Consider the following 253,677-nt stretch of genomic DNA (forward strand, 5'->3'; position numbering starts at 1 on the left):
TCTGTGCCCCAAAGTTAGTCAGTGCCGTGGCAGCTGGGAGGCCTCCTGTGAGGAGTGGGCCCAGGGCTGAGCCTTCAGGGAACAGCAAAGACTCTTGGAGAGGTTGAGCATGGGTGACCTGTCCCTGTGTGTCACCGTCCCTCATGGAAGGAGGGAGAAGGGGTGGCTCTGAGCTTGAGGGCTCAGACCCACTCTGGCAAGCCGATCCACAGTTGGGGACAAAAGGCCTGTCTCCCGGTGGGGTCTGTGCAGTCTCAGGATGCACAGGGTTGTGGTGGGGGTTGGGAATAGCCTGGCTCCTCTTGCGGACACCACAGCCTGTCGGACAGGGTCTGATACACTGTCGCCTCTGCCACCTGCTGTCTGCAACACCCTGGCCTCTGCACGCTGGCTCCCTGTGACTCGGTAACTCATTCTGGGCGCCCCTGCCAGCCACACCCACGTTTTGGCCCTGGCTCCCTGCTCTCCCCAGCTGTGTTTGGGCTGGACCTAGGGTGTCCTCCTGCCCCTCGCTGGGGCGACATCTGAGCCTACCCGGCCTGGCGCCAGGGCCCCCAGTCACTGACGGGTGGAGAAGCCGTGGGGGCCAGGCGGGGGGCTGCACCGGCTGTCAGCACCCATGATGGATGAGGGGCCGGGCAGGGAGGGCCAGGGAAGGGCTAGACTGCCAGTGGGCGCTGGGGGCCACCCCCCTCCCCAGGTCTGTAGGCAGAGCCTCTGCCACTCACAACCGGGGGGCCAGGGAGACGGCCCCACCCAGCAGGGTGTTTAAAGGCCCAAAGAGCTTCGGCCTTCCTACTCCGCCTGGCACCATGGGCACCTGGGCCTTCCCCGCAGCCCTGTTCTTCCTGTGCTGGACTCCGGAGAGCCTGCAAGGCGGTGAGGGGCTGGGGACCCGGGTGGGGCGCTGGCCAGATACTGGGGTTGTGGACCAGGGCGGCCAGGTATGGGAAGCCTGAGCTGGGCTGAGAATTCAGACCGGGAGGGTTTTGGGGGCTGGGAGATAGATGCCTGGGGCCCGCCCCACTTGGCCTCCATGGCCCCCAGCCCCAAGTCAGTGACCCCTGCTCCCCCAGGCCTGCCCCTGCCTCCTGGGCTGGGGAAGGTAAGTGCTCCCTCTGGCCATGGGGCAGGGAAGGGACGGGTCTCTCCCATCCCAGGGGTCTGGGAGACCTCTGAGGGACAGCCTGGGTGTCCCCAGCTCTGGGACTCCAGTGTGGGGCCCAGGGGAGCAGCAGGTGCTGTCCTCCCAGAAGGGAGTCTTATAGGTGGCAGGGAGCACAGACACCCACGGCCTTGGTGGTGCAAGGACATGAGGACATCTGCCCTGATGAGGGGCCTGGAGCTGGGTCCTAAAGGGTGGGCAGGTGTGACAGGAGGGAGGACACTGCTGGCAGCCAGAAGAGACGGGCCCAGTAGGGGACAGGGTGGAGGAGACAAGGTGACCTAAGGGGGCCAGGGACCTGTGGGCCCTAGGGGTGGCAGGAGTGGCTCCCTGCCGAGACCTGATGCATCTGAGCTGCGGAGAGACGGTGGGAGGAGATTTCCAGGAAGGGGTGCGTGGGCTCTGCCGCCACCAGCGTGGGTGCGGCCCGGACACCTTCCTCCAGGCCCAGGGACTCTGCAGCCTCAGCTGCTCCTGGCATCACACTGCTCGCCTGTGACCAGTGGGGAACAGGCCCGGGGAAGGAGGGGTGAGCCCTCTTTGCCCCTCCTGAGTCCCCCACTTCTCCCCACCCCGCAGGCTTGGGGAGCCCCGATGGCTACCGATCAGGTAGAGCTGGCTGAGGGGAGGGCAGGGTGGGGTGCCTCAACTCCTGGCCTTCCTGCCCCCCAGCCTCAACCTCTCACTTCCCCACAGGCTATGGCCCCCCCAGTGGCCTGGGAGCCGGTAAGGGCTGGCACGAAGGAGGGAGGGCACCGGGGGCAGGCGCGGAGTCCCCACGGGCCGCTGCGGAAAATTACTGTGGGCCAGGAGGGGCTCTGGGGAGAGCCTGAGGGAGGGGCTCCTGGGTGCCCCACCTACTCCTGTCTCTCCCCCAGGCTTTGGAGGAGACGCGAAACCACAAAAGCCAGGTAAGCCCTGCTGCGGCCCCTGCTGCCTCTGTCTCCCCGCCTTTCGCTCACACCCCCACCTGGATCTGTCCCCCCAGGACTCGAGAACAGGAACGGCCCAGGAGCCCAGCCAGGTGAGGGTGGGGGGTCTGGGGGTGTCCTCTCCTTCCTCCCTTCCAGGCCTCGGAGGGAAGGGGCAAGATTGGTGAATGATTGGGGGGGTGTTGGGAGCCTTTCAGGGTTGCTGGTGTCCCCCACCTCAGGTGGGATCCCAAACCCACCCAGCCCATCCCTCCCTCCCCCGCAGGCCCCTCAGCTCAGAGTGGCTACCCAGCAGGTAGGCGTGGGTGGGCAGGGAGGCAGGAGCTGGGAGCCAGGACTCTAGGGGCATCCTAGGGACAGGGACTGCCAAGGCCCTCATCTGACCCATCTCCTTCTCAGACATGGGAGGGGTGTGAGCCCAGAGTCAGACGAGAGCTGGCTCTGGCCTGTCCCTGGCTCCCATTGGAGCCTGGGTCCCCTCACTGCCCCCTCTGCCTCTGTCTCCCCAGGATATGGAGCCAGGGCAGCTGTGGCCTTCCCAGGGGTGGGAGCTCGGCCAGGTGAGGACACCTGGGGCAGGACCCTGGACTCAGGGAGGGACGGAGGGGCATAGAACGGTAGTGAGGGAACAGTGAGGGGTAGTGGGCTCCAGAGGTGGGGCTCAGCCTGTCTGTCTCTCCCCAGGCCTGGGCACCGGCCTGAAACCGTGGAAACTGGGTGAGTGGAGGCCCCGCCCGCCCCATCTAGGTTCTCAGCCTGGCCCACCCCCGGCTTACTTACGGCCCTCGCCTGCCTCCCCAGGATTAGGAAGCAGAAATGGCTTGGGCATTGGAGCCCTTCCAGGAGCAGGAACCCTGCCAGGTGAGGGGGGCTGGGGCAGGCGAGGAGGGCTGGGGTCCCAATACTCATTTGTAGGGGAGGGGCTGGTTGGGGCCAATGTCATCCTCATTCTCTCTCCCCAGACCTGGGAGGGAGCATGAAACCTCAGATGCCAAGGGAGGAGGGACCCTGCCCCTTTCCCTGCCCCGCCGCCAAGCTATGTCTGCCTCTCTGCCCTGTTCCTGTCACCTCCTGGGTCAGGTCCCTCCATTGGCCTGCTGGTGGCAGTCCTAGGACTTCAGATGTGTTGTCAGGACTGGGGGAATCTTCCAGACTGCAGAGGCAGAGGTCCTGCGGTGGGGACACCATGGGAGGCGTTTACACTCTCAGCCTGGACCCCAGGCAGGGGTAGCTCCAGCCTCTGCCTCCCTGTGGCCCGGGGCCAGGCTGGGGACGCTGGGTGGTAGCTGGGGCTCCGGGCTCCCTTACTTGGTCTCTGTCTCTTCCTCAGGCTTGGGAGGGTCTGTGACACTCCAAAAGCCAGGTGAGCCCTACTCTGTCCCTCTGTCCCTGTCACCCCCATACCCCTGGCCTGGCCTGCCCTTACTCCTTCCTGCTCTGCCTCCCAGGATTTGGCAACGGGCACAGCCTGACAGCCTGGGCCTTCCCGGCAGTCGGAGTGCAGCCAGGTGAGGGGACCTGGGCCAAGCCGGGTTCTAGGAATGGGGCGTGGGGAGCTAGAGGGTCAGGGATCCTGGAGGCAGAAAACTGATTGGTGGGGGCACAACGAGGGAGTTGCACATGGCTCAGCCTCTCTGGCTGTCCCCCAGGCATGGGAGGGGGCGACAAGCCTCTGAAGCCAGGTGAGACTGAGACCCCGTCCCCCTCCCCACACTCCTCCTCACGCTGCTCTTCCTCCCCAGGATATGGCAATGGCAATGGCCTAGGGACACAGCCAGGTGAGGGCGGCAGGGCCTGGGGTTGCTGGGAGGGAGAGGTTAGGGTCACCAGTCACAGGCTTGGTCCCAGCAGGTGGCTCTTGGGGGTCCATTCATTCAACACTCTCCCCTGAGCACCTGCCCTGAGGACCCCAGGCTGGTCAGGGCTGGCTATGCCCAGACTCACAAGCCACGAACCCAACGTGCAGTCGCCCACCGTGGTCAGGCCCGGCCGGGCTGTGGGCAGGGGAGGGGCTGGCCGGCCAGCCCCAGCTCATCTCCACTTTGGTGCCACTCAGACCCCTCAGCAGGTCTCGCAGCACAAAACGGCTTCGGACCAGGTAAAGAGGGGGTAGGGACAGAGCGGAGAGCCTGGGCCTATGTTTCTGGCCCAGAGATGAAGGCCCTCACCCGCTCATCTCTCCCCCAGGCTTTGGAGGGGGCGGAAAACCCCAGAAGCCAGGTGAGCCCCGCCTGTCCCTGTACCTGTCTGTCCGCTGCCTCTTTATTTGCCTTTGGGCCCCCAAATCCCCGGTCTCTGTTCCTCCCTGTGTTCTGTCTCCCAGGATTTGGGAACAGGCTGGGAGCTGGGGCCCAGCCAGGCAAGGCCCTGGAGTTGTGGGAGTGGGGGGTCACCGATGTGGGGGCCTGGCCTGGTTCTGAGGGCAGAGGAGGGGCTCGGGCACTCACAGGTAGTCTCTCCCCTGTCCCCCAGGCCTCGGAGGAGGACTAAAACCCCAGAAGCCAGGTGAGAACCACCGTCTTGCCCCCCAACATGGGCTCATATGACAAACACTCATTGCACATAGCAGTCCATGGGCTGCCCCCGAGCTGGGGAGGGCGGGAAGCGGCAGGGAGCACAGCCACGGGCACTGAGGCCAGGGGGGAAACTCATGGGGGCTGGAGCTGGGGCACCGAGAAGGAACAAAGAGGCCCTAGCTCTAGAAATACCTGCTCATGAGCCCAGGGTGGCAGGAGCTAGCGCCTGCAGGCTCTGGCTGCCGGGGAAAGCACCTTTCCCAGCTGGTTGACCCAGGTGGTGGCAGCAGCAGCCAAGGACCCAGGCAGCTGGACGTGCTGTCCAAGGCTCTGGGGCTGGACCCGAGAGGGGTGGAGGCTCACCACCAAAGGCTGGGGACAGCTACCTGCCAGGGGTGAGCAGAAGGAAGGAACCCGAGAGGAGCCTGAGGAGCCACAGAGAGGAGGCGTGGGGAGCGCAGGTCACCGGCGTGGGGGGCAGAGGCGCAGAGAGCAGAGTGGCCTGCATGTCAAAGGCACACCACGGACCAAATAGCCCCTCAGAGGCCAGCAGGACAGGGTGGGAAGGAGACTGTGGGACCAGTTCCTTCAGGGCAGTGCCACAGAAGTGAGGATGAGGATGGTGTGAGGCCGGGGTGGCCCAAGCCCTGTCTGCACGATGTCCCCTCCCTCACTGCTGGGACCACAGCTGGAGGTGGAGCTACAGGGCCCAGGCTGGTGGTCTCCTCAGGCCCCTTTCTCTCCTTTCACAGGCCCCACAGCTCAAAACGGCTATGGACCAGGTAGGGGCGGCCGGGTTCTAGGGAGGCCAGAGGTGGGCCCCGGGCCCCTCACCCGCTCCTGTCTGTCCAGCAGGCTGTGGAGGGGGCGCTCAGCCTGACTCTCTCTGCCTCCCCCGTCCCTGAGCTCCCTTCTCCTCTCACCCCCACCTCGATCTGTCCCCCAGGATTCGGCAATGGGAACGGGCTAGGAGCCCAGCCAGGTGAGAGGGTGGGGTCTGTGGGAGGTACATCTGTGGTCCCCTCCCTGCCTCCCTCCCAGGCCTCGGAGGGACAGAGTTGGCTGAGGGGCACTGGGAGGAAGCCTCCAGGACTCTGGGTTTCTGGCTCTGTCCACGAGGGGGGCCTTCACCTTCACCCCGGCTTGACGGAAATCCCCCTACCCCCCCATTCCTCTCCCAACAGTCTTGGCAGCTCTGAACGGATTTGTTGCTGGTAGGGCTGAGAGGGGCTCCGGGGACCTTGGGACAGGGCCCTGGAGTGGCTCACTGCTCCCCACATCTCCCCCTCCCTCTGCCCTTTCTCTGGGACATGGGAAGGGGCTGGGCCCAGCCTGCTGAGGCCACCTGGGGCGAGGTGGAGGGCTGGGGGGTAGGGGGGACTGGGAGGGCAGAATGTGGTCAGAGTTGTAGGGAGAAGGGTGGGACTGGGTATAGCCTCTGAAGCCAGGCGGGGAGAGCGCCCAGCACTCCTGCCCCGTCTCTAAGGCTGTCCCTGTCTGTGAAGCCTCCTCCTAAAGCCCCCAGATACCACCCCTCACGCCCACCCCTCCCCCCCAGGATACGGCACTGGAAACGGGCTGGGAGCCGGGCCAGGTGACAGCAGCTGGGCGGGGTCCTGAGGTGTTGGGAGGTGGGGGTTGGCGGAGGGGAGCTGAGGGGACAGGGACCAGGAGGACAGAGGGCTGGGGGCTGGGGTCGGGGCAGGGCTGGCTGGAGTCAATGTCAGCCTCTCTGTCTCTCCCCAGGCCTAGGAGTGGGCCCAAAGCCCCAGAGGCCAGGTGAGCCGCCCACCCTCCCCCAGCCCCTGAGCCCCCCTGCCTTCATTCGTACCCACCTGGACCTGCCCTCGATTTGGAACCCGAACAGGCTGGGGCCCAGCCAGCTGAGGGGTCTCGCCCACCTCCGCCCAGGCTCCAGAATGGGCCAGATGAAGTGGGGGCACCTCCAGGATCCGTGGTTTCTGACTTGGCCCTGAATGGGGGACCATGGGCCCTCCACCCCTACCTCAGCCAGGGTCCCCAAGCCTCTGCTCACCCCTCCCTCCCCACAGGCTCCCCACTCAGAATGGCCACGACCTACCCCTGTGTACTAAGTTGGGGGGCAGGGAAGCCGGAGAGTGGGGAGGGAGGAGAGAGGCAGGTCCCCCAGACCCTGCTCCTGCAGCCTGGGAGAGGGTGGAGTTGGCCACTGAATGGAGGTGGCTGGAGGCAAAGGGGGGTGCCAAGAGTTCAGGTCCTCAGCTGGGAGGGCAGGGGACCAGCCCTAGCCCCCTTCTGTTCCTCGGCTCCCCCCACCGGCCAGGGACCAGGTAGGGGAGCCTGGGTTGGGCACAGAGGCAGATGCCAGGGGTCTGGAGCAGAGACCCTGTGGGGGGAGCAGGATGGGCACCACACCCACCCCTGTCCCTCCAGGCATTGGAGAGGGCATGAAGTGGCAGAGGCCAGGTAAGCCCTGAAACTGCCCACTCCCACCCCGCCCTGTCTCCCCCTGTCTCCCAGGTTACAGGAACGGGCTGAGAGCTGGAGCCTTCCTGGGCTCTGGAGCCCAGCCAGGTGAGGGAGTCGGGGTAGGACCTGAGGGCTGGGCCGGGTGGGGGGGACAGTGCTGGGTCCTGGGGAAGAGGCAGTGGGTCTGCCTGTCAGTCATTCTCTGGGAGGGGCCGAAACCTCCAAACCTGGTCAAGTCCCCCCAGGTCTCCCCACCTCAAACCCGACCCTGCTCTCCCTGCAGTGTCTGTGCCAGGCCACCGGCTGGGGCTCCCTGCAGGTGAGTGTGGAGGGCCAGTGGGGGGGGGAGGGGAGGGTTCACTCCCTGGGAGGGGCCGGCCAGCTGGGGTCTGAACTGGCTTGTCTGTCCCTCCCCAGGCCTGGGAGCGGCTGTGAAGCCTCAGAAGCCAGGCAAGTGAGAGAGCCCCCCTCTCTGTCCCTCACCTCCTCTGGCTTTTCCTTCTAGAACAATCCCCCCCAGACTGCCCCCCACATTTCTGCTTTCCTCTCCAGGATACGGCAATGGAAATGGGCTGGGGGCCCAGCCAGGTGAGGCCACAGGGAGCAGGAGTGGGGGCCCAGGAGGGGGTGGGAGGGAGGTTGCTGGAAGGTGGAGGGGCTGGGTGGACAAAGAGCTGGAACCCTGTCACCTGCCTGGGTCATCTTGTCCTGCAGTAGCCCATGGCCTGCAGGACCTGGGGTCTTTCCAGTCTGACAAATGTCCCTCCTGGATGCTGGGTCACCCCATAAGCCATCACAGGCTGGTGGCTTGGCTAGGCCAGGCCCCCTGGGTGGCAGGGGGTGAGACTGGCCTGGAGCTCACACTCCACTCCCTTCCCTTCCTCCCCGGCTTAGGTCCCTGCAATGGGGGGCTCACTCCACTGCTCCTTCCCAGGCCTCCCCCTCCAGGGGTCCCTTCGGATAAAGGGGGCAGCTGGGGCCTGAAGTCCCAGCCCCCGCCCCCAGTGCAGAATGACAAGTTCCCAGGTGAGTGTGGCATGGGGGTGGGGGGTGGGGCACCAGGAAGCACCTGGGCCTAGGAGGGGCTGGGCCTCGCCCCATGCGCCACTCTGTCATGTCCTCTGACACTGAGGCCTAGAGAGGGCAGTGACACTGAGTCAGCTGAGGGAAAGCCTGAACCCTGGCCCTGAGACTCCAGGTGACCTCAATCGGGCGGCTCCCTCCACCCCCTGCCCTGGCAGGCTGCACGGGCCCCTGTGCTGGGCTCACCCCTGCCCCCTGACTTTCTTCCTAGCACCCACTCCAGCTGTCCAGTGGGGAGCGAAACCTCAGAAAACAGGTGTGAGTCTGTCTGCTCCCAGACCCCACGTCCCAGAAGGCCAAACCCGCAACTAGGTCTATCCACTGTCCCCATACCAGATCAGGGTCAGGCCATCACCCTTGTTTCTCAGACTGCCTCAACTGTTCAAGCACCCCAAGGCCAGGAAGTCCTTCCCTGAGTCTACCCCCAGTCTCTCTTGCTGCCTTCTAAGCTTTCTTCTGGTTCTGTTTCCTGTGGATAGGGAGAGTCCCTTCTTCCCTCTCAGAGTCCTTAAGGTCCATACTTGGCCTCCAAAGAGTCAGGGAAAGTCTGGGCCCTTCCCACTGACCTCCACACTCCTCACAGGGTACCAGCCTCCAAATGGCTATGGACCAGGAGCAGAACTGGGTGAGGAGGGTCTTCCCTGGAGTTTCTTCCCCCTCCTCCCCTCTTCTCCTCTCCTTCCTCCTCCCCTCTCTCCCCTCCTCTTCCCTCTGCCAGCCCAGGAAGAGGGGAGGCAAAGGCTGTGGCTATCTCTGACCCCCGATCTCTGACTCACAGTTTCCTCTCTCTCAGGCTTTGGCGGTGGCCTCAAGCCACAGAAAGTTGGTGAGTCCTCCTGGGCCCTCACCTCGGGCGTGCGCTGGCATCTCCTTCCTGGCGAGCCCCTCTCTGCTCCTGTCTCTGTGTCTGTCTCTTTCCCGACTTGCCTAGCGCATGCTTGCTATGCACTGGCAGCCGGAAGCAGGTGTGATCTGGCTCAGGTGAGGGTAGAGCCATAGATAGACGGGAGGCAGGTGGAAAGGGAAGAGCAAGTGAGGACATTGCCCAGAGGGAGTCCGAGAAGGCTTCCTGGAGGCGGGGATAGGAAGGTTGCGCAGGGTTGGTTGGTCTGTTGGGGGGATGCTCCAGACGGGCGGAGCAGCCGGAGTGAGGCCTCTCTAGGCCACCTCCCAGGCAATCTGTCCGCCTGCGTTTCCCTGTCTCTCCATGGGCTGGTCACCTGCCTCCGCAGGGCTGCCAACCTCACTCCTGCAGGTTCTGGTTACGGGAATGGGCTTCTGGGAGTGAGGTCTTCCCAGAGGCCCACCCGCAGCCAGGTGCCCGGGGTGCCGGGCTGGAGCAGGTGCTAGGCTGGGGGCGCTGCCCTGCCTCTGACTTCCTCTTTCCTCCTCCAGGCTTCCCTGGGGCCCTCGACTTTAGGAATGGTGAGTCAGACTCAGTCAGACTCAGGGGACAAAGTGCACTGAGTGAGGGGAAGGGACGTCCCCAGGGGCTTGGCAGGAATACCTGGAATCTTTTGCAGGGTATGGGGAGGAAGCTCTTGTGTACCCCAAAGCAGCAGCTCCAGCCCCTGAAGGAAACGGTAAGAAAGGAGTGTTCAGGGACCAGGTGGAGCAGGTGGGCTTGGGACCCGGGGGGAAAAGTGCCCACGCCAGCTCTCCTCCCACAGGCCAGGCCGGCGCGCTGCAGGGCTCTCCCTGGCCTGTTCTCCAGGCCTGGGGGGCTGGCTTGAAGCTTGGGTACGGGGCCAGAGGAGGATCCCCAGAGGTCGGGAGCCAGCTGGGTAATGCAGTGTGCGGATGAGAGGGGGCGGTGATCGGTGATGGGGGCTTGAGGGAGCCCCAGGCCCAGGCCAGGCCCAGCCCCACCCCACAGCCCTGCAGAGGGCAGGGGGGGCCAGAGGGAATCTGCAGGAAAGGATGGGGCTAGAAAAGAGGCCCGTGGAGCCGGGGACCCTGAGTGCCAGCTGGACCAAGATTGGGAGGTGATGGAGCCAGGGACAATGGCCATCGAGGGCCATCCCCCACCTTCTTTCCCTCCCCAGGGCCCTATGGACAGCTAAGGTCAGAACTCAGCCCTGGGCCCTTCGGTGAGTGGGGGTCTCCCAGAGCTTCGGGCGAAGCTGGGGTGGACAGGAGAATTCCTCTGGTGACCTGGGTGCCCCTGGGTTTTCTGTCTGTGCCATAGGCGGCCCTGAGCAGAAGAGAGGCAGCAATGGCCGGCTGAGAAATGGTTACGGAGGTGAGAGGGAGCCACAGAGGCCCACACGCCCCATGCCCAAAGGGCCACCATTGTTACCCTCCGGCTGCACTGGGGGATGCCCGCAGCCCTTGGGAGGGATAGCAGGCTCTCAGCCACCTGTAGGTGACTGCTGAGTGGCTGACCTCAGAGGCCAGAGGAGGGGGAGGGCTCACGCCCCGGGAGGTGAGGAGGACAAGACCTCCCCAGGGACCTGCCCTCCCTAGTGCCCGCTCTGCCTCTTCCCAGGCCGCTGCCCCCCTGGGAAATGCTGAGCACTGGGCCGGTGTGTCCTGAGGGTCTCTGCATGGGAGCCTGGCCTGCAGCCGGAAAGCCACACCCTCGGGCTCAGCCCCTCTTGCTGCCTGGCCTGGGGTTCCCTCCAGGCTAGAAGTATTAATAAAGGCCATATGCTTCCCCTGCTTGCCTCCTTGTGCCATCCAGGAGGGTTGCAGACTGGGGTGGAGGCATGGGCCTGCAGCCACCACCCAGCACCTCCTTCATTCATTCCCCAAACATCACTGTTGCTATGTGCCAGGGACCACATTCCAAATGGGAGAGACCACGAGAACAAAACAGACTCAGTGCCTGCCCTCAGGGAGGGGACATCACTTGGTCACTGCCCAGAGGGGGGAGCACATCCAAGTTAGGGGACTTCTGCATGGAAAAGAACAGTTCATTATTTGTGCTTTAATTTGTAATCAGTTTATTCAACTTATTAAAGAAAAATCTCATTTTCTTTAACCCTTTTCAGTTGTGTTCCAGACAGATGTCCTTGTATTGACTAATATTTTGGATGTAAAACTTACTTTCATTCCTTGATTAATGAGTTCAGTTAGGTTATAAATTTCACAGCTCAACTTCTCCCTAAATATTTAGCACACCTCAAAACTCTGGTGAACTAAATTCCCTTAGACATCTCAGACAACTACAAACGTAATCTTGATTCTTTTGATTCTGTTAATGGAGCAGGGGCACGAGTCCAACAACCAACATCTTCCTAAGCACTTAAGGGGCTCTTGGAAATGAATAAATCAGACATTTAATATATCAGATTACTGAAGTCTTTCAAACATCCTAAAAAGCCAGTGACTGATCCTGTATCAGTGTCAGTGCTACCAGACGGCTTCATTTCTTCATCTCATGATTACAAACTTACTCATGCAGTCAATGCGGAAGCAAACCTCCCAGGTGGGTCCAGAACAGAGGTTGTGCAACTGGGAATTGCCCTGCAATTCTGAACTTAGACTCAGAGCCTAGCCAGCCCCAGGACCAGCCTGAATTTCTACCTTCTGAGAAAACCCTTCTAAAACAACACCTGTTTTTGCAATCGGGTGAATTTTTAACTGGAGAAGCTCCAGGTGAATAGAGTTGACGAGATCTGACACTCCTATGAGACACTCGTCTTTTTATAGCTTGATTTATGGCCCAAACCGTGCCACAGTATGCCCAAGGTTTCAGGTTGATCAGTGTTTAGGAGATCTCGTAAATTTGCTCTATGTGAGAATCATAGACTTTTGCTATTTTAGAGAATTATTGATTCTTTAAAAATATTCACATGGAGTGGATTAATAAAATGTGCTATATGTATGCTATGGAGTTCTACTCAGCCACAAAAAACAATGGTGATATAGCCCCTCTTGTATTACCCTGGATAGAGCTGGAGCCCATTCTACTACGTGAACTATCACAAGAATGGAAAAACAAGCACCACATGTACTCGCCATCAAATTGGTATTAACTGATCAACACTTAAGTGCGCATATAGTAATAACATTCATTGGGTGTCAGGCAGATGGAGGGGGAAGGAGGGGTTGGGTATATTCACACCTAATGGGTGGTGCACACCATCTGGGGGATGAACACTTGAAACTCTGACTTGGGTGGTGCAAAGGCAATATATATAACTTAAACATTTGTACCCTTGTAATATGCTGAAATAAAAAAATATTTTTTTTTTGTTTTTTTTTGTTTTTTTTTTTTTTTTTGAGACAGAGTCTCACTTTGTTGCCCAGGCTAGAGTGAGTGCCATGGCGTCAGCCTAGCTCACAGCAACCTCAAACTCCTGGGCTCAAGTGATCCTTCTGCCTCAGCCTCCCAGGTAGCTGGGACTACAGGCATGCGCCACCATGCCCGGCTAATTTTTTATATATATATCAGTTGGCCAATTAATTTCTTTCTATTTATAGTAGAGACGGGGTCTCGCTCTTGCTCAGGCTGGTTTTGAACTCCTGACCTTGAGCAATCCGCCCGCCTCGGCCTCCCAAGAGCTAGGATTACAGGCGTGAGCCACAGCGCCCGGCCAAAAAAAATATTTTTTAAAAAATACAGAATGGAAACATAACTTGAATCAAGCTACCAATTAAAAACAAAAATATTGGCCAGGCGAGGTGGCTCATGCCTGTAGTCCTAGCACTCCGGGAGGCCGAGGCAGGTGGATCGCTAAAGGTCAGGAGTTCGAAACCAACCTGAGTAAGAGCGAGACCCCGTCTCTACTAAAAATAGAAATTAATTGGCCAACTAAACACACACACACACACACACATACATATATATATAAATTAGCTGGGCATGGTGGCGCATGCCTGTAGTCCCAGCTACTAGGGAGGCAGAGGCAGGAGGATTGCTTGAGCCCAGGAGTTTGAGGTTGCTGTGAGCTAAGCTGATGCCACCACACTCTAGCCCAGGCAATAAAAGTGAGACTATGTCTCAAAAAATATATATATATATATATTTTCAAATGGTCTTGTCTTTCTCTCTTTACTGGAGAATAGGAATAATGCTCACAATGGCCACAGACCACGGGGGACAGTGGGTGAAATTCCTTAACATCTAGAAATACTGTTCTAATATTTTTCTATTAATAATTGTTCTTGTAAAAGTTTCTATATTCCAATTTTTTTTCTTTTTTTGAGACAGTCTCGCTTTGTTGCCCAGGCTAGAGTGAGTGCCATGGGGTCAGCCTCGCTCACAGCAACCTCAAACTCCTGGGCTCAAGCAATCCTGCTGCCTCAGCCTCCCGAGTAGCTGGAACTACAGGCATGCGCCACCATGCCCAGCTAATTTTTTCTATATGTATTAGTTGGCCAATTAATTTCTTTCTATTTATAGTAGAGACGGGGTCTTGCTCTTGCTCAGGCTGGTTGCGAACTCCTGGCCTTGAGCAATCCGCCCGCCTCGGACTCCTAGAGTGCTAGGATTACAGGTGTGAGCCACCGTGCCCGGCCCCTATATTCCAATTTTTAATAGATTGATCATTTTCTCCTTTTTTCTGAGCTACCAGATTCTCATATGTCACTGACAATCCTTAGGAACTTTAACAAAAATGGCACATACACTGCCACCAAACTTTGCTGTTGAACTGTGATATCGTTTTATCTTTCCTGTGAGATAACTGAATGGAAATCTGTGCACACCTCGAGTCGTGCCCCCAGGGTCAGCATTCCTGAGCCACTTCGGGTAAACAACAGCAAGAGGCCAGCCTCTCTCCAGGGTGGTGGGGCGGGGCGGGGCGAGGGGGCCTTGAGGGTTGCAACGACTCAATGGACCTTCAGGCCAGGTGGGGGCGCCCGCTGCGCGTGTGCGGCGCCTGGGATCAGGATGGGGCGGGCAGTACCGCGGGACACAGTGATTGGCTGGAGCGGGGGGAGGGCGGGAAGAAGACCCTGGCGGGAGCGCTGACGTCTCTGACTGGCAGCCAGGGGTAGCTCGTGTCAGGGGGCGGGAGAGACGAGCAGGCAGCAGGCGCACTGGCCCCTGATTGGCCGCAGCGCGTCAGCGGACGGCTGCGATTGGCTGGGCCGGCCGGAGCGCCGCGCGTGGCCACCGCTGGAGCTAGTAGGCCGCGACGGGCGGCGCGCGCGGGGCTCTGGGGTGGCGGCTGCGGCCAAGCTGGCGGCGCTGCTGCCCCGCTCCCGGTCGCACCCGCGGCTCGCCCGCGCCCGCGCCCACTCGCGGCTGGGCCGGGCCCGCCCATCGCTGCCGCTGACCCCGCCGCCCGCGCCGCCCCTGCCGCACCCGCCGCTGCCCGGCCTGCCGCCCGGCCTGAGCCCCCCGCCGCCGCCGCCCTCCGCGCTCGCCCTGGCCGAGCTGCCGCCGCTGCCTGCGCTCCCGCTGCGGCCGGAGCCGCTGGCGCCCTGGGGCCCCGGCGCCCACCTGGCGCTGCCCGAGCTGCCGCCCGACACCTACGCGCCCGCTCTGCCCGCCGCCGCGCTCGCCCTGCAGGACCTGCCGCGCCTGCCCGCGCCCGCGCCGCCGCCCGCGCACCTGCCGCTGCCGCCGCTGCCTGAGGCCGCCGTCGCCGCCACCCCCGGGCCCGTGGGCGCGCGCGGCCGCCCGCCCCTGATCGCGGAGCCGCCCCCGCAGCCGCTGCCGCCGCTGCCCGCGCGGCCCTCATCCGCCAACCTCCTGGTGCCGCCCGCGGCCCGCGACCCCTGGCCGCTGCCCGCCTTCCCGCCACCCGCGCCCCGCGAACCCTGGCCGCTGCCCGCCTTCCCGCCACCCGCGCCCCGCGAACCCTGGCCGCTGCCCGCCTTCCCGCCACCCCCAACGCCCCCGCACTTGTTCCTGTCGCCGCCCTGCTGACCGCCCGCCCACCTGGTGGGTGATCTGGCACCCCTGCCCTGCCCGGACACAGGGCCTGTGCCCCTCGCCACCCTCCCCGGGAGCAGGTTCGGAAGGCGTGGGTGAGAGCCTGGGCTGGGCGAGGGAGAAGAGGTGTCAGAGGGGAGCAGCCCAGATTTGAGGAGAAAGGAGGGAGTCTGAAAATAAACGCATTTTAAGATTAGTGTCTCTCTTTCCTTTTCCCCTGCCGCCCTATAGCAAGCTTCCTGCCAGGTTATTTGAGAACCTAACGCATCTTCTGCGCTGATAAACTGCTTGGAGAGCAGGGCCTGGGCGGGGCCACGGCACATGCGCAAGGAAATGGGACTGAGGGGATGAAGTCAGAAGTTTAAAATGTTTTAACTAGAGTATCCAAAATGTCTCATTTTCCCTTATAAATTAAAGGCTCTGGATGCCACTGCTAAGACCCTTCTTAGTTTATGCTCGTACGGCCCTTGGAAACTCTGATCCTGCCTCCCAGATCTTTAGTCAACCCTTAAACCTAAATAGATTCAGGGGTCCGGCTGCCAGGCCGCACCAGGAAGGCAGGTGTGGATGATCAGCCGATCCGGCCCTGGGTTGCGTGCAAGGGCCTGAAGTCATCCCCAGGGACAGGAGATCTCCCACCCTGCGGCCCGAGAGGAAACTCCTCTTCTCGGCTTTGCCTGCCTCTCAGCCCTACCTGCCAGTTTCTGCACAGCCCGTGCAACTCAAAGTTCTCTTTGTTCCTCAGGTTCCTGCGCTCAGGTAACCAGGCAGACGTCCTATCTCAATGGGCTCTTCTACAGCAGCTCAGAAGTGGTATTGGGAAGCCAGCCTTGACCCTGGGGGACTCTGAGAACCTGGGACTCACCGGCTAGAAGGGCCTGTATTCGTTTCCTGTGGCTGCAGTAACAATTGCCACTGACTGAGCAGCTTAACACTGACGTTTATTCTCCACAGTCCTGGAGCCCAGAGGTCCGAAATCAAGGTGTGGGCAGGGGCGTGATCCCTCTGTAGGCTCCAGGGCAGAGCCTCTCCCAGCTTCTGGTGGCTTGAGGCCTCCTCTGCTTTCGGCCACATCCCTCCAGTCCCTGCCTCCCCCTTCACGTGGCTTTTTCTCCTCTCAAATCTCCCTCTGTTTTTGTCTTACAAGAGATTGCACTGTCACTAGAACCTTGATAAAGCTCTTACAGGGCTGAAAGAAACTAGCCACCATCTTTCCCCTTCTCTGGACTGTGGCTGAGCTCTCCTGCCCCTCCTCCATGCTGCGTAGCTCTTCCCTCTCCGCGGGGACAGAACCGAGGTAAACTGAGGGACAGGAATGCCTGCGCTCGCTGGGACAGCTGGGCAGATAACTAACTGCTGCGGGTTGAAGGCTGATGAGTCTGACTGATAATAAAGTTAATTGTTACCCTGTCACCGGAGTCTGCCCAGGTTTACACGGGAAACCGCATTTATGCTCTTGACAAAATACTCTTGTCCCAAGTCAGTACCTACAGCGATCCTCAAGGTGTGTGGGACACGCCTGGGGAATGCCTGCTGCCTGCGGCAAGCCGGGAGGTGGCACCGAGGGTTAGGCAGTGGGACTTGCCCTGAAGTGGGGCTCACCAGACCTGACGGGGCTCAGCTTGCTGCCTAGTGCAAGTACCGAGTGAAGGGCACTTTCTGCTCCTGGGAGCCAGGCAGCGAGGGGACCAGAGGGTGGAGGCTGGCCTGGGCAGGGAGGCTCCCGGAGCTCACTCCAGGGAGAGGGAATGGGGGGCCCCAGGAGAACAGGGGCGCGGCTGGGGTGGGGCAAGGGAGGCCCTGCTTCACCCACCCAAGGAGCCGGCCTTGAACTCGGTGTCTGGGTTCATGTCAGGCTTGGCTATTTCCCGCTCGTGCCCTTGGCCCCACTCACTCCCTTAGCTCTCTGAGCTGGCTTCCTGGTCTGTCAAATGGGGGCGACTAAACTGGGGAGAATTATCACAGGGTCTGCAAGGGTCATCTGCATCCTTAAGTTCCGGAGCCAGGGGACCGGCTTCTCCACCTGTAAAATGAGGGTCTCCGGCTCCCGGGAGCCGTGGGTGATGCTGCCCCATGAGCTTCTTACTGTGCAGAGTCCCACCAGCCCAGCGCAGGTCCTGGCACGGAGGTGGCTCTTGGTAACTTAGTTCCCTTCTTTCCCCTTGGGCCACACTTTCCCCCTCTTCTACCCTATCCCGGCTGAGCTCCCATTTCTTCTGCCCACCTGAACCTCCCTGCTCCTCCGTTCTCTGAGAGGGAACAACGACGAGGTCCAATTTCATCATCCCGTGAAGGGGCTGGTGGAGAGCTAGCCTCAGCTCCTCCCTGGGTAGCACAGTTGGGAATGTTCCCCTCCTCCACGCCTTCCCCCAACTGAGGCAATGGGGGAGGGGATTCCTGTGGACTTGTTAAAGTGCCATTGAGATGGTAACCACCACGCCCAAGGGGGCCCCTTCCCTCCCATATCAATGGCATTCCAGCCCCCCTGCAGTCCCCTTTAGGCCCCAACTTTAACCCTTTAGTTCCCAAGGTCCAACTGAATGCATGTGGACCTGCGGACCTAGGAGAGGGCCTGGGATCACCCAGCCTAGGCCTAAGGAGGGCTGGGGCTGGCAGGCATGCCCCTGCCAATGTGTCCTGGAAACTGCCCCAGGCCTCCCTCTCCAATCCCCCCTCCACAGCTACCAGACCACCGCCCTCTCCTAGCGCTCCGAGATATTTTCCCACTTTTACTCCCCTGCTAGGCCTTGGGGAGAAGAGTGGGAGATTTAGGGTGAGAGGAAGCTGAGGCTGTCATGAAGGCAAGTTCCGTGGGGACCGATCCTGGGCTGGGGATGCCTACGTCCTCTGGGTGGCATGAGCTTTCCCTCTTTGCCTGAGTGTACATATGTTAACCAAAGAGGAATTGGGGTCTAAAAAAGTGTGGTCCTCTTAGTGCCATCTCCAGGCATGACACTTACTAGGTTGTGCAGCCCCCTGGGTTCCAGCGTCGGGGTTAGAGCTGCCCGTGGAGCTGCTGGGCCACTGAGGGAGGCCCCACCACAGACTGACCACAGAACAAGGGACTCAGTATTCAAGCTGGGATGTCCTGGGTAAAGGGGGGCAAGTTGGTCACCTCAGACCCAAGGTGCGAGGAGGACTCGTCCTGGGCCTGGGGAAGAGCAAAGCCCCTGGTCAGGGCTATTGAAGGTTGGGGGTGGGGCAGTGTGCCCTTGCAGAGACACCTGCCCAAACCTGTGTGGCTGGATTCCTGGCAGCCCCTGGAAGGCAGCAGATGGAGCCCACAGAAAGGGCCCTTCTGCTCAGCCGCCCCCCCCCCCCCTGAAATCCAAGCCCCAGGGGCTGGGTGAGCTGGACAAACCGCCCCCAGATTCCTGAGCCCATCACAGTGGCCATTCTCCAGCCTGCTGTCCTCACGCCCACCCTCCAGCCTCAGTGGGGCCACCGGCTTGACCCTTCAGCGTGGAGCAGCCCTGCCCTGTGGGGAGGCCTGGGGCCATGCGGAGGGCGCCCGGCGGCTCCTACCTTCCGACCAGCAGGTTGGCGCTGGCCTCAGTCTCTCTATTTGGAAGGGGAAGGCATCCTGTTTTTTTGGGTTACAGACCCCTGTGCAAATCTGATGAAAGTATAAACCTCTCTTGCAAAAAATTGCTAAAACCCATTCCCAGAAGCAATGCTCCCACCCCTGGGTTCGGAACCCTGAGCCATCCTTGAGGTTAGAACCCTTTACAGATAAAGGCCCAGTGGTAGGCAAGGCCGCACTGAGCACGGGGGAGTGATGGCCCCAGCCCTCCTGGCACGGGGACCAGCCTCCCTGGGGGAGTGCGGAAGGCAGAGGTTCTCCCAGGTGAGGGCCCTCTAATCCGGAAAGCGGCCCTCCCCTTCTCAGACAACGATAACCCAGTTCCTGCTACCCAGGGAAGGGCTTGAGGAAGTTCTTGAACCCCCTAAAATGAGGGGCACATGTTTGTGGGAGTATATTAAATGAGTCTCTGACCCAAAGAGGTTAAGAAGCTTGCCGTCCCCTGACCTGTCCCAGTAGGGGTCAGCATTTGAGCTTCAGTCAGTGTGGCTCCCAGGCTGCCCCCCTGGGAGGCAGGGCTCAGGCACACGGGCCTCGCCCCCTGTCCACCTTGTGGTGTCCTGGCCTGGGAGGCCTGAATGGCCACTCACCCAGGGAAGAGAACCAGGTCCTGGGCTGCACTCCCACCCTGAGTTCCCGCCCTCCCCCGCCTGCACAACGGGCCCTTTCTCCCCTGGCCTCTGGAGACCTGGGCAGCTCAGCTCGGCCCCCCAGTTTCAGCAGCGGGGGCGGGGAGAGCACACCTGAGCCGAGACAGAAGTGGGGGGGTAGTTTTCTAGGCCGTTGCCAGGGCGATGTCACCTGAGCTGGGCGCCAGGCACCTGTTGCCCAGGGAACAGTGCGGGCGGGGCCCCTCCCCCGGGAGCCACCAGGGCCACTGGGCTGAGACTGGGGACAGATCGGATTCCAGAAAGTCCCGGGTGGTGGGGGACAGGTGAGGGGGTGTGCGATACTGGGGGAGCTGGGGCGCCTTTGCATCCCGAAACTGGGCAGAGAGAGGACAAAGATGGTAGGGGACAGGGTGGCAGAGGGAGGCTCAGGAAGGCAGGCTGAAGTCCCCTGCACCACCGCCGCCACTCTCTGTCCTCAGCCAGTTACGTTTTTGCTGTCCCTACCCTCATTCCTTACCCCTGAGCTTGTCTCAGTCTTCCCATTCCTTCCTCCCAGGGTTCCCACAAGCAGGGACACTCTTCCTCCCTGAGCCCTCCAGGTCACAGCATTACCCCCTCGGCCCCCATCCCACCTCCTGCCCACGCACCCACCCCCACCGCCTGGTCTTCCCGTCACTCGGGTTTCCCCAATCGCCCGTCCCTGCACTTCCCTCTGCTCCTCCCCTGCTGGCGCATAAAACCCCGCCTGCAGGCAGCGGAACAGCAGAGTCCCCAGGTGGCACCCGCAGAGGGTGCTCTGCTGAGTGTGCCTGCGCCACCCGCCACCCGGGAAGGGACGTGGCTGTCCTCAGCCTGACGGCAGGTCTCTGGAGGACCCATGCGAGCGAGCTTGGCCCGACGTGATTGCAGGGCATCTGACCGGCGTCAGCCCTTAGAGGGGACACAAGCCACTCGGCTGAGCAGGACCCGAGTCTGCTTTGTGTGCGGTAAGGATCAGAGACGGGCCTGTGAGAGGCACGGAGAGGAGACGCCTTTCAAGAGACCCACAGATGTGAGGACTGCCCTGGCCTGAGGACCCCAACAAACCTTCCCCCTCCTGCCAGGCACCGAGACCCCCGCTCAACACCTCCGACACTCCGAGTCACCAAGGCTGCTTGGGCCTGAGAAGACCCGACCCAGGGGGCAGATGGCTTCCACCGGCCTGGAACTCCTGGGCATGACCCTGGCCGTGCTGGGCTGGTTGGGGACCCTGGTGTCCTGCGCCCTGCCTCTGTGGAAGGTGACCGCCTTCATCGGCAACAGCATCGTGGTGGCCCAGGTGGTGTGGGAGGGGCTGTGGATGTCCTGCGTGGTGCAGAGCACCGGCCAGATGCAGTGCAAGGTGTACGACTCGCTGCTGGCGCTGCCCCAGGACCTGCAGGCCGCCCGTGCCCTCTGCGTCGTCGCCCTCCTGCTGGCCCTGCTCGGCCTGCTGGTGGCCATCACGGGCGCCCAGTGCACCACATGCGTGGAGGACGAAGGCGCCAAGGCCCGCATTGTGCTCACCGCGGGGGTCATCCTCCTCCTGGCGGGCATCCTGGTGCTCATCCCTGTGTGCTGGACGGCCCACGCCATCATCCAGGACTTCTACAACCCCCTGGTGGCCGAGGCCCTGAAGCGGGAGCTGGGGGCCTCCCTCTACCTGGGCTGGGCGGCGGCTGCGCTGCTCATGCTAGGCGGGGGGCTGCTCTGCTGCACGTGCCCCCCGCCCCAGGCCGAGCGGCCCCGTGGGCCCAGGCTGGGCTACTCCATCCCCTCTCGCTCTGGGGCATCTGGACTGGACAAGAGGGACTACGTGTGAGGCACAGGCATTGGCCCTGGCCCGGAGCCAGCCTGGCAATTGATGCCTCCCCAACCCCTGGTCTTCTACCAATATCGACCCCCTTCCCCACAGGGAAATCCGTTTTCCAAAACCTCAAGCCAGACCTGGCTTCAGGGCCCAGTCAGGTGTCCCCAGCTCTGGTTCTTCCCCCACTCAGACAGGGCCAGAGCTGTTGGGCACCCTGGCCAGCCCTGCCTCCCCCATACCTACTTCCTCTGCTGTCTAGGACACAGGCTGGCCCTCCCTTGCCCCAGGAACCTGGGCTTCACTCACAGGGCAGTAGCTAGTTGGCTCCATAACAAGGAGCAGGTCACTCACGCCCCCTCAGTGGGTCCACTCCACACGGAGGCCCTGCCCCCACCCCCACCCAGGAGCTGGGAATAAAAGAGCGTTTGGAACTGGACTTCCTCTGATTTGTGCGCCGGTGCTGGGCAGGGACAGCCAGATGGCCTGCTGAGGTGGCTGTCAGGCCAAGGCCTTCTCCAGGTGCTGCCTGGTGGGTACCTCACTCAGGCCATGGGGTCTGAGCCAGGGAAGGCATGGAGACAAAGGATGGTGAATGACTTTTGCTCACCCGCCCTCTATCCAGGCTGGGCACTCAGTAGCCCCCCAGCAACACCAAAGGCACATAACGAGACATGTTTTATTTAGTAAAGACTTGTGAGTGTGGTGCGCAGGGCAGAAGTGTTGGGGGAAGGGGGACGTCTACAGCCTAGCTGGGACCTGACCCAGGGAGAGGGGTGGTAACAGGAAGGAGGAGCCAGAGGTCAGAAGATCTGAAGGTGGGTCGTTCTTTGGTTCTTATCACCTGCTCTTCCAGGGCTGAGAAGAAGGGCTCAAGGGCCCCTGGGGTTTCCAGAGGCCTGACCAGGAAGGGCATGGCTGTCCCTTTAAGTCTAGGGAAGCCCAGCCCCCAGCAGCAGCAGGAACTCTTAGGGACAGTCCCTTTTGTCACAAAGGCCAGCACAGCAAGCAGCCTTTATACTGGTTCTACAGCTCCAGGTTGGCTTCCAAGATAGGTATGTCCATGGTGGAGAAAGATCCAGAAACTCAAAGCATCACCTTTTTGGCTCCATCATCCAAAAGTGAGAAATGCCAAAAGCAGAGCCCAGGTGGCCATGTGAGTCTGAGTCATCTTGATTCAGTTACCAAATGGATTTTAAAAATACCCCCCAAAAATAAAAACAGCAAAAAACAGAAACAAAAGATAAGAACCTACCCCAAAGCTGTTGGGCATCGCCATCCTTTGATGGTCCCAGCTCAGGGGCGAAGGCTCCAGTGGAGCCCTCATTCTCCTACCCACATCAGACATAATTCTTGGTGGGGTACTCGGAGGGCCCCCGAGAGGTGGCAGGGGCAGATGCCGAGTAGCGAGCCATGTATTGGCTGGGGCCCCGGGACCCCCCTGAGGGGCAAGTGCAGCACAGCAGCCCCCCACCCAGGAACAAGAGGCCCGAGGCTGCCCAGCCCAGGTAGAGGGAGGCACCCAGCTCCCGTTTTTGGGCATCAGCCACCAGGGGATTGTAGAAGTTTTGGATGATGGCGTTGGCTGTCCAGCAGATGGGGACCAGGATCAGGACCCCTGAGATGACAAAGATGATCCCAGAGGTGAGCACCAGGCGGGCCTTGGAATCCTTGTCCTCCACACAGGTGGTACACTTGGCCCCAGCAAGGTAGACCAGCAGGCCAAGCAGGGCCACAAGGAGGGCGATGACGCAGAGGGCACGGGCGGCCTGCAGGTCCTGGGGCAGCGCCAGCATCGAGTCGTACACCTTGCACTGCATCTGGCCGGTGCTCTGCACCACGCAGGACATCCACAGCCCCTCCCACACCACCTGGGCAACCACGATGCTGTTGCCGATGAAGGCGGTCACCTTCCACATGGGCAGGGCGCAGGACACCAGGGCATTCACCCAGCCCAGCAGAGTCAGGACAACTCCCAGGATCTGCAGCCCAGCAGAGGCCATGACGAAGGTGACGGGGCTGCACTGCACTGGGGGACGGAAGCAAAGCAACATTTAGCCTGGCAGGCCCAGGTCCCACGCCACAGCCACCACACAGGACACCAGGAGCACACGCCCCGGGAGGTGGTCACCGCATCCTGCGATGTGAGCAGGAGGTGCCCCCAGAGCCTCACTTCCCACGGCACACGGGGCACTTCATGCCTCAGCCTCTCTTTTTCTCCCTGGTATTCCCGCCCCGGCAGTTTTGAGTGTGAACAAAAGACGGTGGTATAAAGCCCGCTCAAATGCCAGTCCATGGCCTCAGCCACTTCTGAGTACATGCTATCGAGCAGCAAAGTGGCCAAAAGGGGGACGAGAAGAGTGCAATTTCCAGGAAGTGCTGGGGGGCACACAGATGGTGGTTTGGCCCTAGCCCTGGGTCTCAAGCTCAAAACTTGTCAGTTTCAATACTAAGATTGGAGACTCCAAGCTTCCTGCCACCACCACCCAGTGTCCAAACCCCTCACCCCAACTTGGTTCCCTGCCCTAGGCTGATGGATATCAGCCTGATCTTGAGATCTTGTGTCTGGAGCCTGGCCCACCCCCACCAACCATAAGCCACCTCCTTCCTGAGCCTGGAGGTCACCTAGGCTCCTAAGGCAGCGGCCAGGCCCAGCCCAGGCCCAGCCTATCCCTGGAGGGGCAGGAGAGGTGGAAAAACGTCATCAATCCTCCTGCCACTAATCCCACCCACCGGAAAGCAGTTTCTTCTCTTAGGCCAACAGGTGACTCCCTGTGTCCCACCCTTCCAACCTCCCCTAGGGGCCAGATGGCATACTCTCAAGGCTGGGGGCATTTTCGTGTGTGTACTACACCAAAACGCCTCACTAGGGTGTCCTCTCAAACTTCCCAAAAGGAACTAAAACCCTTGGGTTCTGTGCAGTGAACCAGTTCCTCCACCGCCACCCTGGCCTGCACCTGTCCCCTCACGTCCCATTTCGTGGGAGGTTGCCCCAGGAATCAGCTCTGCTCGGGGTCCTGCTGTGGCTCCCCACTGCCCAGAGTTCTTCCAGCGCACGGCTTAGACCTAACCCGAGCGCGGCCCAAGCGAAGGCCCTGAGCCGCTTCTCTTAGGTGCCAGTCCAGCCTGGGCCGAGCTCATGGCGGGGCGGGCCAGTCCGCGCTAACCCCGGCCTCCAGGCCCGCCCGCCAGGCCTCCGGCCGAGCCAGGACCGGGCCAGTCCAGGCGGCCCTGCCCTCGCCCCCTTCCTTTTCTACACACCGCAGGCTCCACTTTGGAGGGCGCCCCCAGCTGCTCGGCCACCCCAGCCCGGGAGCCCCGCGTCCAGGAGGGGTTTCGTGGCGGCGCGGGCCGCAGGGTCCGCTCCCGCAGGTGAGGGGGAGGGGATGCCCGCCCCGAGAGGCAAGGCAGGTGGGGGAGGGGCGCCCCGGGTTTCGGTGCCTTTGTCCCCTGGGAGAGGGGAGGGGCGTTTAACCCTTCCAGAGCCGACGCTGGTTTCGGCGCAGCCCCGGGCTCAGGGACGCGCTGACTCGCGTGGCCGCCGCCGCCAGGCGCGCAGCCCGGTTTTCTACTCGCACCCGGTCCGCGCCGCCACGCCCCGCGCCCGGCTCCGCGGAGCGCCTCTCCCCAGCACGCACGCTGCCGCCAAGCTCACCTGCCGAGGACGGTAGGGAAATTCCTAGGACGAATGTGGGCATGGGGCGGAAGCGGGGGTCTTAAAGAGGCGGTGACGTCACTGGACCGCCGCCCCTGGGGAGGGGCAGAGACCCCGTCCCGACGGCAGCGGGCGTGCGGATCCCGGCCTAGTCAGAGGGGGCGCTCCAGGCTAGGGCCGGCGCGCCCGCATCCTGCTGGGGTGCGGGGACCCGGGCTGGCCCGACCCACTGTCCCGACCCACTGAGGGTGAGCGTGGGGGGCGTGGAGCCGAACCGAGCTCGAGCCCCGGCTCCATCTACCTGCGGTGGGACACTGGGAATTCACCTAACCTTCCCGAGCCTCAGTTTCCTACTCTGCGAAGTGGAGACGACAAGCTTATAACTAGGTCCTGGGGCATAAATTAAGGGCTCGTTATTTTGTGTTGTTATACCCGCGGGCTATAGCAAAGCTCAGCAAAGCTGCGGCTGTCGCTGCAAGGACTGTCCGTGTCCGATTCGCCCTGCCCCACGGCCCCGGGCTTGAGCACCGAGAAGACAAGGCCGGTGCTGCGGGCCCTGGTGGCTCCAGCGACAGGGCCCGGTTTGTTGAACGAAGAACTGAACGTAGCGGGCCGGGCGGGGCGGGGCGTCCTGGAGCGGCTCGCTGGGCGGGCGGAGCCGCGAGCTCCACCCCGGAAGGCGGGGGCGGCGGGGGCGCTGCTTTGGGTCCCCGCCGGCCGGCGGCGGGCGCAGACGGCGGCGACCGCGGACGCGCACCATGGCTGGGGGCTCGCTGCTGCTGCGGCTCCTCGTGCTGGGGCTCGGGCTGGCGCTGCTGCGCGCCGCGGCCGGGGAGCAGGCGCCAGGTACGCGGGGCGCGGCAAGGCCGGCGGGGCTTCGGGAAGCCGGGATTAGGTGCCTGGAGGACAGGGCGGAACTGGGGGCACCAGGCGGGCGTAGGGACCTGGGATGAAGCGGTCTCAAACACCGCGCTCCGGGTTGGGGAAGGCCCCATCCCGCTTTAAGCTTCATCCACAGTTCGGGCCTCAGTTTCCCTGACTGTCCACTTGGGGTGGGTGTGGGGCTGTCTTCGACTCTGAAAGTCCGAACTTGAAGTGGAGAGAGAAAGTAAGTTTGAGGGCGGGATGTTTAGTTTGGTAAGGGGGCACGCCCCCAGCCTGGTCAATACGGGGTCTATCCGGCCTCAGTGGCGGAAGAGTTGCGGGGGGGGGGTGTCGAGAGGCGCTAGGGTCTGTGCCTTCTATACCATGTGGGGTGCCCCCTTCCATCCGGTGACTTCAGTGCCCAGCTATGCGGGGGGAGGGACCGGGGTCGGGCCTAGTGCCCAGCAGTGAGTCACCCGCCGGGAGCAGGGGGGTTGTGGAGACCTGACCCCCCCTACCGTCCCGCAGTACGCCCCCCCTCCAGCGCTGCCGTGTCCCGGTCGGGCCGTGCGGTCACCTGGGAGGAATGCGGGGGGAGGGCGCCGGTGACTCACGTTATTCGAGCTCGCGGACCCTGACCTCAGACCCCAGAATAGCACGGCCCGCCCCCAGCCACTGACCGGCGGCCCCCTCCCCAGGCACCGCCCCCTGTTCTCGCGGCAGCTCCTGGAGCGCGGACCTCGACAAGTGCATGGACTGCGGGTCGTGCCCCGCGCGACCACACAGCGATTTCTGCCTGGGCTGTGAGTGGGGGGCAGGGCCGGTGGCATGGACCTCAGCCCGGGGTTGCTGGTGCGGAGGGGAGGGGGCGCAGGGCTTCGGATCTGGGAAAGTAATGCGGAGGGAAGCGGGAGTGGGGTAGGGGCTCTGATCAGGGTGGGGGCCATCGCGGAGGGAAGGCTTGAAGCACAGTTCTAGGGGGCAGGGCTGGTCCGCAGAGGGGCCAGGTGTGACTTAGGGTCCCACTCCCAGGCGCTGCTGGACCTCCTGCCCACTTCCAGCTGCTTTGGCCCATCCTGGGGGGCGCCCTGAGCTTGGCCCTTGTGCTGGGGCTGCTTTCTGGCTTCCTGGTCTGGAGACGGTGCCGCAGGAGAGAGAAGTTTACCAGTAAGTGCGCCCCGGCCCGCCTGCCCCCATCACTCCTCCACATTCACATTTCCCCGGCTCATGAACGACCCCACCTCTTATCTTGCAGCCCCCATAGAGGAGACCGGCGGAGAGGGCTGTCCCGCCGTGGCGCTGATCCAGTGACAGTGAGCGCCCCCTGCCAGCCGGGGCGTCGCCCGTTCGTTCATTCATTCATTCATTCTAGAGCCAGCCCAAGCCTCCCAGACGAAGCTGGAGCCAAGTTCCTCCAACCACAAGGGGGGGTTGGGGGGATGGGTGAATCACCTCCGAGGCCTGGGCCCAGGGTTCAGGGGAGCCTTCCAAGGTGTCTGATTGCCCTGTCTCTGGCTCCAGGACAGAAAAGGAGCCTCACGCTGGCTCACACAAAACGGCTGACACAGATTAAGGAACTGCAGCATTTGCACAAGGGGGTGTTCCCCCTTCCCTGACGGCCTGGGGGCCAGGCTGACTTGAAGGGCAGACACCACACTAAGCCCCACTCACTCAGATGTACTGAAATTCCACCACTGGGTTCTCAGCCTGGGAGGGTTAGGGACCTGTTCTTAACACTAGGGGGCTGGCCCTCTAGGAGGGCTGGCCCTAAAATACAGAGCCCCCAGCCCCAAAGTGGGAAAGAGATATTTATTTGGGGGAGAAATTTTGGAGGGGAGGGAGATTTTATTAATAAAGAAATCTTTAACTTTAAATGGTTTGGAGAGTGGCATGATCCCAGCTTGACTCCCCAAAGCTGGAGGGAGGGAGTGAGTCAGTCAGCCGCGGGGGCGGGGGCGGGGCTGTGACTCACACATTCTCAATGCCTGGAGCCCAGCCTGCCAGGACCTGGCTGGCCTTAACCGTTTTCCAGGGAAGATCTTGAGGAGAAACTCTGCCCTCCCCAAAGTCCCCAGGTTCCAGACTGAGGCTGCCTTTTGCTTATCAATCTTTATTCAATTCTACTAGGGGAGGACTGGGGGGAGGGTTGGCTCCCTTCCGGTGCTCCTGCCCCTCCCATCGCAGGGCTCCACTGGGCTCAGTGTCCTGTGTTGGGGGAAAGTCCTGGTACCCAGATGCCTGGTCTAGAGGAGAACAAGCAAGCACCTTGTCCCTTCTTGGGGATCACTGGTCTCTTCTCTTGTGGGGAAGAAGATGGAAGGTGGGAGGGGCACTGCCCACCAGCATTCAGAGCTCCATTGTATCCCCAGCTTGGGCTGCAGGGTAGTGGGGCACGGGGGTGTCCCCCAGCCTCAGCAGCCGAAGAGCCTCTGGGATGAGGCTCCCAGGGTAGCGCCAGAGAAGCAGCTCAGAGCAAGAACTCCTAGAAGAAGATATGACAGTCAGGGCATGGGGCTGAGGCTGGCCTGGCTGAGCCACCTCCCAAAAAGTCCAGGTTCTCAGAGGCTACTGGCTTCCCAGCACTTTCCAAGGAGCCAAGAAGGGAAAAAACACAGAGGTCAGCTAGAAGCTAAAAATAGCAAGATGAGGCATAGCCTGGAAGTTGGCTCTGAGAACTGGGTGTGATCCTCTAGAAGGCCCAGCCACGGGGGTTGCCTACCTGAGTGGGGGCAGGGCTGGGGGGAAGGCCAAGTGGGGGGTGCAGTAGGGGTGGTCATTGTGCAGGCTCAGTCGGGAGAAGTGGGTGGCCATGTTCTCCTCAGACAGGAACTGCTTGCGCAGGGGCTCCCTGGGGAGAAAGAGGGAAAAAGACAGGCTGGGATATTGAGAGGGGAGGCAGCCTGAGGAGGACCAGAGGTGACGGAGTTGGGAGTCCCTCCCTGCCCCCAAACTCACTGCTCCTCCTCCAGGCGCCGCTTGGTGCTCATGGGCACAGCTCCTCGGAGAGGGGAGCTGGGAAAAAAAGAGAGCCAGGTGCACCCCACCCTCTTGGCCCCTTCCTGAGGATCTGCCCGCCTGAGCCTGCAGCCTTAGCCTGGAGTCGCTACCCTATCTCTCTCTCAGATGACGCCTAAGTCACCAGCCTCTCCCAGGCCATCCAGCAGCCTACAACGAAAGTCTGGACCATGAGCCCCTGCTCCAACCCCATCTCAGCTCATGCCTAAGCCCTGCCGATTCGCCTCACCCCGTGTCATCCTGCAGACCAGCTTGAGTCCCCAGCCCAAGCTCCTGCGTCCCATGGTCAGGCTGGTCAGGCCCACCGAGGTCCCCCGCACGCACCTGGCGTCCAGGCCCCGGGTCGCCCCCAAAGCGGCCCGCGAGTGGCGCTGGGCCCGGCCCTGGGGTCCTCGCTCCGAGGGCTGCTGTAAGATCATTGAGGTTCAGGGTCCTGCGGGTGGGATCCAGGCAACAGGGGCGGAGTCTCCGAGGGCGTGGTCCAACGCGAGGGGGCGTGGCTTTAGGCGCTCGCAGCGCCGAGGTTCCGCGCAGGCGCGGGAGACGGGCGGCACGCGGCTGGAAGGCGGGTCTGTTCGGCGGGGTGGGGGAGGGGATCCGGCTTAGCGGGGCTGCGGTGGGCGCCACTTCTTAGTGTCAGGGGGCTTTGCGGCGCTCACCTCGGCTCCTGGGGCTCGGGGTGGTACGTGGCGGCCGTCTTCGCACCGGGCCGGCCGGCAGTTCAGAGGCGGTGGGGCGCCGCGGAGGGGAAACGTTCGCGGGCACGTCGGAACCCGTGAGGCCGCGTCGCGCGGAGCACACTGGGACTTGTAGTTCTCGGGATGGAGCGAGCGGTGCCTCTCGCCGTGCCGCTGGGCCAGGTGAGCCGGCTGTGGTGCGCGGTGCCTTCTGGAGTTTGTAGTCCGTGCCCGGCTCGTGCCCGGCACGCTGCTTTGCGTGGGCTGTTAGTGGGACTCGGTCTTGACCCGGGGGCAGTAGAGTAACCCAGAAGTGCCTCAGGAGCCTAACATCAAAGTCAGAGGGTAGGGATTAGACATCAGTGCGTTTTTCTGTGTTGGGGTAATAGAGCCACTTTTAACATACTTTCTCAGCGGCAGCCCTACGCAAAAGCAAAGCTCTTTATATACATTAGCACATCTAATCGTGACAGAATCTCCTGTGAGCTCCACTTGACAGTGAGAGGCTGGGTGCTTGCTTAGAGGTCACCATGTGTCACACCTCCACTCTTTCCTCCTCACCCTCTTCTTGGAGCCACTCATGGAACTGCATGGGCAGGTGCCGGCTTGGTGGGTCGCCTCGAAAGATGGATAAGACGTCTGGGCAGTGGGAGGCCAGGCTGGCAGCAGGACAAGCAGGGAGCAGAGGTTTCAAATGTCCCAGGCAGGCCTTACCCAGTCTCCCCCTGCAGGCAGAGGTGTTTCAGGCCCTGCAGCGGCTGCACATGACCATCTTCTCCCAGAGCGTCTCACCCTGTGGGAAGTTCCTGGCGGCTGGCAACAATTATGGACAGATCGCCATCTTCAGGTAACCTCAGCCCCTTAGCCCCTTCCCACCACCTGTTAGCCTTGGCACTTGGCCCTCCTGGGACTGATGCCCCCTGCTACTGACTCTTGCCTGCCCACCTCCAGCTTGTCTGCTGCTTTGAGCTCAGAAGCCAAAGAGGAAAGTAAGAAGCCCGTGGTGACCTTCCAAGGTGGGTATAACCGTTGAGTCTGGCTTAGGGGATTTGGGGGCAGAGGAGGGGGCAGGATAAGCTCACTCAAGTTCTGCATTTCCCTTTTCCCTTTAGCCCATGATGGGCCTGTCTACAGCATGATCTCCACCGATCGACATCTGCTCAGTGCTGGGGATGGGGAGGTGAAGGCCTGGCTTTGGGTGGAGGTCCTCAAGAAGGTGAGGAGTCAAGCAGGGAAGGGCTGGGCTGCCCCACCCCAGAGAGCTTTTGAGCTCACCCATTGTTTCCCCTGTAAAGGGCTGTAAGGAACTGTGGCATCGCCAGCCCCCGTACAGGTGAGCCAGGCCACGCGGGTAGAGGGTACATGGGTGAAGGCTCCCCCTCACTGACGCTAACCCTGCCTATCCTCCCCCAGGACCAGCCTGGAAGTGCCTGAGATCAATGCTTTGCTGCTGGTCCCCAAGGTCTAAGCCCTTTGTGACTATTCTTGGCCCAAACTTTGCTTTTTCACCCTCTCCCTGTCCTGATTGGACATGGACTTCTGGTCTTACCCTGCCTTCCTCCGCAGGAGAATTCCCTCATCCTGGCTGGGGGAGACTGTCAGTTGCACACTATGGACCTTGAAACCGGGACTTTCACAGTGAGCAGGGTGTTGGAGCTGGTGGCAGGTCCAGGGTGGGGGGAGGCACTCTTCCTAGGTCTGACACTGGCCCCTCCCTGCAGCGGGCCCTCCGGGGCCACACAGACTACATCCATTGCCTGGCACTGCGCGAACGGAGCCCGGAGGTGCTGTCAGGTGGCGAGGATGGGGCTGTGCGACTCTGGGGTAAAGGGGTGACTGGTTGGAGGGCAAGATGGCAGTGAGGGAGGCTGGGGCAAGTGGGACACCTCTCATGGTTCTTCCCCTGCAGACCTCCGCGTGGCCAAGGAGGTCCAGACGATCGAGGTCTATAAGCACGAGGTGAGAGCAAGACCCACAATCGTTCTCCTCCCTCCTCAGTGTCCCCTGGCTCTTCACCGCCTCCTCTCCTGCCTCCCCCTCCCAGGAGTGCTCGAGGCCCCACAATGGGCGCTGGATTGGATGCTTAGCAACTGACTCAGACTGGATGGTGAGCTGGGCAGAGTGTAGGACAGGGTGGCAGCTCTGGGGCCTGTCAGCTGCAGGCCTGTGGCTCACGGTGGCTGGGGCCCCCTGCCTTTCTGCCCAGGTCTGTGGAGGCGGCCCAGCCCTCACTCTCTGGCATCTCCGATCCTCCACACCCACCACCATCTTCCCCATGCGGGCACCACAGAAGCACGTCACCTTCTATCAGGACCTGGTGAGGCCCATGTCTCGTTTCTGCTACCTCTACCAGCTCCACTCTCCAGCCCTGACCCCTGAGCCCCCTCCCTGTCCTCCACAGATTCTGTCAGCTGGCCAGGGCCGCTGTGTCAACCAGTGGCAGCTGAGCGGGGAGCTCAAGGCCCAGGTGCCTGGCTCCTCCCCAGGGCTGCTCAGCCTCAGCCTCAACCAGCAGCCAGCAGCACCGGAGTGCAAGGTGGGTCTGGCAGGGGCTAGGGGAGATCCTGGGAGCGTGGGCAGGTCAGTCATGCCCCTCTTGCCTCCAGGTCCTGACAGCTGCAGGCAACAGCTGCCGTGTGGATGTCTTCACCAACCTGGGCTACCGAGCCTTCTCCCTGTCCTTCTGACCTCTGATGACACCCCCTATCCCCAGGGTTTTAGAGTGTTTTTTTCATTTTTTATAATAAAGTTTCAGGCTTTTCTTCCATGTGCTTTCTTCCCAAGAATGAGGCCGAGTCGGTGTAGTAGTTTATATATTACTCTCTCTGATCTTGATACATAAATACCCAGCCCCACCCTTGCCCTAGTGCTTAGAAAAGATAGACCTATAGAGATTCGAAAATAGCTCTGCTCCACTTACCCCCGCCACCCACTGGGGCCGCTGGCCCCCAAAGCTGGCCGCTGGCCCCTGCTCCCGCTGAGCCCCCACCCGGCCTCCTGGGGCGGGAAGGGCAGCAGCCCCCCTAGAAAGACAATCCTGCCCTGCCTCCTGGGGCAGGGAGGGCAGCAGCCCCCCTCAGAAGTCGCTCCAGGACCAGAGGAGGAAAGTGCGCCCAGAATGGGCAAGGGCAACCCCCTAGGCCCAGCACTCAGGTCCTTCGGAAGAGGTTGCTGAGGAAGCTGCCGGCGGGCCCTGGGCCCAGGCGCAGCGAGAAGCGGGGCGCCGCGCGGCGTGGGGTCGACGTCGCGGCGGCGCTCAGCTCCTTCTGGCGTTGGGAGCGCAGCTGCTGCCCGATCACCACCTGCATGTCGTCCTGCGGGAGGCGGGGCGGAGGGGGTGGGTCGGCGCGCAGGCCGCCCCGCCCCTCCCGCGCGCCCCGCCCCTCCCGCGCAGGCCCCGCCCCTCACCTGCCAGGCCTCCAGCTCCTGCGTGAGCGCCACCTTCTGGCGGATGGCGCGCAGCAGCTCCCGGGACAGGGAGTCTCGCTCCAGCGAGACGCGGCTGAGCTCCAGCGACAGTTGCAGGGCCCTGCGGGCGGGAAGGGCGGAGAACGGGTGGAGGGCGCTGGTGCCTGAGGGAGCAGGGGTGGGGGTGGGGGGGCTCCTAGACCCGGGCGGGAGGAGGGGCGCTGGGTCGGAGTGGGGATAATGATGACCCGTGTCACGGGTGGGAGAATCAGCCCAGAAGTGCCCGACGGGCCCGGAGGCCCGAAGCCTCGCTGAGGCGGCGATGGGTGGTGGGAGGCTTACTTGTTCACGGCCTCGTCCCGGTCCGAGAGGGCGCCGTTCAGAGCCGCCTCCGGGTCGTCCTGCGCCCGCAGCTCCTTCTGCCTGTGCAGCTCCTCGCGCAGGGACTGCAGCTCTGCCTGCTGCAGCGCCGTCTGCGGGCAGACGAGGGGATAGCAAGGCAGGCGGGCCGCGGCCTTGGAGCCCCTCCCCTGAATCCCTCCCCTGAATCCCTCCCCTGAATCCCTCCCCTGAATCCCTCCCCTGTCTGCTCCACCAAAGCCCGGGGCAACGTGGCCCAGGGATCCCGAGTCGGCCAGGCTGGTGCAGGGTGGCGAGGGGCAGGGCTAGCTGGGGTGGTATGAGCCTGCAGGAGGGATGCAAGGATTGGCAGTGGGACAGGGGAAGGGGGTTGTGGTCCAGGACATCTTCCTGGAGAAGGTGGCATACAGGCTGGCTCTTGAAGAATGACGGCAAGCTTGTTGAGACGAAGGGTCAACCAAGCATAGGGAGCTTGGTGCGCAAAGGCTGGGAGGTGGAAGAGGGAAAGAAACCGGCAGCTGGAGAGGCCCTGTGTCCTCCAGCACTGTGTCCTCCCCCACCTCATCCTGCAGCCTGGCCACTTCTGCCTCCTTCTCCTCCAATATCTCCGCTGGGCTCAGGGATGCTCGCTTCTTCGGGGGCTCTAGGCTCTCCTCCTGGGGTGAGAGCTGTTGGCTGGCCTCCTCCTGGGTCTCTAGGCACAGGGTGGTCTGTGAGCAAAGGAATCCGTCAGTGCAGTGTAGACTCTCTTGTGGGAAAAGGAGGAGAGGTGGAGCCTGCACCCCTCCCGATGGTATGAGTAGGGGAGGTAGAGGGCCACGAGCTCACCGTGACATCTCTGCCTCCATCTGCGTGCTGGCCCTGGTCCCCATCCAAGCTGTGGGCAAGCTCCGACTGCAGCGAGGCGCCTGACACGTCGGCGTCCTGGAGGCGTGACTCCTCCTCCAGCTCCGAGACACGCCGCTGCAACCTCCGCAGGGCACTCAGCGCCTCCCCGGCTTCTGAGCGCGCGCGTTCCAGCTGCGGACAGTCGGGCAGAAGCGCAGGCAGTCCGCGGGGCGCACCCAGCGTCTGCATCCCTGTGGCAGGACCATGGGGTGGGAGGTGCCAGAGCACCAAGGAAAGCCAGGCAGTCCCGCACATCCCCCACCCCAGCGGCCCAGTCCTGCTCCCACTCCTGGATTGCTGGGCAGCCTTGGGCAGAGCACTTCCCCTCACCAGATACCAATCTCCTTGCCCATAAAGCAGGGCGAGGCCTGGCCCAACCTCGCAGAGCCCCGTCTCCTCCCCTGCATGGACTACCTTCTGACTCTTTCACAAATTGCATTCGTCCAGCATTTACTGATCCCTCCTTCTGAACCTCATACCTCACTACAGCCCCAGGAGGTTGGTACCATTACCATCCCATTTCACAGATGGAGAAACTGAGGCTGCTCATCCCACAATGCTAAGAAGGGACACTGGATAAAAAGTTCGGCAATCTGACCCCATGATACAGACTGTCAAACATCGGGCCATGCTCCCTCTTTCATCATCCATTCTCCATCTCCACTGCCCCGGACATGGTCCAGAGGCTGTCATTTCTGGCCTGAACCATGGCCTTAGCCTCCTCCCTGGCTTCCCACCTGCCTGGCTCTGATGCATTCTAAGAGAGTACTTCCTCTGCTCAACAGCCTTCTGTGGCTCCCATCTGCCCTTAGGCTAATGCCCATGCCCTTGTGGCCCAGTTGCTGGGGATTCCAGTGATCCAGCCCTGGGCTATCTCCCAGAAAGCCGTGAGGCCGTTGCCAAGGGTCCAGCTGGCTGCAACCGCCCAGCTCTGCAAGTCACCTCCAGGGCGTGCTCCCGCCTCTCCCGCCGCAGCAGCAGCAACTCCTCATGGGTGGTCTGCAGTCTGCCCTGGCCCTTCTCCACCTCCTCACGCAGGCCACGAATCTGGGCCTCCAGGTCCTGCCGGCGGCTCTGCAGCATCTGGTTCTGGGGAAAGGCGTGGGGGCTGGGTCAAGCGTGCTATCTGCCAGCCCCAGATAGCCCGCAGCCCAGCCCTTCTGGCTCACACAGGCCCCTGGCCCCAGCAGGCAGCCACCTCTCCCTGCAGACTCTCCAGCCGTGTCCTCAGTTCCGCCCCGGCCAGGGCGTGAGCCTGGCACTGCCCCCGGAGGGTGTCCAGTTCCCTCTGGAGCTCCTGCTCAGTCTGGGAGGCCTGGGGAGGGGAGACAGTGGAGCCTCAGCTGGGCCAAGCCTCCCCACCAAGCCTGCACACCCACCCGGCAGCGGGAGCCCGGCCTCTGCCCCACCTGCCCGGGGCCCTGGGGTCGGGGCCGAGTCCCACCTGGGCCAGCTGCTGGCTGAGCCGGACGTTCTGCTCGCTGAGCTCGCCGAGGGCCCGCGCTCGCTCGCGCCCGCTGTCCTGCCGCTCGGAGCGCTGCTCCCCCAGCTGGGCCCGCAGGGCCTCCACGTCCCCCTCCAGCTCCACCGCCCTGGCCTCCCACTCGGCCCCCCGGGCTGCCAGGCCCCGGCGGAGCTCATGGTTCTCCTGCTGGAGCCGCTGTGGGGGCCAGAGCAGAGGGGCAGACAGAGAGGCAGAGATGAGACTGGGGTGGACCCCAAGGAGAAAGTCCGAGGGGTCTGTCCAACACAGACCTGAACGCAAGAGAGGCCCAGGGAGGAGGGGCAGACAGAGGGATGGGGAGCAGTAGAGAGAAGGTTCCAGGCCAGACAGGCGGGCAGCCCCTGGGCAGGGCAGGCGGGTGGGGCTCCAGACGCCCGCTCACCTCCGGCTGCTGCCTGGCCTTTTGGACCCGAGGCCGCAAGCGCCGTTTTTGGCGCCTGAGTCTGGCAGAATTTAAGCCCCGGCCCATGGCTGCGCACACCTGCTGTGTGCCAGGGGCTCTGGAGGCCTGGCCTCTGCCCAGCCTCTCTCCCCAGCTCCTGGAAGCCAGCTCCCTCTAATTAACCGGGTCTAATTAACCCGCCCTGGCCCCAAAACCTGTCTGACTAGCGGGGGGACGCCCTGGCACAGCCAGATGCCCAGCGTGGGGAGGCAGACAGGTCGAGGGGTTAACCTCTGGCCCCTCGCTCTGGGCCCTCAGAGCGGGCTGGGGGAGCCTGGCCCGGGTGCCAATCACCACAGCTGCGCAGTCACCAGCAGGCACTGTCAGGCTAGCGCATCATCGGCACTATTTCATATCATCCACTAGAGGGAGACTCATTGACGGCCTCAGTTTACAGATGAGGAAACTGAGGCTCAGAGAGGTTAAATGTCTTGCCCAAGGACACACAGTAAGTTAGTGGGGCAGGGATGCCACCCCAGGCAGCCAAACTCTTAACCAAATACTGTGGGTGCAACAGCCCCAGGAATAAGCCAGCAAATTCAGGGTCCAATTGTCCTGGTTGGTGCTTGGCTCTGCTGCTGCTGTGTGGTCCGGGCAAGCCCCTTAATATCTCTAAGTCCGTCCGTCTGTCCGTCCATCCATCCATGCATGCATGCATCCATCCATCCATCCATCCGTCCACTATTTCCTAAGCTCCTTCTGTTCTGCGGTCTGGTTATCAACAGTAAGCGAGACCACCAAGCTCACTGCCTCAAGCAGGGAGCTTCAGAGGGTCAGAACCCGGGGAAGTGAAGATAGTAAGGGGTGGGCTGCGGGTGGCCCCATCGAGGGGGATAGGATGTTTGTGTAGGACAAGAGGGGGTTGGCTACCCCTCAGGGAACAGCAAGAGCAGAGCCCGGAGGGCACAAGTTGTTACTGGAGGAGCTGAGAAGCCCCAGTGGAGGGCAGGGCCGGCCCAGGCTGGGGAGGAGACCCGCTAGCTATCGGGGACTTTTAGGCTGTGGTGAGGAGTTTCTGTTTCATTCTAAGTGTGATGGGGAGCTGCTGGGAGATTTTGGGTGACATGGAATGATCTGTTTTGCAGTTTTTGAAGATCACTGGTCCCCAACTCCCAGGCCATGGACCAGAACTGGTCCACGCCTGTTAGGAACTGGGCCACGCAGCAGGAGGTGAGTGGCAGGTGAGTGAGCAAAGCTTCATCTGGAAGCTTCATCTGTATTCACAGCTGCTCCCCATAGCTCACATCACCGCCTGAGCTCTGCCTCCTGTCAAATCAACGGCATTAGTTGCAGGAAAGCAAGCTCAGGGCTCTCACTGATTCTGCAACATGCTGAGTTGTATAACTATTTCCTTATGTGTTACTATGTAATAATAATAGAGATACAGTGCACAATAAATGTAATGCACTTGATTCATCCCCAAACACCCTCATCCCCTGGTCTGTGGAAAAATTGTCTTCCATGAAACTAGCCCCTGGTGCCAGAAAGGTTGAGGACCACTGCCTTGAAGGATGGGCTCCAGGAGAAAAGAGTGGAAACTGGGGACTAGCGAGAAGGTGGCTGCAGTGTCCAGGGCAGAGGTGAGGGAGGCTGTGACCAGCATGGAGCGTGAAGAGAAGCTGGTTTGCAATCTAGTTTAGAAGAATTAACCAGGTTTGCAGACGTGGGCGGAGAGAGTGTGCACTCAAGAAGTCTAGGAAAGACACAGACTCTGGTCCTCACGCTGGGAGCTGCAGATGGGGACAGCAGGCAATGGGGTCAAGGGATCAGGTGCCACTTATGTTGAAATGGCCACTAGGAGGCAGTGGAGAGGGCGGCCTCAGGGCAGTGGCAGCAGCAGATGCGAGCCCCTGGGTGAGCACGTGGCCAGCGGTGGGACTGGCAGAGGGAAGGACTGTTCCTACCGCACAGGCCTGGGCAAGGAGCAAGCGCGGTGATGCGTGAGGGCACCTAGCTCCGTGCCAGGCGGAGTGGCCGAGGTTACGCTACACTGCCGAGGAGCCAGACCAAGATCCAGAGAGGGCCAGCCCCTGACCCAGGGTCACGCAGCCAGGCAATGGTCTCTAACCAGGTCTTGACTTGTCCTGACAGTTCATGTGCAACACTGCCAGGGGGGCTGGGCCCAGCCCTGGACTGTTCCAGAGTCATCCTGCTGCCCACCTGCCTGCCCCCGCTCCTCCCTCCTCCCCTTGCCTGGCTCCCTTCCTTGTCCTCCCCAGGCGGCCCCTCCTTCCTCTGCCTACCTCACCTCAGTACCTGCCCCGACTCTGCCACCTGCCCTCCCTCCCAGCTCACTTCCTCATGCTCGGAGTGCTGGGCACTCAGCACCGCCAGCTGCCGCCGCAGCTCCTCGTTGCGCTCCAGAAGCATCTTGCCCAGTTCCGCGGCCAGGAGCAGGTCTTTCTCCTTCTGCTGCAGCTGCAGGGCCAGGTCCTCGGGCTCTTCGGGCCCTGGGCCCCCTCCCAGGAATGAGTCCCTCCGCTCCAGCACAAAGGGGAAGAAGCCCTCATCGCCGCTGGGGGAGGTGCCCCCAGACAGCAGCCCCGACGGGAAGCTTGGCCCATCTGGAGAGCTCATGGCACCTGCAGCAACTGTGGGGACAGGTAGCTAGCTGCAGGACACTCTGTTCCGCAGCCTGACGGGGCTGGCCCCCCCACTGGCTGGCATCTGCCCACTGGCCCTCCCAGGCTTGCAGCAGGGCTTCCCTGGGCCAGGAAGGGTTAATGATCTGTGTTTGGGCCACCTAGCTCCGTTAATGTCCCCAGGGTAAACTGAGGCAGGAAGCAGCAGGAAATCAGCTGCCTTGCTTTGGCCTCTGCCAGACATTCTCTGTCCCCAGGAAACCTTGTCCCAGTGCTCCAGGACCATGGGCCACCCCTGCTCCTTGCACTCTGTTCCCAGATCCCAGCGGTGCAGCCCCTGGCCCCTCTCCTTCTGGGAAACAAGTCCCAGATCCCAGATTTGTAGAGACTCTGTGCTCAGGGCTGAGTCCAGCTCCTGTCTCCCACGAATGCAGGCCCCTAGCCCTTGGGGACTGAGGTGTCCTGACGCCCTGCTGCAGGAATCCAGCACCCTCCCCTTCCAGGAGCCCAGGACCCCAGCTCCTCAGGACTCAGGACCCACCCAGGCCCCAGCCCCTGACCCCCCAGCTGTCCTGGCCCTCATTCTCCCATTTCCTCCGGACCCAGCCTTTGGGACTCGACCCTGCACCCTGAGGTCCCCACCCCCAGTGTCCACCCTTCCCTGATTTCCACCTCAGTCCCCCATTTTCCTCAGGGTCTAGTTTTTCTGCCCAGCCCCTCCAGACTCAGAAGCCCTAACCCCCAGCCCTTTAGTCGCCCTGGCGTCAGGCCCGGGACAGGGCGAGGTAACAGGTTGTGCCGGCCAGCCCCGCTGCCTCCGCCACTCAGGGTTTCTGTTTACTTCCCGGCCGGCCCAGGGGATGGGAGGCCTGCGCTCCCCTAGGGCTGCCTAGGGCCCGGCCTAAGGGGCTCCAGAGGGAGGGAGGGCCCGGCACGGCTGCTGACCTGCTCCAGCCCTCCCGAAGGTCCCCACCCGCGGGGCACACGTACGCGCGTTCACCTGTCCACCCCCTCCCTTCGCCAGGTGTGCTAGCAGCTGTGCAAGCGCAGCCCCGCTCCGAGGACTCCGGTATCGGTGGTCCCACCCCAGGCCGCCCCCTGCCGCGGCCCCGCCCCCACCCCACCTGCCCTGGCGTCTCTGGCGTCCCTGCCCCTCCCCCTCCCGCCCTGAGCCGCCGCTGAGCACCTCAACCCGCGTTGGGACCCGGGCCCTTGGCCCTCGACCCCCGACCCCCGACCCCAGCCCCGGGAGTCTGAAGCTAGCCGCCACTTTCCTTGTCACCTGCGTCCCCCGCTTCTCGGCGTTCCCAGGAGTCCACCCGCACCCTGGCTCTCCCTCCATTCCCCCTCCACACCCCCCTCCTCCCCCGCCGCCTGGCAGGGCCACTCCTGCCCCAAGCTCGGAGAGCCCCGCCCCCGGCGCCCCTTAGGCTCTCACCGGCCGCTGGGCTCCCCCAGAGGTCCCGCCGGTCCCCGTCCCCTCTTCCGGAGGCGGCGCCAGGTGCGCGGCTGGCACAGGTGCAGGGCGGGGCCGCGGGAGGGGCTGGGGCGCCCCCTCGTGGCCGGAATGGCCGGGCGGGTGGAAGGAAAGTCGCCTCCCCATTGGTCAGAGGCATCGGCCCACCCTGCCTCGGTCGGAACTGACCACCGGGCAGACTAACTGAGCAACTACTGCGTGCAGATCCTACACCCAGCATAGACGTCAGCTCCTTGCCCCTCGCGTGGGATAGAAATTATCAATAATGGGAACAACGACGAATCTATCGGATATTAAGCACTCTGCTAAGAAAACTGTACAGGCATAGCCTATTTCATGATATCCTAATGGAGCAGGAACTACTATTATCCTCTTTTTACAGATGGGGAAGCTGAGGCTCAGGGAGGCCATCTAACTTGCTTGGGGTCCCCTGGGCAGAACTGCGGTGTGAACAGCAGCAGTGTGACATCAGGGTCATGCTGTTTACCGATTGCCGTGCTGCAGATGAGGACACTGCTGGTAGCCACACCCAAGTCTGTGTGGCTCCGAATTTAGGGCTGCCAGTCTCTGAGTTGTGCAGACGCTGAGCTGGGCACACGATGCCGCCTGGGACAGAGGGCTTGCGGTAGAGATGGGAGGATCCGGGACTGGAGTCCCGGGTCCAGCCCAGCACAGCCTGGGCGTGGGGTGATGCCCCAGCTGTGGCCTCGTAGCTTGTCATGATTTCCTTCAGACCTCTAGGGTTCCCTGGGCCTTGTAACAGGGACTCCTGGCCCAGACGGCAGGACAAATGGAGGGTTGCTGGCAGTGACGTGCTGGCATACGTCTAACAACAGGCTCTCCAGCTAAAACGAAAGCCCTGATTTGTTGTTGCCGTTGCCAATTTCCACAGTGCTCCCCCCTCCGCCGGTTTTAAGCGATGACATGACATCACTGAGTGAAGCAGGAGGGGACACGCATCATCAGCCCTGGCCCGCCGGGATCAGCCGGGTCTGCACACCCTGGGCTCAGGACTCCTGACTCTTGGGGGGGGGTAGGGGCCTACTTACCAGGGTTCTAGAAAAACAGGAGGGCTGTAGTTAGGACTCCTGGCTTGTGGGAAAAGGGGTACAAACTCTCCTTGGAGGGGTGGTTTCGGGCTGGGACTCCTAGGTCCTGGGGCTGGGACAAATTTTCCTGCTGGGAGAGAGTAGGGCTTGCTGATTCAGTGCCAAGGGAGCCAGACATTCGTCTTAGCGCCACCTTGCCCAGCACCTGTGGGAGCAGCCTGGTAGACTCTGTAGGGCTGAGGACATCCCAGCCTCCCCTGGGTGCTGCCACCTGACCCCTTGGACAATATAAGCTCAGTGTCCCCTCCAAATGCCAGAGTCACCCTGGCCCCACTCACATCACACCCATCGAGGTGGGGCTCATCTGGAGATGAAATGGTCAAGGCCCTGCTCCCAGGAGGTTCACAGTCCACTCAGGACGTGGGAGGCGGTGTAGACCTATAAACCAGAAACGAACCAATAAAACAGTACAGCAAAGGAGCTTTGCGCTCCTGGGCGCTGGCATCACATGGCCACGGCTTCAGTCCAGATTCCAGTTTGGCCACTTCCCAGATGTGCATGCCTGTGCCCTTCAGCTGATCAACCTCAGCCCTCAGCTTCCCTGTCTGTAAAAGGGGGTGACAGGGCCCTATCTTATAGGGGTGTGAGGATTAAATGAGGGTGAAGTGCCACACTTAGTCCTTGCTGGTGATGCTCCGCGTGGCCACCAGAGGTGACTCATCTTCATGTTGTGCTGTATTTCATCCTCACAGCAGCCCTATGAGGTCACACCATTCACAAATGAGGAAGTCATAGGCAAAGTCGTTTGTCTGTGGGTACATGGCAGACCCTTCATCCCAGCCTGCCTGGCTCTCAGGCCCAGTCGCTCTTTGGACATTTGACTTTCATCCCCAGCCTCCTCTGGACCCAGGAGTCCTGGCCTCCAGTCTCCCTCCCACCCAGCACTCGGAGCGCCCCAGCCTCCCTTACAGAGCCTCCCCGCTGACCCCAGGAGGAAGAGGGATAGGAGGACACAGCGACCCCAGGGAAGTCCTGGGGAGGCCGGGTCATGTCTGGATAGTAAGGGAGGGGTGATCACCCTGCCCTCGCCCGCTCTGCAGCCTGGCCCCCAACAAGCCAGCTTCCTGGAGCCTCTGGGCCGTGCCCAGCCTGCGATGCCCTCCCCACCTACCCACCCTCCTGGTGAGCCCCTAGGGCTGCAAGCCTCCCACTGCCCACTGCCATCCCTGCCCTCACAGAGGCCACCCAGTGGAAGAGGCTCCAGACCAAGGCCCTTCAGGCTTTGATGATGTACATGAAGTCTGTGAACAATAAACAGTCTTGCTTGGAGCATTTCAAACCTTTATATAAAATATTTCACACTGAACACACTGTTCTGCAACTTGCTTTTGTTTTTTTTTTTTGTTTTGTTTTCTTTTTTGAGACAGAGTCTCACTTTGTTGCCCAGGCTAGAGTGAGTGCCGTGGCATCAGCCTAGCTCACAGCAATCTCAAACTCTTGGGCTCAAGCAATCCTGCTGCCTCAGCCTCCCGAGTAGCTGGGACTACAGGCATGGCCAATTAGTTTCTTTCTATTTATAGTAGAGAGGGAGGTCTCGCTCAGGCTGGTTTTGAACTCTTGACCTCAAGCAATCCGCCCGCCTCGGTCTCCCAGAGTGCTAGGATTACAGGCGTGAGCCACCACACTCGGCCTGTTTTTTTTGTTTTGTTTTGTTTTGTTTTTTTGAGACAGACTCTAACTCTGTTGCCCAGGCTAGAGTGCCGTGGCATCAGCCTAGCTCACAGCAACCTCAAACTCCTGGGCTCAAGCAATCCTTCTGCCTCAGCCTCCCGAGTAGCTGGGACTACAGGTGCTTTCACCACCACACCTGGCTAATTTTTACTATTTTTTTTTTTTTTTGAGACAGAGTCTCGCTTTGTTGTCCAGGCTAGAGTGAGTGCCGTGGCGTCAGCCTAGCTCACAGCAACCTCAGACTCCTGGGCTTGAGTGATCCTTCTGCCTCAGCCTCCCGAGTAGCTGGGACTACAGGCATGCGCCACCATGCCCGGCTAATTTTTTATATATATATCAGTTGGCCAATTAATTTCTTTCTATTTATAGTAGAGACGGGGTCTCGCTCTTGCTCAGGCTGGTTTTGAACTCCTGACCTTGAGCAATCCGCCCGCCTCGGCCTCCCAAGAGCTAGGATTACAGGCGTGAGCCACAGCGCCCGGCCTAATTTTTACTATTTTTTAGTGGAGACGGAGTCCCGCTCTTGCTCAGGCTGGTCTCAAACTCCTGACCTCAAGCAACCCTCCTGCCTCGGCCTCCCAGAGTGCTAGGATTACAGGCGTGAGCCACCGCACCTGGCCTGCAACTTGCTTTTTAAATTTAACCTTATGTTTCCATGCTTTTTCCCAACTTAACAGTAAAATCAACATTACTGAGGTGGGTACTACTTTCCTAGGGCTCATGTAACAAAATGCTATGCACGTGCTTACACAACAGAAGTGTTTGTTTTACAGTTCTGGAGGCCAGAAATAGGAAGTCAGGGTTGGATCCTTCTGGAGGCTCTGAGGGAAAATCTGTTCTATCACCTCACTTCTGGCTACGGTGGGTAACTCCCGGTGTTCCTCGCCTTGCAGCCACATCCATTCACTCTCTGCCTTCCTTTTTGCACAACCTGCCCCTCTAGGCCGTCCCTGTGTTTCTGTAATGTAAATGTGTAAATGCCCCTCTACTTTCTCTTTTTATTTGTATTTTATTTTCTTTCTTTCTTTCTTTTTTTTTTTTTTTTTGGAGACAGAGTCTCACTGTTGCCTGGGTTAGAGTGCCATGGCATCAGCCTAGCTCACAGCAATGTCGTGGCCCGATTGCAGAACGGGGGATGAACGCAGAACATAAAATAATGACACAGACGCACAAGGACGTGACAATGACTTGAGTGACCAATGCACTGGTCGCTTTATTTATTTATTTATTTTAGACAGAGTCTCACTTTGTTGTCCAGGCTAGAGTGAGTGCCGTGGTGTCAGCCTGGCTCACAGCAACCTCAAACTCCTGGGCTCAAGCGATCCTCCTGCCTCAGCCTCCCGAGTAGCTGGGACTACAGGCATGCGCCACCATGCCCGGCTAATTTTTATGTATATATATCAGTTGGCCAATTAATTTCTTTCTATTTATAGTAGAGACGGGGTCTCGCTCTTGCTCAGGCTGGTATTGAACTCCTGACCTTGAGCAATCCGCCCGCCTCGGCCTCCCAAGAGCTAGGATTACAGGCGTGAGCCACAGCGCCCGGCCTCATTTTTTTCAATATATATCTTATTGGCCAATTAATTTCTATTTATAGTAGAGAAGGGGTCTTGCTCTTGCTCAGGCTAGTTTTGAACTCCTGACCTTGAGCAATCCTCCCACCTGGGCCTCCCAGAGTGCTAGGGTTACGGGCGTGAGCCACCACACCCGAGAGTTCTTTTTGTTGTTGTTCTCATGGCCTCCAGACTCCCACCGCGGGGCCTCCACGTGGGAGTTGGGAGCATCTGCTTATGTGCAGCAACTCAGGCCTCTCATCACGTCGCAAGCAGCAACTGCATCTGAAGAAAATGCGACTACTGCTGCGTCAGGCAGCGCACGTACATTACAGGCTATAATGAATGATTAGTATAAGGCATAACACCAGAATCAGCCCCCAACACAGCAACCTCAAACTCCTGGGCTCAAGCGATCCTCCTGCCTCAGCCTCCCGAGTAGCTGGGACTACAGGCACGTGCCACCATGCCCGGTTAATTTTTTTTTCTATTTTTAGTTGTTTTGGCTAATTTCTATTTATAGTACAGACGGGGTCTCTTGTTCAGGCTGATCTTGAACTCCTGAGCTCAAGCAATACTCCCTCCTTGGCCTCCCAGAGTGCTGGGATTACAGACCTGAGCCACGGAACCTGGCCTATTTATATTTTATATATATATTTTGAGACAGAGTCTTGCTCTGTTGCCCAGACTAGAGTGCAGTGGTGTCATAATAGCTCACAGCAACCTCAAACTCCTGGGCTCAAGCAATCCTCCTGCCTCAGCCTCCCAAGTATCTGGGACTATAAGCATGCACCACCATGCCTGAAAAATTTTTCTATTTTTTGTAGAGACAGGTCTTGCTCTTCCTCTGGCTGACCTTGAACTCCTGACCTACAAGCAATCCTCCCACCTCGGCCTCCCAGAGTGCTAGGATTACAGGTGTGAGCCACCATTGGCCAAATCTTCCTCTACTTTCTTAATATAAAAGACACCACTTGTTGGGCCCAGCACTTTGGGAGGCCAAGGCAGGAGGGTCTCTTGAACCCAGGAATTTGAGGTCACTGTGAGCTATGATCAGGCCACTGCACTTCAGCCTGGGCAACAGAGCTGAGACACTGTCTCAAAAAAAAAAAAAAAAATTATATCTCTGTGTGTCTGTGGTAACATAACTCCCACCACGATCCTGATGAATCATCCCAAAAAGTTTCCCATGCCCCTTTGTCGTCAGTCTCTCCCCCAATCCCTGGCAACCACCGGATCTGTTTTCTTTCACTATAATTTTGTCTTTTCCAAAACACCCTATACATGGAACCATGTATACAGTAGTGTGCAGTCTTGGTGGCTGGCTTCTTTGACCTAATATACTGCTTCTGAGATTCATCCACGTTGCAATGTGTAGGTGGAATTGATAGGTTTGAAACTTTTCAAACTAGACAAGTTAGCCAGCCATGGTGGCCTGCGCCTGCAGTCCCAGCTACTCCAGAGGCTGAGGCAGGAGGATCGCTGGGGCCCAGGAGTGCAAGGCTGCAGTGAGCTGATCCATCCAGTCACTGCACCCCAGCCTGGGTGAGAGCGAGACCTTGTTGTTTTTTTTAAAAAAAGGTGATTACATTATTAATAAAATGAGGCCGCTGGGGTGGGTTGTTCCATGGAAGGGTGTCCTCATAAGAAAAGGAAGAGACACCAGGGGTGCGCGTGCGTGCACAGAGGGGCGACCTCGTGAGGAGACGGCCAGAGAGTGGCCTTCAGCGAGCCCGGGAGACAGGCCTCAGGAAAAACCAACCCTGCCGGCACCTTCGTCTTGGCCTTCCAGCCCGCAGAACTGCAAGAAAACGAACTCCAGTTTAAGCGACCGGCTCTGGGTGCTTTGTCCAGGCCGCCCCGGCAGACTGAGGCAGGACCTGTGTGTCAGTCGCGTCGCCAGCTCGCTCACCGGCTCCCTATTTATTCTGTCTGAAATCTAAACGGGTCGCCCTCGCTGCTCCCCTCCCGGCGGCTCCCGGACCGGGCGGGGTAGCTCCGGCGCCCCCGGCCCCCGCCAGGAAGGCCCCTCCCGGGTTCCTCCGGATCCTTCTCCGCCGCCGGCCTCGCAGCAGCCAGGTGTCCCGGCGCGGGAGGGGCGGCTCTGCAGGCCCCAAGTCTCTACTTCCCGTTCTCCTCCCTGCCGCTCCTCGGTCCCCAGCTCCCGGCACCTGCAGGCAGGCCTCCAGCCTCCGCGTGGAGCTTTAAATGACCCTGCCGCCCGGGGAGAGGGGCGCGGCCCGCAGCAGCCCCTGCGTCGGGGACCTAGAGGTGCCGAGCGCAGGGCACCGGGACACACCGCGCGCGGCCCGCGTGGGCTGGGGCTCGAACATCCGGACCTCGCGCAGCCGCGGCGGCGCGCACCGGGGGCTCCGGCCTGGACGGGCGGGGGCCGGGGGCGGGCCGGGACCCGCGGAGAGGGGGAGCTTCCTTCCCAGCCCCCTGCTGCCCGGAAATCCCCCCGGCCGCGGACGGCTGGCAGCAGGGGGTCCCCGGGAAGGCGGCGGGGAGGGGGAGCGGGCTGGGGGAGGAGGCAGGGGAGGCCCGGCCGTCCCTCCCGGGCAGCGCGGCTCTGAGAAAGCAGAAGCGAGTCCTGCTGCGGGGAGTCCCACCGGAGCCGCGATCTGGGAAGAGAAACTCGCGCCCCGCGTCGTGGGAGGAGAGGCTAGGGCTGCTGCCGGGGCCGCTCGCGGCCGTCCCCCTCCCGGGGTCCTGCGGGTCGCAGGCGCTTTGAAGATCTGGGAGGAGGGTCCCTGGGTCCCGGCGTGCGGGGGGGGGCGGCACCGCAGGGCCCGCCCCTTCTCGTAGGATTGGGCCATTTCCCGCGCCGCGCCCTTACCGCTTACCGAGGTGCGCCCGCCCCGCCCCACCCGGCTCTCCGCTAGCGCCCGGGGAAAGCGGCCGCCCGCGCAGCGTCCCGGCGGGAACGGGACCAGCCCCGGGACCTCGAGAGGCCGCCACCGCGGAGCCGGAGTCCCGACCTCCGCCCCCTCCTCAGCACTCCTGGGAGCCCCAGCCTCAAGCGACCCGGCGAGCGACCGCGCCCGGCCCCCCGCTGACTCTGCCGCGCGCCCCCGACACTCTATCGTGCCTCCCGGGACCCCAGACGCCCGACACGCCCGTCCTGCCCCCCTCCTACCCCGCGCCAGGTGCCCCCGACCCTCTCTGGGCCCGGACCTCCTCCCGGTCCCCGGGGCGGCGGGGTCAGGTCCCTCTGGAGCCGCAGCGGCGGGCCCGGCCGGAGCGCGCCATGCGGCGGCAGGTGCTGCGGCCCCGGCTCCCGCTCCTGGCGGTGCTGCTGCCGCTGCTGCCGCCACCCGCGCGCGCCCCCACGGCGCAGGACGTGAGCCTGGGCGTGGTGAGCGCGGGGTCCGCGGGCTCCTGAGATCCGCGGGGAGGCTGGGAGAGGGAGGCTGGGGGCAGGAGGAGGCAGGGCCCGGATTCAGATGTCCAGAGTGACTGAGGATGGAGTCTAGAACCCCGAATCTTGGATCCGTCCGGAGGTTTCAGGGCCGGATTTGGAGATCTGGAAAGGAGCCGAGGGCTGGACTCCTGGGTCCACACACAGACTGGCAAACCCGGGGCTGGGAGGGCACCCTGCGAGGGACGGGCCTTCCAGGGTGGGGGTGGGCAGGGAGAGCCCATGCCTTCTACCCTGCCCGCCTCACCTGTCCGCTCTGATGGCCTAGGACTGGCTGACCCGCTATGGCTACCTGCCGCCACCCCACCCCGCCCAGGCCCAGCTGCAGAGCCCTGAGAAGCTGCAGGATGCCATCAAGGTCATGCAGAGGTTTGCGGGGCTGCCCGAGACAGGCCAAATGGGTAGGTGGCCCCCACCACTCCCCAGCCCTGCCTCTGCGCAGCTCCCTGTGCCCGCAGTCTAACCCTCCCTCCAGCTCCTTTGACCTGTGAGTCCTGGGGGTGCTGACGTCAGGTCCCCACCCGGGAGGTTCTCAGGCATTCATCTTTCGTAAACATTTTCTGAGAATCGCTGACATGCGGGGCCACTCCAGGCCCCGCCAGCACAGTGGTGAACAGAGTAGATACATACGGTCCCTGCTCTCATGGAGCTAACGTTTTCAGATTAAGAATATGTATATGCAGGATTATTTCGGATAGAGGTGAGTGTTTTGAAGAAAATAAAGTGCTAACGGTATTGAGGGGCTGTTCTGCTCAGGGAAGGCCCCTCTGAAAGATGTCATGTGAGCAGAGACCACAAAGAGGAGGAGCCAGCCATGGGAAGATGTGGAGAGGAGTGTCCCAGGCAAACACAAAGGCCCTGTGGCACGCAAGAGTCTGTGAGCCTGGAGCAGAAGGAGGGCTGAAGGGCTTTGGCAATAGCCTCGTGTAGGGGCCGGGAAGCTGTTTGGGTTTGGTACCCAGGCTGATCCAAAACCTTGGGAGTGTTCTACAGAGGGAAGCAACTCGGTCTGATATGCATGCAGTTTTGTTGTTGTTTCAGACAGAGTCTTGCTCTGTCGCCCTGGGCAGAGTGCCGTGGTGTTATCATAGCTCACAGCAGCCTCCAACTCTTGGGCTCAAGCAATCCTCCTGTCTCAGCCTCTCGAGGAGCTGAGACTACAGGTGCCTCCACACCCGGCTAATTTTTCTATTTTTAGTAGAGATGGGGTCTCACTCTTGCTTAGGCTGGTCTTGAACTCCTGAGCTCAAGCAATCCTCCCGCCTCAGCCCCCCAGAGTGCTGGGATTACAGGGGCGAGCCACTGCCTGGCCTCATTTGCAGTTTTAAGCTTCTTCTGGTTGCTGATGGAGGAGGAACGGTGGGAGCTCCGAGACCAGGAAGGGGGCGGTTGTAGTCAGGCGAGGGAAGTTGGTGGCCTAGAGTACGGGTGGTAGATGTGGCCAGAAGCAGTTGAATTTTGGGATGTATATTTTGGAATTAGTTGAAAGATCCTGGCTTGCTACAAAGGTAGGCAGGACCTTTTTTGTGTCTTGTCCACTCTTGTGAACTGCCTAGAACAATACCTGGCGTCTCTATATCTCAGTTACTATTCGTCATCTCAACAAATGAGGTGTGGTTTGACCTTAATTTGAAGATGAAGAGGCTGCTGGGAATGAAGCTGACCTGGGGAAGGGGACTCCAGGTGGCTCTGACCCTAGAGGGGGTGGTCTGCCACAGGAGATAGAGACCCAGGTGCCCTGGAGACTTTGGACTTGGAAGCACTGGTGTGGGTGTGAGCAGCTCGAAGGGGTTCCAGCCTCAAAGAGAGGGTCCTCCCTGCACCCCAGGGTTCCTTTTTCCAGAGGCCGCCCATGAGGATCTGGGGAAACAGGACAGAAGATCCCAACCTGAGCAGCACCTGGAGGCAGCCCATCCCCCCAGGGCCAAGCAGAGAGGGCAAGGCCACTGAGAAGGGAGCAGTAACAGCTTGGTGTGTGCTGGCTTCCAGAGGCAGCCTGCCTGGGTTCAAATCCAGATGGCAGGGCCTTCTTGGGCAAATTTCTTAACCTTCGCAAGCCTCAGTTCCGCCAGGTAGAAAGTTACCTGATGCCATGATTAAGTCTGGCTGTCCTACTACTGACACCCCCCCCAACTGTCTCCTGCAGACCCAGTGACAATAGCCACCATGCATAAGCCCCGCTGCTCCCTGCCAGACGTGCTGGGGGTGGCAGGGCTGGTCCGGCGGCGGCGCCGGTATGCTCTGGGTGGCAGCGTGTGGAAGAAGCGAGTGCTGACGTGGAGGTAGGCCCGTGCCCACCCGAGTCCCGGGCCTGCCTTCGGGGCCCCAGCTTTGACTGGCCACCCTCACCCACCCCTCCTATTCCCCCAGGGTTCGTTCCTTCCCCCAGAGCTCCCCGCTGAGCCCGGAGACCGTGCGGACCCTCATGGCCTATGCCCTGGCCGCCTGGGGCGTGGAGTCGGGCCTCACATTCCACGAGATGGATTCTTCCCAAAACCTGGAGCCCGACATCCTCATCGAATTCGCCCGGGCCTTCCACGAGGACAGCTACCCCTTCGACGGGATGGGGGGCACCCTGGCCCATGCCTTCTTCCCAGGGGAGCACTCCATCTCCGGGGACACTCACTTCGATGATGAGGAGACCTGGACTTTTGGGTCAAAAGGTAAAATCTCCCCTCTTTGGAGAGATGCTTTCCTCAGCTCAGTCCATCCTCAAGAATTAGGTTTAAATTGTACCCACGGACATGGCTGTAGCAGGTGGGCGTCTCCAGAGAAACAGAACCATTAGGGGGGTGTGTGCCTGTGTGCGTGCGCGCGCGTGCGTGTGCACGTGTGTAAGGAGACTTCTTTTAAGGAATTGGCTCACGGGGAGTGTGGGAGCTGCCAGGCTGGAACCGAGGCGGGATTTCTGTTATAGTCTTGAAGCCGAATTCCTTCCTCTCTGGGAAACCTCAGTTTTTGCTCTTAAGGCCTTGAGCTGCCCAATGTGGCCCCCACATCGTGGAGGGTGATCTGCTTTACTTAAGTGACCCGATTATAGACCACATATGAAATACCCGCACAGCAACAGCTAGACTTGCGTTTGGCCAAACAACTGGGCACCATAGCCAGACACCAGAGCCACGCCAAACTGCCACATAAAATTAACCATCACAGAGGCCTATCCACTGCCCAGCTCCAGGGTGGGGCTGAGGACTTACAGAGAAAAAAACAAGTCTCTGTTCAGCAGCTGAGTCAGAAGAGTGACCAGCAGTTACTACACACATGGTGACACAACTACACGAAATCACATCAGAGGAAGTCCTTGACCCTGCGGTGCTCAGGAGAGAAGTTGACCCAAAGCTTTTGGGCAAGGGGGGGCTCCTGGAAGGGGTGATCCATTCACACCTCTGTACACTGCACAGGACAGATGGACAAGGTTCTGCTCTCCAGGGTGCACAGGGTGGTGACACAGTAGGGAAGTGCAGCTGTCTGAGTCTGAGGCAGTCGGGGTAGGAGGACCCAATGAGGGGAGACACAGCCAGGGACCTCCCAGGCTGGAAGGAAAAATAGGGCATCGGGCTGGACATGATGGCTCAAGTCTGTAATCCTAGCATCCTGGGAAGCCAAGGCAGGAGGATCGTTTGAGGTCAGGAGTTTAAGACCAGCCTGAGCCAGAGCAAGACCCCATTTCTACTAAAAATAGAAAAATTGGCCGGGCATGGTGGGGTGCACCTGTAGTCCCACCTACTCGGGAGGCTGAGGCAGGAGGATAGCTTGAGCCCTGGAGTTTGAGGCTGTAGGGAGCTATGACACGCCACTGCACTCTAGCCCAGGCAACAGAGTGAAACTGTCTCCAAAAAAAAAAAACCAAAACCATCAGTAGGGAGTTTGAAGAGGATGGAAGGTCCCATATCACAGAGGTCTTGGAAAGCTCGTGGAAGAGTTTGCACCGTTGGGGAGCCATTGAAGGGTTTTGCATTCTAGAAATATCACTGGCTGCAGTGGGGCGTCAGGATAGAGGCGGGGAGGTGGGAGGTTCTTGTGGGGTTCAGGTAAGAGATGGTGCAGTAAGAGGTGGTTGATCCTGGAGGAGGGGCAGTGGACAGATAGCGGGAAAGGTTAGTTAGGAAGGACAAAGATTTAAGATCTGGCTGGGCCCTGGGGTCAAGGCAGATGAGGAGGGTAGGATGACATCCAGGTCCAGCTCAGGCCCCAAAGACAGCCGACTGTTAATGGGGTGGGGAGTGCGTGGGAGGAGCAGGCTGGCAGCAGGTGCAGGTTTGGACAGTGTTTGCACACAGGTTGGGGTAGGCAGTTGAGGACGCTGCTCTGGAACTTGGACTCCTCTGTCCTAGGTCATGTTCCCCAGAAGTGGAGCTCCAGATGGAGATTCCTGTGGGCTTCCAAGGAGAACTCAAGTCAGGGTGCCTCCACTTGCAACGTACAAGTTACTTAACCTCGTTGTACTCAGTTTCATCATCTGAGGAAGGGAGATAAACAGTACCTGCTGGCAGTGTGGGTTTGTGGGGGAAATGGGCGATGTACCCACAGCTCCCAGCACGGGGCCTGGCCTGGAGCTGTGCTCTGGGCATTGCCAGCTGCCCTCAGAGCTGGGCCTAGGCAGATTTGAGAGTCAGCAGCCTGTGGGGGTTGGGAAGGCTCCTGGGAGGAAATCTAGACTGTGAAGGTCAGGTTCAGAGCCATGGAGAGCACCATGGGGCAGCACTAAGGGGAGGCAGGCAGCAGGCGAAGGGGAATCACTGGAGATGGAGACAGAACAGCGAAAGTGATCAAGAACAAGAGCGAAGAAGGAAGTAGTCGGCGGTGACGGAGCAGCAAACAAGGCCGGGGAGCTACATGGCCTGTGTTTGCTCAACCAGGGGCAGCGTGACCTTCTTAGCGCCTGCAGGCTCAGTGGGCAGGGGAGGAATCCAGACCGCAGTGGGGTTAGGCTTGAGAGGAGCAGAGGAAGTGGAGACTGAGTTGAGACCACTGACCTAACAACTTGGCTGGGAAGGGAGGGCCGAGAGCAGAGCAAGGAGTACCCTGGGATGCGGGAGGCTGAGCACGCAGCACGCAGGACGCTGGATGAGCCAATAGCAAGAAAGGGGTCGGGGATGGGTGGGACAGTGTCCTTGCCCTGGAAGAGGTGATCCAGGCAGGGTCCTTGAGGCAAGGTAGAGGACAGGAAGTGAGCACAGGGGAGATGAAACTATCTGCTCTGGGCGTACCGGAAGTGACACGTTACATCGATGGCCAGCCTTGATGAAAGAGGAAACACATTTGTCTGCAGTCGTGACTTGAGAGCTGGGGGCTGGGGCTGGGTGGAAGCCTGAGGGGCTGTGGGCCCTGAGTGGAGGCTGAGGGGGGAGCACGGGGCAGGTGGAGGAGTGCCAGGGCCCCTGCAGACTGCCCTCCAGGAATCTCCGGGGGCTGGGCCTGCACGGTGGCTGAGGTTGTGTAATTTCCTCCAGTGGCATGGCGTGAGAAGGGTGCAGGAAGAGGTGCATGGCCCGGAAGCCCAGTGCAGCCAAAGAGAGGCAAGGCAGGGAAGGGAGGTGAGAGATGAAAGAGATAGCCCTGATTTAGACACCAAACTTCCTCCAATTTCTCAGAAAAAAGGACTCAGAACAACAGGAAAACCTACTGTTGACATGGAGATTCATTAGGACATATGCAATTTGATGGAGACCATCTAAGTCACTGCTAAAAGGCAGGACGGCATAGCCGGGGTACTTGGCCACCTGCCTTGACCTCTCTGTGTGTGCCTCAGTTTCCTCCTCTGTAAAATGGGGCTAGGAAATAGAGGTTTGGTGAGAAGTAAATGAGGCTACTCTTCTCAGGGCTGGCCCAAAAGTTCCATTCTTAGGCTCCCATCCAGCAGCCTGCAGGGGCTGAGGACGGTGTGCTTCTCAATTCACCAGGTCACTTCCTATAAACCTGCTCCACCGCTGCTAACCCCTGCTAGAGATTTCCAGGAGGCAGATGACATCTGGGCAAATCTGTGCCTCCTGCTGGGGTTGCCCCTGCTGTGTCGCTGTCTCTGTCTCTTCCGGCCTCTCTGGGCTGGATCAGTGGCCCCAGCAGGGGCCAGCTGGCGGCTGGATCGATGGGGAGCTGGGGTTTGGCCCGGGCTGGAGCGCGAACAGGCTCACTCCTGGCGCCAGGGCTGGATCCCAAGGGAAGAGGCCGCTGTGGTGGGAAGAGGCTGGGCGGCCGGGCCAGCGGGCTGTGGTCTGAGAGTGCCTGCTGGAGGGGCTGCGGGTGCGGGGAGAGGAGCAAGGCTGCAGTGGGGGAGGGGCGAGGACGGGGAGGAGAGGAGGAGGAGGAAGGGATGTGGCTCCAGGAGGGATGGGAATGGAAGGAAAGGGGGAGCAGAGGGGCCATGGGGTGGGGATGGGGGAGGTCTTGGGAGCCGAGGCCTAGGAGACTGGCCTGTGTTCCCAGCAGAAGGAGGCAACGGAGGGGGGTCTCTGACCACAGACTGGAGCTGGGAGAGGGGGTGCTGCAAGGGCTGCAGCGTCCTGGCGAGGGCTGCATGCGCTCCCTAGGTTCCTGCCCCCTCACAGTGTCTGCGCACAGAGTCTTCCCTTCCTGGAGGCTCCATCAGTGTAAGGTCCTGCCTTCTCAGGCAGGCAGGCCAGTGTCCCGCCCTGCCATGCTGAGTGGGTGAATGGACGGAGGGCTGAAGAAATGGCTGGGGCAGGGTCTGGTCAGAGAAGGCCAGGACTACCTCCAGAGGGTGTCCTGGCTGTTCCTGATGGCCAGCAGGCCCCACTCCTAGGGACTTCCTGGGCTGCCCCTTTCCTGGTTGGGGGTGGTCTCAGCTCCAGCCCACTCTCCCCCATCTTAGATGGTGAAGGCACCGACCTGTTTGCTGTGGCTGTCCATGAGTTTGGCCATGCCCTGGGCCTGGGCCACTCCTCGGCACCCAACTCCATTATGAGGCCCTTCTACCAGGGCCCAGTGGGTGACCCTGACAAGTACCGGCTGTCCCAGGATGACCGGGAGGGCCTGCAGCAGCTCTACGGTATGGGGGGCACTGGCCCAAATCAGGGTGTGGCTTGCCTTTGGCCTCTGCAGCAGGGCCAGGGCACCCACGCCCACCTGACTCTGTCCCCACAGGGAAGGCGCCCCAAACCCCATATGACAGGCCCACGAGGAAACCCCTGGCGCCTCCTCCCCAGCCCCCAGCCCTGCCGCCGGACAGGTGAGTTCCCACCAGCCTCAGGAGCTTGGGTGGCCAGCTGCCTAGCCCCAGTGTCCTCTGGGGATGGGATGGTATGAGTCCCTGCCTCATAGGACTGTCCTCAAGGGTAAGCGAGGAAATAAGGAGCCCCCACCCCTTTGCTCACCTGTCCTTCCTGCCCAGCCCCTCAGAACCGGTCCCTGATCGATGTGAAGGCAATTTCGACGCCATCGCCAACATCCGGGGGGAGACCTTCTTCTTCAAAGGTGAGCCACTTCACACCATCCTTGACCCCCACACAGTTGCCCCCCCCCTTAGGGCAACCCACCCTGGCTGTAGCCTTTCCCGGGTAGTGGGACTTTCACTGCTAAAAACAGAGAAAGCTTCGGACAAGCCATGATGAGTCGGTCACCCTAGATCCACTGCACTTGGTTTCCAGAAGGACCCCCCTGCTGTGGGAAGCGAAGACCCAGCCACGGGGGGGGGGGACATGGGGGGAGAAGACTGACCACCGACCACCGCATGCCGGCCCCGTCTCCCCCCACAGGCCCCTGGTTCTGGCGCGTCCAGCCCTCCGGACAGCTGGTGTCGCCCCGGCCTGCCCGGCTGCACCGCTTCTGGGAGGGGCTGCCCGCCCAGGTGAGGGCCGTCCAGGCCGCCAACGCCCGGCACGGAGACGGCCGGATCCTGCTGTTCAGCGGTGAGTGGGGGCGGGAGGCGGGCCCGGCGTGGGGAGCCCACCCTGATCCCTGATCGCCAGCGTCCTCCCTCCAGGCCCCCAGTTCTGGGTGTTCCAAGACCGGCAGCTGGAGGGCGGGGCGCGGCCGCTCACGGAGCTGGGGCTGCCCCCGGGGGCGGAGGTGGACGCCGTGTTCTCGTGGCCGCTGAACGGGAAGACCTACCTGATCCGGGGCCAGCAGTACTGGCGCTACGACGAGGCGGCGGCGCGCCCCGACCCGGGCTACCCGCGCGACCTGAGCCTCTGGGAAGGGGCGCCCCCAGCCCCGGACGACGTCACCGTCAGCAACTCAGGTGCGGGAGCGGGGCAGGGGCCGGAGCCCTGGGACCTGCTGGCCCCGGGTGCGGGGGGGCGCGGCGGGCAGCGGCGGGCCGGGGCAGGCCTGGCCAAGACCCAAGTGTCCCCTGCCCCGCAGGTGACACCTACTTCTTCAAGGGCGCCCACTACTGGCGCTTTCCCAAAGGCAGCGTCAAGACCGAACCCGACTCCCCCCAGCCCATGGGGCCCACGTGGCTGGACTGCCCCGCCCCCAGCTCTGGCCCTCGGGCACCCCGTCCGCCCAAGGAGACCCCCTGCGACTGTCAGTGCGAGATCAATCAGGCCGCTGGGCGGAGGACCGCGCCCCGCCTGCCGCTGCTCCTGGCCCTGCTGGCGGGGGCCGTCGCCTCCCGCTGACGGGACGTCCCGGGCCTCCTACTCTGCAAGCGGCCGGAGCCCCCACCGCTGGAGCCCCCTCGCGCGTCCCCAGGGCCCGGGGCTCGGGCGGACGGCGCAGGGCGGACCGGCGGGGCGACTGCGCGGCGAGGACGCGGCCCCGGCGCCGCCTCCGGAGCCCGCCAGGGGGCGCTGCGGGCCTCTCTCGCAGGCCTGGGGACGCGGCGGGACGCGGCGGGGGAGCGGGTGGTGGCCGCGGGGCGGGGCCTTGGACTGGACACACGTCCCGCCCGCGGGGGGGAGCAAGCCCGCCCCGGCCGGGGCGTCCCCGCAGGGCCCTCCTGCTCCGGAGTGGCCTTTCCCGCGGCGGCCGCGCCCTCCCCAGCCCCCACCCCGCCCGGCGACAGCGACAGCGTTTGGCGTCCGCGTGGGTCGCTGGAGGGCGGGCCTGACTGGGGGACCGAGCCCCAGCCCCCTCCCAGCCGCTGCTCCGAGCTCCCCGCGGCTTCTCGCCCCGTCCTGCTCCCGCAGCGTCCCCCGCAGTCTCGGCCACAGTGGTGGGGACCCGGGACGCGGGCCCAGCCCAGACACCGCCCCTGAGGACCCGTGCCCCACGTCCAGGGTGTCATCAGCGGGCACACGGGCGACCCCCGCGCTCCAGGGTCCGTTGCCCTCGTTTCTGGTCACCCCCACTCCAGGGCACCCTGGATGCCACCCTGGATCCAGAACTGCCTCCCGCGCGATGGGGCACCCTCCTCTCCCTAATAAACCTCTCCCCGCTGCACCCCGCAGTCTTGGCGGCTTCCCCTGGAACAGCACGGCTCCCACCAGCTCCATGCCGGTGGGAAGACAGTGGCCCCAGCCCTCTCTCAGGCCTGAAGGCTGCATCCGTGGCACTCGTGGGTGACCCTAGCTCTTGGGTGAGGGGTAGGTGGAATCTGAGGCACCCCAGTCACCTCCCACTCCCCACAGATTCAGAATCTGAGTCGTTGCCCCTGGAACCATGCTTCTAGAATATTCCACATCAGAATCACTGGGAAACATAAAAATGCAGGTTCCATGCCCTGACCCTGAATCGTCACTCCAGGGGCCAGGAATCTGCATTTAACTATGGGGGTGGGGTGGCAGCAGCTGGCTGTCTTGTGGCATTTCTGTGGCTCTGTAGGGTTCTCCCTTCCAGGGACCAATCTCCATATATTTTCTTCAGAAGCACAGTGATGGTCTTGGTTGAGAGGTGGCTACCTCGCCATAGGTGGAGTCGCTGAGTGAGTGGGCCACTTCATAGGTTGCCATCCATCCTCAGAGACCCCACAGTGCTGCTTGGAGCCCAGTGACCAGGGGAGGTTGTCCCCAGTTGCTCATGACAACCAGACCAGCACGAGGACAAAAGCCAGGCATCCTCACCAGTCAATGAGTGAGAATTCCACTCCACCCGGAAGCCATCTGGGCCTCTGCCAGTTTTCTTTCCAAGAAGGAGGAGGGGGAAACTTGTGTTTTAGAAACGTATCACTCCCACCCAGAAGGACAATAAAAATGATTAGAGAGAAATCCCTTTAATTCTTCTGAACATTGGTGGATCTGGGGTGAGGTTTGGTGGCAGGAAGTGGGCAGATCTGAGTTGCTGTGCTTTGCAGAAGAAGTTGGAATCCAGGGTTGATTGGGTGCAGGGAGAATACTCATATCTTTTCAGGGAAGTGGTAGAGATTCCCGGAATCATGTACCCTTTCATTTTCTGTCCTTGCGTGGCTGGCTCTGGAAAACTGTGGGGTGTGAGTTTTATGATGTTAGAGGTTACTTTTGTCATAAGCTCCTATCTTCTGTGCATGCTCCTGGTCAGGAAAAGTCCCTAACCTCAAGTCCTTGCTGTTTGGGTTTCTTTTCTCTGTTTTTTTTTTTTTTTTTTTTTTTTTGAGACAGAGTCTCACTTTGTTGCCCAGGCTAGAGTGAGTGCTGTGGCGTCAGCCTGGCTCACAGCAACCTCAATCTCCGGGGCTCAGCGATCCTTCTGCCTCAGCCTCCCGAGTAGCTGGGACTACAGGCATGCGCCACCATGCCCGGCTAATTTTTTTTTTGTATATATATATTTTTAGTTGGTCAATTAATTTCTTTCTATTTTTGGTAGAGACAGGGTCTCGCTCAGGCTGGTTTCGAACTCCTGACCTTGAGCAATCCGCCCGCCTCGGCCTCCCAAAGTGCTAGGATTACAGGCGTGAGCCACCGCGCCCGGCTTTTCTCTGTTTTTATTGATCCTGACTGTCAGCCTTTGACCACTTCCTGTGTCACCTGCCCTGCCACCTGCACACCCCCATCCCTGCCCAACACTATGCATTGAACTGTGCAGTTTAATGGGTGAATTGCATTGCTTGTGAATTATATCACAATAAAGCTATAAAAACATGGTACAATCGGGAACGGAACACAACATGCCTTCACATGGTGGCCTCTGTGAGACGGTCATGGAGGGGTCAAGTGTTGGGTGGGGTCGGGGGACTCCCTCTGGGAGAGGAAGCCCCAGCATTACTTTCAGGTCATGCAGGAGCAGCTTCCTTCTCTCTCCTGCTCTGGGATTTAGGTGCGGAGATGGCATCCAGACTTCTCGTGTGGGGAAAGGAGGTTTCAGACAATTGAATGGACTCCCAAGTGGCAGAAAGGTGAGGGCTGGTGGCTAGTTAACCCAAGTGAAACTTTCACCAAGGAAGTGTGGTTTATGGATTCTGTCTCTCTGGGTCCCCTGCAGGGCTGTTATGGGCAGCACTCTGGCCTCCCCAAATTCCTATGTTGAACTTCTAACTCTCAGTACCTCAGAATGTGCCTTTATTTGGAGATAGGGTCTTACAGAGGTCATCAACTTACAATGACATCATCAGAGTGAATGCTTGTAAGAACCCTAACCAGCCATCGGCTTTTGTAACCCGCTTGCGTAAGGTCCAACCGCCTATCCACTTGACAGCCTGTTTGCTTCTGTAAAACTGCTTGTTTGCTGGACATGAGTACCTCCATGACAGGCGTCTGAGAGCAGCACGGGCCTTGGGCAGAAACCCCCTGAATTTCCGAGAAAAAGAAACAAAACAAAACAAAACATAAACCCCTGCCTAGCTACAATAGAGCATCCGGAGAGATTCTGGGTATTGGCAAAACCAAAAAACCACAACAGACGCGCCCTGTGTAAAGCAATGTAAACTGAAAGTATAAAAAGCTTGTAAGCCCCTAGACCAGGTCCGAGGTCTGAATAGCGCGTTGCTGTATGCCTTGGACCCTAGCTCGAGCTAGTAATAAATTTTTCCTTTTTACGCCTTGCGTGTGTGTGTGGTGTCTCTGCGTGGGGCCGGAGAGAGTGGGCATGACACCCTAATCCAATATGACTGGTGCCCTTATAGAAAGGGAAACTTTGGCAGGCGGCTGGCTTCCTGCCCCTGAGCTCCAGGAATGTCCCGCCCCCAGCCCCTCCCTCCTGTGTGCTAAAACCCGCTGGGGCAGCAGCCAGCGGGCCTTTGTGCGAGGAGGACAAGGACTACGACAGAGAGGAGAAGGTGACTGTCTCAGTGGGGCGGGCCGGGTTGTCCGGTCTTCCCAGGGGGGAGCTGGGGTCCCTGAGGCTAATGACACGGGGGTGGGGGTGGGGGGATGCTTCTCTGAGACACTTTTTCTCATCCCTGTTCCTCCCCTAGAAACCTACACTGCCTGCCATGTGCTACTCCAAGGTGGGTAAGCTCGGTGATGGGGACAAGCCTGGAACCCCATCTCCGCAGAGCGTGCCCCTTCCCCCAGCACCGGCCCCACCCCTGCTCTTCCCTCCAGATCCCCCTGGCTCAGTCCCACTCTCCCCTGCCCCCTGGGGGAGGTTGGGGGGGCAGAGCGGGCTTCACAGGTAGGTGAGCCCCAGCTCCTGATGGCCCCTGCGTCGTGGGGGGCATGCTTGGCTGTCACCCTTTTAGAGTTCTGGGCCATCACTGATTAGCGGACCCACAGGCTTGTTTCGCTGTGGGCCTCTCAAGTCACACGGAGACCCTGGTCATGGGACCAACACTAGGCTAGGAGGGAACTTACCGGGGCTGCGCTTGGCGCACCTGTGTGTAGGAGTCTGAAAATTGGCATGTGCTCTAAGTACTTCCCTGTGTCCGTGTGCGTGTGCGTGTGCCAGGGCCAGGTCAGGGACACTGAGTGACCATATAGCTATGGGATAAGGCATTCTTTGAGAAATTAGACCTCACCTGTTTGCCTGTTTGTGGGGGGAGCTGGCGCATGGCAGGTCTGCGGGATGAGAAGACACACCAGTCCCAGCCCTTCACACCTGGGCAACCTGGGCAGAGGGGCAGTGCCTTTCTGGAAACTTCCCACAGAAAGTCCCTCCCAGGGGGTGGCCTGGCTGAGGCGGCCCAAGAGCACGACCTGCACTGGCCGGGGGTGTCGGTGTCCCTTCCTCCCTACCGAGGTGCCCTCCAACCTCCCCTCCCCTGCCATAGCCCACCCCAAAGGTGAGGCCGACCAGGTCCTCCAGGGAGCTCTGAGACCTGTGACCATGGGCTTTTCCAGGGCCCAGCACCTGGACCCAGGTTCGGGGGGTGATCTGGGAAGTGGCTTATTCCCACTGGCTGGCATAGTATTTCTTTTTTTGCCCTATTTCTTGTGAAATTGAGCTGGCAGGATGGTACCATCACTGACTCAAAGTGTGCAGACAGGGGCCACGCACAGTCTGGGAGTGGCACTGACCACTCAGCAGGCTGAGAAGCCAGGCATGTCCAGCCACCAACCAGCCTGGGGCCTTAAGACACGGACCCAGGGGTAGTCTCTGGGGTGCCTCCTGCCCCTGTGGGTCCAGCCAGGTGTCTGCAGAATGGCCAGGGCTGTGAGCCAGCAAGTTGGCAATTGGGAGGAGTGGCTGGTTACACGGCGGAGCACACCTGGTACCCCCAAATCTCAGTAAAGCACCTCAGAGAGGAATGGCCACTGCTCAGCTCCCCAATCCCTAACAAGCCCCTCCCCCAGCCAACTCTCACATCCTTGCAAATGTTTGTGTGTACCTGTGTGTGTGTGTGTGTGTGTGTAGCTTGTCTGTCGGGGGGGGGGCGGGCATCACCTACGGCCTGAGTGTAATTGTTATTCCCACCCTGTTGGCAGCTCAACCCTGCTGCCTGTGAGACTTTGAGGGACAAAATGGTAAGGCTCTTCCCCCTGCGTGCTCAGGGTGCTGGGTGGGGCCGGGGTTCTCAGCCTGTGCAGCCCAGGGTGTTCTAGCCCACCTGGGACCCTTTGGCCCCAACTCTGCCTCTCTTCACAGCACCAGATCTTAGATAATTCCGTGGATGTTATACTAAGTCAAATCGCAGCACATAAACAGGTAGGTCCATGGGCCAGCAGGCTCCAGATCAGACATCCCCACCCCCAGGCTCTCCACAACGTGGGGAGTGGTTTCTTGATGACCATGATGAAGCTCAGCTTGGTCACCCCTGCGCTGGACAAAGCCTGCAGCCCCAGCCCTCTCACCGCACCCCTGCAGGCAGATGAGTGCATGGGGGTGGGGGTGGTCCCACAGAACACTAACGGCACAACACGATGCCAGCCCAGGGCGCCCAGCTGGACCCGGTTCGGGATGTGTGGGGCTGAGGACGGCTGAGAGCAAGGGGGCGGGGCCTGGAGCTGAGCCATTTCTTCCTAACAGGTCCAGTCCAGCATGGTAGAGCTGGAGGTAAGGTGTCCCCCCACCCCTGCCACGAAGCTTAGTCCCCAGGACTTGGACTCTCCAGGTTATTGGGTCTGGGCTCCTGGTCCCCTTGTGGCTCACCTGGACCCTTGGGAGGTGACAGCGGGGCCTGCAGTAGCCCTCCTCTCCCTAGGACAAGTTCACTGAGACCTCGCTTGAAGTCCTGGAAACTGATTACGGGACTGACGAGCCGGTGAGTTTGAGGTGCCCACCTCGGCCCCCTGGCCTCTCCCTCACCCCCTGCCCTCTCTCCTCTAGGTGTGGGCCCGGGTATGCCAGCCCTCCCCACCCCCAGGCAAAGGGCTGCCACTCCGGACTTGCCCCCGCACACAGGGGCCAAACCCCGCTCTCAACTCCACCCAAGATTGAGCCCCGGTGGGCTGGGGGACACGCAGAAGCCGTCAGGGAATGGGCAGATACAAGTGTCATGGCTGTGCCACGGGGGGGCATTCAAGGGGGGGCCCTCTGGGAAAAGTCCCTCATATCTGTGTCTGTGGGGCTGCCAGCCGGAAGCCAGCGTCTGTGGCTTCTGTGTCCCAGACCCATGCGGAGGCTGAGAGGCCTGGTGGGGTCAGGGCCTGGGCTGCACCTCCCGCCCCCCTGCCCTCCAGACCTCACACTGCCCCCCGTTCCGTAGGAGTCCCCTCTTCTAGATCAAGAAATGAGAGCGGAACTTCGCCGCAGGGTGCAGAGGCCCTCTGTCCCGGAAGAGCCAGCGGCCCAGGGGCCCTCTGTCCCGGAAGAGCCAGAGGCCCAGGGGCCTGAGTGGCTGCTGACCTTGTTCCAAGGGATGATAGACCGAATGCTGAATAGGTGGCAGGACGCGCTGTCCTGGATGAAGAAGCAGTGGTCAGCCTTTGCCCAGAAGGCGGTCCGTCTCTGGACGGCCATCTGCAGCATGTTGGAGCGTTTCCGCTGCAGCCTGAAGGGGTGCTTTTCCTGTTTTCCATCCAGGTCTAGGGAGCCCGGCCAGGCGGACTGAGGGGCGTGCTGACGCACCTGAGTCCCCAGGTCTCAGACCAAATCTTCTCACATGGCCTTTGCCCCCCTGCTCACCCCAACCCCCTCCCTCGGCCCCTCCCTCTCCGCATCCCAACCACCAACACCCCACCCCACCCCACCCCACCCCACCCCACCCCCGCCCCGCTTCACCTCCCTGCTGCAGTTTGACCTGGCCTCTCGCCCTAAAGTCCACATAAAAAGGCTGCTTACATGGAATCCGGTGCCTGCCTTGCGTCTTCTCTGACAGGCAGGCCCAGGTGGGGGTCTGGGGCAGGCGGGAGACAGGGGGCCCCACGGTGACAGGCAGAGGAGGCGGGTCAGATGGACCCAGGCTGGACTTCCGGCTTTGGTTGAGCAAGGACGAGCCGTCTGCCCTCTCTCGTCTACAACGGGATGTTGATCACCGCACAGTCAGTCGCAGGCCCGAGGATTTCAGCTGGGTGGGTGCGTTGCCTATGGCAGCAGTTGCTCCGGGGACGCCCGCTCCTGGGGCCGCAGGGACCTGGGGTGTGAGGGTGCTTTGGCCCCATGTTTTTCATCTCGTGACACCCCTTTCTGCCCTCGGCACTCCAGCTGGGCTGAGGCAGAGCAGAGGGGACTCAGCCCCACTTGCCCGGGTTGAAGGCAGAGGAGGGAGGAGGCCGTGGTCATATCCCTGGGCCCTCACCCCCACCTGCACCTGCGGACCTTGGGCCGCACTCAGGGGCTTGGGGGAGGGGCAACACCTCTCACTATTTCTGAGGCCACTGTTCACTCCTCTCCCACGTTCGGCCTCAGGCTGATGCACACAGACGGGGAGGACACTTGCCGTCTGGGGCGGGGCTGGGCTTGTCGAAGGCTGTGGGAAGGGCTGGGGGCCAGGAGGCCTCGTGGAGGGCATTCGGTGGTCAGTATGCCACTCCTTTCTCTGACCTCTTTGCACCATTGGAATGAGTTTTCTAGAACAACCATCCTATGGGGCCAGCTGGAAGCCCAGCAGGGGAAATGGCTGGACAGTGACCTTAGCCTTTGGTGGGACCTTCCTGCTCCCAGCCCCTCCCCCCCCAGGCCTTGCAGGGCCCTGCTCAGCTCTCCTGGCCCTGCCTGCTTCCTGAGGAAGAAGGGAAGAAGGCGACCCAATCTGCCAGCTCTGTTCTCAGAGCCCCAGAGGGTCCCCACTCTGTCTTCCTTCCCATCCTGGAGATCCTCTGATGTCCCTTTGAGACCAAAAGACACATCTCTGGCCTGAACCCCTGGCTCCGAGGGGCTGCCTACTGCCAGGCCCTGACGCAGCCTTTCCTTGTCCTTGGCTGTGTGCTCGGAACTCCCCTCCACCATGTTCAAGTTCTTTCTACCTCTTCCCTGTGCTTCCCGAGTGACACCCCCAGTCCCCCCGTCAATCTCCACTCACGCCTTCCCTTATGGCCCCCACTCGTCTTCTTCTTACCTAGAAAGCCTACCCACTGTGCTGAAGTCACCAGGGGGCTCTTGCAGCCCCACCACCCTGTTGAGGCCACTGTCACTGTGAGCCTGGATGGCTGCAGTGGCTTCCTAGCTAGTGTTCCTGGCCTTGCCTCTCCAAGCCATTTCCAGCCAGTAGCCAAAGCCTAAATGACTTTATTATTAAAAATGAAATATCAAAAAAACAAAAAACCCTGAAATATCTCCCTACCTAAAAACCTCTCCCGGTCTTCCCACTGTAAACGACCCCTGGCCCTGGCCTGTCTGGCCCATGTCACCAGGCCCCGGCAGATCTGCCAAGCTCCTCCCTTTTCAGGGCCTTTGCGCATGCTGTCCCCTGTGCCTGGGCCACCCTCCCCCATCCATCCTAGGCTGCCCCTCCCTTGTATCTGAGGCCTCAATAACCCCGCAGTCCCTGGCAGGCAACAGGCACCCAGCACAAAGGCCTCAAACCCTGCGGGCGCTCCGAACTGCTCAACCGCTGGTAGTTGACTCATCCTCTCTTCTGGAAATGTTCTTCTCTAGGGTCTTTCATGAGATGAATTTGTTGTGACATCTGGTGACTCTCTGCACCCCAAATCTTCCTCCCACCCTCCAAAGAGCTGGGCCTTCCTCAGGCTCGGAGCTTTTCTGCCCAACTGTGCTCAAGAGCCACCTCCCCTTCCTCCCAGACTTTGGGGCAGAGCTCCCTCAGTCTCTTGAGCGCTGATGAATTTCGTCACTTTCAACATTTGTCAAGCAGCAGTTACATGTCAGGGTGGTGGGGGGGCTGTGGAAATATTTAAGACACAATATTTTTGTCCTTGAATAGCCACAGACTAAAGCAGGAAGTGTGTGTGCTCAGGGACTGGGGGGCACTATTTTTCCTTCCTAGGATTTTACTATTAACAGAAGTCACGTGATTTGAAATCTGAAGGGGGGGGTGCGACGGAGACAGGGAGACAGGCCAAGGCAGCTGGTGGGCAGGCAGGGCACACATACCCGGCCAGCAGGTCCCCAGCGGACAGCCTGACTGGCCTACAGGCAGGTCTGGTTTACCTGTGAGCATTTGCAGCTTGAACTAGTTACCAACATTCTAGAAAAATCAGACCTTTCCCATAGTAATACAGAATCTAGAATTTTAGGCCGGGCGTTGTGGCTCACGCCTGTAATCCTAGCTCTTGGGAGGCCGAGGTGGGCGGATTGCTCAAGGTCAGGAGTTCAAAACCAGCCTGAGCAAGAGCGAGACCCCGTCTCTACTATAAATAGAAAGAAATTAATTGGCCAACTGATATATATATATAAAATTAGCCGGACATGGTGGCGCATGCCTGTAGTCCCAGCTACTCGGGAGGCTGAGGCAGAAGGATCACTCGAGCCCAGGAGTTTGAGGTTGCTGTGAGCTAGGCTGACGCCACGGCACTCACTCTAGCCTGGACAACAAAGCGAGACTCTGTCTCAAAAATAAATAAATAAATAAATAAATAAATAGAATTTTAAATTTTATTCCATTTTAATTTTTTTTTTTTTTTTTTTTTTTGAGACAGAGTCTCACTTGTTGCCCAGGCTAGAGTGAGTGCCGTGGCGTCAGCCTAGCTCATAGCAACCTCAAACACCTGGGCTCAAGCGATCCTCCTGCCTCAGCCTCCCGAGTAGCTGGGACTACAGGAAGGCACCACCATGCTTGGCTAATTTTTTCTATTTTTGGTAGAGACGGGGGTCTGTCTCTCTCTTGCTAAGGCTAGTCTTGAACTCCTGACCTCAAAGTGATCCTCCCTTCTTGGCCTCCTAGAGTGCTAGGATTACAGGCGTGAGCCCCGCCCGCCTCCATTTTAATTAATTTAAACTTAAGAGGCACACGTGACTCTATCCTAGCACAGCACAGACTTGGGGGTAGACTCTGTCGGAGGAAAGATTCCAGGGTCAGAATCCTTGAGCCACAGCTGGCCGTGACTGCCGGCACCCTCCCTACCCACCCACTCCGGTTGGCGAGGCTCCTCCCCTCCCGCCTGCTCCCAGGGGGAACTCCTCCGCTCCCTGCTACAAAAGTTGCAGGAATGGAGGAGAAAGATGTCTCCGTGCCACAGAAGGAAAGATGACAGTTAGCATTTGGGCAGACTCACAAAGACATAGAGAGGGACCACTTTGGAGAAGGCCGTTTTACTTTGGGCATTTGGAACACATTGCTGAGGCCGGAAGCAACGTCTCGGGAAAGGAAGCACAAAGGCGGACGTGCGGACGTGGAGGCAGAGAGAGGTGGGGCGTGCAGGGAAGGGGCGTCCCTGTGGGCCTCAGCTGCCGCGGGGAGGTGGCGCAGGGTGAGGCCGGCAGAAACACCGGCTAAGCTAGTAGAGCGTCTCCCGGGCGTGGGTTCGCAGGTGGCGCAGCAGGTGGGAGTTGCGGCTGAAGCTGCGGCCACACTGGGAGCAGGAGTAGGGCCTGGCGCCGGTGTGCACGAGCAGGTGACGCAGCAGGTTGCAGTTGCGGCTGAAGCTCTTGCCGCACTCCGTGCACTCCTGGGCGGGCTCGGCCTGCTCCTGGCCCGGCTGCGCGTGGGTGGCCAGGTGCCGCTGCAGGTGGGCGTTGCGCCGGAAGCTGCGGCCGCATGTCGGGCAGCTGTAGGGCCGCTCGCCGGTGTGGCTGCGGCGGTGGCGGGCCAGGTTGGAGCTGTTGCGGAAGCGATGACCGCAGGTGTCGCAGGCGTGGGGCTTCTCCCCGGTGTGGATGCGCTGGTGGCGCGCCAGGTGGGCGCTCTGGCTGAAGCCCTCGCCACACTCGCTGCAGCGGCAGGGCTTCTCACCGGTGTGGCTGCGCCGGTGGCGGGCCAGATCCTGCGTCTGGCTGAAGCTCTTGCCACACTGGGTGCAGTTGTGGGGCCGCGGGCCGCCGTGGGTCAGCAGGTGGCGGGCAAGGCCGGCCCGCCGCATGAAGCGCTTCCCGCACTGCGGGCAGGAGTAGGGCTTCTCGCCCGTGTGCACCCGCTGGTGGCTGACTAGCTGTGAGCTCTGGGTGAAGCTGCGGCCGCAGGCCTGGCACGAGAAGGGCCGCTCGCCCGTGTGCACGCGCTGGTGGGCCGCCAGGTGCTCGCTGCGCCGGAAGGCCTTGCCGCATTCGCTGCACGCGAATGGCCGACTTTTGGAGTCCGGGCAGAGGCGGTCCTTGTCCCTGGTGTGGATCCGCAGGTGGCGCTTGAGGCTGGAGCGGCGCTGGAAGGTCTGGCCACATTGGGAGCACAGGACGACGGCCAGTTGCGGCGCCTCCGTCACCTCGGACTCGGTCTCGGGGGCGCAGGCGGGCGTCTGGTCCTGGGCGTGCGCCAGCAGGTGCTGCACGAGGCTGGCGCGGCGCTGGAAGCCGCGGCCGCACTCGGCGCACAGGAAGGCGGGCTCGGAGGAGTGCGTCAGCAGGTGCTTGCTCAGGTGCGAGCTCTGGCGGAAGCGGTGGCTGCACAGGTGGCAGGCATGCGGCCGCTCGTCCGTGTGCGTGCGCATGTGCAGCTTGAGGATGGAGCTGCGGCCGAAGCTCTTCCCGCAGCTCAGGCACAGGAAGCAGCGCGCGCCCGGGTGGGAGCGCAGCTGGTGCGCCTTGAGGCTGGCGAGCTCCGGGAAGCTCCCCCCGCACTCGGTGCATATGAACTGCGTCCCCGGGTCTGACTCGGGGGCGCCCCCGGCCACTTTGACCTCCACAACCTGGATGCTGCCATGGGCGGTCCCTCCTCCATCAGCGTCGCTCGTGCCCGAGCCCGGTCCGAGCGTCTGGGCGAGAGGCTCCGCTGGGACCGCGGGACTGTCCGCCTGTGGCTCCGCAGGGGCAGCCGCGGGCCAGGTAGTCCCTCTGGCCTCTTCTTGTTTAAACTCCTCCTTGTCTGGGGTTCTGCTTCCAAAGCCTGTAGAATAAGCAAAAACAGGGATGGTCCAGCCCATTTCAAAGGGCTTCTAGGAATCACGGAACCCAACTGACCTGGAAGTGGAAAGAAACCAGGATCCTGCACAGCTGGGGGGGGAGTAAGGATACCCCTTTTTTGACCACCTATTATTTTTTTTCAGTAAAGCGCACATAACATAAAATTTTCCACAATAACTATTTTAAAGTGTGTAATTTGGGTCCCTTAAGTACACTCGCAGTGTTGTATGATCATCGTCACTATCTAGTTCCAGAACTTTTTTGTCCCCCTAAATGGAAATTCCATACCCATTAGCAATCGTTTCCCCGGCCACCAGTTTTAAAAGTTTGCAACTGATGTTTACACGAGGCACAACAGACACCAATGAACCTTAAAAATCCTCCACCACCACCTGGGGGGGGGTGTGCAACTTGAGGCACAGAAAGAGGGTTTGGTGGCAGTGACCCAGGCGAGGGCTGCTTACCCCCGGGGCACACGGGCCAGGCCTTACTCGCTGGCACATCCTCAAAGGTCAAGGACTCCTGAAACAAGAGCAGAGAGCCCCGGTGAGTGAGGAACTGGGCTGTGGGGCCCGAGGGGAAGGAAGTGACTTCCAGGATTAGACTAAGAGAGACATGCACTTGCTAACACCACAGTGTCAGGGAAGGTCCCGGGGAGGGGAACCAGCCCTGCTCACCAGCACGGCCACCAGCTCCTGATCTCGGGAACTCTCCTCCGGCCACGGCGAGGGGCCCTGGGGGGCCGGCAGCACTAGGGGGAAGGAAGCGCTGTTAGAAGGCAGCCCTGCCCACCGTGTGGCTGCAGGCACATGTGTCCATCATCGAGGCCCCGTGAAGACATCTTGGCGCTCTCCCATCCCAGTCACCAGAGGTGGCCCCACTCCTTGCCCCACCCGGCCACCCGGCACCCAGTCCTCCGCCTCCCAGGGCATGAGCTCCTCACTGCTTTCTTGCAGGGCCTGGAATGTCCCCTGGGGACTCAAGCTTGGCGTCTGCTTTGAACTTGGGGGGTGTCTCCACTGTCCCAGCTCGGCAGGCATGGTGGGTCCTGGCTGAGGTGGGGGCAGTTCATTCGACGGACCCAGGATTAGAGGGTCTTCTGAGGGCACCTCCTTTTTGGGGCTGTGGCTGGGGACCTGGGAAGGGCTCCACTGTTCCTCCAAGGCGACCTCGGCACGGGGATAATTCTTGCCACTATTAAAACTAAAATCCTGTTCAAAACACATCCATGTTAGGCAACGCACAGGGGGGCAATCTGTGTCCTCCTGACCCCGAGGGGAAATGGGACAGAGAAGTGGGAGTCAGATAGGGAAGGAACCGCCTGATGGTGGAAAGTGGAATACCCAGAGACTTCTTGCTGGGGGGCCAAGTCCCCGCACCCCCCCTGCTGTCCAGCCTGCCACCCCCCACACTCTCACCAGCGGCCCGGCGTGGCCGGACTCCCTGCGCAGGCCCTCCAGCAGCAGCACCACCTCCTCGCCGTCCCTGAGCTGCTGCCCCTGCAGGCGGCCCAGGAGGTGCGGGGGCAGCACGCTCAGGAACTGCTCCAGCACCAGCAGCTCCAGGATCTGATTCTTGGTGTGCAGAGCTGGCCGCAGCCAGTGGTGGCAGAGCTCCCGGAGCCGGCTCAGGGACGCCCGTGGCCCCATGTCCTCCTGATACTGGAAGCATCTGAAGAGCTGGTGCGCCACCTCGGGCCGCAGCCTGGTCTCTGGCCGCCTGGGATACTCCTGGCCAGCGGCGTCCTCCTCCTCCAGTTTGACCTCCCCACGCTGCTCCTGCTCCTGGGCAGCCAGGACTGGTTCTTCAAGCATCTTTCACCCTGGGGGCCGCCTCCCTGCAGCTGGCCCACTCCCGGGGCTCTCTCCTCCTCGCCCCCACACCTGTGGAGCTGGAGACCCCGGGTTAGCACCTGCTGCAAGGAAGCCAGCCCCCCGCCTGGGCCTCCGATGTTAAAAGATGCCCAAGCAGGCTCCAAAGGAATCGCTTCTCCTGCTGCTCATGGACAGCGGCCGCCGGGGCGGGACAGACCCTGGTCTCCGGTTCACCAACAAACCAAAGGCAGACAAACCTGAGAGTTCTGTATCATGGTCCCTGCCCTAGTGACTAAAGTGAGCATCGCTGGGAGAGACACACGCTGCCCTTCCCTCTTCCTGACACGGCCACGGGGAGCCCACAGTACCTTCAAGACGGGTCCCAGTCGAGATGTTTAATCTCGATCCAGTCCGGCCTTTAGACCCAACTTCCAGCTCACAGGGCCTGCCGAAGAATATGGAACCCGCCGAACAACCAACCAAAGACACAACCACACACATCTCCAAGACAGGACGCTTGGGGAACCACTGGTCTGGGGCCCTGGGTCCAGTGGGTGCCATGGGTCCAGTGCCCGAGCGCGTAAAGAGCCATCTCGCCCCAGTGGCTGAACTTTGGATCCTCATTTACTTATTTTTCTTAAAGGCTCTAAAAGACATTCTGGGGCCAGTTGGAAAACTTTGAGCATGGTTGGGCACTAGATGATATCAGAGCTGACTGCTGACTTCTGAGGTCCCTTCTAGTCCTGTGGCACATAGCAAATGTCTGTGTCTTAGACGTGCTGCTGCACTTTCAAGTTCTCTGGATGTTTGAGAATTTTCAAAATCAAAAGTTGGTGGTTTATGATATTAATCAGACTTCTTATAAAAAAAAAAAAAAAAAAAGTTGGTGGTGGCCGGGCGTGGTGGCTCATGCCCGTAATCCTAGCACTCTGGGAGGCTGAGGTGGGCGGATTGCTCAAGGCCAGGAGTTCGAAACCAGTCTGAGCAAGAGCGAGACCCTGTCTCTACTATAAATAGAAAGAAATTAATTAGCCAACTAATATATATAGAAAAAATTAGCCGGGCATGGTGGCGCATGCCTGTAGTCCCAGCTACTCGGGAGGCTGAGGCAGCAGGATTGCTTGAGCCCAGGAGTTTGAGGTTGCTGTGAGCTAGGCTGATGCCACGGCACTCACTCTAGCCTGGGCAACAAAGCGAGACTCTGTCTCAAAAAAAAAAAAAAGGTGGTGGGGTGGGGAGGAGTTCATGCCTGTGCCACCTCCTTGACCAGGCACCCTGACCCTCACTTCATGGCTCCGGGAACGGCTCCCAGAGACCAAGGCCAAGTGGCGATCAGCTGAGCAGAGCAGGGCCAAGCTCCCCCTGGTGCTCTAGTCCCCCCTTCCACAGTCCCAGCCCAGAGGCTGAGAATGGGGTGAGCCCAGGGAGCCGAGATGGGGCAGCCCAACCCCAGCGTGGAGCAGGGCAGGGCCGGCTGGAAAGTGGGTGTTCACGGAAAGAGAACAGAGGTTTCTGGAGAGCTGAGGGGAGGTGGATCTGGCCTGGGTGGTTGGGTCCCCTGATGGGAGACTGTAGACTGCAGCTTGCAGAGTTTTGTGACAGGTGAGTCCCTAAGGCAGGCCCTTGGCCTCGCTCAGCCCAACAGCCTCTGCTGGACAGGGCCTTGGGAGCCAGTGCTTGGGAGGGAAAATCAGTCATTTCTCTTCCCATCCTCAATTTCCTAAAAAAAAATTCTGGGGAGTTAAATCCAATCTCTCTCCCCCACTGCAAGACCCCATGGTAATGGTCCCTAAAAAAAATTTTTTTTTTAATTCTGGACTCCTCCCTCATTTATTCCATCACCTCTGTGGGGAGTCCAGCCCAACCAGAGTCCCAGTAGCAGTAAAAAAGTCATTGTTTCTATCTGGCCACCAGGGGGCGCTGGTTCCACGGGACCAGCGCTCTCCTTCTACCTGCTCCCAAGTACCTCCTTCCACTTGCTCCCACCCGGGCAGGGCTCCCCGCTTGTCTGGGCAGCCCAGCTACCAAGGGGAACCTCCCAAAATTCAGCCTCACTGGCAGGGGACTCAATTCTGCCAGGCTCAAGGCTTATGCTTTTCTTTTTTTTTTTTTTTGAGACAGAGTCTCGCTTTGTTGTCCAGGCTAGAGTGAGTGCCGTGGCGTCAGCCCAGCTCACAGCAACCTCAAACTCCTGGGCTCAAGCAATCCTCCTGCCTCAGCCTCCCGAGTAGCTGGGACTATAGGCATGCGCCACCATGCCCGGCTAATTTTTTATATATATATATCAGTTGGCCAATTGATTTCTTTCTATTTTTAGTAGAGACGGGGTCTCGCTCTTGCTCAGGCTGGTTTTGAACTCCTGACCTTGAGCAATCCGCCCGCCTCGGCCTCCCAAGAGCTAGGATTACAGGCGTGAGCCACAGCGCCCGGCTACTTTTCTGAACATACACATTTCAGACAGGGGTCGTTTTATAGACATGGAGACCCAGGCTCCACCCCCAACCCCTGTTCCCCATCAGGGCTGCAAAGGAGCCTCCCCAAGCCCACCTACCCTCCACGCCCAGTGGGCACCACAGGTGGGGAAGGGAAGAAAGCCCAGGCACCACTTCCCACCAACCTAAACAGCACAGCACGGGGCAGAGCCCCACACATGGCAGCGGATGCACAGGAGGCGTGCATAGGTGCTACCTATTACTGTTTTCACTGTTGCTGATACAACACCAGTGACCACAGCGCACGGTGACTGACAGTAGTGTTGGGCCCATCACTGACCCGTTTTACAGCTGAGGACACTGAGCTGAGGCCCAGAGATGCAGACACTTGCCGGAGACGGTAACCCAGCCTTGGGCAACTTCCCCCTGGTGGAGGGGCCAGGGAGAAGCCAGCCTAGTGGAGAACTTTGGACAGTTCTTTGAGCCCCTTTAATTTGGGCCCCAGGGTCTCTGAACCTCCTTCTCAGGTGTGGTAAGTGAGGTGGGGTGCGGTGAGTGAGGTGGGGTGCCAAGCATGCTGAAGAATGCAGGCCTGTGAGCCTGGCTAAGAGAAGGACAGGGACAAGATGCTAAAACATGACTGGGGGCCTAGCTCCTGACCACCTGCCCAGCCTCCGCCATCCCAGCAACTCCCCTCACCTTCCCTCCCTCACCCCCTCCAGCTCCCCTGCACCTCCCCTCAGCCCTTCAGACCTGGACTCCATCCCGCACTTGGGCATCTGCAGCCCACTCCCACCCCCACCCTGTGAGGCTTTTCCTGTCGCCCAGCCTCCTCCCACCACTGGAGCCATCAGGGCTGCAAAGGAGCCTCCCCAAGCCCCACAGCACACCACCTCCTGGTCTCTCCCCCGCCCCGCCAGGGTGCCACTGGGCTCCAATCAGAGTTGAGTGGATTCCTCCCTGTGACCCAGGGGCAGGAACCCTGTCAAGGTCGGTGAGTGTTTATGCAGCAAACCTTGATGTAGGTTAGGAAAAATAACAAAAATGGCAACAATCATGGCCACCTCTAAGTTGTAAAAATTAAGTGATGCCTAGAACAACGTCTAGGGCAGAAAAGGTCTTTGATAAATGTTCAAGAAAATGGGGTTTTGTTTCCCTGGTTCTTAGTAATGTGTAAAATACCCAGTCACTCTGTAGGAGTGGCGGGCAGGTCCCAGGTGTGCGTCCGCCCGCACTGCCCTTGGGCCCGCTCAGTCACGCTCTCGCCCGCTAAGCCATCATTTCTCCATGTGATCAAGGCAAGGACCCAGCTCAAGGACGACGGTCAACTCGCTCAAGGTCACACCAGGTGTAGCCGCAATCGGCTCTAAAGTGAGAGCGTGGGTCTAGGCCTTTGTGGAAAAGCTCTGAAACAGAAAGTGGCCTGGTTTCCCCTGCCCAGGGCCGCTTTCCTAGCCTTAGCCAAATTGTCACAGCGTAGGCCATAAAAAAATAAGAGGATTCCAAATTCCAGCCTTCAGGCCTAGCCACACCAGGAGGCCGGAACCTCCAGGTGAGGTCTCTGCCAAAGGTTTTTAAAAGGTGGAATTTGAGGCAAGTAGGCTCCAGAGCGCCTCTCCCTCCCCCCGTCTCCGGGACAAAAGCCCTGTGAATATGCGCATCCGTGGGGGCGGACCGGGCAGAGCGCTGGGGGAGGCTCTGCACCTCCGTCCAACGTTTGACCAGCGAATGGTGGAGCCTGGGCAGTGGACTGGCACGGGCTGGACCAGCTGGGGTGGACCTGGGCAGTGGACTGGCACGGGCTGGACCAGCTGGGGTGGAGGTGCAGCCATGGGACCCACCCAGACCCCGTGAGAGCACAGAGCTGGGAGGGGGCAAAAGATGGGGTCCTCTGCGGGGAATACTCCCTTTACCCTGGAAACAGTCGGCAGGTGCCGGGTTCACTCGTTTTTTTGTTGCTGGGCTCTGCTCCCAGTGCTGGGCTGAGTGGACAAGGCCAGTCAGTCCCCACCCAGGCACACGTGGGGCCTGCCTCCTTCTTCAATGCCACAGGAAGTCCTGTGCCCCCCCCCGCCCGTGCCCCTACCTCCACAGGTCCGCTGAGCTGGCTGGCGCTCCCCAGAACAGACCCCTCTGCATCCTCCCAAGACCTCCCTCCACCCCTCCCCCAAGGCCCGGAGCCTGCCTGCCCCCCACAAGCTGCTGCGAGCCCCTAGCGCCTGTCCTGGCCGCGGCACCCCAGGCCTCCCTCCAACTCACCACTCGGGATCCCCACACAGAGGCAGAGCCGCTGGGGGGTTCTCTGAGGACGCAGGGCCAGAGCCGGCCTTGGCCAGCCTGGGGAAGGACTCCAGGAAAATGGAACAGGAAGTTCCCTGCACCAGTCCCATCCAGGTGAAGAGGGGCTTCCTACAGTTAACCCTTGACCTCCCAGTTTGGGAGCGGGGTGGGGAGAGGGCGGGGCCAGAGAAGTAAAGACAAAGTGGCGAATCCAGATTCCAACCCCAGCTTGCAGAGGTTAGGGTATAACCACCCCTCCAAGCCAAAACTAACTCCCTCCAGATCAGGCCTTGTGGCCCCCAAGGGTCTGACAATCTGTACTTTTTTGGGGGTGACAAAAGCTGCCATTTATAAATGCCCACTGAATGCCAGTGCCGGGCTCTTTGCTAGGCTTCTCATTCATGGGACGACTCCTTGCCCGGGGTCTGCTGTGTGCCAGGCACTGTTGCAGGTCTGAGGACAGCGGTAAACTCCAGCAAGGATGCCCTTGCCCTAGGGGGTTACATTCCAGGCCACGGGAGCAAACTGTGCAGGCGCAAAGAGGACAATGAAACCGGGCAGGTGTGCTGGGGCTCCCTGGGAAGAGAGGGTGCTTGATCTGCACCAGAGTCCCCCAAGAGTCCTGCCAGGTGGCTTTTGTCCCAACCTTACCAAGGATGTAGCAGCGGCTCCCCGCCAAGGGAAGTGACCTCACCAGCGGGGTTTCAGCCCAGCTCTAAAGCCAAAGTCGAGCCCCTCCCTGGGCTCCAGGGTAGCTCCTTGGATCATGTCCTCGGCTGCATCCCCCTGCAACCCTACCTGTCCTGGAGAACCGAGCCACCTGCTAGGTGACCAGGTACTCGGGGCTGGCCGCCCCTTGGCCAAAACCTCTCCGTCTGCCACGGGGCTAGGCCCTGCCTCGCTCTGGCTCCTCGGGTGGGTCTTTGTTTCCTTGTGCTTAGCCACGCCTGAGCTCATCTTGTCCCAGATTTATTTATTTATTTGTTTAGAAACAGTTTCTCTCTGTCACCCAGGCTGGAGTGCAGTGGCGGGATCACAGCTCACTGTAACCTTGAACTCTTGTGCTCAAGCAGTCCTCCTGCCTCAGTCTCCCAAAGTGCTGGGATTACAGGCGTGGCCACCGCTTGTCCCTTTATTTCTTAGTCATCCGGTGTTGTTGGCTTCACTGGGCCCCAGCTCCCTGCAAACAGTGGTCTGCCTCCTTGCTCTGCTCCGCGTCCTCCGCTCCTGGCCCCGCGCCTGACACACGTCGGGACCAGGAAAAGGCGGAGGAGCAGCCGGGCAGGGTCTGGGGTCCCCCGGGGCTTGCACTTGGCCGAGCTGCTCCCAGGGCACGGCTGGGCTGGGACTCCCGCCGCCGGGCTCCCCGCCGGGCCCAGGAAACCCCGCCCCAGGGAGGTCGGCCCGAGGGGCGTGGCGGCGCGGGCGGGCCGGGGCGGGCGTGCGGGGCTGGGCTGCCGTCCCGGGGCGGGTTCTGTGGAGCTGAGCGCCCTGGGCAAGGGGCCTGCCACTCAGGGCGGGAGGAGGGGTGACGCCACCCGTCTTTGAGAAGGGAGGGAGCAGGAGGAGGTCTGTGCAGAGCCGGGAGTGGAGGGGGCCCCTCGCCCCTGCGGCCCCACCCCTGCTCCAGGCCGAGCTCGCCCGTGTGCGCGGCTGTACACCGAGGCTCGCTAGGTTGGACCGCACCCCCGACTAGCGACCCCACGGCCGTGGCCTCGGGGGGCGAGGTTGCGTGCCTGAGCCCTGGGGGCTGGGGCAGCTGGGCCGCCAGCAGCGGGCCCAGCGTGGGGACACGGAGCGGGACGGGAACTGGGCCCCGTGAGTAACGGTCTGGCCCGGCGCGGCTGGAGTTGAGCGCCTGGCAGAGCCGGCTGCAAACACAGACTTCCAGGGCCTCCGACGCCGGCGCGTCACCTTTCCTGGAAATATGCCAGAATGGCAGAGACCAGACCAGCTTGACCTAACCACCAAAAGTAGCATTCAGGCAGAAAGGCAGGACCCTGGAGGGAGAGGAGACCCACGCGAGCTGCTGGCCTCCTTCCTTCCTAAACCTCCGCCTGGGCGTGGGCTTTAGCTGACATGGCGCTCCTGGCCCCTGCGTGCAGGTACCGTCCTTCAGTCATCCATTCCGGAGATGCCTGCTTTCCTCACGCGTGTGCTGCACTGTCCCTGACTCCCAGCGCGGTGCTGAGTGGAGCAGACAGTGAGGCTCACTAGTCTGGGCAGGACAGATCGCCACACCGGGGATTCCGTTTGACTTTTATTAATTCAAGTTACTTTGCAGGAAAAAGAGCTTAATGAGCACTAAAGTCCCTTCGAATTCTTCCTGGTCTTTGACAATACGCTCTCCTGCCCCAGGGCTGCCCTCTTGCAAATGCTTACAAAGGCCCTGGGTTGTCCCATCCCATTTGCTGATGGGCAAACAAGCCCCCAAAGCGGAGACTTTTCATGTAAATCTACATATTTGGGGCATATTTCAATATCTCCTGAAATTATCTTGAAAATGCACACTTAAATTGTTCTAATTGTCACCTAAGATATTTTTTGGAAGTAGTGTATTTATTTATTTTATTTTATTTATTTATTTTTTGAAACAGAGTCTCACTCTGTTGCCTGGGCTAGAGTGCCGTGGCGTCAGCCTAGCTCACAGCAACCTCCAACTCCTGGGCTCAAGCGATCCTCCTGCCTCAGCCTCCCTAGTAGCTGGGACTACAGGCATGCGCCACCATGCCCGGCTAATTTTTTCTATATATTTTTAGTTCTCCAGCTAATTTCTTTCTATTTTTAGTAGAGACGGGGTCGTTCTTGCTCACGCTAGTTTGGAACTCCTGACCTTGAGCAATCCGGCAGCCTTGGCCTCCCAGAGTGCTAGGATTACAGGCGTGAGCCACCACGCCTGGCGGAAGTAATGTCTTTAAAGAAAACAACAACCCAACTCATTTATTTATTAAATGTTAAAGTTGGCTGGGTGCAGTGGGTCACGCCTGTAATCCCGGTGCTTCGGAAGGCTGAAGAGAAAGGGTCGCTAGAGCCCAGGAGTTGGAGACCACCCTGAGCAAGAGCAAGATCCCGTCTCTACAAACAAAAGAATTTAATAGGAAAAGTAGTCAGATGTGGTGGCGCGCACCTGTAGTCCCAGCTACTCGGGAGGCTGAGGCAGGAGGATCGCTTGAGCCCAGGAGTTGGAGGTTGCAGGGAATTATGATGATGCCACTGCACTCTAGCTCAGGTGACAGAGCGAAACCCTGTCTAAAAAAAAAAGAAAAAGTTAAAATCTAGTATCAGCCAGGTCTGCAAAAGCACCTGAAAATATGTACCGACTAGCGAGGTCTTCATTTTTCCTCTTCAGAGGTTGCAGAAGAAAAACAAGTTTTCCTGCATTTTCCATTTCCATAGGATTCCACCGTTTAGAATAACTCAGGGCAAAGGGAGAAATAGTTCTCTGAGAGGCAGTTACCTCTTAACTGCCTGTCTGCAAACTGCCTTAGTAACCTGTTTTCTGCATCCCTAACCCCAGCGTTTCTCCTCTGGGCAGTCGCAGCCTTGCTGGAGCCAGGGCTGGTGTTTCTGAGCAGCCAGGTCCCCTCACTAAGACGTGCTGGGGGCTCCGACAACAACGCAGGTGAGCCTTGCGCCTGGCCCAGCCTTCTGCCACTGTCTGTCAATTAGCTGTCCTCCAAGCTTCCTATCCTCTTGTCCCATGGCAGAAGCCAGCTTTGGCTCCGAAGGCCCGAGTTGCCGTCTCAGCTTGGCTGTTGCTGCTGTCTGTGTGTCCTCTGCAAAGTACTTCGTGGAATCCTTTTGTTCTGCACCTCAAAGGACTAAATCCACACAGCTCAGCCTGGTGAGGCCCATCCAGCCCCGTCTCCCTCCAGTCTCACCTGGGCCCTGTGCCTTTGCTTGCCACAGTGCCGGCTCTGCCTTGCAATTCCTGAGCGCTTGGCGCTGCCCCCACCACCGGTGTCCCTGCCGCTTTGCTGGTTCCCTGCCTTCCTAGAGCTCAGCCTTTCGGGGGACCCGGCCCATGTCCACCCTTTGGAAGTGTTCTCTCCGGCCTGGCGCGGTGGCTCCCGCCTGTAATCCCAGCACTCTGGGAGGCCAAGGCGGGAGGATCACTTGAGCTCAGGAGTTGGAGACCAGCTTGAGCAAGAGCGAGCCCCCCGAGCCCTGGTCTCCACTAAGAATAGAAAATATTAGGCCTGGCTGGGGTGGCTCATGCCTGCAATCCTAGCACTCTGGGAGGCCGAGGCCCCGTGGGAGGATCACTCAAGGTCAGGTGTTGTTTTTTGTTTTTTTTTTGAGACAGTCTGGCTTTGTTGCCCAGGCTAGAGTGAGTGCCATGGCGTCAGCCTAGCTCACAGCAACCTCCAACTCCTGAGCTCAAGCGATCCTCCTGCCTCAGCCTCCCGAGTAGCTGGGACTACAGGCATGTGCCACCATGCCCGGCTAATTTTTTTCTATACATATTATTTGGCCAATTAATTTCTTTCTATTTATAGTAGAGACGGGGGTCTTGCTCTTGTTCAGGCTGGTTTTGAACTGCTGACCTTGAGCAATCCGCATGCCTCCGCCTCCCAGAGTGCTAGGATTACAGGCCTGAGCCACTGCGCCTGGCCAAGGTCAGCTGCCTGTAGTCCCAGCTACTCGGGAGGTTGAGGCAAGAGGATTGCTTGAGCCCTGGAGTTTGAGATTGCTGTGAGCTAGGCTGACACCATGGCACTTTAGCCGGGACAACAGAGTGAGACTCTGTCTCAAAAAAAAAAAAATAGAAATATTAGCCGGGAGTGGTGTCATGTGCTGCAGTCCCATCTACTCCGGAGGCTGAGGTAGGAGGATCTATTGAGCTCAGGAGTTGGAGGCTGCTGTGAGCTATGACAACGCCCACACATTCTAGCCAGGGAAACAGAGTTAAGACTCTTGTCTCCACACACACACAAAAGTGTTCTCTCTCTGCGCATTCTCGTTTCCTTCATAGCACTTATCACAATGTGTAATTAACTTGCTGATATTTGTTGGGGCGGCTTTCATCTGTCTCCCTCACTGGATGGTAACCCGCGGGGCATGTTTATGTGGCCACTGTTCCGGCCACTATGCCCGGCCTACCCTTGCATTTATATTAACATTTTGCTTATCACCTCTTGTCTACTCGCCGTTGCTGCCTGGGTGTCTTGTAAAGGCTTCTGCTCCCGCCGCGCCTGTGAACCGCGGTTTGGAAGGGCAGAGCGCGTGGCAGAGGTTCCAAGTGCTGGGACGACAGCAGATGGACAGCAAAGATGACCTGATAACCATCGGCCCCTCGGGCACCTAATTCATACCTTGGCTGGTATTAAAATCGATGAGCAAACGTGACTTTCACAGCCAGGAGCGGGTCAATGCCAGGAGGCCATCAGGAGGGCTCATCCGCACTAACCATTTCCTTCTTTCTGTGGAGGCGCCGGGGCCCCCACGGGGCCACTCCAGGCGCCCTGGCGTGAGGAAGATGTGGTGTTCACATTTTGGGCAACAAACAGTAGGTTTGACTCCAAAGACAACAGTGCCCTGGGGATCCAAACTCACTTTCTTGGAGGTCAGGACAAAAGGAAGAAGTATCCAAAAGACCTTCAAGAACTGGCAAAATTAGAACAGGATGAAAGTTAATCGAATCCTTATCAAGGCTATTCTGCAAGGAAAAAAAAGCAGTTTTGGGGATGGGAAAGAACTCTGTTTCGAGTTTCTGAGGCATTTTAACCAGACACCTAGGTGTTGCCACCGGTGTCCACGCAGGAACCTGAGAGGTCTTGGGCTGGTCCCTGTGCGGTCGCCTGATGCTGTGTAACGTGGCCCCCACGTTGAGCGGGTTGGAACAGCGCCTTTGGCTCACAGTGTTGTGGTCAGGGGCACGGGCTGGGCTGGGCTGGGCTGGGCTGGGCTGGGCTGGGCTGGGCGGCACGCTGGGCTCCTGGAAGGGCCGTGCCGCTTCGCTGGGGTCCGGCGCTCACAAGGGTGGCCAGAGGCTCGACGAGGCAGACTGGGACGCCTGGCGGAGGCAGACGCCACAGTGGGGTGAGGCACGGGAGAGACTTCCTGGCGAGCATGAGGTGGGGAAGCAGAGAGGCAGCCGAGCCTGTCCTAGCAGACAGGGCCCCGGGAGGGCGGGAGCGGGGACAGGGCGTGTTGTGAAGGTGCTCAGGCAGCCCTCTGGGGAGGCCCATCGTGGCTGCCACGTGAGCGACTCTCTAGGAAGCAGATCCTCCTGCTTCATTTGATAGTTCAGAGGCCGGGCACGGTGGCTCATGCCTTTAATCCCAGCACTCTGGGAGACCGAGGCGGTTGGATCATTTGAGCTCAGGAGTTCAAGACCAGCCGGAGCAAGAGCGAGACCCCATCTCTACCAAAAATAGAAAGAAGTTAATTAGACAGCTAAAAATATATAGAAAAAATTATCTGGGCATGGTGGCACATGCCTGTAGTCCCAGCTACTCGGGAGGCTGAGGCAGAAGGATCCCTTGAGCCCAGGAGTTGGAGGTTGCTGTGAGCTAGGCTGATGCCACGGCACTCTAGCCCGGGCAACAGAGTGAGACTCTGTCTCAAAAAAGAAAAAGAGTTCAGATGACAGCCACCCTGGCCAATGTCTTGACAGCAACCTCATAAGAGACCCTGGGTCACCTGGTCAAACTGCCTCCAATTCTTAACCCACTGTGAGATAGTTTAAGCCCCATTGGTTTAAGTTTGGGGGTGATTTGTTATGCAGCCTGTCCCCCAACCACGCTTCACACCACGCTATAGTGGCTTTCCTAAACCACAAACCTGACCATGACCAGCCTCCCCATGCTTATAACCCATTGCTCTTAGGATCAAGTTCAAAACCCTCATCATCTCCTGAGCTCCACACCCTCAGACCACTGTCCCTGCCTGTCTCCCCGGCTCAGGGCCTCTGTCCCTCTGATGGCCATGTTCCAGCCACCTGGCAGCCTTCCCTGCCCCACAAGGCGGGTCAGGTCCCTCTGCAAAGTGCTAAACTTGTTACTCACAACACTTTTGAAGTGTTATTGGAGAAATGCCTTGGGGGAGAAAGCTGCCACTCCAGAATGGCTTTTCACAGTACTGTAACTGCCTTGCATTTTTGTTTTACTTTTATTTATTAAGTTATTTATTTAGAGATGGGGGTCTCAGTATGCCACCCGGGCTGGTCTCCAACTCCTGGGCTCAAGCCATCCTCCCACCTCAGCCTCCCAACGAACTGGCACTGCAGGCAGGCGAGAGCTGCCCCACCTGCTTGTGTTCTTGTTTTCAAGGAGTGAAGCAATGTCTGGAAATCTCCAAGTGGTCAAGCAAAAATAATTATTTACCATTCCCTCTTGGTCTCCTCATTTTAAGGAGTTCAATAAAGGCCCAGAACAAAGTCAGTACAGAGTAGTGGTCAAGGAGTGAGCTCCTGGGGCCAGACTGCCCGGGTTGGAGCCCACCTCTGCTGCACATGCTCTGCTGTGTGATCTTGGGTGACAGAGCCAGCCTCTTGCCCTCCCTGCAAAACAGGGTGATAATTATTCCTCCTCCTGGGCTGTTGTGAGGATTAAGTGACTCAGTGTATAAATGTGAGATGGCAAATGTCTAGCACTGACTAAAACACTCATTAAATGTTAATTCTTACTCATTAAGGGTAGACGCCAAGGTTGAGAGGCGTCTTAAATTTTTTTCTTTTGAGACTTGAGACAAGAGTCTTGCTCTGTCACCCTGGCTAGAGTGCCGTGGCGTCAGCCTAGCTCACAGCAACCTCAAACTCCTGGGCTCAAGCGATCCTCCTGCCTCAGCCTCCCAGGTAGCTGGGACTACAGGTGGGAACCATGAAGCCCAGTTAATTTTTCTATTTTTAGCAGAGATGGGGTCTTGCTCTTGCTCAGCCTGGTCTCGATCAATCTTCCCACCCCAGCCTCCCAGAGTGCAAGGATTGCAGGCGTGAGCCACCGTGCCCGGCCTTACAACTTTTGATCATGTATTTCTTTTTAAATAAAATGTTCTCGATCCTCTAGTGTGTATTATAAATGATTTATATTCATGGACTATAGTACTGATTTTTAAAAATAGACTTTATTTTTTAAGAAGTTTTAGATTTATAGAAAAACTGAGAGCATCATAAAGGGAGTCCCTGAAGAGTTCATGTCCATAAAAGAGAGTCCATGTACCTCACACCCAGTATCTTACTAGTGTGGTGTACTTGTCACAGTTAACCTGGCATTGATACATTAGTATTAACTAAGTCCATAGTTGATTTAGATCCCTTAGTTTTTACCTGGTGTCTTTTTTTTTTTTAATATTATTTTTAGTTGATTCGGCAAGTGAGTTGTTACACACTCCTTAGCGGATTCCGAATTCCATGGCCACCGTCCTGCTACACCTGGTGTCATTTTTTCTGTTCCAGGACCCTCTCCCCCGTACCACATGCCATTTGGTCCTTGTGTCTCCACCGGTTCTTCTTGGCTGTGACAATTTCTCAGACATTCTTTGTTTTTGATGAGGTGGATGTTCGAGGTGAAATGCCATTTTTATCACCTCATATCACGGGTACACAGTACTAAGCCGAACTATCACTGTTGGGGTTGACTTCAGTCACCTGGCGGAGGTGTTTGCCAGGTTTCTCTGCCGTAAACCTCTTCCCCACCACCCTCGTCCTCCTGCACCTGCTCTGCGAGGGAGTCACTTGCCAGCTCACACCTGAAGAGTGGGCGTCACGCTGCGCCCCCTTGAGGAAAGAGTGTCCATGGAACAGTTTGGAATTCTGTGTGGGAGACTTTTCCTTTTATTTAATCATTTATTTTTTATCAGTATGGATTTATGGATATTTAGTCCATACTTTAAGTTATAATCCAGTACTAATTTGTTTTATTACTCAAATTGTTCCCACTTTGGCCACGGGGAGCTCTATCCATTTGTTCATTTGTCCCTTTAAAAACATGTCCCATCCAGGGCGGAGAGGGAAGGGAAAAAAAAAAAAGAAAAGAAAAGAAAAAGAAAAAAAATGCTCCATAATTTTTAATTATTATTTTTTAGCATTTCCTCACTTTCTGGCACTACTAGACGTTCCAGGCTCATCTCAGAATCAGCCACTTCTCTAAGGAGCCCTGGATCTTAACATTAGTTAATTTTTCTTTTTTTTACATTACAAAGCATTCACAAAAATAGACTTTTTTAAGAGATAAATGTATGAAAGTTCTATGATTTTCACACCTAATGGATTACAAACAATATAACATAGATGTGTGTGAAATGAAGATCACACGACACGCAGAGGACAGAATCACAGGGCTGGGGTTGGGGAGGGTGCAGAGACAGCAGCAAGAGGGAAGGGTGAGGACACCCCCTGGAAAGGACATAGGGGTGGGTGCTTGGGCACCCCCACCCTCTGCTCTGATGCTGAGCAGGTCAGGTCCGAGTGCCTCTGTGGGCCCCATGCCCGCGGGCTGCACAGGCTTTTGTGTATGTATGAGTAAACGCAGCCTGAAACTCTACTCAACACGAGAGGGTCCTTTGCTCGAAGTTGGCAAGAGGTGGGAGCAGCAGTGAAGGGTATTTTGGGATGATGACAGTGTTTTGAGGACCCCTGTCCTATACTATCTCCCTGGGGTGCAGGTGTTCGGGGTTTTCTGGTCCTGAAGTTCACAGCTTGCCTAGTTGAAGCTGAAGCTACCAACCTTAATGATGAAAGAAAGAAGCACCTGGTGCTGCTGCCTAGAGATGCTCTTCCTGTCCCCCAGGGCTTGTCCAGGTCACGAAAAGGCTGTTTTCCCCAACTGTGATGGGCAGGCTGCCCGGCTAGCATAAGGGCTGAAATCCAGGAGCCGGGTTTGGGCCAGGAGAATGGATCTGGGGACGCTCCTCCAGGTGCATGACAGCCTCTCCATCTCCCCCTATTTGCAAGCTCAGATGTAATCTTGTTCATTCACTAGGAAACAGCAAAGGCTCCATGGTAATAGCTGCTGGCGTAGTTCCAGTTACTGCAAGGCCACAGGGTCAAGAATTGAGTAGCAAGTGGGGGACTAGTTAAGGAAATTGAATAGATTCATACAACAGAACATGTCCTAGTTAAAAACAAAACAAGGCTGGGTATGGTAGCTTGGCTCATGCCTGTAATCCTACCACTTTGGACTCTGGGAAGCCAGGGTGGGAGGATTGCTTGAGGTCAAGAGTTGGAGACTAGCCTGGGTGAGAGCCTGTCTCTACAAAAAATAGAAAAAGTAGTCAGGCGTGTTGACAAGTGCCTGTAGTCCCAGCTACTCAGGAGGCTGAGGCAGGAGGATTGTTTGAGCCCAGGAGTTGGAGGTTGCAGTCAGCTATGATGACACCACTGCACTCCAGCCTGAACAGAGTGAGACCTTGTCTCCAACAAAAACAAAGCAAAATAAACGCACCACCACCACCACCACAAAAAGGCAAAGCAATGCTGCGTGGGTTTTCCCCCCTATTTTTCTCTGTATGCTTTTTATTTTGAACAATCTTTAAGATATATGTCACATGCACACACACACAGAGGGGGCAGGTCAGCAGCATATGGTATACTCTCATTTTTGAAACATAACAAAACAACATCCCAAACAGGTGAGTGTAGGGGGTGGACTCCCGACCTGGGAGGCTGGACCGCGGGGCAGAGCCGGGATCGGCGCTTCATGGATCCGGATCCTCGCCCCGGAGGTTCAGTTCTCCCGTAATTAAGACTCCGGGGTCGCAGGCACAGACGCGGCCCCGGCATTCTCTGGCGGACGGCCCTCTGGCGCGCAGCCTGTTCCCCGACGTTTGGAGGCAGGCTCGAGGACCCAGGGACCCTGGCCCCGCCATCCTCATCGCTCTGGTTGCCCCCGCCCCCACGGCCGGGCAGGTGGGGCGCTGCGAGAGTCGGGCAAGCCGGAAGTTGCAATGAGGCAGCCGGACAGGAAACGCGGGGACACCGGCCCGGTCGGCCGGCACTAGGGTGACCCCTCTGGCTTGGCAGAGATGGCCTCAGGGGGCGCCAACGCGAGCGCGCAGGTGCGGACGGCTGGGCGGTGCCCGAAGGGGCGGGGCTGAGTGGAGGGGCGCGGCCAGCGGGGCTCCAGCCAATCACCGGCGTCGCCCGTGGGCGCGCGTGCGGGGCGGAGCAGCGGCGTTGCCAAGGCGACGTGCTGCCCGCGTCCGCGCTGTGTGGCTGCGGCGCTGGGCGGCGGGACTGGCGCGCGTGGGGCTCCCTGGCCTCCCGCGGCTCCGAACGTGTCTCCCGCGGGCGCGTGGGCTTCGGGGACCGGGTCGCGGGGTCGCCTGCGCGCCTCCGGGGACGAGCGGGCCGCGGCCGCTCGGCCTCCCACGCCCTGGTCTACAGCGGCCCTGGCAGTTCGTAGATATTTTTTGTTAGAAAGTTTTTATTCCCTGGAGCCACACCTGTTTAACGTTTCTACTGATTTCCCTTTCTTCTTCTTCAATGTTTAACATTTGCTCCGCTGTTTATTACTCTTATTTTTCTTTACCGATTTTACAGTTCTTTATTTTCCCCTGTGGTCCACTTTCCTTCCTAGGGCTCCGTCTCTGCCTTGCGTTAGTGCAGGTCTCCAGCCTGGCTTCGCCGCCTTAATTCGTGCCAGTTATTTTGTTCTTACTTCAGATGATGTTTTTCCTCTAATCTTCATTATTCTTTATGTCTTGAGTTAACCGTCAGGCCAATCTCTGAGAGCAGATAAGGATTTATCCACTGAAGGTGGAGTGTCTGCCTTAATCCAGGTCAGTAAAGCGGGCTGTACGGGAGTTGGCATTTGTTCAGTGTTTCCCATGCCTGCAGCTCTGCTGAGCGCCTTCATCGTATAGGTGATTCTTGGGAGGTTAGTACATCCCTAAAAGGGTGGCCTGTGAGTTGGACGTAGGCAGCAGGCATGTTCTGTTGGATTTGTTCTGAAATTTTAATGTTTTTGTCATTAATTTAAAAGGAGATTTCACATAGAAATCGAATTCTTTTTTGGCTGCTTACTGGACCTGCAACCTTCCTGTTTAAACAAAATATGATTTTGTAAAGGCTCTTGAAGTCCTTTTGCCCTCCCATCTTACACCCTGAAGCCTGCCCTGGAAGGAATTGCTCTCAATCCCTAGATGGGGTTCATATCTGCCACATAGTAAGTACTCAATAAATATTCTTTGACCAAGTAAATAAATACTCAGACTTCATTTGGCCTCAAACCTCTGGACTCCCCCATGCCCCACAATTGGCCCCTTTTGCTGGTGAAGAAACTTTTGCCCAGAAGTCAGGGCACACACACTTTTTGGGGACGTGGTGCACTCCTGGGACGGTGTGGGTTGAATTGGTCCCCACAGGAGTGGGTTCCCTTAACCTGAGCTCTGCTCCTTGTTGGCCAACTGAGTACTGTCATTGTTCCTGGGACCTGCCCCTCCCTTGCTTTGTTTCAGTTTATCGCTTACTCTGGCTTGAAAACAGTATTGACTTTTGCTACCATATTGTACGTCCCTCTTCTTGAGGATTAAAGCACCTAGAGATACTAACCAGAGACAAACCCTAGTGGTAATTTTTCTTTCATCAAATTGACAGTAGAATCCATAGAATCCCAGGACTCCTAAAACATGTTTAGCTCCAAGAGAGAGTTGTAAACTCAAGTGCTTAGGGGGCTAAGAAGGGACTGTGACCACCCAGCTCTGACAATGTCAGTCCATCATTACCAAATGTTCTGCTTTTCTTTATGTTCTAATTTTTTAAAAAATCGATTTTATGAGAACTCTTCTCATTTTTAAATGTTAGAAACTAAGTAAAAAAAATTAAAGTGGAGCCTGAGAGGTGGAATCTGAAGCTGCCTGTGGATCTGGAACCCCATGAGTAGTGGGGTCAGACCTCTCATGCCCTCTATCCCCGAGCTGGAGTGGGTCTGGAAAAATTAGATTTACCTACATCTTTGGGAGGGCAGGGCATCAGGGTGGGGGTGGGGGTTCCCAGCCTCTCTGTTTCTTAAAGTCACTCTTAGGGAGAGACAGCTCCTTGCCAGTCTTGGGGGAACCAGAGAACTCCCTGACCTGGGGGGCCTTAAATGAATCCAGAAGCCCAAAGGAAGCAACTATTAATAAGACCTTCAGAATCCCTGTGTGCTGGAAAGAATGGTCCTGTCCCTCAACTGGGCAAAATAACTTCTGTAAGGACAACTGCGATGCTGTCTTGGAAACGTCAAATGTCAAAATCTTCCCACAAAATGCATCTTCCCATTTTTCTGTTTTGGGGCCCCTGCTTTGCTGGTATCCCGAATCTGTGCTGGGTAAAGCAATCATCAATAGCTGGCATCGTGGACCTGGTAGTCACCTCCTGGCCAGGTGCAGTCCAGGCTTGGGACCCCAGACCCGGAACCCTCGAAGCCAGGAACCCTATAGAGCTGCAGCTGCACGGGGAACAGGATCTGGGAGGGACTTCCTGTTGTCCCTAATCCCAGTCTCCACTCTGCTCCCCCGCCCGCCTGGTGCAGGCTGCGGAGACTCCCTTCCCTGGGGAGGGGGTCCTGCTTCCTCCATCTCGGTAAGAAGGGGGTGCTGGGGAGGGCACCTGGATCCTGAGACCGGCACAGGTGATCAGCTTGCAGGAGGAGATGTGGTCAAAAGTGGAAGGCTTTGGGTTAGCAGGAGAGAAGGGGGCCAGGACCTGGGTGTGGGAAGAATGACATCGTCTGCGGGGACAGTGAGCAGGATGGACATGGCTGCAGCTGCAGGAGGGGCTCCTGAGAATGGGCAGGTTGATTCTGAATCCCAGCTGCGTCTGAGAGTCAGGCGGGGGCACAGTGGGCCCTGGATGCCTCTGGTTTTGCCGGGTGGGGCCCCACCAGCACCTGTTTTGTAGGATCTCTGCAGAACTTTGTGCTCCTGGTGACAGGAAATGCTGATTCTGATTTAGCCCAGCTTTCCCTGAGCCAGTTTCACTGCGATGCGGGCTCCTGCTTCAGCGACTTGCAAAAGGAGGAACCAAACACATCATAGAAAGTGAGACCGTTGGATCCGGTCTGGGAGACTTTATTTCTGACTGGGACCAGTGAGCTCTGGTCCTCCCAGGGATTTTCTGGGCACTGTGGAGGTGTCCAGCAAGCACTGCTGATTCCTTTCTGCTCTTCTAGGCTGCTGGCCAGAAGCTGGAGGGGGCTCGGCCAAAAAGAGGGAGGAACAACTCAGCTGTTCTTTCTAGCTCTGAAATAGAAAATGTCTGCAGATGGTGGAGGCATCCAGGCCACCCAGGACAAGGATCGAGCCCAGGAGGTACGGACAGGTCAGGTGAAGGAGGCTGTGGAAGGGCCTGGAATGGGTCTTCAAGGCAGGGGCAGGGCTGGTGGATGGGGGCATTGGGGGTGGGGGTTAAAAGAAGGTGGCAAGACGGAAATACCCTCCACCTGGAATTGACAGTGTAACTGTTTTGCTTTGCTCGGGGAATTTTGTAGTCGGTGGCCACATGGGATAGCAGGGGGGCTATGCAGGGGTCCTACCAGTGCATTTCTCTCTCAGAACAGTGCACGAAGCACACAGGGAGGCGTTAATCTACTTTCCAACTTCCCTCTACCTGGGACCACATCTCCTCATCTCTCTGGGTCTGAGCTTCCAGTTCTTTCTATGCTGGTGCCTCTGTGTGTGTGTGTGTGTGTATGTGTGTGTGTGTAATTACCACCTACAGGGGACCAGGGTCTCTGGGCTTGGAGTCAGAGGAGTATGAGTCAGCTGTAGGCCAGGTGTGTGACCTTGGGCAAGTCCCCTGGCCCATGGGAACCAGGTGTGTCATCTGTAAATGTGGATCATGTGCCTGCCGTTCCCACCTGTCTCATCAGGTCACTGGGAGGCTGGAAGGAGGTAATGGGCATGAGTCCTGTGGAGGCAGTTCATCAGCCCGGGACAGGTTATTATTGTAGCGTGTGAAACAAGAACACCTGTGACAACTAGAAGCTAAGTCAGAGAAACCTCTCAACTAGTACTGCCTGTGATTGTAAATAGAAATGCAAATCAAGTATAAGTTCTTGTTTTGATACCATGGAAGTACAAAGAATGGTTACCCCTGCTCAGATTCCCTTCCACAGTGACTTCTGTATGCCTTGAACGTGCCAATATTCTCTGCTGATGTTGGGTTCTGTCAAGTACACACAAGTACAGTGATAATTACCAGTGCTGCTGTGTTTATCCAGAACTTTCCTGAGCAGGCAGCTCTTTCTCACTCCTTATCTGTGTGAAACCTCATTACTGCTCTGGGCAGGTGGCAGAGCAGAGGCCTTCCGGAGGCTGCCCGGCTGGCTGGGGGGGGGGTCACAGGGTCTGGCCCTGGGGCACTCTGACTCTTGGTCTGGTTCTTTCCCTTCAACACCCAGCAGATGGGGGGTGGAGGAGTAGGTTTCAGTCCTGAGCAGAAGGCCGGCCAGGGCCCATAAGGCCTCCCCAGGGCCTCCCAGTGTGAGGAAAGTGACTTTCCCAGAGCTTTTGAGCTACATGACTGAGGGCTGCTGTCTGATCTCTGAGCCTGGCTGTATTAGTGTCCTGTGGCTGCCGTAAAAAGCTTCACTCACAGGGTGAAAACAACCAGAATTTACTCACAGTCCTGGAAGCTGAAGTCCAAAACCGAGGTGGTGGCAGGGCCACACTCTCTCCAGAGGCTCTCGGGGAAGATCCTTCCTCGCCTCTTCCAGCTTCTGGGGGCTCCTGGTATTGCTCGGCCTCATATCACCCCCTCCCTGCTTCCCGCTCTGGGTCTCTGTCCTCTCCTGCTCTTACAGGGACATAAGTCTAGTTAGAGTTTGGGCCCACTCTAAATCTGGGATGATCGATTACCTTTGTAGAGACCCTTTTCCCATATAAGGTCACACTTTGAGGCTCAGAGTGGACACGGACTTTAGGGGACACTGTTCAAGCCACTACACCTGGTTTTCTCATATACTAAAAACCAGCCGTCCACACTGCGTGGCCGGGTAAGGCTTGAGTTGAGAAGAGGTTCTGCCCTCAGGGCACCTTGCCCACCTGCACTGTGGCAGCGCCTGGAGGGGTCTCCCTCACTCGCACCCCCAACCGTCCTGGCTGGGCTGAGCAGGAGAGGACGAAGCAAGGCCAGTCCTTCATGCTGTGCCCCGCATCTGGGCGTCTGTCCTGCTGGGCCCCCAGGCACGCAGCTCTGGGTGTGCCTCCCCCTCCACCACTTACTGAGGGGCTGTTGTTTCCAGGTCCCCGGCCATGGGCATCCTTGTCAGGAAATGCTTTCTGGGTCAGAGGAGATGGTGCCTTTGGGAGCCACTTGGGAGTCACCGCACGTTAAGATGGAACCAGAAGAGCCGCACCCCGAGGGGGCATCGCAGGAGGACAGGGCCCGAGGTGCATGGGGCTGGGTGCCCCTAAGTCATGGCTCTAAGGAGAAAGCTCTCTTCCTGCCTGGTGGAGGTAGGAAGGGGCGTGGAGGGTGGAGGTTCAGGTGGGGTTGAGGGGCTCTGTACCTGGAGGGGTTGGGGTTGGCCTCCCACCCCGTGGCGGCCTCAGAGCTGTTTACACTCTCCTTGGATCGGGTTGGAGGTGGGGTTTGAGGCAGCAGGAGGAGCAGCAGACCAGCGGGACAACCTAGTCACCCTGAGGACGCCTCTCCTCTCGCAGCCCTCCCCTCCCCCCGGATCCCAGTGCTTTCCCGAGAGGGGAGGACCAGAGACCGGCAGATGGCCGCGGCACTCCTCACGGCCTGGTCCCAGGTGAGTGGCCCTTTCCCAGCCTCCACGTGGTGCTCAGCCCTTCCTGCATCTGCTGGCTCCGTGCATGAAGCCAGGACCCCACTGACCTTCCCACATGGAGCCGGAGCCTGTGGCTTGGGGCTCTCACTGCAGGGCCGCTTGAGTGGCCACCTGCGTGTTCTCTCCAGGCTTGGGCCCCATGGTTAGGCCTGGCCACGCTGGAGGAAAAGCAGAAGGAGGTAGAGACACGGGCTCCCTGACTGGGAACGGTCCCCTGCGTCTGAGCTGGGGTGGGGTCTGTGCACACCCTGAGCGTTAGCTGTGGTCCCTGAAAATACTGCTTGGCTCTCGCCCCCCACCTGCCTCAAGAAAGGCCATCCTTGGCTGGCTCTCCTGTGTCACCATCAGATGCGAGTGGCAGCCTCGCTTGAGACAGGTTGGGAGTCCAGGGCTCGAAACTTGTGTTGGTATCCTGATGTCCCTCCACTGTGTCCATGGCACATCCTGCAGAGTGGACATTTTGCGTTGTTCAGATGCCAGTGACCTTTGAGGACGTGGCTCTGTACCTCTCCCGAGAGGAGTGGGGACGGCTGGACCACGCGCAGCAGAACTTCTACCGGGACATCCTACAGAAGAGAAATGGGCTGTCCTTGGGTAAGAGCTCACCTGTTTGGGGATCTGGGGGTCAGAGACAGGGGGCCTGCCCTGCCATCCCCTCCCTCCTATCCTCACCCTGGTCCCCCTCATTGTCCACTAGACAGCACTGTTAAAGAACCTTCCCAGTGATGGAATGTTATGCATCTTGCTAGTACAGTAGCCACAAGCCAAACTGGCTGTTGCACACTTGAAATGTGGGTACCATGATTGAGTTTTTAAATTTTCCTTAATTTTTTTTTTTGAGAGACAGAGTCTCACTCTGTTGTGTGGGCTAGAGTGGTATGGCGTCAGCCTAGCCCACAGCAACCTCAAACTCCTGGGCTCAAGTGATCCTTCTGCCTCAGCCTCCCAAGTAGCTGGGACTACAGGCACACGCCACCAAGCCCGGCTAATTTTTTCTATATATTTTTAGTTGGCCAATTAATTTATTTCTATTTATAGTAGAGACGGGGTCTCGCTCTTGCTCAGGCTGGTTTCAAACTCCTGACTTTGAGCGATCCACCCGCCTCAGCCTCCCAGAGTGCTAGGATTACAGGCGTGAGCCACTGTGCCCGGCCTTCCTGACAGAATTTTATGAGGTCTTATGGAAAAATCAGAGTGTTCACTCATTCACTGTCATTCATTCAGCCAACACACAGCCATTTCATACCTGCTAGTGCAGGTGGAATCCCGGGAACTTGGCAATTCCATCCTATGGCTTCACTGGTGGTCCCGAGACCCCCACACCAGCCCACACCAGCCGCCCGCTCACTCCTTTAATTAGCTCAGGTTTGCTCACCACCCGTCAACATTCTCCAGGGCTCAGACCAACAAGTGCAGGCAAGTGCTGGGAGATCTGAGGGAACTTAGCATCCATTCACAGCCCTACTGCAGGCGTCATGGACGCCCCTAACCACCCGGTTGGTCCGGTGTGTTCCTTTCCTCCCTCGAGTCGTGGACGCCAGGGCCCCTCTGCCCTCTTACCGACTCTACCAAAATTCCCAGGCCCGTCAGCCCAGGACTTGGCAAATGGGGAGACTTCCTGGTCACCAGCGGCCCTGGTCCTCTTACCTCAGCCCCTCCCACTTGGCTTCCGTGCCCACTTCCCCGAGTCCTTCTCAAGTGTGTGTGCAGGATCGAGACCTTGGTCCTGTTTCTGACAGGGCTGGGCCCACCACTCCGGGGCTGTGGTGACGTAACGGCGTTGCCAGCCCCTGACCTGGCCCAGCTCCTCTCACTTGAACTTTGTTGCTGTTCAGAGAACCAGGAGACAGGCCCAGCTCAGCACGGGGAAGAGATGCTATGGCCTCTCCTCACTGACACGGGGACAGACCCTCTTGCCCACAGGAATTGGGCACGGAGTCCCGCTTTGCTTTACCCCACGTTTCCAGAGCCTCACTCCCGTCTTGCCCCATCCTTTTTTGGGGGATGGTATCTATGGCTGGGCAGCTCAGAAGGTTGGTGACAAGCACAGCATGTCTTTCCGGGCAGGGTTTCCCTTCACCAGGCCTTTCTGGGTCCCCCAAGTCCAGGGCAAGGGTGAGGCCTCGACCTCGAGCCAGCAGACAGGAGATGAGCAGGAGGAGAGAGGCATGAACACAGGTGAGGCGTGGGCACCTTGTTCTGGGGAAGTGAGGAGTGGGCGCTGTCATTCCCAGGTGCCCCTTGTGGATGTGGCCTTCTGTGTACTTTCTATGGGCGTGACACTGGCCCTTCCTGGGACAGGGCCACCAGACCCCATCCTCCATAGAGGGTGGCTCTTGCTTCCAGGAGTCTCCTTGGGCCGGTGACCTTTCTAGTCTCCCAGACTCCTGCCCCCACCTTGAGCTGGGCCTTCCCCACCCAACCGCCGTGTCCCTTAGGAAAGCTGCCCTCTGGCTAGAAATCCTCTTTTTCTCTCCAGGAGCCCCTGAGGTGGGGCAGGAGGAGCTGACCCCGCCTGTGGCAGCCCCTGGGGATGTGAAGCCCTTCAGAACCAGGGCAGGCCGGGCCCAGGGTGTCCTGCCGTGTGGGCAGCAAGCAGCTGGCGGCCAGAGCTCAGGGCCGGCGGGAGACGCTCGGCAGCCGGGTGCCCTGGAAGACGGGCAGCCGAATCCAGCCCTGCTGGACGCCAGTGCCCCGAAGCCCCAGGAGGGCCATGTCCCAGAGAAACCCAGTGAGGAGGAAAAGGGTACCCCAGAGAGTGGTGAGGAGGGCCTTGCTCCCGATGGCGACGTGGGCAAGAAGACGTACAAGTGCGAGCAGTGCGGCAAGGGCTTCAGCTGGCACTCGCACCTGGTGACGCACCGGCGCACGCACACGGGCGAGAAGCCCTACGCCTGCACGGACTGCGGCAAGCGCTTCGGCCGCAGCTCGCACCTCATCCAGCACCAGATCATCCACACGGGCGAGAAGCCCTACACCTGCCCCGCCTGCCGGAAGAGCTTCAGCCACCACTCGACGCTGATCCAGCACCAGCGCATCCACACGGGCGAGAAGCCCTACGTGTGCGACCGCTGCGCCAAGCGCTTCACCCGCCGCTCGGACCTGGTCACCCACCAGGGCACCCACACGGGCGCCAAGCCACACAAGTGCCCCATCTGCGGCAAGTGCTTCACGCAGAGCTCAGCGCTGGTCACCCACCAGCGCACGCACACGGGGGTCAAGCCTTACCCGTGCCCCGAGTGCGGCAAGTGCTTCAGCCAGCGCTCCAACCTCATCGCGCACAACCGCACGCACACGGGCGAGAAGCCCTACCACTGCCTCGACTGCGGCAAGAGCTTCAGCCACAGCTCGCACCTCACCGCCCACCAGCGCACGCACCGCGGTGTCCGGCCCTACGCCTGCCCGCTCTGCGGCAAGAGCTTCAGCCGGCGCTCCAACCTGCACCGGCACGAGAAGATCCACACCTCAGGGCCCAAGGCCCTGGCCATGCTGATGCTGGGGGCGGCGGCGGGGGCTCTGGCTGCACCCCCACCTGCCCCCACCTAGGAGGCCGGGAGAGAGGGACCAGGGCACCCAGGAACGCTGGGACTCCCGGAAGAGTGGAGGCCCCCGGGGAGGAGCCAGAGGGTGTGGGAAAGGAGCGGGAGGATCAGGCATGGGGTGGGGCATGGCGATGTGGGAGGGGCGAGGGCGAGGAGGGGCAGGCTCTCTAGCTGCACATTAAAGGCCTTGGACTTGCAAGTGCTGGCCTACAGCTCTGTCTTATGGGGCCATGGCGCTCCACCCCCTCCACTAAGCATGCTAGTGGTGGTGGTGGGGGCTCCGGGCCAACCTTGTGTCCTCATTCAGGCATCCTTGAGTCACTGCTTCAGACTTGGACAACCCCAGCTGTGACCTGGCTTGGGGTCCCTTTTGCCTATAAATTGACACACAGGCTGGGCGTGGTGGCTCACACCTGTAATCCTAGCACTTTGGGAGGCCGAGGCAGGAGGATGACTTGAGCTCAGGAGTCTAAGACCAGCCTGATCAAGAGTTAGACCCCATCTCTCCTAAAAATAGAAAAATTAGCCGGGCCTCAGGGAGCACGCCTATAGTCCCAGCTACTCTGGAGGCTGAGGCAGGATTGTTTGAGCCCAGGAGTTTGAGGCTGCAGTGGGCTATGATGATGCCATAGCACTCTAACCTGGGGTGACCAAGACTGTCTCAAAATAAATACATACAAACATACATACATGCATGCAAAGGCTTCTAAGTACAGAGGTTTCCAAGCCTGAAGCCACCCACTTCTGAAATTGTGGACCCATGGACAGGCTGTCTGCTGCTGCTGTCACTGTCCCAAGGGCATTGCCCACTGAGTTCTTCCCTTCAGGAGCCCAGAGTCAGGCAGAGCCCGCTTGGGAACGCATGCTCAGTGCTTCCTCAAGTGCTGGTGGCTGAGTTTTGTGATTGGCCTTTCCCCACTTGCTTCCATTGGGGCCTCCCTGTGATCCATCAAGGATCCTCGCTTACCAGGGACCACTTTCCCTCTTGGTCCATTATGCAGCTGCTGCCACCTGTCTCTGCTACTTCTCACCCCCTTGACCTCTTGGTCTATGTCCTTTATAATTTGCCCAGCTGTTTGACTCCTGGTCTTCCCCTGGCTTTTAACCTCTGTAGCTTCCATGTCCCCTTCTCTACTTTTCCTCTGGGGGGAGGGAATGGACTGAGCCTATTATCCTATATTTGTGGCTCAGTTCCCAAGAGAACTTTCAGCTTTGACACCAACTGACCATGAGCAAGTCTGTATCAGGCCACAGAGACCCACCTGTTTCCACGGTTATGGAACCACCAGGGTGGCTGCAGCTTTCCTTGGCTCCCAGCTCCTAAGGGACACAGTGGCTTGAACAGGACAGTGGATCAAAGAAGAGTAATGTTAGCTGCCAGTTGTTGAGCAGCTGCTCTGCCAGGCCTGGGGCCAAGCACTGCCTCTCCTCTGCACAACTATGAATGGACATTATTATTCCAGGTTTATAGATGAGGAAACTGTGGCAGAGAGAGAAATCCAATAACGTGCCCAAAGTCGTACAAGTAGAGAGCTGGAATCTGGGGTTCAGATACAGGTCTGGGTTTTTTTGTGTGTGGGGTCTCACTATGTCACCCAGGCTTGAGTATAGTAGCTATTCACAGGTACAGTCTTGGGGCACTGCAGCCTCGAATTCCTGGGCTCAAGTGATCCTCCTGGCTTGGCTTCCCAAATAGCTGGGACTATAGGTTTGTTCCACTGTGCCTGACTAGGTCTGGTATTTTATCCTGTAAGGAAGACCTGTTTCCACGCACCCCAACAGCTATTTACTAATACATGATATTATGAGGCAGGGCTGTCTAAAAAGAGTGGAACAGCCAATGGTCTTGACCTTCAGGGACATTGGGCTCAGCTGGAGTTGGTGTGGTGGGGCATGTAATCAGTTGGACACCAGGAAGCTGCTGACTGGTGTGAGTCAAGGCGGGGCTTGGTGGTATCTGACAGGTCTCAGTGGGATCTAGGGTTGGGTCGCTGGCAGGGCTGGTTGAATTACATGGTTATTTCTCAAAGGCCAGAAAAAAGTCAGTTCCCTTCCTTCAGCTTGTCTTCATGGTTCCAATCACTCAGCCCGAAATGGGATTTCCCTGCTTGCCTCAGTGTGAGGGGCTGATGGGGACTCCCACTTGTAAGGCAGGGTTACTCTCAAGGAGATTGTTTTCTAATTAAGGAGCGAGGTGGGAAGGAGACTTGTTAAAATGACACTGGAAGCTGTCATCACTTGGCAAGACAGCTTAGCATACTCACTTGCACAGTGGATATTGCTTGCTTTGATTTCAGTCCCTTATGATGCATAGACAGTGCGTCAGAGACCAGGTATCAGAGTTTGAACCATTCAGAGGTCTGTTGAGTGATCCAGGAGTCTTTAAAGACTCCACTCGTGCCTCTAGGGAGCTCAGAGATCACAGTATCCAGGATAAATGTTCCCCTTTCATGGCAGAGGGGGACGTGGTTCCAAGGCCCCTGGGATGGTGCCTGCAGAGCGCCCTACTCTGCAGACACTCCCTGGGGCTCTGTCCGCTTCTCCCTCTAGTGATCCATCGAGAGGCCACCATTCCTGGACAGATCTCGCAAAAATATTTTAAGAGTGGAACTTAGTTTGGGAAATATTTGACCAGAGCAACTAAGACTGAGGGGTTGGGACTGTCATGGAAGGGCCTTGAATGCCAGGCCAAAGGTGCTCACTGAGAGGCTGGAGGGGAGGAAGCCAGAGAAGGGTCTTGGTGTCTCTCTGGGCAGAGGGTGAGGAGGCTTAGACGTCTGCCCGGCTTCTGCTCACTCTTCCATCCCAGCTCCTCGGCCACTAGAGAAGCTGGCCTGACTGGATTATCGCGGACCTGCGCTCCCGCGTGGACGGTGAGGGTAAGGGCGGACGGGACAGTATTTCCACCTTGGTCTCCCACTCCCTTCCTTGCGGCCTGCGCGGGGTCCCTGCTGGCTAGGCCCTGGGTCCTTGCTGTAGGCGCTCAGGGACCAGCACTCCGTGCCAGGGTCTCCAGGGTCCAAGCTCCAGCAGCTCAGGCCCACCGCCCGCAGGACCACGTCCGGAAGTCCCACCCCCGCTGCTGTTAGCCAATCAACTGTCGGGGGCAGAGCAAGGGGCGGTCCAAGAAGAACTGACCAATCGTGGCTGACGGTCGTGTCTGGCGCGGCCCTTCCTCTTCTACGCCTCAGGCGGCACGGTTGCCCGGGCAACTGTTCCGGGCCCCTGGCTTTGAAACTTTCCCTTTTCCCTTGTTCCGGGAGTTCTTTGCTGAAGGAACCAAAGACCAGGAGGCTGGACTCCAGGCTTCGATGCCGTCCTCCGAGCCTTCAGAGGCGGCTCCCCCGCGCCACTGCCTTCCCGGGCCTGCCATCGAGATGCCGAGCCTCCTGCAGTCCTAGAGAGCGTGGGGAGGGAGGGCCAGGGCCACTTCCGGCCTCGAGCGGCCACTGTGGCGACGGGGAAGTCCTGGCCCCTACCCCAGAGCTCGGCGGGACCCGGGCACCTCCCGCCGGCGCTGTAGCACTTTCTGAGTTCCGGAGCAGTGGCTGGCGATGCTGCCAGGGGAGAGCCAGGCTTGGCTGCGGCCACAGCCGTCGGAGAGCAGCCAGGAAAGAGACGGAGGTCCTCTTCACTGGCAGCTGGAGAAACTGAGGCGGGCCGTGCAAAGAGGGGCGTGGCTCTGGGTGATGCGTGAGGGGCCAGAGGGCCAGGAAACGTTAACAGTAGGGGCTTGGCTGCGTTCACCCATTCATTTTCCAAGTAAGAAACAAATGCCTGCGTTCCAGGTCCTTTGCTAAATGTTGACGAATAAGCGACGAAAATGCCTACCAAGATCCTTGCCCTCACTAACTTCCAGTCTATTTAGGGAGATTAACAAACAGATAAATGACACCTGCATTAATTTCAAGTAGTGACAAATGCCAGAAAGAAAGAACTAGCTGAAGCCTTAGAGGATGATAGGAACTTCACTGTCAGGGAAGGCCCTCTCCAAGGAGGGGACATTGAAGCTGAGACTTTAAGCTGAGGAGAAGCCTCCACAAGGATTTACAGGAAGAACTTTTCAAGTAAAGGCAACAGGATGAATAAAGGGCCTGTCATGAGGAGAAGATTAACGAAGATTAACAAGAGCTGAAATGACATCCCTGTTTGGGGAAGGGGGAGAGGAGTCAGGAGATGAGGCTAAAGAGGTGGGACTATGGGGGCAAGAGTAAGCAGGAGACTTGTTGGGCGCAGTGGCCTGAGGCTTCTCCTTGGTGTCCTGTGAAGGGTGGAGAATGGGGAGGTCATGGAGATATTCGAACTTCCCTCATACTTATGCTTCTCTGTCAGCTTGTGACCTGTGGCCAGGCAGGTTTTCTGGCAGCACTCAATGGCTCGCACCTCAGTTCCTCCTAGAACACACCAGTTTTTCTGTTCTCAGGTAACAAAGCTCCAGGCTGGCCATGAAGATGAATACAAACCTCACCAGTAGAGCAACAACAGCTTTTCAAGGATTCAGATGATCCTCTCATTAATGCTTTTCTCAAAGACTTAAGGAAAGAACTGCCTTCTGATAAAAGATAGTTGGAGGTGGGGTGGGTATACATCTGACATACAATACACACCCTCAGTATTTCTATCTCCCTAAGTTTGTGGGTTTCTTCTTTCCCGTCATGCCAATTGCACTTCTGGCATCTCAACCTCATTAACTGAAGGCTGCCACTGAGTCCAAATTTCAGCAAAGAAATGGACTAAACTGTTAAAGCCACCTGTAGCTGTACAAGTTAACATTAAATTTGAAGTTTCTAGTAAGCACCCATTATCAATGAATTTATTCTGACCTTTTTTAAATATTCTGTCCTCTTTGGTATGCTATCCTTGGAATCTACTCTCACACTTGTGCCCCAGGTTTCTGCTAGTATATATTAGCAGTCTTGAATTCTTTTGGTGTATAAGCTGTTTCCTCCTGGATCATAGTACATATCCTTCCCTTTGGAGCATATTGAGATTTGATCTTAGTTATGAGTCTTTTGGCAACACAGGGTGGTTAGGGGGGACCTTGAGAATGGGTGGGTATCCCCTTTCATGGCACCTGCCCTAAGTGAGGTTATCCTGGGTTTTCAAGCAGAGGAAGGCTAGCAGATACTGAGGGCAAACTACTTCCACGGGTAAGGGAGGCTCAGAGTGACTTGAGGAATGAAGGCCGTCAGTTTCATCTGGTTCCAACCAGATGTCCCCACCCATTTCAGGGTTTTTTTTTTTTTTTTTTGAGACAGGATCTCACCATGTCACCCAGGCCAGAGTGCCGTGGCATCATCACAGCTCATGCAATCTTCCTGCCTCAGCCTCCTGAGTAGCTGGGACTACTGCTTGCCACTATGCCCAGGGTTGTAGCTGGCATTGTTATGCAGCAACCTGTTAAATTTTGTTTGATTCTCAGCAATATTATCACTGTGCCTACAAGAAATAAAAGCTTCTTCTAGGCTGTCATGAAAGTTCTCTGGTCCTCAGACTATGAATGGAGCTGAGTTAAGGAACTTGGGTTTGTCATTTTCTCACTGTAAATGCTTAAGTGCACTAAAAATAATGTATCACATACCATGGCCATATATCATCATTACTAACATAATGATCAGGTGCAGCAGGCTCTTGCTCCCTCAAAGCGTGCGCTTTAGTTGGCACGTCATCATAATCCACCACTGCTGATAGCTTGATTAATTGTGATATTATTGTGCATGCTATGGATAACTAGCATCCTGTGTTGGTTAATTTTATGTTCAAATTTGGACCAAGGGATGCTCAGTTAGCTGTTAAATGTTATTTCTGGGTGTGTCTGTGAGGGTGTTTCTGGAAGAGATTAACATTTGAATTGGCAGAGTGAGTAAAGCAGGTGGCCCTCTCCAGACTGGGAGGGCAGCATCCAATCCATTACAGACTAGAACGGAACAAAAGGGCAGAAGAAGGTTGAACTCCCTCTGGGCCTGATTGCTTTAACTGGGGCATTGATCTTCTCCTGCTCTTGGTGATATTGGTTCTCAGGCCTTCAGACTTGGACTGGAAACTACACCATTGGCTCTCTGCTCTCAGGCCTTAAAACTACACCACTGGCCTTCCCGGGCTTCCAGCTTGCAGATAGCAGGTCATGGGACTTCTTGCCTTTCATAATCATGTGAGGCAATGCCTTATTTTTTGTATATAGATAGAGATATTTAGAGATATATGAAGATAGATAGGTACATAGATACAGAACCAATAGGAGATATATAGATACATGGAGAAATACATGTTGGTATATACAGACCTATCTCCATATCTATCTATCTTTCCTATTGGTTCTGTTTCTCTTGAGAACTCTAACAATATACATACATTCCATTTCCCATTGGCAACTAGCTCTGTCTGCACTCCAGTCCAAAGGCATGACCAAACCAGTCTCCAGAGCCCTTCTTTGTGCATCTATCTCCTGAGACCATTCCTTGTACTAATTCTGTATCAGGCAGGGTCTATTCGGGAGAGAAGAAGTGCAGAGTAATTTGAACAGGGAAAGTTTGATATTACTAACTATAAAGCAGGTGGCATTAACATGGACTTGGCTAGAAAGAAATAAAGCCAAATCTGAATAATACAGCCACAGCAGACTGCAGCAGCCGTACCCTTAGGGCTGAGCACTCCAGCAAGAGGTTTCCCTGCCCCCTGGGCTTAAATCCAGACTTTGGTTCACTAAATGGCAGAGAAGTGGCTGTGCCACCACATGGGAAGAACTTGCTGGAAATTAGCCCTTAAATGTGGAAGGTGTCTTATCAGAGACACTCTGCTACTACACTCCTGAAGGGGCTTGTGGGGAGGCTGCCACGTGCTGCAGGCGCCAGGCGCTGCAGAAGTGCACACTGCGGGAGCCTGTTAGAGGAGCTACCTGTGCTGTATGAGCAGGGTGCTGGGGAAGCCCTGTGGGCTGCAGAAGCCAAATTCAGAAGCCACCAGCCCTGCAAGAGCTGGGGCTGGAAAAGGCTTGAGTGCTTCTGAAGCCTGCAGAGCAAACACCAGAACCAGGAAGGGAAACCACCCTCCTGCAATGCCTCTCCAGTGCCCTCTACTGGCAAAGCTTAGCACCGTGCCAGTTGGCAAAGGAAAAACTAAAGGGCCAGATCCATTTTCCTGGAGCAGTCAATGTGTAATAAATCTGGAGTTGGGATGTAATCAGTCAATAACCGGCGCAGGTTTATGTTACTGTTCCTGTCTAGCGGGCTACCAACAGTTCCATATAACAACCCTTACCAGGAACTGACACTTCAAGCACCATTGAAAGTGCTGGCTCTGACCAATAGGATACTCCTGTTGGCCAGAGTCTATAAAAAAAAATAAAAAAAAAAAAAAAAAAAAGAAAGTGCTGGGTCATATGGCCCATGCAGCAGAGCAGCTAATCCAAAACCAGAACATATTTAATCATTTGGCAAAAGGGTCACTCAAGCATTTCTACAGGGAGGTCTGTGTGGGGAAGAACTGAGGTGTTCTGCCAATAGCCCAGTCAATGACCCACTTCCAAGTGGATCCTCCAGCACCAGATGAACTGGGGTCCCTGCTGACACTAAGTATGCAGCATCGTGAAAGATCCTGAGGCAGAAATACCCATCTTAGCAGCTCCCAAATGTCTAATTCACAAAATAACACATTTTTATTGTTGTTTTAAACCAGTAAGATTTGGGGTCATTTGTTATACAGCAATAGACAACTAATACATGGATGACTTGTATTCTTTTGTGTTTCTGTGGCACTTGAATCATAAATACAAGCTCTTCATTAAAAAAGTATGTCCTCTTAAAAGTTTTGTTAACCTTGGCCAGGCCAGGTGGCTCAAGCCTGTAATCCTAGCACTCTGGGAGGCCGAGGTGGGTGGATTGCTCAAGGTCAGGAGTTCAAAACCAGCCTGAACAAGAGTGAGACCCCGTCTCTACTATAAATAGAAATAAATTAATTGGCCAACTAATATATAAAAAGACAAAATTAGCCGAGCATGGTGGCACATGCCTGTAGTCACAGGTATTCGGGAGGCTGAGGCAGTAGGATTGCTTGAGCCCAGGAGTTTGAGGTTGCTGTGAGCTAGGCTGACACCATGGCACTCACTCTAGCCTAGGCAACAAAGCGAGACTCTGTCTCAAAAAAAAATGTTTTGCTAACCTTTAGTGTATGTTAGAAGCAATTTATATCATTGAGGATCTAATTTAAGAAAATTCCAACATGTATCTGCCACATACCAGCCTTTTAGACTCAGTGACAAATGAAAAATGGCTCTTATGGATGAAAATCAAAGTTCTTTTCTTTTTGAGACAGAGTCTCGCTTTGTTGCCCAAGCTAGAGTGAGTGCCATGGTGTCAGCCTAGCTCACAGCAACCTCAATCTCCTGGGCTCAAGCAATGCTGCTGCCTCAGCCTCCCGAGTAGCTGGGACTACAGGTATGTGCCACCATGCCCGGCTAATTTTTTTCTATATATATCTTAGTTGGCCAATTAATTTCTTTCTATTTATAGTAGAGATGAGGTCTCACTCTTCTTGCTCAGGCTGGTTTTGAACTCCTGAGCTCAAGCAATCCGCCCGCCTCGGCCTCCCAGAATGCTAGGATTACAGGTGTGAGCCACCATGCCCAGCTGAAAACCAAAGTTCTTATGAGTTGATAAGACAGCTTTCAGTCTGCCCTCAGGGCTGAAATTTTAAATATTCAATGTTAGAGGTTACAAACTGAACCATGCAGTTTGAAAAGGTCCAGAGTAGACTTACAGTAGGCTGAATAATAACCCCAAATCAGGTCCTAACCTCTGGAACCTGACAATATTACTTGATTTGGAAAAGGAGTGTTTGTAGCAGATTGGAAAGATGTGATTTGAAGATGGAGAAAGGGGGCACAAGCCAAGGAATGCAGGCAGACTTTAGAAGCTGAAAAATACAAGAAAATGAATTCTCCCTCAAAGCTTCCAGAAAGAGTGAGTCCTGTTGACACCTTGAATTTAGCAGTGAAATTGATTTCAGACTTCTGAGCTCCAGAATCGTAAGATAATAAATTTGGGTTGTTTTAAGCAACTGAATTTGTGGTCTCTGTCACAGTAGTAGTTGGTAACTGATACACTTGGCCAAAACCAACCCACTTAAAAATAGCAAATTACCATTAACAGGTTACACTAGGTAAAATATTTATTTTTTATCAATTACATGATTAAAACCATAAAAACACTCATGTAGCCAATGATCATGTAATATTTACAGTTCTCTCATTATAACAAAGAAAACCAATGAAAGCAAAAAAGGGACATTTTTGTAAAGATACAGATTGTCTTCATGAAACATGTGGGTCTGAGGCAGGACTTAGGACCAGGGAGCTGTTTCAGTGTCCCTCTGTTTCTCCTGCTGGTTCCCTCAGATGACTCCTATCTTTCCCTGTCTAGGCACATTCTTATTCACTGATCTTGTGCCTAGAAAACAGGAGGAAACACATCCTCTGCCAGTTTATGGGTCTGTATGCTACTGCCATATGGAAAAATGACTGCAATCTTCCCTAGTCCCAGTTCTAGGGTAAGAAGAGTTCTTGGACGCAGTCTGGGTCCAACAACCACCTCGTTCCCCCAAACCAGTTGGTTTGCTGGGAGCAGATTCATGGGATGCAAACTCAGCAGTCTTCTCCCCTGGGAGGACAGAGTGAGCAGCGGAGGGGTTCACAAAGCCTGGGTAGGCACTCCCAGAGAACACGACAGCTTGTGTTTGTCCACTCAAATATCCTTCACACACTTGCATTCCGGGAACATCAAATTTCCACGGAAGAATTTGCAGAAGACAGCAAATCAACTCACCTGGTCCTCCGAGGCTTCCCCTAGGGCAGATCCTTTTTGCACACGAGAGTAACGGAGTGTCCCTGCCCTTAGCTTTGGTTATCCAGGAGGTTTTGGAGGCAATGGCTTGAGCAGCAGATGTGATTGCACAGCTCTGTGCACCAAGTGTGTGGAACACACTCTAGAGGAGACCAAGAGCCCCCAGCCAAGCAGGCAGCACCCACGTGGAACTCAGGGAGTCTCCCCAAAATGGCAGGCACTGGGCAGTGTTGCAGCCTGTGTTTCTCCAACTATGGTCCTTGGCAGTGGAGGGCTGGCTATAAAAGTCCATTTTGGAGCTTTGGGACTTTGAAGGACATGGCCAAGTGAGCAGATCTCAGGCACCTGCTGCATCAGAGCAGCCACTGCTATGGGCTTCCTACATGTAGGGCTTCTGCTTAAGAATCTTGGACTAAGAGGTTCTGTTGCTTCAAAGCACTAAGGCCAACCATTGCCCTGAGTAAACACTCTGAATAAACTCCAGCCAGCACATCTACACAGGCAGAATGAGGCCAACGAGGCAGCACCGAAGAAGTGGGTAAGTCTGGGGCCCATGTGGGTAGCAGCAAAATCTGGGGACCTTTGGAGACTCTACCACATAGGCTAACTCCTATTCCCAGCTCTTCTGTTCCAAAGCCTGCCACAGAAGCACAGGCAGGGTGGTCGTGTCACCTGCCACGTGGGCCCAATATTCAGGGTTTGACTCAGAACCTTCTGTGGTGGCAACAGCAGACAGAACGGGCACATTGGGTTGGGTCTGGTGCCAACCTGGTCTGACCATGCTCTCACAGGCTTTTCAGTGCAAGCAAAAGAACATTGGCAAGTACATTTCAGAGGACGCAGGTTCCTCCATAGAAGTTTTTTTTTTTTTTTTTTGAGACAGAGTCTCACTCTGTTGCCTGGGCTAGAGTGCCGTGGTGTCAGCCTGGCTCACAACAACCTCAGCCTCCTGGGATCATGCAATCCTTCTGCCTCAGCCTCCCAAGTAGCTGGGACTACAGGCATCCGCCACCATGCCCGGCTAATTTTGTCTGTGTATTTTTAGTTGGCTAATTAATTTCTCTTTATTTTTAGTAGAGACAGGCTTTTGCTCTTGCTCAGGCTGGTTTTTTTTTTTTTGAGACAGAGTCTCGCTTTGTTGCCCAGGCTAGAGTGAGTGCCGTGGCGTCAGCCTAGCTCACAGCAACCTCAAACTCCTGGGCTCGAGCAATCCTCCTGCCTCAGCCTCCCGAATACCTGGGACTACAGGCATGCGCCACCATGCCCGGCTAATTTTTTATATATATATCAGTTGGCCAATTAATTTATTTCTATTTATAGTAGAGACGGGGTCTGGCTCTTGCTCAGGCTGGTTTTGAACTCCTGACCTTGAGCAATCCGCCCGCCTCGGCCTCCCAAGAGCTAGGATTACAGGCGTGAGCCACCGCACCTGGCCTCAGGCTGGTTTTGAACTCCTGACCTTGAGTGATCCTCCTGCCTCTGCCTCCCAGAGGGCTAGGATTACAGGCGTGAGCCACCATGCCTGGCCGCAGAACAGTTTTTGTTTTAATAAAACTCCCTATTAAAAAATTATCACCCGGCCGGGCGCGGTGGCTCACGCCTGTAATCCTAGCACTCTGGGAGGCCGAGGTGGGCGGATTGCTCGAGGTCAGGAGTTCAAAACCAGCCTGAGCAAGACCCCGTCTCTACCAAAATATAGAAAGAAATTAATTGACTAACTAAAAATATATATACAAAAAAAAAATTAGCCGGGCATGGTGGCGCATGCCTGTAGTCCCAGCTACTAGGGAGGCTGAGGCAGTAGGATTGCTGAGCCCAGGAGATTGAGGTTGCTGTGAGCCAGGCTGACGCCACGGCACTCACTCTAGCCTGGGCAAGAAAGTGAGACTCTGTCTCAAAAAAAATAAAATAAAATAAAAAAAATAAAAATAAAAAATTATCACCCAAGTAATAATCTTCACTGAAGGATACTACTGCCACCTACTGACTGTAACCATGCTAAGTGCTATGCCTTCACTTGACTGGTGTCATTCCCTTTCATCTTTGCAAAAACCCTTCAAGGTATTATTATCCCCATTTTACAAAAGAGACAGAACTCAGAGAGGCTGTCACCTCACAGGAGCTCAGATGTTTGTTTATTTATCTGAGACTGGGTCTCACTCTGTGTGCCAGCCACTGGGCTAAGTTATCTACATGCACTCTCCCATTTAATCCTTTTTTAAAACTAAAAAATTTTTTTCTTAGAGATAGGGTCTTGCTTTATCACTCAGGCTGGAGTACAGTGGCACAATCATAGTTCACTGCAGCCTTGAACTCCTAGGCTCAAGTGATCCTCTTGCCTGGACCTCTCAAAGTGCTGGAATTATATATAGGCGTGAGCCACCACACCAGTTCATTTAATCTTTATAACAACCCTATGAGGTAGTGAATCATTTAGGATTTGGTTTGACTACTGCAACAGAAAAAACCTCGTGGCAGCATCTGGAAGTGGGCTGAAGGCAAGTGGGTGAGGTAGAGCCAGTTTGGACACCCTACTCCACAGAGTGACCAGGGACCCAGGCTCCTCTAGCCACTTCACCACCATGAAAGTGCCATTTTGCAATCCCAAAACAAGGAATAAGATTTAACCGCACATGCTGACTTCAAAATTGCAATCAAACGGGAATACTATGTACAACTCTATGTTAACAAATTTGAAAGTTGCAAATGAAAGGGATGATTTCCTAGAAAATATAAGCTATCAAAACTTATTGAAGAAGACATAGAAATTCTGACTAGCCAATATTCCATAGAAGGAATTATACAAATAAATATCTATTTTTGGCCGGGTGTGGTGGCTCACGCCTGTAATCCTAGCACTCTGGGAGGCCAAGGCAGGCTTCGGCCCACCTGGGATTGCTCAAGGTCAGGAGTTCGAAACCAGCCTGAGCAAGAGCGAGACCCCGTCTCTACTATAAATAGAAAGAAATTAATTGGCCAACTAATATATAGAGAAAAAACTAGCTGGGCATGGTGGCGCATGCCTGTAGTCCCAGCTACTTGGGAGGCTGAGGCAGGATTGCTTGAGCCCAGGAGATTTCGGTTGTTGCTGTGAGCTACGCTGACACCATGGCACTCACTCTAGCCTGGGCAATAAAGTGAGACTCTGTCTCAAAAAAAAAAACAAAAAAAATCTATTTTTAAGGAAAAAAGAAAAATTCTTAGTAGCCAGTGGTGTTAGGGTATAGAGACTCAAAGTAAAAGTGGCTTAAACACAGCAGGTGTCTATTTCTGCCTCATACAACTGTCTGGGTATAAATCCAGAGCTATTCTGGGGGCTCCAGCATCATCACGCAGGCAGAATGAGGCCAACGAGGCAACACTGAAGAAGTGGGTTAAGTCTGGGGGCCATGTGGGTAGCAGCAAAACTTGGGTGCCTCTGGAGACTCTACCACATAGGCTAACTCCTATTCCCAGCTCTTCTGTTCCAAGGCCTGCCACAGAAGCACAGGCAGGGTGGTCGTGTCACCTGCTTGGTAACTGTATATCAGCCACATGGGCCCAATATTCAGGGTTTGCCCCAGAACCTTCTGTGGTGGCAGCAGCAGAATGGGCACATCAGGTTGGGTCCCGATAAGATTGGAGGAACCCAGGCACCTCCCATCTTATTGCTCTGACAGCTCTAGAGTGTTACCATCATCTGCGTGGTCCACGCCACCATGTCCACATTCCTGCTAGTAGTCGGAGAAAAGAGAACAGGAGGATGTGAGCCATCCTTTTATGGTAAGATGTATACATCTCTTATGCTGACATCTCATTAGCCCCAATTTATTAGGTTATTAAGTATGAAATGTCCAATTCCCTTAAATACAAAGTTGGACACTTGATATCCATGGATAAGTAAAAATTTTGCGTTATTTTCAAATATGAGTTCTGTTCTGGAACCAATGCAGCACAGACAGCTTGAAATATCAACAAAGTGTTTGGGAAGGATGTGACTAAGGAATGCACAGTATGTTGATGGTTTGAGAAGTTCTGTTCCAGTGATTTGAAAATAAGCCATGTGGGTGACCTGAGAGCAAGGTGGATAAAGGGGAGCTGAAAGCAGTAGTGGAAGTGAAACTATCTCAAGCCATACACGAATTAGCAGCACGTTTGACATTACTATTCCAACAATATTGGACCATTTGAAACAAATGGGCAAGGTAAAGAAGCTGGATAGATGTAATTGAGTTCCGCATGAATTAAATGAGCATCAGAAGAGACATCATCTCGAAGCTTGCCTTTCTTTGCTGTAACAACATAAAGGTGAACCATTTCTACTCTTTTTTTTTTACATGTAATGAAAAATTTTTTTTTTTTTTTGGAGACAGAGTCTCACTTTGTTGCCCAGGCTAGAGTGAGTGCCGTGGCATCAGCCTAGCTCACAACAACCTCAATCTCCTGGGCTCAAGTGATCCTCCTGCCTCTGCCTCTCAAGTAGTGGGGACTACAGGCATGCGCCACCATGTCTGGCTAATTTTTTCTACATATATTAGTTGGCCAATTAATTTCTTTCTATTTATAGTCGAGATGGGGTCTCGCTCTTGCTCAGGCTGGTTTCAAACTCCTGACCTCGAGCAATCCTCCTGCCTCGGCCTCCCTGAGTGCTAGGATTACAGGCGTGAGCCACCGAGCCCGGCCGGAAATTTTTTTTTTTTTTGACAATTGTAAGCATTCGGCACAACGGTTGGATAAAGATGAAGTACCAAAACTGAATTTCATTAAAAAAAGCTAATGGTGTCTGTTTGGTGGTCCAGCGCTGGTATTATCCACTACAGCTTCATGAAACCTGATCAGTTGATTACAGGGATGTCTACTGCAACCAACAGGATGAAATGATGAGGATGCTTGTGATTAGGCAGCCGAGATTGGTCAACAGAGACAGACCAATCCTCTTGCAAGACAATGCTCCATTACATGTCACACAAACAACGTTGCTCAAACTACAGAGGATTTGGAACCTCTTTATCTTCCACCATATTTACCAGACCCTGCACCAACTGACTACCACTTCCATCCAGGCATTGGACCACTTCTTGCAAGGAAAAATCTTGCTCTCCATGCTTCTTCGCTGCTGGCATAAGCAAGCTACTGTTAAGCTGGAAAAATTCTGTAGACAATTTAGGCACATATTTTGATTAATTGTACTGCTTCTTGTTTGAGATATAATAAACTACACTTTTGATTCGAAATCGGACATTTCACTTTTTATTCTCATTTTTTTTTCTTTTGAGATGGAGTCTCATTCTGTCACCTGGGCTAGAGTGCCATCGTGTCAGTCTAGCTCACAGCAATCTCAAACTCCTGGGTTCAAGCGATTCTCCTGCCTCAGCCTCCCAGAGTACTAGGATTACAGGCATGAGTCACCACCCAGCCTTGAAATCAGACATTGCATATTTAATGAAATATGAATTACATGGCCATAGTTGCAGGACAGACTGGGGGATATACTCTTTATTCTGAATGGCCATGTACTCATCAAAACTCTTGTCATAGAATGGGAAACTGATATTGGAGAATAACGAGTAGTCTTCCTGCTGCAAATGAGAACAGATGGAACTTCCTTGCCTATGAACATGGACCAACCGTAGATACTTAATGGCAAATCTTTTTTTTTTTTTTTTGAGACAGAGTCTCACTCTGTTGCTCAGGCTAGAGTGCCATGGCTTCAGCCTAGCTCACAGTGACCTCAAATTCCTGGGCTCGAGTGATCCTCTGCCTCAGCCTCCCAAGTAGCTGGGACTATAGGCATGTGGCACCATGTCTGGCTAATTTTTTCTATATATTTTTTAGTTGGCCAATTAATTTCTTTCTATTTTTAGTAGAGATGGGGTCTCGCTCTTGCTCAGGCTGGTTTCGAACTCCTGACCTTGAGCGATCTGCCCGCCTTGGATTCCTAGAGTGCTAGGATTGCAGGCGTGAGCCACTGCGCCCAGCTTAATGGCAAATCATTAAAAACATTTTCATTAACTTAAGATCCCGGACAGTGATGTCTGCTGTCCTCATTTTTTTTTTGAGACAGAGTCTCGCTTTGTTGCCTAGGCTAGAGTGAGTGCCATGGAGTCAGCCTAGCTCACAGCAACCTCAAACTCCTGGGCTCAAGCGATCCTGCTGCCTCAGCCTCCCGAGTAGCTGGGACTACAGGCATGCGCCACCATGCCCAGCTAATTTTTTTTTTTATATATATATATATATTAGTTGGCCAATTAATTTCTTTCTATTTATAGTAGAGACGGGGTCTTGCTCTTGCTCAGGCTGGTTTCGAACTCCTGACCTCGAGCAATCCGCCTACCTCTGCCTCCCAGAGAGCTAGGATTACAGGCGTGAGCCACCGCACCCGTCTTGTCCTCAGTTTTTAATACTGTTTTGAGAGTTCTGTACAATGCTATAAGACTAAGAAAAGAATGAGTATAAATCCTGGAGAAAAAAATTTTACTTTTTTCATTGTTTATAGATTATATATACTAACTACAAAAAAGTAAACTAAAAAACCACCAGAGGGAATAAGTGTAATTTCAATATGGTGGTCGATTTTAACAAAATTGTATACAAATAATTTACCTATCCTAGAATGCCTAGTAGAAAATATGGTAAGTGTGGCAGTTATTAATCTATTGTCCCCCAGCCTGAAATACACCCTTTTCATCCTGCTTTGTGATGATGAGCTGGATCACAGTCCCGGCCTTTTGGCTAAGATCCAAAGAGTGATCTCCTCTAGGTCCTGTGGACACATCTTTGCAAGCCAACGTGATGCTAGCCTTTGCCAGTAGAGAGCGATGTCGGGTCACAGCTGAGAAAAGGCCTTTCTTCTTCCCTGGTGTTCCACTGGGCAAGGTAGAGGCAAGGGGAGGGAGCCTGGTGGCCGCCAATTCCGCAGCTCCCACTGCCTCTGGAGTTTTCTCTATCAGCCAGTCCTGTCGTGGCAGCCACTCCCTTTTCCAAAAGGTCTCAATCTCTGCCTGGCACTGAAAGGGGAGGAGCCCCTTTGAGCTTCTAAGTTTATCCCTCAAAAACACATGAGTTGCTTTCTGTGGTTGCTATTTCTGTAACTTTGAAAGACCTTTTTTACTCGAGTTAGTAGTTAACCATCTTGGACAACTTAACAATTCTTTATATCAAATTTTCTGTTCAAATTATTGCTATGATTTTTATCTCCTGATCAGAGCGAATGATACTACAGGGAAATATTCGCAACCACAAATTACAACTGCCTTGGAACAAACTGGAAAGATGCAGAACCTACATTAAAAGAAAAGAAAAAACTACAGAATTTTACTGAGGTATACAGGAGTTAAATTACATATTTTTGCAAAACGTATTGTAAAAATGTCAATTCTTTCCAATATTAACCTATATATTAACAAAAATTTCAATAAAAATGTCAATGGCATATGTTTTGGAATTTGATAAAATTATTTTGCAATTAATGAGGAAAAATATGCTAGTCGAGAATATCAAAACATATTATAAAACTAATGGAACACAGAAACCAATGAAATATACCTGGAAATTGAGAAAAACTCATCTATGATAGTATTTATTTATTTAGAATTCATTTTTTAAGTTTTATTCTTGATTCACATAGTATTTGTACATAGTATAAGGTACAATGTGATGTGTAATAGATGCATAAATTGTGTAATGATTAAATCAGGGTAACTAGCATATCCATCACCTTGAACATTTATCATTTGTGTTGTGAACACTCAAAAAATTCTCTCTTCCAGCTATTTTGAAATATACATTATTGTTAACTATAGTCACCCTACTGTATAATAGAATTTAGATATGAAATATGAAAGAGCAGCCAAGAAAGGATGGAATGACAGTTGTGAAACTGCTTAATCTGGCTCCAACTGGGGGACAAATTCATTTTATACTTCTTTCATTTCATCAAAATAAATTCCAGATGGGGTAATATTTAAATTAAAAAAGTTGAAAGCCAGGTAGCTCTCAAAGCCATTCTTAGCCTGACTTCAATGGAAGAAACCATATAAGAAGGAGAGCTTTACTTAATATTTAAAACTTCTGTATTGGATCCTGGCTTGGTGGCTCATGCCTGTAATCCTAGACTTTCAGAGGCCCAAGCAGGAGGACTGCTTGAAGCCAGGAGTTTGAGATTAGCCTGGGCAACATAGAGAGACACACCCATTTCTACAAAAATAAAAAAAAAATCAGCCAGGTACAGTGGTATGCACTTGGAGTCCCAGCTACTCAAAAGGCTGAAGCAGGAGGATCCCTTAAGCCCGGGAGTTTGAAGATGCAGCGAGCTATGATGACACCACTGCACTTTTAGCCCAGGAAACAGAGTGAGCTCCTGTCTCAACAACAAACAAACAAAAAACATTTCTGTATTGGAATAAAAACCAATATCCAAACACATGATTGGTATCAAAAGACAAATTAAACATGAGAAAATATTTGTACCATATTTTAAAGGGTAAATCAAGTTATTCAACAAACTTATTGACTTATTCTTGAAAAGAGAAATAGAAGAGAGGGAAAAAACCAAATACAGTACTTACTGAATATCAGGCTATGCACATATATCCTTGATATATAAAATCTAATACCTTAAGAATATACCAATAGAAAAACCAGGAAATAACAATAGGTAATTCACAAAAGGACAAATAGAAATAGCCAATAATAACTGAAAAATAGAAAGCACATTAAGCTTCCCTAGAAATCGTAGAATGAGAAATGCACTTAGCTCAGTGCCTGACATGTAAACACTCTACAAATGGTACCATTATGATTTTGACGTTTAATATCCATTACTGTGAAACATATGGGGAAGGTACATCAAGCTGTTTCCCAACAAAACTGGGCTGACTTCAACAACCACTGGATGCTGTAAATGTGGAAAATTTGGGGAATAGAGGAAGGCAAACATTTGATTCTCAAATGGAAGTGCAAAGTGTTACATTTTTTCTGGAGGATAGTTTGGAAATATATACACAAAGTACATATGGCAATTCCATTTCTAGTTTTTCTCAAGGAAATGTTCAAGCAAATGCACAAAAGTGTATGTAGAAGCCTATCTACAAGTACAGAAAAATAGAAACAATCTAAATGTCCAAGGGTAGGGGACTTTAAATAAAATATGGAAACTTTGGCCGGGCGCAGTAGCTCACGCCTGTAATCCTAGCACTCTGGGAGGCCGAGGCAGGCGGACTGCTCGAGGTCAGGAGTTCGAAACCAGCCTGAGCAAGAGCAAGACCCTGTCTCTACTATAAATAGAAAGAAATTAATTGGCCAACTAATATATATAGAAAAACTTAGCCAGGCATGGCGCATGCCTATAGTCCCAGCAACTCGGGAGGCTGAGGCAGGAGGATTGCTTGAGCCCAGGAGTTTGAGGCTGCTGTGAGCTAGGCTGACACCACGACACTCACTCTATCTAACCTGGGCAACAAAGCAAGACTCTGTCTCAAAAAAAAAAAAAAAAAAAAAGGGAACTTTCATTCTATGAAATAATATGCAACTTACAAAACTGATGAATTTTATTTATACACAGATGGAAAGACAGCCCTGATTTACTACTGAGTCAACAGAACATTAATTATAGAGTGATTATTGATTCATATTCTAAATATATTCATAGACATAGAACTGTAAAAACAGACTATTGTGGCCGGGCACGGTGGCTCACGCCTGTAATCCTAGCACTCTGGGAGGCCGAGGCAGGAGGATTGCTTGAGGTCAGGAGTTTGAAACCAGCTTGAGCAAGAGCAAGACCCTGTCTCTACTATAAATAGAAAAAAATTAATTGGCCAACTAATATATATAGAAAAAATTAGCCAGGCATGGTGGCACATGCCTGTAGTCCCAGCTACTCGGGAGGCTGAGGCAGCAGCATTGCTTGAGCCCAGGAGTTTGAGGTTGCTGTGAGCTAGGCTGATGCCACGGCACTCACTTTAGCCAGGGCAACAAAGCAAGACTCTGTCTCAAACAAAAAACAAAACAAAACAAAACAAAAACAGACTATTGTGCTTATTTCTAGATGGTTGTATGAGAAATTTTTTTTTGTTTTTAAGACAGAGTCTCACTCTGTTGCCAGGGTAGAATGCAGTGGTGTTACCATAGCTCACTGCAAGCTCAAACTCCTGGGCTCAAGTGATCCTCCTGCTTCAGCCTTCGGAGTAGCTGGGACTACAGGCTGGCGCCACCACGCTGGGCTAAAAGAATGTGTTTCACCTTCATTCATTCAAATATTTACTGAGCACCTACCATGTGCCAGACACAATTCTAGGTGCTGGGGGTAGGGCAGTAAAAGGTGTCTTCCCTCAGGGAACTAATTATCATCGAGTAATGGGAGACAAATATTAATATTACACAAATATTGAATACCAGATAGTGATAAATGTTAGGAAGAAAAATAAGGAAGAGGGTTAGGGAAGGCCTCTTTGAGGGGGTGGCATTTGAGCAGAGAGTAAAGGCGCTAGCCTTGTGGATAGCAGGAAAAAGAGATACCTTCATAATTTGTCAATCTCTTAATTTTCTCTTCCAAGCATTTAAGACGTGCATAATCAAAGCAAAACAAGCTAGCTCTTTCCCTTTCGGAAAAGGACCTGGAGCCTGAGACCTTGTTCAGGTCAAGGCGTGGAGAAGGTGGGAGTGGGTCTTACTGTGTATAGAAGGGAGATTCCTGGACATGGCTTGCTCTGGATCCCTCCGGGCCCCAAGACCCCGTCGCTCCTCAGCACCGCGCAGACGAAGCTGCAGAGAGAAGACCGCGGGACTCCACCTAGTTCAGCGTCCCAACAGCCGCGACCTGCTGAGCGACACAGGGAGGGAGTGTCGCCGCGGCTGGCTCCGCGCCCTCACTGCACTGCATTTCGCAAGAAGCTCTATGGAGAAGCGGGCCCATGAGGCTGGAAACTAGTCTCCCCGGCCCGAGCTCCAGCTCCCGCCCGGTGGCCTCCTGGCCCTTGACCCACTGGCTGGAGCGGAAAGAGAATGGGGCGGAAGCAACGGTCCACGCGACACATCCCTTCCGGCGGAGCGAGCGTCCCACTCGTGACGGGGCCAGGCGCCGTCTCCGCTCGTCAGGCTAGCCTTGGCTTCCCCATCTTGCCGCTTAGGAGCCAGAGGCACAGAAAAAAGTGAAAAAAAAGCAGAGACGGAGAAATGCACAGAGAATCAAATCTCAGAGCCCCGAGCTTCACCTGGGAGTTTGAGCACGGAGCATTTGGCGTAGCTGCCGTCTGATTGGGCAGCCTGAGAAGTCTTCACGTTCATTGGCCAGCCTCAATTGACGAATGGCTTTGTGGGGAGTGTAGTTCCAAATACTTGCCGGGACGCATGCGCGGCGTAGTTCCCCGGCGAGCTGCGCGCGGACTTCCGGCACCAGAACCTGGCGGCGGAACTGGGAACGCCTGGGCAGCCGTGGGAGGGGGCGGGGACCGGCTAAGCAGTTTAGTGCCGGGCTCAGGTGGCGGGGGCCGGCGCCCTGAGGTGGAGGCCGGAGGGGGCGCGCACCTCTTGGTAGTGCCGGGTCCCCCCAGCACCCCTTTGCCGGCTAGATCCCTGGGCAGACACCTCTGCGTGACGCCGCTCCCTCAGCCCCGCGCAGGCGAGGCTGCTGGGGACAGCGCGGGGCTCCGGCCGGGTCAGCGTTCCCGCCTGCCGCGTCCTGCCGAGCGACCCTGGTGAGTCCTGGTCCTCTCCAAGGAAACTCTTTCTCGGTCACTGGAGGATGAGAATGGCGTGCCTATCTTCCAGGGGTCTGAGCAGCAGAATAAATAAAGTGCTTAGTGTGTAATAGAGAACTGGAAACTTGCATGCATCACTCGGGTATTCGTTCGTTCGGAAACTGCAGCGCATAGGTACCGGGAAGCTCATGGTGCCTCTAATGAACCACTGCTAGGTGGCAAAAGCAAATGACACAATAGTAAGATCTCATTTATGTAAAAACATATCAAGCACATTTTTTTCTTTGTTTCTATGAATAACATTGTAAGTAAAAGCATGGCCTTTGGGGCCACTTGTGGTCTTCTGGATCCTTGAATGCGGCCTTTTGACTGAATCCAAATTTTACTGAATAAATCTTTTTAAGGGATTTGATCTGTGAAGTTTGGATTTGGTAGAGGGGCTGCATTTGGGGATTTGGAGGGCCACATGTGGCCTTGGCAGGGTCTCCCCCCATGTCTGGGACTTCATATGTCAGAATGTTAATTGAGGGGGTGTAACTGCGTTGAGGAAGGGAGTTTCTCTTTTATACATTTCTATTGTTTAAATGTCCCCTCTCTTTTTTGTTATAATGGTTTGTATTACTTTTATTATTGAAACAAACAAACAAAACCCCAAATTCCAAAGTACACTTTTCAGAACCACTGGAAGAGTAACATTGTAAATTATAAATGTGTGTCATACATTCACATATATCTGTGCATAAATGGCTTTGGATGATGTCTGTGAGCCCTTCTCTGACATCCTACCTCCCCCACACCAAGACCAGATGTGTTTTGGAATTCAGAAGTTTTCACATTTGAGAAAGAGACTACAGTGCACATAAAAGCCTAAAAAAGGGCCAGGCACGGTGGCTCATGCCTGTAATCCTCGCACTCTGGGAGGCCTAGGCGGGCGGATCATTTGAGCTCAGGAGTTCGATACCAGCCTGAACAAGAGAGAGACCCCGTCTCTACTAAAAAAAAAGTAGAAGGAAATTAGCTGGACAACTAAAAATATATAGAAAAAAGTTAGCTGGGCATGGTGGCACATGCCTGTAGTCCCAGCTACTCGGGAGACTGAGGCAGAAGGATCGCTTGAGCCCAGGAGTTTGAGGTTTCTGTGAGCTAGGCTGACGCCACGGCACTCACTTTAGCCTGGGCAACAGAGTGAGACTCTGTCTCAAAAAAAAGAAAGGTTTGAGGGCTACAAAAGGATGAGTATTGCAGTCCGCAGGTGGCACTTCAGGCTGGTGTTTGGTCATGTATTCCACCCCACCCCCCAATCCTACAATTTTGTTCTTTCTCCAGGAGTGCACATCCAAATGCCAGCCCAGCCGCCAGAGGGGATCCCTCTGGGAGACTGAAAGGACAAGCTCTGGGGCCCAGGTTGAGGCCCACCAACCCTGAGCCTTGGGCCAGGGGAATGGCAGCCCCCCTGGAGCCCCAGGACCAGACCCCTGGGGAGGGAGAAGGGCTTCTGATCGTGAAGGTGGAGGATTCCTCCTGGGAGCAGGAATCTGCCCAGCAAGATGACAGCAGGGATTCCGAGGCCTGCCGCCAGCGCTTTCGGCAGTTCTGCTACGGGGATGTGCATGGGCCTCATGAGGCTTTCAGCCAGCTCTGGGAGCTCTGCTGGCGCTGGCTGCGGCCGGAGCTGCACACCAAGGAGCAGATCCTAGAGCTGCTGGTGCTGGAGCAGTTCCTGACGGTGCTGCCCGGGGATATACAGGGCTGGGTGCGAGAGCAGCACCCAAGGAGTGGCGAGGAAGCTGTAGCCTTGGTGGAGGACCTACAGAAGCAGCCAGCGAAATCCTGGCCGCAGGTGAGAGGCCCCCTGCACCGAGGGGCACCTGGATGGTCCCTGGGCTGAGGAGAGGTGGCCATCTCCTTAGAGATGGGTTTCCAGGGGCTCACGGGAAGACAAAGCCTGAGGGAGTGTGTATATAGGTTACCTTTGGAAAGACGCTGAGCAAAGTGTTTCTTTTTGGTGGTTTTGGAGGGCAGCAGTAGGACCAAAGTGGGAATGGTCCAGAAAGGAGGTTTTAATTCATCTGGGTTCTACAGATGTTTATTCATGTTCTGCTCTAGGCCAGGCCCTGGGGACACAGCGATATGGACAGGTAGAGCACCATAGGGGGGTAAGAAGGTGGAGCTGTCCATGGGCACCTACTGTCTTGTGGGGTGTTGGGTCCTTGACACTGGAAGCATCTGGGGTGGTGCTAATGAGTGTCCAGGGTGTGGGGTTCTGCCCTTGCTGAGTGGCCATGACTTTGGTCTTTGGCAGCTGGTTTTTGCATCGTGATTGATCAGTGAGTGTCCTTGAGCACACAGCACCACCTGGTGTCACATTCTCTGGGCTTTCCTGGGCTCCATGCTGATCTCCTTCCCCACACCCCAACATCCTGAGGGTCGTGTCCTATGTCTCCTTCCCAGGGATTAAACTCTGTCTCCCCGGGTCTGGTCTCGGTGCTGATGAGCATGTTGTGGTTCCTGCACAGGATGTGCCCTCAGAGAAGGTGGAACCTGAGGCTGCAGTTCAGCAATCTGTTTCGGGGACACGGAGCCGGCCACCTGTACCCCAGGAGCAGCACAGCCTTGGTGGTGAGTAAGCCTCTGTCCCTGTAGGCAGTAGAGTGGCTGGGCAGGGGCCTGGCACCTTTACTGGCGTTGCCCTAAGGGTAGCAGGTGGGGTCTTTCCAGCCCGTGAAGCCCAAGAATGTGTGCCCATGTGCTTGTGCCGGGATACCGCATGGTCTGAGTCTCAGGCCTGGGTTGGCCTTTTTTTTTTTTTTTTTTTTTTTTGAGACAGAGTCTCACTCTGTTGCCTGGGCTAGAGTGCTGGGCTGGCCTTTTTGAGGCTCCTTTGTTTTCCTTCAGCCCAGCTGCCTACTCTTCATAAAGAGGGTCACGCCAGAGAGACAACGGATACCTGCTTTGCCTCTGGGGTCCACGTGAGTTGCCAGTCCCTTTGTCCTTTTTGAGACTGGCCTTCCTGTCAAGGCCTTTGCATCCAACCCATCCTGTCCCTGCCCACGGCTGCTGGGAGGCCTGAACAAGGGAACCCTGAGCCTGGTTTTCTTGCCCCCTCTAGGGACCTGTGGCATTGGGAGACATCCCATTCTATTTCTCCCGGGAAGAATGGGGCACCCTAGATCCTGCTCAGAGGGATCTCTTCTGGGACATAAAGCGGGAGAACTCTCGGAACACTGCCCAGGGTAAGCGCTCAGGGCCCTGGGGGTCTAGACAGGCCACCCCTCCAAATCGCCAAATCTTGCTGGAATCCTAGTCTTCCTTCCCACCCCATCCTTACTGGTCTGTGAGGGGCTCCCCCCTTGCCGCCCTATCCAAATGGGTTTTGTGCCCTGGAGTTTGGAGAGCTAGAGCCTGTGTGGTGAGGGGAACCACAGGAGCCACCTGGTTCCTCAGCTTCCCACACTGAGAGTTGGGACAATTTGCAAAATCACCTGAATCTATTTCATGTTGGAGTTTGAAGAGCCAGGGCTCAGAGTTCGTTGTGGGGAGTTGCATCCGCCTGCAGTAGTGGGGGGAATGGGTTAGGCGACAGCTTGTGGGGCTCGTGATTAGCAGGCGCCTTGACCCGGGGGGAGTTCTCCAGGCTTTCTCAGAACCGCTTCTCTGCAGTGTCAGCCATCATCCCCATTGTGTAGATGAGGAAACTGAGGCATGGCTGTCTGGACCCGAAAGCCAGGAAGTTTTTCCCTGGGCCGCGTTTCTTGCCCCCCTCCGCTCTGGCCCCAGGACCGAGCGGGATTGAAGGAGGTGTCTCCTCTCCCTGGCAGGTTTGGGGCTCAAAAGCCACAGTGAGAGGTCCCGGCTGGAGGAGGTGGTGACCGCGCCGCCGGGCCAGGCGGGTGGCGACGTGACTGTGTCCTGGAGCCGCGAGGAGGCCGAGGCCTGGGAGAGCGAGAACCGGCCCAGGGCGACCCTGGGCCGAACGGTGGGCGCGCGCCGGGGGCGGCCGCCCACGCGCCGGCGCCAGTTCCGGGACCTGGCGGCCGAGAAGCCGCACAGCTGCGGGCAGTGCGGGAAGCGCTTCCGCTGGGGCTCGGACCTGGCGCGGCACCAGCGCACGCACACGGGCGAGAAGCCGCACAAGTGTCCGGAGTGCGACAAGAGCTTCCGCAGCTCCTCGGACCTGGTGCGCCACCAGGGCGTGCACACGGGCGAGAAGCCCTTCTCCTGCTCCCAGTGCGGCAAGAGCTTCAGCCGCAGCGCCTACCTGGCCGACCACCAGCGCATCCACACGGGCGAGAAGCCCTTCGGCTGCAGCGACTGCGGCAAGAGCTTCTCGCTGCGCTCCTACCTGCTGGACCACCGGCGCGTGCACACCGGCGAGCGGCCCTTCGGCTGCGGCGAGTGCGACAAGAGCTTCAAGCAGCGCGCCCACCTCATCGCCCACCAGAGCCTGCACGCCAAGATGGCCCAGCCCGTGGGCTGAGCGGCCAAGCGGCACCTGAGGCCGCCCAGGAGGGCGGGTGTTCCCTGTGCGGTCTGGCAGCGGCACATTCTCCTTTGTGCACTTCCGGGAGGGACCCCAGGGCACCCAGACGCAGAGCTTGCCCAGCACTCAAAGGGAATGGAGGTGTCCCTCCCCGCCCCGTCATTCCCCTTCCTGTTCTGAATCTCTGTCTCCCCCTGGCTTCCCGAGCCCAGCACAGTCCTCCAGGGACAGCAGGGTAGCCTGAGGCCGCAGGAGGGCCTAGGGTCCCTTCCCAGGAGCCCTCTTGGCCATGTTTGCTGTGTGGCTCCTTGTTTCCTGCCTCCTAGGTGGGGCTGTGGCCCAGGCCCTCTGTCCTGCCAACCTGTGCCTTCCAGTGGGGGTGGGGATTGGCTTTGATCACGCCCCCCCACCCCGGGGGCTGCTGGGCTTTGAGAGGGACATTCAGCCCACACCATAAGAGTGAGAGTCTGGGTCCAGGCACAGCCACAGAGGCTTTCTGACCCCCTACCCCCCATTTCTAGGCCACGACCACTCTGCCCTGTCCTGGCCACACGGAAGCTGCCTGCCTTTGCCCCCAGCAGACTTGCCCCAGTGTGAGCCCCTGGGAGCCACACCCCTGCCATTCTGGTGAGGGTGGTGGTGGTTCCAGTGACAGGAGGCCAACCCTGGAGAGCAAGGACAGGGCGCCTGGCATCGCCTGCTCCTCCAGTGGCACAGCCTGCTCATGCTGAGCACTGGCACTCCACCGGCACTTTGTCACTGAGCCCTAGCACTGCATTCTGTGTTTCCCGTCTGCAGCTTTTGCAGATGTGTATTAACAGGGACAGACCACCGGCCTTTCAAAGGCGCTCAGCCCAGCGGGCCTCAAAAGGGCTGCGGAAGGGTTTGAATAAACGTGGAAACTTCCCTCCAGGGTGTTCTGTTCTTTAGGTTGATGGTGTGTGTGTGTGTGGGGGAGGGTTCCTGGAATTTGTACCCCTTGGTCTGGTAGTCCTGGTGGCACGTGGTGCTGTGTAGTCACCAGGTGGAGCCACATCCCTGGCTTCCAGGTTGGCTGGGCCCCAAGGGGCAGCTGTGAGCCCCAGGACTCTCGTTGCCCTGTGTCCCCAATGCCTGCCTGCTCTGGGGACACCCTCCCTGCCATGGCAGGAGAATGGGGAGCCCAGCAGGACTGGGGTCTTTGCCAGGCCACTCCTCTCCCCCCACAGTGCGATGAGGATGAGGAAGGGGTTTGGAGGCGCTGTCAGGTACGCGTGCGCTTCTCGCTCTTTGGGGATCCAGAACTCAGAGCTGCCTTGCACTGTGTCCCTTGGGAGAGTGGGCTGACAAGCCACAGGCTTGCCCTTACTCTCTGCCTGGGCCACAGGCTGGGGCCTGCACAGAACACAGGGCAGCGGTCCTTGAAGTCTGAGTCTCCTTCCAGCCTTGCGGATCCCTCCTGCAGGGCCCCTGGAGGGGAGGTGGGACAGGTGAAGACAAGATGTTCCTGTCCCTTGGTAGCTGGTCCTTGTATGCCTGCCTCTCTACCCCCAGGCCCTTCCTCAGCCAGCGACCATTCAACACATCATGTGGGGGTCACTGGGACTGTCCCCACCAAGGTCTTGCTATGGACAGGGCTGTTTCCAGTTGGCGATTTTTACCTCTGGGGGCTTGGTGCTGTTGTATGGGTACGTGAGGAGGAGGTGGGAGCAGTACAGGGACTTTTCTGGTGCTGTGGCTGGCTCTAAAGGGAGACACTGGGGTGTAACAAGATCAGATAGGAGCGTGGGCCAGGAGCTAAGAATAGGATTGGACACTGGTTCCTGGCTCAGGTGGGGGCTAGTCAGTGCCAGCCAGGAAGTCACCGGTGGAGCCAGGGAACGGAGACGGGGTTGGGGAGTGGGGCCCAGGACCCAGGCTTCCAGGGGAGAGGGGCAGAGTCCAGCTCAGTTCATAAACAGCTGATAGAGTGGGCGTGGGGATAGGACAAGGGTTAGGATCCAGGGCGCTGGGAGCTGGGGCCAGGAGGTGAGCTCAGTGCTTGGTGCTCGGAGCTTGGAGGAAGCCCACCTGGCCCCATGGCCTTCCTGGTGGCTGGGACCCTGCAGGTGGCTGCGCAGATAGCAGATGCTCAAGACAGCCTGGGGAGAAAGGTAGTGGGAGGCCCCACCTGGCCCAGCCTGCTCCCGACACCCAGCTGAGCCCCAGCCCAGCCCAGCCCTGGCCTTGCCTCCCCAGGGGAAGTACAGCGTACAGGGTCCAAGGGTGGCCCTGACACTCAGCAGCCCTGGGGTGTCTGCTGCTGCAGTTGCTGCCCTGGAAGGCGTGTTCCAGGCCCTGGGCTTTGACACCTGCGAGAGGAGGGAGGCTTCAGTCCAGGTGAGCCCTCCCCTCCCCTTCTTCCTCCTCCCCTTCCCTCCCCTCCCCTTCCCCTCTCTCCCCTTCCCTCCCTCCAAGCCCAGCTCCCAGCCCCATGGGGAGCCTCCCCAGACTCTCAGCCCAGGCCTTCGTTCTTGCTCCTAGGGCTTCCTTGAGGAACTGGTTTGGTTCCGGGAGTGGCTGGATGCCCATGGGGGCCCTGTGGGCTGTGCCCTAGTGGCCTTGGTGGCCCCCAGCGGGCAGCTGAGGCAGCCACAGCAGCTGGTCCAGGAGCTGAGCTGCTGTGAGGCCCTGCGGGGCTGCCCCAAAGTCTTCCTGCTGCTTTCCAGTGGCCCTGGGGGTGAGTGGGCAGGGCAGGGCCCCCAGTTCTGGGACAGCAGAGCATGGTGAGGGTGGGCAGGAGAGCGGGGTTCCCTCAGGCCAACACGCTGCTTCTCCACCCAGCCACCCTGGAGCCTGAAGCCTTCCTCTCGGGCTTGAGAGAGCTCTGCGGCTGCTTTCCTCACTGGTCTCTGGTGCAGCTGCTGACGGAGGTGGGGGCTCCAGTGGGGGAGTCCCAGGGAGGGAGCTGGCCCTGTTGTCCCCTGGCTCTGTCATGCTCTCCTGCCCGAGCCAGTAACAGTTAGAGTCATTCACACCCCAGCCCATTCCTTCCACAAACCTTTATTGTCTGTACCTATGGTGTCAGCCTTGGGGCCTTGGCCGCACCTCAGAACCCCCTGTCAACCCACTCAGACACCCCAGACTGCCTCCCAACTCCATGCCTTTGCCCAGGCGGTTCCCTCCCTGTTGTCCTGGCAGCCTTACCCAGTCCCTTCCGGGCTGTCGGCAATGCCTTTCCTTGCACTTGTACTTCAGGCCACCCCTTTTCACACTCATGCAGGCAGTGACCATCTGCCCTGTTAGACTGCGGGACACTAGAAGCTGGGATTGGGAATGGTTCAAGTCTGCTACCGAGGGCTGAAGGTCTCACTGGGCAGCTGGGCGGCCCTTGGGTGGCCCTGGAGGTGAGGCTTGTGGATTCCAGTTCGGCTCCACCGCTCTCCTAGGCCTGGTGGCCTCTGCAGGCAGTGCCCATCCCATGAGCCTTCCCCGACAGGCCCTGCCCTGCTCTGGGGATTGTCCCCGCCTCTGTGTGCACCGATCCCAGGTGGGGGTTAATGGTATGGCCACTGTCCACTTGCGGCCATCCATGCCCAGGGAAGTCCATGAGCCTGAGCCTAACTGGAACCCACATGTTGCCTGGGGCCATGCTGCCCTGCCCCCTTTGCACTTCCTCCCCCTGTCCTGGCAGTGACCCTGAAGACACTTAGTAGCCATGAGCCTTGCAGAGTCTTTCACCAGATGCCAGGAAAGACGGCCTGGGTTGCACCCCTCTCTGCTCCTCCAGGGAGCAGCCCACTAAGGTGACCGCGGGCCCCGCCCTCCCAGCTCTTCTGCAGGGTGGCTGTAGAGTCCACAGAGGGCACCTACTGCCCCATCCTCCGGAGCTCCTTGCGGGGGACACTGTGCCTGGGAGGCGTGGAGCCCTGGATGCCTGAGGTGAGGGGCTGGGGTGGGTTCCAAACATGTGGCCACTGGCTTCCAGTGGGACAGAGGCTAATGGAGACTCAGGCAGGGAGGCGAGGGGCGGGAGTCCCCTCAGACCACTTTGAATATGCCTTAACCCTTTCTGTAGCCAGTTCCCGGCCCCAACACTCACTATGACCTGTCCAGGGCCAGGGCCGCCCTCCTCCTGGCTGTGATCCGGGGCCGGCCTGGGGCCCAGCACGACGTGGAGGCACTGAGGGGGCTTTGCCAGGCCCTGGGCTTCGAGACCACCCTGAGGACAGACCCTACAGCCCAGGTGAAGAGAAGCCCAGAATTTCTGCTGGTGCCCTGAAGGAAGGGCTCCGGGGGACTCTCCTGGGCCTCTCTCCATCACCAGCAGGAAGTGCACCTGCAAGTCTAGCCCCTATCCCCCCTGCTGCATGCATTGGGCAGTCACTTTCATGCTCTGGAAGCTCACTGTGCGGCCTCCCACACTGGCTGCTTCTCTGTCCCCAGCTCAGAGCTTTGCCTCCGAGGCCTTGGTTCCCTTCCTGGACACCCTCCAGCCCCCCTTCCCTCCAGGAAGCTGGACCATGTCACCTCCAATGGTGCCATGCCAGGCCTTGCGGCAGGGGTTAGAAAAGAACTTCCTCCCTGGGCCTGCCACTGGGAGGAGGTCGGAGGTCGGAGGGCAGGGGCTGGGGAATCTTCATCGCCCTGCAGAGGACAGCCAGGGGCTGGGAAGGCGGTGGCCTTGGCCCAGGCCTCAACCTCGTCCCCACCCCAGGCTTTCCAGGAGGAGCTGGCCCAGTTTCGGGAGCGACTGGACACCCGCAGTGGCCCTGTGAGCTGTGCCCTTGTGGCTCTGATGGCCCATGGGGGGCCGCGGGGACAGCTGATAGGGGCTGACGGGCAAGAGGTGCAACCAGAGGTGCTGAAGCAGGAGCTGAGCCACTGCCGGGTGCTGCGGGGCTGCCCCAAGATCTTCCTGCTGCAGGCCTGCCGTGGGGGTGAGCGGCACCCCAGCCTGCTCCTCCGGCCCAAGCCTCAGCCAGCCCGCAGCCTCCTAGGACTTGCTGTCTACCTCCTGCAGGGAGCCTGGTTGCTCACCTTTCCCCATCACTTCTCCCATCTTCTCAGAGGTCAAGTCCATGAACTTGAGCCTTTAACCCTCAGCACTTGTCATTCAGTGCTCTGAATCCCTTCTCCCCTCTTCTTAGAGGTCAAGTCCACGAACTTGAGCCTTTAACCCTCAGCACTTGCCATTCAGTGCTCTGAATGTTCCTGGCCTGGCAGGCCTGCTCTGGAGCTCTGGGGCCTGGGCTCTTGTCTGACCCAACCATTCAAACAGGGTCTGGACACTTGGAGGCATCCCTTGGTATCCCCGAGCGAAGATGTCTGCCTCTCTCCTTCCCCAGGGAACAAGGACGCTGGAGCGGGTCCCACTGCTCTCCCCTGGTACTGGCGCTGGCTGCGGGCACCTCCCGCCATCCCTTCCCACGCAGATGTCCTCCAGATCTACGCCGACGCCCAGGGTGGGTTCTGCCTTCCTTCCAGAGCCTGGGTGTGGGCAGGGCTGGTGATGGGAACTATCCCAAGAGCATTTCTAGGGCTCTTAACTGGGGCCCTGCTGCCACCTCTGTCCTCCCTTTGCAAAGACAATGGGAAGTAAAGTCTTCCTACACTGCAAGGGCCTTTCAGAAGTGGGAGCCTCTTCCCCTGTTTGAGCCTTGTGACAACCCTGGAGTCAGCAAGGTGCAATAGCTTTTCTGAGGTCACATGGCTGGTAAGTGGCGGGGCTGAGGTTGGAACTTGCATCTGTCTTTCATGCCCTGCACTCTTTCCACTGCCCTGTGCCTTAAGCCAGAGATGTGGAGCCCCTGGGGCTGGTGGAGTCCCGGAAAGCTGGTGAATGCACATGGTTCTTCTCACAGGCAGCGCCTCCAAGGGCTCCCTGCCAGGCAGCTCTGACCAAGCAGACATCCTGACGGTCTATGCAGCCGCTGAGGGTAAGAAGATGGGTCATCAGGAAGCCCATGATTACACAGGGCCCAGCTTCCTGGCCTAAAATCTGGAGTGGCATGCAGGGCGACTAGGGCTTAGTGTCAGGGTACAGAGGTACCAGCCCAGCTGGAGTTAAGCCACCTTCCTTCCATGGTTTGTTTAGTGTAATAGTAACGAGGCACCATTCAGTGCCCGCTGTGCCAAGTGCTTCATGTGTGCTGTTCCCCCCAGGCTGTAAGTTTCGTAAGGGCAGGGCCGATCTATTTGCCCCAAGGCCCTGCTCCATGCCCGGCACATAGTAGGTCCACAGTCAATATTGTTCAGTAGTGAATCTAACCTTCTATTCACTCTGCAAATATCTAGCAACAGCATGTTTCAGATGCAAGAAGTCGCTGCTCCCTGCCCTGTTCTCTTGCCTGCTCCCTGAGGTCCTGCCTGCTTGCTGCCCCCATGTCCAGCACAGTAGGCCCCTGGGGATAGGGAGGCAGAGGGTCAGGGCCTGAGTCTGACACTCTGGCCCTGGTCCCCTGACTTAGGCTATGTGGCCTATCGGGATGACAAGGGCTCAGACTTTATCCAGACCCTGGTGGAGGTCCTCAGAGCCAAGCCTGGAGGAGACCTCCTGGAGCTGCTGACTGAGGTGTGTTGGGGGAAGGAGGGTGACAGGGCAGAGGGGCAAGAGTTGTCCTTTTCCCCAGCCCTGGTGCCCATTAGCTCTGCCAGTGAAGGAGGGATCCCCGCCTTCAATAGTGGGAGATGACCAAAGACAGGACACTGGACAGATGCGATCCACAGCAGTTATTGGTCACATATTCTAAAGTCCAGGGTGGGGGAAGGTACCGCAGGTTATGCCGGGCCACATAGTGGGGGGTACACAGAGCCAGCCGAGTCAACTAGCAGGGCTGGTGGGAAACACGTGGATGCCCCTGTTCCTGCAGGGGGATGTAATGGGTTTGTTTGGATATTCCCGAAGGGCTGGCAGGGAATAACCGAATAACCGAAGCAGGTTAGGTTGAGGAGCAGGCGGGGAGCAGCTGGCTTGGCTGATAGGGGAACTCTAGGGTGGGCGCCTGTCCCCCTGGGTGGGGGCAGGTCTGGTGAGGGAGGGGGACTCAGCCTTAGGCCTTTGGTGCCCTGAGAGGCTCAAAGATGTCAAGGCAGCCCTTGAAATTTTAGGCTTTACGATGCACCCGGCCAGGGGCTGTCCCCTGGGTGCGAGCCCGAGCCTCACAGGGCCCGGAGCCCTGGGCACAGGCTGGGTGTGGTCCTCTCAGGTCAACAGGCGGGTGTGTGAGCAGGACGTGCTGGGCCCTGACTGCGACGAGCTCCGCAAGGCCTGCCTGGAGATCCGCAGCTCCCTCAGGCGCCGGCTCTGCCTGCAGGCGTGAGGGCTCCACAGCCACCGGAGCGTGCTGAGAGGGCGGCCAAACCCCAGCGCCGCCATCCACCCGGTCCACTCTGTCTGCTCTTCTGTAAATGGGGGCTGGCAGCACGGGGCCGGCGCTAGCTGGCAGGCAATAAACATGTGTTGATGCTGTGCTCGGGAACAGGGCCTGCTCTCGGGGACGTGGGAAAAAGGGGAGATGGTGTATGCAAAGTACCTGGCACTTCCTAAGGGCGCACCTGTGCCCCTGGGAACCAAGGCCAGACGGCCAGGGAGCCCCGGCCCAGGGTGGGTCCGGAGGCCAGCGCCCGGGACTGCGGAACCCATCACGAGCTGGGCTAGGTTGGAGTTGCTGGGAGCGACCCCGGGGGAAAGGGGTTCCGGGAAGGGGCGGCCCAGAGGCCACACTCCCCTCCCAGCGGTGTCCCTGTGCACGCGGGCCGCGCCGCCCCACCCCGCGACGGGCCGTGGAAACGCGGAGGCGCGGAGCTAAGAGCCAGGGTGGGGCCGAACGCCTCTGCAGCAGACCGGGGAAGGCACGGGGCGAGCACAGCGGCTGGGGGCGCCGTGGGCAGCCCGAGGCCCGAGACGCGCGGGCGGCAAGCGCAGGAAGAGGACGCGAGAGGGGCCTGCTGCGGACGGGCTCGCCAGGGCTCGAACTCGCAGCCGCCGGCTCGCAGCGGCGGTTTCCTGCGAGGTGCCCCAGCACTGCCGGGCGCGGAGGACCAGTTTGGAACTCCGCCCTCACGGCTTCCCGAGGGGCCGGGCTCCGCTTCGTCCTAAACGTGTATACCAGGGCATACTGCGCAGGCGCCTGAAAGGCTTTATAGGGAGAGCTGCAGAGCCTACACGCGCGGGGCCGCGTGGCCTAATGGATAAGGCGTCTGATTCCGGATCAGAAGATTGGGGGTTCGAGTCCCTTCGTGGTCGCTGCTGGGCTTGGTTTTTTTTTTTCCTGAACCCCATTTAAAATTTTTCTTCTATCAGCACTGACTCCCTGTATAGACCTAGGACACTTCGGCTGCTCCAGCCTCAAGCCCCGCACCACCCTGGGGCTCCGCCGATGCCTACCCTCTCCTGCAATCGCACAGATCGGGACCCAGGGCCAGTTTTGCAGCGGGGGCGACCCCGAGGGCACTGCAGGGTCACTACGCTGGCCGCACACTGGCTGACTGCGGACCCCGAGGCCAGAGACCACCAGTTCCGGGAACCCATAGGGGATTGGCCACGCGAAGTAGGGTTCAGAAGGTGAAAACTGTGACAGACGCGGGGTTGGGGTTGCTTGCACTGGGCAGTTGCCCCAAGGGGGTATCAAAGGACATATGCATTTCAAAATCCACTAGATTATTGTGATGAAGAATTTTGTAAATAGTGGTAATGACTGCACACTATTGTGAATGCAATTAATGCCACTGAATTGTACGCTTGAAAATGGTTAAAATGGCAAACGTTGCATATATGTTATGTATGCAAAATATATATCCATCGTTTAAAATGTAAAACAAAACCTAATAGATTTCTTGCAGTGAGAGAGTTCCTTTGAATGAGTAGTTAAATGCATATTTAAAATTTTAAATAGAAAGATTATGTCCAGGATTTAGTTAACATTTCACCCGGAAAAAATGTCTCTATCTGCTGAACCCGAGTTCTCTCCAAGGAGATGCGGTCAAGCGGCAAAATCCAGGTGCGGCCGAGCAGCGTCGCGCTGAGCGTGAGGCGCAGGTGGGGTAAGTGCTGCGGGAAGTCGCACCTGGGCATCCCAGTCCGCGGGCGCTGGTGACCTGGGGTCGTGCGGAGTGTTCTTTAACGTTTTTGAGACTAACAGTGAGCTAGCCTGGGATGTACAGAACAGATCTGGAGGGCCATTATTAAGTAAGAGACCTCAGGCTACCCGGCAGTGTCTTGTTCCAGGGGACAATGGGAAGGAGGACGAGGGCTGACAGTCCACTAGCCCAAGCAGGTGGCTTTCCGGATGGGGAACTGGCCATCACAGAGAGCGCACACCGCGCCCCTTTCCAGCTATCCCTACAGCACCTGGGTTCTCTCCTGGAGGTGAGCTACAGTACCGGGCTACTCGGGGGTTTGATCCGGGGACCTCTCGTGCCCTAAGCGAAGCTGGTACCCCTAGGCCACCCAGCCGAGCTAAAAGCTGACTTTCAACGCCTTTCAGCACCGTCTGCACGTGCGCGGTCTCTCCGGGCGAGAGGATGCTCAGCAGAGGGCGAGATCCAAGTACCAGCTGGAGCGCAGACAAAAACTGAAGCTCAGTGTCTAGATACAGGCTAGGATGGGACCGTAGGGTGTGCAGGAACATCGAGGAGGTGACTAAGAGACTAAGCTAAGTCCAGCAAGCAATAACGCCTGTCAGCCCCGGTGGCCTAATGGATAAGGCATTGGCCTCCTAAGCCAGGGATTGTGGGTTCGAGTCCCACCCGGGGTAAGAAGAGTAGTGTTTTAGGCTCATAGTAGTCCACCCTACAGAGGAGATTTAGAAACAAGCCAGTTAAGGAACCCAGGAGGGTTTCTGAACACAACTGTGATTAGAAGTCAAGGATTATCCTCAGAAGAGGCGTGCACCTTTTCAACTTTCAAAAAACAGTGCTTGAACTTTTCACACTATTTTAGGAAGCATCTATTCTACTTCATATAAAGGAATAATTGTTTACCTTTCTATGTGTGTTAATTGTATTGGTGGGTATATACATTTTTTAGAAAATTCTTACTTTTTATAAGCACACACAATTATTTAGAGATTAAATTACAGGACAACTGGTTGCTTTAAAATCAATGGGCTGCATGGATGTAAAGGTCCAAACTCATTCAGGAGTAGATGTGGTGTAACGGGGGGACATGAGGGCACATTATATTATTTTTTCTGGTTTAATGCACTTTTGAAATAGTCCATGGTATTCTTTTTTAAAAAATCCATGCAATACATGACTTCATCTTCGAGGTAAAAAATTTCCCAAACTACAGGACATGATACAAAGTAAAACCAGAAGCTTCCCATTCCATATGCCCCCTAGGGGACCACCGCTGGAGTTTGTCATTTATACAAAAAAACATGGTTTTCCTTTGCCTTTAAAACCCATGAATGAGACTCTCCTGTTTTTCCAGCCGTGGCCTGGCTTCTCCCACTTCCCCAAACATCCTGGACTCCATCATCCCCACTGCAGTAAGGGCCCTCATCTCAATGGCATTATCTATATTCCACGTTCATACGCCCCTGCAGAGCATGGTCACCGCAGAGCTATGTAAGGATGCTGGCGCTGCCCTGGCCAATTTTTTCTGGATGTCTTAGTAAAGGGCATGTCATCTGGGCCTTCTCAGTGGGGTGGTGGGTTTGCACATCATACATGATAGACCCACTCCGACATTTCTAGTGCTCAAAATCTTTGGGTTCCTTTCTCTACATGATGCGAGGGACGTTCTGGTATCTCATTCTTATTAAACTAGGCCACCAATGAGTTCAGTTTTCAGCCAATCAACCCAGAAACATGGTAGGGCCATGTTCGCCTGCACGAGAAAACATATCAAACACAGGCTTTTTGGAAAGTGCACCCAGATTGATAAATTCAGCAGATACACAAATCATATCCCATTCTCCTTACTCTAACATCATAACCCCACTCCCACACGTATCCCCCAGGTTTCTCCCAGCATAAAGTATCAAAACTTATTATTATTATTATTTCAGTATAAGCTGCTTCCTCCAAAGTCAGCCTTTGCCTTTGTACCTGCTTCCTGCAGCATGCTGAGGTCTGACTCTAGTTATAGGTTAAGTGCTAACAAGGGGTGGTGGGTTTAGGTTTTGAGGAGAGCTAGCATCCTCTTGCAAGATAACTGCTCCAGGTGAGATTATGGGCTAATTTCTGCAGATACCACAGGATGTGCTTTCTTTCTTTCCTTCTTTTTCTCTTTCTTTCCTTCTTTTTTCCTTCCTTCCTTCCTTCCTTCCTTCCTTCCTTCCTTCCTTCCTTCCTTCCTTCCTTCCTTCCTTCCTTCCTTCCTTCCTTCCATCTCTCTCTTTATTCTTCTTTCCAGTCAAATTTAGCAGTGAGGGTTGTATACCAACTTTATCGACATCAATGTTAATAAGTTCTCTGATAACCCACTACCATCAGACCAGCCTACAGGCTGCCTTTTTTTTTTTTTTTTTTTTTTTTGAGACAGAGTCTCACTTTGTTGCCCAGGCTAGAGTGAGTGTCGTGGTGTCAGCCTAGCTCACAGCAACCTCAAACTCCTGGGCTCAAGCGATCCTCCTGCCTCAGCTTCCCGAGTAGCTGGGACTATAGGCGTGTGCCAACATGCCCGGCTAATTTTTTCTATATATATTAGCTGGCCAATTAATTTCTTCCTATTTATAGTAGAGACGGGGGTCTCACTCTTGCTTAGGTTGGTTTCAAACTCCTGAGCTCAAAGGATCTGCCCAGGCTCGGCCTCCCAGAGAGCTAGGATTACAGGCTTGAGCTACCGCGCCCGGCCCCACAGGCTGCTTTTGATGGCAAGAGAGGCTGAAAGTGACTCTGCTTCAAGATTCTCAACTTTGTCTGAGTCCACCCTGATGTCCTCAAGCCTTTCTCTCACTTCTTCCTAATCAATGCTTTATCTTGCACGTGAAATATTTCCTGAGGCTGTGAATTCAATTTACACTGACATTCCACGACATGCATAATTAAATTATGTGTTTGATTTTTAGCAATAGTAGCCCTGTGGCTATAAGATTATTTTATGATTGCCACAAAATGTCCCTGGGTCTCTGGACATGACTTAGGCTGAAAACGTAAAGGCTCGACCTTGTCAATTTCTTTCTGTAAGCAAACAAGTGTCTTCAGAAGAATCCTTTCCATGCCATGGGCTGATGACAGTCCATGCAGTCATCTGCACTGCAACAGTCAAATGCAGCAGCCACTGGTCCCCAGGGCCAGTCGGCTTCATTCCACACTTCATCATAACCCACCTGGCCGTGCACTGCTCCATCTTGATGCCCTTGCTTGCCCTAGCATCTCATGTTCCCTTGGCAAGGAGCTCAGTGCTGCATTCAAGCCCAAATCTGTAACCAAACCAGGGTCCAACCAGCTGTCAGCTATTTTAATTGAATTTTTAATATGAAAATTATTAAATAAGTACAAAGAATTGTTACCAAGGCAGTTGAAAAGGCAGAGAGCAGCTACCACTGACAGGGCTGGGGACAGGGCTGGTTCTGTGGGTGACGGACAAACTTCAGAGTGGATTCATCTGCGATTTCTGGAATGAACTGTTGCTGCCTGCATAGAAAAGGGAGGCTGGGGGAGGCTGCAGAAACAAAAAACAAACAGGAAGTAGCAAGTCCCTTCTTCCTCTAGGGACTCCTCTTGGCAAACAAGGCCTAACAGACATCGAGCTGGCCAGAAGTCCATGATCAACAATTCTCTTTCTACTTTAGAAAGTAGGGAGGGATGGGGACAGTGCTGGGGGAACCGAGAGTCGTGGTGTGGAGGGCTGGGGCACCCCCGAATCCAGGTGGGGGTCCCACGTGGGTCCCTACTCCGGAGCAGGAAATCCACTTCCAGTCGTCCCTTGCCCTTTGCCCAGGCGGCAGAGCTGAGACTCCTCCTACGTGGTGGATTGCAGCCCTCGGTGGGGCGACGTTGCTTGACTCGGCCTCCATAGCCACCGCCCCGGTCGCGGGAATTTCAAGGAAGTCTCTAGAAGAGGAACCCCTCTCAGGACAAGTATTCTGCAGAGAGGATCCCAAATGCTCTCTGTACGTTTACGGAACATTTATGTAAATTTCACACACAGGTAACATTTATGAGGCAAAACTCGAGGCTGCCAAATTGTGTTGTGTGTCAGCCTTCCCAAGCATGAGCAATCTTTACTTTCCTTTTACCTACTTTTTATAAATTGTTTCAATTTTTTCCCCTTTTTAGTTTTTTTGTTGGTCCATTCTACCGTATTTTCCAAGTTTTATGTATTTGCAAGCCGCTTAGTGGTCTGGGTTTTAAAACCAGCGCCCAACGTGGGGCTCGAACCCACGACCCTGAGATTAAGAGTCTCATACTCTACCGACTGAGCTAGCCGGGCAGTTGCACCAAGGTGCTCACGCACAGGTAGTGGAAGTTCTCCAGGACTTTGCTGTCCTAAAATTGGTGGGAATAGGTCCTGGATCGTAGACGCGCTGCATCTGGTTACTGCAGGCCTGAGTTCGCGGGTCCCCCGCCCCGTCTGCTGTCGGTCGGTGGGGATGTGTGACCCCTGAAGCTCCCGGGAGCGGGGAGTCCCAAGAACATGGGGATGAATGTCATTTGGTGTGGTCCGGGATTAGAGCGTGAGGCTTCGGGGTCGAATCACCGACGACCCCTCATTTCAAACTCTCATCCTCCCCCTTTAGGGCGGGCGGCAACGTCCCCCTTCCCAGCGTCCTAAGATACCGGATCCCGGGCCAGCGGGACAGGGAAGAAACGTTTGGGGCGTCCGTACAGACGCCCGTTGGGGAAGAAGTTAACTCTGAGCGCGGCTCTGACCCCTGTTATCGGGGGTCCCGGAGCTGCGAGGGACTTCTGAGCCGAACTGAGGCCAAGGCCGGGCTTGGCTGAGGACGGGGGACCCTGGATCCCTACCTGGGCTGCGCCAGGCCCGCCGGGCCAGCTGGGCGGCGGCCGAGCCTCGTTCTCAGGTCCTGGACCTGGGTCCCATATAGGGCGAACTTTCTGGGCTGGGGTCCGCCATGAGGGGCCCCGCGCTCACTCAGGCACACAGACTCTTCCTCCCTCGGGCTGCAGCCCCTGTCCCCGGCCCTCCCCTGGCAGCTGGCGTTTCCGGGCTGGGGGGCTGGGGTGGGGGTCTGACTCTGCGGGTCTGGGGCGGGGGCGTGCGGGAGCTCCCTGCGGGGCCCGCACCGGCCTCGGCTCCCCCGAGGCGAAACCGAAACCTCCCCCGACCCCGCGCACACCTCGGGTGGCCCGAGGCAGCGCGCAGATCTCCAAGGACTCGTGTCATAGGCCCTTCCGCATGGGGACACACGTCAGAGGGTCCCCACGGCGGCTCGTTGGTCTAGGGGTATGATCCTCACTTTGCGTGCGAGAGGCCCGGGTCCGAACCCCGGACGAGCCCGCTTTGTTCGGACACCCTGGTTCTCTGATGGGGAGGGCTGCGGAGCCTGGCGGAGTCTTGGCTGGCCCGAACCCGACGCACGCAGGCCGGGGGCGCCTGCTGGCCTGAGGCTCCCCCTGCAGAGTCCTGGGTGCGCCCCAGGCCTGGCGCCGGGGCGACGGACCCGGACAACCGGGCGTCGGACCCCGGGGACCCGGACCCGAGAGGAGGGCGAACCCCTCCCGCGCCACGCCCGTCTCCGCGGACGAGAGGTCCGGTCTGTGCCGCGCGCCAGGCTACCGCAGGGTCCGCGGTGACCATGGAACTTTGGACGTGTGGTTTTCTTTTGGGTGTGAAAGGTCGTACGTTCAAATTGTGGAAAAGCCCAGGTTTTCAGACGTTTTTTTTTTCCTTCTTGAGGGGCTGTCAGGGGCGCCTTCCACGAGCAAGGGAAGGGAAGACAAAGCGGGTCCTGAAGACTGCGAGGGTCTACACCTCGGTGCTGGCCACGAAGGGCGTGGTGTCACCATGAACGTCCAGGGGACTGCGCTCCAAGCACTGGTCACTTCTCCACGCTGGAAGAACAGTAGCGGTTTTTTTGTTGTTTTTTTTTTGAGACAGAGTGTCACTTTGTTGCCCAGGCTAGAGTGAGTGCCGTGGCATCAGCCTAGTTCACAGCAACCTCAAACTCCCGGGCTCAAGCAATCCTACTGCCTCAGCCTCACGAGTAGCTGGGACTACAGGCATGCGCCACCATGCCCCGATGATTTTTTCTATATATATTAGTTGGCCAATTAATTTCTTTCTATTTATAGTAGAGACGGGGTTTATGCTCTTGCTCAGGCTGGTTTTGAACTCCTGACCTCGAGCAATCCGCCTGCCTCGGCCTTCCAGAGTGCTAGGATTACAGGCGTGAGGCACCTCAACAGTAGCGTTTTAATAGGTTTTATTATTACGCTATGGCAGGGCCACCAGATCAGGAGAAGACTGCCATCGAGAAGATAGTTTGTCACTCACAGTTTTCAGGAGGAGGGAGCATACCACGCGTGGATGGTCACATGGGGAAGCACCAGGGTCTGTGTGTGTGTATGTGTGCGTGTGTGTGAGTGAGTAGGCAAGTGCTTGTATTGTGGGTTTCATAGTGGGAACAGAAGAGGCAGCGTAAGCACGTTTAGGACCGGTTGTTTGGTACTGGGCCCTGGGGTGAGCAGGGTAGGTAGTGTTGCCTGGCGTGTGAGCTGGATAAAGGAGGTGGGTGGGGGCTGTGGGCTCTGGACTGGTTGGTTTGCATTTGAAATGTACCATCTTGGAGGAGTCGTTTACTATCTTTAGGAATTGGTTAACTCTGGGAGGGACAGTCCCTCCAAGGTCAGTAATGTCTCAGATAGCAAAGCATCAGTATATAGAAAATAAAAGAAATGGTTAAAACAGGCAGGGACTGAGGGCTTTAGTGGAAATTGTGGGGCCTCCCAAGCTAGGAAGTGTTACTGGATCTGAACCCCAGAGTCACACCAACCCCAAGATCACTGCCCCCACCAGGTGAGCTGAGGGTGGGGCCAGAGCTCCTGGGCATATGAGGATCCAGAGCAGCAGGGCCTCCTCTCTGACCTAAACTGGCCTGAGTTCCTCTTCTCAAGCCTGGGGCCATGTGTGCTGAATGCCCTTTTCATGCCTCCTGACTCTTGAGCCCCTACAAATGGAGCTGGGTCTCTTGCATAGAACTGTGGGGGGTGGGGAGGGGGCACTAGGTTGCTTGGAGAGGCCTCTCCTGACCCTGTGGCCCAGGTAACCTGCCACCACAGCAGTTGCTTTGTTCTTCTGTGGCCAGAACATTTAAGACTCCTGTTTTTTTTTTTTTTTTTTTTTTTTGAGACAGAGTCTCGCTTTGTTGCACAGGGTAGAGTGAGTGCCATGGCGTCAGCCTAACTTATAGCAACCTCAAACTCCTGGGCTCAAGCAATCCTCCTGCCTCAGCCTCCGGAGTAGCTGGGACTACAGGCATGTGCCGCCATGCCCGGCTAATTTTTTTCTATATATATTAGTTGGCCAATTAATTTCTTTCTATTTATAGTAGAGACGGGGGTCTCACTCTTGCTCAGGCTGGTTTCGAACTCCTGACCTCGAGCAATCCGCCTGCCCCGGCCTCCTAGAGTGCTAGGATTACAGGCGTGAGCCACCGCTCCCGGCCAAGACTCCTGTTTCTTAAAGGGAAACGTCTGTGGGCTCCACCAGTGGAATAGTTCCTCCTTGAAGTCCCCTTAGGAGTCAGTGGTGTTTGTCCCTCAGGCCTGCCCTGGCCCACTCAGCACTTTGGCATCAGGCCAGCCACCATTCATGGTCCACAGAATGGAAAGAGGACAAATGCCACTCCATGGAGAAAGGTTCCTGGGAGGAGACCTTATTCTCTCTTCAGCTTAAATCCTAGAGGAACCAGTTTGCTTTTTGTGGTCACTTTCGGGCATAGGTGGAGCCCCCAGCAGACCTGGGATGGGGTCTGGGCCTTTGGGTTTGGATCGGAGACAGGCCCAGTGTGCAGTGGACCAGATCCGAGCTGAACCTGAATGGCCAGATCTGGCCTGGGCACTGGGGCCAGGGGTCCAGCGTGCTCAGTGGACAGAGGTGTTTCTCAGGATGACTCTGAGAATTTCCTCAACACGCTCCCCATCCTTTAGCTCCTTCTTTATCTCCCTCTCCTGCCCTAGACCCATCCGACTGCTACCTGCGCTTGCTTCCAGGCTAGGGCTCCGGAAGGTGGGTCCCTGGGCCCAAGGGGGGAGCTGCAGGGGCGCGCAGGGCCCCTCCTCCTGCTGGGGTCCAGGGCTCAGTAGCCTTGGAGGTGGAGGCCCCAGGTCCTGAGGCAGCGGTGCTGGGCAGGGCTCAGAGGGGACGGCCTGGTGCCTCCCTCCAGTGTGTGGCGTGGGAGGAGGCTGCGGCTCCCAGAGCAACGGGAGCCCGCGACGGCCCGGGAGGAGTCCAAGCCCGGTTCCTAGCTGCACTGAGGCAATCCTCAGCGCGAGACGGAAGGAGGACCGGCGGGCGCTTCGGGAGCTGGTGGTCTCAGTTCTCCAGCGGCGGAGGAGCGAGCGGGACACTAAAAAATCTGGGCCAGGGACTTTCCGACTTGGAGTGCTAGGGTGTGCTGACGCTCCCCTTGCTCCTCCTTCCTATGGGGACCAGAATCAAATCTTTTCCCAACAAACTCCGGGGAAGGGGGACAATTTGTGGTCCAGAAAACCAGGAGCAATTCAAACTAGCGAGGGCGAGGGCGGAGCCGGGTTGACCACACCAGAGGCGAAAAAGAAGCACCACGCGGGGTGGCTCGTTGGTCTAGGGGTATGATTCTCGCTTAGGGTGCGAGAGGTCCCGGGTTCAAATCCCGGACGAGCCCTAGTTTTACTAGGACCACCAGTGCTTAGCCGCGGGTGACAAAGGCCTGCCTGGTTCGGCCTCACTAGGGGAACTTCCCTTCCTCGCACTGGACTGCCAAGCGCCACACCCGAACTGCTGAAAGCGGCAATGGTGATGCTTGTGATCTGGGACTCCAGGCCCAACCTCCTCCCCGAAGGGAGAGTCCCCAGGGAAGGTTAGACTTTTGCGACTGCGGCCGGGCTGTCCTGCAGATGCGGGGCTAACAGCAGTGGCTCGCTCTGTTGACTAAAGGAACAACTGCGGATTGCTCGTCTGGTAGCTGGGTTCAAATCCCTGACGGACGCGTCTCTCAGAGAGAAAAGCGCGCCTGGGACGCCGGGTAAGGAGAGGTCTGGCTGGCTGGCGGCGCGCGGTGACGGGCTGCACACATGGCAGGGGCTTTGCTGTCCAGGAACCAAAATGACCAGGCAGGTCGGGTCCTCCGAAAAGCTGGCGCGGCCGTGGCCAGCCTAGAGGCCTAGAGTACTCCTCTGGGCACCGTGAGTGTCGGGACTGCTGGGAGCCAACCCCGCCGGGGACTCTGGACTTCCGGCCCATGCCCCGTGCCGCTGGCGGGAAACTGGATTGGAAATCGCGGCGTCCTGAGAAGATCCAGAGAGCCACCGGGCTGCGGCGCGGGGCTAGAAGCGTGCGGGGTGGAGGCGGAGGGTCGGACAGACAGCTGCTGGGAGCTCCGCAGTGTGGACGGGACTCAGTGCCTAATAGCTGAAAATTTCCAGTGCATTAAAAAAACCCCACAGATTTTATTTTATTTTATTGATTAATTTATTTTTTGAGACAGAGTCTCGCTTTGTTGCCCAGGCTGGAGTGAGTGCCGTGGCATCAGGCAGCTCACAGCAACCTCACACTCCTGGGCTCGAGCAATCCTCCTGCCTCAGCCTCCGGAGAAGCTGGGACTACAGGCATGTGCCACCTTGCCCGGCTGATTTTTTGTATATATATTTTTATTTGGTCAATTAATTTATTTCTATTTTTAATAGAGACGGGGTCTCGCGCAGGCTGGTTTCGAATTCCTGACCTCGAGCAATCCGCCCGCCTCGGCCTCCCACAGTGCTAGGATTACAGGCGTGAACCATAGCGCCCGGCCAAAATCGGATTTTATTTCTTGGAGCAGTTTTAGCTTCACAGCAAAAGAGTGGGAAGTACAGAGTTCCATATACTCCTGTCCTCCACACACGCATTTTTTTTTTTTTTTTGAGACAGAGTCTCGGTTTGTTGCCCAGGCTAGAGTGAGTGCCGTGGCGTCAGCCTCGCTCACAGCAACCTCAAACTCCTGGGCTTAGGTGATCTTTCTGCCTCAGCCTCCCGAGTAGCTGGGACTACAGGCATGCGCCACCATGCCTGGCTAATTTTTTCTCTATATATTAGTTGGCCAATTAATTTCTTCCTATTTATAGTAGAGACTAGGTCTCGCTCTTGCTCAGCTCAGGTTGGTTTCGAACTCCTGACCTCGAGCAATCCACCCGCCGGGGCCTTCCAGAGAGCTGGGATTACAGGCGTGAGCCACCGCGCCCGGCCTCTCTACTTACTTTTTTTCTGACATATTTCAAAGCCCTTAAAGTGTCACTTCACTCACAAAAGCTGCTGCATATATCTCTACAAATGAAGGCTTTTCGTTTTTAAGTATCCACCACGCCATAGGCACATCCAACATTGCGGATAGTTCTTCCGTGTTCTCCGACCCGCACTCCGTGAGCAGGCCTCCCCTCCGCCCCCCAGCCTCCGCTCTGCCCTGGGTTCCCCTCAGGATGCGGGCCAGGTCGCACGCGGCGCCGTGGAGCGAGAACTGTCAGCAGGCCCGCGGCGGCTCCCCCAGGGGGCGCGACTCCGGGGCTTGGGGGTGGGCGGGGTCCCATTCCCAGGCCCTCCGCCCAGTCAGCGCGCTTTGCTCCTCGCATTGTTTCCTTGGAGTTCTTTCCTGGGATGGGAGCGGGGCCAGGAAGGTGCGTGGCCGGCCGTCCCACAGCCGGGGCGGGCCCGCAAGGACCGACCCGACCCCGCCAGGGACCCCCACCCCACCCGCACCTCTGTGTCCTGGGAGACTGGAGCGGTGGCGGCGGGCAGGAGGCGCGCCTAAGAGTGGGTGCCCCCGGATTCCGTCCTCCATCCACCGCCAGGTTGCAGGTCCCAGCAGCTCCGGGTCGCCCAGACCAAGAAGGGTTGAGGCAAATTAATTTTTTTTTTTTTTTTTTGAGACAGAGTCTCACTTGTTGCCCAGGCTAGAGTGAGTGCCGTGGCGTCAGCCTCGCTCACAGCAACCTCAAACTCCTGGGCTCAAGCGATCCTCCTGCCTCAGCCTCCCGAGTAGCTGGGACTACAGGCATGCGCCACCATGCCCGGATAATTTTTTCTATATATATTAGTTGGCCAATTAATTTCTTTCTATTTATAGTAGAGACGAGGTCTCGCTCTTGCTCAGGCTGGTTTCGAACTCCTGACCTTGAGCAATCCGCCCGTCTCGGCCTCCCAGAGAGCTAGGATTACAGGCGTGAGCCACCGCGCCCGGCCCAAATTAATTTTTAACAGCACTTCTGCCGGGCGCGGTGGCTCGCGCCTGTGATCCTACCACTCTGAGACGCCGAGGCGGGCGGCTCCTTTGAGCTCCGGAGTTCCAGACCAGCTCTGAGCGAGAACGAGACCCCGTCTCTACCAAAAATAGAAAAATTCGCCGGGCTTGGTGGCGCATGCCTGTAGTCCCAGCTACTCGGGAGGCTGAGGCAGGAGGATCGCCTGAGTCTAGGAGTTTGAGGTTGCTGTGAGCTAGGCTGACGCCACGGCTCTCTAGCCCGGGCAACAGAGTGAGACTCTGTCTCAAAAACAAACAAAAAACATTTAAAAACATTTCTTAGGGATCCGGGCGCGGTGGCTCACGCCCGTAAACCCAACAATCTGGGAAGTTTGAGGCTGGAGGAAACCCTTGAGGTATGGAGTTCGAGGCCTGCCTGGGCAACATATGGAGACCCCCCCCCATTAAAAAAATATAGTTTCACAAGCACCAGATGCTCTGTTAGTTTCTTTAAGGTCTATCTTCTCTCTTTTTTTCAGATCGGGTGCTTTCTGTCGTTTTATCATCTCCCAAGTTTACCGATTCTTTAGTTTTTTTTTCCCGGTTCTGCTAAGTTTGTTCCTCCGGTTTTGCATTTTTCAGTTCTAAACTTAGGTTAGTCTTCATGCTTTCTACTTTGTCGTCGAGACCGCTTGCTTTTTCATTTGTTTTAAGTGCTCCTGAAGCATTTCTGCGAAGGCCGCCTCACCACCCTTATGGCTCCTGTTAGATGTTCCAACATCTGCGCCGCATTCTTTACTGTCCTTTCTCTTTCCAGCTAGGGTCTTTTTTTTTTTTTTTTTTTTTTTTTTTGAGACAGAGTCTCACCCGTTGCCCGGGCTAGAGTGCCGTGGCGTCAGCCCAGCTCACAGCAACCTCAAACTCCTGGGCTCAAGCAATCCTTCTGCCTCAGCCTCCCGAGTAGCTGGGACTACAGGCATGCGCCACCATGCCCGGCTGATTTTTTTTAGCTATATATTTTTAGTTGTCCAATAAATTTCTTTCTATTTTAGTAGAGACGGGGTCTCGCTCTTGCTCAGGCTGGTCTCAAACTCCTGACCTTGAGCAATCCTCCCGCCTCAGCCTCCCAGAGTGCTAGGATTACAGGCGCGAGCCACCGCGCCCGGCCTACAGTCAGAGTCTTCCAGGCCTCCCGGACGCGCCAGGCCGCGAGCGGAAGGGCGCCGCGTGCTGCTCCCCGCGCGGAGAGGGGACCGTGGGGCCAAGCCCCCAGCCCTCACGAGACGCTGGAGAGGTGAGGGGCCGTCGGGGGCCGCTGCCGGGCGGTGGGCACGGGCCGAGGGGGCCGTCTAGTTCCTATTGGGATCTCAGGAAGCAAAAGGCAAAAAGAAATTGGGGCCCAAGGTCACGGGCCCGCTACGTCCCCTCTCCTCTGGCCCCGCGGGAAAGGCGTCGGGGCCCGCACGGCTCCCTAACCGCAGCAGCGCCGCAGACGGGGTCTGGTCAGCCTGCGCGCCTCGGCGGCGCCTGCGCAGGGGGAGCCCGCGCCCCGGCCCGCAGCGCCTCCTGGCGGCTCAGGCCGGGAAACCAGCCCGGCCGCGCAGAGTTCGCCGACGCGTGCGCAGAGCGCGGCGGCCCCGGGCTGAGGTGGCGGCCCCCCGGGTCTGGGAACCTGCAGGCCCCAGCTTCCCAAACCGCCCAATCGGGCTCCAACTCAGGAGTCGGAGTAGGGGTCGTCTGGCCCTTCCGACCGTGCTGGCGGGCTGGGCTAGGGCGGGGAGGCGGCGGCACACCAGAGCCGAACAGCGCCCCGGGGGGAAGGAGGACCCCAAGCCCGCCCTGGCCCGGCGTCAGGCCCTGGGGTCGGTCCCCAAGGCTCCCGCTGGTTTCTGGGACGGGATGTTCGGACCTCCGCGGCTCCTAGCCTTTGAGGAAGGAGACGAAAGTTTGAGAACAACGGGAAACGAACAGGGCTCGTCCAGCATCTCTGGCACCCCAAGCGAGATCCGTACCCCCAAACCAACGAGCCAGCCCCAGACGTCCTTGAATTTGCTTGTTCCAGGTCTCCTTCACGCCCATGCCCCCAGTCTCGCAACAGTGTCTGCGTCGCCCAGCGGCCGCACCAGGCTCCTGTGCGTCCAGCTCTCAGGCCTGGAGGGGAGGAATGTCCCTGCCGGCGCCAAGTCCCGGGGGCCGGGCAGCTCTGGGCGTCCGCGAGGTCATTCTGCCTCCCCCAGTGCTGGGCCTGCAGGGCCGCTCCACGCCCCGAAACTGATGTCTCCAAACTGAGAGGAACTCGTGAGTCCTTCCCGCCTTCCCTGCCCCAGGCCCAGGGACACTGGGAGGGAAGGGTCCTTGGATTCTTCCGTCCCAACGAGCGGTCACAGGGCTCAGCTGTAGGTCTGCTCCGCTTGGCAGCGAATTTGGGGTTGAACAAGCGTGAGGTTTCGGGGTGAGGCGCAGCGGTCACGCCAGACTACCAGTGTGGCCTGGGCAGCGTGTGGCTTTTCCCTGGCCCTCCCTCAGGAGCCTCCATCCCTGAGCTGGTGTCCTGGGCCCCAGGCCCCAACTCTTCCAGCCCAGGTGACTCTGTCCTCCACAGAGTTCTGCTGAGGGTCCCAGCCCTTCTTCTCCATGCATTCCAGTTCGTGCCCCAAAAAGTGCAGAAAAGTTCAAGTCTCTAGACCCCTCTGGGCTTTCTGTGTCCCTCTTATCCCTACTGCCTCGCGACCTTCCCTGCCCCTGGCTCCATTTCCCATTCATCCCATAAACATCGTCTGCCCCCGGACTCTGGGCCAGGAGCTGTGCTGGGAACTCTGCAGGGACCAGACCCGGAACATCCGCCCTGGAGGAGATAACCTTTGAGCAGAGAGGGTCGCAAGAGCCCCTGGGTGGCGCCCAGTGGCTTAGTACACCCGCACCATCTCTCTAGAGGCGTCCTCACTTTTCTCCTTTTAGTGCAGCACCTGCATCTCGGCTTCTGAAGAGAACGGGACCATCCTGCTAACATCTGCCCGGCTAGCTCAGTCGGTAGAGCATGAGACTCTTAATCTCAGGGTCGTGGGTTCGAGCCCCACGTTGGGCGTGTGGCTTTTGACCCTGAGCTAAGGCTAGAGAGGCACAACCAACTATCTGTCTTTGTGCAGGACTCAGCCTCTTTGAGGCAACTAACATATATTTGGTGTAATCAGATTTTGGTGATCTGGTTCAAGGACCAGAACAAACGCTCAGAACCTGTCTTCTAGATTTAGTACACCTGCGCTGCCCTCTGGTGGCTCTAAGGGAGGAGCCTTCCTTGCCTCGTCCAGCTTCTGGTAGCTCCAGGCGTTCACCGGTTTATAGACATGTAACTCCAATCTCTGCCTCCGTCTTCACGTGGCCGCCTCCTTTCCTCTTGTGTCTTCTTTCTGTCTCTTAGAGGGACACTTATTGAATTTAGGGCCCACCTGGGTAATCTAGAATGATTTATCTTGAGATCCTTAGTGACATCTGCAAAGATCTGATTTCCAGATACGGCCACATTCACAAGTTCTGGGTTGAGAATGTGGACATATCTTTTGGGGGCCACTATTTGACCCACTGCGGGAGGCCTTTCTCCATCCCTCCTTGTAGAGTCATCCCCCCAAAAGCCCTAAGTGCACTCATTGCCAGGAACTGTGGCCCCCACTCTGAGGGCCTGCCAAGCTCAGGGCCTTGCCGGTCTTCTAATCAAAGCACATGTCATTCCTCGGTCTATAATGCCCCAAATTTAGAGTCTGACACATCTGTAGTGTGATTTGCCTTGGGTCTTATGGCCCAAGCTGGCTCCATGCTGGGAGCACACACAGCCCACAGAAGAAAGGAACAGGAAAGTATACGCTCAAGTATGATCAACTGAGTACGATTTGCCCACGGTTGCAGAGGGACAGCAGGGGCTCCAAGGGGGGTCGTCGCCCACTCTGAGGCTTTTCGGGGATCTACAGGGGGGATCAGGATCCTCTCTCAGCGCTTCCTTCTTCCTCACCCAGAGTGGCGGCCATGGAACCAGGAGCAAGAAATGGAACCGTCACCTTGGCTTCTTCCGCTTCTCCTGGAGGGATTGGGGCGCACAGGCCTGGTCCTAGGGGCCCAGGGCTTACTCGATGCCTGTGGCCTGTTCCGTAGCCGCAGACTGCAGCCCCCCACCGCCATCACAGCCCGAGGCCAAGGGCTCCCAGGAGAGGGGGGTCCTTCCTCCAACGTGTCTTCTGCTCCCCCAAGTCCCCCGTCGACGTCCCCTCATTTTCTCTCCTTACTCCCTTGGGACAGAATCGATTCCCCCAGTCACGGCTCTGTGAGCCCCTCTTCCGCCACGCTGGCCCTCTGGGGATCCCCGCTGCGACCCCAGCTGTCCGTCCCCGGCCTGAGGCGAGGAGGGGCAGTTCCCAGTGAACTGAATCGCGCCAGAACCAGTAGAGGAAGTGTTAGGGCCACCGCCCAGGTGGGGGGGCTCGTTGGTCTAGGGGTATGATTCTCGCTTTGGGTGCGAGAAGTCCCGGGTTCAACTCCCGGGTCCGGGTTCAACTCCCGGGTCCGGGTTCAACTCCCGGGTCCGGGTTCAACTCCCGGGTCCGGGTTCAACTCCCGGGTCCGGGAGAAGGTCGTTTTCCCCGCCATTTTAGCAGCTCAAAGCGGAGACTAAGCCTGAAGTGAACCCTGGTCCGTCCGCGCGGAGCTGTTGGACTCTGCTACAGACTGCTGTAAGGGACAGGGACGCCCTGAAGCTGGCTGTGGCTCTGTCACGGTCCGGATGATTTGTTGCCCGCCCCAGGCCAGGTTGCTCAGCTGCTCCAGGGCCAAGCTCCTTGTGTCTCGACGACCCCACGGCATCCACGAGCCACATGTGACTCCCTAGGGCTGAAATATGCTACTATTTTTTTTTTTTCTCAGCCATTTTCCATCAGTATATGCTACTATTTTAAAACACACATCTGGCCGGCGCGGTGGCTCAAGCCTGTAATCCTGGCACTCTGGGAGGCCGAGGCGGGCGGATTGCTTGAGGTCAGGAGTTCAAAACCAGCCTGAGCAAGAGCGAGACCCCATCTCTACTATAAATAGAAATTAATTGGCCAACTAATATATATAGAAAAAATTAGCTGGGCATGGTGGCACATGCCTGTAGTCCCAGCTACTTGGGAGGCTGAAGCAGCAGGATTGCTTGAGTCCAGGAGTTTGAGGTTGCTGTGAGCTAGACTGACGCCACGGCACTCACTCTAGCCTGGGCAACAAAGTGAGACTCTGTCTCAAAAAAAACAAAAAAAACAAAAACAAAACCAGACCTGGCCTTTCAAGACAGTGACCTTGCAGCCCACTGGAGAACGTGGCCTACTTCTCACATAAGATGTAAGAGATCTCATGCTCAAAGAATGAGCCAAAACTTTTTTCTCCCTAATCAGTAACATTCTAAGTTAGGTGCATGGTGCCTTCCATTCCAGCCTCAGCAGCAAACAAGTGGGGGTAGGGTGGCCAGTGCCCTCCAGCTTTGCTTTAGGGCTGGTGGGGATTGAGTCCATGTCCTGGAGACCTTGTAAGTCCAGAGGATGGATCTGCAGGGACAAGGGAAGCCAGCGTGAAGGCTCGAGCACCGCAGTTGCCCCTGGGTCCCCGTCTGGTTTCCAGTGTTCTGATCTAGCCAAGGGCCTCTGGCTTTCCTTTCTCCAAATTCCCAGTCCAAGCAGGTGCTAGGTGCTGGCGCTGCCAGTATTGTGAGGCCTGGCTGCAGGAGCCGCAGGCTGGGGGGGGGGTAGCTATTCTGACCCCACCTTCGGTCAGCTTCTCTCAGGGCACAACCCACTTCTTCGCTGGGGGCGGGGCTGAGGGGGTGCTTGAAAATCTAACTTGTTTGGAGGGGAATGTCCCCACTGCTCCCTCTTTATCTGGGTGGGGTTGTGGGATCCACTTATGTGAATAAATCTCACTAAAATTGCAAAGCAAAAACAGCAAGACACACAATATTTATACCACCTGGCAAGGAAGTAGCAGAGACAGGAAGACTAGGCTCCAGTTCTGTTTGGCTTCAAAGTCCATGCACTTGCTGCTACTGTAAGTCACCAGTTGTTAACCTTTTAGTCTATCCTGCTCTAAATACACAGGCACACCGAGGATCATATTGAACACGGTGTTCTAATGACTTCTTTTGTCTCTTCACAATACATGATGAGCATCTTGCCTTGCTGCTCAATAAACTAGAATATCAATTTTTCATTATTGAGGTAAAAGTGACGTACAACAAACCTCACATACTTAAAATGTGATTTGGCAAGTTTTGACATATGTGTACACCCACAAGTCATCACCACAGGCAAGATAGTGAACACATCTGTCATCCTCAAAAGCTTCCTGTGTCCCTTGGCAATCCTCCTCCCCAGGCAACCATTGATCTGCTTTCTGTCACTGTATTACTTTGCATTTTTTTAGAATTTTATGTAAATGGGATCCTACTGTGTAGAACATCAATTTTTATGACCACATAATCTTCCATCTTTTGGATATATGATAATTTCATTTAATTGATCCCCAAATTTGGGGCCAGCAGATTGTTTCCAGGTTTTTACAAATATAATCCTAGAATAAAGATGTTCATTGCTAGCTATCTGCACAAATCTATTACTGTTTTTCCAGGATAAAAACTCCAGGTCAGGTTGGTGGGAATGTAAAGTTATGTAGCCACTGTGCAAAACAGTCTGGTAGTTCCTCAAAATACTAGACATAGAGTTACCAAACGACCCAGAAATTCCAGTTCTAAGTGGAATTCCACTCCTATACCCAAGAAAATTGAAAGCATATGTTCATACAAAACCATGTACAGGTGATTGTTTTAATGGCTATATGTGAGACAGTATAGGTGCAGGACTTGGGCCTCACTTCTGACCAAGGGAGGCAACATGGGGCTGCGTGACCCAGACTGCATAACTATAGAAGTGCAAAAATGACCAAATGATCTCCCAGCCATTGGAATTCAGCCCACAACCATTTAAAGAGGGGGCCAAAACGTCTGTCCCCTGAGGAGTGTTTTTCCAAGACCACTGAAGCACGGTGCTGACGCTAGCTGATAACGAACCTGGCTGCAAAGAAACCATTCCTATCTGTATCTAAACACCCTAAGCCAAAACAGACCCCCCACATTGATCTTAACGTGACTTTCCCCTCATTATAATCTCATTTTAATGCTAAAAGTCATCAGCAGGGGTGGAGATTGAACATGCTAATGAGGCACACAAAGCGTGTAGCGGCAAGATATGGAACTACGCATGCGCAAGCAAAGCTGCTCTCCGCGCGCCTATACGCCGGCTGTTCCCGCCTAAGCCTCTAAAGCTCTGCCTGAGCCGCCCTCAGGGGGCAGCCTGAGGTCTGTTTTCGTCTGAGCTGCCTCCCTTACGTTCCAACGTTAGCCCCGGTAAAGCCTGGCCTGTGACACTGCCGTGGCCTACGCCAATTTCTATGGCACAGGGAGCCCAAGAGCCTGCACCCCAGCGAGTGGGCTGAGTCGTATGCCCTCCCGTCCACAGGCAGCAGCCCCCCGAGCCGAGTACCTGAGAACGCGACTGTATTTGGAGATAGGGCCTTTAAAGAGGCGGTTAAGACAGAATGAGGTGATTCGGGTGGGCCCTAATCCAATAGGACCGGCGTCCTTGTAAGAAGAGGAAACCTGCATTGGGGGCGCGCCGAGGGAAGCCCGCGTGAAGAAGACGCGGCGAGGAGACGGCCGCCTGGGGGCCGGGCAGGGAGGCCTCGCCTCAGACTTCCAGCCTCCAGAGCAGTGAGTAACCCGGTTTCTGTTGTTTCACCCGCGGGATCTGTGCTGCTCCGTGCCGTAAGGCCCGGCGCCCTGACGCAGCCAGAAAACGGAATGGAGCACCCGATTTCTTTCTGGGATGATGAAAATATCCTGGAATTAGATAGTGGTGATAGTGGCATAACCTTGTGAATACGTAAAAGCCGCTGAATCACACACTTTAAAAGTGGTGAATGTTATGTCGTGTGTATTATGTCTCAATTATAAATATGCTGGGGGAAAGCATGTGCCCCCAGAAGAATTCAGTTCGAGAATTCAGTTGTGTCATGATTCCCCAGCTGGCTTCTGTGGTAAGATTAAGAGACAAACCACTGTGGGTGGTACAGCAAATGCGGAAAGAACGTTTACTAGTGATGTGAGTGGTTTTTCATGTTTAGTGGCCATTCGTGGTTTTTAAATTTCCTTTTTCTGTGAATTAGCTGTTGGTGTGTACGTGGAGGCAGCTGTCCCCGTGCTCGAGTGTGGCTCTCTAGCCAGACTTCCCTGCAGTCCCCTACCCCCGGGCTGAGCAACGCGACCTGAGCGCCAACCCCCACGCCCCGCTCCTCCGCCCCCCACAGTCGGTGGAAGAATTGTCTTCCGTGAAACTTAGGCACCTGGCCGCACAGCAGGAGGTGAGCTGCGGGGCAGTGAGCGGAGAGCTTCTTCTGTATTCACAGCCACTCCCCGTCACTCGCATCACTGCCTGAGCCTCCCACACCCCCACCCCTCCCCGTCTGTGGAAAGTTATCTTCCACGAAACTGGTCCCTGGTGCCAAAAGGGTTGGGGACCGCTGTTGAAGGGCACGTCCTGGCTATATGAACTTGGACCAGCTACCTAACCTCTCTGTGCCTTGCTTATGTGGTCTGTAGACATGAGGGTGATAGTTTGCCGCTCAGGCGCCTGTTGGAACACAGTGTGAGTTAGTCTGGTAAACCAGCAGAGTTCAGACCATACTCGGTAACATCCGGCAAGAATGCCAAGTTGGTTTCTGTTCTTGGTTTCCTTCGCTTTTATTTTGCTCCCAAAGCAGCGGGTAGCTAGAAAGGAGCATCCATAGGAGACAGGATGCTGGTGAGTAGAGAGGTTCTCTTTTGCTTCTGTGGTTTCTCATGGAACTTGTTGAAGCCACCAGGCCAGCTTCCAGACACATCCATTTTACCATGTACTGCTGCTTGGTGAACCTTGTCTCCAAACTCTTCCCATGGAAGCTCCAGGACAATCTGCTCTTACCTGGCCTCCTCTTGTTTCCCACCTGTGTCTGCTTAGGAGCAGGCCAGGGCTGCACCTGCCTGCAAGTGACACCGGGAGGAGCGTGTTTTTTTGTTTTTTTATTTTTTTTTAATTTATTTTATTTTATTTTAAAATTCTTTATACTTCTTTTTTCTTTTTCTTTTTCTTTTTTATTGGTGTCTGGGGTTACTGCTTAATAGCACAGGAGGAGCGTGTTAATTCTGTTTAGCCACATGCCCAGGTAAGAAAGATGAAGAAAACAGACACCGTGATGGATAATTAGCAATTTCTGTCGTAGATCTTCGTTTCTTTTCTTAAAATGTCTTTAAAGCTATATAATTTTAAAGAACTTTAAATTTATGGAGCCAAGTTATAAGCCCTTGGCTTGTCATTTGTATTGGATTTTGTTTGGATTATCATTTGCCATTTAAAAAAACTGGGTAAAATCTGTACATCTCCTTTGTGATTTTTTTTTTTTTTTTTGAGACAGAGTCTCACTTGTTGACCAGGCTAGAGTGAGTGCCATGGCGTCAGCCTAGCTCACAGCAACCTCAATCTCCTGGGCTCAAGCGATCCTGCTGCCTCAGCCTCCCGAGTAGCTGGGACTACAGGCATGTGCCACCATGCCCGGCTAATTTTTTTTATATATATATTAGTTGGCCAATTAATTTCTTTCTATTTATAGTCGAGACGGGGTCTTGCTCTTGCTCAGGCTGGTTTCGAACTCCTGACCTCGAGCAATCCGCCCGCCTCAGCCTCCCAGAGAGCTAGGATTACAGGCGTGAGCCACCGCGCCCGGCTTCCTTTGTGATTTTTAACATCATTATCATGCTTGGAAAGTCTTTCATTTTAATAACACGAAAATCCAACTATATTTTATACTAGTAAGACTTTTGGAAAGTGGAAAAGCTACCAGCTCATAACCTCAGCAGATAACCTTGTTGGTGTGTCTAGCAGAACTAACATAGGCCCTGGAAATCTGAGCGTGGCCGCGAACCCGCGAATCCACATTGCCGGGTTCGCTTCGCAGGTGCGCACGCTGTTAACTGAGCTATTGGGATGACACAGAGAATCTCGCTAAGCGTCAGCTGCGGAAGGGCGTGCCTTTAAAAAAAAATTCAATAGCTCAGCGGCTCGTTGGTCTAGGGGTATGATTCTCGCTTTGGGTGCGAGAGGTCCCGGGTTCAAATCCCGGACGAGCCCTGGTTTTCATTTTAACCCTTTAGATTTCGCAGTAAGGATAAAAGGCTGAGAAGCCAGAGGCTCCAGAGAATGCCGTCTGGGTGGGGACCTCCCGGGTTCTGAGACCGGGACAGGGACAGACGGGAAGCAAGCGCTCACTTCAACAGTCTCATCACCTTGAAATGGGATCCAGCGCTAGTAGCCAACGGTGGCAGCTGCGGTTAAAAGAGACGACTCCGGGAAGCAGGAGGAGGTTATTTAGAATGAGGAAAAACGTGTGGGGCTCTTGGGTTGTTCCAGAGCCATGAATTTTTTGCAGGTCTCGAGAGGCTCAAGTCCCAGGGAGCCCAACGCTCGCTCGCGATTGCATTTTATCGAGGGAGGAGAGAGTATCTGTGTTCGAGCGGGGAGGGGCGGTGAGCGAGGGCGGGAAGAAAGAGGGGGCCCGGGCTTCCGCAGCGCTTCCGTGGGGCCCCCGCCTCCACGCCCGGGCCGCTGGGCCTTCCCGCTGAGCAAATTCGCGGCTTGGATCCGGAGGGGTGAGGGAGACCAGGTCAGCTTAGTTGCTGGATTCTCGGGGTCGCCAAGCATGGACACTGGGAAGGACAGAACGACCGCCTGGAACCGGACCCCCGACGCCTGGAGGAGGCCTCTGCAGCCCCGAGGGCCGCGTCCTTTGTCCTCCTGACGTCCTGGGGACGGGAAGTCCCGCCAACACTCCCCAGCGAGGGGAGAACGGGGCGCATGGCTGACCCGCCCTCGGTGCGCGGTCTGGCTGACCCGCCTTCCTCCAGGGCCCACCCTCCCCGCACCCGGCCATGCTCGGGCACTGCGCGGCGGGTTCAGCGTGGGGCAAAGCGGCTCCCAGAGTCAGCCTTCTGAGGTCGAGGTCCCACCTCGGAAGCTCGTTTTCTTGGCTTTTGGCCTCGCCGCTGGGCGTGAAAGCGGGAGCAGAGCTGGGAGAAGCATGGGGAGGGCCGAGGGAGAGGGGGCGGTGGCTGATTTCTGCTCGCACCCATTGGTGCCACCTGCGGGGCTGCAGCATAGCTATCCCAGGCGGCCGCCTCAGTGCTCGCGGCTCGAGGACTCCACACAGTCGCTGCCTGGCTCTTGGCAGGTCCGGCCGTCCAGCTCTGGAGCTCCTCGCTGTGAGGAGTGACCGTAAAGTGGCCGGGGCGCGAGTCGCGCGGCAAGAGGACGCGCGGATCGCCGGCCCAGGCCAGGGTGGCGGCATCCGGCGAGGACTGAAGGGGCCACAGGATGGCGGTGGCGTAGGGGCCGTTACCCACTCTGTGCGGCGCAGGGGGGGCCGGGAGGGCTCCGCTCCCACTCGCCCTTGCATTAACCGTGGGCGGAAGTTGCTGGCGGGTCTGTCATCCGCGTCTCCTCCCTGCTGCGCTCTGCTGGCTCCGCCAGTCCTGCCCAAAAGGCGCCACCACGGCCACAGAAACTGGCCGAAATATGCCCCTTAGGTGGCTCGTTGGTCTAGGGGTATGATTCTCGCTTAGGGTGCGAGAGGTCCCGGGTTCAAATCCCGGACGAGCCCATGTTTTTTTCCTCAAAACAATCATTTTGCGGCTTTTTCTCCCCAAGACGCAGGTCAGGGACCTAGGCTTAACCCTGAAACCTCACTGCTGGACATCGGAGTCTGAGTCCTTCGAAGGTGTGTTTTAAAAGGGTCTGAAGCCACCCGCTGTCGCTTTTTAAAATTTAATTGGAGCCCTGGACCAGTGTTTCCACAGCCCTGACGACAGACAAGCTACTTTTGTCAGTATGAATTCTTTGAGGCACTGAGGAAGAGAGAAGTCCTTCCTATATACAATAAGAGCCGAGTTGTCTTCACAGACGCCTTTAAAACGTCACGTCTGGGACTGGCTCAGGATGCCAGAGCCTTATGCAGAGGAGGCGGGGACCTTGACCAGAGGCAATGGGCTCTTGGCGTTTGTAACTGGTGTCCAGAGGTACTGACCCCTTTCCCGTCCCAACATCCCTGTCACTCCTCACCTGGGCGCAGCTTCCTGGGGCTCCTCTTCTCCCCTTCTCCCAGTGTGGGAAGGAGTGCAGACTGAACTGGGCACCCGGGTACCTGGGTCCTGAATCCCAGTGTCTCTCAGGATTGGGGACTCCTCCACTCTATTCTGAGGACATCTGAACACAGCCAAAGCAGTAGAGGGAAATATATAGCTTTAGATATATACAGTAGAAAAGTAGGGTTGAAAATTAATTGAAAGAAGTTAGAACAGCATAATATAAACCTAAAGGCATTAGAACAATGGGAAAAATAATGAGAAATTAATGAAGTATAAATAAGCTTACACTAGAGATTAAAAAAATATTCTGTTTTTTGTCTGTATCAATGACAATATCCTGGTTGTGATATTGCAGGATAGTTTTTCAGGAATTTACCTTTGGGGGAACCTGGGTAAGGGTATGCAGTATATCTGTGTATAATTTCCTACAACTGCATATGAATCTACAATTCTCAAGATAAAAAGTTAATTCAAATTAATTTAATTTCTGCATACCTGCAATAAATGTATAAAAAATAAAGGTATTCCATTGACTTGGTTGCACTAAATGAAATTACCAATATTCAATATTGTTATTGATAAAAGGGAAATTTTATAAGGTTCATCCTAATATTAAAAAATATAAAATATTTGTGAATAAATCTAAATCCTTGGGGAAAACTTTTTTTGGAACATTATGAGCAACCTTAGGATAATCCTGAATAAATGGAAAGACATACCATGTTCATGGATTGGAAGAATTAAAATAATCAAATATCAGTTCCTTCCCAAATTGATTCATATTTTTAAGATAATTCCAGTGAAACCCCAAAATCAGTATGGAAGTTCCAGTAATGGCTAAAATGGCTAAGAACACAGTGATGGTTACAGGTAGGGCAAAAAAAAAAAAAAAACCAAAGCAAAACAAAAAAAAAACAAAGTGAGTTGTTCTAGAGATATAAGTAATTAAGACAGTGAGATACGTCAATTAAGACAGTGTGATATGCCAATGGGCATAAGAATTGACATATAGACCAATGAAACAAGAGTAGGGAGTCCAGAAATGGATGAATACACAAATAGACACTTGATATTGACAGAGCAGCACATTGCTGAACTGTGGTGAAAAAACAGTCTTTTCTAAAAATGGTCCTGAGTCAACTGGGAATCCATGTTGCAAAACATGAGGATTGACTCTACATTATGCTATAAATAAAAAGCAATTTCTGATATGAACATTTTCAGTGTTTGCTAAATTGCTTCCCAGAAATGTGGATGTAATTTCACTTCTGCTATCAATGCTTGAGAATTATCCAAGCAAATACTGGATATTGAGAATTCAGAGAGAAATCATCAATTTACAATTTAAATATAAAAGTGTTCTAAAAATTTAAAATTAGAGTTCAATTGCTTTTCAAATTGGCCACTTGCAGTTCCTGTTTTGTGAATCTTGCAGTACACTGTCTTTGATCTCAGTGGAGATGGGCAGAGAATCTGAGCTGCAGCCCTTCTTTAGCTGCTCCTAACTCTGAGACCAAGGCTTATCATTTTTGAAGTGGGCACAGGGGCTACAATGACTTCCTGTCCTTCCTAAGGATTGAAAAAATCTGATCCAAATTCCTTATGTTGTTTTATGAGGCTCCGCCATCACCTTGAACATTGTTCTTCTGATTCAGTTGCAGCCATAGAGGAAGGCTCTCACCCCAAGCTCTTTGCACATGCTATTCCATGTGTCCATATACATAATCCTGTCACCTGCACTGATCTTCCTCAGCAGCTTCTGACCATTGTGCGAAAAACAGCACCCCTTCCAGCAAGACAGCCAGTTCTCAGATTTCTGCCCTAAGACCTTGAAGTTTCAAGAACCTGAATCTTCCCTAGGGGTGAAAGTTTGAGACAGAAGGCCCAGGGGGATTAAATTTCCCAGCAACTCTTTGCTGGGCCCCAAATAACTTCTTCTTTTTTTTTTTTTGAGATGGAGTCTCACTTTGTTGCCCAGGCTAGAGTGAGTGCCACAGTGTCAGCCAAGCTCACAGCAACCTCAAACTCCTGGGCTCAAGCCATCCTTCTGCCTCAGCTTCCCAAGTAGCTGGGACTACAGGCATGCGCCACCATGCATGGCTAATTTTTTCTATATATATTAGTTGGCCAATTAATTTCTTTCTATTTATAGTAGAGACAGGGTCTCGCTCTTGCTCAGGCTGGTTTTGAACTCCTGACCTTGAGCAATCTCCTGCCTCGGCCTCCCGGAGTGCTAGGATTACAGGCCTGAGCCACTGCACCCAGCCCCAAAATAACTTCTGATAGAGGGAAAAGGAGCACAACTGCTGTTCCAGCCTTGGTGGGCCAGGTTCCTGGGCAGGACAGCTGCAATGTTCCCTTTCCTGTTTGGGCTGGGAGGGCACTGAGCCCAAACTGGGAAGGGAGATTGTATTAATTTTCTGTTGTTGCTGTAACAAATTACCACACATATAATGTCTTAAACTAACACAAAATGATCACTTACAGAAGTCCAAAATGGGTCTCACTGTGCTAAATCAAAGTGTCGGCAGGACTGCATTCCTTTTGGAGACCCTAGGGGAGAAGCCATTTTCTACCTTTTCCAGCTTCTGGAGTCCACCCACATTCCTGGGCTCAGGGTCCCTTCCTGCATCTTCAAAGTCAGCAAGGTTGAACAAATTTTTCTCATGCTGCCACTGCTCTGGCTCCCTTCTGCCTCCCTCCTCCATATTTAAGGACCCTTATGACTATGTTGGTTCCACACAGATGCTTCAGCATGACCTTCCTGTCTCCGGGGCATTTTATCAGCAACTTTAATTCCATCTGCAGCCTAATTCCTGTTTGCCACGTTGCCTAACACATTCATAGGCTCTGGGGACGTTTTTGAGGGGCCACTATTCTGCCTACCACGGAGACTAGCCTCTTTCCACCTCAAATTCCCAGCTGCGTTTTTGTTCTTTTTTGTTTGTTTGAGACAAAATCTCACTCCGTTGGGGGGGCTAGAGTGCCGTGGTGTCAGCCTAGCTCAAGGCAACCCCAGACTCCTGGGCTCAAGCGATCCTCTTGCCTCAACCTCCCGAGTAAGTGGGATTACAGGCATGCGCTGCCATGCCCGGCTAATTTCTGTGTGTGTGTGTGTGTATATATATATATATATATATATTTTTTTTTTTTTTTTAGTTGTCCAGCTAATTTCTTTCTATTTTTTTTTTTTTTTTTTTTTTTTGGTAGAGATGGGGTCTCCCTCTTGCTCAGGGTGGTCTCAAACTCCTGAACTCAAATGATCCTCCCACCTTGGCCTCCCAGAGTGCCAGGATTATAGGCATGAGCCACCACATCCAGCCTCTCGTCAAATTCTTGACAGGGCATAGGTACTGATATGGGGCCCGGCTAGCTCAGTCGGTAGAGCATGAGACTCTTAATCTCAGGGTCGTGGGTTCGAGCCCCACGTTGGGCGGCTTGTTTTCTTGGGGTTGGACTAGGAGTCCTGGGAAACTCAGCTGGTTCTCAGAGAGCGTTGGCTGGGTGCGACATTGCGGAGTGCAGTTTGCAGCCTTTCCAAGCAGGGTGTCCCAGGGACTTCAGATCAAAAGGCACCAAGGTAGTTCCTGTTCCCCTCTCCCCTGGACGAGAATCCATTTCCCATCTTTTTCCCCACCGCGCCTAGGGGCAGCGAGGAGTGTCTGCAAAGTGATCAAAGGGCTGTGCTTGGACGTGTGGATCTCCATCCAGCCCAGGAGAGGGTGGTGGTGGCAGCAGCGGGCAAGGACCGAGGGGGACCACTGGATGGGGAGAGTGGCGCAGGGGCTTCTCATTTTGTGCGGCGCAGGGAGAGGCTGGGATGTTGGATTCTCTCCATCTTTGAATTTACCGCTTCCCCGGTGGGGCTGACAGCCACTGCTTAGCAACCCTGGTTCCACCCGTCCCTGTCCTGAGGACGTTACATTGGCCATAGAGACAAGCTAGAGAAGTTAATATCTGTGGCTCGTTGGTCTAGGGGTATGATTCTCGCTTAGGGTGCGAGAGGTCCCGGGTTCAAATCCCGGACGAGCCCTCCCTTTCACAAAAGTTTTGTCGTTTTTTTTTTTTTGTAGAGAGTGTGGAACCGCCGAGTGACCTAATTCCTGGGCATCTAACCTCGACTCTGCAGGAGGGAGTAAAGGAGAATCTTTACAAGGGTCTAGCTGGTTCCTGAGGTTTTTAGGCTTTTTTTTTCTTTTCTTTTCTTTCTTTTTCTTTCTTTTTTTTTTTTTTTGGAAATGGGGTCTTGCTATATCGTCCAGACGGGACTGCTGGGCTTAGGCGATCCTCCTGCCTCAGCCTCCCGAGTAGCTGGGATTACAGGTGCGCACCACCCCCAGCTTCTTTAAACTTATGATTGGTGTCCTGGAGCAGTGTGGACACCCCCGGGGCAGGACTCTCTGCCCCCATCTTGGCTCGGTTCTGGTTCAGTCCCGAAGGGAAGGGGAGTCCGTCAGAGGCAACGCTTTCGCACAGCCATACACTTTTAAGAGTCCAGGGATTACTCCAGTGAGATTCAACCCTCTGGCTAAGCGCCCTGGCTGCTGACCTGGGAGGTCGCGGTGAGGGCGCTTAGAGCGGGCGACCGAGGCCCTCCTCCCTTATTTCTTCCCTTTCCTTTCTCCGCCTCCCTCCATTTCCACGTCACCCCTCACCTGGGCGCTCCTGGGTCTGCTCTGGGTCCTAGATTGGGAAAGGGTCCCTGGAGCCTGATTCGGTATCAAGTCCTGGGGTCCCCTTTCTGGGTGGTTGGGAGTCCAGGTGGGGTTTGACTTAGGTCCTTAAGGGAGGTTCTGAGTTCCAGCTTCGAGAGCGCATTTACGTAAGGGATGAAGGCTTCCCCGCTTCCGCGCAAGCATGGGCTGGGGTCTCAGCTCAGGCCTGATCTCCTCTTTCTTCCAGAGCCCACTGTAGGCCTCTGGCGCTGACCCTCATGCTTGGTTTCCTGCAGGCAACCACTTTCGTCCTAAAGTTAGTTAAAACAAAAACAAACAAAAAAGCCCTCTTATTTATTGGTTTAAAAATTTTGCTTTAAGGAAATTACAAAGAAAAACAATCTCGGAGAGACTCGCGTTTTCTATCAACACGAATGTGTAGGGCTGTTGGGACCAACCTCAGTAGAATCCACAGAAAATGCTGAAAAAATCCTGGGAATGTTAAAAAAAAAGAACAAACCCCCAAACCTTAAAAGCGGCAAAGAGCGTCCAGGACAGTAAAGAAATTCCAGGCCAAGTTTAAACGGATGAGGGAACCCAGCAGGGGCGGAGCTCCAAAGTTGCAGGCTCCAAAAGCATTTGCCAAGTCCTGCAAACGGGACTGCTCTGCGCTCTGAGAAACGAAGCAGAGCTTAGGACCTACTCCAGGTGGCCGGGATCCCCTTGAATCTGTGGAACTGAAAGATGAGTATGTGCAGAAACACACGCATCCTGCCCCAATCTGGCCGCCAGCTGCCCCTGGAAAGGGTCTTATAAGGGGATGTGTGTGTCCTAAGACGTTGGGACCTTCCGGTGTTCCTCCAGGGCTTATGCAGAACAAATCACATCTCCCACGTGTACCCCCACTCCACAGTCCAAAACCCTCAAGCAGTGGGTTCAAGGAGAGACCCCTTTATAGCAGCACAGAAGATGATCAAAGTGCCATGAATAAACCTAACAAAAGTCGTGCAAGATCGCTCCTGGCGTAATCCAAAAATGTTACTAGGATATTTGGGAGTGTAGTGTACCTTAATCAAGGGATCAGTCACTCAGCTGAGTCCGGGTTAATCCACCAACAATGGATTAACTGACATGTGTCTCCTGTCGGGTGCTATAGCTGGTAAGGGGGAGACACAACCTCACTTGTGTAGAATTCTTGCCAAAAACATTTAACTTTTGAATCTAGTCATAAAAAAAAAAACAATTAGGCCGGGCGCGGTGGCTCACGCCTGTAATCCTAGCTCTCTGGGAGGCCGAGGCGGGCGGATTGCTCAAGGTCAGGAGTTCGAAACCAGCCTGAGCAAGAGCGAGACCCGTCTCCACTATAAATAGAAAGAAATTAATTGGCCAACTAATATATACAAAAAATTAGCCGGGCATGGTGGCGAATGCCTGTAGTCCCAGCTACTTGGGAGGCTGAGGCAGGAGGATTGCTTGAGCCCAGGAGTTTGAGGTTGCTGTGAGCTAGGCTGACGCCACGGCACTCACTCTAGCCTGGGCAACAAAGCGAGACTCTGTCTAAAAAAAAAAAAACAAAAAAAAAACAATTAGAAAAATCCAGACAACTGACCTGGTCTCTTTATAAATATCAAGTCGTCCATAGTCTTAAAGAGCAGGTTGGCCTGTCCTTGTGTCCCAGCCTGACCCACAGAGCCAGTCCTGTGGCGTTTGAGGGGTTAGCTTTCATCGGTTTCCGTCGCTCCCGCATCTTCCAGAGCCTTGGGGCCAGGACAGCAGAATAGGGGCTGGACCCTGAACCAGCTGGAGACAGCTCTGACCGCAGAAGCCCAGGGCTCCCCTCTCTTCCGCCTTCTGCTAAAATGCAAACGATTTTAAAATTAAGTGGAGAGCTGGTGTGGGTACCTCGCGCGTCCAAAGGGAAAAGCACATCAGAGAACAAGGAGCTCGCAACAGCAGGACAATTGAGCCGTCGAGGACCCTCGGCTTCTGGCTCCTTCATTCCGAACCACCAGGTCTGTTCCTCTCTAGGGCACTGCTCCCTGCTTCATCTTCTGGGCCTGGGGCCAGATTGCCGGGGCAGGCAGGACTGAAGGACACTGGAAGATACGACAACTAAACGCAGTGTGGTCTCTCATTCAGTCCTGGATTGTTTTTTTTTGTTTTTTTTTTTTTTTTTAAGCCGTAAAGGATGTTATTGGGGAAAATTCGAATATGGACTGTATGTTAAATCACCTTGTTGGCAGACAAATAAATGGTAACTTGGAAGGAGGGGGAGTGTCTGAGGTCCCGGAAGCTGCCCTGGAGGGATGAGTATTTTGAACAGCTCTGGATTCTGGGGAATTTTTTTTTACCATTGGATAAACTACAAGCCACAATGAATAAAGAAGGGTGGGTTTCCAGGAAAATGCCGGAGATTGCGTCCGTGATACCCGGAGCTTTGGGTAGCACCACGGTGGGGGGAGGGGTTTGCCTGGCGCTCTGCGCCCCCTCTCGTGCCGGTGCCTGGATACTGGAGGTCTGGGGTAGGGTCTTCCCGGTCCTGGACGTTGGCCAGGCTGTGGCCGGCGGTTGAGCCTCGGAGGGTCTGGTGGTGGTGCCTTCCTATTTCAGACGGTGTCTGTCCCGCGCCGTCTTCCTCCCCAGCACTGTGCCCTGCTGGCTCTTCCGCCAAGCGCCGGGCTCCGGCAGGACCCAACGTTTATCAAACACACAGGAGGGCGGCCAAAGAGCCTCATGCCAAGGCTCGCTGCTCCATTGACCATCCAGCCAGAGCCCTCCATTGCTCCCTGGCTGCCATCGTCTGCAGGAGAACCCAGTGCGTTCGGGGGCCTGGCGTCCCTTTCAGGGAGCAGACGGATTGAGGATGGTGCATTGTAATAACTCAGCCAAACTTACTCAAGGTAAATGTTTGAACCAATTCCAAAATCAGTTTCTAGCCACTGGTAATGACTTATTCCTTCTTTTAACATTCCAGGGGCAAACATGGTGGTTGCCCCAGTGGCCTAATGGATAAGGCACTGGCCTCCTAAGCCAGGGATTGTGGGTTCGAGTCCCACCTGGGGTAATAGGGTTCCTATAGGCAGATGTTTTTAGATTAAACTAAACAGAAAAGCAAAAGGAATTGAATTCAAAAATTGGAGTAGAGACCTTTAATGTAGAAAAAAGGGATAATATATAGAAAAACAAAGGATACAAATTTGGAAGAGAAACAATTTGACATTTGGCCTCTCTAGTATGTGGGGAATTTAAGCAAGGGTGAGATGCTCTCTTCTCTCCCAACAAAAGAAGGGAGGAAGAAAGAGGCCACAAGTGTTGTCTCTTGCCTGTAATCCTAGCACTCTGTGGGAGGCCCAGGAGTGAAGGGGCCTGAGCCCCTGCTAAAAATTTGTGGTACAGGCCTGTAGTCCCAGCTACGCAGGAGGATCTCTTGAACCCAGGAGTTTGAGGTTGCAGTGAGCTTATAATGATGCTACTTGCACTCTACTCAGGGCAGCAGAGACTCTGTCTCTAAAAAAATTTTTTTAAAAATAAGGGAGAAAGAAAAAGCAATGTACACTCCTATAACTCAATGGGAAAATGTGGGGGCTGCGATTTTTTTTTTTTTTTTTTTTTTGGAAAGCAATTCTGGTATACACCGCTCTTTGATCCACCAATTCTACTCCTGTGACTCTTTGCCATTGAAGTAAAAGTGCCAGTGTATGTACAAGGATGTTTTATTACAGCAGGGTTTGGTTTAAAAGGGTGGGGTGGGGACGGGGATGGCCTCAATAGGGGAAGAATTAAACAAATTTTGCTTGGTTAATGTTGTTCAACCTAGAAAAAAACATTCAATCTCTTCTGGTTGACTTGGAATGTCCACCATGGGAGAGATGCATGCTACAATGTTTATAAAACAAGCAGCAACTCCCAAGTCCCAGGTGTGTATGACTGGTATGAAAGGCTCTTGCCACTCTGGACAGAGGAGGGGAGGGGGGAAAAAGATTCTAGCAAAATGGAAAAACACGTAGGTCAAATGGAGACAGGAAATGTAGAAAACAGAGTCCTTTGATATGTGGGTGTGTAAAAATTGAATGGACACTTGGAGAACTGGAAGTGACCTGAGCAAATGATAACGTGGACTTCATCTGGTTTATGATTTTGAGTGATTTTTCTGCTTGGAGTTGTGTTTCAGTGGAGTTACTTCTGTAACTTTTGATAGTTCCTCCAGGGCAGAAAAGGCCTCTCCGGCGGAGATTTGGTGTCTAGCAAAGGCTGTCTCGTTGCCGTGGCACTCAGTGAGCACTCTGGCGGAAGGCTCAGTGTCCTCGGGAACACAATGCCCACCTGGCCCTGGGAAGAGGATCTGGGAGTCCAGGCGTGCCGGAGCCCCTGCACCTCTGGTCCTTCCTCCTTCCCTTTCTTCCTCTAAAGAGTGCAGGGCGTCTACCGGAATAGGGGAGAGACAATTGCCCCTAAAAAGACGGCTGCTGTGGTTGATGTGCGGGTTAAACATGCGCTGAGTTCAACCGCGAGGGGCGGGCCTGGTGGGGAGGAGAACGGAAGTGATGAACTGCAGCTGCCTCTGGGCCAGAATCCACCTGCTTTCTTCTGCTTTAAAAATCCGTTTTGTTAACTGTTGTATCCCCAGTGCCTGGCATACAGTAGGCACTCAATAAATATTTGAGTGAATGAATGTCTTTGTTAGTCAATGGGGCCTTGGGCATGTCTGGGCGTTGCTTGGGATCCAGGGCTGACAGTGGGACACACCAGGTGGGCTTCCTTGCTGAGCTTCTGCCTGGGGCTTCCAGGCCCGCTGACCAGGACAGTGAGATCAAGTCCAGTCCTGGTAACCTTCGCTTTTCCTTGGAGGTATGGGATCCGGCCCGCAATTGGTGGTGGTCCCTTTGTCCTCATGCTCATGTTGAGTGGTGAGCACAAGTTTCATCGTGATCAGAAGTCATTCACCACCAGCCTGGCTAGCTCAGTCGGTAGAGCATGAGACTCTTAATCTCAGGGTCATGGGGTTGAGCCCAACGTGGCCCACATTGGGCAAATGCTTCTTTTTCTCTGAACAGAGAAGGGTGAGAAACCCACAACTCTCAAGCCTGTGCCAAAGTCTTCACTTCAAAGTTTACAAATTTAGCGAGACAGAGAAAGAGAAGGAGATATATATATATAACCAGAAGGAGAGAAACAACCAGATATAACATGGCCCATGAAGGGGATGCTTGTGATAGCATGACAATTTGTAGTTATAGTTTTTCTGGTAGCCACATTAACATTTTGAAAAGTGAAATTAATTTTAATAATACATTTTATTTGAACTGATACATTATTTTCCATGTAATTGATATCTACAGCACGAATGAGATGTATTACATTCTTTTTTTCTTTTTAATTCCAAGTCTTCAAAATGTAGTGTGCTTAGGTACATCCCAATTCCAACTGACTGTATGACAAGTGCTCCAGAGCCACCTGTGGTTGGTGCCACGACTTTGGACAGCACAGGCCTAGATCTAAGTTTACAGGAGATTCGAGAAATAGACTAAAAATAGTAAACCAGGACATGGAGACTGATAAACAAAAGCCAGGATGTGGGAAACCTTTCAAGACAAATCTAGTTTTGTATTTGAAATTTTCTATAATGTAAAAGAGAAGGGAAAAAAGAGAGAGAGTCTTTTAAATGAAATGTGGCATTTTGCAATAGCATCTTCTACTGATGGGCTTCTAGGGGCACAAGTACAGTTGTGTGGAGTCAGCCTGCTGGTCCTTCCACTTCTCCACCTGTACAATGTAGATCATAATAGATATATATATAATAATACAATGTATGCCGGGTGCGGTGGCTCACGCCTGTAATCCTAGCACTCTGGGAGGCTGAGGCGGGCGAATTGCTCGAGGTCAGGAGTTCGAAACCAGCCTGAGCAAGAGCAAGACCCCCGTCTCTACTATAAATAGAAAGAAATTAATTGGCCAACTAATATATATATATAATTAGCTGGGCATGGTGGCGCATGCCTGTAGTCCCAGCTACTCAGGAGGCTGAGGCAGAAGGATTGCTTGAGCCCAGGAGCTTGAGGTTACTGTGAGCTAGGCTGCCGCCATGGCACTCACTCTAGCCTGGTCAACAAGTGAGACTCTGTCTCAAAAAAAAAAAAAAAAAAAGAATGAAAACTCTGGGCTGTACTCCAAACATTCTTTTTTTTTTTTTTTTAAGACAGAGTCTCGCTATGTTGCCCAGGCTAGAGTGAGTGCCATGGCGTCAGCCTAGTTCACAGCAACCTCAAACTCCTGGGCTCAAGCAATCCTCCTGCCTCAGCCTCCCGAGTAGCTGGGACTATAGGCACACGCCACCATGCCTGGCTCATTTTTTCTATATATATATTAGTTGGCCAATTAATTTGTTTCTATTTATAGTAGAGACAGGGTCTTGCTCTTGCTCAGGCTGGTTTTGAACTCCTGACCTCAAGCAATCTGCCTGCCTTGGCCTCCCAGAGAGCTAGGATTACAGGCGTGAGCCACCGCGCCTGGCTGTACTCCAAACATTCTGATTCCATGGTTCTGGGGTGAGGCCCAGGGGTCTGCATTTTAAAAAGCACTCTGCTAATTCTGACCCATGTGGTTTGCAGGTCACATTTTATGGGATATTGCTGTAGAGGAAAGTGGTTAAGCATCCATGGTCTGAAACCAGAAAAACCTGGGATAAAGTTATGACTCTACCACATGCCAGCTGTGTATCCTTGAGAAAATGAACTAACCTTTCTGAATCTTGGTTTCCTTGTCTATAAAAGAAGTACAATAATGGCACCAACCACAGTGGATTATTTTTGTTAGAACTATAATAAATGGAGGAATGTGTGCCAAGTACCTGAAATATCAGAAATGTGATCTCTTTAGCTTGCCAGCTTTTAAGTTTCTGGGTCAAAGGATGGGCGACTTGTATTTGTACCATGCTCTCTCACACTTTTAGTGGTACAATGTCCCCCATACCTTTCTGTCCCGATATACTCCAGTATGTTGAGTTTTTATTTCCTGTATGTTCTTGAATTTATGGCCTAGGGCTGCTGTAATAACAAGGGATGTTGCCACCACTGTCCTGGTTGAGCTTCTCTTGTTCCTCACTTAACATATTTTTATTCACAACTTATAAGCCCAAGAACATATACAAATGTGTTACCAGCCCCTGAGTGCATGGTTTTCCAAGTTCTTGGTGATTGTGGGGAAAAAAATTTCAGGATGAACCATGTAAGCCAAGCAAGAAATGGCTTTTTATTAAAAGCAAAAGTACCCGAGAGAGAGAGAGAGAGAGAGAGAGAGAGAGAGAGAGAGAGAGAGAGAGAGAGAGAGAGAGAGAGGGCAAGCTTGAAGAAGAGCAGCTGCACTGGGAGCAGGTGGTTTTAGATCTTTTAGAATTTTACTAATTCAGGGGAGGAATATTCGAGACCAAGGATTAGCTTTTACTAAGAGTTTAGGTAGTAATTCTTAGAATTGGGTTCCCTCTCATTTTCACACTATATATGGTTGTCTCAGAACTGTCATGGCAATTTCAAGGGTGGAGAAATTTTAAAACCACAATGTAAATGATATAATTAGCCAAAGTTCATGTAAGGTGACAGAGATAGCTGACAAGCTGGTTGAAGTTGATTGTTGCCTGCAGTTACCAGCCCCTCTAGTTAGCCTCATTTGGGGGTTGTTGAACACCTGCACCCACGCTGCAAGTCCCTGCATCTGTCTCAGCCCTCTTAGTCTCCTACTCTAGCAAATCTTTCTCTAATTTTCCTCTTCCTCAGGTCAGTCTCTTTGAAATATTCCCAATATCTTTAATCATTTTATAATGGTCTTCTGGGACACTGAGAAATTTTATATATCCCTCCAGTTTGGGGCACTTACATCTAAATAATGGAAGGAGATTTTGGCAACTCATTTCTCCACCAAAATTTCACTTTTAAGAATTTAATCCATGGAAGAACTGTTGGAAAGCTAATCTAATGAACAACCACATATCTGTGACCTAAATTCAAAATTGTAGTATCTTTGCCTTTTTTGCTTGTATAATTTTTGCAGTTTTGAGCCATTTGAAAAGTCATAGGCTTCATGACACACCAGGCCGGTATCCCTAGGGCTTCCTTGAACTAAGGACATCATCAAACATAAAGACAGTGCCCCTAACACACTTCAAAATTAATAATTCCCTAATGTCATATAATTTATGCTCCATATTAAAAATCTCTCCAAATGTCTCTTATAGCTATTTATCTTGAACCAGAATCTAGTCAGGTTTCCAGCACTGCTTTTGGTCTTTTTATTTTATTTTCTTTGATTATTTTTGAGAGAGGGTCTCACTCAATCACAGTTTTTCTGAAATCTAGCCACCCTGCCTTTTTTACTGTGATAATATACACACATATACAATATAAAAAATGCACTTCAACCTTTTTAAAGTATAAACTCAGTGGCATTAATTACATTCACACAGTTTGCAAACATCACCACTATCTGTTTTTTTTTTTTTTTTTGAGACAGAGTCTTGCTTTGTTGCCCAGGCTAGAGTGAGTGCTGTGAGGTTAGCCTAGCTCACAGCAACCTCAAACTCCTGGGCTCAAGCAACCCTTCTGCCTCAGCCTCCCGAGTAGCTGGGACTACAGGCATGCACCACCATGCCCGGCTAATTTTTTCTATATATATTAGTTGGCCAATTAATTTCTTTCTATTTATAGTAGAGACGGGGTCTCACTCTTGCTCAGACTGGTTTCAAACTTCTGTCCTCAAGCAATCCGCCTGCCTTGTCCTCCCAGAGTGCTAGGATTACAGGCCTGAGCCACCACGCCCGGCCACATCACCACTATCTGTTTCCAAAACATTTTCATGATCCTAAACTAACTCTGTAACCATTCAGCAGTAACTCCTTGTTTTCCCTTCTCCAGCCCCTAGTAACCTCTAATCTACTTTCTATGTCTGTGGATTTGCATTTTCTAGATATTTCATATAAGTGGAATAATATATTGTCCTTTCATATCTGGCTTCTATGACTTGGCATAATGTTACAGGGCTCATCCACACTGTGGGATGCATCAGTAGTTCATTCCTTTTTTCATGAATGAATAATATTCCCTTTTAAAAATCCACCACATTTTGTTTATTCATCTGTAATGGATACTTGGGTTGTTTTCTACATTTGGGCTATTGAGAATAATTTTGTGATGAATATTGTCCTACAAATATCCGTTTGAATGTCTGTTTTCAATTTTGAGTAGCAACCTAGGAATGGAATTGCATAGTTGTATGGTAATTGTACATTTATTTAGCTTTTTGAGGAGCTACCAAACTGTTTTGCTGCATCATTTTACATCCTCCCCCAACAACATTTAGAGTTCTGATTTCTCCACATCCTTGCCAACACTTATTCTGTTTTTTAAAATTATAGCAAATATATGGAACAGGAGTGGAGCCCCCTCCTCCTCCATTTAGTCCTGGCGATAATGTCTGTGACTAGATTCTCACATAGAATGGAGTCAGTGTATGGCCTGAGATGACCAGAATATCCTAGTCTTCCATCTAGAATGGGCGGTTCAGTTTTTGAAACATGACCCACCAAGAGATGATCACAGACTTGCCCGGAGATAATAAATATACATTGGTAAACAGAAGTTCTACATGCCTTCTGATCACTTGTCTGAGAGGATGTTAGCTTGGAGCTCCTGATGGACATCTTGCTGTCACATGAAAAGGGACGGTCTACAGAATGAAATTGAGCTCTAAGATGGAGAAACACAGGGACCTGATTCTATTATTTGGGTCCCTGAATTTAGCCCTGCCTGAAACACGTGGGCTTTGCAAGAAGACATTTTAGACTTGAAAATTATTACATTAACCAATAAATTCCATTTTACCTTGGGTGAATATGAGTTGGTGTTTATTATAAACAATATGTTTAATAATTTAGTACCTGCTCTCCCCCTCATCCCCAGATCTTTCATAATTAGCATTGTGGGTTGGTTTTTTGTTGTTGTTTGTTTTGTTTTTATTTGACTATATTGGGAGATAGAATGGACAGAACTTGATGTCTAATAGCATGTGTCTGATGGAAACATGAACGCTCATTATAACCCTGAGGTTCAGGTCTTGATTTACTGGAAGCAGGTGAGTGCTATTTATTAAGACACAATAGTCAGAATGAGAAGCATAGTTCATAAATAACTAAAAATGGAAAATTGGTTAGATGGGCCCTCTCGTTTCAAGAGGGCATTCTTTTTAGGAATTAAACTGCCACCTCTGACCCAGGGTTCATGATTTTTGAGAGTAACTCTTTAATTTTAGCAGCCCAGGAAAGCAAACCTGCCAGTGCATGAGATCAAATGCTTTATAGGCACCTTAAAGCCAGATCTTGCCTTCAGGAAAAGTATTGAGGAAAATTCTAGAAGAGTTATACATATTGGACTCAGGAATTCTGTTTCCTCACTGGAGTCCATGTTCTACCAATTTATAAATGGACTCAGCAATGGTTTCTATTATATTTCTATCTCATTCTCCCCAAAATGAAAATATGGAAGAAAAGACTTGTCATCTGGCCCCTTGTAAAATAACTAATGACGTATGAAGAAAAGAATATGAGACTATTTGCAAATGACATTTATCCAGAGTACAGATGATTGAACAGAGAGTGAGGGATATAAACATAATTTAACACCTTTAGCCTCACCTAGTGGAAATGGTCCTAGCTCAGTGCATTGATGAGGTTAGGAGACATGAGGTGTTTGACATAAATGACCTCATTTAATCACCATCTCCGCAACTTGACAAAGTTATATTATTTCTCCACTCTATAGATGATGAAATTTTGTGATTCAGCAAAGCTTGGTAGATTTCCAAGGTCATACAACTAGTAATGGTGGCTCTGGGGATTGAGACAGATCCATGAAAATCCAAAGGTTATTATGTGAATCCCTATACAGATGGGATCACATATTTCCCAACAAGGACACCACCCCAGCTTCGATGGGTCATAAAATATAGCATCGTGAGTTTTCTCTAACAGAAGGGTTGTTGCCAGCTGTTACCCTGAAGATTGTATCATTGTCAAAATGCCAAGTACTCAAGCCAGAATTAAACAACTCGGGTGGCAGGTCTTTATTATCAGAGCTGGATTCAAAAGAGCGCAAGGAGGAGAAGGGACAATTACTCTCTGCTTGTCTCCAATGAGGCTCTCCGGGAATACAGCCCTAGTGGCCATGGAACTGCAGTATAAAGCTTGCCCTGTGATTCTTCCAAACATCCTTCCTGCACTGAAGTGCTGAGTCTGTGTGTTCCTGCTCCTTATCCATGCTGACTTAGCCTGAAAACCCCAGTGATGCGTCCCTCTCCCTGAATGAATAACTCCTGGCCATGTCTGAAAAAGTGAAGCAAGGTGACAGTGAGGACTGCCATTCTGTCTGGGTAAGAGTCACATCAGTGGCACTGCATCAATAACTGTTTGTTGGGGGACACTAAGAGGGACACTCCTCCCTCTCTTTTAAGTGGAGCCACAGAAACCACTCTGATATCCTCAGCACTTCTTCTTAATAGCCCAGTAATGACCAGTGCCTGTCTTGTCTGTTTGTGAGCTCCAGTACTGTAGGGAACACAAATTGGGTGAGTTTCAGCCCACACCTGTGGGTCATTTCCACTTTAATTTTATAAGCTGGACTCAGGGAGCTCAGTCAAGAAGGCTGGCTCTTAACTCTGTAAAGTGCTCTTTAAATGTGAGCCCAGAAAGTAGCGGCAGCAACAATATTATCATCACCACCTGAGAGCAAAATTCACCACCATTTCCCAAGTGTTTGCATTTATCCTTTTTTGTCCACCTCCGGGCCCAGGATCCCAGGCTGATGAGAGGCACAAACCAGTCGAGTGTCTCCGAGTTCATCCTCCTGGGACTCTCCAGGCAGCCCCAGCAGCAGCAGCTCCTCTTCGTGCTCTTCCTGAGCATGTACCTGGCCACGGTCCTGGGAAACCTGCTGCTCATCCTGGCTGTCAGCACCGACTCCCGCCTGCATACCCCCATGTACTTCTTCCTCGGCAACCTGTCCTTCGTGGATGTTTCCTTCTCCTCCAACACCACCCCCAAGATGCTGGCCAATCATGTGCTTGGGATCCAGACCATCTCCTTCTCTGGCTGCCTCACACAGTTATATTTTCTCGGTGTACTTGCAAGCATGGATAATTTCCTCCTGGCTGTGATGGCCTATGACCGCTTTGTGGCCGTGTGCCACCCCTTACATTACACCACAAAGATGACCCATCAGCTCTGTGTCCTGCTGGTGGCTGGGTCGTGGGGTGTGGCCAGCCTGAATGCTCTGTTGCACACCCTGCTGATGGCTCGACTCTCATTCTGTGCAGACAACATCATCCCCCACTTCTTTTGTGATGTGACTCCTCTCCTGAAACTCTCCTGCTCAGACACACATGTCAATGAGATGATTATTCTCACTGAGGGCTCCCTGATCATTGTCACCCCACTTGTTTGCATCCTGGCTTCCTATATGCACATCACCTGTGCTGTCCTGAGAGCTCCAACCATAAAGGGAAGATGGAAAGCCTTCTCCACCTGTGGCTCCCACCTGGCTGTCGTGTTCCTCTTCTATGGCACCATCATTGCTGTGTATTTAAACCCCTTGTCCTCTCACTCAGCTGAGAAAGACACTGCAGCTACAGTGTTGTATACAGTGGTGACACCCATGCTAAACCCTTTCATCTACAGCCTGAGGAACAGGGATTTGAAAAGGGCTCTGGGAAAAGTGGTTGGCTGGAAGACATGCTCTTACTGATGTAAGTGCTGTTGACCTATCGCATCATTCCCAGGCACAGAATCTTTCCCAACTCATTAAAAAATACTTCAATGTACTTGTTCAAGTGTCTTCGAGGAACTTAGAATAAATATGCTCAGTAGATATTTGCCAGCGAAGTCTGACTTAACAACAACCCTGGTCTCTTAAGCAGGTAATGGTATTTGTTTCTAATTATTATATATTAAATTCTTTGACATACAAGACAAATTTTTGCTTTCTAAGTGATCACTTTGAAAGGCTACATGTTACAAATATTTTGGCACTCATTTTTATAAATGTTCTGAGAATCTACAGCAGTGGTTTTCAGTCCTGGTTGCATGTTAACATAACCTAGGGCGCTTTGAAAACACATACGGCAGGTCCCCCAACAGGGTTATTTCATCATGACAGTGATGAGAAGAAAGATCGATTCCTGCCTCAGAGCACTGTGTGTGGAGGTTGCATGTTCTCCCCATGTCTGTGTGGGCTTCCTCTGCGTAGTCTGGTTTCCTCCCACATGCCAAAGATGTACATGTGAGGTGAGCTGGTGTGTCTACATTGTCCCAGTAGGAGTGAGTGTGGCCTGTGATGGAAGGACCTCTTGTCTGGGGTGCTTCCTGCCTTGCACCCTGGACTGCTGGATAGGCTCCGGCCACCCATGGCCCTGACCTGGAATAGTGTAAATAGTTATCTTACTTGTTTTCATTAATCTTTCTCATATGTATGTATAACTCACATGTATTTCAATGTGTAGTATTGGAAGAGTTTTGGTCTTTATTTAAAAGTTTGGTGGTGTTTTTGTGACCAAAAATGTGCTGTGGAAACAAGTCTCGTCTGTGTCAGCTAGCCTATCGTAAAATTGGTTCTGTCGTATGTCATTTTGCTTACAGTCACAGCTTCCAAGAACCTGTGTACAGATGCTGCATCAAACCTCAACAGGTTAGATCAGAATCTCTGGATGGAACTTGGGCAGTGGTATTTTTCCCCATTCAATTCTCCACAGGCTTACCCTGTGCACCTTGGAAGCCCCACACAAAGCTCAGCTCCCAACACAAATTACACATGCAGCCCACTTTCACTGAATAAGTGAACGAATGAACATCGTCTTAACTTTCAACTTCACGAAATCCTTAATTGGGCAACAGGCTTAACAATTATATTCTGGGAATCATAATACAATATTTACATACTGCAAAAGATTTCAAAATATATGAGAAAGTTAATCTGTAAAAGCACTATTAGAAACATATAAAAATAATTTTAACTGAAGTTGGTCTCGTTTATATCTATTATTTTGTGACCTCATTTTTCTACTTATTTCCCATGTCATCAAATATCTTAGGCATGTGATGTTTATGGTTGTATGATAGTTCATGATATGGACGTATTGTCATTTATTTGACTAATCCCCAGCTTTGAGCAGATTCAATTACATTGCAGGAGATATCAGGCGCACACAGCTTGGCATCCATTAACATTTGCACAGATACACGCTGAGAGCCTTTTCAACAGTAGGGGCAAAAATTGGGTCTGAGTTCTTTACCCAGTTATTCCCACCCATTCACACTAGCCCTTATGGTCATGGGCACCATATCTCCTGCTTGCTGACAAGGGCTCTCAAAGCTTCCTCACACAATGGAGTCAGCCTGGCCCAAGATTCATGAATGTTATACAGTCTCTGTGGATTGTGCCTGTAGTACCTTTGCCCTTTAATCCTTTCTTAGCTTAAATTCTAACTGCTCAATAATAAAAATCACTATCTAGGCTTTCTCGTGGCTTAGGCTTGTGACGTACATACCTGCCTGTTTTTTCCAGTGCTGTCTGAGTTGTGTGACTAGAGAAATGGGCTCTTTCCCTTGGTTTCATGGGTTTGTTTCAATGGCTTTCCTGCTGTATCTTCTTCTGTTAGAAAGAAAAGATTGGCACCCAGCAACTTTCTGGGAAAGAAGACTCTGCCTCCACCAGTTTCATTTTTTAAAAATAATATTTTTCTGATTATACAATTTAATATATCCTTGGTATAGAATTTTTTAAGGAAAATGCAGGCAATAATAAAGAAATCCAAACTTCTAATAATTCTTCATTTAGTGAAACCTCCATAAATGGCTTTTGTATTTCTACACAGTCTTTTTCCAGGACTCCACCATGTGAATTTGCTCCTACTCACCCTGTTTTGGTGTTTTTCTCCTACTCACTCTGGGCCCTGTTTTTATCAAATGGACATTTGCTTTGCCTGGTAGACTTGGTGGTTGAGACACTCAACTCTGAGCCCAAGATAGCATGACTGGAATTCTGTCTATGCCTCTTACTGGTGTGTGACTGTGGCCACTTTCGTCATCCTAAAGTAGGGATAAACATAGCAGCTGCCCCAGAGGTAGTTATCAGGAGGGAACTCATAAGGCCTGGTATGAATAATGGGTTGAATTATGGCCTCCCCCCACACATATGTCCACCTGGAACCTGTGAATGGGACCTATTTAAAGACAGGGTCTTTGCAGAGGTAAATAAGGTAAGGATTTGGAGAAGAGATAATCTTGCATTTGCTTTTACTGTTCATAAGTATCAGACACTCATTTAAGAATGAAAATTCTGGGCTGTACTACAAACATTCTGATTCTATGGTTCTGAGGTTAGGCCCAGGGGTCTGCATTTTACCAAGGACTCTGCTAATTCTAATCCATGTGGTTCACAGGTCAGTTTGTGGGATATTGCTGTAAAGGTAACTGATTAAGCATCCAGGATCTGAAACCAGAAACCCTTGCCTAAAGTCATGACTCTACCACTTGCCAGCTGTGTATCCTTGAGAAAATGTACTAACCTTTCCGAATTTCGCTTTCCTTATCTGTAAAACAGGTACAATAATGGTGCCAACCACAGTGGATTATTTTTGTTAGAACTATAATAAATGGAGGAATGTGTGCCAAGTACCTGAAATATCACAAAGTGAGCTCTTCAGCCTGACAGCTTTTATTTTTGTATTTTTTTTTTTTTTTTTGAGACAGAGTTTCACTTTGTGCCCAGGCTAGAGTGAGTGCCATCGCATCAGTCTAGCTCACAGCAACCTCAAACTCCTGGGCTCAAGGGATCCTACTGCCTCAGCCTCCCGAGTAGGTGGGACTACAGGCATGCGCCACCATGCCCGGCCTAAGCTGCCAGCTTTTAAGTTTCTGGGTCAAAGGGTGGCAACCTGTATTTGTACCATGCTCTCTCATACTTTTATTTTATTTTATTTTTTTTTTTATTTATTTATTTTTTTTAAGGACCAAACTTAGCCTTGATCTCTCATACTTTTAGTGATGCAGTTGTCCACCATACCCTTCTCTCCCGATGTACTCCGGAGGTTGAGCTTTTTATTTCCTGTATGCTCTTGGATTTGTGGCCTGGGCCTGCTGTAATACCAAGAGATGTCATCACCACTCTTTTGGTCTGAGCCTCCCTTGTTCCTCACTTAACATGTTTTTATTTACAACTTATAAGCTCAAGAACATTTACAAATCTGTTACCAGTTTCTGAGTGGAGGGTTTTCCAACTTCTTGGTGATCGTGGGGAAAAGAATTTCAGGATGCACCATGTAAGCCAAAGAAGAAAAGGCTTTTTATTGAAAACAAAAGTAGCCTCTCATGACCTGGTGTGTTGGCTCACACCTGTAATCTTAGCACTCTGGAAGGCTGAGGCTGGTGGATAGCTCAAGGTAGGAGATCGAATCCAGCCTGACCAAGAGTGAGACCCCTATCTCTACTAAAAATAGAAAGAAATTAATTGGTCAACTAAAAATATGTAGAAAAACTTAGCCGGGCATGGTGGTGCATGCCTGTAGTCCAGCTACTTGGGAGAATGAGGTAGGAGGATTGCTTGAGCCCAGGACTTGGAAGTTGCTGTGAGCTACGCTGATGCCATGACACTCTAGCCTGGGCAACACAGTGAGACTCTGTCTCAAAAAAAATAAATAAATAAAAATAAAAAAAAATTACCCTCTCATGAGAGAGAGTTGGCAAGCTTGGAAAAGAGCAGCTGCACTGGGAGCAGGTGGTTTTAGATCTTTTAGAGTTTTACTAATTCAGGGGAGGAATATTCATGATCAAGGGGTTAGCTTTTACTAAGAGTTTAGGTAGTAATTCTTAGAATTGGGTTCCCTCTCATTTTTATACTTTACATGGTTGTCTCAGAACTGTCATGGTGATTTCAAGGGTGGAGAAATTTTAAAACCACAATGTAAATGATATAATTAGCCAAGATTCATGTAAGGTGACAGAGATAGCTGACAAGCTGGTTGAAGTTGATTGATTCTTGCCTGCATTTACTGGCCCCTCTAATCAGCTTCATTTGGGGGTTGTTGAACACTTGCACCCACTCTGCAAGTCCCGGCATCTGGTCTTACACCTCTTAGTCTCCTAATCTAACAAATCCATCTCTTATTTTCTTTTTCCTCAGGTCAGTCTCTTTGAAATATTCCCAATATCTTTAATCATTTTATAATGGTCTTCTTGGACACCCAGAAATTTTATATACCCCTCCAATGTGGGGCACTTAGATCTAAATAATGGAAGGAGATTTTGGCAACTCATTTCTCCACCAAATTTTCACGTTTAAGAATTTAAAGCATGCAAAAACTGTTAGAAAGCTAATACAATGAATAATCACATATTTATGACCTAGATTCAAAATTGTAATATGTATGCCATTTTGCTTGTATAAATTTTGCAGTGTTTAGGTATTTGAAATGTCCTAGGCTTCATGACACCACAGCCGTGTATCCCTAAGACTTTCTTGGACTAAGGACATCATCAAACATAAATACAGTGCCCCTAACACACATAAAATTAATAATTCCCTACTGTCATATAATTTATGCTCCATATTATTATTATTATTATTATTATTTTGAGACAGAGTCTCACTTTGTTGCCCAGGCTAGAGTGAGTGCCGTGGCGTCAGCCTGGCTCACAGCAACCTCAATCTCCGGGGCTCAGCGATCCTACTGCCTCAGCCTCCCGAGTAGCTGGGACTACAGGCATGCGCCACCATGCCCAGCTAATTTTTGTATATATATTTTTAGTTGGTCAATTAATTTATTTCTATTTTTGCTAGAGACAGGGTCTCGCTCAGGCTGGTTTCGAACTCCTGACCTTGAGCAATCCGCCCGCCGTGGCCTCCCAAAGTGCTAGGATTACAGGCGTGAGCCACCACGCCCAGCTATGCTCCATATTATTAAAATCTCCCCTGAGACCTAACAAATGGAACTTGGTGTCAGAAATAAAAGAAAAATAAGAAAATATAGTAAAAATATTTTTTAAAAATCTCCCCAAATGTCTTTTATAGCTATTTATCTTTAAATTAGAATCTAGTAAAGTTTTCAGCACTACTTTTGGTCTGTTTATTTTATTTTGTTATTTTGATTGTCTTTGAGAGAGAGTCTTACTCAGTCACAGTTTTTCTGAAATCTAGAATAGCCATCTTCCTTTTTTTATTGTGATAATATACATATATATACAACACAAAAAATGCACTTCAAGCATTTTATTTATTTATTTTTTTAAACTCATTAATTAAATTAATTAAAATTCATTAAGACAAAGTGATTGATTCTTTTTTTTTTTTTTTTGAGACAGAGTCTCACTTTGTTGCCCAGTCTAGAGTGAGTGCCATGGCGGCAGCCTAGCTCACAGCAACCTCAAACTCCTGGGCTCAAGCAATCCTTCTGCCTCAGCCTCCCGAGTAGCTGGGACTAAAGGCATGTGCCACCATGCCTGGCTAATTTTTTTTTTCTATATATATTTTAGTTGGCCAATTAATTTCTTTGTATTTATAGTAGAGACGGGGTCTGGCTCTTGCTCAGACTGGTTTCAAACTCCTGACCTCGAGCAATCTGCCTGCCTTGGCCTCCCAGAGTGCTAGGATTACAGGCGTGAGCCACCGCGCCCGGCCTTGATCTTGATATAAAGCATTAAAACTTGGATAAGGGTTAAGATATTTTTAAGAAAAGAGAACAGTACATTGGTACTTTGAGATAAGAGTCTGCCAACCTCCTCATTTGCCAGCAAATTAGTAAACTCCTCTTTTCTTCTCCTCAAACCACTTGTCCTTGATCTTCTGATGCAGCCTTGGGAAACAGTGCCAAACTTTCAGTAACAGAATTTGGCATCCCTGGGTAGGCCCTCAACACCCCAGTGGAATGGCACTCTGCCATTGCTGAAGGAAGCAGGGAGCAGCCCAGGGACAAACAGTGGGTCTTCACTGTAAGAAGCAGCTTCTTTTTGAGGTGAGAGAATATGGGATAGTCCCAGCAGCTGCCAGAGCATGTTATACCTTCGGTTAATACCCATCCTCCTTCTCTCTGAATTAGACCAGCTCCTCACAACCTGCACTGAGTTGAGGAGAAGGAAACAGATTTGGGGAAGCATCATGACACAGCCACAGCCATTTGTAAGTAAAGATCCCAAGGACACTGAGACTGTGTTTCCACCCATATTTGGGTGAGGGAGGGAGGGTTCAGATCTCCCTGTTGGATTTGTTTAGAGGTGCTGATTAGGGGTTGGAAGTCAAGAGATTGAGTGGAACTCCAACCTTTTTAAAGTATAAACTCAGTGGCATTAATTACATTCACACAGTTTGCAACCATCAAACCATTGTCTGTTTCCAAAACATTTTCATCATCCCAAACTAACTCTGTAACCATTAAGCAGTAACTCCCTGTTTCCCCTTGCCCAGCCCCTAGTAACCTCTAATCTGCTTTCTATGTCTAGGGATTTGCCTCTCTAGATATTTCATATAAGTGGGATGATACATTATTTGTCCTTTGATATCGGGCTTCTTTCACTTGGCATAATGTTACAGGGCTCATCGACAATGTGGCAGGCATCAGTATTACAATCCTTTCTACATGAATGAATGATATTCCTTTGTGAAAATCTACCACGTTTTGTCTATTCATCTGTAATGGATACTTGGGCTGTTTTATACATTTTGGTGATTGAGAATAATGTTGTGATGAACATTGTTCTATAAATATCCGTTTGAATGTCTGTTTTCAATTTTGAGTAGCAACCTAGGAATGGAATTGCTGGGTTGTATGGTAATTGTACATTTAGCTTTTTGAGGAGCTACCAAACTGTTTTGCTGCATCATTTTACATCCCCCCCAGCAACATACAGAGTTCCGATTTATCCACATCCTCACCAGCATTTATTTTTCTGTTTTTTTTTTTTTATTATTATAGTCAAATATATGGAAGAGGAGGGGAGCCCATGTCCTCCTGAATTTAGTCCTGGTGATAATGTGTTACTAGATTCTCTCATGGAGTTGAATCAGTTCATGGCCTGAGAGGACCTGAATATCCCATTCTTCCATCTAGAATGGTTGGTTCAGGTTTGGATACATGACTCACCAAGGGTTGATCACAACCTTACCCAGAGATAATAAATAAACATCGGTAAGGAGAAATTTTACATGCCCTGTGATCACTAGTCTGAGATGATGTGAGCTTGGAGTTCCTGATGGACATCTTGCTGTCACATGAAGAGGGACGGTCTACAGAATGAAGTTGAGAAATAAGATGGAGAAATCCAGGATCTTGATGCTATTATTTCGGTCCCTGAATTTAGTCCTTCCTGAAACACATGAGCTTTGCAAGAAGACACTTTGCACTTTGCAATTACATCAACCAATAAATTCCATTTCGCCTTGGGTGGATATGAGTTGGTTTTCATTGTAAACAACGTCTTTACTAATTTATTACCTATTCTCCCCCTCATCCCCAGATCTTTCATAATTAGCATTGTGTGTTGGTTTTTTTTTTTTTGTTGTTGTTGTTTGTTTGGTTGTTTTGTTTTTATTTGACTATCTTTGGAGATAGAATGGGCAGAACTTGATGTCTCATAGCATGTATGGAAACATGAAGGCTCATTATAACCCTGGGGTTTTGGTCTTGAGTTTCTGGGAGCAAGTGAATGTTATTTCTTAAGACACAATAGTCATTTCTTGGTAAAATATCTAGAAAAAATTAAAGGAAAATAATAAAAAAAAAGAAAAAAAAGGCACAATAGTCAGAATGAGAAGCATAGTTCATAAATAACTGAAAATGGAAGATTGGTTAGATGGACTCTCTAGTTTCAAGAGGGCATTGTTTTCAGGGATTGAACTGCCACATCTGACCCAGGGGTCATGATTTTTGCAAGTAACTCTTTAATTTTAGCAGCCCAGGAAAGTAAACTTTCCATGAGATCAAATGCTTTATAGGCACCTTAAAGCCAGATCTTGCCTTCAGGATAAGTATCGAAAATTCTAGAAGAGTGATACATATTGGACTTAGGAATTCTGTTTCCTCACTGGAGTCCATGTTCTACCAATTTATAAAAGGACTCAGCAATGGTTTCTATTATATTTCTGTCTCATTCACCCAAAAATCAAAATATGGAAGAAAAGAATTGTCATCTGGCCCCTTGTAAAAATAACTAATGACATGTGAAGATAAGGATATGACAGTATTTGCAAATGACATTTATCCAGAGTACAGATGATTGAGCAGAGAGTGAGGGATGTCAACATAATTTAATATCTTTAGCCTCACCTAGTGGACATAGTCCCAGCTCAGTGCATTGATGAGGCTAGGAGACATGAGGTGTTTGACATAAATGACCTCATTTAATCACCATCTCCACAACTTGACAAAGTGAATATTATTTCTCCACTCTATAGGTGATGAAATTTTGTGATTCAGCAAAGCTTGGTAGATTTCCAGGGTCATACAACTGGTAATGGTGGCTCTGGGAATTGAGACAGATCCGTGAAAACCCAAAGGTGATTATCTTAATTCCTACATGGCATCATTCATATTTCCCAACAAGGACACCACCCCAGCTTGGGTGGGGGATGAAATACAGCATCATAAGTTTTCTCTAACTAAAGGATTGTTGCCAGCTGTCACCCCCATGATTGTATCTTTGTCAAAGTTGCCAAGTACCGATGCAAGAATTACATGTTGTGGATGACAGGTCTTTATTATCCGAGCTGGACCCAAAGAGGGCAAGGAAGAAATGGGACAATTACTCTCTGCTTGTCTCCAATAAGGCTCTGGGGGAATATAGCCCTAGTGTCCATGGAGGCTGCAGTATAAAGCTTGCCCTGTGATTCTTCTATACATTCTTCCTGCACCGAGCACTAAGTCTATGCATTTGAGCTCCTCATTCATGCAGACTTAGCCTGGAAACCCCAGTGATCAGTCCGTCTCCCTCAACCAGTAACCCCTGGCCATGTGTGAAAAGGTGAAGCAAGATGACAGCGAGGACTGCCATTCTTTGGGGGTAAGAGTCAGATCAGTGGATCAATAAATGGCTGTCATGGGGACCACAAAGGGACATTCCTCCCTTTCTTTAAGTAGAGTCATAGAAACCATCCTGAGATCCTCAGCAGTTCCTCACAATCACCCAGTAATGACCAGTGCATGTCTTGTCTGTTTATGAACTCTAGGACTGTGGGGAACACAAATTGGGTGAGTTTCTGCCCATACCTCTGGGTCATTTCAGCTTTAATTATAAACTGGACTCAGGTGGCTGTGCCAAGAAAGCTGGCTCTCACCTTTGTAATGTGTTCTGTAAACATGACTCCAGAAAGGAGCAGCAGCAACAATTTTATAAGCACTACCTGAGAGAAAAATTACCCATCATTTCTCAAGTGTTTGCATTTATCCTTCTTTGTCCGCCTCTGGGCCCAGGATCCCAGGCTGATGAGAGGCACAAACCAGTCGAGTGTCTCCGAGTTTGTCCTCCTGGGATTCTCCACTCAGCCCCAGCAGCAGCGGGTCCTCTTCCTTCTCTTCCTGAGCATGTACCTGGCCACGGTCCTGGGAAACCTGCTGCTCATCCTGGCTGTCAGCACTGACTCCCGCCTGCACACCCCCATGTACTTCTTCCTCGGCAACCTGTCCTTCGTGGACGTCTGCTTCTCCTCCACCACCACCCCCAAGATGCTGGCCAATCACGTGCTTGGGATCCAGACCATCTCCTTCTCTGGATGCCTCACTCAGATGTATTTTCTCTTTGTGTTTGCTGACATGGACAATTTCCTCCTGGCTGTGATGGCCTATGACCGCTTTGTGGCCGTGTGCCACCCCTTACATTACACCATAAAGATGACCCGTCAGCTCTGTGCCCAGCTGGTCGCTGGGTCGTGGGGCGTGGCCAGCCTAAATGCTCTGTTGCACACCTTGCTGATGGCTCGACTGTTATTCTGTGCAGACAACACCATCCCCAACTTCTTCTGTGATGTGACTCCTCTCCTAAAACTCTCTTGCTCGGACACACACCTCAATGAGATGATGATTCTTATTGCAGCAGGGCCTATAATGATCACTCCTTTTATTTGCATCTTGGTGTCATATGTCCTTATTGGTTGTGCTGTCTTGAGAGTCCCATCTACAAAAGGAATATGGAAAGCCTTCTCCACCTGTGGCTCCCACCTTGCTGTTGTGTTCCTCTTCTATGGCACCATCATTGCTGTGTATTTAAACCCTTTGTCCTCTCACTCAGCTGAGAAAGACACTGTAGCTACCATGTTGTATACAGTGGTGACGCCCATGCTAAACCCTTTCATCTACAGTCTGAGGAACAGGGATTTGAAAAGGGCTCTGGGAAAGGTGATTGGCAGGAAGACATGCTCTTACTTGTGTTAAGTGCTGTGGACCCAGCACATCATTCCCAGGCATAGAAACTTTGCCAACTCGTTGAAATATTGAAATCTAATGATTAATATGTCTTTGAGGAACTTAGAGTAAATATGCTCAGTAGATCCTTAGCAGAGAAGTCTGACTTAACAACAACCCTGCCCTCTTAAGTATGTAATAGTATTTGTTTTTAATTATTCTATTTTAAATTCTTTTACACACAAGTCAAAATTTTCCTTTCTAAGTGATCTCTTTGAAAGGCTACATGTTACAAATATTTTGGCACTAATTTTTGTAAAAGCTCTTAGAATCTAAAACAGTGGTTTTCAGTCCAGGCTGCATGTTAACATAACCTGAGGCACTTTGAAAACACATACAGCAGGTCTCCAGCAATGTTTTTAGTACAATGTTATTTCATTACGGCAGTGATGAGAAAAAAGATCGATTCCTGCCTTGGAGTACTGTGTGGTGTTCACATGTTCTTCCCACATCTGCAGGGGCTATCTCTGGGTAGTCTGGTTTCCTGCCACATCCCAAAGATGTACATACGAGGTGATCTGTGTGTCTACATTGTCCCAGTAGGAGTGAGTGTGGCCTGTGACGGAAGGACGTCCTGTCTGGGGTGCTTCCTGCCTTGCACTCTGGGCTGTTGGATAGGCTCTGGCCATCCATGACCCTGAGCTGGAATAGGGTAAATAGTTATCTTACCTGTTTTCATTAATCTTTCTTATACGTATGTATAGCTCACATGTATTTCAATGTTTCATATTGCAATTGTTTTGGTGTTTACTAAAAGTTTGGTGGTGATTTTGTGACCAAAAATGTGCTGTGGAAACAAGTCTCGTCTGTGTCAGCTAGCCTATCGTAAAGTTGGTTCCGTTGTATGTCATTTTGCTTATGGTCACAGCTTCCAAGAACCTGTGTACAGATGCTGCGCCAAACCTCAACCAGTTAGATCAGAATCTCTGGGGGTGCCCCGGGCAGTGGTACTTTTCTCCTTTAAGTTCCCCAGGGAACTCCTGACCTCCTGTGCATCTTCTGAGCTGACAGTCACACTGCACTGGCTGTGTTTTGTGATTGCTCATCAAAAAGAGGGAACCTATAGCCTTTCTGAGGAAATCTTATATGTAATGTGGGCAAAACCAGGATGGGAGAAAGGAACTCACTGGAAGTTCTTTGTGTGCCAAAGCGCTGTGCTAAGAAGGTTGGACCTTTGGCCATAATCCACATTCCTGGTCCAAAGAACAATTCATAACTTTCAGTGTCATTATCCATATTTTTTTTCTTTTTTTTTTTTTTTTTTGAGACAGTCTCGCTTTGTTGCCCAGGCTAGAGTGAGTCCCGTGGCGTCTGCCTAGCTCACAGCAACCTCAGACTCCTGAGCTCAAGTAATCCTACTGCCTCAGCCTCCCGAGTAGCTGGGACTACAGGCATGTGCCACCATGCCCAGCTAATTTTTTCTATATATATTAGTTGGCCAATTAATTTCTTTCTATTTATAGTAGAGACGGGGTCTTGCTCTTGCTCAGGCTGGTTTTGAACTCCTGACCTTGAGCAATCTGCCCGCCTCGGCCTCCCAGAGAGCTAGGATTACAGGCGTGAGCCACCGCGCCCGGCCTCATTATCCATCTTGACTGCCTCACCTTACAGAGGCATATTTGACATAAAGTATGCCTTGATTTTGAAGCAGCATTTTCACATTTGCGATTCTGTCTCACCAGGATGCCTCTCTGTATTCTCCCTTCGTAGCAATGTCTCACTGAACCTTCCAGACCCAAGTCTCCAGCTCTGTGAAGCCTTTGCTGATTCCTCCCGGCTGAGACTGTTATCCCCTCTCCTGGATTCCCCTCAAAAGCTACTCTTTGAGTACTGGACATGTATGGCTGCCTAGTCTGTTCTTTGTTTGCTGGTATCCTGACTCTGGCTTCATTCTCAAGACCCTACAGGTTGAGGTGTCAGGACTCAGGCTTACCCTGTTCACCTTGAAAGCCCCACACAAAACTCAGCTTCTGACACAAATTACACACGCAACCCACCTTTACTGAATAAGTGAAGGAATGAACATCGTCTTAACTTTCAACCTGACATCCTTAATTGGGCAAGAGGCTTAACAATTATATTCTGGGAATCATAATACCATATTTACATACTGCAAGAGATTTCAAAATATATGAGAAAATTATTCTGTAAAAGCACTATTAGAAACATATGAAAATAATGTTTACCAAAGTTGGCCTCTGTTTATATCTACTATTTTGTGTCCTCATTTTCCATTTATCATTTCCCATGTCATCAAATACCTTAGATATATGATGTTTATGGTTATATGATAGTTCATGATATGGATGTATTCTCATTTATTTGACTAATCCCCAGATTTGAGCAGATTGAAATACATTGCAGGAGATATCAGGCTCACACAACTTTGCATCCATTAACATTTGCCCAGATAACCGGTGAGAGCCTTTTCAACACTGGGGCAAAAATTGGGTCTGAGTTCCTTACCCAGTTATTCCCACGCAGTCACTCTGTCCCTTATGGTCATGGGCACCATATCTCCTGCTTGCTGACAAATGCTCTCAAATCTCTCTCACCCAGTGGAGTCAGCTTGGCCCAAGGTTCATGAATGTTATACAGTCACTGTGGATTGTGCACATAGTACCTTGTCCTTTAATCCTTTCTTAGCTTAAATTCTTTTTTTTTTTTTTTATTTTTATTTTTTTTCTTTCCTAAAGCAAAGCAGCAAGTATCTTAGCTTAAATTCTAACTGTTCGATAATAAAAGTCACTACCTAGGCTTTCTCGTGGTTTGGGCTTTCCAAGTACATACCTGCCTGTTTTCTCCAATGCTGTCTGAGCTGCGTGACTAGAGAAATGGGCTCTTTCCCTTGGTTTCATGGGTTTGTTTCAATGGCTTTCCTGCTGTATCTTCTTCTGCTAGAAAGAAAAAATTGTAGCCCAGATGCTTTCTGACAGAGAAGTGTCGGTCTCCACCAGTTTCATTTTTTAAAAAGAATATTTTTCTGATTATAGAATTTAATATATCCTTGGTATAGAATTTTTTAAGGAAAATGCGGGCAATAATAAAGAAATCCAAGCTTCTAATAATTCTTCATTCAATGAAACCGCCATAAATGGCTTTTGTATTTCTACCTAGTCTTTTTCCAGGACTCCACCATGTGAATTTGCTCCTGCTCACCCTGGGCCCTCTTTTGATCAAATGGATGTTTGCTTCACCTGATAGAATTGGCAGTTGAGACACTCAACTCTGAGCCAAAGAGAGCATGACTGGAATTCTGTCTATGTCTCTTATTGGTGTGTGACTGTGGCCACTTTCCTCATCCTGAAGTATGGATAACCATAGCAGCTGCCCCAGAGGTGGTTATCAGGAGCAAACTCAGGGCATTTATTGAAACCTTAAAATCTGGACCCCCATAATATGATGAAAAAAAAAAAAAAAAGAACATTTACAAATCTGTTACCAGCCTCTGAGTGGAGGGTTTTCCAAGTTCTTCGTGACCTTGGGGAAAACAATTTCAGGATGTACCATGTAAGCCAAGCAAACAATGGCTTTTTATTGAAAGAAAAAGTATCTGAGAGAGAGAGAGAGAGAGACGGAGGGAAGGAGGGAGGGAGGGAGGGAGGGAGGGAGAGAGAGAGAGAGAGAGAGAGAGAGAGAGAGAGAGAGAGAGAGAGAGAGAGAGAGAGAGAGAAATCTTGAAAAAGAGCAGCTGCACTGGGAGGAGGGGCTTTTAGGTCGTTTATAGTTTTACTAATTGAGGGGAGGAATATTCAAGACCAAGGGGTTATCTTTTACTAAGAATTTAGGTAGTAATTCTTAGAATTGGGTTCCCTCTCATTTTCTTAATTTATATGGTTGTCTGAAAACTGTCACGGTGATTTCAAGAGTGGAGAAATTTCAAAACCACAATGTAAATGATATAATTAGGCATCATTCATGTTAGGTGACAGAGATAGCTGACAGGCTGGTTGAAGTTGATTCCTGCCAGTATTTTCCAACTTCTCTAATCAGCTTCATTGGGGGGTTGTTGAAGACCTGCATCCACTCTGCAAGTCCCTGCATCTGTCCTAGCCCTCTTAGTCTCCTACTCTAACAAATCCATCTCTTATTTTTTTCCCCTCAGGTCAGTCTCTTTGAAATATTCCAAATATCTTAATCATTTTTTAATGGTCTTCTTTGGACACCCAGAAATTTTATATACCCCTACAATTTGGGGCATTTAGATTTAAAAATGGAGGGAGATCTTGGCAACTCAATTCTCCACCAAATCGTCACTTGTAAGAATTTAAAGCATGCAAAAACTGTTGGAAAGCTAATCCAATGAACAACCACATATGTATGACCTAGATTGAAAATTGTAATATATTTGACATTTTTCCTTTTGTAAATTTTGCAGTGTTTAGGTATTTGAAACGTCCTAGGCTTCATGACACACCAGCCCTACATCCCAACGGCTTTCTTTGACTAAGGACATGATCCAACATAAACACAGTGCCCCTGACACACCTCAAAATTAATAATTCCCTAATGTCATATAATTTATGCTCCATATTAAAATCTCCCCAAATGACGTTTATAGCTATTTATCTTCAACCAGAATCTGGTCAAATTTCCAGCACTACTTTTGGTCTGTTCATTTTATTTTATATTTTTGATAGTTTCTGAGAGAGGGTCTCACTCAGTCACAGTTTTTCTTAAGTCTAGAGAGCCACCCTCCTTTTTTATTATGATAATATACATACATATACAATATAAAAAATGCACTTCAACCTTTTTGAAGTATAAATTCAGCAGTATTAATTACATGCACACAGTTTACAACCATTACCACTATCTGTTTCCAAAACATTTTCATGATCCCAAACTAACTTTGTAACCATTAAGCAGTAACTCCCTGTTTCCCCTTTCCCAGCCCCTAGTAACCTCTAATCAACTTTCTATGTCTGTGGAGTTTCCTGTCTAGATATTTGATATAAGTGGAATGATACATTATTTGTCTTTCCATATCTGACTTCTTTCACTTGGCATAATGTTACTGGGATCATCCACACTGTGAGATGCATCAGTATTTCAATCCTTTCTTCATGAATGTATAATATTCCCTTGTAAAAATCTGCGTTTTGTTTGTCTATTCATCTGTAATGGATACTTGGGTTGTTTTCTACATTTTGGCTATTGAGAATAATGTTGTGATGAACGTTGTTCTACAAATATTCATTTCAATCTCTGTTTTCAATTTTGGGTAGAAACTTAGGAATGGAATTGATGGGTTGTATGGTAATTGTACATTTAGGTTTTTGAGGAGCTACCAAACTGTTTTGCTGCATCATTTTAAATTCCCCCCCCAGCAACATACAGAGATCCGATATCTCCACATCCTCGCCAACACTTATTTTTTTGTTTTTTTGTAATTATAGCCAAATATATGGAAGAGGAGGAGAGCCCCTCTCCTCCTCCATTTAGTCCCGGTGATAATGTCTGGATTCTCACAGGGTGTGGATTATATTTGTGGCCTGAGATGACGAGAATATACCATTCTCCCATCTAGAATGATTGGTTCAAGTTTGGACACATGACCTGTGAAGGGATGATGACAGATTTATCTGGAGATAATAAATAAACTTTGTAAAGAGAAGTTCTATGTGCCCTGTGATTGCTAGTCTGAGAGGATGTGAGCTTGGAGTTCCTGATGGACATCTCCCTGTCCCACATGAAGAGGGACGGTCTACAGAATGAAGTTGATCAGTAAGATGGAGAAATACAGGCTCCTGATGCTATTATTTCAGTCCCTGAATTTAGCCCTTCCTGAAATATATTGGGTATGCAAGAAAACACTATGGACTTTGCAATTTCATCAGCCGATAAATTCCATTTCGTCTTGAGTAGATATGAGTTGGTTTTCATTGTAAACAATGCATTTACTAATTCAGTACCTATTCTCCTCCGCATCCCCAGATCTTTCATAATTAGCATTTTGCGTTTTTTGTTGTTGTTGTTGTTGTTTAGTTGGTGGGTTGTTTTGTTTTTATTTGACTATCATTGGATATAGAATGGGCAGAACTTGATGTGTATTAGCATGTGTCTGATGGAAACCTGAAGGCTCATTATAACCCTGAGGTTTTGGTTTTGAGTTACTAGAAGCAGGTTTGTGCTATTTATTAAGACACAATAGACAATATGAGAAGCACAGTTCATAAATAACTGAAAAATGGAAGATTGGTTAGATGGACACTCTGGTTTCAAGAAGGCATTTTTTTCAGGGATTTAACTGGTACCTCTGACCCAGGGTTCGTGACTTTTGAGTGTAACTCTTTAATTTTAGCAGCCTAGGAAAGCAAACCTGCCAGTGCATGAGATCAAATGCTTTATAGGCGCCTTAAAACCAGATCCTGCCTGCAGGACAAGTATCGAGGAAAATTCTTGAAGAGTGATACATATAGGACTCAGGAATTCTGTTTCCTCACTGGAGTCCATGATCTACCAATTTATAAAAGGACTCAGCAATGGTTTCTATTATATTTCTATCTCATTTACCCCAAAATCTAAATATGGTAGAAAAGACTTGACATCTGGCCCCTTGTAAAAAATAACTATTGACATATGAAGATAAGAAGGTGACACTATTTCCAAATGACATTTATCCAGAGTACACATGATTGAGCAGAGAGTTAGGGATGTAAACACAATTTAATACCTTTAGCCTCACCTAGTGAGCATGTTCCTAGCTCAGTACAATTAATGAGGTTAGGATACATGAGGTGTTTGACATAAATGACCTTATTTAATCACCATCACCACAACTTGACAAAGTGAATATTATTTCTCAACTCTATAGATGATGAAATTTTGTCATTCAGCAAAGCTTGGTAGATTTCCAAGGTCATACAACTAGTAATGGTGGCTCTGGGGATTGAGACAGATCCGTGAAAACCCAAAGGTGATTATCTTAGTCCCTACGTGGCATCACACACGTTTCCCAACAAAGACACCACCCCAGCTTGGGTGGGAGATAAAATACAGCATCTTTGAATTTTCTCTAACGGAAGGCTTGTTGCTAACTGATACCCCTAAGATTGTATCTTTTCAAAGTTGCCAAATACCGAAGCCAGAATTATACAACTCGAGTGGCAGGTCTTTATTAGCAGAGCTGGTCCCAAAAGAGCACAAGGAAGAGAAGGGACAATTACTTTCCCTTGTCTCCAATGAGGCTCTCGGGGAATGTAGCCCTAGTGGCCATGGAGGCTGCAGTATTTAGCTTGCCCTGTGATTCTTCCAAACATCCTTCCTGCACCGAGCACTGGGTCTGTGCATTGCAGCTCTCCATTCATGCAGACTAGCCTGGAACCCCCAGTGATGAGTGCCTCTCCCTCAGCCAGTAACCGCTGGCCAGGTCTGAAAAAGTGAAGCCAGATGACAGTGATGATTGCCATTCTTTCTGCGTAAGAGTCAGATCAGTGGCACTACATCAATAACTGGTTGTCATGGGGACGTCAAAGGGACACTCCTCCCTCTCTTTTAAGTGGAGCCATGGAAACTATCCTGAGATCCTCAGCAGTTCCTCACAATCGCTCAGTAATGACCAGTACCTGCCTTGATTGTTTATGAGCTCCAGAGCTGTGGGGAACAAAAATTGGGTGAGTTTTTACCCACACCTGTGGGTCATTTCCACTTTAATTTTATAAACTGGACTCAGAACACTGGGTCTTCCTCTGTAATGTCCTCTGTAAACATGAGCCCAGAAAGTAGCATCAGCAACAATTTTATCATCACTGCCTGAGAGCAAAATTCACCACCATTTCCCAAGTTTTTGCATTTATCCTTCTTTGTCCACCTCCGGGCCCAGGATCCCAGGCTGATGAGAGGCACAAACCAGTCGAGTGTCTCCGAGTTTGTCCTCCTGGGACTCTCCAGGCAGCCCCAGCAGCAGCAGCTCCTCTTCGTGCTCTTCCTGAGCATGTACCTGGCCACGGTCCTGGGAAACCTGCTGCTCATCCTGGCGGTCAGCACCGACTCCCGCCTGCACACCCCCATGTACTTCTTCCTCGGCAACCTGTCCTTCGTGGACGTCTGCTTCTCCTCCACCACCACCCCCAAGATGCTAGCCAATCATGTGCTTGGGATCCAGACCATCTCCTTCTCTGGTTGCTTCACACAGTTATATTTTCTCAGTGTGCTTGCAGGCATGGACAATTTCCTCCTGGCTGTGATGGCCTATGACCGCTTTGTGGCCGTGTGCCACCCCTTACATTACATGACAAAGATGACCCATCAGCTCTGTGTCCTGCTGGTCGCTGGGTCATGGGTCGTTGCCAACCTGAGTGCTCTGTTGCACCTCCTGCCTCTGGCTCGACTCTCATTCTGTGCAGACAACACCATCCCCAACTTCTTCTGTGATGTGACTCCTCTCCTGAAACTCTCTTGCTCGGACACGCACCTCAATGAGATGATGATTCTTATTGCAGCAGGGCCTATAATGATTGCGCCATTTATTTGCATCCTGGTGTCATATGTCTTTATTGCTTGTGCTGTCCTGAGAGTACCATTAACAAAGGGAATATGGAAAGCCTTCTCCACCTGTGGCTCCCACCTGGCTGTCGTGTTCCTCTTCTATGGCACCATCATTGCTTTGTATTTAAACCCCTCGTCCTCTCACTCAGCTGAGAAAGACACTACAGCTACAGTGTTCTATACAGTGGTGACGCCCATGCTAAACCCTTTCATCTACAGCCTGAGGAACAGGGATTTGAAAAGGGCCCTGGGAAAGGTGATTGGCAGGAAGACATGCTCTTAGTGGTGTTAAGTGCTGTGGACCCAGCACATCATTCCCTGGCACAGAATCTTTGCCAACTCGTTGAAATACAGCAATCTAATGATTAATATGTCTTCGAGGAACTTAGAATAAACATGCTCAGTAGATATCTGTCAGTGAAGTCTGACTTAACAACAACCCTGCTCTCTTAAGCAGGTTATGGTATTTGTTTCTAATGATTATATTTTAAATTCTTTTACATACAAGACAAATTTTTCCTTTCTAAGTGATGTCTTTGAAAGGCTACATGTTACAAATATTTTGGCACTCCTTTTTGTAAATGTTCTTAGAATCTACAGCAGTGGTTTTCAGTCCTGACTGCGTGTTAACATAACCTGGGTGCTTTGAAAACACATACAGCTGGTTTCCCAACAAGGTTGTTTTGTACAACGTTGTTTCATTACGACAGTGATGAGAGAAAAGATGGATTCCTGCCTGGGGCACTGTGTGTGGAGTTCACATGTTCTCCCCACGTCTACATGGGCCTTTCTGGTTTCCTGTCACATCCCAAAGATGGTCATGTGAGATGAGCTAGCGTGTCTACATTGTTCCAGTAGGAGGCGGTGTGGCCTGTGATGGAAGGCTGTCCTGTCTGGGGTGATTCCTGCCTTGCACCCTGGGCTGCCGGATAGGCTCCAGCCACCCATGACCCTGACTAGCTGGAATGGGGTAAATAGTTATCTTACTTGTTTTCATTAATCTTTCTTAAATGTATGTATAGCTCACATGTATTTGAATGTTTAATATTGCAAGTGTTTTGGTCTTTATTAAACATTTGGTAGTGTTTTTGTGACCAAAAATGTGCTGTGGAAATAAGTCTCATCTGTATCAGCTAGCCTTTGGTAAAATTGGTTCCGTCATATGTCATTTTGCTTATGGTCACAGCTTCCAAGAACCTGTGCACAGTTGCTGTACCACATCTCAACTGGTTATATCAGAATCTCTGGGATGGCCCTGGGTGGTGGTATTTTTCTCCTTTAAGTTCCCCAGGGGGTTCTGTGCATCTTCTGAGCTGACAGTCACACTGCACTGGATGTTTCATGATTGCTTTTCACAAAGAGGGAGTCTGTGGGCCATGCGCTGTGCTGAGAAGGTTGGTTCTTTTGCCCTAATTTACACTCTTGGGCCTCACAGACGATCCTAAGAACAATTCATAAGTTTTCAGTGTCTCAACATCCTCCTTGACTGCCTGACCTTACAGGGGCATATTGAACATAACGTGTGCCTTTGATTTTGAAACAACATGTCCACATTTGCGATTCTGTCTATCCAGGATACCTCTCTGTCTTCTCCCTGTGTAGTAAGTTCTCCCTGACCTTCCAGACTCAAGTCTTCTGCTCTGTGAATCGTTTGCTGATTCCTCTAGACTGAGACTGTCATTCCCTCTCCTGGATTCCCCCAGAAAGATTCTCTTTGATTATTGGACATGTACGGCTGCCTAGTCTGTTCATTGCTTGGTGCTGTCCTGACTCTGGCTTCATCCTCAAGACCCTACAGATGTGAGGTGTTGGGACTCACCTGTCTCCTGTGCACCTTGGAAGCACCACACAAAGCTCAACTCCCGACACAAATTACACACGCAACCCACTTTTACTGAATAAGTGAAGGAATGAACATCGTCTTAACTTTCAACTTGACATCCTTAATTGGGCAATAGGCTTAACAATCATATTCCAGGAATCATAATACAATATTTACATACTGCAAAAGATTTCAAAATATCTGAGAAAATCTGTAAAAGCACTATTAAAAACATAAAATAATTGTAAGCAAAGTTGGCCTCAAGTTATATATAATATTTTGTGAGATCATATTTTGTGACCTCACATTTCCACTTACCATTTCCTATGTGATGTTTGTGCTTGCATGATAGTTCATAATATGGACATATTCTCATTTATTTGACTAATCCCCAGCTTTAGCAGATTCGATTAAATTGCAGGGGATATCAGGCTCACACAACTTTGCATCTATTAACATTTCCACAGATAACAAACGTGTTAGAGCCTTTTCAACAGCAGGGGCAAAAATTGGGTCTGAGGAAAAAAAAAAAAATTGGGTCTGAGTTCTTTACCCAGTTATCCCACACAGTCTCTCTGGCCCTTTCTGTCATGGGCACCATATCTCCTGCTTGCTGACAAAGGCTCCCAAAGCTCCCTCACCTAATGGAGTCAGCCAGGCCCAAGGTTCATGAATGTTATACAGTCACCTTGTGTATTGTGTATGTAGTATCTTTTCCTTTAATCCTTTCTTAGCTTAAATTCTAACTGTTCAATAATAAAAGTCACTCCCTAGGCTTTCTCGTGTTTTGGGCTTGTGAGTTATACACCTGCGTGTTTTCTCCAATGCTGTCTTATTTGTGTGACTAAAGAAATGGGCTCTTTTCCTTGGTTTCAGGGGTTTCTTTTAATGGCTTTCCTGCTGCATGTACTTCTAGTTTTTGTTTTGTTTTGTTTTGTTTTGATACAGAGTCTCACTCTGTTGCTTGGGCTAGAATGCCGTGGCATCAGCCTAGCTCACAGCAACCTCAAACTCCTGGGCTCAGACGATCCTCCTGCCTCAGCTTCCCGAGTAGCTAGGATTATAAGCATGTGCCACCATGCCCGGATAATTTTTTCTATATATTTTTAGTTGGCCAATTAATTTCTGTTTTTAGTAGAGACAGAGTCTTACTCTTGCTCAGGTTGGTTTCGAACTCCTGACCTTGAGCCATCCGACCCCCTTGGCCTCTCAGAGTGCAAAGATTACAGGCCTGAGCCACCGCTGAAGGCCCCCTTCTGCCGGGGCCTGCTTTTCTTTCTGTTAGAAAGAAAAAATTGGAGCCCACACACTCGGGGAAAGAAGAGCCTGCCTCCACCAGTTTCAGTTTTTAAAAAGAATATTTTTCAGATTATACAATTTAATATTCCTTGGTATAGAATTTTTTAAGAAATTGCAGGCAATTATAGGGTAGTCCAAACTTCTAATAATTCTTCATTCAATGTGAAACCTCCATAAATAGCTTTTGTATTTCTACCTAGTCTTTTTCCAGGACCCCACCAGATGAATTTGCTCCTGCTTACCCTGGGCCCTGCTTTGATAAAATGGACGTTTCCTTTGCCTAGTAGACTTGGTGGTTGAGAGCCTCAACTCTGAGCCTAAGAGAGCATGACCGGAATTCTTTCTCTGCCTCTTACTGGTGTGTGACTGTGGCCACTTTTGTCATCTAAAGTAGGAATAACTATAGCAGCTGCCCCAGAGGTGGTTATCAGGAGCAAATTCATAATGGGTTGAATGGTGTCCCCCCCAAATATGTCCACCTGGAACCTGTGAATGGGACCCATTTAAAGAAAGGTTCTTTGAAGATCTAAACAAGTTAAGGATTTGGAGAAGACATCATCCTGGATTAACCTTTACTGTGAATAAGTGTCGGGAACTCATTTATGAATGAAAATTGTGGGCTGTACTCTGAACATTCTGATTCCATGGTTCTGGGGTGAGGGCCAGGGGTCTGCATTTTAAGAAGCACACTGCTAATTCTGACTCATGTGGCTCATAGGTCAAATTTTTGGGATATTGCTGTAAAGGAAACTGATTAAGCTTCCAGGATCTGACACCAAAAAATCTGAGTTAAAGTCATGACTCTACCACTTGCTAGCTGGGTATTCTAGAGAAAATGTACTAACCTTTCTGAATTTCAGTTTCCTTATCTGTAAAACAGGTATCATAATGTTGCCTACCACAGTGGATTATTTTTGTTAGAACTATAATAAATGGAAGAATGTGTGCCAACCACCTGAAATGTCACAAATGTGAGCTCTTTAGCCCACCAGCTGTTACGTTTCTGGGTCAAAGGGTGGGCAACTTATATTTGTACCATGCTGTCTCACACTTTTAGTGATGCAATTGTCCACCATACCCTTCTCTCCCGATGTACTCCAGTAGGATTTACTTTTTATTTCCTGTATGCACTTGGATTTGTGGCCTGGGCCTGCTGTAATACCAAGAGATGTCACCACCACTGTCCTGCTATGAGCCTCCCTTGTTCCTCACTTAACATATTTTTATTCACAACTTATAAGCCCAAGAACATTTACAAATCTGTTACCAGCATCTGAGGGGATGGTTTTCCAAGTTCTTAGTGATTGTGGGGAAAAAAATTTCAGGACGAACCCTGTAAACCTGGCAAGAAATGGCTTTTTATTGAAAGCAAAAGTACCCTCTCACAAGAGACAGTGGGCAAGCTTGAAAAAGAGCAGCTGCATTGGGAGGAGGTGGTTTCAGATCTTTTATAGTTTTAGTAATTGAGGGGAAGAATATTCAAGACCAAGAGGTTAGCTTTTACTAAGAATTTAGGAAGTAATTCTTAGAATTGGGTTCCCTATCATTTTTATACTTTACATGGTCTCAGAACCTTCATGGTGATTTCAAGGGTGGAGAAATTTAAAAACCACAATGTAAATGATATAATTAGCCAAAGTTCATGTAAGGTGACAGAGATACCTGACAAGCAGGTTGAAGTTGATTCTTGCCAGTAGTTACCGACTCCTCTAATCACCTTCGTTTAGGGGTTGTTGAACACCTGGACCCAATCTGCAAGTCCCTCCTTCTGGTCTCAGCCCTCTTAGTCTCCTACTCTAACAAATCCATCTGTTATTTTCTCTTTCCTAAGGTCAGTCTTTTTGAAATAGTCCTAATATCTTTAACCATTTTTAAATGTTCCTCTTTGGACATCCAGAAATTTTATATACCCCTCCAATTTGGGGCACTTACATCTAAATAATGGAAGGAGATCTTGGCAACTTATTTCTCCATCAAATTTTCACTTTTAAGAATTTAATGCATGGCCTCCCGTGGTGGCTCATGCCTGTAATCCTAGCACCCTGGGAGGCCAAGGCCCGGGGATCACTCAAGGTCAGGTATTCGAAACAGCCTGAGCAAGAGCGAGACCCTGTCTCTACTAAAAAAGTAGAAAGAAATTAATTGACCTACTAAAAAAATATGTAGAAAGTATTTTCAAGGCATGATGGCACATGCCTGTAGTTCCAGCTACTTGGCAGGCTGAGGCAGAGGATCGCTTGAGCCCAGGAGTTTGAGGTTGCTGTGAGCTATCCTGACGCCAGGGCACTCTAGCCTGGGGAACAGAGTGAGGCTGTGTCTCAAAAAAAATAATAAAATGAATTTAGTGCATGCAGAAACTGTTGAAAAGCTAATCCAATGAACAACCACATATGTATGACCTAGATTCAAAATTGTAATATCTTTGCCATTTTTGCTTATATAAATTTTGTAGTTTTGAGCCATTTGAAAAGTCATAGGGTTCATGACACACCAGCCCTGTATCTCTAGGGCTTCCTTGGACTAAGGACATCATCAAACATAAACACAGTGCCCCTAACACACCTCAAAATTAATAATTCCCTAATGTCATATAATTTATGCTCCATATTAAAATCTCCCCAAGTGTCTCTTATAGCTATGTATCTTGAACCAGAATCTAGTCAAGTTTTCAACACTACTTTTGGTCTCTTTATTTTATTTTATGTTTTTGATTGTTTTTGAGAGAGGGTTTCACTCAGTCACAGTTTTTCTGAAATCTAGAATAGCCAACCTTCTTTTTTTATTGTGATAATATAAATACCTATACAACACAAAAAATCCACTTCAATGTTCTCAAAGTATAAACTCAGTGGCATTAATTACATTCACACAGTTTGTAACCATCACCACTATTTGTTTCCAAAACATTTTCATGATCCCAAACTTAACTCTGTCACCATTAAGCAATAACTCCTTGTTTCCCCTTCCCAGCCCCTAGTAACCTCTAATCTGCTTTCTATGCCTAGGGATTTGCCTATCTAGATATTTCATATAAGTGGGATAATACATTATTTTTCCTTTCCTATCTGGCTTCTTTCACTAGGCATAATGTTACAGGGCTCACCACTTTGTGGCATGCCTCAGTATTTCATTCCTTTCTTCATGAATGAATAATATTCCCTGGTAATGTGGTAAAAATCTACCACATTTTGTTTGTCTATTCATCTGTAATCGATACTTGCATTGTTTTCTACATTTTGTCTATTGAGAATAATGTTGTGATGAAGGTTGTTCTACAAATATCCATTTGAATCTCTGTTTTCCATTTTGAGTGGAAACCTAGGAATGGAATTGCTGGGTTGTATGGTAATTCTACATTTAGCTTTTTGAGAAGCCACCAAACTTTTGCTGTATCATTTTACATTCCCCCACCCCTGCAACATACAGAGTTCTGATTTCTCCACATCCACGCCAATATTTATTTTTCTGTTTTTTAAAAATTATAGCCACATATGTGGAAGAGAAGGGGAGCGCCTCTCTTCCTCCATTTAGTCCTGGTGATAATGTCTGTAACCGGATTCTCACATGGAGTGGATTCAGTTCATGGCCTGAGATGACCAAATATCCCAGTCTCCTGTATACAATGGTTGGTTCAGGTTTGGACATACAACCCACCAAGGCATGATCACAACCTTACTTGGAGACAATATATAAACATTAGTAAACAGAAGTTCTACATGCCCTGTGATCACTAGTCTGAAAGGATGTTAGCTTGGAGTTCCTGATGGACATCTTGCTGTCACATGAAGAGGGACGGTCTACAGAATGAAGTTGAGCAGTAAGATGGAGAAATACAGGCTTCTGATGCTGTTATTTGGGTCCCTGAATTTAGCCCTTCCTGAAACACATGGGCTTTGCAAGAAGACACTTTGGACTTTGCAATTACATCAACCAATAAATCCCATTTCACCTTGGGTGGACATGAGTTGGTTTTTATTGTAAACAATGCCTTTATTAATTCAGTACCTATTTTCCTCCTCATCCCTAGATCTTTCATAATTAGCATTGTGTATTGGTTTTTTGTTGTTGTTGGTTGGTTGGTTGTTTTGTTTTTTTTGACTATCTTTGGAGATACAATGGCCAGAACTTGACATCTAATAGCATGTGTCCAATGGCAACCTAAAGGCTCATTATAACCCTGAAGTTTTGGTCTTGAGTTACTGGAAACAAGTAATTGCTATCTATTAAGACACATTAGTCAGAAGAAGAAGGACAGTTCATAAATAACTGAAAATGGAGATTGGTTAGATGCATACTCTGGTTTCAAGAGGGCAATCTTTTCAGGAATTGAACTGCCACCTCTAACCCAGGGTTCATGATTTTTGAGAGTAACTCTTTAATTTTAGCAGCCCAGGAAAGCAAACCTGCCAGTGCATGAGATCAAATGCTTTATAGGCACCTTAAAGCCCGATCTTGCCTTCAGGACAAGTATTTAGGAAAATTCTAGAAGAGTGATACATATTGGACTCAGGAATTCTGTTTCCTCACTGGAGTCCACATTCTACCAATTTATAAATGGACTCAGCAATGGTTTCTATTATATTTCTATCTCATTCACCCAAATATCAAAATATGGAAGAAAAGACTTGTCATCTGGCCCCTTTTAAAAATAACTAATGACATATGAAGATAAGAATATGACCCTATTTCCAAATGACATTTATCCAGAATATAGTTGATTGAGCAGAGAGTTAGGGATGTCAACATAATTAAAACGTTCAGCCTCAACTAGTGGACCTAGTCCTAGCTCTGTGCATTGATGAGGTTAGGAGACATGAGATGTTTGGCATAAATGACCTCATTTAATCACGATTACCACAACTTGAGACAAAGTAAATATTATTTCTCCACTTTATAGATGACAAAATTTTGTGATTCAGGAAAGCTTGGAAGGTTTCCAAGGTCATACAACTAGTAATGTTTGCTCTGGGAATTGAGACAGATCCATGAAAACCTAAAGGTTATTATATGAATCTCTATTCAGATGGGATCACACATTTCTCAACAGGGACACCACCCCAGCTTGGCTGGACAATAAAATACAGCATCCTGTGTTTTCTGTAACAGAAGGTTTGTTGCTAGTGGTCACCCTGAAGATTGTATCATTGTCAAAGTTGCCAAGAACTGAAGCCAGAATTACACAACTCGGGTGGCAGGTCTTTATTATCAAAGCTGGACCCAAAAGAGCACAAGGAGGAAAAGGGACAATTACTCTCAGGTTCTTTCCAATGAGGCTCTTGGGGAATACAGCCCTAGTGACCATGGAGGCTGCAGTATAAAGCTTGCCCTATGATTCTTCCAAACATCCTTCCTGTACCAAAGTGCTGAGTCTGTGTGTTCCTGCTCTTTATTCCTGCAGACTTAACCTGAAAACCCCAGTGATGAGTTCCTCTCCCTGAAGGAATAACTCCTTGCCAGGTCTGAAAAAGTGAAGCAAGTGACAGTGAAGACTGCCATTCTTTCTGGGTAAGCGTCAGATCAGTGGCACTGCATGAAAACTGCTTGTTGGGCAATACTCAGAGACACACTCCTCCTCTCTTTTACTGGAGCCACAGAAACCATCCTGAGATCCTCAGCAGTTCCTCACAATAGCCCAGTAATGACCAGTGCCTGTCTTGTCTATTCATGAGCTCCAGACCTGAGGAGAACACAAATTGGGTGAGTTTTTGCCCACACCTCTGGGCCATTTCCACTTTAATTTTATAAGCTGGACTGAGGGAGATCAGCAAAGAAGGCTGGCTCTTACCTCTGTATAGTGCTCTGTTAACGTGAGCCCAGAAGGAGCAGCAGCTACAATTTTATCACCACCACCACAGAGCAAAATTCACCACCATTTCCCAAGTGTTTGCATCTATTCTTCTTCGTCCGCCTCTAGGCCCAGGATCCCAGGCTGATGAGAGGCACAAACCAGTCGAGTGTCTCCGAGTTCCTCCTCCTGGGACTCTCCAGGCAGCCCCAGCAGCAGCAGCTCCTCTTCGTGCTCTTCCTGAGCATGTACCTGGCCACGGTCCTGGGAAACCTGCTGCTCATCCTGGCGGTCAGCACCGACTCCCGCCTGCACACCCCCATGTACTTCTTCCTCGGCAACCTGTCCTTCGTGGACGTCTGCTTCTCCTCCACCACCACCCCCAAGATGCTGGCCAATCACGTGCTTGGGATCCAGACCATCTCCTTCTCTGGCTGCCTCACACAGATGTATTTTATCAGTGCATTTTCAGGCTTGGATAATTTCCTCCTGGCTGTGATGGCCTATGACCGCTTTGTGGCCGTGTGCCACCCCTTACATTACATGACAAAGATGACCCATCAGCTCTGTGTCCTGCTGGTGGCTGGGTCCTGGGGCGTGGCCAGCCTGCATGCTCTGTTGCACACCCTGCTAATGGCTGGACTCTCATTCTGTGCAGACAACACCATCCCCCACTTCTTCTGTGATGTGACTCCTCTCCTGAAACTCTCCTGCTCAGAAACCCACCTCAATGAGATGATGATTCTAACTGAGGGCCCCCTTTTCATTGTCACCCCACTTGTTTGCATCCTGGCTTCCTATGTGCACATCACCTGTGCTGTCCTGAGAGCTCCTACCACAAAGGGAAGATGGAAAGCCTTCTCCACCTGTGGCTCCCACCTGGCTGTCGTGTTCCTCTTCTATGGCACCATCATTGCTGTGTATTTCAAGCCCTCGTCCTCTCACTCAGCTGAGAAAGACACCGCAGCTACAGTGCTGTATACAGTGGTGACCCCCATGCTAAATCCTTTCATCTACAGTCTGAGGAACAGGGATTTGAAAAGAGCTCTGGGAAAGGCGTTTGGCAGGAAGACATGTCCCTACTGGTGAAAGTGCTGTGGACCCATCCCATCATTCCCAGGCACAGAATCTTTGCCAAAACATTGAAATACAGCAATGTACTTGTTAAAGTGTTTTTGAGGAGCTTAGAATAAATATCCTCAGTGGATATCTGTCAGTGAAGTCTGACTTAAGAACAACCCTGCTCTTTTAAGCAGGTAATGGTATTTGTTTTCAATTATTATATTTTAAATTCTGTATATACAAGACAAATATTTCCTTTCTATGTGGTCACTTTGATAGGCTACATGTTACAAATCTTTTTGCACTCCTTTTTGTAAAAGTTCTTAGAATCTAAAGCAGTGGTTTTCAGTCCTGTCTGCATGTTAACATAACCTGGGGTGCTTTGAAAACACATACAGCAGGTCCCCTGCAAGGTCGTTTCATATAATGTTGTTTCATTACGACAGTAATGAGAAAAAAGATCGATTCCTGCCTCAGAGCACTGTGTGCAGAGTTTGCATGTTCTCCCCACTTTTGTGTGGGCCTCTCTGGGTAGTCTGGTTTCCTGCCACATCCCAAAGATGTACATGTGAGGTGAGCTGGTGTGTCTACATTGTCCCAGTAGGAGTGAGTATGGCCTGTGATGGAAGGACATCCTGTCTAGGGTGATTCCTGCCTTGCACCTTGGGCTGCTGGATAGTCTCCGGCCACCCATGGCCCTGACCTGGAATAGGGTAAATAGTTATCTTACTTGTTTTCATTAATCTTTCATATATGTATGTATAGCTCACATGTATTTGAATGTTTAATATTGCAAGTGTTTTGGTCTTTATTAAACATTTGGTAGTGTTTTTGTGACCAAAAATGTGCTGTGGAAACAAGTCTCGTCTATATCAGCTAGCGTATGGTAAAATTGGTTCCGTCGTATGTCATTTTGCTTATGGTCACAGCTTCCAAGAACCTGTATATGGATGCTGCACCAAACCGCAATCATTTAAATCAGAATCTGTGGTTGGGACTGGGGCAATGGTATTTTTCTCCATTAAGTTCCCCAGGGGGTTCTGTGCATCTTCTGAGCTGACAGTCACACTGCAATGGCTGTTTTGTGATTGCTCATCACAAAGAGAGAGCCTAGAGCCCTTCTGGGCAAACCAGTAGAGGGGGGGAAAGGAGACTCGGTGGAAGTTCTCTGTGGGCCAAAGTGCTGTGCTGAGAAGGTTCGTCCTTTGGCCATAATCCACACTCCTGGGCTTCACAGAGGATCTTAAGAACAATTCATATGTTTCAGTGTCTCATTATCCTCCTTGACTGCCTGACCTTACAGGGGCATATTGAACATAACCTGTGCCTTTGATTTTTTTTTTTTTTTTTTTTTTTTTGAGACAGAGTCTCACTTTGTTGCCTAGGCTAGAGTGAGTGCCGTGGCGTCAGCCTAGCTCACAGCAACCTCAGACTCCTGGGCTCAAGCGATCCTTCTGTCTCAGCCTCCCAAGTAGCTGGGACTACAGGCATGCGCCACCATGCCCGGCTAATTTTTTTTCTATATATATTAGTTGGCCAATTAGTTTCTTTCTATTTATAGTAGAGACGGGGTCTCGCTCTTGCTCAGGCTGGTTTTGAACTCCCGACCTCGAGCAATCCGCCCACCTCGGCCTCCCAGAGAGCTAGGATTACAGGCGTGAGCTACCGCGCCCGGCCTGTGCCTTTGATTTTGAAGCAACATGTCCACATTTGTGATTCTGTCTGTCCAGGATGCCTCTCTCTCTTCTCCCTGTGTAACAAGTTCTCCCTGAACCTTCCAGACCCGTCTCCTGCTCTGTGAAGCCTTTGCTGATTCCTCTAGGCTGAAACTGTTATCCCCTCTCCTGGATTTTCCCAGAAAGCTGCTCTTTGAGTACTGGACATGTATGGCTGCCTTGTCTGTTCATTGCTTGCTGCTGTCCTGACATTGTCTTCATCCCCAAGACCCTACAGATGTGAGGTGTCAGGACTCAGATGTACCCTGTGCACCTTGGAAGCCCCACACAAAGCTTGGTCCTCACACAAATTACACACAAACCCACTTTATTGAATAAATGAAGGAATGACCATCGTCTTAACTTTCAACTTAACATCCTTAATTGAGCTTAACAATCATAGGCTTAACAATAAGCTTAACAATCATATTCCTGGAATCATAATCCCATATTTACATACTGCAAAAGATTTCAAAATATATGAGAAAATTAATCTGTAAAAGCACTATTAAAAACATAAAAATAATTGAAGGCAAAGTTGGCCTCAAGGTGTATATAATATTTTGCAAGATCATATTTTGCGACCTCATTTTTCCACTTACCATTTCCCATGTGATGTTTGTGGTTGTACGATAATTCATCATATGGACGTATTCTCATTTCTTCGACTAATCCTCAGGTTTGAGCAGATTCAATTACATTGCAGGAGATATCAGGCTCACACAACTTTGCATCCATTAACATTTCCACAGATAAACGGTGAGAGCCCTTTCAACAGCAGGGGCAAAAATTGGGTCTGAGTTCTTTACCCAGTTATTCCCGCCCAGTCACCCTGGCTCTTTCTGTATGGGCACCATATCTCCTGCTTGCTGACAAAGCCTCCCAAAGCTCCCTCACCCAATGGAGTCAGCCAGGGCCAAGGTTCATGAATGTTATACAGTCACTGTGGATTGTGCTCATAGTACCTTTGCCTTTTAATCCTTTCTTAGCTTAAATTCTAACTGTTCAATAATAGAAGTCACTACCTAGGTTTTCTCGTGGTTGGGCTTGTGACATATATAACTGCCTGTTTTCTCTAATGCTGTATGAGTGTGACTAGAGAAATGGGCTCTTTTCCTTGGTTTCAGGGGTTTCTTTTAATGGCTTTCCTGCTGTATCTACTTCTGTTAGAAAAAATTGGAGCCCAGACACTTTCTGGAAAAAAGAGTCTGCCTCCATCAGTTTCATTTTTAAGAAAGAATATTTTTCAGATTATACAATTTAATATAGCCTTGGTATAGAATTTTTTAAAGAAAATGCAGGCAATTATAAAGAAGTCCAAACTTCTAATAATTCTTCATTCAGTGAAACCTCCATAAATAGCTTTTGTATTTCTACCTAGTCTTTTTCCAGGACTCCACCATGTGAATTTCCTCTTGCTTCCCCTGCGACCTGTTTGATCAAATGGATGTTTGCTTCACCTGGTATACTTAGTGGTTGAGAGACTGAACTCTGAGCCTACGAGAGCATGACTGGAATTCTTTCTCTGCCTCTTACTCATGTGTGACTGTGGCCACTTTCGTCATCCTAAAGTATGGATAATCATAGCAGCTGCCCCAGTGGTGGTTATCAGGAGCAAACTCGTAAGGCCTGCTATCAATAATGGGTTGAATGGTGGCCGCCCTACCCCCCCCCCCAATATGTCCACCTGGAACCTGTGAATAAGACGTATTTAAAGAAAGGTTCTTGCAGGGCACCGTGGCTCATGCCTGTAATCCTAGACTCACTCGGGGAGGCCTGGGGGGTGGGGGATGGCTCAAGGTCAGGAGTTCCAAACCAGCCTGAGCAAGAGCAAGACCCAGTCTCTACTATGAATAGAAAGAAATTAATTGGCCAACTAAAAATATATAGAGAAAAAAATTAGCCAGGCATCATGGCGCATGCCTGTAGTCCCAGCTACTTGGGAGGCTGAGGCAGGAGGATTGCTTGAGCCCAGGAGTTACAGGTTGCTGTGAGCTAGGCTGACGCCACAGCACTCTAGCCCAGGCAACAGAGTGAGACTCTGTCTCAAAAAAAAAACAGGTTCTTTGTAGATGTAACTAAGTTAAGGATTTTGAAAATAGATCATCCGTGAATAATGCTTACTGCGCATAAGTATCAGGAACTCATTTATCAATGAAGATTCTGGGCTGTACTGCAAACCTTCTGATTCCATGGTTCTGGGGTGAGGTCCAGGGGTCTCCATTTTAACAAGCACTCTGCTAATTCTGACCGATGTGGTTCACATTTTATAGGATCTTGCTGTAGAGGAAATTGATTAAGCATCCAGGATCTGAAAGCAGAAAACCTGGGTTAAAGTCATGATTCTACCACTTGCCAGCTGGGTATCCTTGAGAAAATGTACTAACCTTTCTGAATTTCGGTTTCCTTATCTGTAAAACAGGTAAAATAATGGTGCCAACCACAGTGGATTATTTTTGTTAGAACTATAATAAATGGAGGAATGTGTGGCAAGCACCTGAAATATCACAAATGTGAGCTCTTCAGCTTGCCAGCTTTTAATTTTGTGGGTCAAAGGGTGGGCAACTTGTATTTGTACCATGCTGTCTCACACTTTTAGTGATGCAGTTGTTCACCATACCCTTCTCTCCCGATGTACCCCAGTAGTTTGAGGTTTTTATTTCCTGTATTCTCTTGGATTTGTGGCCTGGTCCTGCTATAATACCAAGAGATGTCACCATGACTCTCCTGGTCTGAGCCTCCCTTGTTCCTCACTTAACTTATTTTTATTCAGAACTTATAAGCCCAAGAACATTTACAAATCTGTTACCAGCCTCTGAGGAGATGGTTTTCCAAGTTCTTGGTTATCATGGGGAAAAGAATTTCAGGATGCACCATGTAAGCCAAGCAAGAAAGGGTTTTCTTTTGAAAGCAAAAGTACCCTCTCTGAGAGAGGGCAAGCTTGAAAAAGAGCAGCTGCGCTGGGAGGAGGAGGTTTTAGATCCTTTATAGTTTTACTAATTGAAGGGAGGAATATTCAAGACCAAGGGGTTAGCTTTTACTAAGAATTTAGGTAGTAATTCTTAGAATTGGGTTCCCTCTCATTTTCATAGTTTACTTAGTTGTCTCTCAACTGTCATGGTGGCCAGGCGCGGTGGCTCACACCTGTAATCCCAGCACTCTGGGAGGCCCAGGCAGACAGATTGCTCGAGGTCAGGAGTTCGAAACCAGCCTGAGCAAGAGCAAGACCCCGTCTCTACTATAAATAGAAAGAAATTAATTGGCCAACTAATATATATAGAAAAAATTAGCCAGGCATGGTGGTGCATGCCTGTAGTCCCAGCTACTCAGAAGGCTGAGGCAGCAGGATTGCTTGAGCCCAGGAGTTTGAGGTTGCTGTGAGCTAGGCTGACGCACGGCACTCACTCTAGCCTGGGCAACAAAGCGAGACTCTGTCTCAAAAAAAAAAAAAAAGAAAAAAAAAGAACTGTCATGGTGATTTCAAGGGTGGAGAAATTTAAAAACCACAATACAAATGATGTAATTAGCCAAAGTTCATGTAAGGTGACAGAGATAGCTGGCAAGCTGGTTGAACTTGATTCTTGCTGCCAGTTACTGACCCCTCTAATCAACTTCTTTGGGGAGTCGTTGAACACCTGCCCCCAATCTGCAGGTCCCTGCATCTGGTCTCATTCCTCTTAGTCTCCTTCTCTAGCAAATCCATCTCTTATTTTCTTTTTCCTTAGGTCAGTCTCTTTTAAATATTCCCAATATCTTTAATCATTTTTAAATGATTAAATGTCTTCTTTGGACATCCCAAAATTTTATATACCCCTCCAATTTGGGGCACTTACATCTAAATAATAAAAGGAGATCTTGGCAACTAATTTCTCCACCAAATTTTCACTTTTAAGAATTTAACGGATGGCCAGGCATGGTGGCTCATGCCTGTAATCCTAGCACTTTGGGAGGCTGAGGCCGACCAATCTCTCAAGGTCAGAAGTTTGAGACCAGCCTGAGCAAGAGACCCCATTTCTACTAAAAAAATAGAAAAAAATTAATTAGCCAACTAAAAAACATATTGAAAAAATTAGCCAGGCATGGTGGCACTTGACTGTACTCCCAACTACTCAGGAGGCTGAGGCAGAGGATCACTTGAGCCCAGGAGTTTGAGGATGCTATGAGCTAGGGTGATGCCACGATACTCTACCCAGAGCAACAGAGTGAGACTCTGTCTCAAAACAAAACAAAACAAAATAATTTAGTGCTTGCAAAAACTGTTGAAAAGCTAATCCAATGAATAAGCATATATTGATGACCTAGATTCAAAATTGTAATATCTTTGACATTTTTGCTTTTATAAATTTGGCAGTTTCGAGCTATTTGAAATGGCATAGGCTTCATGAAACAGCAATCCTGTCTCCCTAGGGCTTCCTTGGACTAAGGACATGATCAAACATAAACACTAGCCCCTATCACACCTCAAAATTAGTAATTCCCTATGTCATATAATTTATGCTCCATATTAAAATCTCCCCAAATGTCTTTTACACCTATTTATCTTGAACCAGAATCTAGTCAAATTTCTAGCACTACTTTTGGTCTCTTTATTTTATTTTATGTTTTTTATTGTTTTTGAGAGGTCTCACTCAGTCACAGTTTTTCTGAAATCTAGAATAGCTACCCTCCTTTTTTTATTGTGATAATATATATACATATACAATATTAAAAGTCTACTGCAACCTTATTGAAGTATAAACTGAGTAGAATTAATTACATTCACACAGTTTGCAAACATCACCACTATCTGTTTCCCAAACATTTTCATCATCCCAAACTAACTCTGTAACCATTGAGCAGTAGCTCCCCATTTCCCTGTCCCCAGCCCCTAGTAACCTCTAATCTACTTTCTTTTTTTTTTTTTGAGACAGAGTCTCGCTTTGTTGCCCAGGCTAGAGTGAGTACCGTGGCATCAGCCTAGCTCATGGCAACCTCAGTCTCCTGGGCTCAAGCAATGCTCCTGCCTCAGCATCCCGAGTAGCTGGGACTACAGGCATCTGCCACCATGCCTGGCTAATTTTTTTCTATATATATTAGTTGGTCAATTAATTTGTTTCTATTTAGTGTAGAGACGGGGTCTTGCTCTTGCTCTTGCTCAGGCTGGTTTCGAACTCCTGACTTTGTCTGCCTGGGCCTCCCAGAGTGCTAGGATTACAGGTGTGAGCCACCATGCCCGGCCTAATCTTTCTATGTCTGTGGATTTGCCTCTCTAGATATTTCATATAAGTGAAATGACACATTATTTGTCTTTTCATATCTGGCTTCTTACACTTGGCATAATGTTACAGGGCTCATCCATACTGTGGCATCCACAATTATTTCACTCCTTTCTACATGAATAAATAATATTCCCTTGTATAAATCTACCATATTTTGTTTGTCTATTCATCTATAAGGGATACTTGGGCTGTTGTCTACATTTTGGCTATTGTGAATAATGTTGTGATGAACGTTGTTCTACAGATATTCGTTTGAATGTGTCTGTTTTCAATTTTGAGTAGAAACCTAGGAATGGAATTGCTGGGTTATATGGTAATTGTACATTTAGCTTTTTGAGGAGCCACCAAACTGTTTTGCTACGTCATTTTTCATTCCCCACTAAGAACATACAAAGTTTCAATTTATCTACATTCTCACCAACATTTATTTTTCTGTTTTTTAAATTATAGCCAAATAAATGGAAGAAGAGGGGAGCCCCTCTCCTCTCCTCATCCATGTAGTCCTGGTGATAATGTCTGTAACTGGATTCTGACATGGAGTGGATTCAATTTATGGCCTGAGATAACCAGAATATCCGAGTCTCCCATCTAGAATGGTTGGTTCAGGTTGGGCACATGACCCATGAAGGGATGATCACAGACTTATCTGGAGATAATGAATAAACATTGGTAAAGAGAATTTCTATGTGGACTGCGATTGCTAGTCTGAGGGGATGTGAGCTTGGAGCTTCTGATGGACATCTTGCTGTCACATGAAGAGGAACGGCCTAAGGAATGAAGTTGAGTAGTAAGGTGGAGAAATGCAGGGTCTCAATGCTATTATTTGGGTCCCTGAATGTAGCCCTGCCTGAGACACATGGGCTTTGCAAGAAGACACTTTGGACTTTACAATTGCATCAACCAATAAATTCCATTTCGACTTGGGTGGATATGATGGTTTTCATTGTAAAATCGTCTTTACTAATTCAGTACCTATTCTCCTCCCCAACCCCAGATCTTTCATAATTAGCATTGTGGTTTGCTTTTCTGTTGGTGGTGTTTGGTTATTTGTTTTGTTTTTATTAGACTATCTTCAGATATAGAATGTGCAGAACTTGACATCTAATAGCATGTGTCTGATGGCTACATAAAGGCTCATTATAACCCTGAGGTTTGGGTTCGAGTTTCTGGGAGCAAGTGAATGTTATTTATTAAGACACAATAGTCAGAATGAGAAGCACAGTTCATAAATAACTGAAAATGGAAGATTGGTTAGATGGACACTCTGGTTTCAAGAGGGCATTCTTTTCAGGAATTGAACTGTCACCTCTGACCCAGGGTTCATGATTTTTTTTTTTTTTTTTTTTTTGAGACAGAGTCTCACTTTGTTGCCCAGGCTAGAGTGAGTGCCGTGGCATCAGCCTAGCTCACAGCAACCTCAAACTCCTAGGCTCGAGCGATCCTTCTGCCTCAGCCTCCCAAGTAGCTGGGACTACAGGCATGCGCCACCATGCCTGGCTAATTTTTATATATATATATCAGTTGGCCAATTAATTTCTTTGTATTTATAGAGACGGGGTCTCACTCTTGCTCAGGCTGGTTTTGAACTCCTGACCTTGAGTAATCCGCCCGCCTCAGCCTCCCAAGAGCTAGGATTGGGTTCATGATTTTTGAGAGTAACTCTTTAATTTTAGCAGCCCAGGAAAGGAAACCTGCCGGTGCATGACATCAATGCTTTATAGGCACCTTAAAAACAGATCTTGCCTTCAGGACAAGTATCGAGGAAAATTCTAGAGGGTGATACATATTGGACTCAGGAATTCTGTTTCCTCACTGGAGTTCATGTTCTACCAATTTATAAATGGACTCAGCAATGGTTTCTATTATATTTCTATCTCATTCTCCCCAAAATCAAAATATGGAAGAAAAGACTTGTCATCTTGCTCCTTGTAAAAACAACTATTGACATGCAAAGATAAGAATATGACACTATTTCCAAATGACATTTATCCAGAGTACAGATGATTGAGCAGAGAGTGAGGGATGCCAACATATTTTAACACCTTTAGTCTCACGTGGTGGACATGGTCCTAGCTCAGTGCAGTGATGAGGTTAGGAGACATGAGGTGTTTGGCATAAACGACCTCATTTAATCACTATCACCACAACTTGACAAAGTGAATATTATTTCTCCACTCTGTAGATGATGAAATTTTGTGATTTAGCAAAGCTTGGAAGATTTCCAAGGTCATACAAGTGGTAATGGTGGCTCTGGGAATTTAGACAGATCCCTGAAACCCTGAAGGTTATTATTTTATCCCCTATATGGCATCACACGTTGCCTAAGAAGGACACCACCCCAGCTTGTGTGGGAGATAAAGTACAGCATCCTGAGTTTTCTCTAATAGGTTTGAGGCCAACTGTTACCTCGAAGATTGTATCATTGTCAACTACTGAACCCAGAATTACACAACTCGGGCGGCAGGTCTTTATTATCAAAGTTGGACTCAAAAGAGCGCAAGGAGAAGAAGGGACAATTAATTACTCTCTGCTTGTCTCCAATGAAGCTCTCTGGGAATACAGCCCTAGTGGCCATGGAGACTGCAGTATAAAGCTTGCCCTGTGATTCTTTCAAACATCCTTCCTGTACCAAAGTGCTGAGTCTGTGTGTTTCTGCTCTTTATTCCTGCAGACTTAGCCTGAAAACTCCAGTGATGAGTCTCCCTCCCTGAACGAATGACTCCTTGCTTGGTCTAAAAAAGTGAAGCAAGGTGACAGTGAGGACTGCCATTATTTCTGGGGAAGAGTCAGATCAGTGGCACTGCATGAAAACTGCTTCTCAGGGAACACTCAGAGGGACACACTCCTCCTCTCTTTTACTAGAGCCACAGAAACCATCCTGAGATCCTCAGTGGTTCCTCACAATAGCCCAGTAATGACCAGTACCTGTGTTTTCTGTTTATGAGCTCCAGTGCTTTGGGAACACAAATTGGGTGAGTTTCTGCCCACATCTGTGGGTCATTTCCACTTTAATTTTATAAGCTGGACTCAGGGAGTTGAGCCAAGAAGGCTGGCTTTGACCTCTCTATAGTGTTCTGTAAACGTGAGCCTAGAGAGTAGCGGCAGCAACAATTATATCATGACCACCTGAGAGCAAAATTCAGCAACATTTCCCAAGTGTTTGCATTTATCCTTTTTTGTCCTCCTCTGGGCCAAGGATCCCAGGCTGATGAAAGGTACAAACCAGTCTGGTGTCTCCGAGTTCCTCCTGCTGGGACTCTCCTCGGAGCCCAAGCAGCAGCAGCTCCTCTTCATGCTCTTCCTGAGCATGTACTTGGCCACGGTCCTGGGAAACCTGCTGCTCATCCTGGCTGTCAGCACTGACTCCCGCCTGCACACCCCCATGTACTTCTTCCTCGGCAACCTGTCCTTCGTGGACGTCTGCTTCTCCTCCACTACCACCCCCAAGATGCTGGCCAATCACGTGCTTGGGATCCAGACCATCTCCTTCTCTGGCTGCCTCACACAGTTATATTTTCTCATCGTGTTTGCCCACATGGACAATTTCCTCCTGGCTGTGATGGCCTATGACCGCTTTGTGGCCGTGTGCCACCCCTTACATTACATGACAAAGATGACCCATCAGCTCTGTGTCCTGCTGGTCGCTGGGTCGTGGGTCGTGGCCAACCTGAGTGCTTTGTTGCACACCCTGCTGATGGCTGGACTCTCATTCTGTGCAGACAACACCATCCCCCACTTCTTCTGTGATGTGACTCCTCTTCTAAAACTCTCCTGCTCAGACACTCACCTCAATGAGATGATGATTCTCACTGAGGGCGGCCTGGTCACTGTCACCCCACTTGTTTGCATCTTGGCTTCCTATATGCACATCACCTGTGCTGTCCTGAGAGCTCCAACCACAAAGGGAAGATGGAAAGCCTTCTCCACCTGTGGCTCCCACCTGGCTGTCGTGTTCCTCTTCTATGGCACCATCATTGCTATTTATTTAAACCCCTCGTCCTCTCACTCAGCTGAGAAAGACACCGCAGCTACCGTGTTGTATACAGTGGTGACCCCCATGCTAAACCCTTTCATCTACAGCCTAAGGAACAGGGATTTGAAAAGGGCTCTGGGAAAGGTGTTTGGCAGAAAGGCATGCTTATACAGGTGTTAAGTGCTGTGGACCTATCGCATCATTCCCTGGCATAGAATCTTTCCCATCTCATTGAAATACAGCAATGTACTTGTTGTAGTGTCTTCAAGGAACTTAGACTACATATGCTTGGTAGATACTTAGCAGTCAACTCTGCTCTCTTAAGCAAGTAATGGTCTTTGTTTTTAATTATTATATTTTAAATTCTTTTACATACAAGGCAGAGTTTTCCTTTCTAAGTCATCACTGTGAAAGGCTACATGCTACAAATATTTTTTCACTCCTTTTTTTTAATAGTTCTTAGAATCTACAGCAGTGTGGAATCTACAGTCCTGGCTGCATGTTATCATAACCTGGGGCACTTTTAAAATACATACGGCAGGTGCCCCAACAGGGTTGTTTCATTACGACTGTGATGAGAAAAAAGATCCATCCCTGCCTCGGAGCACCATGTGTGGTTTTCACATGTTCTCCCCATGTCTGTGTGGGCTTTCTCTGGGTAGTCTGATTTCCTCCCACATCCCAAAGATGTGCCTGTGAAGTGAGCTGGTGTGTCTACATTGTCCCACTAGGAGTGAGCGTGGCCTATGATGGAAGGACGTCCTGTCTTGGGTGATTCCTGCCTGCACCCTGGACTGCTGGATAGGCTCCAGCCACACATGACCCTGAGCTAGAATAGTGTAAATAGTTGTCTTATTTGTTTTCATTAATCTTTCTTATATGTATGTAGAACTTACATGTAATTCAATGTGTAATATTGGAAGTTTTTTGGTTTTTATTTAGACGTTTGGTGGTGTTTTTGTGACCAAAAGTGTGCTGTGGAAACAAGTCTTGTCTGTATCAGCTAGCCTACAGTAAAACTGGTTCCATCATATGCCATTTTGCTTAAGGTCAAAGCTTCCAAGAACCTGTTTACGGATGTTGGACCAAACCTCAACTGGTTAGATCAGAATCTCTGGTTGGGACCTGGTCGGTGGTATTTTTCCCCATTAGATTCCCCAGGGTGGTCTGTGCACCTTCTGAGCTGACAGTCACACTGCACTGGCTGTGTTTTGTGATTGCTCATCACAAAGAGTGAGCCTAGAGCCCTTCTGAAGAAATCTTAAGTCCATTGTGGGCAAAACCAGGAGGGGGGAAAGGAACTCACTGGAAGTTCTCTGTGGACCAAAGTGCTATGCTGAAAAGGTTGGTCCTTTGGCCATAATCCACACTCCTGGTCCTCACAGAGAACCCTAAGAACAATTCACAAGTTTCAGTGTCTCATCATCCATCTTGAATGCCTGACTTTACAGGTGCATATTGAATATAACGTGTGCCTTTGAAGCAACACATCCACGTTTATGATTCTGTCTCTCCAGGATGCCTCTCTGTCTTCTCCCTGGGTAGCAAGGTCTCCCTGAACCTTCCAGACCCAAGTCTCCTGCTCTGTGAAGCCTTTGCTGAGTCCTCTAGACTGAGACTGTCATTCCCTCTCCTGGATTCCCCCAGAAAGCTTATCTTGGATTACTGGACATGTATGGCTCTGTAGTCTGTTCATTGCTAGCTGCTGTCTTGACTCTGCCTTCATCCTCAGGACACCATGTGTGAGGTGTCGGGACTCAGCTGTCCCCTGTGCACCTGCACCTTGGAAGCCCCACAGAAACCTCAGTCCGGACACAAATTACACATGCAGCCCACTTTCCCTGAATGAGTGAATGAATGAACATCATCTTAACTTTCAAGTTGACATCCTTAATTCGGCCAGTAGCTTGACAATCATATTCTGAGAATCATAATACAATATTTACAAACTGCAAAAGATTTCAAAATATATGAGAAAGTTAATCTGTAAAAGCACTATTAAAAACATATAGAAATAATTTTAACCAATGTTGACCTCAGGTTATATCTTCTATTTTGTGACCTCATTTTTGCACTTATCATTTCCCATGTCATCAAATACCTTAGAAATGTGATGTTTGTGGTTGTATGATAGTTCATGATATGGACGTATTGTCATTTATTTGACTTATCCTAGGTTTTAGCAGATTCAATTACATTGCAGGAGATATCAGGCTCACATAACTTTGCACCCATTAACATTTCCACAGATAACTTGTTAGAGCCTTTTCAACAGCAGGGGCAAAAATTGGGTCTGAGTTCTTTACCCAGTTATTTCCACCCAGTCGCCCTGGCCCTTTCTGTCATGGGCACCATATCTCCTGCTTGCTGACAAAGCCTCCCAAAGCTCCCTCACCCAATTGAGTCAGCCAGGCCTAAGGTTCATGAATGTTATGCAGTCACTGTGGATGTGCTCATAGTGACTTTGTTCTTTAATCCTTTCTTAGCTTAAATTCTAACTGTTCAATAATAAAAGTCACTACCTAGGCTTTCTCGTGGTTTGGGCTTTCCAAGTATATACCTGCCTGTTTTCTCCAATGTTGTCTGAGTTGTGTGACTAGAGAAATGGGCTCTTTTCCTTGGTTTCTTGGGTTTGTTTCAGTGGCTTTCCTGCTACATCTACTTCTGTTAGAAACAAAAAATATGAGCCCAGACCCTTTCTGGAAAAGAAGAGTCGGCCTCTACTAGTTTCATTTTTTTAAAAAATGAGTATATTTGGGAATGGGTGGGAGTGAATGTATTTGGGCTGGGAGGGAAGCAGGAGAAGAAAATGGGGGCGTGAGTGAGTGTGCATGTGTCTGAAATTCACTATTTGCCCCACCTGTACCTAATAAGGAGCAGGTGATAGATGTATTTTGCTCATGACTACAGTGTGCATGTATTTTTTTTCCTCCTCTGTGTTTTCTAAACTTACAGTAAAAGGATTCATCAAATCATGTTGTTCAGATGTCTCAGGTTGTATTTTCTTTTGCTTACCCTGTACTCTTGGGTTCTATAGTATTTCTATAATTATGTAACAAGAATAGTGTTGCACTGTAATCTATCATATAGAGCTATATGTATGGAAAATTTTGATCAGTTTTTTAAGAAATGTATCCTGTTTTCAAAGGCATAATAAGGTTGCATCTTATAGACTATAGGCAATAAAGCTAACAATAAACCTTATTTAACACACACACACACACACACACAAAAAATGAGTATACAGGCAGCTGAAGTCTTCCCCTCCCGTAGTGACAGAGCTTCTGGGTTTGTGATCCGTACAGATTCTGCACCTCGTGCCCCAGCAGGTAAATTTAACATGGTGGATTTTTCCAAGCTACCCAAATTACTTGATGAAGATAAAGAAAGCACATTTGGTTATGTACATGGAGTCTCATGAGCCTGTGACATGGCAGGTGCAGCCATGTATGAGCTGGTGAGAGTAGGCCACAGCAAGTTGGTTGGAGAGATTATTCGATTGGAAGGTGATATGGCCACTATTCAAGTGTATGAAGAAACATCTGTTGTGTCTGTTGGAGATCCTGTACTTCGCACTCGTAAACCCCTCTCAGTGCAGCTTGGTCCTGGCATTATGGGAACCATTTTTGATGGTATTCAAAGACCTTTGTCAAATATCAGCAGTCAGACCCAAAGCATCTATATCCCCAGAGGAGTAAATGTGTCTGCTCTTAGCAGAGATATCAAATGGGATTTTACACCTTGCAAAAACCTACAGGTGGGTAGTCATATTACTGGTGGAGATATTTATGGAATTGTCAATGAGAATTCCCTCATCAAACACAAAATCATGTTGCCCTCACGAAATAGAGGAACTGTAACTTACATTGCTCCACCTGGGAATTATGATACCTCTGATGTTGTCTTGGAACTTGAATTTGAAAGTGTAAAGGAGAAGTTCAGTATGGGTCCAATATGGCCTGTACGTCAAGTTCGGCCTGTCACTGAGAAGCTGCCGGCCAATCATCCTCTGTTGACTGGCCAGAGAGTCCTTGATGCTCTTTTCCCGTGTGTACAGGGAGGAACTACTGCTATTCCTGGGGCTTTTGGCTGTGGTAAGACAGTGATATCGCAGTCTCTATCCAAGTATTCCAACAGTGATGTAATCATCTATGTAAGATGTGGTGAAAGAGGAAATGAGATGTCTGAAGTTCTCCAGGATTTCCCAGAGCTCACAATGGAAGTTGATGGTAAGGTAGAGTCCATTATGAAGAGGACAGCTTTGGTAGCCAATACCTCTAATATGCCTGTTGCTGCTAGAGAAGCCTCTATTTATACTGGAATTACACTGTCAGAATATTTCCGTGACATGGGCTATCATGTCAGTATGATGGCTGACTCTACCTCTAGATGGGCTGAGGCCCTTAGAGAGATCTCTGGTCGTTTAGCTGAAATGCCTGCAGATAGTGGATATCCTGCATATCTTGGTGCCCGTCTGGCCTCTTTTTATGAGCGAGCAGGCAGAGTGAAATATCTTGGAAATCCTGAAAGAGAAGGAAGTGTCAGCATTGTAGGAGCAGTTTCTCCACCTGGTGGTGATTTTTCTGATCCAGTTACATCTGCTACTCTTGGTATTGTTCAGATGTTCTGGGGCTTAGATAAGAAACTAGCTCAACGTAAGCATTTCCCCTCTGTCAATTGGCTCATAAGCTACAGCAAGTACATGCGTGCCTTGGATGAGTACTATGACAAACACTTCACAGAGTTTGTTCCTCTGAGGACCAAAGCAAAGGAGATTCTGCAGGAAGAAGAAGACCTGGCAGAAATTGTACAGCTTGTGGAAAAGTCTTCTTTAGCAGAAACAGATAAAATTACCCTGGAGGTAGCAAAACTTATCAAAGATGACTTCCTACAACAAAATGGATATACTCCTTATGACAGGTTCTGCCCATTCTATAAAACAGTAGGGATGTCCAACATGATTGCATTTTATGATATGGCCCGTAGAACTGTGGAAACCACTGCCCAGAGTGATAATAAAATCACATGGTCCATTATCCGTGAGCACATGGGAGAGATCCTGTATAGACTTTCCTCCATGAAACTAAAGGATCCAGTGAAAGATGGTGAGGCAAAGATCAAGAGCGACTATGCACAGCTTCTTGAAGATATGCTGAATGCATTCCGTAGTCTTGAAGATTAGAACTGTGACTTCTTTCCTCCTTTGCCTCAGCAAGCTCATATGTGTATATTTTCCTAAATTCCTCATCTCAGACTCTTTGCTTCTCTATTGTGCAGCTTTGAGACTAGTGCCTAAGTGTATTATCATTTGTTTCCCTGTTTATTTGGTAGGTCTTATATAAAACAAACATTCCTTTGTTTTGGTGTTGTGAAGGGCCTCCCTGATCCTTTGTCCAAAGTGGTGAATGTAGTAAATATGATATGTAATGGCTACACTACTGTAAACTTGTATGTAGGGTGATGACACTCCTTGTCCTAAGTTTGCCCCTTCCCGATCTCCATTAAATTGTAAACAGGACTACTGCATGTACTCTCTTTGCAGTGGATTTGGAATGGAAGGCCAGATTTTTATACCTTTTGACAGGTACTGTTTGACTCAGTATCTATGAGATAAGGTCATTTGCAGCTTAGCATTTTGCAAAGTAATTGCTTTGCAGGAAATAATTACTTTTTAAAAACTTAAATGATTAATGTTCCAATTATGCATTGCTTCCCCCAATATAAATCAGGAATATTTATGGGAAACTGTTGGGAACTATACTGTATTAAAATAGGCATTTGTGGGTTTCAGCACAATATGTGAATCAGTATGCTCTAAAAAAGTGAAAAAAGAGCCAGGCGGTCAAACTTAGGTCAACATTGTCTTGTTAAAGCATATTTTATTTCACTAGGAAAAATTCAGTATCAAGGACTATTATACACTGCATTACTAGGAAATTCTTTTTAAAATATACTTAAAGCAATCACTGAAAATTTGATCAACATCACACTCTCTTTTCCTCAAACATCTTAGAAGCCCAAACTTCTAAGAATCATGTGGCAGTGTGATGGGCAGTCATATGTCAGAGAGAAGATAATTAGTAGTGGTTAAAGGTTGTTTGCACCTTTAAGGACCAGCTGGGCTGTAGAGATTCTTGGGGGCAGAGTGGCATTATGTTTGTTCATTTGCTTGTTGAATTTTTGAACAGCCAGTTTACCAATGGTAGAAAATATTACTTCTTTCATGTGTTTTTTGATTCACTGGTTCAAAAGGTTTCTCAGAATATCTATGGCTGCAGCAGCATAACAGTTTCCATTTTGTTTAATAGGGATGAAATTCTTGTATCTGCTGATAACAGAATCTGAGTCATATGGAAAAGATCATTTTATCCTGTCTTTTAAGTATATGTTTAAAAATAATCTCTGTGTTCGTATAAGATGGCACACTGTAGGATAGCTCTGAGAGCAAGTTTCCTATTAACTCTTTCTGACCAATAGTGCTGGCACCATTGTTCCTCTTCGGGAAGAGGAAAGGGGATGTGAACATGTTTAACAATCTCAAATACCCAAATATCATAGCATAAATAAAATGTTTATTTTATGCCCTGGCATGTTATTATTTAAATTTTGAAATAGTGCATTTCTTTTGGGCTATTAAGGAAAGATACAACCAGTAGAGAATTCAAGTATAGTTTTGTTTAAATTCTTGCAGATTGCATGTTTTTATAGTGACCTGTTACCAAGGAAAGGTATTCTTCCATTCTAGTTTTTTTAGCCTTTCAGAATATTGACAGATAAAAATTATGAAGTGATTTGTTGAGATGTAGACTTAATGGTGCTGCTTAATCAGTTTGCTTCCAATGTGGCCTCCTACTCAGTGACCCTAAGACTAGTGGAAATTAAACAAGCGATTTCAAAAGCTTTCTATTATTACCTTAAACCTACCAGCAAACTAAGATTGTGATAGAATGAATGATATGATGAAGAAAGTTTGACCAAATTTGTTTTTGGTGTTTTGAATTTGAGTCATTCTTACTCATTTTGAGAATGTTGATGTATGAGTGTGAAGATGCTAGAGATACTATGCTCAGATACTCATTGTAAGTTTCCCTTCACGTATATGTTGTAGAATTTCAGATTGGTCACTGATCATATTTCTTTAGGAAGAATGTGTTAAAATTACAACGATCTTTTAAAAAGATGATGCAGTTCTATATTTATTGTGCTGTGCCTGGTCCTAAGTGGAGCCAGTTAAACAAGTTTCATATGTATAATTCCAGTGTTAAATCTCACACTTGTACCCTTTGGAACTTTACTTCCATCCTGAAGAGTGAATTTAAGAGGCCATATATATTGCCTCCTTATTCTTGAGATTTCACTATCTTTATGTTAAAAGTTGTGTATAATTGTTAAAAATCTGTGAAAGAATAAAATGTGGATTTAAATTTAAAAAAATGAGTATACAATTAATATAGCCTTGGTATAGATTTTTTAAAGAAAATGCAGGCAATTATGAAGAAGTCCAAACTTCTAATTATTCTTCATTCAATGAAACCTCCATAAATAGCTTTTGTATTTCTACCTAGTCTTTTTCCAGGACCCCACTAGGTGAATTTGCTCCTGTTCACCCTTGGCCCTATTTTCATCAAATGGACTTCACCTAGTAGACTGGCGGTTGAGAGACTCAACTCAGAGTGTAAGAGACCACAACTGGAATTCTTTCTCTGCCTCTTACTGGTGTGTGACTGTGGCCACTTTATCATCCTAAAGTGGGGATAATCATAGCTGCTGCCAAGAGATGGTTATCATGAGCAGACTCATACGGTCTGGTATGAATAATGGATTGAATGTAGGCCCCCCCACCCCGAATATGTCCACTTGAAACCTGTGAATAAGACCTATTTAAAGAAAGGTTCTTTGCAGATGTAACTCAGTTGAGGATTTTAAGAATAGATCATCCTGGATCAACCTTCTCTGTGCATAAGTATCAGGCACTCATTTAAGAATAAAAATGGTGGGCTGTACTCCAAACATTCTGATTCCATGGTTCTGAGGTGACGCCCAAGGGTCTGTATTTTAACAAACACTCTGCTAATTCTGACCCATGTGGTTCACAGGTCACATTTTATTGCTGTAGAGGAAATTGATTAAACATCCAGGATCTGAAACCAGAAAACCTGGATTAAAGTCATGAATCTACCCCTTGCCAGCTGGGTATCCTAGAGAAAATGTACTAACCTTTCTGAATTTCGGTTTCCTTATCTGTAAAACAGGTACCATGTTGGTGCCTACCACAGTGGATTATTTTTGTTAGAACTATAATAAATGGAAGAATGTATGCCAAGTACCTGAAATATCACAAATGTGATATTTGTGAGCTCTTCAGCTTGCCAGCTTTTAAGTTTCTAGGTCAAAGGGTGGGCAACTTGTATTTGTACCAGGCTTTCTCACACTTTTAGTAATGCAATTGTCCACCATACCCTTCTCTGCCGACGTACTCCAGTAGGATGAGCTTTTTATTTCCTGTATGCTCTTGGATTTGTGGCCTGGGCCTGCTGTAATACCAAGAGATGTCACCACCACTGTCCTGGTCTGAGCCTCCCTTGTTCCTCACTTAACATATTTTTATTCACAACTTATAAGCCCAAGAACATTTACAAATCTGTTACCAGCCTCTTAGGGGATGGTTTTCCAAGTTCTTGGTGATCATGTGGAAAAAAAATTCAGGACATACCCTCTAAGCCTGGCAAGAAATGGCATTTTATTGAGAACAAAAGTACCCTCTCATGAGAGACAGTGGGCAAGCTTGAAGAAGAGCAGCTGCACTGGGAGGAGGTGGTTTTAGATCCCTCATAGTTTTACTAATTGAAGGGAGGAATATTCAAGACCAAGGGGTTAGATTTTACTAAGAATTTAGGGTGTAATTCTTAGAATTGGGTTCCCTATCATTTTTATACTTTATATGGTTGTCTAAGAACCATCATGGCGATTTCAAGGGTGGAGAAATTTTAAAACCACAATGTAAATGATATAATTTAGCCAAAGTTCATGTAAGGCGACAGAGACAGCTGACAAGCTGGTTGAATTTGATTCTTGCTGGCAGTTACCAACTCCTCTTATCACCTTCGTTTTGGGGTTGTTGAACACTAGCAGCCCCTCTGCAAATCCCTCCATCTTGTCTCAGCCCTCTTAGTCTCCTACTCTAACAAATGCATCTCTTATTTTCTTCTTTCTCAGGTCAGTCTCTTTGAAATATTCCCAATATCTTTAATCATTTCTTAATGGTCATCTTTGGACACCCAGAAATGTTATATACCCCTCCAATTTGGGGCACTTAGATCTAAATAATGGAAGGAGATCTTGGCAACTCATTTCTCCTCCAAATTTTTACTTTTAAGAATTTAATGCGTGGCCAGGCGTGGTGGCTCTCGCCTGTAATCCTAGCACACTGGGAGGCCAATGCTGGAGGATCGCTAAAGGTCAGGTGTTTGAAACCAGCCTGAGCAAGATCAAGATCCCATCTGTACTAAAAGAAATAGAAAGAAATTAATTGGTCAACTAAAAAGTATACAGAAAAAATTAGCCGGGCATGGTGGCACATGGCTGTAGTCCCAGCTACTCTGGAGGCTGAGGCAGAGGATCGCTTGAGCCCGGAGTTTGAGATTGCTGTGAACTAGCCTGATGCCAGGGCACTCTAGCCCAGGCAACAGAGTGAGACTCTGTCTCAAAAAAAAAAAAAAAAAAAAAATTAGTGCATGCAGAAACTGTTGAAAAGCTAATCCAATGAACAACGACATATGTGTGACCTGGATTGAAAATTGTAATATCTTTGCCATTTTTGCTTATATAAATTTTGTAGTTTTGAGCCATTTGAAAAGTCATAGGGTTCATGACACACCAGCCCTGTATCCTTAGTTGCCAGCAGTACTTTTGGTCTCTTTATTTTATTTTATATTTTTGATTATTTTTGAGAGAGGGTCTCACTCAGTCACAGTTCTTCTGAAGTCTAGAGTAGCCACCCTCCTTTATTTATTGTGATAATATACATACATATAATATATAAAAAATCCACTTCAACCTCTTTAAGGTATAAACTCGGTGGCATTAATTACATTCACACAGTTTGCAACCCTCACTACTGTCTGTTTCTAAAACATTTTCATCATCCCAAACTAACTCTGTCACCATTAAGCAGTAACTCCCTGTTTCCCCTTCCCAGCCCCTAGTAACCTCTAATCTACTTTCTATGTCTATGGATTTGCCTCTCTAGATATTTCATATAAGTGGGATGATACATTATTTGTCCTTTCATATCTGGCTCCTTACACTTGGCATAATGTTACAGGACTCATCCACAATGTGGCATGCACCATTATTTCAATCGTTTCTTCATGAATGGATAATATTCCCTTGTAAAAATCGACCAAATTTTGTTTTCTGTTCATCTATAATGGATACTTGGGTTTGTTATCTACGTTTTGGTTATTGCGAATAATGTTGTGATGAACGTTGTTCTAGAAATACCCGTTTGCATCTCTGTTTTCAATTATGGGTAGAAACCTAGGAATGGAATTGTTGGATTATATGGTAATTGTACATTTAGCTTTTTGAGGAGCCACACCAAACTGTTGTGCTGCATCATGTTACATTCCCACCCCACCAACATACAGAGTTCTGATTTATCCACATCCTTGCCAATACTTATTTTTCTGTTTTTTAAATTATAGCCAAATATATGGAAGAAGTGGGGAGCCCATTTCCTCCTCCATGTAGTCCTGGTGATAATGTCTGTAACTGGATTCTCACATGGAGTGGATTCAGTTTATGGCTGGAGATGACCAGAATATCTGAGTCTTCCATCTAGAATGGTTGGTTCAGGTTGGGCACATGACCCATGAAGGGATGATCACAGACTTATCTGGAGATAATGAATAAACATTGATAAAGAGAATTTCTACATGCCCTGTGATCGCTAGTCTGAGAGGATGTGAGATTGGAGTTCCTGATGGACATCTTGCTGTGACATGAAGAGGGACGGCCTAAGGAATGAAGTTGAGCTGTAAGGTGGAGAAATGCAGGGTCTCAATGCTATTATTTGGGTCCCTGAATGTAGCTCTGCCTGAGACACATGGGCTTTGCAAGAAGACACTTTGGACTTTGCAATTGCATCAACCAATAAGTTCCATTTTGCCTTTGGTGGATACGAACTGGTTTTCATTGTAAAATTGTCTTTACTAATTCAGTACCTATTCTCCTCCCCAACCCCAGATCTTTCATAATTAGCATTGTGGTTTGGTTTTTTGTTGGTGTTGTTTGGTTGTTTGTTTTGTTTTTATTAGACTATCTTTGGATATAGAATGTCCAGAACCTGACATCTATTGGCATGTGACTGATGGCAACATAAATGCTTGGGTCTCGAGTTTCTGGGAACAAGTGAATGTTATTTATTAAGACACAATAGTCCGAATGAGAAGCGCAGTTCATAAATAACTGATAATGGAGGATTGGTTAGATGGACACTCTGGTTTCAAGAGGGCATTCTTTTCAGGGCGTGAACTGTCACCTCTGACCCAGGGTTCATGATTTTTGAGAGTAACTCTTTAATTTTAGCAGCCCAGGAAAGCAAACCTGCCGGTACATGACATCAAATGCTCTATAGGCACCAGATCTTGCATTCAGGACAAGTATCTAGGAAAATTCTTGAAGAGTGATTCATATTGGACTCAGGAATTCTCTTTCCTTACTGGAGTTCATGTTCTACCAATTTATAAATGGACTCAGCAATAGTTTCTATTATATTTGTATCTCATTCACCCTAAATGGAAGAAAAGTCTTGTCATCTTGCTCCTTGTAAAAATAACTATTGACATATGAAGATAAGAATATGACACTATTTCCAAATGACATTTATCCAGAGTTCAGATGATTGAGCAGAGAGTGAGGGATGTAAATATAATTTAAAACCTTTAGCCTCACCTAGTCGACATGGTCCTAGCTCAGTGTGTTGATTATTTAGGAGAATGAGGTGTTTGGCATAAATCACCTCATTTAATCACCATCACCACAACTTGACAAAGTGAATATTATTTCTCCACTCTATAGATGATGAAATTTTGTCATTTAGCATGCATGGAAGATTTCCAAGGTCATAAAAGTGGTAATGGTAGCTCTCGGGATTGAGACAGATCCATGAAACCCCGAAGGCTATTATTGTATTCCCTATATGGTATCACACATATTTCCTAACAAGGACACCACCCCAGCTTGTGTGGGAGATAAAGTACAGCATCCTGAGTTTTCTCTAACAGAAATCTGAGGCCTACTGTTACCTCGAAGATTGTATCCTTGTCAAAGTTGTCAACTACTGAAGCCAGAATTACAGAACTCAGTTGCAGGTCTTTATTATCAGAGCTGGACCCAAAAGAGCGCAAGGAGGAGAAGGGACAATTACTCTTTGCCTGTCTCCAATGAGGCTCTCTGGGAATACAGCCCTAGTGGCCATGGAGACTGCAGTATAAAGCTTGCCCTGTGATTCTTCCAAACATCCTTACTGTACCGAAGTGCTGAGTCTATGTGTTCCAGCTCCTTATTCCTGCAGACTTAGCCTGAAAACCCCAGTGATAAGTCCCTCTCCCTAAATGAATAACTCCTGGCCAGGTCTGAAAAAGTGAAGCAAGGTGACAGTGAGGACTGCCATTCTTTCTGGGTAAGAGTCACATCAGTGGCACTTCATGAAAACTGCTTGTCAGGGAACACTCAGAGGGACACTCCTCCCTCTCTTTTACTGGAGCCGCAGAAACCATCCTGAGATCCTCAGCAGTTCCTCACACTAGCCCAGTAATGACCAATACCAGTCTTGTCTGTTTATGAGCTCCTGAACTGTTTGGAACACAAATTGGGTTAGTTTTTACCCACACCAGTGGGTCATTTCCACTTTAATTTTATAAGCTGGACTCAGGGTGTTGAGCCAAGAAGGCTGGCTTTGACCTCTGTATAGTGCTCTGAAAACATGAGCCTAGAGAGTAGCGGCAGCAACAATTATATCATGACCACCTGAGAGCAAAATTCACCATCATTTCCCAAGTATTTGCATTTATCCTTTGTCCTCCTCTGGCCCCAGGATCCCAGGCTGATGAGAGGCACAAACCAGTCGAGTGTTTCCGAGTTCCTCCTCCTGGGACTCTCCAGGCAGCCCCAGCAGCAGCAGCTCCTCTTCCTTGTCTTCCTGAGCATGTACCTGGCCACGGTCCTGGGAAACCTGCTGCTCATCCTGGCGGTCAGCACCGACTCCCGCCTGCACACCCCCATGTACTTCTTCCTCGGCAACCTGTCCTTCGTGGACGTCTGCTTCTCCTCCACCACCACCCCCAAGATGCTGGCCAATCACGTGCTTGAGAGCCAGACCATCTCCTTCTCTGGCTGCCTCACACAGATGTATTTTATCAGTACACTTGCAGGCTTGGATAATTTCCTCCTGGCTGTGATGGCCTATGACCGCTTTGTGGCCGTGTGCCACCCCTTACATTATATGACAAAGATGACCCATCAGCTCTGTGTCCTGCTGGTCGCTGGGTCGTGGGGTGTGGCCACCCTGAATGCTCTGTTGCACACCCTGCTGATGGCTCGACTCTCATTCTGTGCAGACAACACCATCCCCCACTTCTTCTGTGATGTGACTCCTCTCTTGAGACTCTCTTGCTCCAACACACACCTTAATGAGATGATGATTCTTACTGAGGGCTCCATGGTCACTGTCACCCCACTTGTTTGCATCCTGGCTTCCTATATGCATATCACCTGTGCTGTCCTGAGAGCTCCAACCACAAAGGGAAGATGGAAAGCCTTCTCCACCTGTGGCTCCCACCTGGCTGTCGTGTTCCTCTTCTATGGCACCATCATTGCTGTGTATTTCAACCCCTCATCCTCTCACAAGGCTGAGAAAGACACCGCAGCTGCTGTGATGTATACAGTGGTGACGCCCATGCTAAACCCTTTCATCTACAGCCTGAGGAACAGGGATTTGAAAAGGGCTTTGGGAAAGGCGTTTGCCAGGGTGACATGCTCTTACTGATGTAAGTGTTGTGGACCTATGGCATCATTCCCAGGTGTAGAATCTTTGCCAACTCATTGAAATACAGCAATGTACTTGTTAAAATGTCTTCAAGGAACTTAGAATAAGTATGTTCGGTAGATATTTGCCATTGACGTCTAACAACAACAACCCTGCCCTCTTAAGCAGGTAATGGTATTTGTGTCTAATTATTATATTTTAAGTTCTTTTACATACAAGTGAAATTTTCCCTTTCTAAGTGATCACTTTGAAAAGCTACATGCTACAAATATTTTTGCACTCCTTTTTGTAAAAGTTCTTAGAATTTATAGCAGTGGTTTTCAGTGCTGACTGCATGGTAATATAACCTGGCGATTTTGAAAACACATACAGCAGGTTCCCCAACAAGGTTGTTTAGTTCAACATTTTTGATTATTACAGTGAGGAGAAAAAAGATCGATTCCTTCCTGGGAGGGCTGTGTGTGGATTTTTCATGTTCTGCACACGTCTGCATGGGCTATCTCTGGGTAGTCTGGTTTCCTGCCACATCCAAAAGATGTACATTTCAGGTGAGCTGGCATGTCTACATTGTCCAAGTAAGTAGAAGTGAATGTGGCCACCTGGATAGGCTCCGGCCACCCATGAACCTTACCTGCAATAAGGGTAAATAGTTACCTTACTTGTTTTCATTAATCTTTTTTATGTGTATGTATGGCTCACATGTATTTCAATGTTAATATTGGAAGTGTTTTGGTCTTTATTTAGAAGTTTGGTGGTGTTTTGTGACCAAAAATGTGCTGTGGAAACAAGTCCTCTCTGTATCAGTTAGCCTATCGTAAAATAGGTTCTGTCACATGTCATCTTGCTTACGGTCACAGCTTCCAAGAACCTGTGTACGGATGCTGTACCAAACCTCTACTGGTTAGATCAGAATCTCTGGCGGGGACCCGGGAGGTGGTATTTTTCCCCTTTAGTTCCCCAGGGTGTTCTGTGCACCTTGTGAGCTGACAGTCTCTCTGCACTGGCTGTTTTGTGATTGCTCATCACAAAGAGGGAGACTAGAGCCCTTCTGAGGAAATCTGAGGTCTAATTTGTGCAAAACCTGTAGGGAGGAAAGGGACTCACTGGATGTTCTCTGTGTTTCAAAGTGCTGTGCTGAGAAGGTTGGTCCTTTGGCCCTAAACCACTCTCGTGGGCCTCACAGAGAATCCTAAGAACAATTCACACGTTTCGGTGTCTCATCATCCACCTTGACTGCCTGACCTCTTAGGGGCTTATTTAACATAAAGTGTGACTTTGATTTCAAAGCAACACAGCCACATTTGTGATTCTGTGTGTCCAGGATGCTTCTCTGTCTTCTCCCTGGGTGCCAAACACTCCCTGAACCTTCCAGACCCAAGTCAATATCTCTTGTTCTATGAAGCCTTTGCTGATTCCTCTAGGCTGAGACTGTCATTCCCTCTCTCGGATCCCCCCAGAAAGGTTCTCTTTGAATACTGGACATGTACGGCTGCCTAGTCTGTTCATTGTTTGCTGCTGTCCTGACTCTGGCTTCATTCTCAAGACCTTACAGATGTGAGGTTTCAGGACTCACATGCACCCTGTGCACCTTGGAAGCCCCACACAAAGCTCAGCTCCGGACACAAATTACACATGCAACACACTTTCACTGAATAAGTGAAGGAATGAACATTGTCTTAAGTTTCAACTTGACATCCTTAATTGGATGATCATAATACCATATTTACATACTGCAAGAGATTTCAAAGTATATGAGAAAATCAATCTGTAAAAGCACTATTAAAAACATATAAAAATAATTTTAACCAAAATTGGACTCAAGTTATATCTACTATTTTGTGACCTCATTTTTCCACTTATCATTTCCCATGTCATCAAATACCTTAGACATGTGATGTTTATGGTTGTATGATAGTTCATGATATGGACATATTGCCATTTATTTGACTAATCCCTAGCTTTGAGCTGATTCAATTACATTGCAGGAGATATCAGGCTCACACAACTTTGCATCCATTCACATTTGCACAGATACATGGTGAGAGCTTTCTCAACAGCAGGGGCAAAAATCGGCTCTGAGTTCTTTACTCATTATTCCCGCCGAGTCACCCATTATTCCCACCGAGTCACCGTGTCCCTTATGGTCATGGGCACCATATCTCCTACTCCCTGACAAAAGCTCTCAAAGCTCCCTCACCCAGTGGAGTCATCCAGGCCCAAGGTTCATGAATGTTATACAGTCACTGTGGATTGTGCACATAGTGCCTTTGCCTTTTAATCCTTTCTTAGCTTAAATTCTAACTGTTCAATAATAAAAGTCACTACCTAGGCTTTCTCTTGGTTTGGGCTTGTGAGGTATATACCTGCCTGTTTTCTCCAATGCTGTCTGAGTTGTGTGACTATAGAAATGAGCTGTATTCCTTGGTTTCAGGGGTTTGTTTCAATGGCTTTCCTGTTGCATCTGTTTCAGTTAGAAAGAAAAAATTGGAGCCCAGATGTTTTCTGGGAAAGAAAAGTCTGCCTCTACCAGTTTTGTTTTTTAAAAAGAATATTTTTCTGATTATACAACTTAATATACCCTTAGTATAGAATTTCTTAAGGAAAACACAGGCAATTATAAAGAAGTCCAAAATTCTAATAATTCTTCATTCAATGTAACCTCAATAAAAACTTTTGTATTTCTACTCAGCCTTTTTCCAGGATGCCACCATGTGAATTTGCTCCTGCTCACCCTGGGCCTGGTTTTGATCAAATGGACATTTGCTTTGCCTGGTAGAATTGGCAGTTGAGAGAATCAACTCTGAGCCCAAGAGAGCATGACTGGAATTCTCTCTCTGCCTCTTACTGGTGTGTGACCGTGGCCACTTTTGTCATCCTGAAGCAGGGATAATCATAGCAGCTGCCCCAGAGGTGGTTATCATGAGCAGATTCATAAGGCCTGGTATGAATAATGGGTTGAATGTTGCCACCTCCCAAATATGTATACCAGGAATCAGTGAATGGGACCTATTTAAAGACAGGCTCCTTGCAGATGTAAATAAGTTAAAGATTTTGAGATGACATTAACCTGGATTAGCTTTTATTGTACATAAGTATCAAGCACTCATTTACCAATGAAAATTCTGGGCTGTACTCCAAACATTCTGATTCCATGTTCTGAGGTTAGGCCCAGAGGTCTACATTTTAAGAAGCACTCTGCTAATTCTGACCCATGTGGTTCACAGGTCACATTTTATGGGATATTGCTGTAAAGAAAAGTGGTTAGGCATCCAGGATCTGAAACCAGAAAACCTGGATTAAAGTCATGACTCTACCACATGCCAGCTGTGTATCCTGGAGAAAAAGAACTAACCTTTGTGAATCTTGGTTCCCTTGTCTGTAAAACAATTACAATAATGGTGCCTACCACAGTGGATTATTTTTGTTAGAACTATAATAAATGGAGGAATGTGTGCCGAGTACCTGAAATATCACAACTGTGAGCTCTTCAGCATGCCAGCTTTTAAGTTTCTGGGTCTAAGGGTGGGCAACTTGTATTTATACCATGCCCTCTCACACTTTTAGTGATGCAATTGTCCACCATACTCTTCTCTCCCAATATACTCCAGTAGGATGAGCTTTTTATTTCCTGTATGCTCTTGGATTTGTGGGCTGGGCTTGCTGTAATACCAAGAGATGTCACCACCACTCTCCTGTCTGAGCCTCCCCCGTTTCTCACTTAATATATTTTTATTCACAACTTTTAAGCCCAAGAACATTTACAAATCTGTTACCAGCCTCCGAGTGGAGGGTTTTCCAAGTTCTTGATGATCATGGGGAAAAGAATTTCAAGATACACCATGTAAACCAAACAAGCAATGGCTTTTTATTAAAAGGAAAAGTACCAGAGAGAGAGAGACAGACAGACAGATAATTTGAAAAAGAGCAGCTGCACTGGGAGTAGGTGGTTTTAGATCTTTTATAGTTTTACTATTTGAGGGGAGGAATATTCAAGACTAAGCAGTTTGCTTTAACTAAGAATTTATGTAATAATTCTTAGAATTGGGTTCCCTCTCATTTTCACACTGTATATGGTTGTCTCAGAATTGTCATGGTGATTTCAAGGGTGGAGAAATTTTGAAACTATAATGTCAATAATATAATTATAGAATCTGAGGGTATTTTGTAAAAGAAAAAAAAATAATATAATTAGCCAAAGTTTATGTAAGGCGACAGAGATAATTGACAAGCTGGTTCAAGGTGATTCTTGCCCACAGTTAGCAGCCCCTCTAATTAGCCTCATTTGGGGGTTGATTAAACCTACACCGAATCTGCAAGTCCCTGCATCTGTCTCAGCCCTCTTAGTCTCCTTCTCTAGCAAATCCATCTCTTATTTTCTTATTCATGAGGTCAATCTCTTTTCAATATTCCCAATATTTTTAATCATTTTTAATGGTCTTCTATGGACATGCAGAAAGTTTATATACCCCTCCAATTTGGGGCACTTAGATGTAACTAATGGAAGGAGATCATGGCAACTCATTTCTCCACCAAATTTTCACCTTTAAGAATTTAAAGCACTGTGGGAGGCCGCAGTGGGCAGATTGCTCGAGGTCAGGAGTTCGAAACCAGCCTGAGCAAGAGCAAGACCTTGTCTCTACTATAAATAGAAAGAAATTACTTGGCCAACTAATATATATAGAAAAAATTAGCCAGGCATGGTGGTGCATGCCTGTAGGCCCAGCTACTTGGGAGGCTGAGGCAGAAGGATTGCTTGAGCCCAGGAGATTGAGGTTGCTGTGAGCTAGGCTGACACTGTGGCACTCACTCTAGCCTGGGCAACAAAGCGAGACTTTGTCTCAAAAAAAAAAAAAAAAAAAAGAATTTAAAGCATGCAAAAAACTGTTGAAAAGCTAATCTAATGAACAACCCATATCTATGAAGTAGATTCAAAATTGTAATATCTTTGCTATTTTTGGTTTTATACATTTTGCAGGTTTGAGCCATTTGAAAAGTCCCAGGCTTCATGACACACCAGTCCTGTGTCCCTAGGGCTTCCTTGGACTAAGGACATCATCCAACATTAACACAGCACCCCTAACACACCTCAAAATTAATAATTCCCTAATGTCCTATAATTTACGCTCCATATTAAAATCTCCCCGAATATCTTTTTTTTTTTTTTTTTTTTTTGAGACAGAGTCTCAATCTGCCTGGGCTAGAGTGCTGTGGCGTCAGCCTAGCTCACAGCAACCTCAAACTCCTGGGCTCAAGCAATCCTTCTGCTTCAGGCTCCCAAGTAGATCAGACTACAGGCACGCACCAGCACACCTGGCTAATTTTTTAGTTGGCCAATCAATTTGTTTGTATTTTTGGTAGAGACAGGTTTTCGCTCTTGCTCCAGCGAGAGTGCTAGGATTACAGGTGTGGGCCACCACACCCGTCCCCAAATGTCTTCTACAACTATTTATCTTAAACCAGAATCCAGTCAAGTTTCCAGCACTACTTTTGGTCTCTTTATTTTATTTTATTTTTTTGATTATTTTTGAGACAGGGTCTCATTCAGTCACAGTTTTTCTTAAATCTAGAATAGCCACCCTGTTTTTTTTTTGTTTTTTGTTTTTTGTTTTTGAGACAGAGTCTCGCTTTGTTGCCCAGGCTAGAGTGAGTGCCGTGGCGTCAGCCTAGCTCACAGCAACCTCAAACTCCTGGGCTCGAGTGATCCTTCTGCCTCAGCCTCCCGGGTAGCTGGGACTACAGGCATGCGCCACCATGCCCGGCTAATTTTTTTTTTTTATATATATATCAGTTGGCCAATTAATTTCTTTCTATTTATAGTAGAGACGGGGTCTCGCTCTTGCTCAGGCTGGTTTTGAACTCCTGACCTTGAGCAATCCGCCCGCCTCGGCCTCCCAAGAGCTAGGATTACAGGCGTGAGCCACAGCGCCCGGCCTACCCTGTTTTTTTAATTGTGATAATATACATATATATACGATAAAAATGCACTTCAAGATTTTTAAAGTATAAACTCAGTGGCATTAATTACATTCACACAGTTTGCAAACATCACCACTATCTGTTTCCAAAACATTTTCATGATCCCAAACTAACTCTGTAACCATTCAGCAGTAACTCCCTGTTTCCCCTTCCCCAGCCCTAGTAACCTCTAATCTACTTTCTATGTCTATGGATTTGCCTATTACACATATTTCATATAAGTGTAATACTACATTATTTGTCTTTTCATATCTGGCTTCTTTCACTTGGCATAATGTTACAGGGCTCATCCACATTGTGGCATGCATCAGTATTTCATCACTTTTTTCATGAATGAATAATATTCCCTTATAAAAATCTACCACAGTTTGTCTATTTATGAATAATGGATACTTTGTTGTTTTCTACATTTTGACTATTACCAAAAATGTTGTGATCAATGTTGTTCTACAAATATCCATTTGAATGTCTGTTTTCAATTTTGAGTAGAAACCTAGGAATGGAATTTCTGCGTTGTATGGTAATCCTACATTTAGCTTTTTGAGGAGCCACCAAACTATTTTGCTGCATCATTTTACATTCCCACCCCAGCAACATACAGAGTACCGATTTCTCCACATCCTCGCCAACACTTTCTGTTTTTTTTTAAGTATAGCCAAATATATGAAAGAGGAGGTGAGCCCCTCTCCTCCTCCATTTAGTTTAGGTGATAATGTCTGTAATTGGATTCTCACATGGAGTGGATTCAGTTCATGGCCTGAGATAACCAGAATATCCAAGTCTCCTGTCTAGAATGGTTGGTTCAGGTTTGGACACATGACCCACCAAGGGATGATCACAGACTTACCTGGACATAATAAATACGCATTGGTAAAGAGAAGTTCTATGTGCCCTGTGATTGCTAGTTTGAGAGGATGTGAGCTTGGAGCTCCTGATGGACATCTTGCTGTCACATGAAGAGGGACGGTCTATAGAATGAAGTTGAGCAGTAAGGTGGAGAAACACAGTGTCCTGATGCTATTATTTGGGTCCTTGAATTTAGCCCTGCCAGAAACACATGGGCTTTGCCTGAAGACACTTTGGACTTTGCAGTTACATCAACCAATATATTCCATTTTGTCTTGGGTAAATATGAGTTGGTTTTTATTATAAACAACGTCTTTGGGCCGGGCGCAGTGGCACATGCCTGTCGTCCCAGCTACTCGGGAGGCTGAGGCAGGAGGATTGCTTGAGACCAAGAGTTTGAGGTTGCTGTGAGCTAGACTGATGCCACGGCACTCACTCTAGCCTGGACAACAAAGTGAGACTCTGTCTCAAAAATAAATAAATAAATAAAGAACAACGTCTTTAATAATTTAGTACCTATTTTCCCCTTCATCCCCAGATCTTTCATAATTAGCATTGTGTGTTTGTTTTTTGTTGTTGTTGTTCGGTTGGTTGTTTTGTTTTTATTTGACTATCTTTGGAGATAGAATGGCCAGAACTTGATGTCCAGTATCATGTGTCTGATGGAAATCTCAAGGCTCATTATAACCATCAGGTTTTGGTCTTGAGTTACTGGAAGCAGGTGAGTGCTATTTATTAAGACACAATAGTCAGAATGAGAAGCACAGCTCATAAATAAGTCAAAATGGAAGATTGGCTAGGTGGATACTGTGGTTTCAAGAGGGCATTCTTTTCTGGAATTGAACTGCCACCTCTGTCCCAGGGTTCATGATTTTTGAGAGTAACTCTTTAATTTTAGCAGCCCAGGAAAGTAAACCTGCCAGTGCATGAGATCAAATGCTTTATAGGTACCTTAAAGCCAGATCTTGCCTTCAGGAGAAGTATCAAGGAAATTCCAGAAGAGTAATACATATTGGACTCAAGAATTTTCTTTCCTCACTGGAGTCCATGTCCTACCAATTTATAAATGGACTCAGCAATGGTTTCTATTATATTTCTATCTCATTCACCCCAAAATCAAAATATGGATGAAAAGACTTATCATCTGGCCCCTTGTAAAAATAACTATTGACATGCAAAGATAAGAATGTGACACTATTTCCAAATGACATTTATCCAGAGTACAGATGATTGAGCAGAGAGTGAGGGATGTAAACATATTTTAACACCTTTAGTCTCACTTGGTGGACACAGTCCTAGCTCAGTGTATTCATGAGTTTAGGAGATGTAAGGTGTTTGACATAAATGACCTCATTCAATCACCATCACCACAACTCGACAAAGCGAACATCATTTCTCCACTCTATAGATGATGACATTTTGTGATTCAGCAGAGCTTGGTAGATTTCCAGGGTCATACAAGTGGTAATGGTGGCTCTGGGAATTGAGACAGATCCGTGAAAACCCAAAGCTAATTATCTGAATCCCTATTCAGATGGGATCACACGTTTCCCAACAAGGACACCACGCCAGCTTGGGTGGGGGATAAAACACAGCATCATAAGTTTTCTCTAACAGAAGGGTTGTTACTAGTGGTCACCCCGAAGATTGTATTATTGTCAAAGCTGGCAAGTACTGAAGCCATAATTACACAGCTCGGGTGGCAGGTCTTTATTATTAGAACTGGACCCAAAAGAACCCAAGGAAGAGAAAAGACAATTACTCTCTGCTTGTCTCCAATGAGGCTCTCCGGCAATACAGCCCTAGTGGTCATGGAGGCTGCATTATAAAGCTTGCCCTGTGATTCTTCCAAACATCCTTCTGTACCGAAGTGCTGAGACTGTGTGTTCCAGCTCCTCATTCATGCAGACTTAGCCTGAAAACCCCAGTGATGAGTCCCTCTCCCTGAACGAATAACTCCTGGCCATGTCTGAAAAAGTGAAGCAAGGTGACAATGAGGACTGACATTCTTTCTAGGTAAGATTCAGGTCCGGGCACTGCATCAATAACTGCTTATCATGGGGACTTCAAAGGGACACTCCTCCTCTGTTAGTGGAGCCACAGAAACCATCCTGAGATCCCCAGCAGTTCTTCACAATAACAAAGTAATGACCAGCACCTGTCTTGTCTGTTTATGTGCTCCAGGCCTGTGGGGAACACAAATTGGGTGAGTTTCTACCCACACCCTCTGTGTCATTTTTTTTTTTTTTTTGAGACAGAGTCTCACTTTGTTGCCCAGGCTAGAGTGAGTGCTGTGGCGACAGCCTGGCTCACAGCAACCTCAAACTCCTGGGCTCAACAATCCTACTGCCTCAGCCTCCCGAGTAGCTGGGACTACAGGCATGCGCCACCATGCCCGGCTAATTTTTATATATATATATATATATATATTTTAGTTGGTCAATTAATTTCATTCTCTTTTTGGTAGAGACAGGGTCTCGCTCAGGCTGGTTTCAAACTCCTGACCTTGAGCAATCCACCCGCCTTGGCCTCCCAGAGTGCTAGGATTACAGGCGTGAGCCCGGCCCTCCCTCTGTGTCATTTTCATGTTAATTTTACAAGCTGGACTCAGGGAGCTGAGCCAAGAAGGCTGGCTCTGACCTCTGGAAAGTGCTCTCTAAACGTGAGCCCAGAAAGTAGCGGCAGCAACAATATTATCATCACCACCTGAAACAAAATTCCCTACTATTTCCCAAGCATTTGCATTTATCTTTCTTTGTCCACCTCCGGGCCCAGGATCCCAGGCTGATGAGAGGCACAAACCAGTCGAGTGTCTCTGAGTTTGTCCTCCTGGGACTCTCCAGGCAGCCCCAGCAGCAGCAGCTCCTCTTCGTGCTCTTCCTGAGCATGTACCTGGCCACGGTCCTGGGAAACCTGCTGCTCATCCTGGCTGTCAGCACCGACTCCCGCCTGCACACCCCCATGTACTTCTTCCTCGGCAACCTGTCCTTCGTGGACGTCTGCTTCTCCTCCACCACCACCCCCAAGATGCTGGCCAATCACGTGCTCGGGATCCAGACCATCTCCTTCTCTGGCTGCCTCACACAGATGTATTTTCTCTTTGTGTTTGCTGACATGGACAATTTCCTCCTGGCTGTGATGGCCTATGACCGCTTTGTGGCCGTGTGCCACCCCTTACATTACATGACAAAGATGACCCATCAGCTCTGTGCCCTGCTGGTCACTGGGTCGTGGTTAGTGGCCAGCCTGAATGCTCTGTTGCACACCCTGCTGATGGCTGGACTCTCATTCTGTGCAGACAACACCATCCCCCACTTCTTCTGTGATGTGACTCCTCTCTTGAGACTCTCTTGCTCAGACACGCACCTCAATGAGATGATGATTCTCACTGAGGGCGCCTTGGTAATGGTGACCCCACTTGTTTGCATCCTGGCTTCCTATGTGCACATCACCTGTGCTGTCCTGAGAGCTCCAACCACAAAGGGAAGATGGAAAGCTTTCTCCACCTGTGGCTCCCACCTGGCTGTCGTGTCCCTCTTCTATGGCACCATCATTGCTGTGTATTTCAACCCCTCGTCCTCTCACAAGGCTGAGAAAGATACCGCAGCTACTGTGTTGTATACAGTGGTGACCCCCATGCTAAACCCTTTCATCTACAGTCTGAGGAACAGGGATTTGAAAAGGGCTCTGAGAAAGGCGTTTGGCAGGAAGACATGCACTTACTGGTGAACGTGCTGTGGACCTATCGCATCATTCCCAGGCACAGAGTCTTTGCCAACTCGTTGTAATACAGCAATGTACTTGTTGAAGTGTCTTTAAGGAACTTAGAGTAAATATGCTCAGTAGATACTTAGCAGTCAACTCTGCTCTCTTAAGCAAGTAATGGTATTTAATTATTATATTTTAAATTCTTTTACATACAAGTCAGAATTTTCCTTTCTAAGTCATCACTGTGAAAGGCTACATGCTACAAATTTTTTCACTTCTTTTTTTTAAAAGTTCTTAGAATCTACAATCCTGGCTACATGTTAACGTAGTCTGGGGCGCTTTGAAAAAACATACACCAGGTGCCCCAAAAAGGTTGTTTCATACAATGTTGTTTCATTACAACAGTGATGAGAAAAAAGATCAATTCCTGCCTGGGAGCACTGTGTGTGGAGTTTGCATGTTCTCTCCACATCTACGTGGGCTTTCTCTGGGTAGTCTGGTTTCCTCCCACAACCCAAAGATGTACATGTGAGGTGAGCTGGTGTGTCTACATTGTCCCACTAGGAGTGAGTGTGGCCTGTGATGGAAGGACGTCCTGTCTGGGGTGATTCCTGCCTTGCACCCTGGACTGTTGGATAGGCTCCAGCCACCCATGACCCTGAGCTGGAATAGTATAAATAGTTATCTTACTTGTTTTTATTAATCTTTCTTATATGTATGTATAGCTCACATGTATTTCAATGTGTAATATTGGAAGTGTTTTGGTCTTTTTTTTTTTTTTTGAGACAGAGTCTCGCTTTCTTGCCCAGGCTAGAGTGAGTGCCGTGGCGTCAGCCTCGCTCACAGCAACCTCAGACTCCTGGGCTCAAGCGATCCTCCTGCCTCAGCCTCCCGAGTAGCTGGGACTACAGGCACGAGCCACCATGCCCGGCTGATTTTTATATTATATATATTAGTTGGCCAATTAATTTCTTTCTATTTTTATGGTAGAGACGGGGTCTCGCTCAGGCTGGTTTTGAACTCCTGACCTTGAGCAATCCGCCCGCCTCGGCCTCCCAGAGTGCTAGGATTACAGGCGTGAGCCACCGCGCCCGGCCTGTTTTGGTCTTTATTTATAAGTTTGGTGTTGTTTTTGTGACCAAAACTGTGCTGTGGAAACAAGTGTCATCTGTGTCAGCTAGCCTATCCTAAAATTGGTTCTATCGTATGTCATTTTGCTTACAGTCATAGCTTCCAAGAACCTGTGTACAGACGCTGGACCAAACCTCAACTGGTTAGATCAGAATCTCTGGGTGGGACCCGGGCAGTGGTATTTTTTCCCTGTTAAGTTCCCCAGGGTGTTCTGTGCACCTTCTGAGCTTATAGTCACACTACACTGGCTGTTCTGTGATTGCTCATCACAAAGAGGGACCAGAGCCTAGAGACCTTCTGAGGAAATCTGAGGTCTAATGTGGGCCAAACCAGTAGGGGGGAAAGGAACTCACTGGAAGTTCTCTGTAGACCAAAGTGCTGTGCTAAGAAGGTTGCTCCTTTGGCCGTAATCTACACTCCTGGCCTCACAGAGAACCCTAAGAACAATTCACAAGTTTCAGTATCTCATCCTCCTCCTTGACTGCTTGACCTTACAGGGGCATATTTAACATAACATAACATATCAAAGGGCCTTTGATATCAAAGCAACACATCCACATTTGTGATTCTGTCTGTCCAGGATACTTCTCTGTCTTCTCCCTGGGTAGCAATGTCTCCCTGAACCTTCCAGACCCAAGTCTCTTGCTCTGTGAAGCCTTTGCTGATTCCTCTAGGCTGAGACTATCATTCCGTCTCCTGGATTCTCCCAAAATCATTGCTTGTTGCTGTCCTCACTCTGGCTTCATCCTCAAGATCCTACAGATGTGAGGTATCGGGACTCAGATGTACCGTGTGCACCTTGGAAGCCCCACACAAAGCTCAGCTCCTGATACAAATTACACACGCAACCCACCTTTACTGAATAAGTGAAGGAATGAACATTGTCTTAAATTTCAACTTGACATCCTTAATTGGACAAGAGGCTTAACAATTATATTCTGGGAATCATAATACCATATTTACATACTGCGAGAGATTTCAAAATATATGAGAAAATTAATCTGTAAAAGTACTATTAGAAATATATAAAAATAATTTTAACCAAAGTTGGCCTCCATTATATCTATTATTTTGTGTCCTCATTTTTCCACTTGTCATTTCCTATGTCATCAAATACTTTAGAAATGTGATGTTTGTGGTTGTATGATATTTCATGATATGGTCATATTCTCATTTCTTTCACTAATTTCCAGCTCTTTGCAGATTCAATTACATTGCAGGAGATATCAGGCTCACATAACTTTGCATACATTAACATTTGCACAGATAACCGGTGAGAGCCTTTTAAACAGCAGGGACAAAAATTGGGTCTGAGTTCTTTACCCAGTTTTTCCCACCCAATCACACTGGCCCTTATGGTCATGGGCACCATATCTCCTGCTTGCTGACAAAGGCTCCCAAAGCTCCCTCACCCAATGGAGTCAGCCAGGCCCAAGATTCATGAATATTATACAGTCATTTATGTATTATGTATATAGTATCTTTGCCTTCAATCCTTTCTTAGCTTGAATTCTAACTGTCAATAATAAAAGTCACTACCTAGGCTTTCTCGTGGTTTGGGCTTGTGAAGTATATACCTGCCTGTTTTCTCCAATGCTCTCTGAGTTGTGTGACTAAAGAAATGGGCTCTTTTCCTTGGTTTCAGAGGTTTCTTTCAATGGCTGTCCTGCTACATCTACTTCTGTTAGAAAGAAAAAATTTGAACCCAGACCCTCTCTGGGAAATGAGAGTCTGCCTCCACCAGTTTCATTTTTTAAAAATAATATTTTTCAGATTATACAATTTAATATAGTCTTGGTATAGATTTTTATTTTTATTTTTATTATTTTTTTCAGACAGAGTCTCACTCTGTTGCCCAGACTAGAGTGCCATGGCATCATCCTAGCTCACAGTAACCTCAAACTCCTGGACTCAGATAATCTTCCTGCCTCAGTCTCCCGGAGTAGCTGGGACTAGAGGCATGTGCCACCATGCCCGGCTAATTTTTGTGCTATATATTTTTAGTTGGCCAATTAATTTCTTACTATTTTTAGTAGAGATGGGGACTCACTCTTGCTCAGGGTGGTCTCGAACTTCTGACCTTGAGTAATCCCCCCGTCTTGGCCTCCCAGAATGCTAGGATTACAGGTTGAGCCACCAAATGCAGGCAATTATAAAGAAGTCCAAACTTCTAATAATTCTTCATTCAATGAAACCTCCATAAATAGCTTTTGTATTTCTACCTAGTCTTTTTCCAGAACCCCACCAGATGAATTTGCTCTTGCTGACCCTGGGCCCTGTTTTGTTCAAATGGACGTTTGCTTTGCTTGGTAGAATTGGCAGTTGAGAGAATCAACTCTGAGCCCAAGAGAGCATGACTGGAATTCTCTCTCTGCCTCTTACTGGTGTGTGACTGTGGCCACTTTCATCATCCTGAAGCAGGGATAATCATAGCAGCTGCCCCAGAGGTGGTTATCATAAGCAGATTCATAAGGCCTAGTATTAATAATGGGTTGAATGTTGCCACCTCCCAAATATGTATACCAGGAATCAGTGAATGGAACCTATTAAAAGAAAAGTTCTTTGTAGATGTAAATAAGTTAAGAATTTTGAGAAGAGATCATCCTAGATCAACCTTCTCTGTGTGTAAGTATCAGGCACTTATTTAAGAATGAAAATGGTGGGCTGTACTCCAAACATTCTGATTCCATGGTTCTGGGGTGACGCCCAGGGGTCTCCATTTTAACAAGCACTCTGCTAATTCTGACCCATGTAGTTCACAGGTCACATTTTATGGGATATTGCATTTTATGGGAAAATTTCAAAGAGACTGACCTGAGGAAAAAGCAAATAAGAGATGGATTTGTTAGAGTAGGAGACTAAGAGGGCTGAGACCAGATGCAGGGACTTGCAGAGTGGGTGCAGGTGTTCCACAACCCCCAAACGAAGCTGATTAGAGGAGTTGGTAAATGCCAGCGAGAATAAACTTCAACCAGCTTGTCAGCTATCTGACAAGGAAATTGATTAAGCATCCAGGATCTGAAACCAGAAAACCTGGATTAAAGTCATGAATCTACCCCTTGCAAGCTGGGTATCCTAGAGAAAATGTACTAACCATTCTGAATTTCGGTTTCCTTATCTGTAAAACAGGTACCATGTTGGTGCCTACCACAGTGGATTATTTTTGTTAGAACTATAATAAATGGAAGAATGTGTGGCAAGCACCTGAAATATCACAAATGTGAGCTCTTCACCCTGCCAGCTTTTAAGTTTCTGGGTCTAAGGGTGGGCAATTTGTATTTGTACCATGCTGTCTCACACTTTTAGTGATGCAATTGTCCACCATACCATTCTCTCCCGATGTACTCCAGTAGGATGAGCTTTTTATTTCCTAAATGCTCTTGGGTTTGTGGCCTGGGCCTGCCGTAATACCAAGAGGTGCCACTGTCCTGGTCTGAGCCTTCCTTATTCCTCACTTAAGATATTTTTATTCAGAACTTATAAGCCCAAGAACATTTACAAATCTGTTACCAGCCTCTGAGTGCATGGTTTTCCAAGTTCCTGGTGATGGTGGGGAAAAAAATTTCGGGACCTACCATGTAATCCTGGTAAGAAATGGCTTTTTATCAAGAGCAAAAGTACCCTCTCAGGAGAGAGAGGGAGGCAAGCTTGAAAAAGAGCAGCTGCACTGGGAGGAGGTAGTTTTAGCTCTTTTATAGTTTTACTAATTGAGGGGAGGAATATTCAAGGGCAAGGGGTTAGCTTTTACTAAGAGTTTAGGTAGTAATTCTAAGAATTGGGTTCCCTATCATTTTTATACTTTACATGATTGTCTCAGAACCATCATAGGGATTTCAAGGATTTGAAAAATTCCCTTGAAAAATTATTCAAGGGAATAATTTTAAAACCACAATGTAAATGATATAATTAGCCAAAATTCATGTAAGGCAACAGAAATAGCTGACAAGCTGGTTGAAGTTTATTCTTGCTGGCATTTACCAACTCCTCTAATCAGCTTCGTTTGGGGGTTGTGGAACACCTGCACCCACTCTGCAAGTCCCTGCATCTGGTCTAAGCCCTCTTAGTCTCCTACTCTAACAAATCCATCTCTTATTTGCTTTTTCCTCAGGTCAGTCTCTTTGAAATTTTCCCAATATCTTTAATCATTTTTTAATGGTCTTCTTTGGAAACCTAGTAATTTTATATATTCCCAGCAATTTGGGAAACTTAGATGTAAATAATGGAAGTTGATCTTGGCAACTCATTTCTCCTCCAAATTTTCACTTTTAAGGATTTAAGGCTGGGCGTGGTGGCTCATGCCTGTAATCTTAGCACTATGGGAGGCTGAGGTGGGCGGATTGCACAAGGTTAGGAGTTTAAAACCAGCCTGAGTGAGACCCTGTCTCTACTAAAAATAGAAAGAAAGTAATTGACCAATTAAAAATATATATATACAAAAATTAGCCGGGCATGGTGGCACATTTCTGTAGTCCCAGCTACTCAGGAGGCTGAGGCAGTAGGATCTCTTGAGCCCAGGAGATTGAGGTTGCTATGAGCTAGGCTGACGCCATGGCACTGACTCTAGCCTGGGCAACAAAGTGAGACTCTGTCTCAAAAAAAAACAACAACAAAAAAACAAACAGAATTTAATGCTAAATGCATGGCCAGGCGTGGTGGCTCATGCCTGTAATCCTAGCACACTGGGAGGCCAAGGCTGGTGGATCGCTAAAGGTCAGGTGTTGGAAACCAGCCTGAGCAAGAGCAAGACCCCATCTCTACTAAAAAAATAGAAAGAAATTAATTGGCCAATTAAAAAATATATAGAAAAAATTAGCAAGGCATGGTGACACATGCCTGTAGTTCTAGCTTCTCTGGAGGCTAAGGCAGAGGATCACTTGAGCCCAGGAGTTTGAGGTTGCTGTGAGCTAGCCTGACACCAGGGCACTCTAGCCCAGGCAACAGAGTGAGACTCTGTCTCAAAAAAAAAAAAAAAGTATTTAGTGCATGCAGAAACTGTTGAAAAGCTAATCCAATGAACAACCACATATCTATGACCTACATTCAAAATTGTAATATCGTTGCCATTTTTGCTTTTATACATTTTGTAGTTTTGAGCCATTTGAAAAGTCATAGGGTTCATGACACACCAACCCTGTATCCCTAGGGCTTCCTTGGACTAAGGACATCATCAAACATAAACACAGTGGCCCAACATACCTCAAAATTAATAATTTCCTAATGTCATCTAATTTATGCTCCATGTTAAAGTCTCTCCAAATGTGTCCTATAGCTATGTATCTTGAATTAGAATCTAGTCAAGTTTCCAGTACTGCTTTTGATCTCTTTATTTTATTTATTTATTTATTTATTATTGTTTTTGAGAATGGGCCTCACTCAGTCACAGTTTTTCTGAAATCTAGAATAGCCACCCTTCTTTTTTATTGTGATAATATACATACCTATACAATATAAAAAATCCACTTCAAAGTTCTCAAAGTATAAGTAGCATTAATTACATTCACACAGTTTGCAACCATCACCACTGTTTCCAAAATATTTTCATCATCCTAAACTAACTCTGTAACCATTAAGCACTAACTCCCTGTTTCCCCTTCCCAGCCCCTAGTAACCTCTAATCTACTTTCTATGTTGGAGGACTTGCCCATCTAGCTATTTCATATAAGTCAAATAATACATTATTTGTCCTTTCTTATCTGGCTTGTTTCCCTTGGCATAATGTTACAGGGCTAATCATATTGTGGCATGCATCACTATTTTATTCCTTTATTCATGGATGAATAATATTCCCTGGTAATGTGGTAAAAATCTACCACATTTTGTTTGTCTATTCATCTGTAATCGATACTTGCATTGTTTTCTACATTTTGTCTATTGAGAATAATGTTGTGATGAAGGTTGTTCTACAAATATCCATTTGAATCTCTATTTTCCATTTTGAGTACAAACATAGGAATGGGATTGCTGGGTTGTATGGTAATTGTACATTTAGCTTTTTGAGAAGCCACCAAACTGTTTTGCTGCATCATTTTACATTCCCCCCACCCCTGCAACATACAGAGTTCTGATTTCTCTACATCTTCTCAAACACTTATTTTTCTGTTTTTTTAATTATAGCCAAATATATGGAAGAGGAGAGAGCCCCTCTCTTCCTCCATTTAGTCCTGGTGATAATGTTTATAACTGGATTCTCACAGGGAGTGGATTCAGTTCATGGCCTGAGATGACCAAATATCCCAGTCTCCCTGTCTACAATGGTTGGTTCAGGTTTGGAGACACGACCCACCAAGGGATGATTACAACTTTACCTGGAGATAATAAATAACACTGGTAAAGAGAAGTTTTACATGCCCTATGATCGCTAGTCTGAAAGGATGTTAGCCTGATGGACATTTTGGTGTCACATGAAGAGGGACGGTTTATAGAATGAAGTTGAGAAGTATGATGGAGAAATACAGAGTCCTGATGCTATTATTTGGGTCCTAGAATTTAGCCCTGCCTGAAACACTTGGTCTTTGCAAGAAGACACTTGGGAGTTTACAATTCCATCAACCAATAAATTCCATTTTGCCTTGGGTGGATATGAGTTGGTTTTCATTATAAAGAACATCTTTGCTAATTCAGTACCTATTTTCACCCTCCTACCTAGATCTTTCATAATTAGCATTGTTATTTTTTTGTTGGCAGTTTTTGGTTGGTTGTTTTGTTTTTATGAGACTATCTTTGGAGATAGAATGGCCAGAACTTGACGTATAATAGCATCTGTCTGATGGCTACATAAAGGCTCATTATAACCCTGAGGTTTGGGTTCGAGTTTCTGGGAGCAAGTGAATGTTATTTATTAAGACACAATAGTCCAAATGAGAAGCACAGTTCATAAATAAGTCAAAATAGAAGATTGGTTATATGGACACTCTGGTGTCAAGAGGGCATTCTTTTCAGGGATTTAACTGCCACATCTGACCCAGGGTACATGATTTTTGAGAGTAACTCTTTAATTTTAGCAGCCCAGGAAAGCAAACCTGCCAGTCCATGACATCAAATGCTTTATAGGCACCTTAAATCCAGATCTTGCCTTCAGGACAAGTATCAAGGAAAATTCTTCAACAGTGATACATATTGGACTCATGAATTTTCTTTCCTCATTGGAGTTCATGTTCTACCAATTTATAAATGGACTCAGCAATGGTTTCTATTATATTTCTATCTCATTCACCCCAAAATCAAAATATGGAAGAAAAGACTTGTCATCTGGCCCCTTATAAATATAACTATGACATGCAAAGATAAGAATGTGACACTATTTCCAAATGACATTTATCCAGAGTACAGATGATTGAGAAGAGAGTAAGGGATGAAAACACAATTTAAAACCTTTAGCTTCACTTAGTGGACATGGTCCTAGCTCAGTGTGTTGATTAGGTTAGGAGACATGAGGTGTTTGACATAAATGACCTCATTTAATCACAATCACCACAACTTGACAAAGTAAATATTACTTCTCCACTCTATAGATGATGAAATTTTGTGATTCAACAAATTTGGAAGATTTCCAGGGTCATACAAGTGGTAATGGTGGCTGTGGGAATTGAGACAGATCCATGAAAACCCAAAGCTTATTATCTGAATCCCTTTTCAGAGAGGACCACATGTTTCCCAGCAAGGACACCACGTCAGCTTGGGTGGGGGATAAAGTACAGCATCGTGAGTTTTCTCCAACACAAGTGGTGTTGCCAACTGTCACCCCCAAGATTGTATCCTTTTCAAAGTTGCCAAGTACTGAAGGCAGAATTACACAACTCGGGTGGCAAGTGTTTATTATTAGAGCTGGACCCAAAAGAGCGTAAGGAGGAGAAAGGACAATTACTCTCTGCTTGTCTCCAATGAGGCTCTCCGGGAATACAACCCTAGTGGCCATGGAACTGCAGTATAAAGCTTGCCCTGTGATTCTTTCAAACATCCTTCCTATACTGAAGTGCTGAGTTTGTGTGTTCCTGCTCCTTATTCATGCAGACTTAGTCTGGAAATCCTAGTGATGAGTCCCTCTCCCTGAACGAATGACTTCTTGCCCGGTCTAAAAAAGTGAAGCAAGGTGACAATGAGGACTGCCATTCTTTCTAGGTAAGAGTCACATCAGTGGCACTGCATGAAAACTGCTTGTCAGGAAACACTTAGAGGGACACTCCTCCTCTCTTTTAGTGGAGCCACAGAAACCATTCTGAGATCCTCAACAGTTCCTCACAATAGTCCAGTAATGACCAGTACCCATTTTGTCTGTTTATAAGCTCCAGAGCTGTGAGGAACAAAAATTGGGTGAGTTTTTGCCCACACCTTTGCGTCATTTCCACTTTAATTTTATAAGCTGGACTCAGGGAGCTCAGCCAAGAAGGCTGGCTCTGACCTCTGTAAAGTGCTGTGTAAATGTGAGCCCAGAAAGTAGCGGCAGCAACAATATTATCATCACCACCTGAGAGCAAAATTCACCATCATTTCCCAAATGTTTGCATTTATCCTTCTTTGTCCACCTCCGGGCCCAGGATCCCAGGCTGATGAGAGGCACAAACCAGTCCAGTGTCTCCGAGTTCCTCCTCCTGGGACTCTCCAGGCAGCCCCAGCAGCAGCGGGTCTTCTTCCTTCTCTTCCTGAGCATGTACCTGGCCACGGTCCTGGGAAACCTGCTGCTCATCCTGGCGGTCAGCACCGACTCCCGCCTGCACACCCCCATGTACTTCTTCCTAGGCAACCTGTCCTTCGTGGACGTCTGCTTCTCCTCTTCCACCATTCCCAAAATGCTGGCCAATCACGTGCTCGGGATCCAGACCATCTCCTTCTCTGGCTGCCTCACACAGTTATATTTTCTCAGTGTGCTTGCAGGCATGGACAATTTCCTCCTGGCTGTGATGGCCTATGACCGCTTTGTGGCCGTGTGCCACCCCTTACATTACATGACAAAGATGACCCATCAGCTCTGTGTCCTGCTGGTCGCTGGGTCATGGGTCGTGGCCAACCTGAGTGCTCTGTTGCACACCCTGCTGATGGCTCGACTCTCATTCTGTGCAGACAACACCATCCCCCACTTCTTCTGTGATGTGACTCCTCTCCTGAGACTCTCCTGCTCAGACACGCACCTCAATGAGATGTTGATTCTCACTCTGGGCTCCCTGATCATTGTCACCCCACTTGTTTGCATCCTGGCTTCCTATATGCATATCACCTGTGCTGTCCTGAGAGCTCCAACCACAAAGGGAAGATGGAAAGCCTTCTCCACCTGTGGCTCCCACCTGGCTGTCGTGTTCCTCTTCTATGGCACCATCATTGCTGTGTATTTCAACCCCTCATCCTCTCACAAGGCTGAGAAAGACACCGCAGCTGCTGTGATGTATACAGTGGTGACACCCATGCTAAACCCTTTCATCTACAGCCTGAGGAACAGGGATTTGAAAAGGGCTCTGGGAAAGGCGTTTGCCAGGGTGACATGCTCTTACTGATGTAAGTGTTGTGGACCTATCGCATCATTCCCAGGCACAGAATCTTTGCCAACTCGTTGAAATACAGCAATGTATGTGTTAAAATGTCTTCAAGGAACTTAGAATAACTATGTTCAGTAGATATTTGCCATTGACGTCTGACTTAACAACAACCCTGCCCTCTTAAGCAGGTAATAGTATTTGTTTCTAATTACTGTATTTTAAGTTCTTTTATATACAAGTCAAAATTTTTCCTTTCTAAGTGATCACATTGAAAGGCTACATGCTACAAATATTTTTGCACTCCTTTTTGTAAAATTTCTTAGAATCTACTGCAGTGGTTTTCAGTGCTGGCTGCATGTTAACATAACCTGGGGTGCTTTGAAAACACACACAGCAGGTCCCCCAACAAGATTGTTTCGTTCAACCTAGTTTCATTACCACAGTGATGAGAAAAAAGATCAATTCCTTCCTGGAGCACTGTGTTTGGAGTTTGCATGTTCTCCACACGTCTGCGTGGGCTATCTCTGGGCAGTCTGGTTTCCTCCCACATCCCATAGATGTGCATGTGAGGTGTGCTGGTGTGTCTACATTGTCACAGTACGAGTGAGTGTGGCCTGTGACGGAAGGACGTCCTGTCTGGGGTGATTTCCGCCTTACACCCTGGACTGCTGCATAGGCTCCGGCCACTCATGGCCCTGAGCTGCAATAAGGGTAAATAGTTATCTTACTTGTTTTCATTAATCTTTCTTATATGTATGTATAGCTCACATGTATTTCAATGTGTAATATTGGAAGTGTTTTGGTTTTTATTTACAAGTTTGGTGGTGTTTTTGTGACCAAGAATATGCTGTGGAAACAAGTAGTCTCGTCTGTGTTAGCTAGCGTATGGTAAAATTGGTTCCCTCATATGTTGTTTTACTTAAGGTCAAAGCTTCCAAGTACTTGTGTATGAATGCTGGACCAAACCTCAACCGGTTAGATCAGAATCTCCGGATGAGACCTGGACGGTGGTATTCTCTTCTTTAAGTTCCCCAGGGGGTTCTACGTACCTTCTGAGCTGATGGTCTCACTGCACTGGCTGTTTTTTGATTGCTTATCACAAAGAGGGAGCCTAGAGCCCTTCTGAGGAAATCTGAGGTCTAATATGGGCAAAACCAGTAGAAGGAGGAAAAGGAGACTTGCTGGAAGTTCTCTGTGGGCCAAAGTGCTGTGCTGAGAAGGTTGGTTCTTTGGCTGTAATCCACCCTCCGGGCCTCACAGAGAACCCTAAGAACAATTCATAAGTTTCAGTGCCTCATCATCCTCCTTGACTGCCTGACCTTACAGGGGCATAATTAACATAAAGTGTGACTTTGATTTCAAAACAACACAGCCACATTTGTGATTCTGTCTGTCCAGTATGCGTCTCTGTCTTCTCTCTGGGTGGCAAGCTCTCCCTGAACCTTCCAGGCCCAAGCCAACATCTCTTGTTTTGTGAAGCCTTTGCTAATTCCTCTAGGCTGAGACTGTCATTCCCTCTCCTGGATTTTCCCAGAAAGGTTCTCTTTGAGTTATTGGACATGTACGGTTGCCTAGTCTGTTTATTGCTTGCTGCTGTTTTGACTCTGGCTTCATCCTCAAGACCTTACAGATGTGAGGTTTCGGGACTCACATGCACCCTGTGCACCTTGGAAGCCCCACGCAAAGCTCAGCTCCTGACATAAATTACACACTCGACCCGCTTTCACTGAATAAGTGAAGGAATGAACATGGTCTGAACTTTCAACTTCATGAAATCCTTAATTGGGCAAGAGCCGTAACAATCATATTCTAGAAATCATAATACAATGTTTACATACTGCAAAAGATTTCAAAATATATGAGAAAATTAATCTGTAAAAGCACTATTAAAACCATATAAATACTTTAAAATGGGAGTCTGCCAACCTCCTCATTTGCCAGCAAATTAATTAATTTCTCTTTTGTTCTCCTCAAACCACTTGTCCTCATTCTTGTAATGCAGCCTCAGGGACAAGTGCTGACCTTTGGTAACACCAAGACAACCTTGGGAAGAACAAGAAAGTTACTTCCCAGAAAAGACGGATTTCTGCAATACAAAGGCGCTGAGATTCCAAAGGCTCCAGGGCAGATTTCCTGACTCTAGGACTCACCATCCTTCTTGACTTGCCCCAAGGCACATGGCCTCTCCTTTAAAAGCCTAAGATACACATTAGTCCTGCAGACAGACTTGAGGCTGCTTCCCTTGTTCTTCCCACAAAATAAGCTGTCCTATTAAAGAATTCCATTCTTCCTTGGCAATCCTTATTGTCTCAATAGTTGGATCTTTTGTGTGACAAGCAAGTAGACCCAGACTGAAATCCCCTTGCAGTTCCAATAACATGATGTTTCTGGTAAAAAGAAGAACCTGTTCTAATGGTGATTATGAGGTAAACTGGAGCCCCACTTGAGGGCAGAATTGATGACTAAAATGAATTTTAAAGCATCCTTTGAGGTTAAGAAATCCAAGGCTTTCCAAAGACTGGAGGAATAGCTTGAAAACAGAAGGAACTGGTTTGCCTGTTGGCACCATCCCTACATGAATGATAAAGGGGATATGGTTTTACCTTCCCCCACAGAATTTTATCTGGAATAGAAACTGCTTTTAGTTTCATGTTTAGCTTCAGTTGAATTTATCAAGAACTTGGGATAATAGAAGTGAAGATTTGAGCTGTGGGTTCTGGTCCAGGACTTCCAAGCACTGTGTGACCTTGGATTTGGGATTTTTAACTTCTCTGGGGCTCAGTTCCTTTTACCATAATATGAAGGGACTGGACTTGACCAAAAGTTAGTAAGCTGAGATCTGTGGTTCTCTAGGAGGTTTCAAAGAATTCATGACTACCTGAAAACTGTACATAGTATTTTGTATGTCTATGCATTTTCCTGGTTAAGTCAAATTTTCAGATGCTCTGAGAGTTTCAATATAAAAAATGTGTTTGATTTAGAAGATAAAATAAAACATATAAAAATAATTTTAATCACAGTTGACCTCAGGTTATATCTACTATTTTGTGACCTCATTTTTCCACTATCATTTCCCATGTCATCAAATAACTTAGACATGTGATGTTTACGGTTGTATGATAGTTCATGATATGGACGTATTGTCATTTATTTGACTAATCCCCAGCTTTGAGCAGATTCAATTACATTGCAGGAGATATCAGGCTCACACAACTTTGCATCCATTCACATTTGTACAGATACACGTTGAGAGCCTTTTCAACAGCAGGGACAAAAATTGGGTCTGAGTTCTTTACCCAGTTATTCTCACCCAGTCACCCTGTACGTTACTGTCATGGGCACCATATCTCCTGCTTGCTGACAAAGGCTCCCAAAGCTCCCTCACCCAATGGAGTCAGCCAGGCCCAAGGTTCATGAATGTTATACTGTCACTGTGGATTGTGCTCATAGTACCTTTGCCTTTTAATCCTTTCTTAGCTTAAATTCTAACTGTTGAATATTAAAAGTCACTCCCTAGGCTTTCTTGTGTTTTGGGCTTGTGAGCTGTATACCTGCCTGTTTTCTCCAATGCTGAGTTGTATTACTATAGAAATGAGCTCTATTCCTTGGTTTCAGGGGTTTGTTTCAATGACTTTCCTGCTGCATCTATTTCAGTTAGAATGAAAAAATGGGAGCCCAGATGCTTTCTGAGAAAGAAGAGTCTGCCTCTACCAGTTTTGTTTTTAAAAAAGAATATTTTTCTGATTATACAACTTAATATTAGTATAGAATTTGTTAAGGAAAACACAGGCAATTATAAACAAGTCCAAACTTCTAATAATTCTTCATTCAATGGAACCTCGATAAAAGCATTTGTATTTCTACCCAGTCTTTTTCCAGGACTCCACCATGTGAATTTGTTCCTGCTAACCGTGAGCTCTGTTTTGATCAAATGGTAGACTTGGCGGTTGAGACTCAACTCTGAGCCCAAGAGAGCACTACTGGAATTCTCTCTATGCCTCTTACTGGTGTGTGACTGTGGCCACTTTTGTCATCCTGAAGTAGGGATAATCATAGCAGCTGCCCCAGAGGTGGTTATCAGGAGCGAACTCATAAGGCCTGGTATTAATCATGGGTTGAATGGTGGACTCCACCCCCACATATGTCCACCTGGAACATGTGAATGGGACCTATTTAAAGACAGGCTCCTTAAAGATGTAAATAAGTTAAGGATTTTGAAAAGAGATAATCCTGGATTAGCTTTTACTGTGCATAAGTATCAGGCACTCATTAAGAATGAAAATTGTGGGCCGTACTCCAAACATTCTGATTCCATGGTTCTGGGGTGATGCCCAGGGGTCTGCATTTTAACAAGCACTCTGCTAATCCTGACCCATGTGGTTCACAGGTCACATTTTATGGGATATTGCTGTAGAGAAAATCGGTTAAGCATCCAGGATCTGAAACCAGAAAACCTGGGTTAATGTCATGATGCCACCATTTGCATCCTTGAGAAAATGAACTAACCTTTCTGAATCTTGGTTTCCTTGTCTGTAAAACAAGTACAATAATGGTGCTTACCACAGTGGATTATTGTTGTTAGAATTATAATAAATGGAGGAATGTGTGCCAAGTACCTGAAATATCACAAATGTGAGCTCTTCAGCTAGCCAGGTTTTAAGTTTCTGGGTCAAAGAGTGAGCAACTTGTATTTGTACCATGCTCTCTCACACTTTTAGTAATGTAGTTGTCCATCATACCTTTCTCTCCTGATGTACTTCAGTAGTTTGAGCTTTTTATTTCCTGTATGCTCTTGGATTTGTGGCACGGGCTGGTTGTAATACCAAGAGATGTCATTCACCACTACTCTACTGGTCTGAGCCTCCCCTGTTTCTCACTTAATATATTTTTATTCACAACTTATAAGCCTAAGAACATTTACAAATTGTTTACCAGCCTTCCAGTGGAGGGTTTTCCAAGTTCTTTTTTTTTTTGTCAACCTATTTGGAGCTGAGGTTTTTCAAGTTCTTGGTGATCACAGGGAAAAGAATTTCAGGATGCACCATGTAAGCTAAGTAAGCAATGACTTTTTATTCAAAGGGAAAGTACCCTCTCACAAGAGAGAGTGGGCAAGCTTGAAAAAGAGCAGCTGCACTGGGAGGAGGTGGTTTTAGATCTTTTATAGTTTTACTAATTGAGGGGAAGAATGTTCAAGACCAAGGGCTTACCTTTTACTAAGAATTTAGGTAGTAATTCTTAGAATTGGGTTCCCTCTCATTTTCACACTTTACATGCTTGTATGAGAACTGTCATGGTAATTTCAAGGGTGGAGAAATTTTAAAACTACAATGTAAATGATATAATTAGCCAAAGTTCATGTAAGGTGACAGAGATACCTGACAAGCTGATTCAAGTTGATTCTTGCCTGCTGTTACCAACCCCTCTAGTTAGCCTCATATGAGGGTTGTTTAAACTGGCACCCAATCTGCAAGTCCCTGCATCTGGTCTCAGCCCTCTTACTCTCCTACTCTAGCAAATCCTTCTCTTATTTTGTTTTTCCTCAGGTCAGTCTCTTTTGAAATATTCCTAATATCTTAAATCAGTTTTTAGTGGTCTTCTTGGATGCCTAGAAATTTTATATACCCCTCCAATTTGGGGCACTTAGGTCTAAATTATGGAAGGATATCTTGGCAACTCATTTCTCCTCCAAATTTTCACTTTTAAGAATTTAATGCATGGCCAGGTGTGGTGGCTCACACCTGTAATCCTAGCATACTGGGAGGCCAAGGCTGGTGGATCCCTCAAGGTCAGGAGTTTGAAACCAGCCCCAACAAGAGTAAGACCTCCTCTCTACTAAAACATAGAAAGAAATTAATTGGCCAACTAAAAAATATATAGAAAAAATTAGCAAGGCATCATGGCACATGCCTGTAGTTCCAGCTACTCAGGAGGCTGAGGCAGAGGATCGCTTGAGCCCAGGAGTTTCAGGTTGCTGTGAGCTATGCTGAAGCCAGGGCACTCTAGCCCTGGCAACAGAGTGAGACTCTGTCTCCAAAAAAAACACAAAAAAAAGAATTTAGTGCATGCAGAAACTGTTGAAAAGCTAATCCAATGAACAATGACATATCTATGACCTGGATTGAAAATTGTAATATCTTTGCCATTTTTGCTTTTATAAATTTTATAATTTTGAGCCATTTGAAAAATCATAGGCTTCATGACCAGCAGCCCTGTATCCTTAGGGCTTCCTGGGACTAAGGACATCATAAAACATAAACACAGTGCCCCAACATACCTCAAAATTAATAATTTCCTAATGTCATATAATTTATGCCCCATATTAAAATCTGTGCCCCAAATGTCTTTTATACCTATGTCTTTTTTTTTTATTTCGGCATATTATGGGGGTACAGATTTTAAGGTTTCAATAAATGCCCATTCCCCCCTTCCCCCACAAGTCTGAGTTTCCAGCATGACCATCCCCCAGATGGTGCACATCTCACTCATTATGTATGTATACACCTGCCCCCCTCCCCCCTCCCATGTGCCCAATATCCTATTACTGTAGTACCTATGTGTCCATTTAGGTGCTGCTCAGTTAATACCAGTTTGCTGGTGAGTATATGTGGTGCTTGTTTTTCCATTCTTGGGAAACTTCACTTAGTAGTATGGGTTCCAGCTCTAACCAGGAAAATATAAGATGTGCTATATCACCATTGTTTCTTAGAGCTGAATAGTACTCCATGGTATACATATACCACATTTTATTAATCCATTCTTGGATTGATGGGCACTTGGGCTGTTTCCACAGCCTTGCAATTATGAATTGTACTGCTATAAACATTCGAGTGCAGGTGTCTTTTTTGTAGAGTGTCATTGGATCTTTTGGGTAGATGCCCAGCAATGGGATTGCTGGATCAAATGGTAGATTCACTTGTATCGCTTTTATACCTATGTCTTAAACCAGAATCTAGTCAAGTTGCCAGCAGTACTTTTGGTCTCTTTATTTTATTTTATTTTTTGATTGTTTTTGAGACAGGGTCTCAGTCAGAGTTTTTCTGAAATCTAGAACAGCCACACTCCTTTTTTATTATGAAAATATACATACATATACAATATAAAAAACCCACTTCAAGCTTTTTAAAGTATAAATTCAGTGGCATTAATAATATTCACACAGTTTGCAAATATCACCACTATCTGTTTCTAAAACATTTTCATGATCCCACACTAACTCTCTAACCATTTAGCAGTAACTCCCTGTTTCCCCTTCCCCTGTCCCTAGTAACCTGTAATCTACTTTCTATGTCTATGGATTTGCCTATTCCATATATTTCATATAAGTGTATTACTACATTATTTGTCTTTTCATATCTGGCTTCTTTCACTTGGTATAAAGCTACAGGGCTCATCCACATTGTAGCATGCTTCAGTATCTCATTCCTTTTTTCATGAATGGATAATATTCCCTTG

The 253,677-nt window shown here is 51.1% G+C and overlaps 20 protein-coding genes, 2 long non-coding RNA genes, 10 other non-coding genes and 1 pseudogene across 41 annotated transcripts; 27 read left to right on the forward strand and 6 right to left on the reverse strand.

Annotated features, from left to right (window-relative positions):
- The first annotated feature begins 19,998 nt into the window (after positions 1-19,998).
- On the forward strand, positions 19,999-21,397 carry CLDN9 (claudin 9). Its single transcript, XM_012743577.2, has one exon. The coding sequence runs from the start codon at positions 20,354-20,356 to the stop codon at positions 21,005-21,007; it is 654 nt and encodes a 217-aa protein (XP_012599031.1). The 5' UTR covers positions 19,999-20,353; the 3' UTR covers positions 21,008-21,397.
- A 269-nt stretch (positions 21,398-21,666) lies between these two features.
- Positions 21,667-24,747, reverse strand: CLDN6 (claudin 6). Its single transcript, XM_012743572.2, has 2 exons — positions 24,648-24,747; positions 21,667-23,021 (listed from the first exon to the last, which is right to left on the reverse strand). The coding sequence occupies exons 1-2, from the start codon at positions 24,688-24,690 to the stop codon at positions 22,333-22,335; spliced, it is 732 nt and encodes a 243-aa protein (XP_012599026.1). The 5' UTR covers positions 24,691-24,747; the 3' UTR covers positions 21,667-22,332.
- Positions 24,748-25,337: 590 nt separating this feature from the next.
- TNFRSF12A (TNF receptor superfamily member 12A) lies at positions 25,338-27,385 on the forward strand. Its single transcript, XM_012743827.2, has 4 exons — positions 25,338-25,493; positions 26,210-26,314; positions 26,544-26,678; positions 26,767-27,385. The coding sequence occupies exons 1-4, from the start codon at positions 25,406-25,408 to the stop codon at positions 26,820-26,822; spliced, it is 384 nt and encodes a 127-aa protein (XP_012599281.1). The 5' UTR covers positions 25,338-25,405; the 3' UTR covers positions 26,823-27,385.
- Positions 27,386-27,605: 220 nt separating this feature from the next.
- Positions 27,606-28,988, reverse strand: HCFC1R1 (host cell factor C1 regulator 1). Of its 4 annotated transcripts, none has more exons than XM_012743822.3 (4): positions 28,851-28,988; positions 28,467-28,523; positions 28,231-28,359; positions 27,606-27,993 (listed from the first exon to the last, which is right to left on the reverse strand). In XM_012743822.3, the coding sequence occupies exons 1-4, from the start codon at positions 28,943-28,945 to the stop codon at positions 27,858-27,860; spliced, it is 417 nt and encodes a 138-aa protein (XP_012599276.1). In that variant the 5' UTR covers positions 28,946-28,988; the 3' UTR covers positions 27,606-27,857. The 4 variants fall into 4 exon arrangements, with proteins under 4 accessions (XP_012599276.1, XP_075851124.1, XP_012599277.1 ...); XM_075995009.1 differs by having other exon boundaries at positions 28,756-28,965; XM_012743823.3 differs by lacking the exon at positions 28,467-28,523.
- Positions 28,989-29,248: 260 nt separating this feature from the next.
- Positions 29,249-32,045, forward strand: THOC6 (THO complex subunit 6). 3 transcript variants are annotated; one of them, XM_012743819.3, is made up of 13 exons: positions 29,249-29,386; positions 29,935-30,050; positions 30,155-30,219; positions 30,316-30,419; positions 30,499-30,536; positions 30,617-30,665; positions 30,770-30,841; positions 30,925-31,027; positions 31,113-31,162; positions 31,248-31,310; positions 31,410-31,520; positions 31,605-31,739; positions 31,810-31,965. In XM_012743819.3, the coding sequence occupies exons 1-13, from the start codon at positions 29,348-29,350 to the stop codon at positions 31,888-31,890; spliced, it is 1,026 nt and encodes a 341-aa protein (XP_012599273.1). In that variant the 5' UTR covers positions 29,249-29,347; the 3' UTR covers positions 31,891-31,965. The 3 variants fall into 3 exon arrangements, with proteins under 3 accessions (XP_012599273.1, XP_075851121.1, XP_075851122.1); XM_075995006.1 differs by having other exon boundaries at positions 31,605-32,045; XM_075995007.1 differs by having other exon boundaries at positions 30,925-30,997; positions 31,605-32,045.
- A 293-nt stretch (positions 32,046-32,338) lies between these two features.
- Positions 32,339-39,884, reverse strand: BICDL2 (BICD family like cargo adaptor 2). The gene is made up of 10 exons (XM_075995010.1): positions 39,826-39,884; positions 38,101-38,396; positions 35,304-35,519; positions 35,058-35,174; positions 34,802-34,948; positions 33,800-33,991; positions 33,532-33,681; positions 32,954-33,084; positions 32,612-32,732; positions 32,339-32,517 (listed from the first exon to the last, which is right to left on the reverse strand). Exons 2-10 carry the CDS (start codon positions 38,380-38,382, stop codon positions 32,353-32,355), a joined length of 1,521 nt encoding a protein of 506 aa, XP_075851125.1. The 5' UTR covers positions 38,383-38,396; positions 39,826-39,884; the 3' UTR covers positions 32,339-32,352.
- A 7,191-nt stretch (positions 39,885-47,075) lies between these two features.
- On the forward strand, positions 47,076-59,479 carry MMP25 (matrix metallopeptidase 25). Its single transcript, XM_012743873.3, has 10 exons — positions 47,076-47,555; positions 47,887-48,019; positions 49,765-49,900; positions 49,989-50,281; positions 54,454-54,630; positions 54,726-54,810; positions 54,973-55,055; positions 55,337-55,489; positions 55,564-55,821; positions 55,944-59,479. The coding sequence occupies exons 1-10, from the start codon at positions 47,448-47,450 to the stop codon at positions 56,201-56,203; spliced, it is 1,686 nt and encodes a 561-aa protein (XP_012599327.1). The 5' UTR covers positions 47,076-47,447; the 3' UTR covers positions 56,204-59,479.
- IL32 (interleukin 32) lies at positions 57,018-63,101 on the forward strand. Its single transcript, XM_012743422.2, has 8 exons — positions 57,018-57,023; positions 59,560-59,712; positions 59,851-59,883; positions 61,301-61,339; positions 61,461-61,520; positions 61,842-61,868; positions 62,017-62,076; positions 62,521-63,101. The coding sequence occupies exons 1-8, from the start codon at positions 57,018-57,020 to the stop codon at positions 62,863-62,865; spliced, it is 723 nt and encodes a 240-aa protein (XP_012598876.2). The 3' UTR covers positions 62,866-63,101.
- A 3,548-nt stretch (positions 63,102-66,649) lies between these two features.
- On the reverse strand, positions 66,650-70,021 carry ZSCAN10 (zinc finger and SCAN domain containing 10). 3 transcript variants are annotated; one of them, XM_012743575.2, is made up of 5 exons: positions 69,626-70,021; positions 69,151-69,418; positions 68,885-68,958; positions 68,672-68,729; positions 66,650-68,190 (listed from the first exon to the last, which is right to left on the reverse strand). In XM_012743575.2, exons 1-5 carry the CDS (start codon positions 70,019-70,021, stop codon positions 66,650-66,652), a joined length of 2,337 nt encoding a protein of 778 aa, XP_012599029.1. The 3 variants fall into 3 exon arrangements, with proteins under 3 accessions (XP_012599029.1, XP_012599030.2, XP_075850986.1); XM_012743576.2 differs by lacking the exon at positions 69,151-69,418 and having other exon boundaries at positions 68,885-68,941; positions 69,618-69,908; XM_075994871.1 differs by lacking the exon at positions 69,151-69,418 and having other exon boundaries at positions 69,761-69,878.
- A 16,210-nt stretch (positions 70,022-86,231) lies between these two features.
- On the reverse strand, positions 86,232-116,060 carry LOC109729579 (uncharacterized). Its single transcript, XR_012913470.1, has 4 exons — positions 115,482-116,060; positions 91,751-92,017; positions 90,880-91,100; positions 86,232-86,622 (listed from the first exon to the last, which is right to left on the reverse strand). It is a non-coding gene; the product is annotated as an uncharacterized LOC109729579 (long non-coding RNA).
- ZNF205 (zinc finger protein 205) lies at positions 87,685-98,123 on the forward strand. Of its 3 annotated transcripts, none has more exons than XM_012743780.3 (7): positions 87,685-88,237; positions 88,827-88,975; positions 90,900-91,113; positions 91,321-91,412; positions 91,925-92,045; positions 93,519-93,629; positions 93,931-95,117. In XM_012743780.3, exons 2-7 carry the CDS (start codon positions 88,919-88,921, stop codon positions 94,995-94,997), a joined length of 1,662 nt encoding a protein of 553 aa, XP_012599234.2. In that variant the 5' UTR covers positions 87,685-88,237; positions 88,827-88,918; the 3' UTR covers positions 94,998-95,117. The 3 variants fall into 3 exon arrangements, with proteins under 3 accessions (XP_012599234.2, XP_012599228.2, XP_012599231.2); XM_012743774.3 differs by having other exon boundaries at positions 87,688-88,695; positions 88,827-88,965; positions 93,931-98,123; XM_012743777.3 differs by having other exon boundaries at positions 87,688-88,237; positions 88,827-88,965; positions 93,931-98,122.
- A 137-nt stretch (positions 116,061-116,197) lies between the features above and the next one.
- ZNF213 (zinc finger protein 213) lies at positions 116,198-121,112 on the forward strand. Its single transcript, XM_012743773.3, has 6 exons — positions 116,198-116,504; positions 117,834-118,347; positions 119,024-119,126; positions 119,403-119,476; positions 119,617-119,740; positions 120,326-121,112. The coding sequence occupies exons 2-6, from the start codon at positions 117,949-117,951 to the stop codon at positions 120,982-120,984; spliced, it is 1,359 nt and encodes a 452-aa protein (XP_012599227.2). The 5' UTR covers positions 116,198-116,504; positions 117,834-117,948; the 3' UTR covers positions 120,985-121,112.
- Positions 121,113-122,965: 1,853 nt separating this feature from the next.
- On the forward strand, positions 122,966-128,405 carry LOC105859632 (putative caspase-16). The gene is made up of 10 exons (XM_075994872.1): positions 122,966-123,345; positions 123,490-123,685; positions 123,790-123,878; positions 124,777-124,887; positions 125,024-125,191; positions 125,663-125,885; positions 126,294-126,410; positions 126,810-126,884; positions 127,416-127,519; positions 128,154-128,405. Exons 4-10 carry the CDS (start codon positions 124,879-124,881, stop codon positions 128,265-128,267), a joined length of 810 nt encoding a protein of 269 aa, XP_075850987.1. The 5' UTR covers positions 122,966-123,345; positions 123,490-123,685; positions 123,790-123,878; positions 124,777-124,878; the 3' UTR covers positions 128,268-128,405.
- A 715-nt stretch (positions 128,406-129,120) lies between these two features.
- TRNAR-CCG (transfer RNA arginine (anticodon CCG)) lies at positions 129,121-129,193 on the forward strand. The gene has a single exon. It is a non-coding gene; the product is annotated as a tRNA-Arg (tRNA).
- A 1,437-nt stretch (positions 129,194-130,630) lies between these two features.
- On the forward strand, positions 130,631-130,703 carry TRNAR-CCU (transfer RNA arginine (anticodon CCU)). The gene has a single exon. It is a non-coding gene; the product is annotated as a tRNA-Arg (tRNA).
- Positions 130,704-134,256: 3,553 nt separating this feature from the next.
- Positions 134,257-134,329, reverse strand: TRNAK-CUU (transfer RNA lysine (anticodon CUU)). The gene has a single exon. It is a non-coding gene; the product is annotated as a tRNA-Lys (tRNA).
- Positions 134,330-138,653: 4,324 nt separating this feature from the next.
- TRNAP-AGG (transfer RNA proline (anticodon AGG)) lies at positions 138,654-138,725 on the forward strand. The gene has a single exon. It is a non-coding gene; the product is annotated as a tRNA-Pro (tRNA).
- Positions 138,726-144,284: 5,559 nt separating this feature from the next.
- TRNAK-CUU (transfer RNA lysine (anticodon CUU)) lies at positions 144,285-144,357 on the forward strand. The gene has a single exon. It is a non-coding gene; the product is annotated as a tRNA-Lys (tRNA).
- Positions 144,358-151,429: 7,072 nt separating this feature from the next.
- Positions 151,430-151,501, forward strand: TRNAP-UGG (transfer RNA proline (anticodon UGG)). Its single transcript has one exon. It is a non-coding gene; the product is annotated as a tRNA-Pro (tRNA).
- A 1,453-nt stretch (positions 151,502-152,954) lies between these two features.
- Positions 152,955-153,026, forward strand: TRNAP-AGG (transfer RNA proline (anticodon AGG)). The gene has a single exon. It is a non-coding gene; the product is annotated as a tRNA-Pro (tRNA).
- A 3,847-nt stretch (positions 153,027-156,873) lies between these two features.
- On the forward strand, positions 156,874-156,946 carry TRNAK-CUU (transfer RNA lysine (anticodon CUU)). The gene has a single exon. It is a non-coding gene; the product is annotated as a tRNA-Lys (tRNA).
- Positions 156,947-157,471: 525 nt separating this feature from the next.
- Positions 157,472-157,543, forward strand: TRNAP-AGG (transfer RNA proline (anticodon AGG)). Its single transcript has one exon. It is a non-coding gene; the product is annotated as a tRNA-Pro (tRNA).
- A 3,139-nt stretch (positions 157,544-160,682) lies between these two features.
- LOC142862412 (uncharacterized) lies at positions 160,683-208,001 on the forward strand. The gene is made up of 4 exons (XR_012913471.1): positions 160,683-161,065; positions 203,198-203,438; positions 204,090-204,238; positions 207,525-208,001. It is a non-coding gene; the product is annotated as an uncharacterized LOC142862412 (long non-coding RNA).
- TRNAR-CCU (transfer RNA arginine (anticodon CCU)) lies at positions 161,157-161,229 on the forward strand. Its single transcript has one exon. It is a non-coding gene; the product is annotated as a tRNA-Arg (tRNA).
- On the forward strand, positions 167,766-171,098 carry LOC142862382 (olfactory receptor 1F1-like). Its single transcript, XM_075994873.1, has one exon. It carries the CDS (start codon positions 170,009-170,011, stop codon positions 170,945-170,947), a length of 939 nt encoding a protein of 312 aa, XP_075850988.1. The 5' UTR covers positions 167,766-170,008; the 3' UTR covers positions 170,948-171,098.
- Positions 178,004-181,613, forward strand: LOC105859566 (olfactory receptor 1F1-like). Its single transcript, XM_012743423.3, has one exon. The coding sequence runs from the start codon at positions 180,669-180,671 to the stop codon at positions 181,611-181,613; it is 945 nt and encodes a 314-aa protein (XP_012598877.3). The 5' UTR covers positions 178,004-180,668.
- On the forward strand, positions 189,414-190,456 carry LOC142862383 (olfactory receptor 1f45-like). Its single transcript, XM_075994874.1, has one exon. It carries the CDS (start codon positions 189,481-189,483, stop codon positions 190,414-190,416), a length of 936 nt encoding a protein of 311 aa, XP_075850989.1. The 5' UTR covers positions 189,414-189,480; the 3' UTR covers positions 190,417-190,456.
- LOC105859568 (olfactory receptor 1F1-like) lies at positions 199,100-200,128 on the forward strand. Its single transcript, XM_075995465.1, has one exon. The coding sequence runs from the start codon at positions 199,187-199,189 to the stop codon at positions 200,126-200,128; it is 942 nt and encodes a 313-aa protein (XP_075851580.1). The 5' UTR covers positions 199,100-199,186.
- Positions 208,002-209,678: 1,677 nt separating the features above from the next.
- On the forward strand, positions 209,679-211,253 carry LOC105859569 (olfactory receptor 1F1-like). Its single transcript, XM_075994875.1, has one exon. It carries the CDS (start codon positions 210,283-210,285, stop codon positions 211,225-211,227), a length of 945 nt encoding a protein of 314 aa, XP_075850990.1. The 5' UTR covers positions 209,679-210,282; the 3' UTR covers positions 211,228-211,253.
- Positions 211,254-214,316: 3,063 nt separating this feature from the next.
- LOC105859570 (V-type proton ATPase catalytic subunit A pseudogene) lies at positions 214,317-216,985 on the forward strand (annotated as a pseudogene).
- Positions 216,986-223,630: 6,645 nt separating this feature from the next.
- On the forward strand, positions 223,631-225,097 carry LOC105859572 (olfactory receptor 1F1-like). The gene has a single exon (XM_075995548.1). The coding sequence runs from the start codon at positions 224,159-224,161 to the stop codon at positions 225,095-225,097; it is 939 nt and encodes a 312-aa protein (XP_075851663.1). The 5' UTR covers positions 223,631-224,158.
- Positions 225,098-234,355: 9,258 nt separating this feature from the next.
- Positions 234,356-235,648, forward strand: LOC105859573 (olfactory receptor 1F1-like). The gene has a single exon (XM_012743429.3). The coding sequence runs from the start codon at positions 234,707-234,709 to the stop codon at positions 235,646-235,648; it is 942 nt and encodes a 313-aa protein (XP_012598883.3). The 5' UTR covers positions 234,356-234,706.
- A 9,653-nt stretch (positions 235,649-245,301) lies between these two features.
- On the forward strand, positions 245,302-246,243 carry LOC105859574 (olfactory receptor 1f45-like). Its single transcript, XM_012743430.3, has one exon. It carries the CDS (start codon positions 245,305-245,307, stop codon positions 246,241-246,243), a length of 939 nt encoding a protein of 312 aa, XP_012598884.1. The 5' UTR covers positions 245,302-245,304.
- Positions 246,244-253,677: the final 7,434 nt, after the last annotated feature.

This window comes from Microcebus murinus, chromosome 19, assembly GCF_040939455.1.
Source record: "Microcebus murinus isolate Inina chromosome 19, M.murinus_Inina_mat1.0, whole genome shotgun sequence".
NCBI lineage: Eukaryota > Metazoa > Chordata > Mammalia > Primates > Cheirogaleidae > Microcebus > Microcebus murinus.

What these genes read in the sequence shown, in the direction of transcription:
- CLDN9 (XM_012743577.2), top strand. Translation starts at nt 20,354, where the DNA reads ATGGCTTCCACCGGCCTGGAACTCCTGGGCATGACCCTGGCCGTGCTG.
- CLDN6 (XM_012743572.2), bottom strand. Translation starts at nt 24,690, where the DNA reads ATGCCCACATTCGTCCTAGGAATTTCCCTACCGTCCTCGGCAG. An exon ending in TTCCCTACCGTCCTCGGCAG is followed by an intron (nt 23,022 to 24,647) that starts GTGAGCTTGGCG and finishes TCCGTCCCCCAG; the next exon opens with TGCAGTGCAGCCCCGTCACC.
- TNFRSF12A (XM_012743827.2), top strand. Translation starts at nt 25,406, where the DNA reads ATGGCTGGGGGCTCGCTGCTGCTGCGGCTCCTCGTGCTGGGGCTCGGG. An exon ending in GGCCGGGGAGCAGGCGCCAG is followed by an intron (nt 25,494 to 26,209) that starts GTACGCGGGGCG and finishes CCCCCTCCCCAG; the next exon opens with GCACCGCCCCCTGTTCTCGC. An exon ending in CAGGAGAGAGAAGTTTACCA is followed by an intron (nt 26,679 to 26,766) that starts GTAAGTGCGCCC and finishes CTTATCTTGCAG; the next exon opens with CCCCCATAGAGGAGACCGGC.
- HCFC1R1 (XM_012743822.3), bottom strand. Translation starts at nt 28,945, where the DNA reads ATGATCTTACAGCAGCCCTCGGAGCGAGGACCCCAGGGCCGGGCCCAG. An exon ending in CGGCGCCTGGAGGAGGAGCA is followed by an intron (nt 28,360 to 28,466) that starts GTGAGTTTGGGG and finishes CTTTCTCCCCAG; the next exon opens with GGAGCCCCTGCGCAAGCAGT. An exon ending in CCAGCCCTGCCCCCACTCAG is followed by an intron (nt 27,994 to 28,230) that starts GTAGGCAACCCC and finishes ATCTTCTTCTAG; the next exon opens with GAGTTCTTGCTCTGAGCTGC.
- THOC6 (XM_075995006.1), top strand. Translation starts at nt 29,348, where the DNA reads ATGGAGCGAGCGGTGCCTCTCGCCGTGCCGCTGGGCCAG. An exon ending in GGGTGGAGGTCCTCAAGAAG is followed by an intron (nt 30,420 to 30,498) that starts GTGAGGAGTCAA and finishes TCCCCTGTAAAG; the next exon opens with GGCTGTAAGGAACTGTGGCA. An exon ending in CATCGCCAGCCCCCGTACAG is followed by an intron (nt 30,537 to 30,616) that starts GTGAGCCAGGCC and finishes ATCCTCCCCCAG; the next exon opens with GACCAGCCTGGAAGTGCCTG.
- BICDL2 (XM_075995010.1), bottom strand. Translation starts at nt 38,382, where the DNA reads ATGAGCTCTCCAGATGGGCCAAGCTTCCCGTCGGGGCTGCTGTCTGGG. An exon ending in TGGAGAGTCTGCAGGGAGAG is followed by an intron (nt 34,949 to 35,057) that starts GTGGCTGCCTGC and finishes GCCTTTCCCCAG; the next exon opens with AACCAGATGCTGCAGAGCCG. An exon ending in CGGGACGAGGCCGTGAACAA is followed by an intron (nt 32,733 to 32,953) that starts GTAAGCCTCCCA and finishes TCCCGCCCGCAG; the next exon opens with GGCCCTGCAACTGTCGCTGG.
- MMP25 (XM_012743873.3), top strand. Translation starts at nt 47,448, where the DNA reads ATGCGGCGGCAGGTGCTGCGGCCCCGGCTCCCGCTCCTGGCGGTGCTG. An exon ending in CTGGACTTTTGGGTCAAAAG is followed by an intron (nt 50,282 to 54,453) that starts GTAAAATCTCCC and finishes CCCCCATCTTAG; the next exon opens with ATGGTGAAGGCACCGACCTG. An exon ending in CGTCACCGTCAGCAACTCAG is followed by an intron (nt 55,822 to 55,943) that starts GTGCGGGAGCGG and finishes CCTGCCCCGCAG; the next exon opens with GTGACACCTACTTCTTCAAG.
- IL32 (XM_012743422.2), top strand. An exon ending in ACTACGACAGAGAGGAGAAG is followed by an intron (nt 59,713 to 59,850) that starts GTGACTGTCTCA and finishes TTCCTCCCCTAG; the next exon opens with AAACCTACACTGCCTGCCAT. An exon ending in CCAGCATGGTAGAGCTGGAG is followed by an intron (nt 61,869 to 62,016) that starts GTAAGGTGTCCC and finishes TCCTCTCCCTAG; the next exon opens with GACAAGTTCACTGAGACCTC.
- ZSCAN10 (XM_012743575.2), bottom strand. Translation starts at nt 70,021, where the DNA reads ATGCTTGAAGAACCAGTCCTGGCTGCCCAGGAGCAGGAGCAGCGTGGG. An exon ending in CCGGCCACGCCGGGCCGCTG is followed by an intron (nt 69,419 to 69,625) that starts GTGAGAGTGTGG and finishes TGTTTTGAACAG; the next exon opens with GATTTTAGTTTTAATAGTGG. An exon ending in AGGAGCTGGTGGCCGTGCTG is followed by an intron (nt 68,730 to 68,884) that starts GTGAGCAGGGCT and finishes CTCTTGTTTCAG; the next exon opens with GAGTCCTTGACCTTTGAGGA.
- ZNF205 (XM_012743780.3), top strand. Translation starts at nt 88,919, where the DNA reads ATGGTGGAGGCATCCAGGCCACCCAGGACAAGGATCGAGCCCAGGAGG. An exon ending in TCCTCACGGCCTGGTCCCAG is followed by an intron (nt 91,413 to 91,924) that starts GTGAGTGGCCCT and finishes TGCGTTGTTCAG; the next exon opens with ATGCCAGTGACCTTTGAGGA. An exon ending in GGAGAGAGGCATGAACACAG is followed by an intron (nt 93,630 to 93,930) that starts GTGAGGCGTGGG and finishes TTTTCTCTCCAG; the next exon opens with GAGCCCCTGAGGTGGGGCAG.
- ZNF213 (XM_012743773.3), top strand. Translation starts at nt 117,949, where the DNA reads ATGGCAGCCCCCCTGGAGCCCCAGGACCAGACCCCTGGGGAGGGAGAA. An exon ending in CAGCGAAATCCTGGCCGCAG is followed by an intron (nt 118,348 to 119,023) that starts GTGAGAGGCCCC and finishes GTTCCTGCACAG; the next exon opens with GATGTGCCCTCAGAGAAGGT. An exon ending in GCTTTGCCTCTGGGGTCCAC is followed by an intron (nt 119,477 to 119,616) that starts GTGAGTTGCCAG and finishes TGCCCCCTCTAG; the next exon opens with GGACCTGTGGCATTGGGAGA.
- LOC105859632 (XM_075994872.1), top strand. An exon ending in GGACAGACCCTACAGCCCAG is followed by an intron (nt 125,192 to 125,662) that starts GTGAAGAGAAGC and finishes TCCCCACCCCAG; the next exon opens with GCTTTCCAGGAGGAGCTGGC. An exon ending in GCTGCAGGCCTGCCGTGGGG is followed by an intron (nt 125,886 to 126,293) that starts GTGAGCGGCACC and finishes CTCCTTCCCCAG; the next exon opens with GGAACAAGGACGCTGGAGCG.
- LOC142862382 (XM_075994873.1), top strand. Translation starts at nt 170,009, where the DNA reads ATGAGAGGCACAAACCAGTCGAGTGTCTCCGAGTTCATCCTCCTGGGA.
- LOC105859566 (XM_012743423.3), top strand. Translation starts at nt 180,669, where the DNA reads ATGAGAGGCACAAACCAGTCGAGTGTCTCCGAGTTTGTCCTCCTGGGA.
- LOC142862383 (XM_075994874.1), top strand. Translation starts at nt 189,481, where the DNA reads ATGAGAGGCACAAACCAGTCGAGTGTCTCCGAGTTTGTCCTCCTGGGA.
- LOC105859568 (XM_075995465.1), top strand. Translation starts at nt 199,187, where the DNA reads ATGAGAGGCACAAACCAGTCGAGTGTCTCCGAGTTCCTCCTCCTGGGA.
- LOC105859569 (XM_075994875.1), top strand. Translation starts at nt 210,283, where the DNA reads ATGAAAGGTACAAACCAGTCTGGTGTCTCCGAGTTCCTCCTGCTGGGA.
- LOC105859572 (XM_075995548.1), top strand. Translation starts at nt 224,159, where the DNA reads ATGAGAGGCACAAACCAGTCGAGTGTTTCCGAGTTCCTCCTCCTGGGA.
- LOC105859573 (XM_012743429.3), top strand. Translation starts at nt 234,707, where the DNA reads ATGAGAGGCACAAACCAGTCGAGTGTCTCTGAGTTTGTCCTCCTGGGA.
- LOC105859574 (XM_012743430.3), top strand. Translation starts at nt 245,305, where the DNA reads ATGAGAGGCACAAACCAGTCCAGTGTCTCCGAGTTCCTCCTCCTGGGA.